Source organism: Chlorocebus sabaeus, chromosome 24 (assembly GCF_047675955.1).
Source record: "Chlorocebus sabaeus isolate Y175 chromosome 24, mChlSab1.0.hap1, whole genome shotgun sequence".
NCBI classification, from domain to species: Eukaryota; Metazoa; Chordata; class Mammalia; order Primates; family Cercopithecidae; genus Chlorocebus; species Chlorocebus sabaeus.
The window spans coordinates 52,261,774-52,506,841 of NC_132927.1; the positions used below are offsets into that span (position 1 = coordinate 52,261,774).

The 245,068-nt window shown below is 44.8% G+C and overlaps 4 protein-coding genes and 1 pseudogene across 17 annotated transcripts in view; 4 read left to right on the forward strand and 1 right to left on the reverse strand.

The window, feature by feature from the left end:
- The window catches only part of TTLL5 (tubulin tyrosine ligase like 5), a 293,345-nt gene extending 248,525 nt beyond the window's left edge, over positions 1–44,820 (forward strand). For all 13 annotated transcript variants that reach the window (XM_007987329.3, XM_037984298.2, XM_037984299.2 and 10 more), the window contains one exon: positions 44,168–44,820. Coding sequence is in view for 4 of the 13 variants with exons in the window: in XM_037984300.2 (XP_037840228.1) it covers positions 44,168–44,239 (72 nt within the window). In the remaining 9 variants the exon portion in view is untranslated. The remainder of the gene's footprint in view (positions 1–44,167) is intronic.
- On the forward strand, positions 37,975–38,603 carry LOC103229364 (calmodulin-alpha-like). Its single transcript, XM_073011182.1, is given in 2 exon segments — positions 37,975–38,194; positions 38,196–38,603. Coding segments are annotated over 2 exon segments (567 nt in total). The 5' UTR covers positions 37,975–38,020; the 3' UTR covers positions 38,589–38,603.
- A 3,119-nt stretch (positions 44,821–47,939) lies between the features above and the next one.
- On the reverse strand, positions 47,940–72,475 carry TGFB3 (transforming growth factor beta 3). 2 transcript variants are annotated; one of them, XM_073011181.1, is made up of 8 exons: positions 71,946–72,475; positions 70,464–71,692; positions 61,381–61,544; positions 60,952–61,081; positions 55,372–55,479; positions 53,105–53,276; positions 50,773–50,926; positions 47,940–49,200 (listed from the first exon to the last, which is right to left on the reverse strand). In XM_073011181.1, exons 2-8 carry the CDS (start codon positions 70,813–70,815, stop codon positions 49,042–49,044), a joined length of 1,239 nt encoding a protein of 412 aa, XP_072867282.1. In that variant the 5' UTR covers positions 70,816–71,692; positions 71,946–72,475; the 3' UTR covers positions 47,940–49,041. The 2 variants fall into 2 exon arrangements, with proteins under 2 accessions (XP_072867282.1, XP_007985541.1); XM_007987350.3 differs by lacking the exon at positions 71,946–72,475 and having other exon boundaries at positions 70,464–71,915.
- Positions 72,476–75,695: 3,220 nt separating this feature from the next.
- Positions 75,696–173,689, forward strand: IFT43 (intraflagellar transport 43). Its single transcript, XM_007987353.3, has 9 exons — positions 75,696–75,773; positions 78,809–78,901; positions 112,513–112,580; positions 149,698–149,730; positions 150,385–150,431; positions 172,233–172,305; positions 172,573–172,648; positions 173,173–173,235; positions 173,404–173,689. Exons 1-9 carry the CDS (start codon positions 75,720–75,722, stop codon positions 173,521–173,523), a joined length of 627 nt encoding a protein of 208 aa, XP_007985544.1. The 5' UTR covers positions 75,696–75,719; the 3' UTR covers positions 173,524–173,689.
- LOC119619057 (ubiquitin-conjugating enzyme E2 L3 pseudogene) lies at positions 103,568–104,842 on the forward strand (annotated as a pseudogene).
- Positions 173,690–245,068: the final 71,379 nt, after the last annotated feature.

Sequence of the window (245,068 nt, forward strand, 5' to 3'; positions counted from 1 at the left end):
CAGGGCAAACAGGGAAACATGATAAATTGGAGTATATAGTTCTCACAATCAAAAAGGAAGAAATGCTCCAGGGAAAGTCAAGATTTTTCCTAGTATTGATTCTAAAGGAAGTATTTTACATACTTTATATAGAAGACACCTAATAAAGTAGTAGTCAACTGCTAATGAACTATTAAAAAATAGTCAATAGTAGCTTCTCGGTCAACAAGCCAACAGAGCGCTGTGTTTCACATGCCTACTCCTTGGCATGGTGAACTATACAAAGATAAAATACTATAGTACATGCCTATGAAGACAGTTTTGTGAGGGGACAAAAATAATATAGTCCAAGTCTCTTTGTGGTCTTCATAATCCAAGGGTAAGATAATGGTTATTTAGAGGATTGGGTGAATTGCATGTGTCTTAGGCAATCCTAAATATAACTTCTCTCAATTGATTGCTTGATAAGAACTAGTTGTGCTGTTAGGCAAGGATCCAGATACCTGGTCTTTTATCTTACTGTTTGAAGATGCATCTATTAATATATGCTTGGGAAAGCAGGTGGCAGAGGTAACATCTTCTGAAAGCTTTGGCAGCTAAGCATTGTTCTCTCTCTATCATGTGGCATGTTGATTGTCTGCTCCTCGATTCGCATACACAGTTTCCTCTGCCTAGGCACCATCTCCCCACTTTTGCCCCCTCCCGCCCCAATATGACTAATTCCTATTCGTCCTCAACCCCTTTTCTCCTGTCTAGCCCTGCCCTATGTTAATCTGATTTAGATGCTTTTGACTCTGCTCTTTAAAACTCTGTGATTACCTCTGTCATGGCTTTTACAACATTCTAGGATCTTTATGGTTACTTAACTGTTCCCTCTACTAAGCTTGGAATTTCCCGGAATGCAAGGATCAGGTCCAAGTGGACTCTGAAACTCTAGGGCCTAGCTTAGTGCCCAGCCTGGAGTAGGGGCTTAAGAAGTCCCAATTAAGAAAACAACAACAAAAAATAATAGGGTGACAAAATAAATAACCAAAAATAAAAAGGAAATTCTGCTTGAATAGATGAATGAGTACATTTCCATATTTCTGCCTTTGTTTATTCTTCTACTGACATTTGGAATACCTGCCTACATATGCAAATTCTTCCTGTTCTTAGGCCAAGCTCAGTAGCTCACACCTGTAATCCCAGTACTTTGGGAGGCCGAGGTTGGCAGATCACTGGAGGTCAGGAGTTCAAGACCCGCCTGGCCAACATAGCGACACCCTGTCTCTACTAAAAATACAAAACTTAGCTGGGCATGGTGGCACACATCTAGTACCAGCTACTCGGTGGCTGAGGCAGAAGAATTGCTTCAGTCCCGGGAGGCAGAGGTTGCAGTGAGCCAAGATCGTGCCACTGCGCCACTCTAGCCTGGGTGACAGAGGAAGACTGTCTAAAAGGAAAAAAAAAAAATTACTCCTAAGGATCCAGTTAAGTTTTTTGTTTTGTTTTGTTTCTGTTTTTGTTTTTGTTTTGAGATGAGTCTCGCTCTGTCACTCATTTATCTTGTCGTTTAAAAAATTCCTAGAGACCTATAATTTATATCACAAAGGTGTTGTCATCTTTTATCACTGCTTGCTTTTTGGGTGAACTGTGTCTTCAATAAGACCGTAAACTTTTTGAGAGCAGAATTAATATCTGTATGTTTCTTGAATCCCTAGTAACACCCAAAATGTTTCATTACCTTGTATCGTAGACCCTAAAGAAAAGAACACATACATACGTAAAACTTTTCTGAAAAATGGTCCATTTCCTCTGTTCTCCTAGATTTAAGTAAAATGCCTAACCTCAGAAGATAAAATCTTCTAATGAAGATTTCATAAATAATGCATTTTATTATTAAACAATCTTCAAAATCAGAATAACCTTCTTTATAAATTACCTGGTGCTTCTATCTCATTTCTTGCAATATTGTAAAACTACTTGCTGTAAAATAATGAATGATCGATCACTGCTCTTTAGATAACAACATCTGCTGCACATTCATAACCTTACTATGACTTATTACATTGTAGATTTCAGTATGAAGATGTTCCATTTTAGACCACATTCAAGAATCTCATTATAGGCCAGGCGCAGTGGCTCAAGCCTGTAATCCCAGCACTTTGGGAGGCCGAGACAGGCGGATCACGAGGTCAGGAGATCGAGACCATCCTGGCTAACATGGTGAAACCCCGTCTCTACTAAGAAATACAAAAAACTAGCCGGGCGAGGTGGCGGGCGCCTGTAGTCCCAGCTACTCGGGAGGCTGAGGCAGGAGAATGGCGTAAACCCGGGAGGCGGAGCTTGCAGTGAGCTGAGATCCGGCCACTGCACTCCAGCCTGGGTGACAGAGCGAGACTCCGCCTCAAAAAAAAAAAAAAAAAAAAAAAAGGAATCTCATTATAAGGGAACAAAGTTAAAATGAGATTGAATTTATTTGGAAAACATTAGCTTTCAGCTTTTTTTTCCCCCTCTATATCACCTAACTAACTGGAATTGTTTATTGCATAGATCAGATTTTTCTTTTGAACCCTGAACGGTCTTTTGTATTATCTTCTAAATTCACCGTGAATTCTTTAGGTTCCTCTTAAGTTGTATAGTACCTGAAACTGAACACCACACTCTAATATTAGAGATCTGACAGGAGTGTTGTGTAAAATTTATCATCATGGTTCTGGAATCATATGTTACACTTTAAATGTGCATAGTATTCCCAGAAACAAAACCGAAGTTCTCTCGACCCTTACTTGTTACCTTCCTGGCTTCCTTTTGCCTCACAGGGCCATGTAGCATTACCACTGCTATTGTCAGTAACAATACCTAAGTTTTGTAAGAATTCCAGATTGCAGGGTGGAAAGATCATAACTGTGAAGTTAGACTGACCTGTGTGGGCTCTGTCACTGCCCAGTTGGCAACTTTAGGTAAATCACTTAACCTCTTTCAGCCTCAGTTTCCTCACCTATACAATAAGCATAAAAATATCAATCCTGCAGGATTGGGATATAAAGATTATAGATTGCCTCAACAGCAACAGCAAAAATTCCTGTATAAAAATGGGCTTGAATACACATTCAAAGAAGATATGCAGATAGCTAGTAGGCACATGGAAAGATGCTCAACATCCCTAATCATAAGAGAAATGCAAATCAAAACCCATGGTGAGGTACCACCTCACACCTTTAGGATGGCTACTATTAAAAAAGCAAAAAATAAGCCGGGTATGGTGGCTCCTGCCTGTAATCCTAGCACTTTGGGAGACCAAGGCAAGAGGATCACTTGAGGCCAGAAGTTCAAGGCCAACCTGGGCAACATAGTGAGACACTGTCTCTACAAACAATAAAAACAATTAGACAAGCATGGTTGCACACACCTGTAGTCCCAGCTACTTGGGAGACAGAGGCAGGATTGCCTAAGCCCAAAAATTCAAGACTACAGTGAGATGTGATTGGGTCACTCTACTCCAGCCTGGGTGACAGAGCAAGACTATCTCAGGAAACAGAGAGATAGAGAGGGATGAGGGGAAGAGAGAGAGAGGGGAGAGGGAAGAAGGGAAGAAAGGAAGGAAGGAAGAAAGAAAGGATGGAAGGGAGGGAGGGAGGAAGGGAGGAAAAAAGGAAGGGAAGAAGGGAAGGGGGGAGCAAAAACTAACAAGTACTGGGGAAGATGTGGAGAAATTGGAACCCCGGTGTACTCTTGGGAATGTAAGATGGTGCAGCCACTATGAAAAACGCTATGGTGGTTCCTCAAACAATTAAACGTAGAATTACCGGCCAGGCACAGTGGCTCATGCCTGTAATCCCAGCACTTTGGGAGGCTGCGACAAGAGGATTACTTGAGGCCAGGAGTTCAAGACCAGCCTGGGCAACATAGTAAAGCCTTGGTTCTACAAAAAATAAAAAAGTAGCCAGGCACAGTGGTGCATACTTATAGTTCTACCTCCTTGGGAGACTGAGCTGGGAGGATCATTTGAACTGGGAGGTTGAGACTGCCGTGATCCATGATCACACCAGCGCACTCCAGCCTGGGTGACAGAGCGAGACTCTGTCTCAAAAAAACAAAAAAAATTGAATTACCATATGATCCAGCAATTTCACTATGTGTGCATATGCCCAAAAGAATTGAAAGCAGACACAAAAACAGGTATTTGTATCCTCCTAACAGCATTATTCACAGTAATCAAAAGATAGAAGCATCCCCAGTGTCCGTCAGCAGATGAATGAGTCAACAAAATGTGGGTCTGTATATTCAATGAAATAGTATTCAGCCTTCAAAACAAAGGAAATTCTGCAATAAGCTACAACATGGAACCTTCAGGACATTATGCTAAGTGAAATCAGCCAATCACAAAATGACAAGTACTGTATGATTCCACTAATACAAAAAGTACCTAAAATAGTCAGAATCGGAAAGGTAGAAAGTAGAATGGTGGTCAGCAGGGGGTGGGAAGAGAGGGAAATGGGACGTTTTTGTTTATGGGCACAGAGTTGCAGTTTTACAGGATGTGGAGATGGATGATGGGATGGTCGTGCAGCATGAATGTACTTAATGCCACTGAACTATACACTTACAGTTGTTAGGATGGTAAAGTTTATGTTACATGTATTTTGCCACAATTTTTAAAGAAATATTATAGATTGTGTGTGTATTATACCCCAGATTAGGTGATTTTTTTCTTGATTTTGCTTTTGAGGAAACTAAGGCAGAGAGAAGTTAAGTAGCTTGTCCAAGCCACACAGTCAGTGATGGAGCTGAAATTCAAACCCAAACAGTTTTTTTCCAGAATCTGCTGAACTGCCTCTTCATCTGAAAACTCTGGGCCCCTCAAAGTGATTTCATTTTATCAGCTTCCTTTCTTAATGGAGCTGAGCGGCTGGTGATCAGGCCCTGAGGCCTCCGCCTCCCTGCAGTGTCTGGTTGTTATCTCAAATGGCTCATTAGGGGGATGCCTGGCAGTAGGGGGGCATATGTAGTTTAGGCTGGCTGTCTCTTTATCCAGTTATTTAACTTTCCCTTATTTAGATGGAGCCAGGCCTGGAAAGGGAAAGATAAGGAGCAAGGTGAGCTTTCTGCCTCTGCTCCCCTGGGTGGTGGTGATGGTGGTGGTGGTGGTAGTGGTGATCTTTCCCACATGCCCGAACCGCCTTTGAAGGGACAGCAGTTCTGATTGGCAGAGGAGACATGGATGTGGATGAAGCTCTGCAGCAGAGGGTGGAGCTGAAGTGGGGAGGTAGGAGGTGGGGGAAAAACGAGACGGCTTGGGAATCACCCCTGGATTAGTTAAGAGAACATTCCCTGCAGGTAACAGAAACTCAGAGAAATCAGTGGCAGGGTAAGTAAGGGATTTATTTTTCTCCCAAGTCAAGAAGTCTGGAGACAGGAGGTCCAGGGCTAGTGCTGCTCTTCAGAGACATAACTGAGGAGCCAGGGTGCTCTCTTTCTGCTCTACTAACTCTAATGCATTGGCTTTCTTTTTGCTGGTCATAAGATGTTTCTGTTCCTACTGGCATTGTGTCCATGTTCCAGTGAGAAGAGGGGGAAGGGCAAAAGACAGATGCCAGCTCAATCTGTCCCCCTTTCAAAAACACTTTCTTGGAAGCCCAGCAGTTCTAACTACCATATCATTAGCCAGCACTGGCTCCCTTGCCTACTTCTCCTTAGCAACAGAGGTGTCTAGAGAGGTGGTCTTTTCGCTGGGCACATTGCCTTCCCAGTCAGATCTGGGCTCTTTTATTGAGGAAGAAGGGGGAATGGCTAATGATATACATCTACTGGTTTCAATCACAGCATGTTTCCTTTCCAGAGACTCCACCTCTGCTGGAGGGAGTTCGTCACACTTCTGCAGCCCCTCTACCACCAGCTTCTTGACTGCTATAAATAGATATGTCGTTCCTTGACCCAAATTTGCCCCAGTCCTGTCTGCTAGTACATAGGGTTGGGGGTCCCTGTTACCTTTTGGTGATAGTAACACATGAGAGCCCTCATGTTTCTGGAAGTGTTTAAAAAGTCACCAGAAATGAGGAAGATGAAAAAAATGAGCCATAAGGAATAAAAGTACCCTATAAATACACTTACTAAAATTATAAATTTGTTCTAAGTACAGTATAAATTTATGACATACCACATTCATTCACATAAATTATTTACTATTTGATTATCCTTCAGCTGAATAATAGCTATGTATACTCTTAAATTATGGAGATTAATATTGTTATAACTTTAATTTTATTGTGATAGTAAATTCTGTTCACGAATGTTGTCTTCCTAAGATTTGCTCACAGTGCATGCAGCTGCTTCAAACACTGAGACAAGTTATTAATGATTCCTGTTCCATTCAAAGAAAAGCTTCTGATCAGGCGCAGTGGCTCACACCTGTAATCTCAGCACTTTGGGAGGCTGAGGCAGGCGGATCAAGAGGTCAGGAGTTCAAGACCATCCTGGCCAACATGGTGAAACCCTGTCTCTACTAAAAACACAAAAATTAACTAGGCATGGTGGCACGTGCCTGTAATCCCAGCTACTCGGGAGGCTGAGGCAGGAGAATCACTTCAACCAGGGAGTCAGAGGTTGCAGTGAGCCGAGATCACGCCACTGCACTCCAGCCTGGCTCCAAAGCGAAACTATCTCAAAAGAAAAGAAAAGAAAAGAAAAGAAAAGAAAAGCTTGCTTGTGCTCAGGTCTTTGCTGAGATTCCCCAAAAACAATAGGACAGGGGCCTGGTAACTTGAAAAATTCAAAACAGAAGTTCACTCAGTAGGACTGAGTCATAATTTTTAAAAAAGGATTTTAATCTAATAGTGAGTATAAAGCTACAGTAACCAAAACAGTATGGATGGACTAGAATTAAATGTCCAGAAATAAACTCATATATCAAATGGTCAATTGATTATTCAGTGGACTAGTCTCTTCAACAACTATTCAGTGGTACCAAGACTATTCAGAGTCTCTTCAACAACTGGCACTTGAACAGTTGGTTATCCACATGCAAAATAGTGAAGTTGGACCCCTGTTTCACATCTAAACAAATATTAACCAAAAATTGATTAAATGCCTACATGAAAGGGCTAAAACTATAAAATTCCTAGAAGAATACATAGGAATAAATCTTCATGTCCTTGGATTAGGCCACTGTTTCTTAGGTGTGATACCAAAAAGCACAAGCAACAACAAAATTAGACAAGTTGGACCTCATCAAAATTTTTAAATTGTGTGCTTCAACGGATACCACCAAGAAATGTGACGGACAAGCCAGGTGTGGTGGTGCACACCTGTAATCCCAGCATTTTGGGAGGCCAAGACAGGCGGATCACTTGAGCTCAGGAGTATGAGACCTGGGCAACATGGCAAAATCCCATCTCTACTAAAAATACAAACGCCTATAAGTCCCAGCTACTGGGGAGGCAAAGGTGGGAGGAATGCTTGAGCCCAGGAAGTAGAGATTGCAGTGAGCTGAGATTGTGCCACTGCACTCCAGCCTGGGTGAGAGTGAGATGCTGTCTCAAAAACAACAACAAAACGAAATGTAAAAGACAGCCCACAGAGTGGCAGAAAAATATTTGTAAATCATTTATATGGCAAGGGAGTTGTATCCAGAATATATACAGAACTCTTATAGCTCAACAATAAAAAACCAACCCAATTTTTTTTTAATTTAAGTTCTAGGGTACAAGTGCACAATATGCAGGTTTGATACATAGGTATACATGTGCCATGTTGCTTTGCTGCACCCATCATATTTCTCCTAACGCTATTCCTCCCCCAGTCCCCCAACCCCCGACAGGCCCTGGTGTGTGACGTCTCCCTGCCACCACCCCTCCGTGTCCAAGTGTGCTTATTGTTCAATTTCCACCTATGAGTCAGAACATGCAGTATTTGGTTTTCTGTCTTTGTGATAGTTTGCTGAGAATGATGATTTCCAGCTGCATCCATGTCCCTGCAAAGGACATGAACTCATCCTTTTTTATGGCTGTATAGTATTCCATGGTGTAAATGTGCCACATTTTCTTAATCCAGTCTATCATTGATGGACATTTGTTTGGTTTCAAGTCTTTGCTATTGTGAATAGTGCCGCAATAAACATACGCGTGCATGTAACTTTATAGTAGCATGATTTATAAGCCTTTGGGTATATACCCAGTAATGGGATTGCTGGGTCAAATGGTAATTCTAGTTCTAGATCCTTGAGGAATCTCCACACCGTCTTCCATAATGGCTGAACTATTTTACACTCCTACCAACAGTGTAAAAGTGTTCCTATTTCTTCACATCCTCTCCAGCATCTGTTGTTTCCTGACTTTTTAATGATTGCCATTCTAATTGATGTGAGATGGTATCTCATTGTGGTTTTAATTTGCATTTCTCTGATGACCAGTGATGATGAGCATTTTTTCATGTGTCTGTTGGCTGCATAAATGTCTTCTTTTGAGAAGTGTCTGTTCGTATCCTTTGCCCAATTTTTGATGGGGTTGTTTGTTTGTTCCTTGTAAATTTGTTTGAGTTCTTTGTAGATTCTGGATATTAGCCCTTTGTCAGACGGGTAGATTGCAAAAATTTTCTCCCATTCTGTAGGTTGCCTGTTCGCTCTGATGATAGTTTCTTTTGCCATGCAGAAACTCTTTAGTTTAGTTAGATCCCATTTGTCTATTTTGGCTTTTGTTGTCATTGCTTTTGGTGTTTTAGTCATGAAGTCCTTGCCCATGCCTGTGTCCTGAATGGTATTGCCTAGGTTTTCTTCTAGGGTTTTTATGGTTTTAAGTCTAACATTTAAGTCTTTAATCCATCTTGAATTAATTTCTGTATAAGATGTAAGGAAGGGATCCAGTTTCAGCTTTCTTCATATGGCTAGCTAGTTTTCCCAGCACCATTTATTAAAAAGGGAATCTTTTCCCCATTGCTTGTTTTTGTCAGGTTTGTCAAAGATCAGATGGTTGTAGATGTGTGGTATTATTTCTGAGGCCTCTGTTCTGTTCCATTGGTCTATATATCTGTTTTGGTACCAGTACCATGCTGTTTTGGTTACTGTAGCCTTATAGTATAGTTTGAAGTCAGGTGGTGTGATGCCTCCGGCTTTGTTATTTTGGCTTAGGATTACCTTGTCGGTGCGGGCTCTTTTTTGGTTCCATATGAACTTTAAAGTAGTTTTTTCCGATTCTGTGAAGAAGGTCAGTGGTAGCTTGATAGGGATGACATGGAATCTGTAAATTACCTTGGGCAGTATGGGCATTTTTACTATATTGATTCTTCCTATCCATGAGCATGGAATGTTCTTCATTTGTTTGTATCCTCTTTTATTTCATTGAGCAGTGGTTTGTAGTTCTCCATGAAGAGGTCCTTCACATCGCTTATAAGTTGGATTCCTAGGTATTTTATTCTTTTCGTAGCAATTGTGAATAGGAGTTCACTCATGATTTGGCTCTCTGTTTGTTTGTTATTGGTGTATAGGAATGCTTGTGATTTTTGCACATTAATATTGTATCTGAGATTTGGTGAAATTGCTTATCAGCTTAAGGAGATTTTGGGCTGAGACGATGGGGTTTTCTAAATATACAATCATGTCATCTGCAAACAGGGACAATTTGACTTCCTCTTTTCCTAATTGAATACCCTTTATTTCTTTCTCTTGCCTGATTGCCCTAGCCAGAACTTCAAACACTATGTTGAATAGGAGTGGTGAGAGAGGGCATCCTTGTCTTGTGCCAGTTTTCAAAGTGAATGCTTCCAGTTTTTGCCCATTCAGTGTGATATTGGCTGTGGGTTTGTCATAAATAGCTCTTATTATTTTGAGATACATTCCATCAATACCGAATTTATTGAGAGTTTTTAGGATGAAGGGCTGTTGAATTTTGTTGAAGGCCTTTTCTGCATCTATTGAGATAATCATGTGGTTTTTGTCTTTGGTTCTGTTTATATGATGGATTATGTTTATTGATTTGTGTGTGTTGAACCAGCCTTGCATCTCAGGGATAAAGCCCACTTGATCATGGTGGATAAGCTTTTTGATGTGCTGCTGGATTCGGTTTGCCAGTATTTTATTGAGGATTGTTGCATCAATGTTCATCAGAAATTATTGGTCTAAAATTCTCTTTTTTTGTTGTGTCTCTTCCAGGCTTTGGTATCAGGATGATGCTGGCCTCATAAAGTGAGTTAGAGAGGATTCCCTCCTTTTCTATTGATTGGAATAGTTTCAGAAGGAATGGTACCAGCTCCTCCTTGTACCTCCGGTAGAATTCGGCTGTGAATCTGTCTGGTCCTGGACTGTTTTTGGTTGGTAGGCTATTAATTACAGCCTCAATTTCAGAGCCTGCTCTTGGTCTATTCAGAGATTCAACTTCATCCTGGTTTAGTCTTGGGAGGGTGTATGTGTCCAGGAATTTATCCATTTCTTCTAGATTTTCTAGTTTATTTGCATGGAGGTGTTTATAGTATTCTCTGTTGGTAGTTTGTATTTCTGTGGGGTCAGTGGTGATATTCCCTTTATCATTTTTTTATTGCATCTGTTTGATTCTTCTCTCTTTTCTCCTTTATTAGTCTTGCTAGCAGTCTATTAATTTTGTTGATCTTTTCAAAAAAAAAAAACAGCTCCTGGATTCATTGATTTTTTTGAAGGGTTATTTTGTGTCTCTATCTCCTTCAGTTCTGCTCTGGTCTTAGTTATTTCTTTCCTTTTACTAGCATTTGAATTTGTTTGCTTTTGGTTCTCTAGTTCTTTTCATTGTGATGTTAGTGTGTCGATTTTAGATCTTTCCTGCTTTCTCTTGTGGGCATTTAGTGCTATGAATTTCCCTCTACACACTGCTTTAAATGTGTCCCAGAGATTATGGTACGTTGTGTGTTAGTTCTCATTGAACATCTTTATTTTCTGCCTTCATTTCGTTATTTATCCAGTAGTCATTCAGGAGCAGGTTGTTCAGTTTCCATGTAGTTATGCAGTTTTGAGTGAGCTTCTTAATCCTGAGTTCTAATTTGATTGCACTGTGGTCTGAGAGACAGTTTGTTGTGATTTCTGTTCTTTTACATTTGCTGAAGAGTGTTTTATTTCCAATTATGTGGTCAATTTTAGAATAAGTGCGATGTGGTGCTGAGAAGAATGTATATTCTGTTGATTTGGGGTGGAGAGTTCTGTAGATGTCTATTAGGTCTGCTTGGTGCAGAGTTGAGGTCAAGTCCTAGATGTCCTTGTTAACCTTCTGTCTCATTGATCTGTCTAATATTGACAATGGAGTGTTAAAGTCTCCTTTATTATTGCTTGGGAGTCTAAGTCTCTTTGTAGGTCTCTAAGGACTTGCTTTATGAATCTGGGTTCTCCTGTATTGGGTGCATATATATATTTAGGATAGTTAGCTCTTCTTGTTGAATTGATCCCTTTACCATTATGTAGTGGCCCTTCTTTGTCTCTTTGGATCTTTGTTGGTTTAAAGTCTGTTTTATCAGAGACTAGGATTGCAACCCCTGGTTTTTCTTTTCTTTCCATTTGCTTGGTAGATCTTCCTCCATCCCTTTATTTTGAGCCTATGTGTGTCTCTGCACTTGAGATGGGTCTCCTTAATACAGCACACTGATGAGTCTTGACTCTTTATCCAATTTGCCAGTCTGTATCTTTTAATTGGGGCATTTAGCCCATTTACATTTAAGGTTAATATTGTTATGTGTGAATTTGATCCTGTCATTATGTTGTTAGCTGGTTATTTTGCCTGTTAATTGATGCAGTTTCTTCATAGTATTGATGGTCTTTACAGTTTGGCATGTTTTTGCAGTGACTGGTACTGACAACACAATTCTTTAAACAGGTAAAAGATCTGAATAGACATATCTCCAAAAAAGATATACATATGGCCAATGAAAAGATGCATCATTAGTGAGATGCCACATCACACCCACTAGGATGCCTATAATCAAAAGACAGGTAATAATAAGTGTTGGTGAGGAGGTGGAGAAATTGGAATCCTCATACACAGCTGGTGGAAATGTAAAATGGTGCAGCTGGTTTAGAAAACAGTTTGGCAGTTCCTCAAACAATTAAACATAGAGTTACCATATGACCTAACAATTCCACTCCTAAATATATATTCAGGAGAAATGAAAACATATGTCCACATAAATGTTTGTATACGAGTGTTCATAGCAGCATTATTCATAATAGCCAAAATGTGGAAACAACCTAAATGTTAGCCAGAAAATGAAGTGATAAACAAAATGCGGTGTATATATACAGATTGCCTAGGACTGGGGCCAGCAGAGGCAGGGAAATGGAGAGTGACTGCTAATGGCATTGGGTTTCTTTTTGGAGTAATGAAAATGTGAGATTGTGGTAATGCTTACCCCATTTTGTGTTTGTGTTTTGTTTTTGTTTTAATTTTTGTGGGTACATAGTAGGTGTATGTATTTATGGAGTACATGAGACACTTTGATACAGGCATGCAGTGTGAAGTCAGCACATCATGGAGAGAGAATGGGGTATCCATCTTCTCAAGCATTTGTTCTTTGAGTTACAAACAATCCAATTACACTATTTTAAAATGTACAATTAAGTTATTGTTAACTCTAACCACCCTATTGTGCTATCAAATAGTAGGTCTTATTCTTTTTATTTATTTTATACCTATTAACCATCCCCCCCGTTTTGTGTCTACAATAAAAACCACTGAACTGTATACTTTAAATGAGTGAATTTTATTAGTATGTGAAATATAGCTCAATAAATCTGAAAGAATTAATAGTTAATATTTAGAAAGTAAGAATAAAAAAGCCCTTCAATGTAAGCAAATTGTATTCACATCTTAGATGGACAAATTGTTAATCAACAGTTATTTAGTGTGTCCTGTTCATTCGTCCAACAAATAATTTGACTGCCTCCCGTGTGTGAAGTGTGCTCTAAGGTCTTAGGCGGAAAGATGTCTGGGCTCTGCTCTGCTCCGACTCTTCTATCCTCCCAGGGAAGGTGGTGTGCCTAGGGGACAGCAGCTGTCCCTGGGCCTGGCCTCACTCTCTTTTTCCCTGTTTGGAAAGGTGTCAGGCTCCCGGGTATTTCTGTTGCTTTCGTCAGCACAGAGCAAGGAGGACCTTGACTATAGTTTCATAGCCTTAAGCTTCACCTCATGCTTCAAATCCATGAAAGAGCAGCTGAGAATGGGGCTAGCTGTGCCACCAATTGCTTCTCTCCCATTGTTAATCCCTTTAATTCTGCTGTTCCTAGGCACCCCTCCCTGACACCATCCTGTTGCCCACTTGTGATGTGATTGAACAAGTGGTTTGGACTTTGAAAGGTGATTCTTAGAGATACCTCAAGTGACCCAGCCCTGGCTTGCTCTCTTGGTGTTCATTTCCATGGAGCACCAGAGATTGTCTGTAGGCGAACCCTTTCCAATCAAGCCCAGCTCACAAAGGAGGTAAATGCTACTGACCCCCTCTGAGATCCTGGCCTAGCCGCCAGGGTCATTAGGGAAAGCAGCATTTCATTGCTTAGCGAAGATAGTGAGAAAGTTCTCAGTTCTTTTTGGCTTATACAGAAGAGTTTATGTCCTGTCACCTGAGTTATTAAATTATGGCACAGCTAGTTCTGTGATGAATGAATGACAAAAACATATATATATATCTCACTATATTTCTGCTTTGCTCTGTCATTTCCTGGTCAAAATGTTATCATTTTATTTATAAAATTCATCTATCTCTTTCATAAACCTCAGCTTGTATGGCAAAACACACAGACACGCACTGAGCCACTTTTCAGCCTATGTGTACTCTTTTCAGAGAATATTAGAATTAAACTAATTAGAATTCCTCCCTCCCTCCCTCCCCTGAGATTGACACATTTCTCAGTATTCTACGATGCTTATTACACTAAAAAATGACTACTTCCTAATGGCAAGAGGACAGAGAAAGTGGCATGTGTGTTGGGGGTAAAAAGGAATATTCGAGCATTAACCTGCCTGGTGATCGCAGGCCACAAGGAAAGCCTCTTCTGTCCTGGGCCGTCCCCTTAGTTGTGGCAGGAAGGGGAGTAGCAGGAAATGGAATCTGCCCTGGTCATGGGATTTTTTGAAAGAAACAAAGCATGATCTGATGAAGAGCAGGTTAATCCTGCTATTTCATTTCCCTTGCAGAAAGGGTGGGGGCAGGATTGTGACATGAAGTATTTAGTTTCACATCTGTTCCAGGAATTATCATCGGCATAAATCCGTTTTTCTTTTAAGCATCGTAAAGCATCCCAGGGAGCTCCTCCTCCTGCCCACCCTCTCCACCCCCACAGTTTATTTCATGGCCGCGGAGCAGCTGACAGACTTCCAGAGAGATCATCTTGTCATTGTATACAAGGAGGGAATCTCTGAGTCTTGGAAGTCAGAATTTCTGTGGATCAGTGGTATCAATTTTGTGTACTGCTTTCCATGAAGTGTTTAGAATAAAAATAATTAGCATAGCAGCAGTGTAGTATAGTGAAAAGAGCTCTCAATTTAAAATTAGAACTGGTTCTCATCTCAGCTTTGCTACCGTTTGTGTGAATTTGGGCAAGTCACCAAACCTCTTTGGTCTCAGGGTCCTCATCATTTCCCAAAATATGTTCATAAAATACAAGTCTTCACAGTCAAATAAGTTTGACAAACGCTATTTACCCTGTGCCACTTCTTAGAGTTGTAATATATTAGCATATTAAAGACTCTGAAAAGTCTTTCAATAAAGATAGCTTTTTTTTTTTTTTTTTTTTGATGGCGATGGAGTCTCGCCCTGTCACCCAGGCTGGAGTATGGTGGCATGATCTTGGCTCACTGCAACCTCTGCTTTCGGGGTTCAAGCAATTCTCTCTGCCTCAGACTCCCAAGTAGCTTGGACTACAGGTGCCCACTACCATATCTGGCTACTTTTTGTATTTTTAGTAGAGAAGGGGTTTTGCCATGTTGGCCAGGCTGGTCTTGAACTCCTGACCTCAGGTGATCTGCCCGCCTCGGCCTCGCAAAGTGCTGGGATTACAGGTATGAGCCATTGCACCTGGCCAATGATACCTATTTTTAACTCAGCATTTCTTAAGTTTATCTGACCCGGAACCATTTTTCGTATAATGCTGATTAGTATCTTGACACCTTGAAAAAGGAGGTTCAAGTCCAAAGTGCTGGTAATCTATATAATCTGTCATATGTCATGGTTACCAAACTCAGTTTAAAGTAAGTTTTCAACCTTCAGATCTCATTATTGGGAAAAAGAAAAATAATTGTATATATGGCAAGGAGACTTCTAATGTAAAAAACTGAACTTAAGCACCAAATCAATTATGCAGACCAATACAGACTTGTACCTAGAGTTGCGACGAAGTTTCTTCAACTTCTGCTTTCTATTCCCACGTTTCAGATGTTTGGTGTTCTCCTGTGGCCTTGCTTGTTGGTCTGTTAATTATTCAATGCAAAATCTGAAATGCTCCAAAATCCAAAACTGTTTGAGTGCTAATGTGACACTCAAAGGAAATGCACATTGGAGCATTTTGGATTTTGAGATTAGGGATGTTCAACCAGTAAGTATAATGCAAATATTCTAAAATCTGAAAAAAATCAAAATCTGAAACACTTCTTGTCACAAGCATTTTGAATAAAGGGTACTCAGCCTGTATATATTATTAATTAAATATCTACTGAAGTTTCTTGCAGAGAACAAGAAATTCAAGGAACAAGTGGATCAGGATCAGGGGTCAAGTGGGAGATAAGTGAGGGGGGAAAATGCAAAAATAGAATTAGGCAAAGAAAGTACTTTTATGGTTCTGAGAGAAAGAAGTGATTTCACCTGGTACAAATACTGAAACTAAGATTAAATTCTAATACCAACTTTAGTCAAACAATCCTAACATCATTTAAAAGTCTGGCTATGATACGTCTTTTGAGAAATCAGTAAGGGCAGTTTATTTAATCACTCAGCTTAGAGAACTATCGTCCATCTATTTCGAGTCTGGGTCTTTAACAACACTGAGTTTTTGGGAATGTTGGTTTTCTCTTTCTACCACTCTAGCTGTTCCTTCTTCCTGGTAAAGCTCCCCATCCTTGCTTACTTGTTAATTTTCATATTATTCTCTGAGATCCTGTCCTTGGTCTGCTCCCATTGTTTCAGCTGACCTCCATCTAGGACAATTCCAAACCTGTTCCTCCAGCCAAGACTGTCACATATGGCTTCAAAGATAGGTTGTGCCCAGCACAATTCTGGGGCACCATACACACCAAACATGAACATGAGTAGAGCACTTCTCCAGCTCACACTTCTTTTTGGATCCAAGTTCCCCAGCCACATCTAGACGTGTCTCCTGAAGGGATCACAGGCATCTCAGATGTAACACATCCAGAAATGACCTCATCATCCTCTCAGACACACCCCTCCTCTGGTCCCTCCTGTTCACCTTCATTAGAGGTAAAGCCAGAAACTGAGAGGCATGTGAGCTCCTCCCTCAGTCCGCATATTTGATTATCATTACTATACTTTTCCCTTTAAATATCCCTCAGTTAACAACTTAACAAGTCCAATATCATTAATATCCACCGCCTTAATTCAGACACATAACGCTTTCTGTTTGAATTACTACATTGTTTTCCAAACTGATCGCTTCATCCTAAGTTGTATCCTGCCTTTATCCTCCACACTGCTCTTAAAGTGATCTTTTAGAAACAATTATGACTATGATGCTTCCCCACTAAAAAGTCTTCAGAAGCTCCGTTTAAAGTGCAAACTCCGTATGTGGGTTGTCAAAGCCAGTCATGGTTTGCTCTTTTTTTTTTTTTTTTTTTTTTTTTTTTTTTTTTTTTTTTGAGACGGAGTCTCGCTCTGCCGCCCAGGCTGGAGTGCAGTGGCCGGATCTCAGCTCACTGCAAGCTCCGCCTCCCGGGTTTACGCCATTCTCCTGCCTCAGCCTCCCGAGTAGCTGGGACTACAGGCGCCCGCCACCTCGCCCGGCTAGTTTTTTGTATTTTTAGTAGAGACAGGGTTTCACCGTGTTAGCCAGGCTGGTCTCGATCTCCTGACCTCGTGATCCGCCCGTCTCGGCCTCCCAAAGTGCTGGGATTACAGGCTTGAGCCACCGCGCCCGGCCATGGTTTGCTCTTTAAAGACCATTCCCGAGCCACTCCTTCAACACACAGGTTTAAATCCCAGTCATTCCAAACGACTTGCCACACTATCCCAAACTTCTATACCATTGCACAAGATGTTTCCTCTCCTAGAAATCCCTTCCCTTACTATCAACTCCTATAGCACCTTTCACCTTCCATTGTAATCGAATCTGCTAAAATGTTTTATTTTATTTTACTAATTAGCCTCTACCACTAGATTATTCAGTCCCAAAAGGATTGGGAATGATGTCCTTCACCTCTGTATCACCAGTGCTTTTCATAGTACTGGGCATATAGTAGGTATTCAATACATAAATGTGGGATAAAAGATAAATTTCTACTGCTATTGTAAGGTTTAGCATTCAGTGAATAAGTGGCTGTACAGTGGTAAGATCAGCTATGCAATATTCATATCCTGTAAATTATGGATATTTTAATAACTACTTCTGTACTTCTTGTGTCCTTTGGACTTCTGAGAGGAAACAGAAACTCCATGCATCTTTGAAATCAACTTTTTTCCTGATATTCAGAGGCTATTCTACTTCATTCATCCAGAACTTTGGGGTTGGGAGGAACCAAAAAAGGGCCTAGAATGGAGTACCTATCTTTAATAAGCTAAAGGTATTAACTTCACTATACACTGATGTTAAAAAGATAAGGAGATTTTATACAAATCTTTTAGAATTGACTCAGTAGCAAACTAGGGTGTATAGGTCCGTACTTACGAATTCACCATTTTCACAATGGAGTGTTTTGCCGTTTGCCTCTACTTCTTATTCATCCCAACAGAGCCTCTATGGGGGGGAGAAAAGTAAAATAGAATGTTAACAGGCCATTTTATTATTATTTTAATGTTTTAACCCATGACTTCAAGGAAGAAAGATGTAAACAAATACGTAAGGTGAACTGCTATGGTAGAAAAACTCTGGACTTAGCTTCTATTCTCATTCCTGGCACTGAGTAGCTGTGCACTCTGAAGCCAGTTAGTGTACCTCTCTAGACTGTTTTGTCACTGTAAAATGGAAATATGTTCATTTAGAAATATTTTTAATGCCTGCTATGTGTCAGGTGCTTTGCTATGCACTCAAAATAGTTGCCGTATCTTCTTCATGAGATAAGATAAAAGCTAGATAAGATACTGCCTGTGAAAGCGTTGTTGGGTTGTTTTTTGTTTATTACTATCAAATGACACCTAGAACAGTCTCAATCTTCAGTCAGCAAAGTCTCGGTTACTTTGACAAAAAAGTACACTGATTCATTTGTAGCAAAGTTTGAAGCAAAAAAATATTTGACTTTAGCCCCAGTTCACAGAAAAGTTCAAGTAGCCCCAATCTTCTTTGCCCAAGCATTCTAGTTAATACAGTTTTTTATTGATAGGTGAGGTTGTTATTATTGTCTACTGCTACATAACAAATTTTACCTGAAAACTTAATGGCTTAAAACAATAAATATTTGGCTGGGCACAGTGGTTCATGCCTATAATCCCAGCACTTGGGAGGCCAAGACAGGAAGATTGTTTGAGCCCAGAAGTTCCAGACCAGCTTGGAGAAGAGTGAGACCTCATCTCTACAAAAAAAAAAAAAAATTTAAAAAATTAGGCGGGCCGGGTGTGGTGGTGTGTGCCTGTAGTCCCAGCTACTAGAGAGACTGAGGCAGGAGGATTGCTTGAACCCTGGAGGTCAAGGCCGCAGTGAGCAGATCATACTACTGCACTCCATTCTGGCCGACAGATTGAGACCCTATCTCAAAAAATAAACACACAGTTACTATCTCACAGTTCCCATGGATCAGACTTCCTAGGTTAACTGGGTATCTCTGGCTCAAGGTCTCTCATGAAGTCAGGCTGTCAGCTGGGAGCGGTGGTCTCACTGGAACAATAAACTGGTGGGATCTGCTTCCAAGTTGTGGTTGTTGGCAAGCTTCTTTCCACTTAAGCTTCTCTAAAGGCTGCTGTTATGGACTGAATTATGTCTACCTCAAAATTCATATGTTGAAGCCCTAACCCCCAATACCTCAGAGTGTGACTGTATTTAGAGATAGCTCTTTTAAAGATGTGATTAAGTTAAAACGAGGGCAGCAGGGCCCTGCTCCAGTGTGACTTCTGACAAGAGGAGGAAATATGGACACACAAGGAGACACCAGGTATTTGCACACATAGAGGAAAGACCAGGCAAGGACACAGCAAGACTGCGGCCGTCTGCAAGCCAAGGAAGGAACCAAACCAGCCAGGACCTCCATCTCGGGCTTTGAGCCTCCACACCTGTGAGAAAATGAGTTCCTGTTATTTCAGCCACTTAGTATGTGACATTTTGTTATGGCAGCCCTAGCAAGCGAATACAGCTGACTTATCCCATAGTGGCTGGCCTCCCCTGAGCCAGAAAACCATGAGAGCGTGAGAAAGCTCCCACGGCAGGGGCCACCATCTTTTTATAACTTGATCTTGGAAGTAACATCCCAGACTTTCTGCAGTATTCTCTTTGTTAGAAGTGATTCCAGTGCACACCCAAGGGGAGGCAATTACATAAGGGTATGCCTTCCAGGAGGCCAGAGGAGCCACAGAGGTCATTGAAAGGCTGCCTGCCACACTAGTTTGGGGTTACTTTTAAAGAAGTTAAGGTAAAGCCTTAAGAGGTGGACAGATTGGCAACTTTTCCATGATACTGTAGATTCAACCTCACCAAATACATGAGCACTCCAACTAACTTTACTCTGTAGGCTGTACTCTCATTCTGTGAACCTAAGATTGTTATGATCTGTAAGATAAAAACTTTTGACATTTAAGACAAGGTTTTCTGGGGGATGAAGAAGAACATTTTAATGGACTAGATTGAAGAGAAATGGTATTATCAATAAATGCTTAAGTCTAAGTTGAATGTGGTGCTTCTTATCCAGGGTTGCATACCAAGAGGAGGTGAGGGGAAGGAAGGAGGGATAAAGTTTATCATTAGTTAAAGAGCATAGTCAAACTATAATGTAATCTTATGTATGGAAAGTGAAAAAAAATTATAGCTTTCATAAACAGCAGAAGGTAAAACTGAAGGCAATCTTGGCTGATGGAGCATAGGTCATAAAAAGCTGAGAAACTGCTCTAATCATCCTTTCATTGTTAATGGACAAGAAGGGAGTAAATGAGACTGGGTTCCTGGTGGGCATGCAGTGCACTGTAATACCCAAAGAGATTTTAAGAACATCCGGTAAAGAGTAAGAAAACAGTTAAGGGGCTGCATGCATTAGTTTGGGAGGTAAATATGAAGTAGCAGTCATATTCTGGAGCCTTTAAGAACTAATAGGAAGAACTTTATAAGAGAAAGACTGGGGACTGTTGAACCCAAGCTTTAGTTCAAAGGATCCAGAGGACATCTGCTTTGTGGTGATAGTGAGCTGACATCTGATTCCTCAGTAAGTACACTGAGTTCCCAGTACCTTTAGCCTCTAAAATTAGTAGCATTGTCAGCTTGATTGTCTTGTGTTTGTCTAACAATCAGAGTCTATATGGCAAAGCTGTCATTATTCCCAACCAAGGTCAAACTTCTTTTCACCAACAGCCGTCGTTGTTTTCTTGAATGATGCTAATATGAGGGGAAATTCTCCCTTTGCCTTTCAGAGAGCTCTAAGGAGCTGTCAGTGGTAATAACATCTCCACATATTCAGCTGCAATAATTTAGCCCCTGCTTCATTGGAACTGTCTCGGGTGAGCCTTTAAGAGAGGAAGAAGCTGTTTCCTGTTATCTCCAGGTTGCACGACAACAAGATGACAGGCTGATTCTAGGGTCCATTTCAGTTTTCCGTACAACGAGCTGTGAAACTAGAGAGTGAGACGGATGGTGGGAGGATACCACAAGACCCACACTAAACAGATGTGTTGGGATTTGAATGTTTCTATGGATTACCTAAAGCGTTCTCTTCAAAGTAGATGTTTATGTTGATGTGGAACAATTTTTGAGAGATATTGTTAAGTAAACCTAACCCACTGTAGATTATGCTCCCCTTCATATAAAAGGGGGAGGAGGAATCTATGTTTGTATGTGCATAGACAGTCCTGAGAAGGGTGAGCCACACACCTATGCAAACCAGTAACAGGCAGCTGCCTGCCTCTGAGATGGAGGCCCAAGAGTCTAGGGTTGAAGAAATACTTCTAACTCCATAATCTTTTGTATTGTTTGTTTGTTTGTTTTTTAAAAAAATCATGCCTAGATGACTTTTAAACCACACAAATAGGAACAGTATTTAAAAGAGAAAACCCTTGAAGAAATGACACTTAAATTACTGCATATAGCCTTTAAATTCGTGTTCTATTCTCTTAAATAGTAATTTGAGTTTTCTGATTCTCTCTCCTTTTTGTCATTATAGTTTGAAAAATCATGGTAGGAATAGCCGTTATGTATTGAGCACATGCTGTATCCCAGGTGCTAAAATTTTTTCATAGTTTTTTTTCACTTAATCATCACAACAATCATATGAGAAATATTTCTTACTGCCATGTTTTTAGAGTGGAGACATATATTCCTTCTTTGGGTTTTCTTTAGAAAATAGAGAGTACTAAGATTAATTTTCTACCAAATGTCTATTACTTTGCTCTAGCAAAGATTAGAATGGCCCTTCTCCTGAGGGGTGCATTGGATCAGTTCTGCCTTCGAGTTTTTCTCCTCTTTCTCTGGCTTGTCTTAAAGTGTAGTCAGATCTTTCTTGCTCTCCCTCCCTCTCTGCTTCACAGTCTTCCCATCCATCTCTCTTCCTCGCTTTGTATTTCTCATCACAGCTTCATTGACCTCTCTATTTCTTGCATTATATGGCCTTTCCCATGTGGCAAGATCAGATGGAAGGGTGTGATTTGAGCATCTTCCATCTTATTCTTCCCAGCAGCGACCACAGAGTGAAGGAAGCATCTCTCTTTCTACATATATATATATATATATATATAACTCCTGCCCGGGCGCAGTGGCTCACGCCTGTAATCCCAGCAATTTGGGAGGCCAAGGCGGGCAGATCACGAGGTCAGGAGATCGAGACCATCCTGGCTAACACAGTGAAACCCCATCTCCACTAAAAATACAAAAAAATTAGCTGGGTGTGGTGGCGGACACCCGTAGTCCCAGCTACTCGGGAGGCTGAGGCAGGAGAATGACGTGAACCCGGGAGGCGGAGCTGGCAGTGAGTGATATCATGCCACTGCACTCCTGCCTGGGCGACAGAACGAGACTCTGTCTCAAAAAAAAAAAAAAAAAAGTGTGTGTGTGTGTGTGTGTGTGTGTGTGTGTGTGTGTGTATATCTCAAAGAAGGACTGGGATGGCTTGGCCTGGGTAATAAGACCACCTCTTGAAGTAATTGCTGTGGCCAAGGGGATTCAGGCTTTGGCCAGGCCTGGGATCATTTTGCATCAACTTTTGTGATCAAGAGGGTATGGAATTAACATTTGTAGGCTGGCAGTAACAGCTTGGTTGGAATAGAAGAAGTGGGGAGCAGTTTCCCAAAGGAAGAGAGAGGGGCTGAAACCCTAAGCAGGTGGGAAGTATGACTAGGCAGACGAAAACAGTAAATTTCCCCACTTTCCGCCCTTAGCTTCTTATACAAATGCAGAGTTAAATTATAAAACAATGCATGCAATAAGCACTTAATACAACACTGGAGCAGAATAAATGATAGATCAATATCCATAAGTATTTAACATCTTCAAAATTGTGGTGAAATATATGTAATATAAAATATGCTGTTTTAACCATTTTTAAGTGTATGGCATTAAGTACATTTACGTTCTTTTTTCTTTTTTTTTTTTCTTTTTTGAGACAGGGTCTCACTCTGTCACCAGATCGGAGTGCAGTGGTGCGATCTCAGCTGGCTGCAACCTCCAACTCCCTGATTCAAGCAATTCTCCTGCCTCAGCCTCCCAATTAGCTGGGATCACAGGCACATGCCACCATGTCCAGCTAATTTTTTTTTTTTTGTATTTGTAGTAGAGATAGGGTTTCACCATGTTGGCCAGGATGGTCTTGAACTCCTGACCTCGTGATCTGCCCATGTGGCCTCCCAAAGTGCTGGGATTACAGGCATGAGCCACCGCGTCCGGCCCATTTACATTCTTAGGTAATCAGCGCCACCGTTCACCTCCGGAATTATTTTCTTCTTGCAGAACTGCAGCTCTGTACCCATTAAACAATAACTCCTCATTCCCTTTTGCCCCCAGCCCCTGGCAACCACCGTTCTACTTTCTGTCTCTATGAATATGACTACTCTAGGTACTTACTCATGTAAGTGGAATCGTACAGTATTGGTCCTTTTGTGACTGACTTATTTCACTTCGCATAGTGTTCTCCAGGTTCATCTGTGTTGTAACATACATCAGAATTCCCTTTTTTAAGGTTGAGTCATAATTTAATGTATGTTTACACCACATTATCCATTCATCCATCAGTGGACACTTGAGTTGCTTCCACCTTTAAATATTGTGAATAATGCTGCTGTGAACATGGGTGTGCAAATATATGTTTGTGTCCCTGCTTTCATTTCATTTGGGTATATACACAGAAGTGGAATTGCTGGATTGTATGGTAATTGTTTTTAATTTTTTGAGGAACCACCCTCCTGCTTTCCATAGCAGCTGTACCATTTTACACTCCCACCAACCGCGCACAAGGGTTTCTGTTTCTCCACATTCCCACTGACACTTATTATTTTTTGGTTATTTTAAGTGTTTGTTTTATGTTTTGATAGTAGCCATCCTAGTGAGTGTGATGTGGTTTTAAATTAAACCTTGGTAACCGAGATACAATAGTGCCATTTATAAAATTAGCATCATGGATGAGTAGTGCAGACAATACTGTTAGAATTTTCCAAGTCAAGTTTCGATGATGACTGAATGTTAAACTCAGCTAGGTTTTTCTCAAAAGAGAGGGAGAAGGCCGGGCGCGGTGGCTCAAGCCTGTAATCCCAGCACTTTGGGAGGCTGAGGTGGTCAGATCATGTGGTGAGGAGTTTGAGACCAGCCTGACCAACATGGTGAAACCCCATCTCTACTAAAAATGTAAAAATTAACCGGGCGTGATGGCACGCACCTATAATCCCAGCTACTCAGGAGGCTGAGGCAGAAGAATTGCTTGACGCTTGAACCCGGGAGGTGGAAGTTGCAGTGAGCTGAGATCATGCCATTGCACTCCAGCCTGGGTGACAGAGCGACACTCCATCTCAAAAAAAAAAAAAAAAAAAAAAAGAGAGAGGGAGAAGTCGGAGCCAGAGGTAGAATGGAGCAATCATCTGTATAGGCATACTTGCTAAAGCTGCGAGGATACATTCTCCAAGGAAACGAGTTAAAGCACGAGCAGCAAGGTTCAAAGGATTGAGGAAAAGGAGCCAGTGGGGCAGCCCATGGAGGCAGCCTTGAGAGACACCTGGGTATTTCAGAAACTTGGAGTCCCAGGATGGGCATGATCAGTGAGCTCAGATGCCAAGACAGATGACTTTATTTAAATTGCCTGGGAAGAAAATTTTGTTCAATTGAAACGTTCTACGTGAATAATAACCTGCAGTGCCCTTTATAATTTTCAGAATGCTTTCCTATGGATTTCCTTATTTGGCCCTTATAGCAATCCAGTGAAGTACACAAGTTTTTATTCTCATATTACAGAGGAAGAAACTGAAGCACAGAGAGATTGCAATTTTCCTAAGGTTACTGCTGGTAAATCTCAGTTTCCCGAGATGATCAGTGTTGGAGAGGCTGAAGGCACAGTAGTTCAGAGATGCTCACAGCAGAGTCGGCATGAGTGTCTTCCCCAGTAGGTGTGATGACAATGCCCCAGAGGCTTGTCATCCCTAGCACATGAGATCTCATTCAGTACCTCCTGGAGACAATGTAGACTGGCCACTCTCAGCTTCCTGTGAACTAGTAAAGAGCTTGATCGCCTATACTCTAGAGCAGTGATTGTTAAACTATGAGTCATGACCTAGTGGTGGGTCATTCAGTCAGTTTAGGGGGTCCAACCAGGCTCACAAGAGTTAGTGGAATGTGTCCCTTCCCAGCCCTGCCTTCAGTCACTTCGTGTTGGTTATTTGAACTCAATAGTGGTAGAAACTGGCCAACAACACAAAGTTGGGGCTGTCATTTGTTTTACCATAGAGAGCCTGTTAAACATTTTCCAGCACATCACTGGTCACAGTCATCATTCCCCCGCATCCCCACCCCAGTGCAGCAGAATGAAATAGAAAAATACCAGGGTCTATCTACAGTAAAAGTAAGTGTAAGTATTATGGGAATTGTATTTAAGTCATAAAGATGGTTGTGCGTTCAGTGACAGTGTAAGATGTATTTTTTACTGTGCATTGCAATCAGAAAAAAAGTTTGAAAATCACTGTTGGTCACTGGTCTAGAGTCCATTTCATTTCATTTATTTTTTTAGACAGCTTTACTCTGTCATTCAGGCTGGAGTGCAGTGGCATGATGATAGCTCACTTCAGCCTCATACTCCGGGGCTCAAGCAATCCTCCTGCCTCAGCCCCTGAGTGGCTGGAACCACAGGTGTGCACCACCACATCCAGCTAATTATTTTATTTTATTTTTAGTAGAGATAAGTTATCTCTATGTTGCCCAGGCTGGTTTCGAACTCCTTGGGCTCAAGCGATCCTCCTGCCTCAGTCTCCCAAAATGCTGGGATTATAGGTATGAGCCACTATGCCCAGCTGCATCATTTACTTCTTACCTTCCTGAGCACTAACTGAAAGTGCTGTTCTCCTAATCTTCAGGTGGAGAACTGGTATCCAGCACCCTCTTTGACTCATTAATGCTACATCTGCTAGAGGAGGAATGAGGCTGAATTTTTATCTGACTAGAAGCTATTGTAGAAGAGATGAAATCCACCGCCCCCCCCCACCACATCAATCTGTCTTTTGAACTCAAAACTATATAAAAATCCGTTCTAATGCCCCACCAAAGATTTTCTCCAGTGAGCAGAAAGCAAAAATCATTATCCTTAAATCCCAGAGGTTTGAGGCTTGTGAATAGCATAAATCAGTTTATAGCTCGTAGCATTGTTTTACTCTACCACTCTTCATTACCAGAGCTCCCTATAAAAAAATTAAGTCTTTTTAAGAAAGTAAAGAAACTCTTCATAAAACAAGTCACTCTCCTTTTAATAATTCAGTCATTTTTTTATAAATCTAGGTTTTATATGTTTATATAAAAATTCACCAGATATACTCAAGTAGGTTATGCTTCGAAACTAGCATGGTAGATACATCATAGAATTAGATCCCAAGAACTTTGATTTTAATCAGCCTTAAAATTTTTAAATTTTCATAAAAGGTTGGTTACTAAGTATTCTTATGCCAAAAAACCTGTCAAACATGTTAATCCGTCTTCCCTTAGGATACTTGCTATCTAAATGTAGTTGTGAAAAGAAACACCTTTCACTGAATGACATTTGAAAGTCATTCAGAGATTTATATCTCTGTATTCCATGATAAAATGTTATCATGCCCATCTGATGGGTTTATTGTAATAAAATGATCCAGAATAAGGGGAACATGGTTTTTTACAGATTTTGTAAGAGTTAAATATATCTTCAGAAATGAGTTATGTGCATTTTTCTTAGAAGAATTAGGCTTGTAGTATTAATGACTATAATTCCTTATAGTAGAATTCCTTAAAATACCTTTTTATTAAAATTACTCAACACTCATTTGCGAATAGAAAGGAAATCTTCCCCCATGGATGGAAACTCGAGCTTTTGTTGGTTTTAGCATCTGAACTGAACCAGATGCCTGCACTGCTCATGAGAAATTAAAAAGGATTTCTGGGAGGGCATGAGGGCTTGGTGGTGCTGCTGTAGTCAGCACGTGGCTGCATTGCAGAGTTCCTTGGGCTGTCTTTGCTCTGAACAAACCCCTTGCAGCTGTGCCCGGCGCCTTTGTGACACCCAGGCAGGGTTTCATGAAATGGATCTGATGCTCTTGTGCCTGTGTTATTCATTCCTACATACCGGAGCCATGCCCAGGAAGGTGAGGGGCAGCAGGTTGGCGCACACGCCCCAGCTGTCTGTTTCTACTAATGTCACTCAGGATATAAATAAATTGATTCATTCACTTCCTTTCTTATCAAACCAAAATGTTGCCAGAAGATACTACCAGGGCTGTCCAGATCAGTTGGCAAGGCCTTAGGGACAAATCTAAGAGGTAAACGTCTTTGCATTTAGGTAATATTTTAAATTAAGGTTTTAATTTTATTTTTCTTACTCACTTCAGACCTTGGAGGGAGAAAAATAGCTTTGGTTATATATTCATAACATTTGAGGTCTGGGCCTTCTTTATTTGCCCCATTTTCCAGATGGTAATTTTTTCTTTTTACTGTATTCTTTTTTTCTTTTTTCTGTTTTTTTTTAGAGACAGGGTCTTGCTATGTTGCCCAGACTGGTCTTGAATCCTGAACTCCTGGGCTCACGTGATTCTCCCTCCTCAGCCTCCTAAACTGGGATTATAAGCATGCATCACCACACCTGCCTAGCTTAGGGCCTTCTTTATTGGCAGGGAATTCGCAATGAACTTTTTTTTTTTTTTTTTTTTAAACTGAACTGGAAAAGCTATGAGTCATAGGATCTTATAAAAATGCGGTGGCTCACGCCTGTAATCCCAGCACTTTGGGAGGCTGAGGCGGGAAGATCACGAGGTCAGGAGATCGAGACTATCCTGACTAACACGGTGAAACCCACCTCTACTAAAAATACAAAAAAATTAGCCAGGCATGGTGGCAGGGGCCTATAGTCCCAGCTACTCGGGAGGCTGTCAGGAGAATGGCGTGAACCAGGGAGGCAGAGCTTGCAGTGAGCCGAGATCATGCCTCTGCACTCCAGCCTGGGAGACATGGCGAGACTCTGTCTCAAAAAAAAAAAAAAATGCGTATCCCTTACCTTCAGACAGCTGATGGGTGGTAGAAGCACTGGCCTGGAAGTACAGATTGCCACTTACCACATCAGGCCTTTTGTTGTTTGTAGAAGCCTACTTTGTATTGGTAGTTGGAAGTCTTTTGCCACCCATAAAATGCTGGGTGCCCTGGGTCATGTGAAAATTTGTAAGATGTTGTCTCAGCACTTGAGAGTCTAGCAGTGAAAATAAGCAATATATGCAAGACAAAGTCCCTCTCCGTGTCCCTCCAAACAATAAAAGAAACAATGATTTAGATAGTTTAGGAGAGTCTATCCACCATTCCTCTCAGGTAACTTATGCTTCCAAATCAGCATGAGATGTGAATCTGCTCTTGGCTTCAACGGTTCATTCCTAGGTGATTCTCATAGTGCAGTTTACCTTGGCAAATGTTGATCACAATGTCTAAAAATGTTTGCGTTCTCTATGGCCCTAAACATAAGCCACTCATATTAGTTGGGTGCTAATGAAAGAACAGAAGGATGGAAGAATAAGTGTGTTTGTGGGACTCCCTGATAGTTGCCAAACTGACATGATGTATTTTACAGGTGCTTTAAGACTTTTTAGGGTAGTTCTGAATATATTTTATGTTTGTGTTGCTTGTTGACTTTAGGACTAACATAATAAGATATAACTTCATTTATTTCGTAAATGCCAAGTGAGTGTATAAAGACAGTATTATCTGTAGACATTTGGCCAAAAAAAAGACAGAATTTCCAGGCCAAACTATTAAAGCAAAAATAAAGATAGATTAGCTTCAGTGGCTAGTATTTCAAAGTCCCACGAACAAAGCGGGTGTGGGGGATGTTGGGGAAAAGCTGGGCTGTAGTCGTAGTCATAGAGGCAGTGAGGGGCAAATGCAGTAACATCGTTCTGTATACCTCTCCTGCTCTTATGACCCCATCACTGGATCACCAGGCAGGAGTGAGAATTGAAGTAGCTCTGTACCAGAATTATGGCAGCATGTAAGGGACAATAGGTAAATCTTAAGGTGACGAGCCTAGTAGGAGACCCTTCACGTAAAGATGGGACCCCAGGGTGCCAGCTCTAGTCTCCATGTGTAAGTCAACTAAAAATAAACCCTCCCTCTCATCCACCCTTCAGACCCTCAGGCATTGAAAGAAAATTGCCTATCTGGAAACTTGGTGCTAAGTGGAGTGGAGAAGGAGAATCTCCCCTGGTAATTTATAACCACAGGCTGAACCCCTTGTTCACCTTCTGGAGGTGGCCTGAAAAACTTCAGACTGAGAGTTCAAGATGGTCCTAAGGCACCTAGCAGAATCAAATGCAGATTTTATCTGGAGGAATCCTCCTCCAACCCAAACCTCAAATAATTCTCACAGGTAAAGTTTTATGAGATCAGAGTTTAAAGTCACAAAACAAAGAAACGTGGCACCCTGAGCAAAGCCAGCAAAGTAATAGATAACAGTGTTAGACTAAGATATTGAAATTGCCAAATCCTGCAAAATAAATTTTCTCTCATGTTTAGAGAAATTAAAAGAGAGAGTAAACCAAGAGATTAAAGTTACGACCAAGCAGATTTGAAATAGAACTAAGTAGCTCTTTTGGAATTGAAAAATAATAATAATTAAAGTTTAAAAATCAGTGGAGGGGCTTACCTGCAGATTTGACCCAGTTCACTGAAGAGAGATTTAATGAACTCAAAGATGTATTTAAAGAAGTGATCTGCGCACTTGTCTTTCAAGTCGCCTGGTTGACCATCTTCCACATGTGCTTTCCTTCCTGCTCTAAAGCTTTTTAATACACTTTCACTCCTGCTCTACAACTTGCCTTGGTCTCTCCTTCTGCCTTATACCCCTCAGTCAAATTCTTTCTTCTGAGGAGGCAAGAATTGAGGCTGCGGCAGACCCATACAGATACGGATTCACTGCTACTAACATATTTTGGTGCCCTGTGACTTGGATACCTTCCGCCAGTAACATACTTTGCTGTGTGACTCGAATACATTCCCTACTTGCCGTCAAGCTTCAGATGATCCTCAGTGAGGGATACCATCCTCTCAATATTCAGGAGTCACCCTTCTACAAAAGACCCCTAGACTGCCCATCAGTGGAACGAACAAAGGCACAATCTTCCCCCTGTCTCCCTTGAGCCTGGCTGGATCCCACTTTCACCAATCCACGGAGCTACCCTGCCCTGACAGCTAGCAACAGGCCAAAACCCACAGAACAGCCAACTACCACCTCTCTGTCAGTGGAAAGCAGTTACAGAAGACTGACTTTCATCCATTTTCCCCAAAGAATTGGGATCTTGGACTCTTGAGTAGGGAAAGCTTACAGTAGGTAGTCAGACATGAGCATGGCAAGAAAGGGCTCCAGCCCTACCCCCTCCCACCGCAACCAGGAATGTGAGGTGACCATCAGGTGATGATCAGGCAGTTGTTAACTGTTTCTCTAAAATAATAATCAGTTGCAGTCAGCACCAGGGAAAGGCAGTCTCCTTATAGAGAGGAAAAACCTGAAACTGATGATTAGTAACTTCCTGGTAAGATCTCAGGAGTTGGGGGAGTGGGCTTGAGCATGTGCACTAAGACGCGAAATATTTAACTGACATATGACCTCCTAGGGACATTCGGCTGGTAAGGGAAGAACACCTCAAGTGAGCATGTGTACAACTCCAGTAAACACACTGCGCATGCTCACCTCCCAACTGCTAGCAGACAACTGCATCTGCATATGTGGACAGCCCACTCCAAGGGAAAAACCAGGGGAAAAGAGATGCAAGATGCCAGAAGTATGCCAGCATATAAAACCCCAAGTCAAAAGGTCAAACCTCATACTTGATCTCTCAAGTCACCCGCTTGACCCTCTTCCAAGTGTACTTTCCTTCTTTTTGTTCCTACTCTAAACGTTTTATATATATATGATAATATTTATTACATACAATATATAATTTTATAATGTATATATTTTGTAACATATATAATTTTTTGTTTTTTTGAGATGGAGTCTCGCTCTGTCACCAGGCTGGAGTACAGTGGTGTGATCTTGGCTCACTGCAAGCTCCGCCCTCTAGGCTCAAGTTTTTCTCCTGTCTCAGCCTCATGAGTAGCTGGGACTACAGGCACATGCCACCACACCCAGCTAATTTTTATATTTTTAGTAGAGACAGGGTTCCACCATGTTGGCCAGGATGATCTTGATCTCTTGACCTCATGATCTACCTGCCTCAGCCAAAGTGCTGGGATTACAGACATGAGCCACAGCACCTGGCCTTCTCAAGTTTTTTAATAAACATTCGCTTCTGCTCAAAAAATAAATAAAAAATTGAAAAATGATCGGGAATGCGGCACAGAAAGAAAGAGGTAGAAAGCCAATTGAGAAGGCCTAGTAAATATCTAATTGGAGCTCTGGAAAGAAAAAATGGAAAGGGACAATATTTGAAGAGATAATGGCTGAACATTTTCCAGAACTAGTGAAAGATACACATATTGCAGTGATTCACAAGAAATCCACACCTAGACACATCATACTTTAGAGCAATAAGGTCAAAAGATGTTAAAGCACCTGGAGGGAGTGGAAGGATTACCAGAGCAATTCCAGTCTGATTGACAGCTAACTTCTCAGCAGCAAAGATGGAAACAGAAATACTGTGTAATGTTGCCACTGAGGAAAGGAAATACTTACTAAACCATAGATGTATTCTAAGCAAAAATATCTTTCATGAATGAGGATGAAACACATTTTCCAACACATAACACCCAAAAGAGTTTGTCGCTAGTAGACCTTTGCCAAAGAGTCTAAAGAATGTATTTCAGACAGAGGAAGGTATTATAATACCAGAAGAAAGGCCTGAAATGCAGGAGGAATTGGGGACAACATAATGAGCAACAAAATGATGATAATGTTCTTGTGAGGTTAAAAAGAAAACGAAAATATCCAAACCACCATATCATGTAAATCAAGGAGAGCAGATGGTTCAAAATTAAAGTCATCTAAGTTCATATTGTACAGTGAAAAGTTAAGGTTATTGATGAATTTTAGCTTTACATAGTTAACATATTACAATTGTTAAATGAATAAAGTATTTAAAAAAATAAAAAACTTCCAAAGTAGCAGAGAGAAAGTGGAATGAGATAAATCCACAAAGAAGAAAATGAAACATGGAAGAGGTAAAACAAATAGAAAGCACAGCTTAAAACAGTACAAACAAATAAAAGCATTGGTCCTTTCCAAAATGTGAGTCGATTCAATGTTCCAGTGAAAGTCAAAGACTGATTCATGAATGCAACAAATATGGACCAAGCATCTTCTGTGTGTTCAGCACTATTCTAGGCACTAGGCACAAGCCGTAGAGCAGTGAGCAAAACAACCAAAAATCCCCAATAGGAGAGACAAACAACAGACCAAATAAGTAACACAAACAGTACATGAGATAGTGGGAAATGTTCTAGAGAGGAAAAAAAGAAAAAGCAGTGAAAGAAAGTAGAGAATGGAGAGGTTCGCTATTCTAAATAAAGTAGTCAGAGAACATGGCCTTTGCAGTAAGAACTCAAGAAGAGGGAATAAGCCGGCAAATATGGATAGAAGGGAATTCCAGGTGGAGGGAACAGTGGGAGCACATGCCTGGAGGGAGGGATGTGGCTGCTGTGATTGGGAAATTCAAGTGGAGCTGTCGTGTTGCACGAGAGAGCAGAGGAGAGTGAGAACAGATGAGGCTGAGAGATGACAAGGGGCCAGATCATTCAGGCCCTGGGGGCCCAGGAGAGGACTTGCACTTGTCTTCTGAGTGTAGTGGTAGCCATCAAGGGGTTCTGAGCAGAGGATTTCACAGGATGGCTGTGGCTGCTACATCAGGCAGGGACCAGGTGGGAGCAGTGGAGGGAAGGGAAAATGGCCAACCAGAAATTGTTATATTGTCAGCCTGGAATTTTCTAAAAATCTACTTTTAGACTATTAAAACAAGAAAATCTTAAACATAGGCATATAGAAAGGATGAAAGAAAAAGGTTGGAAAAAGATATATTGGGGAAATACCAACCAAAAGAAAGCTGATGTACCTGTATTGGGTGCATATATATTTAGGATAGTTAGCTCTTCCTGATGAATTGATCCCTTTACCATTATGTAATGGCCATATGTAAATCAATAAACGTAATCCAGCATATAAACAGAACCAAAGACAAAAACCACATGATTATCTCAATAGATGCAGAAAAGGCCTTTGACAAAATTGAACAGCCCTTCATGCTAAAAACTCTCAATAAATTCGGTGTTGATGGAACGTATCTCAAAATAATAAGAGCTATTTATGACAAACCCACAGCCAATATCATACTGAATGGGCAAAAACTGGAAGCATTCCCTTTGAAATCTAGCACAAGACAGGGATGCCCTCTCTCAACACTCCAATTCAACATAGTTTTGGAAGTTCTGGCTAGGGCAATCAGGCAAGAGAAAGAAATAAAGGGTATTCAGTTAGGAAAAGAAGAAGTCAAATTGTCCCTGTTTGCAGATGACATGATTATATAGTTAGATTGTATTGTCTCAGCCCAAAATCTCCTTAAGCTGATAAGAAACTTCAGCAAAGTCTGAGGATACAAAATCAATGTGCAAAAATCACAAGCATTCTTATACACCAACAACAGACAAACAGAGAGCCAAATCATGAATGAACTCCCATTCACAATAGCTTCAAAGAGAATAAAATACCTAGGAATCCAACTTACAAGGGATGTAAAGGACCTCTTCAAGGAGAACTACAAACCACTGCTCAGTGAAATAAAAAAGGACACAAACAAATGGAAGAACATACTATGCTCATGGATAGGAAGAATCAATATTGGGAAAATGGCCATACTGCCCAAGGTAATTTATAGATTCAATGCCATCCCCATTAAGCTACCAATGACTTTCTTCACAGAATTGGAAAAAACTGCTTTAAAGTTCATGTGGAACCAAAAAAGACCCTGCATTGCCAAGACAATCCTAAGCCAAAAGAACAAAGATGGAGGCATCATGCTACCTGACTTCAAACTATACTATAAGGCTACAGTAACCAAAACAGCATGGTACCGGTACCAAAACAGAGATATAGACCAATGGAACAGAACAGAGCCCTCAGAAATAATACCACACATCTACAGCCATCTGATCTTTGACAAACCTGACAAAACCGAGAAACGGGGAAAGGATTCCCTATTTAATAAATGACGTTGGGAAAATTGGCTAGCCATAAGTAGAAAGCTGAAACTGGATCCTTTCCTTACTCCTTATATGAAAATTAATTCAAGATGGATTAGAGACTTAAATGTTAGATCTAAAACCATAAAAACCCTAGAAGAAAACTTAGGTAATACCATTCAGGACATAGGCATGGGCAAGGACTTCATATCTAAAACACCAAAAGCAACGGCAACAAAAGCCAAAATTGACAAATGGGATCTAATTAAACTAAAGAGCTTCTGCACAGTAAAAGAAACTACCATCAGAGTGAATAGGCAACCTACAGAATGGGAGAAATTTTTTGCAATCTACTCATCTGACAAAGAGCTAATATCCAGAACCTATAAAGAACTCAATCAAATTTACAAGAAAAAAACAACCCCATCAAAAAGTGGGCAAAGGATATGAACAACACTTCTCAAAAGAAGACATTCATACAGCCAACAGACACATGAAAAAATGCTCATCGTCACTCACCGTCAGAGAAATGCAAATCAAAACCACAATGAGATACCATCTCACACCAGTTAGAATGGCAATCATTAAAAAATCAGGAAACAACAGGTGCTGGAGAGGATGTGAAGAAATAGGAACACTTTTACACTGTTGGTGGGACTGTAAACTAGTTCAACCATTGTGGGAGACAGTGTGGCGATTCCTCAAGGATCTAGAACTAGAATTACCATTTGACCCAGCCATCCCATTACTGGGGATATACCCAAAGGATTTTAAGTCATGCTGCTATAAAGACACATGCACACGTATGTTTATTGCGGCACTATTCACAATAGCAAAGACTTAGAACCAACCCAAATGTCCATCAGTGACAGACTGAAATGTGGTACATATACACCATGGAATACTATGCAACCATAAAAAAGGATGAGTTCGTGTCGTTTGTAGGGACATGGATGCAGCTGGAAACCATCATTCTCAGCAAACTATCACAACAACAGAAAACCAAATACTGCATGTTGTCACTCATAGGTGGGAATTGAACAATGAGATCACTTGGACACAGGAAGGGGATCATCACACACCAGGTCCTATTGTGGGAGGAGGAAGGAGGGATAGCATTAGGAGATATACCTAATGTAAATGACGAGTTAATGGGTGCAGCACACCAACATGGCACTTGTGTACATATGTAACAAACCTACACGTTGTGCACATGTACCCTGGAACTTAAAGTATAATTAAAAAAAAAAAAAGAAAGAAAGCTGATGTAGCTATATTTATCAGACAAAATAGATTTTCAGGCAAAAAGCATAACAAAAAATAAAGAGGGTCACTACATTATGGCTAAAGGTTCACCAAGAAAGTACTCAACCTTTTCTTATTAACTTACTTTAGTATATTTAATTTTTTTTATTTAATAAATACATATGTGTGAAAAGTACATTGGGCAAAAAGTTAACAGAACCATAAGAAAAATAGGTAAATCTAGCTTTATATTGGAAGGTTTTAATGTAACTCAGTAATTGCTAGATTGAGCAGTCTGATAATAAGTAATGTTTCTGATAATAAGAAAATTTAAGAGGCTGTGCATAGTGGTTCACACCCATAAACCTAGCACTTTGGGAGGCTGAGGCAGGAAGATCACTTGAGCCCAGGAGTTTGAGGCCAGCCTGGGCAACAAAGTGAGATCCTGTCTCTCCAAAAAAATTGAAAAATTAGCTGGGCATGGTGGTGTGTGCCTGTGGTCCCAGCCACATGGGAGGCTGAGGCATGGGGATCACTTGAGCCCAGGAGATTTAGGCTGCAGTGAGCTGTGTTCATGCCACTGCACTCCAGCCTGGGCAACAGAGAAAAAAAAAAAAAAAATGGAAATTTTGTCTACATCATTAACAGGCTTGATCTCATAGGCATGTATAGAACATCACACTAAATAACTGCATAATGCACATTCTTTGCAAGCTTCTATGGGGGAGTTGCAGAAACTATGTAGTAGGCCTTAAATCACATTTCAAACACTATGTTCCTTGACCACCATGCAATAACAAAAAGATACTGGAAAAATCCTCATATTTTTGGAAATTAAGAAAAGAGTTAACTAATTTAAAAATCGTAATTGGTGGGACACAGTGGTTCACACCTGTAATCCCTGCACTTTGGAAGGCCAAGGCGGGTGGATTGCCTAAGGTCAGGAGTTTGAGACCAGCCTGGCCAACATGCTGAAACCCTGTCTCTACTAAAAATACAAAAATTAGCCAGGTGTGGTAGTGGGCACCTGTAATCCTAGCTACTCGGGAGGCTAAGGCAGAAGAATGGCTTGAACCTGAGAGGTGGAGGTTGCAGTGAGCTGAGATTGCGCCATTGCACTCCAGCCTAGGTGACCAGAGTGAAATTCCATCTCCAAAAAAAAAAAAAATAAGAATAATAGTAATAGTTTTAAAATGTTGTTTAATATAAAAAATTGAGAAATGTAGGTAAAGTAATACCTAAAGGAAAATTTATGATTGCAGTGAGAGAAGAGGAGGGGCTGAAAGTTAATGTGCCAAGTATCTGGTTTAAGAAGTTAAAAAAAAAGAAAAACAAAATAAGTCAAAAGAAAGTAAGAACAAAAAATGATAATAAAGATCTAGAGGAAAATAAACACACAGTTGAGAGGAATGAGTTAGAGACATTATTATATATGCTTCGGAGATTAAACAGATTGCAGGAAGATATTGTGAATAACTTTATGATGATATGCTGATATATTTTTAGAACTTTGGTGAGATGAATACAATTTTAATATTTAACTTACAAATATTTACTCAAGGAGAAATACAAAATCCAAATATTCCTTTAATTATTATGGAAACTGAATCAAGAACAAAAATCTTCCCACAAATTAATTACTAGGCTTTTATGTTTTACTGGTGAGTCCTACCAAACATTCAAGGAACAAATATTTCAGTCTACAAACTATTCCAGAGTATAAGAAAAGAGGGAACACTTTCCAACTCTATTATCTTAATATCAAAACCTGGCAAGGACAGTCTACAGAAAACGTTTTAAAATTGCAAGACATTCTTAATTGTGGATAAAAATGCAAAAATTCAGGCCAGGGACGGTGGCTCATGCCTGTAATCCCAGCACTTTGGGAGGCCGAGCCAGGTGGATCATTTGAGGTCAGGAGTTCAAGACCAGCCTGGCCAACATGGTGAATCTCGTCTCTACTAAAAATACAAAAATTAGCCCGGCATGGTGGTGGGTGACTGTAATCCCAGCTACTTGGGAGACTGAGACTCTCTAAGAGAAACGCTTGAACCTGGGAGGTGGAGTTTGCAGTGAGCCGAGATCACACTTCCGTACTCCAGCCTGGGTGACAGAATGAGACTCTGTCTCAAAAAAAAAAAAGGCAAAAAATTCCCAATAGAATAATAGCAACTTGAATCTAATAATGTTTAAAAAGTGAATGTATCATGACCAAGTTAGGTTTATCCCAGAGATTCAACAATTGTTCTTTTTGGTGTTTTGTTTTGTTTCGTTTTGTTTTTGAGACGGAGTCTTGCTCTGTCACCCAGGCTGGAGTGCAGTGGTGTGATCTCAGCTCACTGCAACCTCCGCCTCCCAGGTTCAAGCAATAATCCTGCCTCAGCCTCCCAAGTAGCTGGGATTACAGGTGCGTGCCAGCACACCCAGCTAATTTTTGTATTTTTAGTAGAGACGGGGCTTCACCATGTTAGCCAGGATTGTCTCGATCTTCCGATCTCATGATCTACCTGCCTTGACCTCCCAAATTGCTGGGATTACAGGCGCGAGCCACTGTACCTGGCCAACAGTTGTTTAATATTTAGAAATTGACATTAGTCTGAGTGGAGCAAGCGAACTGAGTGGTTGTGTAGTCACGTCTCAGAAACTGGTTGCGCTAGCAGCATGGTTGGCCAACTGACTGAAGAGCAGATTGCAGAATTCAAAGAAGCTTTTTCACTATTTGACAAAGATGGTGATGGAACTATAACAACAAAGGAATTGGGAGCTGTAATGACGTCTCTTGGGCAGAATCCCACAGAAGCAGAGTTACAGGACATGATTAGTGAAGTAGATGCCCAATGGTAATGGCACAGTTGACTTCCATGAATTTCTGACAATGATGGCAAGAAAAATAAAAGACACAGACAGTGAAGAAGAAATTAGAGAAACATTCAGTGTGTTTGAGAAGGATGGCAATGGCTCTATTAGTGCTGCAGAACTTCATGTGATGACAAACCTTGGAGAGAAGTTAACAGATGAAGAAGTTGATGAAATTATCAGGGAAGCAGATACTGATGGTGACAGTCAAGTAAACTATGAAGACTTTGTACAGATGATGTCAGCAAAGCGAAGACCTTGTACAAAATGTGTTAAATTTCTTGTACAAAATTGTTACTTGCCTTTTTTTTTGTCACTTATCTGTGAAAGGTTTCTCCCTACTGCCAAAAAAAAATGCATGTATAGTAATTAGGACTTCATAAACATAAATAAATAAAACAATTACAATTTGAAAAGTAAAATTGACTAAGGTAATTTATTCCAGTAACAGATTAAAGGGGGAGAATATGCTTCTTTCAATGGATACAGAATTAGCATTTGTATCTTCATGACTTTTAAAAAAGTTCCTAGGATAGAAGGGAATTTTCATTACCTAATAATAAAATATCTCTACAAAATCCAACAGTAAACATTATAATTTTAATTGGGATTCCTTGAAAGTATTCATTCCCTTAAGATGAGGAGCAAGACAAGGGAGCCCACCGTCACTTCCAGTCAGTGATGTAGTGGGAGGGACATCCTCGCCAGCAAAGTAAACCAAGACAAGGAAATAACATAGGATCAGAAAGGAGGAGGCAGATCTGCCATTATTCTCAGACAACATATTTGATTGTAAACCCAAAAAGATTGTTCAAATAGATTATTGGCTTTATCAGAGAATTTTCCAAAATCAATTGCATTTCTATATTTCTGCACCAACAGGTAGAGCATGTGATTACAGAAAAGATACACTTTACAGAGCATTAAAGCACATGCCTAGGAATAAATCTAACAAAAGATATGTAAGACTTGTGATTAAAATACACACACACACACACACACACACACCCCTTATCGAGAGACACTTTAAGAAATTAATGGAGAGGCCTACATGTTCGTGGATTAAAAGTTACAGTTTGTGGCCTGGTGCAGTGACTCATGCCTGTAATCCACATACTTTGGGAGGCCAAGGGGGATTACCCAAGCTCCCGAGGGGTTCAAGACCAGCCTGGGCAACATGGCAAAACCAATCTCTACTAAAAATGCAAAAAATTAGCTGAGCGTAGTGGTGCATGTCTGTAGTCCCAGCTTACTCAGGGGACTGAGGCACGAAAATTGCTTGAACCCAGGAGGTAGAAGTTGCAGTGAACTGAGATCACACCGCTGTACTCCAGCCTGGACAACAGAGCCAGACTCTGTCTCCAAAAAAAAAAAAAAGTTACAGTTTTGTAAAGATGTCAGTTCTCCCTAAAATTGATTTATATATTTGAGAGGGTATTAGTTGTTTATTTTTATTTTTTGAAATGTGTATGAAAGAGAGAAAAATCCTTATACTCCTAAAAAGAATGGGGATGCCAGTAGGGGGCTGTGTGTGACTTGTCTTAACCAGATTACAAGAATTAGCATCAAGCTAACATGCTTGAGAGAGTGTGATATTGACACCAAATAGAGAAACCTAAAACTGGTCTATATATAGGAAATAACTTACGACCAAGATGCACTGCAGTTAGAGGAGGAAAGGATAGACTTCAATAATAGCGTTAGGACAATCAGTTATCGTGTAGGAAAAAATGGAATTAGATCTGTGCTTCGAACTATACACAATTTCAGGTTGCATTAAAGACTTAAATATGAAAAGCAAAAGTGTAAATCTTTTAGAATACATTAGAGGACCAGATCATTAAAGTCACAGTAAAAGGAAAGGGCTTGTCAAATCAAAACCAAAAAGCACAAACCATAAAGGTAAAAACCGATACATTTGACTTGGTTAAAATGAAGAACTTCTAAGATGCCATGAAGATATTGTGGGAGTTTTTTTTTTCCCCCTTCGTTTCTTATTCATCAGAGATAGATTCTGAAGATAATGTTATCTTGAGTTTGCTTTGAAAATACTCCAGGAAAAAAAATGTGAAGAGATGAAACAAATGGTAGGGCGTTGATCATTATCAAAGCTAGATGATGAGAACATGGAAGTGTATTATATTGTTTTATTTTTTATGTATGTTTGAAATTTTTTATTTTAAAACCCTTTGTCAGGGCCGGGTGCATTGGCTCACACCTGTAATCCCAGCACTTTGGGTGACCAAGGAGGGAGGATCATTTGAGTCCAGGAGTTCCAAACCCAGCTGGACAACATAGGGAGACCTTGTCTCTACAAAAATTTTAAAAATTAAACAAGCCTGGTGGCACACGCCTGAGGTCCTAGCTGCTTAGGAAACTGAGGTGGGAGGATCACTTGAGCCCAGGAGGTCGGGGCTGCAGTAAGCTATGATTATGCCACTGCACTCCAGCCTGGACAACAGAGTTAAGACCCTGTCTCAAAAAAAAAAAAAAAAAAAGTTGTTTGTTTTTTGTGTGTTTTTTTAAAAATAATCCATCCTGTTTTTATGGTGACTGTCCTGGATTTTCTAGAAGTCTTCTAATATTTTTAAAAAACCGTATCTGGGCCAGGTGTGGTGACTTGTACCCATAAACTCAGCACTTTGGCAGGCTGAGACAGCAGGCTCACTACTTGAGCCCAGGAGTTTTAGACCAGGCTGGGCGAAATAGGGAGATTCCATCGCTACAAAAAAGTAGAAAAAAAATTAGCTAGACATGATGGCACATGCCTGTGGTCCCAGGTACTCAGGAGGCTGAGGCCGGAGGATCGTTTGAGCCCAGGAGGTTGGGGCTGCAAGTAAGCCATGATCATGCCACTGCACTCCAGCTTGGGTGACAGAGCAAGACACTGTCTCGAAAATAAATAAATATAAATAAATAAATAACCTTTCATGAAAAGATCACTTGTTAAGTACATGTCTAAATACAATCTAATTTTTTTCCTGAGTAGCACTTATAAATTAATAAATTACAAAACAATCTCCTTTAAAAAATACCAGGCAGGGCACAGCGGCTAACACTTGTAAAGTCAACACTTTGGGAGGCCAAGGTGGGAGGATTTCTTGAGCCCAGGAGCTCCAGACCAGGCTGGGCAACATGGCAAAACTCTGCCTCTGCAAAAAATTTAAAAAGTAGCCCAGGCATGGTAGCACATGCCTGTGGTCCCAGCTACTCAGGAGGCTGAGGTGGGAGGATTGCTTGAGCCCCTGAGATTGAGGCTGTAGTGAGCCATGATTCTGCCACTGCACTCTAGCCTTGGCAACAAAGCAAAACCCTGTCTCAAAAAGCCATAGAGTGAAGACACAAGTCACAAACTGGGTGAAGATGTTTGTAATACATAAAAACCAAAAAGTTAGTATCCAGATATTTAAGCAAAGAACTTCTAAAATTAAATAAGCAGTTTCTTAGATATGACATCAAAAGCATAAGCAACAAAAGAAGCAAATAGACAAACTGGACATGCTCAAAAATTTAAAATTTCGTGCTTCAAAGGACACTATCAAGGAAGTAAAATAACAATCCATGAAATTGAGAAAATATTTACAAATCACGTATATGACAAGGGACTTGTATCTAAAATACATACAGAGCGCTTACAATTTAATAATAAAAAAGATGACTCAAGTTTAAAGATGAGCAAAGGAACTGAGCAGATGTTTTGCCAAAGAAGATATACCATGCTAAGAAGCATATAATACGATGCTAAATACCCTTAGACACTGGGGAAATAAAACCACAGTGGTCAGCAGCCACCAGCTTGGAGGATCACTTGAGCCGAACAGTTTGAGACCAGCTAGGGCAACACAGCAAGACCCCATCTGTACCAAAAAAAGAAAAAGAAAAAACACAGCAGTGCATCACTTCATGCCCACCAGAATGGCTGTAATGGAAAAGAGACATTGGAAGCTTCATGCACTGTTGGGAGGGATGTAAAATGGTGCGACTGCTTTTGGAAACAGTTTGACAGTTCCTTAAACGGTTTACACAAAGAGTTGCCATATGACCCAGCAATTAATTCCACTTCCGTATCTATACCCAAGAGAAGTGAAAACATAGTTCAAATATTTGTACATCATTGTTTATAGAAGCATTATTAATAATAGCCAAGAGGTAGAAACAACCCTAATGTCCATAGCTGATGAGTGGATAAATGAAATGTGGTCTACACACAATGGAATATTATTCGGCCGTAAAAAAGGAGTAGTGATGCATGCTACAGCATAGATGACCCTTAAAAACATTATGCTAAGTGAAAGAAGCCCGTCACAAACAACCATTGCATGATTCCATTTATATGAAATGTCCAGAATAGGCAAATCTATAGAGACAGAAGGTAGACTAGACTAATGGTTGCCTATAGCTGAGGGATGAGAGATGTAGGGGGTGGTGGCGAAGAGGTATGGGGTTTATTCTTGGGGTCATGAAAATGTTCTAAGATTGACTGTGATGATGGATGCACAACTCTGAATATAATATACTAAAAACTGTTGAGTTGTACATGTTAAAGGAATGAATTGTACAATATGTGAATTATATCTCAAAACTGTTTTTTTAAAAAATCAATAAGAATTCAATAGGAAAATAAGCAAAAGTCTTATCCATACATTTCATATAAGAAGAAACATGTATACACAATAGATACTTGAAAGGTGCTCAACCTCATTTCTAATCAGGAAAATGCTAATTAAGCCACAGTGGAATAGCATTGAATACTCACGATTCACAGAAATTGTAAACTGAGGCAATACTGCTTCTCCATATGTAGAGATGTGGAGAAGTGGGGATGCTCATGCACTGCCAGAGGGAGTGTAAACTGTATAATCACTTTGGAAAACATGATGGCATTAGAGAGTTGAAGATGCAAGTGTTTATGGCCCAGCAGTTCCCCTCCTAAGTGTATACCCAAAGAAATTCTACCAGTAGTATACTGAGATCGCATATGTAATCACAGGAGCATGACAAAATTCAAAGCCACATAGAACTCAACAGTATATTATGTAGGGGTATAAAGATCATAAATCTGTTTTTTCTAAAGCAAACAAGGGAAGGATAAACACAAAATTCAGGAATGGTGAGAATGGGAAAGAACTGAGAGGGTCTAGCAGGGATGCAGGCTAATGGTAAAGTTCCTTTTCTTAAACCAGATGGTGGGCATATAGGTGTATGTTGGGATTGAGGGGTTGAGGAGAAGGCAAAGTATTATCTGACAATCTGACACTGAGGGAAAATTTAGAAAAACTCAAAAGCATACATGGAAGAATTTTTTCATGCACTTTAAAAATGCTAATAATACACTGTGTTTCTAGAAAAGATGGACATATTTAGCATTTTTTAATTTGAAAAGCAAAAGATAAAATGTTTTTGTCCAAGAGAAAAAAGGAAAGAGAACAACACAGAAAAGAAACAGCAGTAGAACCAGGAGTATTTTAGGAAGGTTTCCAACAAAAGTGGTTAAAATTAAGAGCTTTGCGACTAGGCGCGGTGGCTCACACCTGTAATCCCAGCACTTTGGGAGGCCGAGGTGGGCGGATCACAAGGTCAGGAGGTCGAGACCATCCTGGCTAACAGGGTGAAACCCATCTCTACTAAAAACACAAAAAAACTAGCCGGGCGTGGTGGCGGGCATCTGTAGTCCCAGCTACTCCGGAGACTGAGGCGGGAGAATGGCGTGAACCTGGGAGGCAGAGATTGCAGTGAGCCGAGATTGCGCCACAGCACTCCAGTCTGGGTGACAGAGGGAGACTCCGTCTCAAAAAAAAATTAAGAGCTTTGCACTTGGAGGCGAACTTCATTTATTTGGGCCACCACTTCTTGATTCTTCTGTGATGTTAGATAAACCAGACATTGCTGCCTGTTAAGTAAAACCCCATGCTGTCATTTCATTCATTTCATGGTTGCCTTTCTCTTTTTCAGATCCTGCTCACACTAAAAGATGAACCACAAACACACAGAGAAACGACTTGTTCACCACTCCTGGGTGCGTGACTGAGGGTGAAGCATCCACCAGCACTTCAAGGGGTCCATAGTATTTTCTTTTGCTGCCTCAAAGTCCCCAAAGCCTTCAAGCAGAAGTGGCAGTAGATGGTTGCCAATCAGCCAATGCAGACTTTCACTGGGACAACAGGAAAGCAGATCTTCTGGGTTTTGATGGAACTTGGCAGTGGGGACATTGAGCTGATGCATTATATACCCCATCAGAGCACACGTGTATCTTTTCCCCTCCCTTTGCCCCATGCCCCCAACCTGCTTAGGTCTTCTCTGTCCCTTTACTGCTGCCGCACAGAGATGATATAAAAGAGGCTCTTTGGCTATTTGTATTTTGCTTCCTCTTCTTTTCCAGATTGCAGTATGAAGCTTTATTTTCTTTGTACAAGCTTAAAATTCCAACATCATCGTCCACCAAAGTTGCTCCTCCCTTTTCGGAGGGTCTGGGGGAAGGAGGAGCGTTGATCACAAGTTTCCTAGAGAGAGGAGACAAATTGGTGTACTATTGGCAACAGGAGCCAGGCTAAAGGCACCCTTTGGAATTACTGATTTCGAAGACTAATAAAGTAATTCTATTTTTATTTTCTTTTTTTTTTTCCCCTTTACTAATTTCCCAACCATCAATGTTCACAAACAGGACTGAAGTAGAACCAGTTTGTTATTTTACTTTGTTGCTGGGCAATTTTTTAAACTTCGTTTTAGAAATGTGAGCTGTAAAGAGATGTTTTGTTTTTACATTTCATTTCAGCAGATGGTGGGTCCAGGCTATTCCCAGAGGCAGCTCCCGCACCTGGGGAGCGGGCATGTGCCGAGGTCTCCATTATCAGCCCTGGACAGGCAGGCTCCCTCACAGCGTGGGCCTCCAGTGGCTTGAGCTCTGCATCCGGTTGCACGTTGCATACCTCGCAGTTCACCGGCGTGATGCAGCGCAGCCCCAGTGCTCTCCCCGCAAGCCTCCGCTGTCTCTCTTCCTCCCCTTTCCTATGTCATCTGTCTCTGGCTTCTGCTAGAGAAAAGGTTGAGAGGTGGCCGGCAGAGTTCACTGAAGGATTAACTTAGCTGCCCTGGGGAGTTATCGAGGGAGAACCCAGAGTCTGGGGCTTCTTCAACAGGGTCCTATAGACTCAGCGTTGAAATCCAAAAAGAAAAGTGACACCTGGCCAGGTGCGGTGGCCCACGCCTGTAATCCCAGCACTTTGGGAGGTTGAGGCGGGTGAATCACGAGGTCAAAGTTCGAGACTAGCCTGGCCAAGATGGTGAAACCTCGTCTCTAATAAAAATACAAAAATTAACTGGGCGCAGTGGCAGGCGCCTGTAATCCCAGCTACTCGGGAGGCTGAGGCAGGAGAATTGCTTGAACCTGGGAGGCGGAGGTTGCAGTGAGCCGAGATTGCGCCACTGCACTCCAGGCTGGGTGACAGAGCAAGACTCCGTCTAAAAAGAGAAAAGAAAAATGGACACCTAAAAGGACAGAAAAGGGACTTTATTGCCTTCTTAGTGAATGAAAACAAAGGTTTTGGCGCATGGATACATTTTGTTTGCTTGTGAAGGATGAAGTCTGTGGGTTTCAGGAGAGAAGTGAGAACGCATTCCAGATGTCCCCAGGACTGGAGAGTAGTTTCAGGACCACCTTAACTATTTGCTCGATTGTTAAGCAAATTAGATTGACAAGTTCCCTAGAGAGAGGAGACAAATTGGTGTACTGTTGACAATATGAGCCAGGGTAAAGGCACCCTTTGGAATTACTGATTTCAAAGATTAATAAAGTAATTCTATTTTTATTTTCTTTTTTTTTAGGGGACAAATTAGAATTTCTCCATAGTCCCCTGTTGAAGTGTAGAATTGGAAAATAAGGGGTTTGGGAGGACTCACCACATGAATCTTGTGACAAGGGAAAAGAGTATGAGTCCAGTAAAAGAAATTTTAGGCTATAGTGCTTGAAATTGCTCTAGGTAACCAATCAGAATGAAGTGTTCAGCTGATTTGTTGCTGCACTTACCGTATGCTGATCAGGTGCTAAGACACCAGATCTCTCCCTTCATGTTTCCAAGTGCTTTCAAGTCATTTTTACTGGGACTGGACTTCACTCGGCAATAAACCAGACAGATCCTATGAGCCCTCCTCCAACGGAGGTGATATTTCCAACACCACTCTTTACCCTCCCCCTAAACAAGCGTCGATTTTTGAAGACAGACAGTGATTCAAGTTCCTGTAGCACCTGTCAGTAATGTGTAGAATGCGGGGGCTGACTCCCGACCCCTGTCCCTATTTGTGTCTGCTGCCTAACCTACAAGTAGAGCTCTGAAGAAAAAGACCATTTGGAATCGCACCACGTTCTGTTTTCTTTGGAATACTCCAGGAAATGTATCTAGCTGCCCTGGTTCATTAGGATGAACCGCAGGCCAACGTTTTAGCGAGTGCTATAAAGCTGGATAAAAGAGGGTTTCATCTGGGGCCAGAAAAATTACTTCCCTTTTCTATATTGAAGCCTCAAGTAAGGACAAGTGATGTCAGGTATAATGCACCACTTCTCGAAATGTGTTAATAGTTTTGAGGCAACCTCGACCCTACTGCAGTCCTAAAACTGTACATTTTTAGAGCTGCAGCCTGAAACTGTACATTTTAAATAAACCCTTGGGGGTTATCATGCCCAGTGAATTTGAGAATGGTCCTCAAATGAATAGACTGATGCTGGGACAGCAGCAGCCCGTGGCTGACAGGCTGAGCTTACTGCATCCCCTCTCTGTGCCCCCGGGCTCCCTGGAGCAAGACGGAATATAATCCCGTCAGCCAGGATTTCAGGACGGGGACATAGCCCTCTGAACGATGGTGGAAGTCAGTGGGTGCCACATGGGATGACAACTGAGAGAGAAACCCTTAGAATTGGCTGGGCGTGGGCAAAGCAGGGAAAAAAAGGTGCTGAACAAACTCACTTCAGTCTTGGAGAACTCCACAAGGAACAAGGGACCCACACATGTACACACACACACACAGGCACGAACACATCAGACACATCCTTCAGCCTGCACACTTCAGCTTCAGATGGAGTTTTCTTGTACTAGTGGCAAACTGATCTCACTAGAAGAATGTGTTTCTCGGGAGCTGCTAGATGGCCCCTTGCTCTGTGCCCACTCACTGTGGATGTCCCTACCACAGTGGGATCCATGGCCTCACTCAGAAGAGAGCTGTGGTTCCCAGATCCCTGAGAAGAGGGCCATAGTCTGAAAAGGGGTTCCTGGTTAGCTCTTTTAGGCTTAGCCTGATTAACAGAATTTGCCTCATATTTTTACGCCATTTGCCATACACATTTTCTCTCATTCTCAACTGATATGGGTGGGGGCAGATTTTCAAAAACGGTGATGTTGGTAATTTGTGGGTAGACCATGTTTCCATAGGCAAGGGTTCACACCAGGGGATTCTGCCCACAGGTATCTGGAAGTCAAATTCGTATGCTTTCTGCCAATCCGAGCCGCTGCCTCTGTCTCTGAGAATAATATACTCTGCAAGAAGGAAAGACGCACAAGCAATAGGGCAATCTTCTCAGCTGGCGGAAGCATGCCCCTGTGTAAGGGTGGTTGCGCTAAGCAATGCGTTTGGTGATTGAGAGAGTCTCTGCCCCAGATTCTGGTTACCTCGGATTAGTAGCCATAGACATGGAATTTAAAAAAGGGTAATTGAAGGCTCTTTATCGAATCAGACATACACCTTAGAATAAGGCTTTTACTGTTCTAGAAACAATCTTCCAGAAGATGAAATCATCCAAGATTCCCCAAAAATATTTATTTATACAAAGATTTTGAGAGTAATATTCATATTTGTCTTTATACCTCAGTCTATGCGTCTGGGGCCAAGTCACTGTGTGGCACATGTGCAGCTTCCCCGAATGCCTCACATGTTGTAGCACCTGCTTCCAGGAAGACCAAATGAACACAGGGTCTTGGAGGGGAAGGGGGGAAGAACCCATAATGCCCCAAGGCTGCGTGGAACCACAATCCAGAAATGTGCATCCTGACCTGGAAGGCGTCTAACCAAGTGTCCGAGGGGAAATGCGATCGAGGGAGAGGGGAGAGGAGGGGCCCAGAGGGCAGACAGGAGAGGGTTGATTCCCACCCTTTGCTTCTGCGTTCAGCATATCCAGAAGGCCCGATATAGTCGATGGCCCAGGAACTGCACGACCTGCATTTTCTCCCTGTAGTGACCCATGATGTTAACTGATGTAGAGGACAGTTTGCAAAAATAATAGATTTACCCTTAATCCCAGACAGTATGAGATACAATTCTGGGACTTTGTCTTCGTAACCTGTCTTTAAAAAAAAAAACAAAACAAAACAAAAAATGCTTGCCTTGTATAACATAATCCAGATTCCCTAGAGCAGATTTGGTACAGCAATGAGCAAATCCAACCTCAGATCTGAAGTGTCTTCCAGTCTGGCCCTGACCCGGCCATTCTCTGCCCTTCCTCCTCCCTTCAGGGTAGCCCAAATCCCATTGCCACACAACGTCTCGACTTGCCATCCCTTTCCTCTATCCTCATCCCTTCTGTCTGCATCACAGAAAGTCTGTGTGTTCTGAAGAGTTCAGCCTTCCTCTAACCAAACCCACACTTTCTTTACCACCATGATTCTCAGAGCCAGCAAGAAAGAAATGTTCCAAAAGGAAACCTCCATCTCAGCCATCTGCCCGGAGCCGAAGGTTGTGGGCTCCAGGCCTCTCGGTGAGGTTTGTTGCTTGTGTGTTTCCCGAGGAGCGGGCAGTCAGGCAGTGGCAGTTCTCTCTCCCCTCTCTCTGTCGCAGGTGGGGTCTCAGCTACATTTACAAGACTTCACCACCATGTTGGAGAGCTGCTCCACCTTGGGGGTCCTCCCAACATAGTACAGGATGGTCAGGGGCTCCAGGTCCTGGGGCACGCAGCAAGGCGAGGCAGATGCTTCAGGGTTCAGAGTGTTGTACAGTCCCAGCACCTGGGAAGGGACACGTCAGTTAGAGGTTGGAAGGCCAAGCCTCAGGCCTGGAACCCAGGAACTCCCCCAGTTCAAGGGCAGTCCCAGAGGCTGAGCAAGCGCTAGAATGGTCACAGGTGCTCTTTAAAAGGAACTGTTGGGGGCCGGGCGCAGTGGCTCACACCTGTAGTCCCAGGACTTGGGAGGCCGAGCAGGCAGATCACTTGAGGTTAGGAGTTTGAGACCAGCCTGGCCAGCATGATGAAACCCTCTCTCTACTAAAAATACAAAAAAATTAGCTGGCTGTGGTGGCAGGCGCCTGTAATCCCAGCTACTTGAGAGGCTGAGGTGGGAGGATCACCTGAACCCAGGAAGCAGAGGTTGCAGTAAGCAGAAATAGTGCCACCGCAATCCAGCCCGAGTCACAGAGCGAGACTCTGTCTCAAAAAAAAACAAAAAGAGGAACTGTTGGAACCTGGTTTGGGTGAGTGAGTAGTTGGGTAGCTGTTGTTCATCCGCAATGACAGAAGCAGAACAACTGCACTTGTTTGGGGTGATCAGTTGAAGCATATGACAGTTACTACACTAATAATGAATTATCTTGCCTTTTTTTTTTTTTTTTTTTTTTTTGAGTCAGTCTCACTCTGTCACCCAGGCTGGAGTACAGTGGTGCAATCTTCACTGCAACTTCCGCCTTCCAGGTTCAAGTGATTCTCCTGCCTCAGCCTCCCGAGTAGCTGGGATTACAAGTGCATGCCGCCACCACACCCAGATAATTTTTTACATTTTTGGTAGAGACGGGGTTTCACCATGTTGGCCAGGCTGGTCTCGAACTCCTGACCTTGGGATCCACCCGCCTTGGCCTCCCAAAGTGCTGGGATTACAGGCGTGAGCCACCTCACCCGGCCATTCTTGGCTTTTAAGAAAACAACTCTTATATTGCTCATCCTAGCTGGAACTGATCACTTCGGTGAGAAATGTTCTCACAAAACATTGCCTTGAGCCATTTAGTAAGTGCCAGAGTGTAGGGCCCCAGATAGGATGCAGAAATAATGAACTAGAAGGAAACATGCTTCACAAATTACTGCCCTATTTTTGATTCCCCTCAAGGGAAAGACAGACTAGTTTTAGGGGTTGTGGACTCTCGGCTATCTCACTTTCTGTTCCTAGAATTTCAAATTAGCTTCTTGTCCATGCTTGTTGTTGTCTTTCAGAGTAAGTTTTCTACATTCGAGAGGCTGGAATGATCAGAGTTCTGGTAGAAGCCTTTCTGCTTCAGTGTTCCTTGCTAGCCACATGCACATATCTCTGACATAGGGTAACACGTGGCAGTTAATTAATTACTATGGTACAGAGAGCTTTAGATAAAGCAAATTAAAAGGCTGGTTGAAACTATGGTAGGAATTTAAAAGGGCGGAATGTGACTGAGTAGAACTGAGTCAGGGTGCCAAGATCAGAACCTTCACCAGAGGGATTTTACTCACCCCAGACCATCATTCGCTCACTCAACATTCAATCCTTCACTCATTCTTTTTAACAAGTGACCTGATCGGTCAGCCCCAGTGCCTCAGATAGCATAAGCCTGCTCCATACCGTGCTGTGGGTTGTGTCTGCACTGCGGAGGTATGGGCAAGGGCCTGAGCAGAAGTTGGCATAGTAGCCCTTAGGTTCATGGACCCACTTCCAGCCCAGATCCTGTCGGAAGTCAATGTAGAGGGGGCGCACACAGCAGTTCTCCTCCAAGTTGCTACAACAAAAAACATTTATAGAAAATCAACTTAAAAAGAAACCACCAATAAAAGAAACTTCACGAATGCTCTCATATTCTCCCTTGGAGTCCTTTCATGCCATCATAGGTGGCTCCGGTCAGTGGAATCCCAGGTTCAAGGGCATGAGGCAGAAGAAACCAGAAAGGCACATTCATATGTTAAAGACCAGGATCCCAAGGATGTAAGAAACAGAGATAAATGCTGTATGAGGAAGAGTAAAGAGGCAAAGGTGGCCCTGCTCCCTTTTATATCACAAATCAAAGCAGAGCTATAAAGTGCTCCACATAAAACCAAGCACTAAATGTTACTAGCCAACTCAGCTTTGTTGAGGTTGGTTTTATTGTTACCCTCCTAATGTGCACCCAGCCAGAGATAAATTCTAAGTTTATGCAGCTTGTCTACAATAGTAGGTGACAGATGAGACTCAATCTAAAGGCCATTTAGCCAAATAAAGCATATCCTTCTATTAGAACCATGGTTCAACAGATCACCCAAATGTGATTATCAGGCCCCTTCAATTCTGTTGCCTACAGAGATCCATTTGGCAATAATACCCCTTGCCAAGTGGTCATCTAGCCTCTGCTTTAATATCTGCTGAGACCTAGACTTGCTACTTCCAAAGACAGCTATTAGTCAAAATCTGGCTTCTTGTGGGTTCCAAGGGTGAACCATGGCAGACACTATTGGTTATCTCTTCAATAACCATTCCTAACCCCCTTCTCCCTTGCCACATCCCATTACAGAGTCTAAAACACCAGGTGTTCCTTTTCCTGGTCTCCCTTGTGAGTAGCAGTGGTCATGTGGCCCAATAATGACCCATCAGACAAGGAGAAGTATGCAGGGGGTAAGCGCAAGTTCTGGCAAAGATATTTGATTATTTATAAAAGTAACAGATGGAAGAAGAAAGCTTCTGGCCCTTCCTCTTCCCTCGTTCCTTCTTGTCTTAAACGTGGACAAGATGCCTGAAGCCCCAGTAATCACTTGTGACCATAAGGAAAAGGATGAAAAGCCAACATACTAAACAAGGCAGACTGGAGAGAAAAACTGAGTCTTCAGTGGCATCATTAAGCAGCCAGCCCACCCTAAGCCTGCTGCTATCAGCCTCTTGTGAACAAGAAATCCACTATGATTTAAGTCACTGGCCAAGAGCATTTGTTTCTAACTGATAGAGACGCATGGAACAAATAAATCTACACGCCAGCCTTCATGGCTGCAGGACAGTTGGCAGCAGCTACCTTGCCTCTCCTATAGCTTGCTGTTGAGCTGTTCCCCCAGCTCAACATCCCTAGTTTCCCAAGCCCAACTATCCTCATAAGACATGGTTTCCAGATCTAAATATTTCCCAATTCATTCTCCCCAGCTTCATTCGGGCATCCTCTGAGGCCAAATGGACTCACTCATGCTCCTTTTACCTGTAGCGCTTCCCCTCCTGGATCCTTTCATCCCCAAACCTCATCCTTGAAGCCTCTGCTCAAATTCCACACCCTTCTAAGCCTTTCCTGTGTCCATAGGTAACCTTGTTGCTCCTAATTAAAGCACTTAATCCTTCGGAGCCTCTTATGGGCATGATCATCTTTTCCCTTTTAGTAGTTGGCATGCATGCTTTATCCTCCCCTTATAAATGAGCAGTGAAACTGCTCCTAGATAAGAGAAGCTGGGTCTTTTCTATCTCTGTATTGTGGCTACCCAGTCATTTCTGAATTCGTTTGTTAATTTCTCTAGCTCTGATTTCCCGTTCAAATGGAGACCGTTCTATTTGCCACCATCCAGTAGCATCCTTGGACCCTTCAGAGAGAACTGAGCACTTCTTTCATGGAAACTCCTACATTAATCTCACACACACACCCTACAAATGCTTAAAACATGGAAATCATGGAGAGGCTTTGACCAAGCATCTCCAATCCACACTATTTTAGCAACACTCCTCTTCACAGAGTTTTCTTCATTTCCTTCAGCCAGCCCCTTCCAGAGCTAGCCTACAGAAAAACAGTGGGACCCCCAGGAAAACAAAGAGATCTGTCAGAGATTTTCAGTCTTCCTCCTGGAGATGTTTGTGAACAGCATCAGGGACCCTCTGTTGCATGTGGCTTGGCTCTGGGGCCTGCCCTGCAGTAGGCAGGCAGTAGATGTTGGTTTCCACATGGGCCCAGGCTCACCGGAAGCAGTAATTGGTGTCCAAGGCCCGCTTCTTTCTCTGACCCCCCTGGCCTGGGTTGTCGAGCCGGTGTGGGGGAATCATCATGAGGATTAGATGAGGGTTGTGGTGATCCTTCTGCTTCTTGAGGCGCCCCAGATCTCCACGGCCATGGTCATCCTCATTGTCCACGCCTGCAGAAGGGAAGGAAAGCGATAATCTCCTGTCTAAGGAGAGCAGAGCCCTTGGAGGCTGCCTCCTCCCCACGTCCCATCACTGCCCAAGAGGAGGGGTAGTGCAGTCTGAGAGGGAGGTGTGGGGGACAAGTGCAGCTTAATTCTGATGTCCAGCTGCAGGAAGGGGAAGAGCAGATGGAGGAGCCAGTATCAAAAGAACTCATCATTGTAAGGATGCCCACTGAAAGATGCCCCATGTTCAGATCCCCATACTCCTGTATAGAGATCTCCCAAGGGGCAGAAAGCCCTTGCTGAGATTCCTAGGAATCTTCATGGACCCATGAAGCAACCCTGTTACTAAGTGGGTGCCTACCACATACCTCCGGGTTGTCTGTTTGTTTGTTTGTTTGTTTGTTTGTTTGAGAGAGAGTCTTGATCTGTCAGTCAGGCTGGAGTGCAATGGCCCCATCTTGGTTCACTGCAACCTCCACCACTGGAGTTCAAGAGATTCTCCTGCCTCAGCCTCCCAAGTAGCTGGGATTACAGGTGCATGCCACCATGCCTGGCTATTTTTGTATTTTTAGTAGAGACAGGGTTTCACCATGTTGGCCAGGCTGGTCTCCAACTTCTGACCTCAAGTGATCCGCATGCCTTGGCCTCCCAGAGTGCTGGGATTACAGGTGTGAGCCACCGCGCCCAGCCCTGGGTTGTCACTTTAGATTTTAGACTTAGAATCTTGGGGTGTGAGTTTCCTCTTAAAATGTGAATGGATCAAGATAACGCAGAAGTCCTACCGAAAATTTAAGGTGTCACAACTTCAGATGGCCAAAGAAACAAGACTGTATAATTGTTAATATTCACATTGCACTTAGAGTCTTTGAAGTGTTTTCACTATAAAATTCAGATGAGATAATGAAGCATATGATAAATAGCTTAGCAAACAAGCTCTGGAAAGAAAACCTAAATTCATCAACCCATTTCTTCTGGAAAGAAAAAGGAAAAGACTGGAGACTGACTTAGAGTCTCAACTAAATGGAGATCAATTTTGTGAAGGACAGCTGCCAGCTGTTGTCCATCCTCACTGAGGAGAGGAACATGAGGAATTAATGTACATAGCTACAGAAGGGGCTCAGATCTCAGGAAGGGGCACCAGATCTGTAAGATAAATGAGAGACCTGGATCACAAATCCCTTTTTCTGAAAATCTTTATAAACGAGATAAGTATTCACTGAAATGGGAAGGTTTCATCTGAAGCTGACCTGTAGGTAAGGACTCTGAAGGTCCTCTGGGCTCTAAGGTTCTGTGATTACAGTGTCAAATCTTTGGCTTTAAAAAAAAGGCTCTAAAATAGAGCCCATGTGGGGTAAGATCACTGCCTAGCGCTGAGCCAAAAGAGGCCTGCACCTTTTCCTAGACCAGCCTCTGACCTCAGGCATTCCGCAGTTACCCAAAGTGGGAATATGAAAGGAAAAGAGAACTTTCCTAAACTCCAGAGATCATCAAGGCTGAGTTCCCTGCAAACATAATGGAAAACCAGAAATGACACTCAACGACTTCACCATCTCTACCCAAACACCTAAGGACAAACACCCTGAGACTGGAAGCAATTATCCAAATCCAGAGGACCCTGGGCAAGGTCAGGGAGGCCCTGCACATCTGCAAAGCTCAGTTGTCTGGGCACTCATGTTCAGGACAGCCAAAGTTAATTTCTTTTAGGGAGGGGGAAGACAACTCCTATCTGTTGAGTATTTCTGGCACAGTGTTCCTTATTCGTTATCTCATTTAATTGCCTGACAACCCTGTGAAAGAAGAACTCTTACCCCATTTCACTAGGCCCAGAGGCTAGAGGGCTTGCCTACACAGTTTCACCACTTACCAGACCATGTTGTCTTCCAGAGGCTAATGCATTCTCTAAGCTATAAGTTGAAAGCTATACTCATTGCTTTTGGGGCAAAGCAGAATTACTCAAGTACAAAATAGTCGGCTATCTCTCTGAAGGAGCTTGGTTTCTTTTCTTGAGGTCTGGTTAGGGTCTCCTGCACTATCCTGTCCCATTGACTCTCCCCGCCCCCGCCCCACTCACCCATCCTACCATACACATTCATTTTGTTACCTTTGAATTTGATTTCCATCACCTCGTGAATGTTTTCCAGGATATCTCCATTGGGCTGAAAGGTGTGACATGGACAGTGAATGCTGATTTCTAGACCTAAGTTGGACTCTGCAAAATAAGACAGAGTTCATGAGAAAAACGCCTCTGTGTGATGGGGAAGTGTACCCACCACCCATGCAAGGGTGAGCCAGGGCCTCTGCTCCTACAGGGACTCACAGGAACTGAGTTCTATTGAGGGTCACAGGAGACAGAAAGCGCCTCCAGAGCTCAGAGTGGACCTTCACGCGCACATTGCCACATTCCAGGTATTCCTGTTATATTATGAATCACCAAACGGGGGCATACACTAGTGGCCATCATGAAACAGAAGTGGTATAATCATTGCCTTTCAAAGGCTGGTATTAAGAGAAAATTGTCACCTACCTACTTGGGGGCAAAACGACACAGATACAGGAAGGAAAGTAAAAACTCATGCCATCTACGTGGTTTCTGGGAGAGGGGATCGTTGAGCCAACCTACTGAGGAAGGATGAGGGCAAGAGACAGAGGGACTGGAAGAGACTAGGGACAGGGAGTAACTAAACAGTCTCCGAGCACAGAGACCGTGATTCAAAAGGCCATAAATGCAAAGGGCCACAGGATGTAATGCTGGCCAAAAAATTCAAGTCAGGAACCAATGCTAGAGGCAAGGTCACTTGCAGACAGGAAGCAGAATCCATCTCAGTGGAAGATGCAAGCATTTCTACCAGGGCCATGATGGTGGGTCTAGACAAAGTGGCAGATTCTAGAAGAGATAAGATGAACATCATGGTTACACTGGGCCATATTTTCCCTAAGAAACAAGGACACAATGAGGTAAAAATTACTTGGACATTTCTTCTTTGGGAATCCTTGTTCACCATGATGGGAAGTTGGAATGTGGATTGCTCACCAAGACGAACAGCTTGGGAAGACAGTTGTGAAGTTAGAAAACAGCACAGAGGAGATGATAGAGAACTATGACTGAGGGTCCAGATGACATGAGCGTGGAGACAGTGAGCATGATAAAGCCTGGAGGTGCCAGGGTTTGGTGCCTGACATTCTGGTGCAAGAAGGGCAACTCCAGCCCATTCGCCTAGTAGTTGTGGGATCATGAGTTTTGGCAACCAAAATCAAGGAAGCAGGAACTGAGTAAATGAGGTTGAGTGAAGTGAAGGAAAAAGAAAGAAAATGGAAAGTCTGCACTGAGACAAGTAATTTTACATGGAAAACCAGGTAGGATCTGGCATCATGTCAATTCTGGTGGGTAAGACTTAATTTGGGAAGCTCTGTTGATCCTGGGATAGCAGCCAGCTGTGACCAGGTGTATAAGAAGTCATGGGGGACAGACCTCTCTGGATTCAGCGTCAGCCTCTCAGTGAGTTGATTGATTTGCTGCTCCCTGAGGCCACATACCATGTGTGTGAGCATCTGGCCTTGAGGACAACCTGGAGTCTTCCTGAAATTGTGCCATCAGGGCAAACCCCAAAGAGTCCGACCTGGCCCAGCAGCCTTCTCATGGATGGAAGGATACAAGCCTACAAGCCTGGAGATTCCCATCAACATTAGGCTGGCTTGGACATCCCAGTCCTACTGGTTAAAACCCAGCCCCTTTCTTCCATAAACTCCAGAGCCTAACCAGATCCGCTCTACCCCAAGTCAGGGCAACCTCTGGGGCACACTGCGCCTGCTGAGCTTGAAGATCTCTGTTCCAGCAGGTTCGCTCAGTGAGGGAAGGCAGATCAATAAAACAAGGCAGCTGAGACCCAGCTGGAGGAGAGGTGACTGGAGAGGGAAGTATGAGGAGTGCCCTCTCCCTGGGTTAAGGCAGCTGGAAGGAGGAGCCGGAGTAGCTGAAATGGGCTACCTAACAACACCGTGTACCTCCTGGTCAAGCTGGTTCAAGGCGGGCTGGAAGATACCCGGAGTGAGTTCCATGAATCTGTGAATTAGAAAGTCAAGGTGCAGACAGCTGTGTTGGGGAGAGCGAGGGTCCAGGGGGTAAGCACGAGAGGGTGGCCTGGCTTGGCCAACATGCTGTATCTAGATAGAGGACTTAGAGATGATAATGACAATCACCAAAATGCATGGAACTTTACTGCATATCAAACACTGCTCTAAGACTTTACAAGCACTAACTCATTTAATCTCTATAATAATCCCATAGAGCAAGAACTGTTATCCCCTATTGTATAGATGAGAACATTGAGGCTTAGGGAGATTAAACAGCTTGCCCAAGATATCCAACCAGTGGATAGCAGTGCCAGGATTCAGGCACTGACAGCTTGATGCCTGAGATCCCAAACTCTTGTTAGAGATAAGGAGGGGCAAAGAGGGGGCAACAGAGACCACCAAGGAAGATGCCCACACATTCACCAACATGCAAGATGGTTGTTTCCCAGTGTCCCACCTTTCCCGAGCCATGATGCTGAGAGGCTCCCTCCCCAGCCTGCTAGGGGAGACCTGGCCCTGTCTAGCTAGGTGCTGCAGACTATATGAGCAATAGCACAAGGGTATGAGACCTGGGTCCCCAGTGGCCCTGGTAGGCTCCAACCCACTCTGGGACCCAGAATGCAGGCTGGGTACCTGGTGCACAAGGGCTCTCAGATGTTTGCTCAATGAATCCAAGACCACATGTGTGACTCAGTTTCCTCATCAATCCACACCACCAACTGCTCCAATTTGGAGTCCTTTGTTGCCTGGTTTGAAGCCATGAACTCCGACGAGACTCATGGGCTCTCTATAAGCACAAACCTGTGTGATGATTCCCCTGTAGGAAAGGTAGGCAGTATCTGCCTAAGTGGGAACTGAAGGTTCCAATGAAGAACTAACCTCAGAATTGGCAGCCGTGGGGATGGTGGGTGGGGGACCCATAGGTTTTATTACGAAATTATCTTTTTGATGTCTCAGGAGGACGGAAATCATTCTCAATGCAAACTTCTCATTGAGCTCTGCAGCTGTGAAAATAAGAACTCCTTCAAGTGCCCAGGGCTTCAAAGAAATCCAGGTGGAGCTGATCAAAATCAGACAGGGAAGTTAAGAGATTAATTTCCCCAGCCCCTCCTTTCTGTAGCCGTCTGAGTCAGAATTCCCAACAGAGCTGCTGTCGGCAGATCCACATGGGTTGTCCTAGGCTCTTGCCTTCATGCTCAGTAGGAGGGACAGGATGGAATTCCTGGGTACCCTTGGGACTGGGGCAGGATCTCCAGCCCACCATCTGCCAACTCAGCCACCGGATAATTCCCCTTGGATGGGGAATTTTCTCATTTATGTGATCTGCCTGGGCTCCATGGGTACCAAGCAATGCAAACTCGATGCCTACGGAGTCCAGGCAGGTCACGTGAGAAAATCGAGCCAGCACGTGATGCTAAACAGGAACTGCCAGCCTCACTCTTGGGGAACAATAGGGAATAGTGAGGGCTGTGGGTACTGAGGATGCATACCCCATCAAAGGGGTGGCTGGTACTCGTCTCTGATGGATGGTTACCAGGAAATCTTCCAATTTTTCAAAAACAGCAAGAAGTCCAGGTTTTATGTGAAATCTCCTGACTTAAAACACCCAAAACTGTTGATGACTAGTCAAATTGAAAACAATATGCAGGCCAAATAGTTTGTAATCTCTGCCTTTGCGTTTTAACTCTTAGTTGCCTAAAATACCAAGGACCTAGAAGGATCCACCTGCCTTAGGGACTCTGGGCATCAATATATGGATGGTCTGTGGCTTTACAGCAGCTGATGACAGGAGAAAACCCTGCCCAAGAGGGAGAGAAGGAACAGATGGGACTGCCATCTGTGACCCCAACCCACTGAGTATCAGACCAGGCAGTACCAGTCAAGGAAAGAGAAAGAAACACAGAGGATGGTGTCATGAGACACCAAAGTTCTCATCCAGACTGGACGACCTCGGTCAAGTCACTTAACTTCTCTCGGCCTGTTTCCTTATCTAAAATAAGAAAAGCTTACTCCTGTAAAATATGGTAATAACCACGAAGTTCTCTCAAATACATTTGATCCTTAAAACAACTCTGTGAAGCATGCAGAGGAGGAACCATTGCCTTATTTTCCAGGTGAAGAAAGACAGTGTGTGGATAAGATATTTGGGACATGTGAAGTGTGATACGCCTCTGGGATAGCTCTGCTTGCATGACCACCTGGCCTTTCAAACTTAACTGGCCGGAACAGAACCTGTTCTTCTCCTAGGACCCCCGTTTCAATAAGTGATACCACCTGGATGTCGAAAAGTTTAGAAGTCATCCAGAATGCTCTTGTGTCCTCACACCCCACACCTAATCAGCCTGTGCTACTTACTGGCTACCTTCAAAATACAGAATAAATCCATACGATCTTCATATCCACTGCTACCACCCTAGTCTCAGCCTATATTGCTCTCATCTGGGCTGCCACCATGGCTCCTAACTGGTTTTCCTGCCTCTTCCTTTGACCTCCTGGAAACTAGAGGGATCTTTTAAAGATGTCAATGGAATCGCCACATCCAGTCCCTCCTCCTGGTAGCTGTCTGAGTCAGAATTCCCAGCAGAGCTGCTGTCAGCAAGCAGATCCACATGGCTCTCCTAGGCTCTTGACTTGATGCCCAGTAGAGGGACAGGAGGGAATACCTGGGTACCTTGAGTATCCCCATCTCTGGTTATAGCACTCCCACACTTCTCATCACCCCCAGAATAAGTCCTGAAACCTCACCATGACCTGAAGATGTTCTAAATTAAATTGGCTGGGCATGGTGGCTCGCGTCTATAATCCCAGCACTTTGGGAAGCCAAAGCGGGTGGATCACTTGAGGTCAGGAGTTTGAGACCAGCCTGGCCAACATGGTGAAACCCCATCTTTACTAAAAATACAAAAAAAATTAGCCAGGTGTGGCAGCGTGCGCCTGTAGTCCCAGCTATTCAGGAGGCTGAGACATGAGAATCGCTTGAACCCAGATGGCGGAGGTGCAGTGAGCCGAGATCGCACCACTGCACTCCAGCTTAGGCGACAGAGTGAGACTCAGTCTCAAGAAATAATAATAATAATACTACTACTAATAATAATAATAATAAATTATATGGCCCCAGCAACCTCTCTGACCACCTCCCCTCCTCCTCCCTACCCCAGCTCAGCATGCTCCAGCCACACCAATCTGTTTGCTGCTGCTGCTCGAACAAATCAAGCTTATTTCCACTTGAGGGCCTGGGCCTCGCTGTTGCCTTTGCTTAGCACATCCCTTATGCTGATCTTCATGGGCTGACTCCTTATCATTCAGATGTCAATGCATGAATTTCTTCATCACAGAGACCTTCCCTGTTGGACTCCACCCAATCATTATCACATTGCCCTCTTTCCATTTCTCATATTTCCTATCCCTGTGGCTGCATCCCCAGGGCCTGGCTTACAGGGAGCACTTAATAAACACTAGTTGAGTGAATGAATGGAGAATGCTCAGTGGCAAAGCTAGGGTTTGAACCCAGATCTCTGACTCCCTTAATTCTGTCCTCTTCCCTCTGTTTCATGGAGGACTAAGGGACCTGAGGTTCATTCTGAAATGTTCATCCGAAGGGTCCACCTACCTCTTCTCAACAGCCACTCACGCACTGTGTCAGTGACATCAAAGGACAGCCACTCGGCAGTGCCCCGTGTGGGCAGATTCTTGCCACCGATATAGCGCTGTTTGGCAATGTGCTCATCCGGCCGAAGGATCTATAGGGCAGAGAAAGGAGTGAGTACTGGAGGCCATGACAGAGTGCCCCAGAAGATGTCACAGTGCAGAGCACAGGTGAGGGAGCAGTAAGAAACCAGTGGTTCCTGAATGCCATGGCCCCTGAGCGCCTCAGCTAACTCTTAAGTGTTTTAATGACAGACACCGATACAGAAACAAAGGCTCAGAGAAGCCAGGATTCAAACTCAGGTCTGCCAAACTCTGCACCCAGTGGTGCCCTGATATGGCAAAGGAACTGGCTTTCTCGTAGGTGTGGTTTCTGCTCCGAGAGAGGAGTTACCTGGAAGAGCTCAATCCTCTGCTCATTCCGCTTAGAGCTGGGGTTGGGCACCCGCAAGACCCGGAATTCTGCTCGGAACAGGTTGGTTCTATTTTTCTCCACTGAGGACACATTGAAGCGGAAAACCTTGGAGGTAATTCCTTTGGGGCAGACAGCCAGTTCGTCTAGGAGATAAAGCAGAGTAGAGGGCACAGCATGAGTGAGACATGCAGGAACACTGTGCTGCCAACGGACAGGCACCAAGCGGCCACCGTCCTGCCTGCCACCTCCCTAGAGGTTTGAGGTCTCAAACCTCAAGGTGGAGATACGAGGAAGATTCTTGGTGGCCCTAGAATCACACACAGTCCTGAGCAAGGAGCAGTGTGGCCTCAGAGCTCCACGACATGGCACTAGAGACTGGCCAGTCAAATCTAATTGCCCCCTCCTCCCACTGCCTTAAAATCTCAGTTCTGGTAAGTTCTCCAACCTGTTTTTCCTACTTTTTGAGAAAATACTGATTCTACACTTTTGTTTTGTTTTTTCTTCCTTTTTGTGGAGAACAGGGTCTCCCTATATTGCCCAGGCAGGTCTCGAACTCCTGGGCTCAAGCTATCCTCCTGCCTCTACCTCCCTGAGGGCTGGGATTACAGGCGTAAGCCACCGTGCCCGGCCTAAGAAAATACTGATTCTAGAAAGATATCAGCAACCTAGTAGTTTACATATCTTACAACTAGTTGATTTATTCCTGTGTTTGTTCATCTGGGCATCCATTCATTTATAAAAAATGTATTGAGCAGCTACTCTATGCCAAGCATAGTGCTAACACTGGGAAGCAAAACGTGAACAGACACAAGCCCTGCCTTCAAGGGGATTAAAATCCATTTATGCCTAGTGTTCCATTATTGGAATGCTAAGCATGTGGGAGTTATTTATATCCTACTGCTCAAGGTCATCACCAAGGTCTGATTTCAAAATTCAAAAAATTGCAGCCTCAGGCTTATGGGTTAATATCCAAGTGGGGGGTATTAATACATGGGCCCAAATAACAGGACTAGAGAGAAATAACAGGACAGAGTGCCCTGGAAGATGTCATAATGCAGGAGCACAGGTGAGGGGAGTGACAGGAAACCAATGATTTTCAGAGAAGTCCAGGGGTTGGTTGCTGCAGGAAATCAAAGGAGGGAAACGGCAGGGAGCACTTCATGGAAGAGGTGAAAACTGAGAGGATTTGAGGATGGGGAGGAACATGGAGTGACTGCTGGAAGCAAAGGCAGGGAAGGGAGGAAATGCAAATGAGTAAGAGGGACCTGAAGCAGCAGGTGGGAGCCAGGTGAGAAAGGACAAGATGGTACATTGGGGTCCACCTGTCAGACTTGGTTAAATTTTAACCCATTAACAGTAGGGAGTCACTGAAAGTGTTTGAGCAGTGCAGTGACATCTCAACCTCGTGTTTTAGACCCAATAAAGCCGGGCTTATATAGCAAAGAGCCCACATCATGAGCCTGGCGGAAACACAGATGCTTCCTCCATTGGCTCCTTTCTCTTTCCTTGACAGCACATGCTATGCCAGACGCTGTCACCTGCTGGCCTCTTCATCCCTGTCCACAAGACATGGGCAGCCAATGCTCTTTCCCACTCCTCTGAGCCAGAGAAACGAAAGAGCCCGTCTTTTCTCTGCTCCTGTACACTTGACAACCTCAAGGTCTGAGCAGTATTCACACCCAAGGAAAAACTTTCTGCACAAATGGTAACAATAGCCCGAGGCTGAAATTCAAGCGCATAGACCCAGATTCCACACATAATGGACATGGCTGGAATGAGCTTATAATCACCCCGAGGGGTGGTTGAGGAAGTCACGGACAAGGCAGGAAAGATCAGAGGCCTGGAAACAAGCAAATGCGCTACTGATCTTCAGGAAAGGATGAGTGAGTGTTTCTGGAAATTGCCATCTGGTGGGCCGGACACTGGTTCTTAGAAAATTAATGGAACAGATGTTAGGAAAACAAATGTGTGAATGCTGTCTAATGAAGCCCTGATTAATAACTGGCTTTGAAAGAACAGATACTGCCAATGATTCCCTAAACCATTTCAGATAGAACCAAGGAGAGAAGTCAGTGATAGCTAAGTAATGTGTAAGTTTACAAGTTCGTAATACTCTGAATGTGGATAAGCTACTTGCATTGGCAACCCTATCAAGGACAACAGAGCTGGGTCTTGAAGGAGCTGTTATCAATACGGCTTCAGTTACAATAGCACCTCCTGGCAGGATTGCTCGAGCTCGGGAGGTCCAGGTTGCAGTGAGCCGTGATTGTGCCACTGCACTCCAGCCTGGGCAACAGAAGGAGATTATGTTTAAAAATAATAATAATAATAATAAAGTAAACAAATAACACACCACCAGTGACTACAAGAGGAATAAAGGGTAAGTCAGTACAACATGTACCTTGCTGTAAAAAGAAGGGAGACGGGGCAGGGCACAGTGGCTCACACCTGTAGTCCCAGCACTCTGGGAGGCCGAGGTGGGCGGATCACAACGTCAGGAGTTCGAGACCAGCCTGACCAACATGGTGAAACCCTGTCTCTACTAAAAATATGAAAATTAGGCAGGTGTGGTGGTGCGTGCCTGTAATCCCAGCTACTCAGGAGGCTGAGGCAGGAGAATCGCTTGAACCGAGGAGGCGGAGGTTGCAATGAGCTGAGATTGCGCCACTGCACTCCAACCTGGGTGACAGAGGGAGACTCTGTCTCAAAAAAAAAGAAGGGAGATGGAAAATGGCACTTGCTGGTGAGGACAGTCACAGTGGGTCAAGGCAGTGGGAAGCCAGGGGATGGAGAAAGTTATGCACTAGGAGAGTTCTCAGGACACCCTAGTGGCCGTCCTCTTTGGTTTCTTCCAGCCTATCAATCATAATCTGCTCCCCAAGATGAACTCCTCCTGAGGAGAATTTTAAGGTTTCAAAAAAGAGGTGGGAAAGGTCATTTTCTATTACCGGGATGTATAGATTTCCAATGAGTTAGAAGGTACATTAGGAGTCATGTAGTGCAACCCTCTTCAGAGGAAGAAATGGCTGTCCAGAGGGTCTTGGCCAGAGTCACTCAGAAGTTAGGTGACACAAGCAATTTGACGCTAGCAAGCAAAGCCTGGACATAATTGCTAGTGATTAAAAAAGAATTGGCACCAGGGCAACATGGTGAAACCCCATCTCTACTAAAAATATAAAAATTAGCCAGGCATGATGGTGCATGCTTGTAATCCTAACTACTCAGGAGGCTGAGACAGGAGAATCGCTTGAACCTGGGAGGTCGAGGTTGCAGTGAGCTGAGATTGCGTCACTGCACTCCAGCCTGGGCGACAGAGTGAGACTCCGTCTCAAAAAAAAAAAAAGAAGAAGAAGAATTGGCAGCCAGGCACGGTGGCTCATGCCTGTAATCCCAGCCAGCACCTTGGGAGGCTGAGGTGGGCGGATTGCTTGAGCTCAGGTGTTCGAGACCAGCCTGGCCAACATGGTGAAACCCCATCTTTATAAAAAATACAAAAATTAGCTGGGCGTGTTGGCACACGTCCGTTATTTCAGCTACTTGGGAGGCTGAGGTGGAAGGATCACTTGAGCCCAGGAGTTCAAGATCAGCTTAGACAACATAGGGAGGACCTATCCCTATTATTTAAAATTAAAAATTTTAAAGGCTGGGAACAGTGGCTCATGCCTATAATCCCAGCACTTTGGGAGGCCGAGGCAGGTGGATCACTGGAGGTCAGGAGTTCGAGAGCAACCTGGTCAACATGGCGAAACTCTGACTGTACTCCAAATACAAAAATTAGCAGGGCATGGTGGTGGGCACCTGTAACCCCAGCTACTCGGGAGGCTGAGGCACGAGAATTGCTTGAACCCAGAAGGCAGAAGGTACAGTGAGCCAAGACTATACCAGTGCATTCCAGTCTGGGTGACAGGGTGAGACTCTGTCAAAAAAATTAAAATTAATTTAAAAAAAGAATTGCCTGGGAGATCAAAGAAAATGTAAATACAATCTTCTTGACAATCAAATTCACTGAATAATGATGCTTTAAGTAATCTGTGGAATGAATCATAGTGTAAATAAATAAGCAAAATGTAATAGCACCATCTTATGTTTTCTCGAGTTTTTATTACTTCATGTGACCTTCTAACAACCCTTGAGAAGGAAAACATGTAAAATTTATCACTTGACAAATGAGAAAAATGAACCTCAAAAAGTTAAATGGCTTTCCCAAGGTCACATAACTAGAAGGTGGCGGAGGTGGGGTTTGAACCTAGGTCTTCTGAACACACCTCATTTATTGAAGCAGAGATTCTGGAAGCTAGGAGGGATCTGGGCGATCATCTGGTGAAGATGGTTTCATCAACAAAATATGGCAAGATTCCACTAAATGGGCCTAGAATGTCAACCTATGCCTCAGACAATGACCCACTGCAAACCAGTTTGTGGTTTTTAAGCCATGCCTCCGCAGAACACTAGCATTATGGAGAGCTGGACTAGGGGGTTCCACTATTACAAATTAAATCTTGAGCAACTTTTTCCATTGCACAGGAAAATGTGTATTGGTGAATGCCATTTTCTCTATCTTGTTTTCCGGGGTAAAACATAAGCAAAGAATATTCACGTAGAGTATGCATGGAAAAACCAGGAAATAGCTGGCCATGTTTAGTTAACTGCCTTTTAAAATGTGTTCAGACACCTGGGCTGCTCGGTGTGCCTTTGCTTGTATATATCATTTTTTGCTGGTTCCAGTGAAGGGACTGTATTTATCAGTGTGGTTGTACTTCTCTACCCTGGCTGCACGTTAGAATCACCTGGAAAGCTTTAAAAACAAACGATGCCTGGACCCATTCCCCAGCAGTTCTGACTACACTGGAGTGAGTGGGGTCCACGGCATATTTTTTTAAGATCTCCAGATGATTCCAGCGTGCAGCCAGGGTTGAGAACCACAGATTATAATGTGCTGCAAAGGGCACCATGGCTTCCAGATGTTCTGGAAGTTTGAGAAACCACTGCTTTAATGGTGTGTGTGAGCTTTCTATTGATTAACCTTTAAATAAATTAGATGTGTTGCTTCGCTGATGGAACACCTTTAAAAATTTTTAGTTAGAAGCCCATAAACATTTTAAGCCCATGTTAAAAATTGGAATACTTCACAGAAAGATCCAGATTTTCTTCTCTTCTGGGACATGGGAAGAACTAATCAAGCTGGACCCACAGTCCTCAATGCAAGACCCAGCAAGAGCTGAGGCTGGCTTCTGCTTTGGCTGGGCACGTGGGCTCCAGGTCCCCTCCCTCTCCCTGTCTCACACACCTTACTTTCTTCCTGACCCTAAGACCAAGTGTCCTGGTGCAGTTTATCACGACGCCATGGCTTTTCTTCCAGATCATTTGCATTTCCTGCCGGGTTTCTGTAGGCACTTGTGTTTGCCATCCTTCTAAGAAAAGGTTTTGCCCTAGTTCCCTGAGTCTTAAGCTTCAATGTGCTTAAGAATCCATAAGGAGCTTGTCGAAAATACAGATTCCCCAAGACTCCACCCCTCAAGATTCTGATTCTGTAAGGGTGGGTGGGACCAGGGAATCTACATTTACCTCCAGCTTCCTCTGGACCACACTTGGAGAAGTGCTGACCCCTACTGTGCAGAGGGCATTGGTCCTTGGAGCAAATGATTTTCAGAATAATTCTCAGAATAAACAAAATCTACACTTAGCAGCCAGAGAAGAAAGACTAAAATATCGAGTTTTCTCTTTACTGAGAAACTCCGGATTTGCCGGTTGTCTTAGCGCTGCCCTTGGCTGAAAACAACAAGTCTCTGAACAGACACAGATAATTACAAGCCAGAAGATAAAACGACACCTACATTGGTGATATCTTTGTAAGAGGGATGGCAACAGAAGTAAAAAAGCTGTGTCCTTTCCCATCACGTGGGGTCGGAGAAACTCTCTACTCCCTCCCCACAGTAAAATCCTGGAGAATTAGAAAACGGATTACAGAGTCTTGCCCATACTCCCCAGTAGAGGCTCTGCTGATTCATCCCAGATGGAATTATAAAATTCTTTCAGCTGAAAAGGAGTTTGGAAATCATCTCTGACTTTACAGCTGGGGAAACTGAGGCTCCAAGAGGTCACTTTTATGTAGCTGCAGTTGCTTAACCTGCTTGAGACTCTTCATTAAATAAAGAAAACTCTTTCATTAAATTAGAGAGAACATTTGTGGCATTTCTCCTGGGGGAAAAAAAAAAAAATTGCAGAGCTAAGAAAGAACAAATCTGGTTATCTTTATGCAATCTGCCACCTGGGTTACTAAGATAGTAACTCCTGACCTCTCCTGCTTGGTCCAACATGTGATTCATTTATGTTACAAATCAAAGTTCTACTGAACCCTAAAGGTTAAAGGTAGCACTTACAATGTGTATTTTATGTATCCATGAGTGCTTAACTATATGTGTCCTGCAGGCAGAATGTCTAGGTTAGGATCCCCGCTCTTTTTGGACAAATTACTTAAGCGATCCAGGTCTCAGTTTCCTTATCCATAAAACAGGGAGATAAGTTTATTTAGGAAAAGGCCTTCCTCTCTGCTCTCACCTTGGTGCCCTTTCTCCTGCACCACTAAAAAGCATTTCCTCTTTCATTTTCCTCTCCAGGGACCTCCATCTCCTTGCCCTGGCTCCTACTGTCACTTTCCTTCGAATGCATGTTCACTGGGTCAGGGAGGTGGCCAGAAGTGAGGAAATATGGAAGAGAACATGATCTCATGACCTCCCCGCAGAGGACCTGGCATCGAGACCCTGCTGTGCCCCACCACAGACCTGGTGTCACCTCCGTCTGCCCTCATGAGTTAAGGACAGGCTTCCTTCCCCCCAACCCCCGCCCCACCGCCTCGCAAGCCCCTGATGATGGCTCTCTGCTCCTGCTTAGCACCTGCCCACTGCCTTCTTTATAATTAGTGTGCCTTGTGTGTCTGCCTCTCTGGGGTGGGCTCAGCACCTGACCAGCTGCAGGGCGAGCCCAGGTCCGTCTGCTCAGCCTCCAAGTCACCTCCAACAGCTGCAGAGTCTGCCTGCTTCCGGTTTGCACCTGTGAGCCTCATAGCATTGCGTGTTGGCTCCTCCCCAGCATCCTGAACAGCATCCTGCTCGCTGTGCTGGGTTGCCCCAGGCCAGACTATTGCTCCATAGCCCCACAACCACCCCCATCTGCTACAGGTCTTGGTACTGCAGCCTGGAAGCTGCCCAGCATCTGTGGGGCCCTGCCCGGGATTTTCCCAAGGCCATCTGCGATTTGTGCCTTGAGTCTGCACAAAATCAATGTCCACTTGCACCCGCGTGGCCTTGCCTCCACGTGGCTCATTCATTCTCAGCTCAGGATTCCAGGCTGGGGGGGGTCCTCGTGACTCAGGATCCCTCCTCCCTTGGACTCCTCCTGCTGACCCAGCCCATGAAGGTCTGAGTCCTGCCCTCTTGCCCTGGACTCTCCTCACACCTCTCCTGTCGGCCTCAGATTTCGACCTTCCTCTGATGCTTGTGGTCACTATCTCCTGTGTTGGTGGGTTCCCAGGGAGTTGGAGCCTTGGTTATCCAGCTGCTAGGTGCCTCTGGGAACTGTGGGCCTCTAAGTCAGCCCCACCCAGAGACCCTGGGCAAGGAGCACTAGCTCTGCCTCGGCCTCCAGCCTCCGCCCCCACACAGCAGCCACATCCTAAAGAAAGGCGCTCCAGGCAGCCACAGGAAGCCAAAGTGGGAACCCCTCGCCAGTAACCACAGGCTCCTCTGCCTGGCGTGGAGCCGCCAACAGGGCCTTTGCACCTCCAGCCAGAGCTGGTCCACCCATCGGTACCCACTCCTGTTACTTCTCTCCAGCCAGGTTCCTTTCACCCCCTGCTGTGTGCTCTGCCGACCACCCTCCCCTGCCTGCCAGTTCCATCCCACACCCTCCACCCCTCTCCCAGGTGGGCCTGGGCTGAGGTAGTCAGGGCGGCGAGGACACCTGCTGGTAGGAAAAGCAAACAGAGCTGCTCCCGGAGTCTATGGCCCACGAGTGGCTCACATTCCTCTTTCCTGGGCTGTCAGTTTCTCAACATCTGCCAAATTTCTCTCTCTTGTATTGAGGTTTTTAAAATCCCCTTCAGTAAACACAGATGACTTCCACACGTGTACAAACACACACAGACATCTCACCCAGAAGCCGCCTGGCTCCTCCGTGCAGACGGAGCCTCCTGGGACAGCAGGCTCCCAGACATATCTCCCCCCCCGCCACACCGTGCACCCACTGCCACCCCTCCACCCGCTCTCCTGTGACACGCAGACACAAAGGGCGCCAGCCTCCCTACGCATCCAGAGCCAAAACCCGCTCTCCCTGTGCCCACCGGCCTGGAGGGCGCCCATTTTGAGCACATGAGTCTATCTATGCACAAGACTGCATGTTGCCCTAAAGTACATGGCCCTGGGAACATTCGTGCATACCCTCTCCCCTCCACACACACAGCTCACGTGGGCCTCGTGGGTCACGTGGGTGGGGTAGACTAAAGGGCCCAGGCAGCAAGAAGCTGTCTCTTGCTTGGGCTTCAAAAAGCTTGACAGACATTAATTTGGGGCAGGTACTCTTCTTCCCAATAACTGGAAAAACTGAAACGGAGACGTGTCACAATGAGTTGTGAAAAGCAGGGAGAAGACCGAGGTCTCCACACTGAGAACTGTAAGGGCTCCTGACAGAGCCGGCCTTCCCCTTTATGGCACCCAGATGCTTACAGTTACTGATATGATCGCATGTGCAAGAATACATATGTTTCCCTGGACAGCACAATGTAATTCCAAATTAAAATCAGTCAAGGATGTGATGTGAGTTCAGCAAGCCGCTCAGCTCCAGGGCTCCTGGCCTCCCAGAAGCACCGGCTCTTAACAGAATGGCTCTATGTCCTTCCCCACCCACCTCCCCAGCCCCAAAGGAGGAGCATCGCACCTCCTGAGCCTTGGTGCTGGTGAATCCTGGGGCACCCTGCTGTGTGGCCAGCACTAGGCCCCGCTCTGCAGAGCTCCCAGCTCCAGTTCAGACCCTCCAGAGCAGACACCCCAGCGAGAATTTGGACTTACTGTGCTCCGCCAGCCCCTGGATCATGTCGAATTTATGGATTTCTTTGGCATAGTATTCCGACTCGGTGTTTTCCTGGGTGCAGCCTTCCTCCTTCTCCCCATGCATCTCCTCCAGCAGCTCCCGGGTGCTGTTGTAAAGGGCCAGGACCTGATAGGGGACGTGGGTCATCACCGTTGGCTCAGGGGGGCTGGTGAGCCTGAGCTTGCTCAAGATCTGTCCCCTAATGGCTTCCACCCTCTTCTTCTTGATGTGGCCGAAGTCCAAGGTGGTGCAAGTGGACAGAGAGAGGCTGACCGAAGCAAAGTTCAGCAGGGCCAGGACCACCAGAGCCCTTTGCAAGTGCATCTTCATGTGTGAGCTGGGAAGAGAGGCCAGGGGGACGGCGAGGCCTGGAGAGGAAGAGACCCCAGCAGACGTGCAGAAGGAGGGAGGAAAACCAGGCGGCCTCCCCAGATCCCAAAGACTGAGGCTTGGCAAGAAGGTGCATGAACTCACTGCACTGCGAGAGCTTCAGGACTTCCAGGAAGCGCTGGCAACCCTGAGGACGAAGAAGCGGACTGTGTGCCTTGTAGCGCTGGGATTCTTGTCCATGTGTCTAAACAGGTTTTGCTGGGCTCTGACTCCCAGCAGGCCAGGTGGAGGGCAAGCAGAGGGCTGGGAGGGGTGGCAAGGCAGCTGGGAGTGGGAAGGGAGCTGGAGTTTTTCCTTAGGTAAAAATAAATAGAGCGGATATCTGATATTGCCAAACGCCGCTTGGCGATGGGGAGAAAGTGGGTATTTTAAAGAAGGAGCAGAAGGACCATGGCTGGGTCCCAAAATCAAAATCCTTGCCTTGCCTTGAAGGAAAATAAGAAAAGAGAATGGAAAAGAAAAGGGGGAAAAAAAAGGTAAAAAAAAAAAAAAAGTCAGATCACCAGTGAGTAGGTGGGGAGAGGCAGGGCCACGCAGTTGCTGGCCCAGCTAAAGGTGGGGGCAGTACAGGACACACTTGTCTCTCAGGCACTCCATTCATGCTTTCTCTTTTGTTTACACTTCCTCGGGGGCTTTCTAAATGACTTTGTTCACGCTGCCTCTCGTCTTCATTGGCTGGGGTGTGGGGTTATGTGCATTGGAAGGCAGGGAGGCAGGCCTCTGAGCGCAGCAGCCTCAGTCATCCACTCAGACGCCCAGGGTCACCAGCACCTCGGCTTGTCTTCTGCCTCGGCCATTGCTTCTGTCCCCTGCTTCTCTTTAAAAAATAAAAAGGAGAAAAATAAAATAAAATAGAAGCCAGTTCACGGCACGCCTGCTCCGGAAAGCTGTTATTCCTTCTCTCGCACGCCTCTTCCCCTGTCTCTGCCTCTCTCGCTCATTCCCTTGGACTTGACTCTCTGCTTCCCTCCCTTTCTCTCTCTCCCTCTCCCTCTCGCTCCTCTCCCTCTCTCACACACACACATGCACACACACTGCTTTCTCTATTTCTCTCTGCTGAAATTTTATACCTCCCTCCCATGACGTCTCTGGCCTGGGGTGGGGGAGGGAGGGACCAGCGCACGCAGCCTCTTTTGCTGCACGATGTTAATGTTTTAAACAGGCACAGGAAAAGCCGAGCCCATTTGAAAAATACGTTGCGAGTCCTCTCGTTCGACGTGGTAGCTGAACTTTTTTTCCCCTCTTGGAATCACTCCTGCTACACGTTGGCTGTTTTTCTGGAAAGTTACTCCGATGAGCCCCCTCCCTCCATTTCCCCCAGCCCCAGCGCCCTCTCGCCAGCTGTCAGTCCGCGCCGTCCGCGGCCCGCGTCTACTCTCCCTCCCGGTCCCCCGGTCCGGGGGTCGCCCCCGGGCCAGGCCCGACCCGGGGCAGGGTCCGCAAAGGGCGCGGGACCCGGTAGGGGCGGCCGTGCCAGCCTCGCGGAGCGGACTCCCGGCCTGCGAGCCGGGTCGGAGGGTCAGCGTCCGCTCCGCGGCGATCCTGGCCCGATTCTTCATTGACAAGATCGGAGTCGGGAGGCGGGCAGAAGCCTGGAGATGCTCCAGGGGCAGTGAAAAATGGTGGCGTTTTCCGGAAGATCGAGGGTGCCCTCTGGCGAGGCGAGGCCGCCAGTGAAGGAGCTCGGCTTGTCGGGAGCCGGGGAGGCTCGGGGCCTGGGGCTGGGGGGGTTGGGGGACTGGGGGGGCGGGAGAAGGGGCTGCGGTAGAGAGCGAGAAAAACAAGACCCGGGCCCCGAGGAATCGCCTCCCTCTGGGTCCCACGTGCGCACGAGCGCACCTCTCCCTCCCCAGCCGCTGCTCCGGAGCCGCTCTCGCAGAAATGTCATCCAGATGTTCAGCCTCCCTCCCCGCCGAGGGCTCCGCAGGGAGCTGCGCCAGCGAGCGCGAAGTCAGCAGTTGGCCCGAGCCCATTTCCCAGATGGGTGAGGGGAAGTCGGCTCTCTGCTTTCGCTCCTCTTCTCGGCCCGAACCTCTAGGCCTTTTCCCACGAGCAGCCGAGGGAGAGTAGGGCACGTGGCTTCCCGTAAGCCGCAACAGAGGGCTTGCATCTGAACTGAACTTTCCTGAGAGTGAGTGCCGCTCCCACTCCATCTCACTCCAGAGAGGTCTGACTTCCAGGCCACCAACTGAAGGGGCTGTTCACTGTATCCCAGCACAGCGGTGGGTCACTTTACGGATGAGGATACTGAGCCATTGAGATTTTTTTTTCTTTTTAAGCCCACACTGCTTGTGAGTGCTGGAGGCGATGTTTTACACAGGCTATCTAGTTTGGGTAGGCATTATTTTCATTTGCATAACCAATGAGGAAACCTAGGGGTAGAAACTTCCAAAGTAACTTGCCCAAGGTCACATAGTTATTAGGTGTCAGCTGTTGAGATTTGGACCCAAGACATTGCCAGAGTCTGTGGACTTAATTACTATGCTATACTGCCTCTGAAATTTGACAAAAAGTTTAATGTTTACTATACACCAGGCACTGTTCTAGTCTCTGTGAATAATATCAGTGAACAAAACAAAACTCTTGCCCTCATGGAAATTTTATTTTAGAGGCAGGAGTGGGGCAGTGGAGGAGGCAATAAACTAAATAAATATCTAAATGATGTAGTACGGTAAAAAGTGCTGGGCCAGGTGCAGTGGCTCACGCCTATAATCCCAGCATTTGGGGAGGCCCATGCGGGAGGATTGCTTGAGCTCAGGAATTCGAGACCAGCCCCAGCAACACTGCGAAACCCAGTCTCTACAAAAAATAGAAAAATTAGCCCTGCATGTTGGCGCAGGCATCTACTTGGGAGGCTGAGGCAGGAGAATCACTTGAGCCAGGGAAGCAGAGTTTGCAGGGGGCCGAGATTGCACCACTGCACTCCAGCCTGGGCGACAGAGCAAGACCGTGTCTCAAACAAACAAACAAACAAACAAACAAACAAACAAACGTGGTATGGCAGAAAATCAAACAGAGAAGGAGGATGGGGAGTGCCTAGGTTGGGGGATGTTGCAGTTTAAAATAGGGTGATAAGGAAAGGCCTTTGAGCAAACAGTTGCAAGATGGAAAGGAAAATTATTACAGTTATACTTTTTTGGACTCCACCTCTACCAAATCAGAGTATCCAGAGATGGGGCCCTGGCATCTCTGTTTCTTTACAAACCTCACACATGATTCAGGTGCTCAGCAAGGTCTGGAAGCCACTACTGCAGGGTACCTCTCTGCCCCAAGTGAGGACCATTTGCCTTCTGTTTTCAGCAAGTTGGGGAAGAAGTGGGGGTGAAGGTCTGGAAACTGACTATAAGGTGATGGTGGTATGCTGTGAGCTTATAAGAAATGGAAAAATCCAAAGATTAATCCCTTCTTCCTCATCTGGTGCCAAAGAAGAAGGAAACAAGGGATTCATTGGAGCCTATATTTCATGTATCTTGGATTTTTGGCAATGAATGTTTCTTCAGATTAAAAGCTAACAAAGTATTCTCACTGAGAAGCAAGTTAACAAAGGATCTTAGAGATAATCTCTAAAGTAATTACAAGGGAGGAAACTGATATCCGAAAAGGGCTCTGCTCTGGCTACACAGGTAGTTATCAGCAGAGCTAAGATGAGAACACAGCTCTTCTGACATCCAGGCCAGTGCTCCTGCTGTCACAGGCATGCTAACGCGCAGTCCTATCCAGTAACGTGTGATTGAACTGAGTAATTTACTGGGTATTTAAGAAATACTTGCAATCTGGTTTTAGGGGTGCTACTGCCACTTCCAAATCCTTACTTTTAAACTGTAGCCATCCAGACATTCCCCTCAACATAATACTGGGAATGTTGTTTGCTTTCAGGGCCATCAGCCCATCTTCTGTGGATCTCAGCCAACCAGTGCCAGGGACCTGGCCAGTGATATTGACTTGGAGATCTCATATGAAGAGTCAATGAAGACGCAACTTAACTGCCCCATTAGGCTGGGAATTTGTGGTACCTCTCCCTCTGCCAGCCTAGGAGAATGGCTGGCACCCAGTAGTATGTGCTGGAGATAAATACTCCAGTAACGTCTGGTGTCAGGAGGGCATCTGGCTCTGCTGCTTGGCACTTAGGTGATTTTCCTCAAGCCCATTCTTTGTACCTCAGTGTCCTTTATTGTTGTGTTAGAGATACTACTGCTACTCACTTTGTGGGATTGTTGGGATTTAATGAGATATTGAATGTTTGTACTTTGGAAAGTTATTACTACTCAGCTATTTGATGTGTTGATTTGGCCTCTCTGTAAACCTCTTGAAGGCAGAGATTATGTATATTGCACTTTCCTTAATTCATGGTAAACCATTTATTACACTTGACTCCCTGTGAGCCTGTTTTCTCATCTGTCAAATGGAAACAATACCACTTACCTTGCTTCCCACACAAGGTTGTTATGCCCCTCACGTTAAGCCAATAACTGTGACGGCCTTCTGTACATTGCAAAGAGCTATACAAGTGGGAGGCATCAGTATAATTATTATTAGCAGTAGTAGTGCTTTGCACTTAATATATTGATGTATATAAACAGAGCTACAAATGCAGACAGTTCCTAACGACCAAATTATTTCACCGTCTCGCAGGAGCAGCCTTGGTGAGTTTTAATAACCGGAGGTTGCTTCCGGATGTGAAGCACGGCAGGTTTAAGAAAGATTCGGTAGTTTGGAGGATGGCACACAGAATACAGGAACGATGCTGCGGACACTTTAAAAATTGGGATGGAGGGGCGGGGCTGTTAGCAGGGACGCGGCTGGACCAGTCGGTTTCCAGGAAGTGACGTCAGGCGGCCGTGGAGATGGAGGATTTGCTGGACTTGGACGAGGAGCTGCGCTACAGCTTGGCTACCTCCGTGAGGACCAATGCGGGGGCCTTGTGGGCCAGGATTTGGCGGGTGGGGAGGAGCGACCCCGCCGGCCCCAACTTCTCTGAGGCGACTCAGGGCGGCAGGCCTCGAGCCGCGCCTGGCGAGGCCCAGGAGGAGGCAGCCTCACCGCCCCGCCCCCGGGCCACTGTGGGCTCCGCCGCTGCTGGCCTGGGGTTTGCTTTCTTTAAAATCCTCAAAAAGTAGAAAACACCCTGTCCCCGCCGGCCTCTAGGGCCGTGGGAAATTTCCGAGCCTTTCTCCGTTTTTTAGAGCCCCGAGTGCGAACTTCCCCAGAACAGATCGATCACAGGGTGATGGGGGGGCCCGGCCGGGGTCGCACTCTCTCCCATCCTAGAGTTTTTCCTTTGGGACACCTAGTCCCAGAAGTTCCTGCAAAAGCCGCACTGTTTTATGCATGGAAGGGAGGCAGGCAGGGACGGCCTTTCTTCCCCGTAATCCCCGCGGGGAGGTGGGAGTTACCTTGGTTACCTCAGTAGTTAAGGAAACCAAGATTTGTAACCGATTTGTAACGTGAGGGAGGGATTAGGTGCTCAGGCACTGAGGCCACATGGAGCATAGAGCTGTTGCCTGGGTTCAAAAAACACCTAAAAAACGATTTAACCTTTCCGAGCCTTGGTTTTCTTATGCCTAGAATGGAGGTGTTACAGTGAAAAGGAAATGGAACAATACATGGGAAGCGTGTAACGCAGTGCTTGGCATATATTATCACAGAAGAGGTCACAAGAGGTTAGCTACTGCTGCCTCTGAGGCTGTGGTTTGCCCAGCGTTATAGTCAGTAAATAATGCAGCTTGATTCAAGACCCAAGTTCAGTGTTTATCTTCCTTCTTTGTAGCCCCCATCAGGCCTTTTTATTTTTAAAATTGGTTAGGATCGCACTTACTAAAAGATTGGGCCCCAGGGCAAGTCTTTAGTTTCTGCTGTGAAATCTCTAAGTGTTTTGAAGGTCACCAGGCCTTGCTGATAGGTGAATGTTTTTTAGTACCTGGGGATGTGAATGTAGTTATTCATTCATTCAACAAATATTTATTGAACCCCTACTGTGTATCAGGCAGTGTCCTAGGTGTTAGAGATACAGCAATGAATAAGGAAAGTTCCTCCCTCATGTTGCAGTGGGAGAAGATGGCCAATAAATAGACTACATTTAACATACACAAAAATCAGGCAGTAAAGAAGCTTTTCTACCCTGTGCATCTATACAGGGTTTTCAAAAAGTTTAAAACCTTGAAATACTTAAAAATTATTAGAGAAACCACCTGTGATCAGCATTTAGAGACAAGATCATTGAATTTTTGTTTTAGCACAACCACTATATGCAGGATGCTGTATTCAGATACTCAATGCTATGAAAAATGGAAAAGGGCAACCATGGTGAAGGGATGGAATTGTCTGCCTTGAGAAGAAAATAAGCTGCTTATTTTCAGAACGATTGTTTCCATCATCTCTGAAACCTAAATGACTCTACAATTTGAAGTGTCAACACTGCCCAAGAGTTTTTACGAGCTCTCCTGTAACCCCTGTCAATTTAGTGGTGCAATCAGTCCTTAGAACATCTTAAAACAAGTTTCAGCAGGATATAGCGGAAAGCACCCAGGAAACCCGGGATCTGAAATCAGAAGGCTTTGCTCCTAGGTTTATGTCAGTCACCTTCCTAGGCCTCAGTTTCCTCCTTTGTAAAATGACATCGGTCTCAGTTCCTGTCCATTATTGTGAGAATCGAAGCCACACTAAATGAGATCTAAAAGTGCTTATATTAATGCTGTATTTTTTAAACAAAGTAAAGCAAAAGTATAAATATTTCAGCACCTAAGAATCTGAGTAAATAGTTTTGTTTATGTGCTGGGAAGCCTTGGAGGCACAGAGTCGCCACTGGAGGGCCTTGGGAAACACCTGCAAATGGTTCATCTGATGGCCAGGAATATTGAAGTGCTCTGGTTTCCAAAGATAATGTCTCAAAATTCTTGTACTAGATTTCCTTTAATGTCTGTAAAGGCAAACCCAGTTACTGTATATATCAGAGCAAATGCTAACTGTTTTCCAGTTGCCATGGAATTTAGGAATTCTTTCCAAAAGCCTGTTTGATAATGATTTTCATGCCAAGCTGCAGATTTGAAATTAAGCCTTCCTGAAATCCTGTGTAGGAACATGGGAACCTTTACCACCTTCTTCTCTGACCTGTGGCATGAGGTCTCTGCCCATCCTAGAGGAATTTGTAACTGCATTTCTTTGGGTAGAAAATAGAATTTTCTTTTGCCATCTCTATAGCTGTTAAAAGAAAACCTTTTCCAGCCTGGGCAACACAGGGAGACCCCATCTCTACAAAAAAAAAGTAAAATAAAGTATCCAGATGTGGTGGTGTATACCTGTGGTCCCAGCTACTCAGGAGGGCAAAGTAGGAGGATCACTTGAGCCTGGGAGGTAGAGGCTGCAGTGAGCACTCCAGCCTGGGCAACAGAGTGAGAAATTAACCCTTGGTTTCCTATTTTCCTATCAAATAGAACTGACCTAAGGTACTTGTTTTAAGGGGTTTAGAGGGTTTTCTAAAAATATGCCCAGGTAACTCAAATCCCATTCTCCACCACATCATCATAAATCTAGTCCTTGCTTACCTTCCCAAGATTGTCTTTTGTTAGCTTGTTTGTTTGTTTTTTTTGAGATAGAGTATTGCTCTGTCACCCAGGCTGGAGTTCAGTGGCACAATTTTGACTCACTGCAACCTCCGCCTCCCAGGTTCAAGCGATTCTCCTGCCTCAGCTTCCCGAGTAGCTGGGACTACAGGCACAAGCCACAATGTCAGGCTAATCTTTTGTGTTTTTAGTAGAGACGGGGTTTCACCGTGTTAACCAGGCTGGTCTCGATGTCCTGACCTTGTGATCCGCCCGCTTCGGCCTCCCAAAGTGTTGGGATTATAGGCGTGAGCCACCGCGCCTGGCTGGATTGTCATCTCTGTAGTGGCCGAAATGACATTTGGGTCAGCAGTGCCTTCTGTCTCTCCTTACAGAGGGCCAAGGTGGGTCGCCGAGCTCAACGGGAGTCAGCGCAGGCCGAGAATCACCTCAATGGCAAGAATTCCTCTTTGACTCTGACTGGAGAGGTGGGTGCCAAAAAAAAAAAAATCTGAAGAAAAGCTGTTTTAAGAGTTAATGATTCCTTAATGACCAAGGATTTGGTATTCCATATTTCTTCTCTTGAATGCCAACCCTTTCTCCTATCTTGATGTGGGAATTCCTTTCCTTGGCATTTGTCTTGTAGCAGAAAATGAAAGAAGAACTTTTTTTCCTTGATGCCAGACTAGTTTCTGTGCATTTCCTTATATTCTTAATGTAGAACTTTTTATGTTAGCTGAAGCAAGGGACTGGGAAGTTTCAAAATCCAGTGGGATTCCAGGTTTTTATTTCTGCTGAATAAATGCCAGTGAGGCAGACTGGTGACGTAAGGATGGATTACACAATTAGACATTTGCTCTCGGTGGTGACCTGTGCTTTCTACAGTCTTCCGGCAGGAAGCAGATCATTTACTGGCCTTACTTTCCTGGAAACTTTTCCGAGTAGCCTGGAATTATGGGAAATGATCCCGTTTCTTTGTGGAGGGTGGGTAATTCTGATGAGCAATACTTTATACTGCCAGGGCACTACTTTTGGCAGCGTACTCAGAGCCCCTTTTTACCTTCCCCCATTATATGTGAATTATCTTTTTACATGTCTCTCTCCCTCACTGGACAGTGAGTTCCCAGACAGCAGGAAACCTAGCTTCTAGCTTGCTGGCCCGTAGTAGGTTTGCCACAGATGAAGGAACCCATGCTGAGAAGCCTAATGGGTCAGGCAGGTGCGTGAGCAAATGAGCCGGGTACTTGACATGGACACACTTCACTTACATATCACATAGGTAGGAATATTCTTCATTTTCATAGGAAATGCATTCTCCACCACTTTCTTAAGCTCTCCATGTGGCCTTGTCCATTTATCTTTCATTTTCTCTCTTTAGAAGTGTGGGTATGGAGAATCGTTACTTTAAGATAACATCTGTGCTGGCCTAGAAGAACTAGCAGCTCACCCCTTGGCCTCATTGCCTGGAAGACACTAGGGGAGCAGGTTAGGGCAGCAGGACTGGGAACTGGAGGCCACATGCTCCCTCTAAAGGTACAGCCACTACTTAGCCAAAGCTGGTTGATGCTGTAGAGAATATAGGCCCAATATTGACAGATGTGATTCTTTAAGAGATGCTGGCAGTCTAAAATTTTATGTGAAAGCAACAAATTTTTAGAGGTTAGCAACTGATTAAGAAAACCTAATCACCATAGGGACTGGATATTAAATCACCATATGGGCTGGATTTGGTCCAAGGATTGTCAGTGTGTAACTGTGGGCATGGCACCTCTGTTATGATACTTATTACATTGTATTCTAATTGTTTACATGTCTGGTTCTCTCATAAGATATGAGCATCTGGAAGGCAGAGGTTGTGTCTTATCCTCATACCCTGTTATCTATCACCGTGCCTGGCAGAACAGGCATGCAATTGTTATTGCGCAGGATGAGGTGGAGTCAAGTACATAGTGTGTGATGTACTTACACATTAGAAACTGAGTAGAAGTGTTGTGGGGCCTGGGGCGGGGGGCTTGGGAGGTGCGGATAGTGGAGCATTGGAGGCACAGTTAGGAGAGGTGATATAAAGTAGGAATTTGGTGAAAGAAGATATACCAGACCCAACCCTGGATCTCAGGGAGCTTGAACTGCAGTGGTCTGTGCCTTTAAAGAGAAAATGAGGAAGCAAATGACTGAGCTGATGGAAGCCAGTTCTTGGCCTCTGGCATTTTATAGTGTTCCACATGGGTCCAGGAGGATTCATTCCAACACCAGATCATTCATTTATTTACTCAACAACTATTTATTGAAGCACACAGTAAGTGCCAGGCACCATTTTGCAGGGTTGACATATTTCAGTGAACAAAAGAGACAAGATCTCTTGCCATAATGGAATTTACATTCTCGTGATCATTGGCAACCAGGAAGACTAATTAAAAGTCTACTTAAGGTCAGGCACAGTGGCTGATGCTTGTAACCCCAGCACTTTAGGAAGCCAAGGCAGGAGGATTGTTTGAACCTAGGAGTTCAAGACCAGCCTGGGCAACATAGTGAGACTTGTCTTTGCAAAAAATTTAAAAATTAGCTGGGTATGGGTGGCATGTGCCTGTAGCCCCAGCTACATGGGGCGCTGAGGCAGGAAAATTGCTTGAACCCAGGAGGCGGAGGTTGCAGTGAGTTGAGATCTTGCCATTGCACTCCAGCCTGTGCAACAATAGTGATGTATATATAAATATACAATTAACAAGAGTATATATTTTTTATATATATATATAAATATTAAGAGTGTGTGTGTATGTGTGTGTGTGTATATATACACACATATATTTTAAAGTCTACTTAATTGTGAAGGAGGTTATAGCCACCTATGGTAGTTAGGTGAATGAGCCTGTGATGACCTGATTAGGCCTTGAAGCCTTATATGACCCCCATACCAAATCAGCTCCTGGGCTGGGGTCAGTGGGCCCTGCTTGCCTACCATTCACTTCCCCTTGGCTCCCAGGTGAGAATCATTGGTGTGAGAATATAACTCTGTAGTCACAGAGTGTGATGAACCCTTTCAGGGTTTCAGCCATTCAGTAATGCCTACTTATTTCGAGGTTTACCTTTTTTTTAAACTCTGTGCATTAACATTTTTCTGGGAGAACGTGATGAAAAGTCATTCTGCTCTTCACCCAACTGTTGCCTCTGAAAGCAAGATGCCAGTTAGGATTCCAGGATCTCTTTCTCCTTGGGCTAATTGAGGTTTAAACAGTGTGGGCAGCCTCCCACGGGGCCAGATGCTCAGTGTACTGTGTGGGACTTTTTGGCTGTTTCTTTCTAAAGTTAGATCCCAAGACTTGTGTGTATGCCCATTTACATTCCAATTCTATTACTTGATATATTTATTTTTGTCCTCTTGCTGACTATATTCTAGGATGAAGATATCCATGCAAACGTAAATATGGTACCTGGGAGCTGTCAGACATGCTGGAGTTACTTTAGACTTAAGTGGAAATTAGTTCAAACACATGGTTATTTTAAAGCGAGGTAGTGGAGTTGGGAGCTCTGGTGAAGGAAGCAGAAAGAACACAGGGCTTCGCACCAGAGGACTGGGTGCTAATTGCCTGGATTGTGAGTAAGTCCATTAATCTCTCTAATTCTCCATTTCATTATCTGTCAGATAGTGATAGTAATACCACCAGGTTGATATGGGGGCAAGTGAGATACGCATTGAGAAGCTTTTTAATAAACTGAAAAGCACTGTGCAAGCATTCATTCAATAAATTAGTGAATAAAGATGTATTGGGACAGCGCTTTGCTGCTTTTATTAAAGGGCAGCGAAGAAAGAGCATGTCAGCCAGAGTCTCTTAGAACTGATTGGAAGTCTGTTCACAGGCTACTACTCAATTATCCATAGTTTGGCTAGTAGTTATCCAGAGCAGAGGGTTTTTTTTTTTGTTTTGTTTTTTGTTTTTTTTGAGGCAGGGTCTTGCTCTGTCTCCCAGGCTGGAATGCAGTGGCATGATCATGGCTCACCGCACCCTTGAACTCCCGGACTCAAGCGATCCTCCAGTCACAGTCTTCTGAGTAGCTGGGACCATAGGCATGCACCACCAAGCCTGGCTAATTTTTTTTGTAGAGACAAAGTCTTGCTATGTTGCCCAGGCTGATCTCAAACTCCTGGCCTCAATCAATCCTCCCACCTTGGCCTCCCAATGTGCGGGGATTACAGGTGTGAGCCACCACACCGAGCCTGGAGAAAAGTTTTTTTGCTTTCTAGTTGCAGTAGGCATTTCTTATGTAAAAGCACAGGCCTAAGAGTCATACCAGCCTGGGCCGAAATCCTGGCCCTGTCATACATTAGCTTCTATGATACTAAATTAATCTTGGTAAGCCTCATTCTCCTGTTGGTGAAACAGGGATAATAATATTCCATACTTCATAGGATGGCTGGAAAGAAAAAGTGATAAAACCCTTAACTCAGTCTGACACACAAATGCTTAATATGTTGCCAGCCTTTATTATTTCTCTAGAACTTGGTCATTCTTTTTATTCCACCTTCTCTACTGAGGTTGAAAGCTGGTGGCCTTCAGGCTGAATTTGGTCTGTAGTCATGTTTTATTTGATCCATACAGGGTTAAGAATTTTAATATTTGGTTCGCATTTATCAATTAGGAAATGTAATATGGAAATTCAGATTTGGGGCTTCTCTTTAAAATCGGAAGCCTTGGCACAGTGAGAATGCCGGGTTGACATTCCCACATGGTGGCAATTGGCTGGAGCTGCAGCTGCTGATAGCTGACATGCATCCATCCCTCTCCAGTTCACTGCTTAGTACGTTGATACACCTAGTCAGATTTACTCACATTAGATCTACCTGGCTCCCATTTCCATTTGAAGTTAAAACTCCTGTGTTTTAGGATGGATTGATTTTTCAAGTGGCCTCCTCTATCAATCAGTGTTGAATTGGGCTGCCTACAACAGAAACAACTCCAGTACTTGAATCAAACAGGAGCAATTTTTCTTTCACGTAGCAAAGAGTCCAGTGGAGGGCAGAGCAGCGTGGGTGCAGTCACTGGAGCATGTCCTGCATTACTCTAGCTCCTTCCAGCTTCCTGCTGTGCTATCTGGAGCTTGTGACTTTTGTTCTCATGGTTGCAAGATGGCTGGTCATTCTCCTGGAATCAGATATGCATTCTAGGTGGGAAGAGAGGGAATCGTCGAAGAGTTCAAGGTGCATGCCAGTAAGAAGGGTGTACCCCTTCTTATCAGGAAAACAGTAGCCAGAAACCTCACTAAGGAGACCTCTAGTTGCATTTCATTGGTCAGAACTGGATCTTACAGCCACACTCAGTTTCAGAGGAGTTTTTCGTGGGCACATTACCATACATAGCATCGGGGTTTCTTGGTGAGGGAGGTGAGGAGAATGGCTCTTGAGTAGGCAGTTCAGAAATGACATGTCAATTTAAAACAAATAGAAATTATAGAAAGGCCTCTTTTTTTTGTAGTCCTGGGTATGAAAAGAAAGAATTATTTTGGCTTAAAAAAATCTACATTCTTCTCCAGTTTTTAATTTGGAGTTGAGTGAAAAAATTTTATGCCCTAAGTTCCAGGATATCTGATTGAGTGGACTGTGTGAACTCTCTTCTTGATCTTTTCCTTCTGGTTGTCTCCATAACCACTTAGGACTCGGTGCCAGTGGGATGCCTGTGGTTCTGTCCAGGTAATTAAACTCTTCTTCCTGCTCTGAGAGAAGAGGAAAAGTCTTTTTATTTGCTTGGTCATTTGATACATTTCAAATCACTTAACTGTCTACTTTTAAAATTTACCGGAAAGATGAACTCTTTGTGTAATTTTACTAGTTTGGAGTAGATTGGAGTTGTGTCTACTTTTTTAGGGTTGTTGTGAAGATCAAATTAGGTAATACATGTAAAGTACTTAGCACGGTATCTGGCACACAGAAACCCAAGAAGAAATGGTGAGTACTAAGAAAGCTTATGACTGTACATTTTTTGGGTGGAGGTGGGGTGCACCTGTTGCAAATCAGGCTGGGATCACTAGAAGCATGGTTCAGCTAGCAGTTCCGGTTGGAATTGTAGGTATTGAGGATTTTGCTGGAAGATAGTTCTATGATGAGTGTCTACATGTCTGTGATGTATAACTTTCTCTGGGGAGGACAGGTCTGAGAGTTAAACCAGATTTCTCTGCCTAAGCCTTGGCCTTCTATTGATTCAAACAATTGTGCCCTCACAGAACTCTTTCAAGGACAGACCCAGACGCTTTCTGCCAAAAAGTTACATTCTACCGAGTTTGGGCAAAAGTAATCTTTGGCAAAACCTCTCCAGGGCTAGCTCATCTTTTGGATGAGCATTTCTTGCTGGGATCTAGATCTCTTTTTGGCTTAGCTTTTATTTTGCAGATTGTCCTTTTAATAATCATCGTCATAGCTTACACTGGAACAATTGCTAGCTATCTGTTCATTACATGCAGTGTCCTAGTTGAGCCTTATGGTAGCTCTTGAAGTAGGTACTCTTATCATCATATTGTACATGTGAGGACATGGAGATTTTGAGAGTCTGGGTAACTTGTCAGAAGCATTCAGCTAATCTGTGACTCTAGTTGAGTCTTTCTGACTCAAGTGCCTAACCTCTCCTACCTGCTAGATGGGAAGAAGAAAGACCTCTAACTACAGAAGAGGGTTTTGGAGAGGGCAGAGAGACTCAGGGTCATTCCCTTGGGGTGCTTTTGGAATGGGAGTAAGTTCTCACTTGATCACCCTTATTCGTTCAGTGGTCTAGAGAAGTGTTGGAGTCACAGCTGTTCCCTTTCTCTCCCCCCATCCCCTTGGTGTTCCTCCGAGGACGCAGAACTGAAAGTTAGCCAGATTCCCTCTTAGGAATCTGAGAAATGCTGCTGGGCTCATGTTCCCAAATTAGGCCAATTTCCTCATCCCCCAGCAGCCTCACTCGGCTGGAGCTCCCTTGGCACTTTGCATTACGTCTCTCGCCCTCCGCCTGTCCCCTTACTGGTCTGCCAGCCAGGCAGTTATTTTCAGCCCAATAGGGTTATCTGCTGACCCTTTTTGGTGACATTTTTCTTCTTTCTCACAAAAATAACTCTCCTGATTGGTCACATTTTCCAGCATTTTTCGTAGCCGCTTTCCAATCGGCTGGACTGAATGATGCTTCTGATAACGTTGCCGAAGAGGGATGCAGGGAATTTGATATGGAGTTGTTCATAAGGAATGTGTTTTCCACACTTCATATTTATGTCATGCTTGGCATGCTTTGGTTTTGAACTCTCCCTTGGGGTGTGCAGATGTGCATCGCTGGCCCATCCCTGGGGCCGGCCGCTGTGTGGGAGGGAATGTCATCTCAGGGTAGAGCCTGCAATTGGAAATCAGCATCTTGAGGTTCTCCGCCAGCACTGGCTCTGGCTTTGTCAAAGGCTCTTCAAGTGCCCCAGAAAACATGCCTTCTTGCTGGCTTCTGTGAGACCCAGAGTGCAAGTTGGTGGTCAAAGAGCACTTTAAGATTTTCCTCCTCACCTATGGGGAGGGTTAGGTGAGAAATATGTGTCAAGAGCTTAGCCCAGTGCACCGTAAGTCCTCTCTTGTTGTTGTTTTCTATGTCATCTGAGAAGCAGAAAAGATGATCGTTTTGTCTTTAATCCCAGCTCTGCCGATTACTAGGTGTATATCCCAGGTGTGTTACTTAACCACTCTAAGCCAATTTCCTCATCTGTTGAATGGAGATGATAGTAGTATCTATCTCATTGGGTTGCTGGAGGGTTAAATAAAATATATAAAGCTCTTAGAGCAGTGCCCAACACCTGCTAACTTTTATTGTCCTTATCTGTATCACATGAGAATTAGAATGTATTATTAATTTATCCTAAATATCAGTTCTGTCCAAGATACAGAGATATTCATATTTCATAGACTAACAACTGGCCCTTATGGCAAAGAAACATTTGGGTGAGGAATCCTTTTGGTAAGAATTCTTTGTGCCACTAGAGACCCATTTTATTTGTCCCTCGTAGTAGCATTTCTGCCTGTGCTGTTGGCCAGTTGTTTGCTAACACCTTTCCATCAACAAAATGCAACTCTCTGTCTGGAGGTTGACAGTCTTTTCAAACAATGATCCTTAATTGCCGACTTCTATCATTTTGTTGTTCTGGGGGCAGATGAGTAGAAAATGAAGAGGGCAGGAGTGACCTTGGTGACCTCAGTTACCTTGGAAAAAAGGAAATATTCATTCATGTATGTAACTTGATTGGAGCTTTCTGTGTGCCAGGTATTGTGCTTTGAACTTGGAATACAATGATTAACCAGACATGCTCCCTGTCTTCTAGAACTTTGACCTAGGGGCTTGCAGAGAAGTGTCAGGTGGAGGTGATTACAGAAGATATGAGAGTACACACGTTGAGCCCATTTTATTCTCAGGGATATCCAAAAAGGTGATCCAGGAAGAAATCATGTTTGAGCTGAGACTTGAAGGATGAGTAGAAATTAGCCAAGAGAAGGGGGGGAAGAATATTCCAGGTAGAGGGAAGAGCATGAGCCGAGTTCTGGAGACGAGAGAGAGCATGGCGTGGTGGATTTGTTGGTGGAGCAGTTGACCATACAGGTGATAGAGGGGTGGTCATAAGTGACTTTGTATTTCAAACCAGCCCCTTTTGCCTTCCTTGATAAATGGACCAAGTGTTTGTAAACCAGCCCCTTTGCCTTTTCACAAATGACCCATATGAGGTCAACATTTCTAGTATGACACTGAAATAATTGGTAATGTTATGAGAGCTAAACAAGCTTTCAGTATTTTTAGCCTTGTCTTTTATTGCTGCATGTTCAGTGCAGCCACTATACCTTTCTCTGTGTTTTTGTGTTTGCTGGTCAAGAAAAATCTCCGAGGTGTGCTCGAGGATTTCAGATTCTATGGTAACGTTGGAATTTGGTTTGACTCCTTTTTGGAGTAAATAGACCACTGGCTGTGTTCAGAAATCTTTTTTTGGTATGTGAAACTTTTCATGGGAATGATACCTTTGTTGTAATGAGAACTGACTTCTATTTAGGCAAAGTGCCCAGAGCAGAGACTTGTCAGGATCTATGGCTGTGAACAGAATTCTGTTAGAAAAGAAAAGTGTTTGTTTGGGGGCGGGGGTTAGGAGGGAATTAGATAAATGATTTGAGCCACTGTCATCCCCCCTGGGCTTCAATAGTTGCCTCATGACTAGTGCCTCCCCTTATATCGCCACTGTCCTGCAATGTAGCTAGAGTGGTCTTGTAAAAATGTGTCTCAGTCATTTCACAGTCACACCCTTTAATGGATTCTCATTGCACTTAAGATAAAAAACAAACAAACAAATAAACAAACCCAAATTCTTAACTTAGCCCTGTGTGATCTGGGTCTTCTCTGCATGACCAGCCTCATTTCACACCTGTCAGCTGTTGTAGTGGTGCTGGGCTCCTTACCATGCCTCTTTAGTTCCCTACTTCGTATGATGTCTAGTTCCCTAGAATACTTCCCTGAAATAGTAGAGTTTCATAGACTAGAATAGAAAGAATCATTCCCTAGAATATCTACCCCTAGTGTTTGTTGGGCTGACTACTCTCCTTATCCTTTGACTTGAGTATCACTCCTTCAAAAAATATTACTCTTTAAGTGAAGTGCCTTTATTATATGCTCTCGTTTCTTTTTTCACATTTTCCTTATCACTTCAATCACAGTTTGTAATCATATGTTTGTGTCCTTATTTAGTTTCATCTCCCTGACCAATTGCAAGCTGCAAAAGTGGCTGTTCTCCTCCCTGGAGACTGGCACTGTGTAGGTCCTTAGTAAGTGCTGGTTAAATGAAACCTGAGGTGTGAGGAGTGGGGGATGATGTATTCAACCTGCAGGAAATGCCCGAGAGGCTTTAATGTGTGGGACTTGTGTATACTAGGCTGTGGGCTGGAGCTAGAGATTTGGAAGTCCTTAGCATTGAGGTGGTAAATGGAAGCCCAACACTCTAAGAGAGAGTTTTAGAGTAAGAGGAGAGGGCTTCTGATGGAAGTGGAGGAACAGACAGAAGCTGACAACCACTCATGTTTAGGAAACACACAGCCAAAAAACAGCTTACCAAAAGAAATTGAGGGGCCGGGCGTGATGGCTCATGCCTGTAATCCCAGCACTTTGGGAGGCCAAGATGGGTGGATCACGAGGTCAGGAGATCGAGACCATCCTGGTTAACACAGTGAAACCCCATCTCTACTGAAAATACAAAAAATTAGCCGGGCGTGGTGGCGGGCGCCTGTAGTCCCACCTTCTTGGGAGGCTGAGGCAGGAGAATGGAATGAACCCAAGAGGCAGAGCTTGCAGTGAGCCGAGATCATGCCACTGCACTCCAGCCTGGGCAAAGAGCGAGACTCCATCTCAAAAAAAAAAAAAAAAAAAAAAAAAAAAAAATCGAGGAGTGGTGACCAGAGAGGAGAGGAGAAACCAAGCACCTATAGTGTCCAGAAGCCAAGGTAAGTGAGAGTGTCATAAAGGACTGAGGGGTCAGCAGTGTTTGATGCTGCTGAGAGGGTCCAGGAAGGGAAGGCCTGAGCAGGTTCTATTGGGTTTAGCAATAGGGGTCCCTGCAATTTCAGGGAGCAGAGAGAAGGCCACATACACCTGGCACAATACACACTGAGTGGGGTCTCAGTAAATCCTTGTTGAAAGAATTCAGTGAATAGGCTCTGACATGTACTCTGGGGCTCAAGCAATCCTCCCCTTCAGTCTGCCGAGTAGCTGGAACTATAGGCATGCACCACCACACCAAGCTAATTTATTTTTATTTTTTGTAGAGACAAGGTCATGCTATGTTGCTCAGGATGATCCTGAACTCCTGGCTTCAAGCAGTCCTTCCACCTTGGCCTCCCAAAGCTCTGGGATTATAGGTGTGAGCCACCATGCCTGGTTCCGACATCTCTTTCTCTTTATTTTTTTTCTCTCTTTTATTGAGCTTCCTCTGTTTTTTCTCCACTGTTTCTCTTTTTCCTGCATCTCTTTTTGTTTGTCCTCTTAACCAGTGGTAACGAAGAACTCCGACCCCCACACTCCATTTTGCTTTGCCCATTCATTTATATATATGTGTGTATATATTAACTTTTTTGTAGAGACACGATCTCACTGTGTTGCCCAGGCTGGTCTCAAACTCCTGGCCTTAAGTGATCCTCCTACCTCGGGCTCCCGAAGTGTTGTGATTACAGGCATGAGCCATCACACCTGGCACATTTATATATATTTTTATTTACATATTTATAAGTAGAATTTTATTCATTCACTTTTTTATCCTACATTTAATATACACTTTCCAATACAAAAATATTTTAACAAGAAAACTTCGTATTCTAGTTGGGGAACCACATACCTGACCAAAAATTATAATTCTGAGGTAGTATCTGAGATCAAGAACCCAGAAGGAGCACCTCACCCTGCCTGGAAGTTAGGGAAGGCTTTCTAAAAGAGGCAGCTCTTGAAGTGGGTTGACATGAACGAGTAGGAATTTGCTAATGAGCAAGGAGGGCAAAAAGCCACTTCTGGCGGCCTGCAAAGCCTGTTCTAAGGCGTGCCGTTGCACAGGGGCTGGGGGCTTTTAGGGCACGGTAAAGCCATTTAATATATTGGGAACATAGGCCTGGCATTCCAAGTGGAGAAATAAGAGTTTGTTTTCTATGTTGTAGGGAGCCCACAAAGATTTTAAAGCAAAGAATGACGTGACCAACTTTGTTTTCTAGGAAGATGAATCTGGCAGCTACACTGGAGGATAGAGTGGGAGAGCTTGTTGGCAGGGAGATCGCTGGAAGGCGGTTGGAGCAGTCCTTCTGAGAGATGATGAAGGCATCAACCAAGGCAGCATTCCCAAACTTCTGGCATTTCCCCATCATTTTAACCGTTTTACATTTTTACAGTTACAATACATACCACTCACATTATTAACTTTTCTCTTTAAATCAACTTTCCTTTTATACTTAAATGCATTTATTTTTTAAAAAGTTTTCAGTGAAATGATCATTTGTGGTATTTATATTTTTTCTTAGTGTACATAACATACATAACTGGCTATTTTTAAAAAGGTTCATCTATTTACCTTTTCCAGGCATCTCACCAGTGGCATATGTGCCTTACTTTGGGAAACAATAACAAAAACTTGGTAGAGGGGCCTAAAGAGGAGAGGTCAGTGACAAGAGACCTGTCTGAGGGCGGGCAGATAGGACGTGGTAACAGATTGGCTGGCTGTTGGAAGTGGGAGAGAAGGAGAGTCTGGAGTTGAGCCCACATGTAGCTGAAAAGACTGAATGGATAATGACATTTTTGAGACTGAGAATTTAAGAGTGTTAGCAGTTGGTGAACAAGAAAGGATAATTACTTCAATTTGGGACATGCTGAATTTGAGTTGCCTTCAGGATTTTCAAAGAGGTCTGCCAAGTTGAAAATTTGGTATGGAGCTTAAGAGAGAAAGTTGGAAACTAGTGATAACAGATGTGGGGGCCATCAGCATATATTCTAGGGTCTCTATGAAGAACCTATAGCATGAACCCCTGATACCTTTTTTGACACACAGACCCTTCATGATCTCCAAGTACAAACACATTTTCAGTAGAGAAGCAGTATGACTGGATTTGCATTTTAGAAAGAACACTTTGGCAACAATTGGATGGGAATGGATCCAGGTTTTGTGAGTCCTGAAGCTTATGCAATTTGGAGGCCTTCTTTAAGACAAACAATTCAAAATGATAGATTCAAAATCAGGTATAAAAGCAAATACTTATAATTGGAACAGAAATCATAGCTGAGTTACTTGAGTCTTCAATATTCAGATGGCCTTTCTTCAGAGACCTTGTTAGGCAATTTACCAGAAATACTTACATAGAAATGCTTCCTGATTGGAACCTAGCTTCCCCTCGCTATCTAGAACTCTCTGTAACTCCCAGGGGCCCCTGCGGGAATGCAATACAGATTTGAGGTAGGTGAGACTGGAAGCAGGGAGACTAGCTTCCCTGCTGAGGGAAGGCAGATCAAGAATTTGTTTAGCCTTAATTCGCATGGTTGTGCAAGTTTCTCCAACACCCCTGAGCAGGCTGGATCTTGACACAGTGGAAGCAGGTAGTTGGCTTGATGCAGGCTTTAGAGGATGTCTTATTCTGTTTTATGTTGCTCTAACAGAATGCCACAGAGTGGGTAATTTATGAACGACAGACATTTATTTTCTTGCACTTCTGGAAGCCAGGAAGTCCCAGATCAATGTGCTGGCATCTGGTGAGGGCCTTTTTGCTGAGTAATCCCATGGCAGAAGGTGGAATGGCAAGAGGGCATATGAGAGGGAAAGGCAAAAGGGGACTGAACTTGTCCTTCTATAAGGGACCCACTCTAGTGATAATGGCATTAATCCATTCATGAGGGCAGAAGCTTTCATGGCTTAACTACCTCTTAAAAATGCCACATCTTGGCTGGACATGGTGGCTCACGCCTTTTATCCCAACACTTTGGGAGGCTGAGGCAGGTGGATCACCTGAGGTCAGGAGTTCAAGACCAGCCTGACCAACATGGTGAAACCCCATCTCTACTAAAAATACAAAATTAGCCGGGCGTGGTGGTGCAGGCCTGTAATCCCAGTTACTCAGGAGGCTGAGACAGGAGAATCACTTGAACCCGGGAGGTGGAGGTTGCAGTGAGCCAAGATCGCGCACTTTGGCAACAAGGGCAAAACTCTGTCTCAAAAAACAAACAAACAAAAAAATCCCACATCTGAATACTGTTACAATGACAATTAAATTTCAACCCAAGTTTTGGGGGGGACATTCCAGCCATAGCAAGGGGAAGTGCAGTAAAAAGATAAGGGGGGTGGCATGATGTCATAGACCTTGGGAATGAACTCGGTTGATAGGGAAAGAAATGACACCAAGAAGGAAGTTGTTAGATAAGGAGGGAAGGAGGGGACTGGATATTTCAGAAATGGAGCAGTTCCAGTTATGACTGGAGTTTCAAGAAGTAGCAAGGCCATTGGCATTTAAAGGGTCTGGGAACCACAGGGCTAAATATTAGAACTGCTCATGTGAACACTGACTTTGCTTAGAATAATGAGAATAGTTGTGGAGAGGGAGCCAAATGCCCAAATTTTTGGTCAGTGTGTGCTCAGGGCATTGTTAGTGACAGGAATGAAGAAGAGAGAGGTGGTATAGCTGAATGGTATGAGTGTTGAAAGAAGTGTTTCATAATAATTTGGAAGAGTAATGGTCTAGAGGAACTTTGGGGAGTGAAACAAGAGTATTTTCTTGGGACTTGGGTTTGTGGGGTTTTAAAGAATGAGCAGACTCTACTTGAAAGAGCCGCGAGAGCAATGAAGTCCATGGGGGAAGCCAGGATTTAGGAGAGGCAAGGAGATAGAGTGCGCTGTGAATATAGAATATCTAATCTGCTTAGAAACCGTAAGGTTGTTATCAGAAAGCTTCACCGAAATCATTAGCTAGGCTAGATTTCTTCTTATGTGACACGTCAATAATTACTAAGAAGGAGCAAAATGATAGTAAAATATTCTTTTAAATAATGATACTTTACAGGAAAAGGGTACTGACTAGTGTTAAATGTCATTAGTGATAGGCTGAAACATTTCTGGTCACATGCCTTTACCCAGTATAATGGAGAGTTATGTCACTGTGTTTAGTCCATTGCTTTTATGTTCCATTTTAATTCCTCCATTGGCTTTTAGGTATAGTTTTTTATACTTTTTTTTTTTAAGTGGTTGCTCTAGGATTTAAAATATGCATCCTTATCACTGGTTACATAGAGTTAATATTATACCACGGTGGGGTGTGGTGGCTCACTCCTGTAATCCCAGCACTTTGGGAGGCCGAGGCAGGAGGATCATGAGGTCAGGAGTTCAGGACCAGCCTGGCCAACATAGTGAAACCCCGTCTCTACTAAAAATACAAAAATTAGCTGGACATGGTGACACGCACCTGTAATCTCAGCTACACGGGAGGCTGAGGCAGGAGAATTGCTTGAACTGGGACCCAGGAGGCAGAGGTTGCAGTGAGCCAAGATCGTGCCACTGCACTCCAGCCTGAGATATAGAGCGAGACTCCGTTTCAAAAAAAAAACAAAAAAAAACATTATACCACTTCATATAAAATATGAGACCCTTGCAGCCATGTAAGTCCACTTGTCCCCCCAGTGCTTTGTGGTATTAATACCATATATTTTTAAACTATTTATATTAAGAACTCTGTAATACAGTTTGTCAGGTTTTTGTTTTGTTTTATTTTGTTTTGTTTTTGAGACAGAGTCTCACTCTGTTGCCCAGGCTGGAGTGCCGTGGTGTGATCTTGGCTCACTGCAACCTCTGCCTCCCAGTTCAAGCGATTCTCCTGCCTCAGCCTCCCAAGTAGCAGGAATTAGAGGTGCCCGCCACCACACCCGGCTAATTTTTGCATTTTTAGTAGAGACAGAGTTTCACCATGTTGGCCAGGCTGGTCTCAAACTCCTGACCTCAAGTGATCCACCTGCCTCAGCCTCCCAAAGTGCTGGGATTCCAGGTGTGAGCCACCACCCCCAGCCCAGCTTGTCATTTTACTTTAAACAGTTGTCTGAGAGAAATTCTGCCTTTTTGTTGTTCTTCATTTCTTCCAATAGATCCAAGTTTCCATCTGGGGGTGTCATTTCTCTTTAGCCTGAAGAACTTCCTTTAGCATTTCTGGTAGGACAGATTCGCCAAGAACAACTTGTCTATCTAGTTTATCTGAAATCTGAAAATGTTTTCATTTCATCCTCATTTTGAAGGATATTTTATATTGATATAGAATTCCAGATTGAGAGTTTTTTTTTCTTTCAGCACTTTAAAAATTGCCATAACTTTGTCCTCTGGCCATTTTTCCCCCCGAGTGTTCCGTATGTAAGTCTTTTCTCCTCCCTCTGCCTGCTTTAAAGATTTTGTCTTTATCTTTGCTTTTTAGCACTTTGACTATGATGTGACTGTGTGTCATTTTCTTTGATTTTTTTCTGTTTAGGATTTGCTAAGGTTTGCAGATCTCACAGTTGATACTTGTCACTCCAAATTTGGAAAGTCTTAGGCGATTACTTCTTCAAATATCTGTTCTGCCCTTTTTTCTCTTTCTTTGTGCCTGGGACTCTAGTTGCATAAATGTTAGACTGTTTGATATTGTTCCATAAGTTTGTTCTATGTTTTTTGTTCCTAAAGCTTTATTAATTTTTTTCCCATCTTTTGTCCTTTGTTCTTCAGATTGGGTATTTTCTATTGGTCTGTCTTTAAGTTCACTGATGATTTTTACTGTTTTGTTCCAACGGCTGTTAAGCCCAACTGATTTTTTTCATTTTAGATATTTTACTTTTAAATTAGAAATTTCCATTTATTTTTCCTCGTCTGTTTTTTTCCTACATAGCTTCTGTTTCTCTCCTAGATTTCCCATCTGTTCATTCATTATGGACATCTTTTCCCATAAGTCCTTGAACATATATCTGCTTTTAAGCTCCTTATATAGCTGCTTTAAAGTTCTTGTCTGTTAATTCTAATATTTGGGGTCAGTTTTTATTGTCTACTTTTTCTTCTGAGTATGAGTCACATTTTCCTGCTTCTTCATATGTCTAGTAATTTTTGTTTGTACATTAGACATTGTAGATGAAAAATTACAGTAACTCTGGAATTACCTTCCTCTGAAAAGTATTTATTTTTGTTTTAGTAGGCAGTTAAACTATTTGTGGATCACCTTAAACTTGTGGGAACTTGGTTTTGGATTGTGTTAGGTTGGGTCTATTTTGGTTTTGCCCTTTGTCCTAGAGCAAATCCCATAGTCCTGGGACATGGTCTTTACTCCTAAGATGGCCCTTCTGGGATTTCAGTGAAAGACTCAATGTTTGTACCAAGCACGTCTAACTTTGTGGAACTCAAACTCCAAACTCTGCCTCCCTTGCAATGAAATTTCATCTCTACTCAGCTTTTTATTATCCTTTCAGCAGTTGCTTTTCACTGGGTTTCTTGGAGTCTCCTTCATGCATGTACAATTCAGGTATTGACTAAGAATTTTAGAGAAATTTGTGTACATATTTGGGGACTCCCTCCTTCTCAGGATTTTCCCCTATTTCTAGCAGCTCCAAGTTTTGTTCTTAAAGCCAATAAAATTGCAGCTTTCTGCTGGAGTTCCAGCTACCCAGTTGTTGTACAGACTGAGTGCACTCACACTCAGAGAATCTATTTGAGCATGGATTTTTACCAGTCCAGTTCTTTTCTTTCAAGGATAAAATCTCCAGTGTCTGCCTGCTTTTGTTTCCTCTCCAGTATCTTCTAATAGTGGTTTTATACGTTTTGTCCAAAGTTACAATTATTATCTGTGTGAAGATTAGTTGAATACATACTACTTTCCCATTATGTACTAATTGCTTTTGGACTGTTTCAGCATACACTGTTTTTTTCTTTTTTTCAGATGATATTATTGGTGAGAAAAGAATGAGAGGGGTTGTTGCAGAGACAGATTGTCCATTTTCCCTTGGTACTAATGACAGGGACATTCTAATATATTAGCTATCGAGACAGAAAGTGTTCTGACATTAGAGGTGCAACTTGGAAGTAATGACCAGAAACATGGGTATGAGGGAGGCCCAGAGACCAGAGATAAGTCACCAGAATACAAGTGTTCGTCCATGCAGATGCTGTGCTGAGCACTAGGAAAGGTTAATCTAAAAAGGCCTCTAGAGTTAGAGAGGTTGGCAGCGTGCTATTTCAAGGGCGGGAGTGGGGAGGGTCTTTCTGCGCAGCCTCAAGCTGAGTAGCAAAATTTATGGGTTAAGTGACTATTCCTAGGTCCTGCCTTTCCTGTTAAGCCATTTTCAGTGGGGTGGTAGAGGAGCTGGCCTTCAGCCTTGCTCATTTGGGAAAGGGTGGGAAAAGAACCTGAGAAATTAACCTGGGGCTTGGACTGATAAGCTGAAAAAGAGACTGTAGCATGTCTTAACACTGGTGTATGCATAAGGAAGTTTTTACTGATAGGAGAAATCCAAGAACAATGTAGTAAGTTTTTCATAAACTAAATTTATTCCATCTAAAGGACCATTTCTTATCCTGGTTTGTGTCCTTTCTAATTTGGGGAGATTAGAAAGGTCCATTCTGTAATGAAATGATGGAGAGAAGAAATGGTTAAAAAAAATTCTTAACAAAATTAAAAGCTGTTAACCTGTACTGCCAGTCCACACAAACAGAAATTTGCTTTTTGAAATATTGACAGTTTATGAAATCCAGAAGTTTGGGAAACAGTTCTAGAAATTTAAAAAATATTTTTAAGGATTACTGGGGACACTTTTTTTTTTTTTTTTTTGAGACAGAGTCTCGCTCTGTGGCCTAGGCTGGAGTGCAGTGGTGGGATCACGGCTCACTGCAGCCTCTATCTCCTAGGCTCAAGCAATCCTCCTAGATCAGTGTCCTGAGTATCTGGGGCTAAAGACATGCGCCACTATGCCAGGCTAATTTTTTCTATTTTTTGTAGAGATCAGGTCTCACTTTGTTGCCCAGGCTGGTCTTGAACTCCTGAGCTCAAGCAATCCTCCTGCTTTGACCTTCCAAAATTTTGGGATTACAGGTGTGAGCCATTGTGCCTGTCCTGGGGCTACTTTTCAGATGGTATATAGTAGGTATAGTGAAATGTTTACTAATTTGCTAGCCATGACCTTGCTCTGTGCTTATAGTGTCTTCTCCTTGGGCTCCCACAACTAAAGCAAAATTAAAAACTAGAGTGTGAAACCTGCAGTGTCCCTGGTCTCACCACTGTGTGACACAGAGTGGGGAATGAAGCCAGGCATTTCTCTCTAGGTCTCACATGAGGTGGGCCGCCAGCCCATGGGTTAATGCTTCTCTCAAGCTGCCCTCACTTCTTTTCCATCATCACCCGTGAGGAGTCTTGTGAGAGATCAGGTTTCCTAAAGCATCAAGGTTACAGCATGCTTGTACTGCTCTCAACTTGCTCCAAGTCATTCCATCCTGGATTTGGTTGAGGTAGCAAGTCTTAGACTGTGCTTGTACAAAGTCACTAAGTATGTGCCAGGAGGGGTTGCTTCTTAGAGTGTTGGGAATTTACACCTTCAATATTGTGCACATTTCTGGCTACACACATGCTGGGTTGATTTTAATAAATGGAAAGGAGTTAAGAGAATGACAGAAATGTATAGGTTTTGATTTCTGATGAATGTTGAAAAGAATGTTTATGTTGGCTGAATGGCAAAAAGTATGGGGAAATGGGGCATGTCTTTATAAGTGTCTGAAAGGTATATAGATCCAAGAAGAGGAAGGAGGGAGAGCTGATTTAGGATGACCCAAAAGGATATAATTGAGATTAAGAAGATGCCATCCAGGGTAGGAAAGTCCAGGGTGAATTTGAAGAATGACTTTCAGGGCTGAAATCTGTTCTCTTTGGATCAGCCTCTTCAGCAAACTACTGGCAGCCCTATCCCATGAGTCACTTAAATTGGGCAGTTTGATGACTCTGTATTGAGCTGTAGGATATGGCTCTTTTTCTTATAGGTTATGTGTGACTATTTGGGAAGTGCGACACCAGTAGAGCATTTGCCAACACTGTGGCTGTCCTGAGCATCACATTTACGTCTCAGTGAGCTACAGAACTGTGGTTTCCTCTTCTTGATTCAGGCAGCTTTAAAGGATATCTCTCTCTTCAGGGAAGCTCGAATAGATAATTGGATCCCTAGAATGAAATATATGCAAGGCCTCCCCCAAGTAAAAGTCCCTATAACATCTGGCCACCAAAAACTCCCATTGTCTCAACCCTAAGCATTAAGGATTTCTCTTCTGAAGTCTGCATTTTATTACTATCATTATTATTTCTGAAAATAATATAACAGCCTCTATTATCACTATTTATTAGGAGTCTACTCTAGGCCAGGGATTTTCTCCAGTGTCTACGGTAGACCTGCAAGGGACTCATGATCATTCTCATTTTACACATGAGGAAAAGGAGGCTCAGTGAAGATATGATGGGCCCAAGGCTGCCCAGCTAGAAAGAGACATTTCTAGAATTTGAACCTAGGACTGTCCCTCCTTCCTGCTCCCTCTTCCTTTCCTCCCCTGCCTCCCTCTCCCCACCTTTAAATAGCTTTTCCCCTTTGCTTCCTTGTGGCAAAATCACATGTCCTTCTTGATTCAGTCCCTCCTTCTTCAAAGCCACTCCACTGTTGGTATGAGGAAAATATCTTGTAGCATGCAGTAAAGACACAGCTGTCTTCCAAGTGCGAAGATTTATACTGAATGCAGCCTAACACAGCTTGGCCCACTGTTCAAGCTGTTATTAATATGATTTTGGCATCACTTTTTAATTCTGACTTTGCCCTTAATGCTTCCCTCAATCTAATCCTCGACTTGCCTCATTAAAGGGGTAAGGATTAGACCATGCTATTTTCTGGACCTCCTATCTTATTGAACATATTTGTATCATAGACAGGTACATCTTACCTTGAGCCTGGGAAATAAATGAAAGAAATGTGGTCCTTTCAGTTTGGTCTTGCCAGGTCTTATATTTGTATTATCAGTCTGGATGGCATGGATCTAGTCTCTCTTGTTGGGTACTTTGTTTCAGCCCAGATTGGTTGTTTTCTATGGCGGTTCTGTCCTTTCAAGCCCTTTCTAGGTGCCATGCAACTAGCCACTAGGCAATCATGTATCATCTGCTTCATTGCAAAGCTCAGGTATCAGACACACCTGCATTTGAATCCTTGCCCTGTTATTTACAAATAGTATGATTTTTAGCTGAGTTAATCTCTAAGCCTCAGTTTCCTCATCAGTAAACTTAGTATGTAGTAGTACCTACTTCATCATATCATAAAATTCAGCAAATAATCCTCCTAAAGCTTTCATGTATGGTAAACCCTCAGTAGACATTGGATATTATTATTTTATCATTAGCTTTGAATTCGCTAATATATTATTTCTAATTACCTAGCTTGGCTTACTCACCATCAGTCAAGTCCTTATAATGACACATTCTCATTTCTCTCTGTGGCCTGTGTTCTCTCTGTTTTTGTCTGTGTCCCCTTCATGTCAGCTTAAATGGGTAAGTGTTTGGTATTGCCATTTACATCTGTTTTGCTTAGGTACCTTCCTCCTAGGTACCTGAATTCAGTTTGCCACAATTCATACATCCATAGAATTACAGAATTTTGGAAGTGGGAGGAATCATTCTACCATGAAGAAAAACCCAGGATTGTGGACCTAGTCTGTGGGAGAGCAAGGACTAGAAGCCAGAAGCCAGATTACTTGGTGTCTCATCTATTGTATTTTTGTTTTTGTTTTTGTTTTTTTTGAGACAGAGTCTTGCTGTGTCACCCAGGCTAGAGTGCAGTGGTGCAGTCTTAGCTCACTGCAACCTCCACCTCCCGGGTTCCAGCGATTCTCATGCCTCAGCCTCCAGAGTAGCTGGGACTACAGGTGCATGCCACCATGCCTGGCCAATTTTTGTATTTTTTTGTAGAGACGGGGTTTCACCATGTTGGCCAGGCTGGTCTTGAACTCCTGACCTCAGGTGATCCTCCCACCTCAGCCTCCCAAAGTGCTGGGATTGCAGGCATGAGCCACCCTGCCCGGCCTCTAGTGTTCTTCTACCACATTGTTTTCTTCTCCAATTTCAGGTATACACAATTAAAATATATCTCACAGGAGGCTGGGGTGGGCAGGGAGGCACTTGTATCTAAAAGCACCTTCCTCCATCACCTGTAGTCATGGCAGGGATCTTGAGACCCTGTGTTTTGGGTATAGAGTAGTTTTCTGGTCCCCAGCATGTTAGGAATTACCAACCATTAGGTGGAGAATGTCCCATTGTTTTTCACTGAGCACATGCATTGAGGAACAACCTCCATGCTGGTACCCTCCTCCATACCAACCCTGCCTTTTTTCTCTTTTGTTAAACCTCAACTTTATGCATCTAGTTTCTTTATTGTTTTAACTTTCCATTAAAATTAGAAACACCCAGAAAAGTAGAAAAGATTAGTATAATGAACAACATATATCCATCAACTAGATTCAACTGTTACTACCATTTTGCCATATTTACTTAAATTATAATTTATAAAATATTTAAAAATATAATGTATGTTTTATACATAATTTTTTGCTGAATTATTTCAAAGCAAATTATAGGCACCATAGCATGTTACTTAGACACTTCAGCATATATCTAAAAAAAAAGATAACTTTCCTAGAAAGCCACAAGTCTACACCTAACAGTATGAATAATTTCGTTAACACCATCTATTACTCACTCCAAATTTATTTCCCACTGTTGTCTTCAAAGTATTTTTATAGCTCTTTTGTTCACACCAGAATCCAATCAAGAATCACACAATTAGTTTATTTAAGTCTCTTTTAATTTAGAATAGTCCCCTAACTCCCTCACTTTTACTTTTTTTTTTTTTTTAAATGATAGGGTCTCACTCTGTTGCCCAGGCTGGAGTGCAGTGGTGTGATCATAGCTCAGTATAGCCTCAACCTCTTGGGCTCAAGCGATCTTCTCACCTTAGCCTCCTGAGTAGCTAGTATTACAGCTGCACACCATCACACCCAGCTAATTATTATTATTATTAGTAGTAGTAGTAGTAGCAGTAATAGAGATGGGGTCTCACTTTGTTGCCCAGGCTGGTCTTGAACTTCTGGCCTCAAGTGATCCTTCTGCCTCAGCCTCCCAAAGTGTTGGGATTACAGGCATAAGCCACTGCACCTGGCCCACTCCTATCTTTTTAATGGCATTGACACTTTTGAAGAGATTAAGGCCAGTTCTTCTACCAGAGTTTCCCACATCCTGGGTTTGTTTGATTCTTTCTTCCAAGTGTCATTTTACTTATTACTTTCTCACCTGATATCCAGTAGGCTGGAAATCAGACTGGAAGGCTTGATTAGATTCCAGTTGAATGGTTTAGGCAGGAAGTTTTCCTGGGTGGTGTCGTGTGTTTCAAGTGGCAGCACATTACATCCCACTGTTAATGCTGCTAAGTTTGATCACTGAGTTAGGATAATGATAGATATCTCCATTGTTAAGGAATGTTTTTCTCCCCTGCAAGTAGCATGTAATATATGGGTTGATTCTTTGGCACTGTGAGAATGCCCAGTTGCCCACCAGTCAGTCTTGTACCTAATGGCTTTATCATTCATTGATCATCAGCTTTCTTTCTTATACATAAAATAGACTTTGCATTTTTATATGTCCATTTCAGCCTGAGAGAACTACGTTTATTCACAGGAGTTCAGTTCTAAGCTTGGGTGATCCATTACCTTCCATGACCTTAAATCTATTGTGGAGAAACTCATTTCTCTGAGGGATTAGTTGTCAGACCCAGGGTTGAGGCAGGAGGAAAAAACTGGCAGAGTTGGAACTGTGCGTGGAGGACAGATTGCAGGAGTAGATGCCAGCCCTGCAGCGTATGCACATACCGTATTGCTGTCAGTCTTTCCACTCACCAAGCATATAAAGAACAACTTTCTTGGATCTTCTCTAAGATTGCTGGAGAAAGAAAGGGAAGTTTGCTTTTAGTCAGTAATCTAAGATTGAATGTGGGAGCTACATTGCTTCTAGAAGCTGGAAGATGGATATGTGCGAAGTTTGCAATTGATCTTGCTTAACTAAATATCTTTCTGTTGGAATGTATGCGTGTATTTAGACTGGCTTTTTGAAACAGGTTGCAGTTTGGACTTAGAACTCTTGGCCTGATTCATATTTTGGGGTTAGGGTGGAGTTTCTCCAGGACTTCTGAGAGTGTGTGAGAAGTTTCTAAACTCAGAAGGCTCCTTTTTTGGCACTGCAGCATCTTTTCTGTTTTGGCATCTTAAGAATCTGGGGGAACCATATAAAGATCAGAAACAAGTCTGGCCCTAAAGACTCCCTCTGACATGGTAATTCCAGTTATTGAATCCTAGCCCATTCGGATGAGACCATATAAAGAGGCCATTTCCTGAAATTCCCGCTCTCTGCCTCTCACAGGCTCCTTTTTGTAGAAAGCTGGTATTTCAGGACTGCAACTGCCAGTCACGTGCTTCCAACTCTTTACTCGCAGTCATTCCTGCCCCCTGTTTATTTTTGGAGAGAACACATTTTTGCTGCTTTTCAGGAGCTATGCAGGGTCCTGCCCCCTCCGTCCATCAGGCGGCAGCCCCAGCAGGCCGTGCTCATTTCCCACACTCGGAGACGTGACTCCAGCTTTTAAGAGAGAACACGAGAGATACACTGCCTAAGGACTACCGTCACTCGATCCTATTTCTGTCCCTCTTGGTGTTACATATTTTAAGACTCTTTCTTTTTTTAAAACAAGTTTAGGGAATGTTACCTGGCAGTAAGTCAGCCAAAATTGGAAATCATTTTTCCAGCTGTTGTCTTGGGGCTGTGCCTCTGAATTTCAGGAGAGTAATTTAAAGAATAAACCAGGACTTTTGAATTCTAGGATCAGGCCTTCTCTTCTTTCTGGCTTTTAAGTTTATTTAGCTCTAATCCCTCTCTTCCATGTAGTTTTGTCCTCTCCTCCTTAACACAGGAATAGAAAATAGATTCTTCCAAAATGCCAACTCAAACAGATGTCTTCCCAAGTGCTTAATCAAGGAGGACTCTTGAATTGATGGACTCTAGGGAAAAAATGCCACAACCGTCTTAGCCTGCTTGAAGATTAAGTTTTTAGCTTCAATGATGGAGCAGGAGTAAATTCTTTTTCCTGTAAATAAGTAGGCCATTAGGTAGAGAACTCAGACTCACAACATTTGAAGAACAAAATAAATCGTGCGTTTGTGTCTTCCTCTGCTCTGTGGGAAGGACCCATGGTCCAAATGGAAAGATCTGTGAATAAAGGGCTTTAACTTCTCATCAGTCCAGGCAGGCACTGGGGCTCTGACAGTTGAGCTGGCGAGGACATTCACACCCCCGTAGGTTCCCCAGCATCTGATCTGTCACCTCTGGGAAGGGAAGGCCAGCAGTCCTGGCAGCTGGTCATAAAAGGAGCAACAGCAGTGGCTGGCCTAGGTGTGTGTCCTGTGTTTCAGATTGCCCTGGGGAGACAGCCGTGGGCCTTTTTTGAAATGAGGATAACTAGGTGTCTAGGTGTCATGATACCTCTTAGGGAGAGCAGCCAAGTATTCGGGGACTGGACTGTATATGCAAAAGAAACCGACTAGACCTTTAAAATCACATTGCTGGGGAAAGGAGCAGCACCAAATCCAAGATTGCGACCAGCAGAAGGCTGATGAAGGAGCTTGAAGAAATCCACAAATGTGGAATGAGAAACTTCGTAACATCCAGGTTTGAGGAAGCTAATTTCTTGACTTGGCAAGGGCTAATTTTTCCTGACAACCCTCCATATGATAAAGTGGCCTTCAGAATGGAAATCAGATTTCCAGCAGAGTACCTATTGAAACCACTGAAGACCACAGTTAAAACAAAGATCTATCACCTAAACAATGACAAAAAGGAGCAAGTCTGTTTGCCAGTAATTAGTGCTGGCAACTGGAAGCCAGCAACCAAAACTGACCAAGTAATCCAGGCTGTCATAGTACTCGTGAACAACCCCCAGCCCGAGCACCCATTTCAGGCTGACCTAGCTGAAGAGTATTCTAAGGACTGTAAAAAATTCTTTAAGAATGCTGAAGAGTTTACAAAGAAATATGAGGAAAAGCGACCCATGGACTAAAATCTGCTGCAGTTGATTCCAGCAAGTATGAGCAGAGACCCCAAGCAGTGCATTCAGGACTCTGTGGAAAATTGACACATGCTACCGCCTGGCATTCGCTTGTGGCACTTACTAATTTTCCATAGTTTTCTTAATCCAAAGTAGTCTAGGAAACCTATAAAGAAAGGATTAAAAATGTAAGATGTTCTAAAAAAAATCATACTGCTACAAGCCAGTTGTCTGCTTACATTTCAGATTGTTTGTACTTAATTCAAACTGCCACATTATGATCAAGTTGCATCAGCTTCCACTCTACATTCATTGTAGAGTAATGAATGCTGAGGGGCTCAAACTCCCAAAAACATTTCCTGGGGACGCTTACAATATGATGGGCAAGTAACAACATTTTGCTACAGGAGAGTTATGTACCATCCCCAGTATCACTACACCCTTGGATCTGGTTGCTTCTGGAATGCTTTTTTCTTTACATTTCCAATCCAGGACAAGCCCCACTTTGCCCATAAAGTTTCCTTGACCTTTCCTTCTCCTCAGCACTCCCCGAGTCTGTACAATTCTGTTTAGCTTTTAGACATGTATTGTAAGCTTTATGCATGCTTATCAGAGCAGCCTTAATAATGCCCCAATAAAAACCACCAAAATGGCAAGAAAACTGCAAATTTTGGTGTAACTGCCCCATGGCTGAGGGATTCCTCCTCAGCTTCATCTTTGGATCCTGGATGCAGCCTCTTCCTGGAACAATTCTGTGTCTCCATCACGGACGCCTAATTCTCACTTCCATTGTGGCCTCTTGGGTTTCAGATTAAGCCTGACATCCAATTATGTGGATTTTGTACAGGCCTGATACACTGAACTCTGCATCTTCTTGGTCTCATGGAACATTTGGGACAGGGATGATATCTTCTACTTTTTCTATTGCACCCAGTGCACATGGGACCAGTGCCAAGTTCCCCACATGGGTAACAAGGTTGATTTCTGGGGAAGAGCGTATAACTTGGTAATAGTTGTTAATTAAGTCCGTCTCATCCAGACAGGGTATTTGTGTGTGCCCATAATAAGACTCATACTAGGGGGTGTTTACAAAAACATTTCTAATCCTTGGACTCGGAGAACGAAATCATATGTGTAAGGACTTCCCATCAGGAGATATGCATCTCCCTCTAAATGCCCAAGCCTACTTTGCAGAGAGCTAAGGCTACCTGTCCCTCCTCCTCTCCCCTCTGCTTCAGTGCTCTCTCCTGAGGTTCACCAGTGGGAAGCAAGCTAACTACCGTAGTCCTGACTTATTTTGCTCAGAGGATTTCTTTGCAATTTTTATTTTTCCGAGTGATCTCAATGTTTGGGTGGAGGAAATGAAAAGTAGCTTATACAGTTTTTATAATATTATATCAACTCCTAATGGCTTCAGTTATTAGTGAAAAAAATCCTTTGATTTTAGAAGTAGGTGTTAAACTGTATTGGCTTTGGAGGATTGACTTTTAGCTGGTGATCTCTTTGTTTTGAAGCTGCTGGTACCATTTTATAGTGGGAAGAAAATGAGAGGAAATGTGGCTTTGTGTTACCTCTAGGCAGAAGGGATTTTCACCCAATAGCCATGGCTTCCTTGGGTTTGTGGTTAAACAAGATAAAGATGATCATTTTGGTTTTTAGACTCTTAGGGAACACTATTAACCATTTGATATCCATTAGTAAAGTGACAACTCAGGCCAGGCTCAAAGGAGCCATTTTAACTGGGGTAAGATGATATCTCAGTGTGGTTTTGGATTTGCATCTCTCTGATGATCAGTGATGTACAACATTTTTTCATATACTTGGCCATTTGTGTGTCATCTTTTGAGATTCTTTTCAAATCCTTTGCCTGCTTTTTAATGGGGCTTTTTTGGTTTTTTTTGCTATTGAATTATTTGAGTTTCTTGCATATTCTGGATACTAGTTTCTTGTTGGATAGTTTGCAGATATCTTCTATAGTTTATCTTTTCACTGTGTTGATTGTTTCCTTTCCTGTGCAGAAGGTTTTAGTAGATTTTATAGTGTCAGGTCTTACATTTAAGTTTTAATCCATTTTGATTTGATTTTGTATATGGTGAGAGATGGGGAAGGTCTAGTTTCATTCTTCTGCATATGGAAATCTGGTTTTCCCCGCACCACTTATTGAGGAGACTGTTCTTTCCCTAATATGTTCTTGGTGTCTTTTTTAAAAATCATTTGGCTAGAAATACATGGATTTATTCCTTGATTCTCTATTCTCTTCCACTGATCTATTTGTTTTTATACCAATATTATGATGTTTTGGTTATTATAGCTTTGTAGTATTATATATTTTGAAGTCAAATAGTGTGATGCCTCCATCTTTGTTCTTTTTTGCCCAATGTTGCATTGGCTATTCAGGCCCTTTTGTGGTCTCATACAAATTTTAGGGTTATTTTTTCTGTTTCTGTGAAGAATGTCATGGGTATTTTGACAGAATTGTATTGAACCTATAGATTCCTTTGGGTAGTACAGTCATTCTAACAATATTAATTCTGATCCATGAGCGTGGGATGTCTATTTGTTTATGTCCTCTTCAATTTCTTTCATTAGTGTTTTGTAATTTTCACTGTAGAAGTCTTTCACCTTCTTGGATAAATGTAATCCTAAGTATTTTTTTGTAGCTATTATAAATGGGATTGCTTTCCTGATTTATTTTTCCGCTAGTTTGTTATTGGTACTGATTTTTGTATGTTGATTTCATATCCTGCAACTTTACTGAATTCACTTACTTATTCTAAGAATTTTTTGATGGAATCTTTAGGTTTTTGTATATATAAGATCATATCATCTGCAAAGAGGGACAGTTTCACTTCCTCTCTTCCAATTTGAATGACTTTTGTTTCTCTTGCCTGATTACTCTGGCTAGAACTTCTAGGGCTATGTTAAATAAAAGTGGTGAAAGTGGATATCCTTGTCTTGTTCCAGTTCTTAGAGGAAAAATGTTCAGCTTTTCTCCATTAAGTATTATGTTAGCTGTGGGTTTGTCATATGTAGCCTTTATTAAGTTGAGGCCTGATTTGTTCCTTCTATGCCTGATTTGCTGAGAATTTTTATTATGAAGGGATATTCAATCATATCAAATGCTTTTTCTGCATCTATTGAGATGATAATATGATTTTTATCCCTCATTCTATTGGTATGATTTATCAGATTTATTGATTTGCTTATGTTGAACCATGCATGCATCCCTGGGATAAATCCCACTTGATCATGGTGTATTATCTTTTTGATGTGTTGTTGGATTCAGTTTGCTCATATTTTGTTGGGGATTTTTGCATCCTATGTTCATCAGGGATGTTGGCCTATAGTTGTTGCTGTTGTGGTGGTTGTGTCCTTATCTGGTTTTGGTGTCAGAGTAATAGTGGCTTTGTAGAAGAGTTAGGAAGAATTTCCTCCCATTCAATTTTTGGGAATAGATTGAGAAAAATTGGTGTTATTTCTTTGTAAGTTTGATAGAATTCAGTAGTAAAGCTATCTAGTCTTGGGCTTTTCTTTGTTGGGAAGCTTTTTATTACTGATTCAATCTCATTACTTGTTAGTGGTCTGTTCAGGTTTTCTATTTCTTCCTGGTTCAATTTTGGTAGGTTGTACGTGTCCAGGAATTTATCCATTTCCCGTAGGTTTTCCAATTTATTAGCATATACTTGTTCATAGTAGTCTCTTATAATCCTTTGTATTTCTGTGGTATCAGTTGTAATGTCTCTTTTCTCATTTCTGATTTTATTTATTTGGGTCTTCTCTCTTTTTTCTTGGTTGGTCTAGCTCACAGTTTACTAATTTTATCTTTTCAAAAAGCCATCTTTTGTTTCATTGATCCTTTGTATTTTTTTAAGTCTCTATTTTGTTTAGTTCCGTTCTGATCTTTATTATTTCTTTCCTTCTAGTGATTTGGGGTTTGGCTGGTTCCTGCATTTCTAGTTCTCTGAGGTGTGTTGTTAGCTTGTTCATTCAGAATCTTTCCTTTTTTTTTTGATGTAGGTTTTCATTGCTATACTTCCCTGTTGGCTCTGCTTTTGCTGTATCCCGTAGGTTTTGGTATGTTGTGTTTCTGTTTTCATTTGTTTCAAGAAATTTTAAAATTTTCTTCATAATTTCTTCATCGATCCAATGGTTGTTCAGGAGCATGATGTTTAATTTCTGTGTATTTGTACAGTTTCCATGATTCCTCCTATTATTGATTTCTAGTTTTATTCCATTGTCATCTGAAAGATACTTGATATGATTTTGGTTTTTAAACATTTCTTGACATTTGTTTTGTGGCCTAACATATGATCTGTCCTGGAGAATGTTCCGTGTGCTGATGAGAAGAATGTGTGTTTTGCGGCTATTGGATGAAATGTTTAGTAAATGTCTGTTAGTTTCATTTGGTTTAAAGTGCAGTTTAAATTCCCAGTTTTCTTTATTGGTTTTCTGTCTAGATGATCTGTCCAGTGCTGGGAGAGTTAGATGTTGAAGTCACCGACTATTACTGTATTGGAGTCTATTTAGATCTAATAATATTTGCTTTTCATTATCTGGAGGCTCCAGTGTTGGTTGCATATATATTTAGAATTATTATATTGATCCTCTTATCATTATAGAATGACCTTCTTTATAATTTTTGACTTAAAATCTGTGTTATCTCATGTAACTCATGTAAGTGTAGCTTCTCCTGCTTGCTTTTGGTTTTTATTTGCAGGAATTTTTTTTCCATCCCTTCACTTTTAGTCTATGTGTGTCTTTATAAGTGAAGTAAGTTTCTTATAGACAGCAAATATTGATGCTTTTTAATTCATTCAGCCAGTTTAGTGAGGAGTTTAATCCATTTTATTTCTGCCATTTTATTAATTGTTTTCTGGTTGTTTTATATATCCTTTGTTCCTTACTTCCTTTCTTAATTTTTATCATTGCAGTTTGATGGTTTTCTGAAGTGGTAATGTTTGAATTCTTTCTCTTTCCCATTTGTGTATCTGTTCTACTAGAGAGTTTTATACTCTCTTGTGTTTTCATGATGGTATATAGTATTCTTTCACTTCTAGATATGTAGGACTCCCTTAATAATTTATTGAAGGACTAGTCAGTGGTGATGAATTCCCTTGTTTTTGCTTATCTGGGAAGGACTTTATTTCTCCTTCATTTTTGAATAATAGCGTTGCTGGGCATAGTAATCATAGCTGACATTTTTTTTCTTTTCAGCACTTTGAATGTATCATCACAATCTCTCCTGTCCCATAAGGTTTCTGCTGGGAATTCCCTTATGTGCAACTTGACACTTTCCTCCTGCTTTTGTTTGAATTTTATCTTTGTCTTTGACTTGACATTTTGATTATAATGTGCCTTGGAGAAGATCTTTTTGAGGTGAATCTATTTTAAGACCTTTGAGCTTCCTGTATCTGAATATCTATATCCCTTTCAAGACTTGGGAAGTTTTCAGCTATTATTGCATTAATAGGTTTTCAATACCTTTGCCCATCTCTTCTTCTGAGACTTCAAAAATTTTAATACTTGTTTTCTTTATGGTGTTGCATATGTCAAGTAGGCTTTCTTTATTCTTTTTTCTTTTATGTCTAACTGAGTTATTTCAAAAGACCTGTCCTCAAGTTCTGAAATTCTTTTTCTCTTGCTTGGTCTAGTTTATTGTTGAAGCTCTTGATTGTATTTTTTCTTTCTTTCATTGACTTCAGTTCCAGGATTTCTGTTTGGTTCTTTTTTATGATGGCTATCTCTTTATTGACTTTCCCATTCAGATCATGAATCATTTTTCTGATTTCTTTGTACTCTTTTTTTTTTTTTGAGATGGAGTCTCGCCCTATTGCCAGGCTGGAGTGCAGTGGTGTGATCTCAGCTCACTGCAACCTCCGACTTCCTGGTTCAAGCGATTCTCCTGCCTCAGCCTCCCAAGTAGCTAGGATTACAGACATGTGCCACCACGCCCAGCTAATTTTTGTATTTTTAGTAGAGACGGGGTTTCACCATGTTGGCCCGGATGGTCTCTACCTCCTGACCTTGTGATCCACCTGTTTTGGCCTCCCAAAGTGCTGAGATTATAGGCGTGAGCCACCGCAACTGGCCTTCTTTGTACTCTTTTATCTGTGTTCTCTTATATCTCACCGAGTTTCTTTAATATCATTGTTTCGAATTCTTTTTCATCCATTTCATGTATTTTCTTTTCATTGGAATCTGTTACTGGAGAATTATTGTGTTCCTTTAAAGGTGTCATGTTTCCTTACTTTTTCATGTTTCTTGTGTTCTTACATTGATATCTGTGTATCTGGTGTAATAGTTGCATCTTCTAGTCTCATGGATTGACTTCCATAGGAAAAGACTTTTTCCTATAGATGTATCTATAGTGTTGGTTAGGTGGGGTGCTTTGGCTTTGATTCTGGGTGGGTGCAGTCATGTAGTTTTTATATATCTTCAACTGTAATCAGCATCAGTGGGTATCGATGGGTTCTTTAGTGGCTTACACTATAGCTGTTATTAGAGGCTGTGACAAGGCTTTACTGCAAATGGGGATACCAACTGGGCTTGTACTTAGGCACTGGTGATGGGGGTGGCAAGCCAAGTGTGCTAGTCCCTGGGGCCCCCAGGTGGTGTGCATGGGCTCTGGTGATGGTGGATCTGGGAAGGTCAGTCCTTAGGCCTACAGTGCCTTGCTCAGGTGCCAGGGGTGGCAGTGGTGGGCCAGGTGAGCCAGTCCCCAGGTCCCCAGTAGTGCATATGGGTGGGTGGTGTCTGCAATCTGGGTAGACTGGTCATCAGGCTTTTGGGAGACATACATGGACACTGGTGGCAGGCAGGGTAGGCCTATTCCCAGGCCCCCAGACCATGCGTGGGTGGCACATAGGGCAGAACAGTCCTTTGGACCCCAGAAAATGTGCACCAGTGGTGATGGGCAGGGTAGATCCATCCTAGGCCCCTGGGTCATGTGTGTACTGGCAGTGGTGGCAGTGAGTGGGGTCAGCCTATCCTCAGGCCCTTAGATGGCATACATAGGTGCTAGTTGTGGGGGGTTGGTGGGGGCAAGTCAATCCCCAAGTCTCTTAGACACTGTACTCGGTCACTGGCAGCAGTGACAGGGGTTGGAGTAGGCCTCTTGAGTAGATTTTTAATCCATCCACCAATTTAGTTTATGTCTTCTAAGCAAATCTCACTCTTATATCTTTATTTTATTACTTTTTGGTTTATAAAAGCAGAAGAAAAAAGGAAAATTAAAATTGCCTATAATGGAGTCCCCTGTCAGTCATGTACATATAACTCATTAACACTAGATACTATATGTTGGTAATCATTTTAAAAAATGCATCAAAAGCATATACTTACTGTTTGGTAACATGTTTTTGAAAATTAAAATGTATCGAACTTTCTTATATCATTGGGGTTTTTTTAATTAACATGACTTTTTGTTATTTGCATAGTATTTTCATGTGTATTTTACCATTTACTTAATTCCTTATTGCTAGCAATTTTGGTTGTTTCTAGCTATTCACTACTCAAAAATAACGTTATATTCCTCTCTGATTTTTTCCTTGGGATCAATTTCTGGGATTAGAATTGCTAGGTTAAAAAGTGTGAGCATTTTTCCATCAGTGACAGACTGGATTAAGAAAATGTGGCACATATACACCATGAAATAATATGCAACCATAAAAAAGGATGAGTTCGTGTCCTTTGTAGGGACATGGATGCAGCTGGAAACTACCATTCTCAGCAAACTATCGCAAGAACAGAAAACCAAATACTGCATGTTCTCACTCATAGGTGGGAATTGAACAATGAGAACACTTGGACACTTAAAGTATAATAAAGTATAGAACTTAAAGTATAATTAAATAAATAAATATTTCCATGTAAAAAAAAAAAAAAAGAATGAGCATTTTTAAGGCTTTCAATAAGCATCACCAAATAGCCCTCCAGAAACATGGTACCAAATTATAACTCACCAGGAGGGTATGAAGGAACCCAGATTTTCATAGTAAGTTAGAAAGGTCACTGTATTTTTATTCAGAAGGTAGGCCGAATATTGGTTGGTGTAGGTGAGCTTACCCTCAGCCATTGTGGTGCTTAAACACAAATGTTGGTCGGGCACAGTGGGTCACGCCTGTAATCCCAGCACTTTGGGAGGCCCAGGCGGTTGGATCACTTGAGGTCAGGAGTTTGAGACCAGCCTGGCCAACATGGTGAAACCCTGTGTCTACTAAAAATACAAAAATTAGCTCTGTGTGGTGGTGCGTGCCTATAATCCCAGCTACTCGGGAGGCTGAGACAGGAGAGTTGCTTGAACCCAGGAGGCGGAGGTTCCAGAGAGCTGAGGTCGCGCCACTGCACTGTAGCCTGGGTGACAGAGTGAGATTTCATCTCAAAAAATAGAAAATAAAAAATAAAATAAAATAAATGCAAATGTTGAGTGAATGTGTTCTTTGACTTCTCTTTCCTTGTAGACTTCCTCTCCTAAATTACCTCGCTGCCGAGAGGGAGGCTGGGCAGGTGATTCCGTGAAGACTTCGAAGTGAGTACCAGCAGCTCATAAGAGTGGGGGTGGGGGTGGACACGGCTGGGGGGACTTTGCTCCTGTGTTGTTTTATTTTTTACAATAACTTTATTGAGAAAAAATTTACATACCATACAATTCACCCACTTAAAATGTACAATTTAATCATTCTTAATATATTCACAGAGTTGTACAACCATTACCACAATCGATTTTACAACATTTTTATCACCTCCCCACCAAAAGAAACCCTGTATCTATTAGCAGCACTTCCCATGTCCCCCCAACCTCCCTAGATCTAGGTGGTTACCAGTCAACTTTCTCTCTCTCTGATTTGCATATTCTGGACATTTCTTGTAGGTAGAATCTGTATTATGTGGTCCTTTAAGGCTGGCTTCTCTCACTTGTCATAATGTTTTCAAAGTTTATTTGTGTTGTAACATTCTGTGTTCTTAATTTTCTAAACATAATGGAATTGCCTGTTGTAACTGCTGATGAACTCTATGGTATGTCCTCCCCTGACATATATCAGTCATCATTCATAAAGGGAAACAATACAGATGTCCCATCATCCTGCCTAGTTGGTATCTTGTGTTTACTGTAAGCTGGCATGAATATTGATACCATAACCATAACTAACATTATCTCATCAGCCTCTCCAGAGCTCCTGGAAAGGCTGGGAAACCTGATGTCACAGTGCATGTGGCAGCACTTTATAAACTGCATAGGGCTCACAGTGTGGGACTGTAGATGCAGATGCCATTCTCTCTGAGCTGGATGATGTTGAGCAAGGTGTTTATCATGGCTGAGCCCCTGGATGGACACACTGATGTTCCCTACAGGGCGATTCAAAGACTAAAGGAAATTACATATGTAACAGTAATGTTGCTGTTGTGTTTAGCCCTCCCAGCCTTTCCACAGCTTAGACCAGAAGCTGATCCCTGTGGTTCCATATTGAGAGGCGGCAGAGTGTGGTGAGAGCCGCAGCTACTGGAGCCAGCTGCCTAACTTTGAATCCTAACTATCTCATTTATTATCTAAGAGACCCCAAGCCAGTAATGTAACATCTCTGGTCTCCATTTCTGCATCTCTACAATGGGGTTAAAAATAGTTCTTACTTGAAAGGATCATTGTGAGGATTAAATGAATTCATATGTGTAAAATATTTAGAAGAGAGAGAAGCATTTAGGAAGCACTTGTAGATGTTGGCTATTATGATGATGATGATGACTGTTTCTTATCCCCATTCTGTCCTCATAGATAGGCTTCGACCATATTCTTCTCACAGACATTCTGGCAGGTGGTGATGTTTATGAGTTGCAGGAGCTTTGGGATCTTTATGGTGCCATAAATGCTTCATATGAAGGGTCTGTTTGGGAGAAGTAATTGAAGATCAAGAAAAGCAATCGTTATTTTGAATATCAGGAATCTTCTTTAATTGTGAACTACATTAAAGCCTTAAGCATAGGAATGTCAGCTTTCCAAAGCTGTAGTATCAGAAGTATTTTCTAAACCTTATGTTGGTAAGAATTAGCCAGGGGTGTTCAAGAGAGAGAATACAGTCACAGATTCTTAGTTTCTGTTTCTGGTTGGGCCAATAAAACCCCTTCTTCATTCCTCTTTTCCACTTACCACTAGAGACAGAAACTAAAAACCATGCATTCAGGCTGCTAAAAGCCTAAAATAAAACAAAGCAGAACAACAACAAAATAAGGCAGGTTGGACAAGTTTGAATTAGACATAATCAATGAATGATATCCCCTTGGATTTCTGCCAGCATCTGGGAATGCACATGACCTAGAGTAGAAATCTCTGCAAGATCTTCATCCATCCAGGATAAGCATCCACATCTCAGGGATGGTTTCAGAATTACCTTGTTTCAAATAAGGAGAAAGTATTCCTCAAACTTCTTCCTACCACACACTCTCTTGCATTTCTTCCATGCTCAAACTGGCAGAATTTTCATGCTAAGGTGTGGTAATTATGTCATCTCTTGTTTTACTCGTAGGAAGCAACATCACAGTAAGGTTAAAACCATGGGTATCTGATTCAGACATACCAGGGTTTGAATTCAGGTTTCAGCATTTAACTGGCTGTGTAAACTTGGGGAAGTTACTTAACCATGTAAAGTAGCAATAATAACACCTATTGCAAAGAATTATTCTGAGTCTTGAACACACAGGAAGAGTACTCAGCATAAAGCTAGTACCTAGCTTGTTGCTGCAATTAAGTTATGAATAACAGCAGTGCATAAGGAGTAAAGTAATAAGGCAGGTCTCTCTACCTTTTATGGTTCTAAAACATAAAAGGGTTAGGTAACATGTGCTCTGTAAATGACATCTATAGTAGGATGGTGCTGGCTGTCACCTTCAGCCACATTTGTTAGCCTCTGTAGCTGTCAGCACCTTCCAGATGCTTTAAACAGACTTTGATTACAGTTAGTCTTTGTGATTCTTGAAGTTTGATTCATTGCTTAAATATAGTTAATCTAGGCCAGCCTGACAGAGAATATGATAGTAAGACCGAGACATTTTGCTAGCCTTTACCTTTGGTCCCATTTTATGGATGAAGTAAGTGGAGTCATAGATGCCTGTAAGTCAGAAGGAGCAAGTGCTTAATGTCTTTTAGTTTAGTTCAGAGTCCAGTTCTAAAGACTGGATTACAAATCATTTCATTACTTAATCTCTTGCACTAAGTCTTAGATGAAAGATAAAAATATATATATACCAGTGGGATGGCCAGTTATCAAATTTAACTACTTAAGATATACACGGGAATAGTTTCTCAAAGAATAGTCATTATTCTAGTTTAGAATTTACTTGAGCAGTTGTTGTCTTCAAAATGGCACTATCTTGAAAGATCTCTATAAGAACTACAAACCACTGTTCAAAGAAGTCAGAGATGATGCAAACAAATGGAGAAACAGTCCATGCTTATGGACAGGAAGACTCAATATTGTTAAAATGACCATACTGGCAAAAGCAATTTATAGATTCAATGCTATTTCTATTAAACTACCATTGATATTCCTCACAGAACTTTTCTACAAAAAACTATTTTAAAATTTATATGGAACAGAAAAGGGCCCAAATAGCCAAGGCAATCTTAAGCAAACAAAAGCAAAAACACCTGGAGGCATCACACTACACAACTTCAAACTATACTACAGGGCTACAGTAACCAAAACAGCATGGTACTGTACAAAAAGAGACACATAGACCAATAGAACAGAATAGAGAACTCAGAAATAAGACCGCATACCTGCAACTATCTTCAACAAACCTGACAAAAAAATCAATGGGGGAAGGATTCCTTATTCAATAAATGGTGTTGAGATAACTGGCTAGTCATATGCAGAAGATTGAAACTGGACCCTTTCTTTACACCATGTACAAAAATTAACTCAATATGCATAAAAGACTAAATGTAAAACCCAAAAATACAAAAACTCTGGAAGACAACCTAGGCAATACCATTCTGGACAGAGGATCGGGCAAAGATTTCATGATGAAGGCACCAAAAGCAATCACAACAAAATCAAAAATTGACAGTTGGGATCTGATTAAAGTAAAGCACTTCTGCACAGCAAAGGAAACTGTCAACAGAGTGAGCAGACAACCTAGAGAATGGGAGAAACTTTTGCAAACTATGCATCTGACAAAAGTGTAATATCTAGCATCTATAAGGAACTTAAATTTACAAGAAAAAAACCAACCCCATTAAAGGATGAATAAACACTTTCTAAAAGAAAGACATACATGCAGCCAACAAGCTCAACATCACTGATCATTAGAGAAATACAAATCAAAACCACAATGAGATACCATCTTACACCAGTCAGAATGGCAGTTATTAAAAAGTCAAAAAAATATAGCCAGGCACGGTGGCTCACGCCTGTAATCCCAGCACTTTGGGAGGCCAAGGTGGGCAAATCGCCTGAGGTCGGGAGTTTGAGACCAGCCTGACCAACAGGGAGAATCCCCCATCTCTACTAAAAATACAAAATTAGCTGGGCGTGGTGACTCATGCCTGTAATCCCAGCTACTCAGGAAGCTGAGGCAGGAGAATTGCTTGAACCTGGGAGGCAGAGGTTGCAGTGAGCCCAGATTGTGCCATTGCACTCCAGCCTGGGCAACAAGAGTGAAACTCAAATAATAATAATAATAATAATAATAATAACAACAACAACAACAACAGATGCTGGTGAGGTTGCAGAGAAAAAGGAACGATTGTACAGTGTTGGCATAGTGTAAATTAGTTCAGTCATTGTGGCAGACAGTGTGGTGATTCTTCAAATACCTAGAGACAGAAATACCATTTGACCCAGCAATCCCATTACTGGGTATATACCCAAAATAATATATCATTTTATTATAAAGACACATGCATGTGTATGTTCATTGCAGCACTATTTGCAATAGCAAAGACATGGAATCAACCTTAATGCCCATCAATGGTAGACTGGATAAAGAAAATGTTATACATATACATCATGGAATAGTATGTAGCCATAAAAAAGAACAAGATCATGTCCTTTGCAGGAACATGGGTAGAGCTGCAGGCCACTATCCTTAGCAAACTAATGTAGGAACAGAAAACCAGACACTGTATGTTCTCACTTTTAAGTGGAAGCTAAATGATGAGAACACATGGACACATAGAGGAGAACAACACACACTGGGGCCTATTGAAAGGTGGAGGGTGGGAAATTGGAAAGGATCAGGAAAAATAACTACTGGGTACTACGCTTAATGCCAGGGTGATGAAATAATTTGTACAACAAACCCCTGTGACACAAGTTTACCTATATAACAAACCTGCACATATACCCCTGAACTTAAAAGTTAAATTAAAAAAATATATCACTATTAAAAATATTTACTTCTGTTTTTTTCCACCCTCTCCTCCCACTTTTTTCTCCCTCCGCATTCCCCAACATCCCCCCGTACACTCTTTTTCCTGAACCTGAAAATAAGTTGTAGATGTCATGACATTTCACCCCTAAATACTTTAGCATGCATCTCTCAAGATTAATGACATTCTCTACAGTTTCACAGTATCACTCATACCTAAGACATTTCATAGTGGTTTAATAATATTTAATATATAGTTTATATTTCAATACCCCCCTTTGTTCCCCAGATGTCTCTTATAACTCCAGGATCCAATCAGAGCTCAAATACTGCGTTTCATAGTTGTCTTTTTAGTCTCTCTTTATCTAAACTAGTCCTCATTCCCCATTCCCCACCAAGATATTGACTTTTTTGAGGAACCCAGGCCAGTTGTGTTGTAGAATGTCTCACATTCTGGGTTTCTCTAATTGATTCTTCATGGTAAGATTCAAGTTAAAGATTGTTGACCAGAACAGGTGATCACATGTCCTTCTTAGCTTATCAAATTAGGAGGCATGTGACATCACCTGATCCCTTGGTTGGTGTTACTAAGTTTTATCACTTGGTCTAGGTGGTGATCTCTAGATCTCTCCATTGCAAAGGTTCTTTTTTTCCTTTATAAGTAATTAGTAATTGTTTGGGGTACCACTTTGAATCCTGTTCACCCACACACTTTCACCCAGTTTTAGCATCCGTTAATGATCCTTGCCGGAATCAGTTATTATATCGGGGATTGCAAAATGTTAACTTTCTAATTCTACCATTCTATATTAATTGCTTGGAGTTTTTTTTATAAAGAAGAATTTCCTTTTCTCCTTTTTTCTTTTTCTATTGCTTTCTCTCTTTAAAATCATGGACTCATGGATTTGAAAAAAAACTGTTTTATTTTAGATTCAGGAGATACATGTGCAGGTTTGTTACAAGGTTATATTGTATGATGCTGAGGTTTGAGCCTCTATTGATCCTGTCACTCAGATAGTGAATACAGTACCCAATAGGAAGCTTTTCAGTCCTCGCCCGCAGCCCCTTTTGGAGTCCCCAGTGTCTGTTGTTCCCAGCTCTATGTTTATATGTGCCCAGGATTTAGCTCCTACTTATAAGTGAAACCTCCAATATTTGGTTTTCTGTTTCTGCATTTGTTTGTTTAGGATAATGGCCTCCAGCTGTATCCATATTGCTGCAAAGGATGTGATTTCATTCTTTTAAATGGTTACATAGTATTCTATGTGATATATATATATATATATATATATATATATATATATATATCTCACATTTTCTTTATCCAGTCCACCATTGATGGACACCTAGGTTGATTCCATGTCTTTCCTGTTGTGAACAGTGCTGCAATGAATATATGTTTGCATGTGTCTTTTTGATAGAATGATTTATTTTCCTTTGGGTATGTATGTACCACCCAGTAATGGGATTGCTGGGTCAAATGGTAGTTCTATTTTTAGTTCTTTGAGAAATCTCCAGACTGCTTTCTACAGTGGCTAAACTAATTTACATTCCCACCAACAGTGTGTAAGCATTCCTTTTTCTCAGAAGCCTCACCAACATCTGTTATTTTTTGACTTTTTTAACAATAGCCATTCTGACAGGTTTGAGATGGTATCTCATTGTGGCTTCAATTTGCATTTCTCTGATAGTGATGTTGAGCATTTATTCATATGTTTGTTGGCTGCTTGTATGTCTTCTTCTGAGAAGTATCTGTTCATGGCCTTTGCCCACTTTTTAATGGGGTTATTTGTTTTTTCCTCGTTGATTTGTTTAAGTTCTTATTCTGGATATTAATCCTTTGTCAGATGCATAGTTTGCAAAAATGTTCTCCCATTCTGTAGGTTGTTTGTTTACCCTGTTGATAGTTTCTCTTGCTGTGCAGAAGCTCGTTAATTTAATTGGATCCCACTTGTCCATTTTTCGTTTTGTCACAGTTGCTTTTGAGGACTTCGTCATAAATTCTTTGCCAAAGCTGACATCCAGAAGGGTATTTCCTAAGCTTTCTTCTAGGATTTTTATAGTTTTGAAGTCTTACACTTAAGTCTTGGATCCATCTTTAGCTAATTTTTCTTATATAGTGATAAGAAAGGGTCCAGTTTCATTCTTTTACATATGGTTAGCTAGTTTTCCCAGCGCCATTTATTGAATAGATGTCCTTTCCCTGTTGCTTATTTTTGTCAACTTTGCCACAGATTGGTTGGTTGAAGGTATGCTGTTCTAGTTCTAGGTTTTCTACTCTGTTTTAAATTATTTATTTATTTATTTTTGAGACAGGATCTTCCTCTTTCTCTGTTGCCCAGGCTGGAGTGCAATGGTGCAATCATAGTTCACTGTAACCTCAGACTCCTGGGCTCAGGTGATCCTCCTGCTTCAGCCTCCCCAGTAACTAGGAGTGCAGGCATGTACCACAATGCCTGGCTAATTTTTTTAAATTCTTATTTTTGTAGAGCTGTGGTCTCACTGTGTTGCCAAGGCTGGTCTCAAACTCCTGGCAGTCCTCCTGCTTTGGCCTCCCAAAGTGCTGAGATTATAGCCATGAACTACTGCACCCAACTGGACTCATGAATTTGTATTGTTCATTGTGTTATAACTCATTTCCATCATCCCTTTTTTTTTCTATAATACTTATGTTTATTAGTGCTCAGATTGTCCCATGTTTGGCCAGGGAGAACTTCAGGATGGCTTTTATGCCTTTGTGCTGTATTAGTATTTGACTACGTGCTTGCTTTTCAGTGCAGCAAGATATTCCAGAATAATTTTGTATTTTCTATATTCAGTCCAGGAGTCAGCTGCTTCTCCAAGGAGGCCTGGGTCCTTTTGGTGGAGAATAGTTATAGAATTCAAGATCTATGGGCACACTGCATTGCTCTTGGATATCTTTGCTTCTAGGCTCTTTTAGTAGGTAGAACTAGTAAACACATTAAAAAAAATACGCTCTATCCTGTAACACACATAAAATAGTTTTACGGTTACTATACTAATGTCATTATCAAAAACAAACTCCTAGGTAAAGCTCAAGATTTCTTGTGGTTCTTTTTGTCCTTAGAATATATCACACTAAGCCGGGTGCAGTGGCTCACGCCTGTAATCCCAGCACTTTGGGAGGCCGAGGCGGGAAGATCACGAGGTCAGGAGATCGAGACCATCCTGGCTAATAAGGTGAAACCCCATCTTTACTAAAAATACAAAAATTAGCCCAGTGGCAGGCGCCTGTAGTCCCAGCTACTCAGGAGGCTGAGGCAAGAGAACGGCATGAACCTGGGAGGCGGAGCTTGCAGTGAGCCGAGATTGCGCCACTGCACTCCAGCCTGGGCAACAGAGCGAGACTCCATCTCAAAAAAAAGAAAAAAAAATAAAGAATATATCACACTAAGGTTCAGGATACTGTTTTCAGAAGTTGTTTGAATTATTTCTCATATAGGTTAAGATATCAATTTAATACACAATTACATTCACTTGTTTCTGTCTGTGTTCAATTTTAAGATTTTTGAAAATCCTTTTTATTTAATTTACTCTTGAATATGTAGAACATTTACACCACTGAAGAGTTAAAATTGTACAGAAAGATACACTCAGTGATGTCTCACTCCCATCCTTATCATCCCCTCCACCTCATTCCCATCCATCCCTTATAGGTAGTTGCTTTATTAGTTTCTGGTTTATCTTTCTTATACTTCTTTTTGGAAAAGTAAACATACATATATATATAATTATATATACATATATAAACATTATATAATTTAATAATATACATATATAAGTTATATATGTATATATAAGTTTTTATATTTCTCCTCCTTTGTTTTTATCCTAGGTATCAGTGAACTATGGCCCACAGGCCAGCTGCCTATTTTTATAAAGTTTTATTGGAATATAGCCATGCTCTTTCATTTTAAAAATTGAGATTGCTGATCCATGTGGAATCTATTTTGGTGTATGGTTTTACTTTTTTCTAAATGGCTATTGTCCCAGCACCGTTTATTTAAAAATCTATCTTTCTCTAGTGATTTGAGAAGCCACCTTTATCGTATTCTAAATCTTTGTATGTATCCGAGTCTGTTTTTGGATGCGTTATTCTGTGCTAGTGGTCTCTCTATTCCTATGCTATTATGTACCATGCTGTTTTCCTTCTAGACCATAACAGTCATTTTTAGTGTTAAGAAAAACAAGAAGGTGATGCAGAAATGCTGGTCTCATCTATTAATGTGAATCTTATGGAGGAGCTTTGTTTTCCTAAATTATTAGGGGATTTTAGTACTTATCATATCTGGAATTTATTTTGAAATAAGAAAATAAGACAAATCCTGTCTGCTTCTTAGAGAACAAAAGATTATCACAAGTATTCATTCCTCAGTGAAAATATTAAAGATTTTTCCAGATCAAATCCATTTCCTCTTGGAGAGAGAAGCTTTTCCTTGTCACATATTACTTTCCGAGGTATTCACTTGCTTGACTTTTCAGTCTGTGGCCTGGTTCTGACCCCTCGAAATGTTGGAGTGCCCCGGGCTCTTCTCTAACCTCCTCTCTTCTCTGTCAACACTCACTTTCTACATGATCTCAACCTGGTCTCAGGTTTGACTATCGTCTATGCAGTGATGACTCCAGAATTTAAGTTTATATTTCCAGCCCAGTTCTCCTTCTGGACAGCCATTTGCCTGCTTGATGTTTTCAACGGGAATATGCAACACAAACCTGACACATCCAAATTAGTCTTCTTAATTTCAACCCCTTCTACCCCCTCCCCTAATTGTGCCTCCAAAGTCTTCCCTAGATCTCGGTAAGTGGTGACTCTATCTCCCTAATTGCTCAGATTGTAAACTTTGGAATTATCCTGGCCTCCTCTCTTTATATCACCCTATTCAGTCTACCAGCAAACCGTGTTAAGTCTACTGTTGAAATACATCTGTTGTCTGAACTGCCAGCCCCGACCGCAGCCATCATTTCTTGCACTGGCTCAAGTGAGAACTTCCTGACGAGGCTCCCTCTGTGTTATCTCTGCATAACCAGTGTGACTCTTTCAAAACATAGGTGCAAACCTTTTACTTGTATACTCAGAACCCTGCAGTAGCATGCCACCCAGTCAAAGTAAAACCCAAAGTCCTTACCATGGCTTACAAGGTCCTACCTGACCTCACTTTACATAAAGTAGCACCCCTCATCGCTCTGTGGTCCCCATTGCCTGCTTTATTTACTGCCACCTGACATATCCGCATGCATACATACATAATCTCTTTTTCTATCTGCTACAATGTAAGCTCCACGAGAGGAGACACACTCTCTTATTTACGTACCCCCAGTCTCTTACACAGTGCCTAGTCCATAATAAGCACTTGGTGACTATTCAACATACGAATGATCAGATCAGTATTTTTTAAATTAATTATTTTTTATTATACTTTAAGTTCTAGGGTACACGTGTATACCATGGAATACTATGCAGTCATAAAAAGGGATGAGTTCATGTCCTTTGTAGGTACATGGATGCAGCTGGAAACCATCATTCTCAGCAAACTATCGCAAGAACAGAAATCCAAACACTGCATGTTCTCACTCATAGGTGGGAATTGAACGGTGAGAACACCTGGACACAGGAAGGGGAACATCACACACCGGGGCCTGTTGTGGGGTAGGGGGAGGAGGGGAGGGATAGCATTAGCAGATCAGTATTTTTAAATGGTCACTTTGCTTTCAGTGTGGAAGGTGGAGAGCTGAAAGGCTGGAAGACCTGTTGGGAAGTAATAATCTGCATGAAAGATAAGAGCCTAAACCAGGGCTGTGGTGTGAGGATGGAAAGGAAAGATGATGTGGAGACATTTTGGAGGTAGAGTTAATAGAAATGCCAGTGGTTGGATGTGGGGCAGAGGGAGGAGTTGAAGGTCATTGCAAGGAGCCCCACTTAGGTGTCTGGTTGGTGCTATAAGCGAGGGAAGGCAGGAGAGACCTGATTTAGGGGCTGATGGTGGGACATATGGGTAATTTCCACAACTCAAGCGTCCAGAAGGGAGGTCAAAAAACAGATGCACTTTGAGTCATCTACAAAAACAGGAGAAGACAAGGATAGATCCTTGGATTTGGCTGTTTGGAGGTTACAAGGGGCCTTCGAGAAAGTGGTTACAGTGATTTGCTTTGAAGCCCAAGCCAGATTGCAGTAGATTGAAGAGGAAGTGGGACATGAGGAACTGGCCAGTAACATAGGATACTATGAAAAAAGGAAAGGGATGGAACAGTATTTGGAAGAAGAGTCTAGATTAAGAATCATGTCTGTAATATTTGAGGAAAGAGTAATTAGAAATTAAGTAGGGGGTTAATTGATGTGGCAGGATCCTGGAAGGATAGGATAAGACCTTCCAGAAGAGATTGATTGACCTTGGACAGGAGGAGGGAAGGTGGATAGTTTTCCTCCAAAACAGACGGAGCTTGGAAAGGATGGGTAAGTTACTCAGGATGGTTGAGGGGAATGGGGAATTTAGAGAATTTCCTTTTGGTTTGGCTTCTCTTTTTTTTTCCGTTTTTCAAAGTGGGAAGACAGACTGACTGTTGAGCTTGTTGAGGCAAAGTAGAGTGGCATCTTGAAGTAGAACAGATTTAAAACAGAAAAAGAGGCTGACGAGGGGTAAGAGAGGCAACTTTTGAGCTGCTTTGAGGACCTACCTCATTAAGGTTGGAAACATGAGCTCCTACTATTTGCTGGATACTCTAGTGAGTACCAGAGTGGAAGATATACTTCCTGTCCTGCAAGAGCTCGAATTCTAATTTAGGAGACATTTTCACCCACAAAAACAGGAATGGCAAAAGGAGCATATTGGCAGAAGGTGCACATTGTAAGTGAGGAACAGATGAATGAGTAACACTGGTGATGTGACATCAGAAGAGAGAGTAATTATGGTCAGGGAGTGTCTTACAGAGGAGATAGGAGTCAAGCTGGATGAATTTTGATGGTCAGAACAGGATCATGAAGAAGGCATTTTAGTTTAAGATTTGGTGTTGTGGGAGTGATAGTAACTTTATTGTCAGTCTAGTTACAGCAGAGGATTCGCCCCGGAAAATAGCATATTCACCTGAAATTCTTTTTGGATGATAATAACAATGGCTGGTGCTAGTTACTTGTCTTAATTTGGCTGCTATAACAAGTTACCATATACAGGGAGGTTTAAACAACGAACATTTATTTCTTATGATTCTGGAGGCTGGAAATCTGAGATCAGGGTACCATCATGGTTGGGGTCTTGTGAGAGCCGTTTTCCTAGTTATGTCCTTAATTGTCTTTCCTTGGTATGTGCACATAAGGAGTGAGATTTTATGTTTCTTTCTCGTCCCCATCATGAGGGCTCCAATCTCATAATCTCATCTAAACCTAATCAGCTCTGAAAGTCCCACCTCCAAACACCATCACATTGGGGATTAGGATTTCAACATAAGAATTTTGGGGAGACAAAAATATTCAGTCCATGGCAGCACCTTATATGTGCATTACACCAACTCTGTTGGGTAGATTCTGTTCAATAAGGTAGGTATCCCTGGGCAAAGAAGGTAGGAGGAAAGTGTCACCAGTGAGAAGTAGAAGGGCTGTTTATGAATCTGATTGAGGAGCTCATAGCTAAGGAATACGAGTTTCTGGGATACCTTGGCTTTATTTGCATAACACTGCCCAGGATAGAGAGCAGAACATGTATCAGCCACCTCACTGGTTAGAGATGTTGGGTGCCAGGGCTCAATTGCTCGTCCCTGAGCCACAGAGAGGGCTAAGTTCAGGAATGGCGTGGGGCCTGGGATCACTACCGGTCCCTTCCCCTTGGCGTCAGAATCATAGCTACGCCAGAGACTCTGTCTTGGAGCTGTCCTTGGCTCTGAAGTTGGCCGAGGTGGGACACTTATGGTGGGTCACTGACTTGGCCATGGGGAATAGAGCTGAAGAGAGAAAGCCAGCTTGGTAAAGAGAAGGAAAGGTAGTTTGATTAAGTTTTGTCTCAAAGTGTCTGTTTTTGGGTTTGTCCCTGCATTGATCTGCAAGGGAATGAGGCAAGTAATGGCCCCTCAGGGACTTTCAGGACTTTGCTCTCAATGTCAGCCGTCATTTTCAATCACCCTCTCCCTCCCAGCCATTAATTTTGGCCCAGGATCATGGGGACTTGTCCATCTATCACTCCTAATTGACACTAAATGATCTGTCAGTTTATTGATGAACGGCAGGAGTGGAATTGTCACAATATATTTTACTTTCTAACAACTCCTCCTGACAATTTTACCTTGTCCATCTCACTCTCCTCACATAAATCTCCATTGGCCGCTCATTCCTTCTCATGGGCTGTTCTGGTGCCAGCCACTTCCACACCATCTGCACGCATCAAGGACATCAAGATGGCGGTAGAACTGCTGGTCCCGAGGTTATCCCCCTTCCCTCCTCCTTCTCTCTTTCTCTCTCTCTCTCTTTTTTTAATGGCATAGATGTTCCAAGAATACTAAAGGGCTTCTGTCCTCTCCCTCTATGTCATTGCCATACCAGAATCTTTTTGCTCCCCTTTAGCAGCAAATAGTTAACTCCTATTAGGCTAAAAAGTGTGAAAAGCAAAAACTCATGGAGCCAGAGGGCTCCTAGATCTGTAAGCACAGTTACAAACATATGTTCTGTCCTCTTCAACCAGCTCTGTTATAGGCTGTCCATCCCCATAGAAGTCAATTTCCCAGAAAGGTGTCACAGAGAGAAGGTTAGCTGGAGCTGCCCAGCTGGTGTGCCATATGCTGCACTGTGGGTGCCAGTGTGCCGTGATGTGGGCACTCCCTGCCTGTGGTGTAGACCTAGCCAAGGCCCTTAGGCTGGTCACCCGTGGCCACGAGAAGTCTCCATCCGTCCACCCCAGTTAGCCATTTACGTGTTATTTTTAACTGTTTCATGTCTTGAAAAAGCCAGGGAAGTACTATGTCAGACATATATAAGGGCACACAGTTATTTAGTCTCAAGAAGATATACCTATGGATGTGAACATGCTTTATCCTGTACGAGGCCAAGGATGAGTAGAAAAGCTTAACAATATGTAAATAATGCAATTGATTCCCTCCCTCATACCTTTCCTGCTGCTGCTGGAGATCATTTTTATTAAAGGACTGTTTTGGTTTATTAACCATCATGACATTAGCATACATATCAAAATTAATAATTCCTTAATGTCATCTGATATCCATATCATGTTGAGTTACTTCCATTGTCTCAAAAATGTGTTTTATGGGTGGATTGTGAAAAGGACAAATCAAGGTCCATATATTGTATTTAGTCTTCCTTCCTTCCTTCCTTCCTTTTTTTTCATTTGTTTGTTCATTCCTTGGTTCTTCTGTTCTTTCATTCTTTCTTTCTTTCTTTTTTTTTTTTTTTGATGGAGTCTCACTCTGTTGCCCAGCCTGGAATGCAGTGGTGCAACCTCAGCTCACTGCAGTCTCCGCCTCCCAGGTTCAAGCAGTTCTCCCACCTCAGCCTCCCAAGTAGCTGAGACTACAGGTGCGTGCCACCACACCTGGCTAATTTTTATATTTTTAGTAGAGGCAGGGTTTTGCCATGTTGGCCAAGCTGATCTTGAACTCCTGACCTCAGGTGATCCTCCTATCTCGGCCTCCCAAAGTGCTGGGATTACAGGCGTGAGCCACCGTGCCTGGCCTAGTTGTTATATTGCTATAGTCTCTCTTTTATTCTGCAACAATCACCACTCCCCCAATTTTTTTCCCAATGCCATTGATCCTTTCTTCCTCCCTCCCTCCCTCCCTCCCTTCCTTCCTTCCCTCTTTCCCTCCCTCCCTCCTTCTTTTTTAGAAACAGGGTCTTGCTCTGTTGCTCAGGCTAGAGAGTGCAGTGGCATGATCATAGCTCACTGCACCCTTGAACTCCTAGGCTCGAGTGATCCTCCTGCCTCAGCTTCCCGATTAGCTAGGACAGGTGCATGCCACCATGCCTGGCCAAATTTTTAAAAATTTTTTGTAGAGAGAAGGTCTTGCTGTGTTGCCCAGGTGGCCATGATGATTTCCTTTTTTAAAGAAGCTTGACCTGTAGAATTTCCCACATTCTGGATTTGGTCTGTTGCTTCCTAGTCAGGGTGTTTAACTTGTCTCTTTGTCTCTCATGTTCCCTGTTAAACTGATATTTAGGTGTAGCTCTAACTGGGAGTTCCATTTAGGCCCAGTTTTGGCAGGAATACTTTGTAGGTGATGCCGTGTACATCCCACTGTATTGCCTTGAAGGCACAGGTATGAGAAGGCATAGGTGTCTGGTCATTCCACTTTCAGCCTGTGATTGACCAGTGCGGGAAGGGCTGTGTGAGTCTCCATTTTAGACCCCCCGTCAGACTCCCCTCTCAAGATTGTAGCATCCATTGATGATAGTTGCTAGAGCCATGATTTCATTAAAGGTTGTCAAGTGATGACTGTCTAATTTCCATTTATTAACAGAAATTCTTCTGTAATGAAGTCTCACCAGCTACTTAGCTGCTTGAAATACATTTTATACTTACAGCCTTACCTTTTTGTCTTAGTATTTTTATTTTAAAAAATTTCAAACCTATAGAAAAGTTGCAGTAGTAGTACAGCAAACACCCATGAACACTTTTACCTTGAACAACCAGTTGTTAATATTTGCCTAAATGTGACTTTTCCCTCATTCTGTGTTTTTTAAAAATCTATTTTTGTTGAACTAAGAGTTGCAGCTGCCTTTGCATTTGCATTACTATTAATAGTAACAAGCAAGTAGTTACTATGCAAGAGATGTTTGTCTATTTTGTTTGCATCTCGGTCTATAGGACTTGGTACACATAGGTGCTCTGTACATATTTGATCAATGAGTAAATTTGGGGCATTTCTTACAGAGCTCTGATAATTGGAAAGGGTGTCCCTGGTATGACCAGGCAGCTCTGATTTCCAGTAAAGTAAAAGGACTTAATCCTTGACCTTCAGATTTTCATTGGTAAACACAATTTTGCTCATTTGGTTTTCAAGAAACATAAAACAAAATTGGAAGTATTGAGAATTGATTTTTCCCTTGCTACCCTCAGCCACAAAGAACCCAGAATCAGTATGGCATGACTGGAGTCCTGGGCGACGTGGGTGAACAGTTGTTTGGTTCTTAACTAAGTCAGTCAGGTACCAGAAACGAGCGTCTAACATTGGGTAAAATCAGATGGGGCTGTTGCATGTGAGATGGTTGAGAAGGGAAGGTCTTAGGGAGCTAATTGTGCTCCCATTCCCAGTGGCTGTGCCTAGAGTTTAGGGACTATGTCCCTATTTCTGTGGTTTTGGGAGATGCTTGTGTGAACTCTCTGCTTGGATCTCTGTCTCAATTTCACCATCATGCATTTTGCTCTGCATAGATGCTTTTCTTTCACGTGCCTTCCGAGATACGGTCAGTTTAGAAAGGATGGCTTTAGGACCATGCGACATCACATCTTTGTAATGTACATCTTAGATTTGTTTATTCTAGGTAGGCTCCCTAAAGTGTAATTTTTTGCTTTGCTCTCAGAGCCTGGATGGAAAGATGATAGAGGAAGAGCTAGGTAAGTTTTTATTTTCATGAACTTAGAGAATCCACAGTTATTTTGAAAAATTGGGATTCAGTTGCATTGTTTATGACAGGAAATCTTAGATGTTCAGCAAGATATGATGAGATGAACAATCCCCACACTGTGTACATTGAAATAACTAGTGAAAAATAAGTGTCCTCGTTGAAGTAGGGAAAAGTGTGAGATGTGTCACACTCGTTCTATCCTTAGGCCTTTCCTGTCTTCACACATTTGTATTATTTTGGTAGGTTTCATTTGTTCTGGTAGCTGGCGGGTGGAGAGGAATGAGAATAATGGATGGGTCATGGTGGAACAGCTCATCTGTGGAGCATGTTCCCTGTTAAACTGATAGTTAGACCTCACTCTAACTGGTAGTTCCATTCGGGCCCGGTGTCCTTTCCTACTCAGCCCCTGAAGTGTGTACAGTGAGGTGGGTACTTCCTGAAAGTCACTATTCGTGGGCACAGATGTAAAGGTAAGCATTTGTTCGTTCTGTGGACCCTTGTCCCGCATAGGCACCCGGGTATGATGTTAGACACAACCCCTTTTTGTAATGGTATATTGCTTTTTTTTTTTTGAGACAGAGTCTCACTCTGTTGCCCAGGTTGGAGGGTGGGGATGCGATCATAGTTCATTGTAACCTCAAACTCCTGGGCTCAAGCTGTCCTCCTGCCTCAGCCTCCTCAGTAGCTGGGACTACAGGTACTCCTGAGTAGTTGGGACTACAGGCGTGCGCCACTACACTCACCACATTTTTACATTTTTTGTAGAGATAAAGTCTTGCTATGTCACTGAGGCTGGTTTTGAACCCCTGATCTCACACAATCCTCCTGCCTTGGCCTCCCAAAGTGCTGGGATTACAGGGGTGAGTCATTGTGCCTGGCCTGCCTTTTTGTGGAGTGAAGTGTCTTTGACCTTAAAGCTCAAATGTAACTAAGTTGAGAAAGGTGGATCATTTCAAGAGGGCTGGAAGAGAGAGAAAGGGAGTAGGATGTGGAGACAGTATACATTTTTAGATTTTAGCCTTTGTATAACATCATGTCTTCTTTTGAGACATTAGAAGTCCTGGTGAATTTTATTTATTTATTTTTAAAATAAAAATAAACATAGTATAAAATTCAAAAGATATGAAAGAGTGGGATATGAAACCTGAGTCTTTCTCTCCCTTCCTGACACTCTCAGGCACCCAGTTTCCTCTCCTGGAGGCAACCACTTTTAACCAGTTTTTTTCGTGTTTCTCTCCAAAGGTACTCTGTGCAGGTTAATATATTTTCCTCACCCACCTACCGACACAAATGGGAACATATACATTCTGCACTTTTAAATAAATCTCTAACAATATTTATTGCTGATCTTTCTGAATCTCGGTATGGAGTAGAAGAGCTTCTTTTCTTTTTTAGAAACAGGGTCTCACTCTGTCACCCAGGCTGGAATGAAGTGACGTGATCATGGCTCACTGCAACCTTGACCTCCCAACCTCAAGAAATCCTCCCATTTCAGCTCTTGAGTAGTTGGGACTGCAGGTGTGTGCCACCACACCCAGCTAATTTTTTATTTTTTTTTTTGAGACAGGGTCTCACTATGTTGCCCAGGCTGTTTTTGAACTCCTGGGCTCAAGTCATCCTCCCACCTTGGCCTCCGAAAGTGCTGGGATTATAGTGTGAGTCACTGTACCTGTACCTGGCTGAATAGCCTTATTTATTTATTTTTTTTTCTGAGACGGAGTCTCGCTCTGTCACCCAGGCTAGAGTGCAGTGGCGCGATCTCTCACTGCAAGCTCCGCCTGCCGGGTTCACACCATTCTTCTGCCTCAGCCTCCCAAGTAGCTGGGACTATAGGCGCCTGCCACCTCGCCCGGCTAATTTTTTGTATTTTTAGTAGAGACGGGGTTTCACCATGTTAAGCAGGATGGTCTCGATCTCCTGACCTCGTGATCGATCTCCTGACCTCGTGATCCACCCACCTCGGCCTCCCAAAGTGCTGGGATTACAGGCGTGAGCCACCGCACTTGGCCTAACAGCCTTATTTTTAAGGGCTACAGAGTACTCCGAAATGTCCTGTTTCAATGAAAGTGATGATAGGCAGGCAATACATGTGATATCTTCCCAGACTGAAGAAACCAGACTTCTATTGTTTATTCATGTGATAGGCATAACATCACCCTTGGAAAGTATTGTGAAGGCTTTAGATATGGTACACATAGATCCCATAGGCTAGGGAAGAGGTATGAAGGTGCATCAGCCTTTTTCTCATTGAGGATTTGGGTGAGCACTTTCATGCACTTCTGCTTGCGCTGATATAGTGACATTTGGCACAGAGCAAGCAGAGATGTTCTAGGTTATGTTCATTGCAGTTTAAGGCCTCAGATGGCTAGTGACTAGTGTCACAAAGCCCATTTACTTAGGCAAATGACTAAGCATGAAATCATTGGACTCTTGCACTTCTGTCAAGTGCTTCCCATTCAAAAGGGACAGCAGTGTGTCCCCACAAGCCCTGCTGCAGCAGCATTTGGATACTTCGCTTCCCACTCTGAAAAGCAGAGCAGTCCTCCTGACAAGTGACCCCAGTCAGTTCCCTCCCTGGAGCAGAGGGGAGCACCCGATGCCCTAGGGAGGTGGCTGGAGAACAGGCGGGGACTCGAGATGAACTTGCTGCCTGTGCATGTGTGCCAGGGAAAGGACAGCTAAGACCCTGAGGCCACACATTGTACAAGGGCTATACCTCTAAGGGCCTGAGTCAGCAGAACTGTTTCCCAACTGCCTGTGGGCTGGCCTTGCAGGGAAGGCTGCCAAAAGATGGCCAAGTGCAGGCACAAGGCTTACCTCCCGGAGAGCCTGCTCCCAGCTTCCTCTCTGGCCTTCAGCTTTTCTTAAGTGAAGCTACCTTTGACCTTTTTCTTAAGTGAAGCTACCTTTGACCTTTAATTCAAAGCTACCTTTGAATTAAAACGAAGAGTGGTTCTAGAATGGGTTCTCAGGATGTCCTGTGAAGGCTTTGACTTTTGGCCCTTTACAGTTTCCAGTTTTGTAGAAATGAAAATGCCCTGGTGACTAGAGCAGGTCAGTTATTGGAGCCAAGAGTAGTATTGTAAAGTTGGAGGGTCTTAGAGGGTCAGGAAAGAAATGAGTGGTCCACGGAAGTGTCCCTTAAATGATAACAGCCAAAAGCACAGTCACCTGTGGAATATTCCTTTGATTTTCTGGACTGGCACAAAGTGCAGGGCTTGCAAGAGTAGAAAGTTAGAGCCAGTCTCATCCAATGTCCTGTCAAATTCTAGTGTTTCTATTAAGTGCTTGCCGAGGTCTACTTGGACCCCTCCAGCTGGGGAACTTGGTAGAAACAGCCCCACTGATTCTGTTTTAAATAAAGTCCTTTTTAGTTGTACAAGCAAACTGATAGCTCTTTAATGATGTAAAAATTCAAACAAGACAGATAAAGCTAAATGTGCCTAAAACTGTGTACTCTGATCCTAGCCATCTCTCTAGAAGTAATTACTGGAATAGTTTGTTGGTATCTTTTACACACTTCAATACATGTATGTACAAAAGTCCTTGTTTTTTTTTTTTAAGTAAACAGATCATATTAAGTGCATTCTGCACCTTACATTCTTTTTTATCTTTGCAGTAAGTACATCTTAGAGATGTTTTAATACATGTAGATTTACCGCAGTTTTCTTACTGCTCCGTGATAATCCCGTGGTACGGATGCACTCTTCCCCTGTTGCTGGACATTTAGGTTCTTTCTTTCTATTTTTGCCATTATCTATCCCCTGAGTTTTTTTTAGACAGCTCTAGACTTTAGGAAATTTGCAGCTTCATCCTCAGAAACAGATTCTGGCTTCCAGGAACGTGCTACAGAACCCGTTTGTGGATAGCCCACGTCTTGTCCGGTCCTTGTATTGTATGGACGAGGACACACACACACACACACACACAGGTACACACATTATTTATTGTGACTTCTTTTGCTGGCCACTGTGCTAAACACAGTTATCTTTTTCCTCAAAACAACTCCATGAAGTAGGTGCTATTATTATCCCTGCTTGCAGATAAGGAAACTGACATTCACAAAGTTAAGTAACTTGCTCAGAGTCACACAGCTAGTGAGTAGCCAGCCAGAATTTGGACCCAGGTAAGTCTGATTGTAGGGATCTTGGTCTTATTCTCAGTGCTTTGCTGCCTTCTGTTTTTATGCCCCTTGACACCTGATACAGCATCTTTGCACATGGTAGAGCCTCAGCAGATATTCTGTGAGGGCTATTTTGACAAGAAACCAACATGTTCAGCTTGTGAGAATAATAGCAAGGAATGCATGCATGACCTAAGCCCTTCCCAGCTTCCTTTGGCCTCGCTCTCTGCAGAGCTGTGCTCCGGCCAGCTGCCTGACCCACCAGAAGAAGGTGAGTGCAGAGGATGCAGCCTGTGCTTAGGGGTACTGGCCAAGGCCCTGCCAGCCCTGCCATTAAAAGGCTTAATTAGGCTAGTCATTAAGTTCAATTAAGCATTGGAAATGATTGTCCCTTCTAACCCTGCAGTGCCCTCTAAGAACTGGATCCATTCCCAGGCAGCCCACTCAGGAGCCAGGTTCTAGTTACGGGTGCACCTGTAAAACTGCTTCTGGTTTCGGGGCCTGTGATGCCATGGCAGACTAGGGCAGAGTAGCCCAGAGCGAGGCACTCCAAGTACATGTAAAAATCGGGTTACGTTTCTGCCTTTGAGGCCATTTCCTAAGTTCGTTTCTGAGCCACCTTCTCTTATTGGGTCACCTTTTCTCCAGGTGTCATTAGGAGTCAGGACATCTGCCTGTGCAGTGGTCACAGAGCAGAGCCCTGGGCTGGGGTGGGAGGAAGAGAGGTATAGTGTAGCAGCCCCATGCAACCAGCTCAGTGCCCTTGGCCTCTGTCTCTTCAGCCTTACACACAAGAGATCTCAAAGGCCCTCTTCAACTCCAAAAGGATGTGTGAACATCTGAAACATACTTTCTAGATGGCTTGCTTGAAACAAGTCCTTTTAGTTTCTGAGTTATTATATTACCTTGAAACAAAACAATTGACAAGCATTGAGGCGAGGCCAGGGGCCAAGTGAGTAGGGGCATGAATGAACCACCACAGTGTGTTTAGGATGAGCACACCAGGCTTTGCAGAGGGGAGTAGAAGGGTAGGTGGGCAGGGTAGAGAAGAGCTCCTGTGCAGGGCCTGGAACTCCAGGCAGGCCCTCCTTTTTTAGGAAATAGGAGCCACTGTGGTGTTGACAGTGCATGACTGGTGGTGCAAGGTATCACGCTTTTTTTTTTTTTTGAGATGGAGCCTCGCTCTGTCGCCCGGGCTGGAGTGCAGTGGTGCGATCTTGGCTCACTGCAGCCACTGCCTCCCACACTTCTGAATGCCTTTTTGACATGGGACAACCTTGGGGTACTTGCAGATGTAAAAAGAAATGTTTCTCCCAATGTAGAGTCCTCTTGGCACAATGTGGAAACTGTTTTCTCCTACTATACTCTCAGTGCTCCACTTCTGACACCAGATGTATAGAAGTTTATCTCCATACACTAGCCAGTTCTACAGTGGACACTAGCTGGCTGTTCTGCAGTTTTACTCAATTCTGATGCTATCTGCCTGGAGTTAACATCAAATCTCGCAGGTTCAGAGCTGAGTCCCACAAGACCGTCCCGCATTTCCAGTGCCAGGTGCAAGCCCTGGGTGGTTTTACCTGTGCTTCTGAACCACTGGCTGTAAATCGAGCATTCCTATGACCCCCTCTCCGGCTTGATTAATTTGCTAGAGTAGCTCACAGCTCAGGGAAACGAACACTTTACTTACTATCACCAATTTATTACAAAGCATATTTTATTTCTCTTTTTTGTTTTGTTTTGTTTTGAGACAGAGTCTTACTTAGTCACCCAGGCTTGAATGCGGTGGCACTATCTCGGCTCACTGTAACCTCCACCTTCTGCCCTATGTGCCTCAGCCTCCTGAGTAGCTGGGATTACAGGCATGTACCACCACGCCCAGCTAATTTTTGTATTTTTAATAGAGACCCACTTTCACCATGTTGACCAGGCTGGTCTCGAACTCCTGGCCTCAAGTGATCCACCTGCCTCGGCCTCCCAAAGTGCTGGAATTACAGGCGTGAGCCACCATGCCAGGCTACAAAGCATATTTTAAAGGATCCAGATGAAGAGCTATATAGGGCAAGGTTTGGAAGGGACCCAGTTGTAGGAGCTTCTGTTCCCATGGAGCTGAAGTGTGCCACCCTCCCATCAGGTAAATACATTCTTGCTCTCCAGCCCAGAAGCTCTCAGAACCTAGTCATTTTGGGTATTTATGGAAGCATCATTATGTATGCACAATTGATTAAATCATGGGTCATTGGTGATCAAATCAACCTTCAGCCCATCTCCCCTCCTGAAGTCAGGGAGTGGGTTCCCCTGGCAACCAGCCTCCCTCCTGAGACCATCCAGGAGTCCCCCCATCCATCTAACTCCCATCAGTCATTCATTAGCATACAAAAAGACGTATCACTTTGGAGATTCCAAGGGTTTTAGGAGCCGTGTGCCAGGAAACCAAATATTTACAGTTGGCCTTTAGAACTGAGAGAGTCCACTTCTAGGAGGATTTTCTTCTGCCTCCACCACCCCTGAGACAGCAAGCCCAACCCCTCCTCCTCCTCCTCCTCCTGATCCACTTCCAGTTAATGAGTAGTAAATATATTTTTCTTCCTTCTGATTTTCCTCTAGCTTACTTTATTGTAATACAGTATATAGCACATATAATGTACAAAATATGTATTAATTGACTATGTTACTAGTGAGATTTCCAGTCAACAGTGGGCTGTATGTGGTTAAGTGAAACTTCAACTGTATGGGGGGTCAGTGCCCTAACACCCACATTGTTCAAGGGTCATCTGTATTTAGATGAAGACCAAATATATATTTCTTATTATAAATCACAGTAACACACTCTTCTTAAGGGCTTACTCATCCTCATTCTTTATAGCAAGAGTTCTCTTTTCAGGCTAAAGTTGTGGAGAGGGTGTGCTCATCTTTTTCCCCTGGGTTTGCCACCTTTTTCTCTAGCAGATATTGACGATGTCTCTCACATCCTTAAAATTCTGCTCCTCCTGCATCCATTTCAAATCATCGCTTTCTCTTCTGAAACTATATATGAAGTTGAACTAATTATAATTATGTGAGGTTGCTTTTTCCATAGGATTTGTATTCCTTCCTGACTAGAATGAGTTCTCATTTGAGATGTGCTATAGTAATTGCAGTTAAAAATCTGCGGTCAACAGAAAATCCCATTAACAGAAGCTTAAACAGAAAGGAGTTTGTCTCGCAAAAGCAGAGGTCCAGGGCTTAGCAGCCCAGGGCTATAGGCACCCCCAGAGCCAGGAGGGATGGAGCTCTTTCCCTTCCTGCCCCCCCATCCTTAGCATGCGGGCCTTTGTCACCATGCTCATGCCTCCTGGCTGTGGGATGGCTGCCATACCACCAAGCGTCACCTCTGTTTTCCAGGCAGAAAAAAAAGTGACGTGAAAGTGATGGTGAAGGGCTCTTTCTTAGCAATAATTTGTTTTTTGGAGGTGAGGGAGAAGAATGTGCTGCATCTTTCTCCCAGGACTACCGCTCAGCCCCAGAGAAGCAGGGAAACAGATTTTTAGTTGGGTCATTGTCACCCCAAACAAAACTGGTATTTGAATCAAGATGGGGGAGATGACTTTGGGTGGGTGCCAGGCTATTTTCTGTGGTCTAACCCTATCGAGCTGAGTTTCAGAAGTCACTGGATGAGGCTGCCCTACTATAAAGACTGTGTCGTGTGATGGGGAGGGTTAGGTGTGTAGGTAGCGCAGAAACCGTTTCACCTCATTCTAGAAGCTTCCCAGAGGTGGAGAATCTTTCAGAAAGATATGAAAGCCAGAAAAAGTTGCTTTTTAGACAGGATTAAACAGAAGTGACTAAAAGGGAACCAAGAGGCAGAACAAGTAAAGTAGGAGATGGAAAAAAATGAGAGGGCTACCTGCTGAGAAACTGAGAGGTAAATTAATCGTGTTGTGGTAAGCAGTGGCCAGCTGGTGGGGAGGCTTCGTGAGCGGGACAAAATGTTTCTCGTGGGGCTGGAGGTCTGTAGATGGGGTCAACAGGTCAAGTGGTGAGGGCTAGCTGCTGGACTTGCCACTGAAGGTGGCCTGGACAAGTTCAGCAAGGGAGGCAGAAATATGTGCAAGCAGGGGAAGTGGTGGGTCCCCAGAAGCAAAAAGCATGAAGCCAGTCCCCTGGGCACACCCAGCCAGCACCCATCTCAGGGGTGGGGATCAGTTACAGGATCGAGGAGGAGAAAGACGTCTCAAGCAAGGACAAGCAGCACAGGGAAGAGACTGGATGAGAACCACCACCACCACCACCACAATAATGATGGTGGTAGCAACAGCCACTGTTCACCAAGCACTTGCTGTGTGCCAAGGTCTATGCAAAATGCTTTGCCTGAATTAACTTACTTGATTTTTAGAACAACATTGTGAAGTAGAATTTGATATTATCACCAGCTTGGCAGAGTTTAAAGTGACTTGCCCAAGAGCATGCAGCTAATGAATGATGAAACTTTGTTCTAAAGCCAGAACTTATGAAACTTTGTTCTGCACCTATAGCCAATTTCTGCTGCTATAACAAAGTACCATAGTCTGGGTAGTCTATAAATAATGGAAATGTATGTCTCACCATTCTGGAGTCTGGGAAGTCTGAGATGAAGACACTAGCAGATTCAGTGTCTGGTGAGGGCTACTGTATACTTCCAAGATGCCTGGTTGCTATGGACTCACCTGGCAGAAGGCAGAAGGGCAACAGGGACTAGCTACCCACCAGCCCTTCCATAAGGGACTAATCCCATCCCTGAGGGTGGAGTCCTCATGGCCTTGTCACCTCCTGAATACTGTTGCATTGGGGATTAAGTTTCAACATCAATTTTGGAGGGGCCACAAATATTCAAACCATAGCACCCTCTGACCCTGGAGCCCATGTTCAGAGCCACTGGCTTCAAGCTAGTTGTTTAAATTGGGGCCCGAGATTAGAGCTCAGCACCTATACCTTGGCTGGTCTGATTCTGAGTAATCGAGCCTGCGGTTCTTGGAGTCCTCTCTGACTTGAGGAATAGGAAGGTTGGTTTCTGAGTTCCCTCTGTTTGGAGGGTTTAGCAGGTCTAGTAGCTATCCTCTTTCCACCTGCTTGGAGAGAAAGGAAATAAAGAAGTCATATTAAGCAGGAAGAAAACAAATGGAAATGTTAAGAGCAGGTAAACTGTTTAGGAGAGGAGTATAAAGGGGAAGTAATATTTCTTTTTTTTTTTTTTTTTTTTTTTTTTTTTTTGAGACGGAGTCTTGCTCTGTCACCCAGGCTGGAGTGCAGTGGCCGGATCTCAGCTCACTGCAAGCTCCGCCTCCCGGGTTCACGCCATTCTCCTGCCTCAGCCTCCCGAGTAGCTGGGACTACAGGCGCCCGCCACCTCACCCGGCTAGTTTTTTGTTGTATTTTTAGTAGAGACAGGGTTTCACCGTGTTAGCCAGGATGGTCTCGATCTCCTGACCTCGTGATCCGCCCGTCTCGGCCTCCCAAAGTGCTGGGATTACAGGCTTGAGCCACCGCGCCCGGCCGGAAGTAATATTTCTATGTGCAATCCGGAAAGTTGTAGCAGGTCCGACAACAGCTAAGAGAAAGAGAGACAGACCAAGGAGGAAAATGCCTTAAATTCTTAAGTAGGAAGAGAGTTTGGGTCAACTTTGTTTTGCCTAAAAGTAATTGAAAAAGGGAAGAGACAGGCCTGCTCACTTGCCTGCCTTCCTCCCTCTGTTCCTTCCCTCCCTACCCACTCCCCCCCCCCTTTTTTTTTTTTTTTTGTCATTGCAGTTTCCAAACCTGCACACTACACTGTCTTGATTGAGACTTTTAGGGCTGGATAAACCAGTTGCAAGGAAGGGGCTGCGTGGGGGTTGTCAGAATGGAGAGCAGTATTAATGGGGAACAGATGTGGGTGGGGGCCAGGATCAAGGGGAGGCAGGGTTGGTGATCATTCACAGAGCTGGGGAGAGACCTGAGAAGCTATGGAGTCTGGCCCCTTCCATTTGGAGATGGAGAAAATGAGAACTAGGGAGGTTAAGTGACGCTGAGTTATAGAATCTCAGAGTTAGGCCCTTAAATGTCACCTTGCCCCACTGCCCAAGGTCGTACAGCTAATTAGTATAATAGAATGTGCCTCTCATTCTGCAGCCATGCCCATTCTCAAACCTTGAGCGCTGCATGCATTTATCTCAAGTTCACGAAAAGGCCATGCACTATACTATTTGTGCAAGAGTGAGTCTGTTAGAATAAAATTCTCTTTACTGCTATCCTCTGGGACCCTCACAGAATTGAGATGTTGATCGTATGAAGCAATCTTATAGAACAAAAAAACTTCCAAGGAAAAAAGTTGTGTCCCCCGAGCCAGCTAGTCTCTGCTAAGGGGGACCTGCTGCTTTGCAGAGTGAGCAGCTGAAAGCCAGGAGGGAATGATTAGAGATGCCAACCATTGGTTAAAATTCTCCGAACATAAATGATCTCCTTGTTCTCCCTTTGATGGATTTGGTCTCTCAAAAATAAAATGCATCTGTGAACATCACACCTACTTCTTTCCTTTCCTTTTGAGTCCTGTATGGAGAAGTACCCGAAAGCAATTTAAATATAGATGAAACAGGTTGGGCACACATAGGTATAAATATGCATAGGAAATGGAGGCCCCTCACATCATCTGAGTTTGTTCTGCTCTAGTGGGTCGGTCAGAGATTCTACTTTTTGACCCATGCTGCCCCCACCAGAGCTGAATACTGATGGCTACACTAGTTTCTCCGGGTTTCACAGCACCCATTGTAAAAGAGCCCACGTGTTGAAGTGGCAGGGTGCCCTTGGTTCCTATTTACCAGGGATTCACCGGGGTGGGCCCTGAGCCTCCCAGGAGGCTGCCACACATGGTCCTGTGCTCCCCCAGTGGCTTGCATGCCGGCAACCAGAGCTGAGGCACCACTCTCATCGCTTGGGTGAGTCTCAGTGTATTATGGGATTTCGGGGGGACCACAGGATGTAAAAGAAGAACAGAAGCAGAGAAGATGGTGGGTTAGTTACCAGAAGGAAATCTTTACAGGTTTCCCTGTTATAGAGCAGAAACTTCTGTACAGGAAAAGTAAAAGACCCACTCCAACAATTAAACATGAATTGAAATAAAGGTTTCCAGAAGCACTGAGAAGTTTGTCCCTTGACTTGTGGCACACGGTTTCTACTTGTCTCAGTCACCACATGCCATCTCGTTTATCTCCATCCTCCATCCTAGTAGCTCTGTTTTCCCAAGATTGGTGTCTAGTCCCAAAGTTACTCTTTTCCACTAGCTTTCAGTTCCTCTGATCATGCCAATGGAAAAGTCTCCATTTACAGCCAGTCTTTCTTTAACACTTCTCTAACCCTGCTAATCTCCCCTTTTAATACAAAATAGGCCGTGGGCTCTTGGATTTTTAACAAATAGCAATGTCTAGCTAATCAAGTTTGTAGTTTTTTAAAAAGCTGTGTTGTTTTTTACAATTATTTCCTTATGGCTGGTGATGATAGCTTTCCATTGAGGATAGAGAGTTTTCTTTTTTAAAAAAATTATTAAAACCAAGGAATCAATTTAAAGAAAATACTAAGTAGTTGCAGGAAGTACATAGCTGTAGCAAAATTGGTGAAGGTGGTACTTGGAAATGGCAGGCATTTGGGGAGCACTCATACAGCAGTTCTTCGTGGCTGCTTCTCCCCACCCCCAACCCCCTTCTTTCTCCCAGCGGGAAGTGTAACAACTTCTTCCACTTAACTGCTCTGTGCTGCTTTTGTACTGCAGGATACAGGGTAAGTTGCATAATATTAGGTCATTGAGGTCTCTATATGTGGGCATAAGTAACGTGAAGGGGGAAAGCAGAGAACCCAGGGAAAATTAATTTCCAGCCCTAGAATCCCTCCTGATCCCTGATCAATGTCAGTGTATATATTTATAGAGTTGACACCAGTAATACCATCTTGTTTGGTCTTAATGCTTACCCACCCAGCCCTGATGCCATTCTCATCTCCAGCCACCATCTTATCCATATTTCAGCCGCGCCGTGTCCCCTGCTGTTTTCCGAACACCTCGGCCCCTGCATGCCTCTGACCTCTGTTCAAATGGTTTCCCTCCTGCAGCTTTTCTGCCCATTGCAAGCCTCCGCATCTCTCCACTGGCAAGGTTTCCAGGAAGCCTCCCCAGATCCCCAGCTAGAATGGCTGGTTCCCTCTTTAGTGCGCCTGTGACAGTTTGCTTATACCTTCCTTACTTGTCCTATCAAATCTGGGGCTCAGTAGAATGAGGGATTGTGAACCTCAGTTTCCAGGTCCGGCACTGCATCCACTGGCTTTGGAGCCTTCATTAGATCTCTTTGAGGACTCCTGGACTCCACTTCTTCATCTACTAGCTGACAGTTTGGATGTGGTGGGAGTCTTCTGTTTGTTTTCTTTGTGTTTCTTTTTGTTTTGTTTTTTGTTTTTTGTTTGTTTGTTTGTTTAAAGAGATGAGGTCTCGCTGTGTTGCTTAGGCTGGTTTTGAACTCCCGAGCTGAAGTGATTCTCCCACCTTAATCTCTTGAGTAGCTGGGATTACAGGTGCACGCCACTGTACCCATCTGGTGGTGAGTCTTTTTGGCCTTACAGTATGTAAGTTTATGGAGGTGTTAGTGTTATTTCTGTAATGTTCTTCTCTCCCACTGGATTGTAAAATCTTGAGCAAATGATCCCCAATTCCAAACACCTCTCACTTGTTCCTAGTAGATGATTAGTAATCCAGTGACGGTTTCCTGAATAAAAAAATGTTCATTTGAGATGCCTAAAACCTCTAGAGTTCTAAACTCTGCTGCCTTTTCTTGATAGCAGGCATATTACATTTTATATGTTCCCATAACTGTAGCTAATCAAAGCGTTTCTGTGTATTTCAACCTTTTTTCATACATTTAGTTTGAAGCGAAACAAAGCTGTCATATTTAACCTAACCAGCAGGGGGCAACCTTCTCCCAGGAATCGCATTGTGATTCACTAGGCCTTGGCAGTCTATAGACAGGACATGGGCATGAGTTTTTCTCTCTCTACCAGACATCTTAGTGATGAACTGTGCTGGCAGGAACTAAATATCATCTAGCGTGACCTAAAACCTCAGAGTGCCAAAATTTGGGTGTTAGGGAACACCTGCCTGTTTTCAAAAGAAGGAAGAAAATACGGTACCTACCGGCATATAGTGGATGCTAAACACATGAGTGGCAAGAACTAGGAACTGAGGGGAAAGGGGGTGGTGACTTCAGCTTTCAGGGGAGATTTAAATGAGGAGAAATCTATTGGACAAGGAAAACTTCAGTTTATGAGAAATATCTAGCTTTTAATGAGTATTGCAGGTGTGGGGGCAGCTTAGAGCAGAGGGACCCCAATTATCCAGTGTACTGCTTGGGATTGAATGAGCAGTGTAGCCAAGATGACAATGGCAGATTTCTCCTTTCCTCACATTTGGGTTTTCACTGCAAAGGCTCATTTGGCAGTTCACACATTTATAAAGTAGAGCCTTGGTTCTGGATTTGCTGGTGACATTAGATGATCCGGGAATATTGCCTTCTCTCTCTCATGCCTTGGTAAAATTTACCTCAATGAGATTTGGAGGCAGCTGTGAGATTTTTCTTGGACATTTAAAAATAATGAGGGTAGAAAACCTTGCAAGAAAATGGCATTTTGATGTTTTCTTTCCAGAGGAGGAAATTTTAACTTGACATTTTAAAAACATAAAGTAGCTTTGGCATCAATGTAGTTGGTATCTCTTTCCTGCTCTTCCCCTGGCCAGTTTTTCTTCATGCATTTGAGCCCTGGCTGCAGTTTCTTCTCTTTTGAAATGGAACCATGCAGGTGCCTTCCTATGGCTTTGGCGTTTCTCTCACCTGCAACAAGTTATAGTCAGAACCATTCATCCAAACCCTTCACATTCCTCCCCAGGTCAGAGTGATCCGTGAGGGATGGACTCACATAGGGCCTTCCCCGGGCACAGACAAGGCTCCAGGTGCTTGGCACTTGGGTCTATTTTAAGCCTGTTCTGCCTTGCAGCAGGGAGGTGGGTCTAGGGTCTAGTATGTGCTGTGGATATTAAGAGACTTCAAGGACACTTCCCCCCATTTATCCCGGTTATGTCCCCTGCTAAAATAGGTTAACGGTGTCTAATTAACCACTGAACATTGTCATGCTGCATAAAGATAGCATCCTGGCTGTTCTCTGAGCCGTGGTACTTTATCTCCATTTAGATCTCTGCAGTATTCCATTAAACTCGAGAGAAACATTTTAACTGAGATGATGTCTACATTAGGGCTGCCTTTTACCCTTCAGCACATAACCCATGTAGCAGCAGTTAAGGCCTCTTCTCTCTGGTGAAGAAAATCCAGGTTGTTTCATGGTCTCTTCCCCAGAAGTTCATGGGGTCCCTGCAGTCGGGGGTCATAACTACCTGCTAGTCCCACTTGATCATGATGGCCAGATCAGGCCCCCTGATGCAGCAGGGAGGAGACAGACCCCGCAGGCAGGAATAAAACTATGAGGATCCAAGATGCCGCTGTGGTCCCACGTGGCTGAAGTCACGGATGTGCCACTGGAATCCACCTTGTGCTCAGCTGCCCAAATCACACCATTGAGTGTCAGTGTGGGCTCCAAAATGCCAAAGAAAGGGATTACATTTGAGCAAAAGAAATTCAAAAAGGGAGGAATATGGAAATAAAAGTGACTTAGCTAGACAGGATTTCTTTTTGCTATGATGCACACTGTTGCATTGTAAATATGACAAATCACAGAACAATGAAGCCAAAATTAACTACCAGATCATCAGGAATGACAAAGCTACAGCCGTACTATAAGTTGAAAGGATGTCCCTGTCCTGAAAATATTAGTTGGATTTGAAGCAGAGGAGCATTTCCCATGCTGTAGAAATGCCTGCATGTCTCCATGGTGTAAGGGCTGGGAACTGAGCTTTGGAGTCAGACACTCTGCTTGCATTCTGGCCCTACCACTTTCTAGGTAGGTGACCTTAGGCAAGTTACTTACCTCTCTGAGCTCCTCACCTGTAAAACAGAGAGAATAAAACAAGGTACTATGATACTGAAATAAGATAATGTATACTGTATAGGATGTATGTGATTATATAATTGTATAATAGTATTATAAATAATATAATGACAGTGGCTGGTGCCTAACAAGCTGGGTAGATATTGACTGTTGTCGTCAGTCGTCGTCATCCTTCTTAGGGCAGGTTTGTGGGGGAAGGGGCAGCATAAAGGAAGGGTGGGCCGGGGCCTGGAACTGGGCTTTCTTTCCCCTGAGAGTTGACAGTGGGTGTGTTGAGCCAGGCAGGAGAGGCTCAGTGTGGGTCAGAGAGAAGCTGGGATGAAGACCAGGAAGGGACTGGGTGAGTGTGGAGCTGAGAACTGGGCTTTAAATGCAGGTCACAACAGCAAGACAACCCCCTTCACCTTCACATCCTCTACCTGAGAAGCCAAGCTTCTGAGTCCTTGGCAGCTTCGTGGCTGAGCGTTGTAGGCAATTTGGAAAGGGCCATCAGCCCGCTGTGATGTGGGGAGGGGGAGCTGGTGTGTCTTTCCTCCCTCACCCTGCTCCACAAGGCGGAGGTGACAGAGAACGTTTGCTGTCACTGTCCCGGGTTAAAACTTCATTCTGCGAAATGGCCAAAGCAATCAGTGAGTGATGGAGTAGCTCTTAAAAAGAAACCTGGCATTTAATTAACTTTCCAAAGTGCTGGTTCAGCAACCTCTATGTATTACGTTTTGAATATTGAACAAGCATCTCTAATCGGATCTAGATTGCTCTGGGCCTGGTGTGGTGGTGAACACCCGCTTAGTTTTCATGAACACCACGGACTCGGGCGTGAATTTCGGGATCACTCAGGAACAGAGACTTCACCTAGTGGACCATTCAGGCCCCTTGCTATTTCTTCCTCCTCGCATCATTTAGGTCAAGTCCATGTTCATTAACACTTCTGTTAGAAGAAAGTAGGCAACTCAGGAGGAGAAGGCAAATAAGTTTCAGTTTTGCTGCTTAGCAACTGGAGTATTCAGCTGAATGTCTCAAAGCTTAGGGCAAGGAGTCTCATCTACGTGACTAGGTCCCATTTCTAGAAGTTACTACCTCAGAGGGATGAGGAGTAAGCCCAGCCCATGTACACTGAAAAAGCTTCCGGGGGTGACTCTTGTGCACCACTGTTGAAGAACGACTAATTTAAAAGATTCTCTCCAGCTTCCAATTCGCTGTCTATACCATATCGTGCCTTCCATTAGGAGAGAAAATCAAGAAGGGACCGTCTACATAGTAAGTCCAAGCAGATGTCTGGGTGCCTTAGGGATATTAGATAATCAACTGGTATCTTCCTTTGAAAAGGCTTGAGGCAAAGTGTTTGGAATCTAGGGTGAAAGTCAGGAGACATGGATTCTAGTTTCAGCCTCATCACTAACTAGCTCTGTGATTTGGGTGAAGCCCACAGCCGCAGTGCCCAGCGTCCCTCTCTGTGTTTAAAATTGTTCTGCTGAAACCTGCTTTTCCTCTTCTCCAGAACTCAGCCGAGGTAGTGTTTGTAGATGTGAATGTCTTTGAAGAGGATTGAAAAGTGCTCTGTGTGAGGTGATCTTGCTGGAATTATTATGATTTGCCAGGTTCCCCAAATTTCTAACAGCCACTTTTGAGGAAAAAGGCACGGGGGCCCTGAGTGCAGAAATAAACCAGCAGCCCAAGGCTATGCTGATCTCAGCTCTGCAGACAGCCTGCCAGGGGGCTGGGACCAGGCCACACAAGCCTCATCGACAGCCTCAGTTTCCTCAGAAGTTGGGAATGAAGTGTCTGTGAAGAGGTGCTCCAGAACCCATAATTCTTTACCTCAGCCTCTGTCCCCACACAGTCTGGGAGGCAGACCTTCCGTATCAGATTCTTCTCTGATTACCTACCCTGTGGACTGTGGTAGACTACTGTGTTTTAGGTTCTCATTTGTTTGCTTGCTTGTTTGTTTTTAACCTGTCACCAGTAGTTTAAAAATACACTCAGGGCTGAGCACAGTGACCCATGCCTGAATCCCAGTGCTTTGGGAGGCAAAAGCAGGAGAATTGCTTGAGGTCAGGAGTTTAAGAACAACCTGGACAACATAGTGAGACCCTGTTTCTACAAAAAAATAGAAAAAAAAATTAGCCAGGGACAGTGGCACGCACTTGTAGAGGTGGGAGGATAACATGAGCCCAGGAGTTTGAGGCTGCAGTGAGCCATGATCCCAACACTGCACTCCACTCTGGGCCACAGAATGAGACCCTGTCTCTAAAGAAAAAAAAAAAAAAGTAAATTAATTAAAAATATACTTCATGATTGGGTATGGGTACACATAAAACAGGAAACAAAACGTTTATGTAATACCTATCCTTACTATTTTCAGCATACGGTGTTTTCTGTGCTATTAAAAAAGAAAGATGAAAGAAAAATTTTAAAAGGAAAGGAATGCTGGTGGTGAGCCACGAAACTGGTTTCATGGCTCAGTAGTGGGTCATGACCTGAAGTTTAAAAAACATGGTGCTAGATTCTGTGTCTTTTGCCGGGCTCCTTGTTGCTACACTACCCTGAGGTGCCTTTGAGGACCAGGCAGATAAAGTAAATCTGTGAAGTGGGGCTTTATTTCAGAATGGCACCTTCAGTCATATTCCTGAGATACATACACAGATTATTTGCATATTCGCATTTCTATAAAGAAATGTACTCTGCCAGTTTTCCTAAAACACGCTCCCCACTTTGTCTTTTTGCCTCCTCACATTTGATAGCTGCATAGCTACAGGACGCACTTTGCCAGCCTCCTCACTCCTATTGGAAATCCAACAGCGTAGATGACATAATTGAAGACTAGTTCTGGACCCCCAGTGTCTGGGAGCAACGTGGGGTCGGGGGAGCTCAGGTTCATCCACTGCACATCCAGTATTGCCAGGCCGAAAAGTTAAACTAAAAAGTTAGAGTTCAGAAATTTGGATTTGTATACAAAATCTCCCCATTTTGGCAATGAATTTACATTACAACAGAACAAAACAAAAAATAAACAGATAGCAGTGTAGTTGAGACCAAACTCATCTACAGGCTAGGTAAGGCTGGGAAATGGCCAGTGTTCCATCTGTGACCCAGATCAGAGGCAGGGTGCACCATCCCACTCAGTGCACTCCCAGAACCTGTTATTTCTAGCAGAGAGTGAGAGAGAGAGAATGAGAGAGAAGACGCCACCTGAGGGCATCCCTGCTGCCCGTCCTTGAGGACTCCATTTGATTTTTCTCCTTCCTCTGTCGGGAGAGTCCTTGGGCTCCCCCTAGAGCGAGAGAGAGCAGGATGTGGGCTCAGCAGCAATTAAGCTGAATATTAAACTCATCCCCCTTTTGGATGTTGAGTGGATAAATGGCAATTATTCAGCCTCCCCCCAAAGATTAGCATTATCATTATTGTTTCCTTCAGACAGAATCACGGCTGGTTTTGCCACCGCACATTGTGTAGGGAAGGAACGATTCGGTCATAACTCCTGAGGGTAATTGGAGACGAATATGTCTCTTATGTACACAACAAAGGCGTCAGCCTTTCTTCGTAGCCTCTTTAATCCCAGGATTCTTCTTATCCCTGTTTTCATCCAAGCACTTCTACCCTTGGTGACATTAGCTGTGTCATTCGGACAGTGGGGGTATAGAGTTTTACTTCATGAGGACAATTAGAGGCATTGGTCCTCGGGAACGGCGTGAACTAGGAAGACAGCTTCTATCCTCCCACACAGACAGAAGGTGGCTTTGGTGGCTACTGGGTGCTCTTCCTTTAGGATTCCGTTGACTTAGAACAGGCGTTGGAAGTCTATAGCCTCCAGCAACACCAGGCTGGGGATGCCCTGGGCACCCTGCAGTGGTTTCCCCGTGGTGCCTCCCACTACCCATTCTGTTCCCCTATGCCCTCCTAACCCTCATTGCTGAGTCTCCTTTGTCTCTCTTTAAGGGTCAGAAACTGCAGCCTGGGGGAGATTCCCTTAGAGTTGTTATACCCTGTTCTTCCAGCTTGACCTACCCGTTCTCCCACCTCACTTCAGCCGTCATTCTTTCTTTTTAAAAATAGTACAGTTGATAGAGTAAATTCCATGGAAAGCAGTCTATTTAAACTTTGACAGACTTTTAAAAATAATTTTTAATTTTTTAATTTTATATTATTAATTTTTTTTTTTTTTTGAGACGGAGTCTCACTCTGTCACCAGGCTGGAGTGAAATGGCGTGATCTTGGCTCACCACAATCTCCACCTTCCGTGTTCAAGTGATTCTCCTGTCTCAGCCTCTGAGTAGCTGGGATTACAGGCACCCACCACCATACCCAGCTAATTTTTGTATTTTTAGTAGAGATGGAGTTTCACCATGTTGACCAGGCTGGTCTCGAACTCCTGACCTCAAATGATCCACCTGCTTTGGCCTCCCAAAGTATTAGGATTACAGGCATGAGCAATTGTGCCTGGCTGAAATTTTTATTTTTTAATTGACAAAAAAAAAAAAAAAAAAAAGAATGTAGGATTCTGCTTTTGGCAGGGGGAGTTATTTGCGTTTTGCAGGAATTGCTAGTTGGCTCCAAGAAACCAGTTCTTACTGGCGAGGCTGGTGGCCCACCCTGTCAAGGTCTACATCCTGCCTCCAGGCCATTTGCCATCCTTTGCTGTTGCTCATTGTGGTGCTAGATTTCTGACTTAAGATAACTCATTTAAAACAAACAAACAAAAAATCCACAATAACAGAATTGTGGAAGTTTTCCGATATACAAAAATGTAATCGCCATGTACCCAATGTTCAACTTTAATAATCATCAACATTTCGCCAGTCTTATTAGAAAACTTCAGATCAGTGTTTCTCAGAGTGTGAGTAGTGACACACTTAGATTAGAATTTTAAAATGCATATTCCTGGGCTCCCCACAACCCACCCAGACCAGCTGATTCAGAACTCTCCCTGCTAGGCCCACCAATCTGCATATCTAACAGGCTCGGTGGATGGTTCTTATGCACACTGACATGTGAGAACATGTGAGAACCGTAGGTACGCGTGTGTCAGCCAGGCCCTGGCACTACTCACCCACCATCACTCAGAAGGTCCTCTCGTCCTTCGTGTGAAGGGCACAGAAAAGCAGTTCCAAAGCCTGAAGCCTGAACTGTGAGGCGAGGGCATCCCTTTTTGCTCATTGGAAGCTGCAAGTGCTGACAGCTAATAGCATCAAATAAGACCCAGGGTCTCAGTCCTAAGAAAGCACTCTATAAACCAGTCAGTTTATTGCTGAAAAAAAAGAGGGCACTGAATCATCTGTATCTATTTGAATTTTAAGCCACTCGCTCAACCTGCACTTAAACTCTCAACAATTCAATTTGGAGTGAGGCTGATATAAAGCTGTAAGAAGGCACTACAGCATCTTTGGTTCTCTCATGCTGGCTGTGGGGCTTGTCTCTAAAGAGAACTGCAGACAGATAAAGCACTTGAGATATACTAATTTTCTTCCACTTTTGAAACCTTCCTCAAGATACTACCCTGGTGCATCAGACTAGTGGGCTCTTAAAAACCTTGTCTTTTTTTTTTTTTTTTTTCAGGTTTAGGAGGAAGGCTTCTGAAGAAATAGAAGAGTACGTTTCCAGTATTCTTATTCTTATGGTATCCTATGTTGATCTTGGTCAACAGTGTGGTCTTGGTGGTCATGACCTGTTCCACCTATGTTGAACACAGTGTTAGAAGTCTGGGGCTAGAATTATTTTTGCCTGCTGAATCCAAGGTTTGGTTAATCCCGCTTCCTCAACTGAAGGTCTGGACCCTTTCATTGATGCCCATTTCCTGTCTCCCACTGTGTGGTTTTTAGAATTATACGTCCAGGTATCAGGGGACTGGCCCATGCCTTCTGCATTATTGATATAGATGGGCAGAAGCAATACCAGCTTCTAAGCCTTGCCTTCTCATAAGACTTATATCAGAAAAGAAGGAAGTTTTCTAGATAAAGGTGGCTGTGAAGGTAGCGCCCCCAGTGTCCCACTCCTGGGGGTGGAAGGAGCATTCATGTCATAGCGTTTGTGATGCCGTCCTCTGGAACAGTGCATTGCACAGCCTGTGCAGCCACACACGGCACACCCAGTGGCCTAATTAGGTTTGACCAAGTTGACAGAGAAAAGCAGGTCCAGGGACATTTTCATCTAGAAGAAAGAAAGGATGCAATCAACATTTGGGATGTTCCTTTCTGTGTTTGAAACTCATTTTCTGCTCTCCTTTTCTTCTTTTTTGGGGGGCAGTTTTCGCCTCAGACCGCAGAGCCTGAATGGATCAGATTATGGAGGAGGTAAGAAGCCCTTGAAGGAAGTCAAAAGGTCTTCTAGAGAGGCCCCAGAACATTTCCTGGGCTACAGCTGAGGCACTGTTGACGGCAGCATTCCTGAAGACATTTGCAGTGGTCTCCTGACGCACGCTGACGCACATCTCCATGCCTTGTTGACTGCTGCCGCCTCTACCCGGAGTATCTCTCCCTTCCTTATCTGCTAACCCTGCTTATCCTTCCAAAGGTCAGCCAAAGCATCACCTCCCCTGAAACGTCTTCTCTTCCCATCCCACTCCCTCTCTGACCAGATGTTCTTTCTCCATGCTCCTCTAACCTCCTTGGCAAACCAACATTGTAATAACATGGCTAATACTTACTAGGTGTTGACTATATCCCAAGCACTGTCCTGCCAGTTTACACATGTTAAAGCATTTTCTCTCACCACAACCCCATAGTACTACTATTATCCCCATTTTACAGTTATGGAAACCAAGGCATGGAAAGGTTAAGTAAGTTGCCCAAGGTCACAGAGTTGCTAAGTGAGTAGAGCCAGGATTTGAGTACAGTTAGGAGGTATTGTGCTTTAACTCTTTGTTGCCTTGATTGTTTTCTCACCAGACCTCTAAGCTTCTTGATGGCAGATAACACATGTTCTTTATCTTTGCACCTCCAGTAGTTAGTTAATGACTAGCTATATAAATTCAGGGAAAACAGTACTAACAAGGCAAGTGGCTGTGGCACAGTGGAAGCCTGTGTTCAAATATCAGGAGAAAAGATGAGGTTTGTGTGTGTCTCTAAAATGAAGCCTTCTAGGGAGGAGATTATGCAGGGGATCCAAATTATTATTATTATTATTATTATTGTTGTTATTATTATTTTTTGAGACAGAGTCTCGCTCTGTTGCCAGGCTGGAGTGCAGTGGTGCAATCTCGGCTCACTGCAACCTCCGCCTCCCAGGTTCAAGTGATTCTTCTGCCTCAGCCTCCTGAGTAACTGGGGTTGCAGGTGCATGCCACCACTCCCAGCTAATTTTTTGTATTTTTAGTAGAGATGAGGTTTCACTATGTTGGCCAGGCTGGTCTCTAACACCTGATCTCAAGTGATCCTCCCACATCGGCCTCCCAAAGTGCTGGGATTACAACCATGAGCCACAGCGCCCGGCCCCAAATTGTCAAAGCCTTTTTTTTTTTTTTAGACACACTTATTTATAATTTTCACACTCCTTGTTTGTTTGTGTAGATCCTAGTTTCTATCTGGTATCGGTTTCCTTCAGCCTGAAAAACTTTATCATGATTTTGTAGAACAGGTCACCTGGCAAGAAATTCTGTCTGCGTTATTTGTCTGAAAATGTCACCCTCAACTTTTTACCAGACATGGAATTCTAGGCTGACAATTTTCTTTTTTTAGCTTTTTAAATAGTTATTTTATTGTCTTTGGCTTTCTTTGTTCCCTCCTTCCCTTCCTCCCTCCCTTCCTTCCTTCCTTCTTTCCTTTTCTTCCTCTCCCCTCCCCTCCCCTCTGTTTTCTTTCTTTTTTTTTTTGAGACAGGATCTCACTCCATCATCTAGGCTGGAGTGCAGTGCTATGATTTTGGCCCACTGCAACCTCCACCTCCCGTGTTTAAGTAATTCTCCTGCCTCAGCCTCCTGAGTAGCTGGGACTACAGTTGCGTGCCACCACACCCGGCTAATTTTTGTATTTTTAGTAGAGACAGAGTTTCACCATGTTGGCCAGGCTGGTCTCAAGCTCCTGACCTCAAGTGATCCACCCGCCTGTAATAGGCGTGAGCCACCTCGCCTGGCCTACATTGTTTCTGATGAGAAGACAGTCGTTATTCTTATCTTTGTTCCCCTGTATGTAATATATCTTTCCCCCATCTGCTTTTAAGATTTCTTCTCCATTATCAGTTATTTTCAGCAATTTGGTCATGATGTGCCTTGGTGTGGTTTTCTTTGTGTTTATCCTACTTGAACGTCTTGAGTCTGTGGATTTATGGTTTTCATCAGATTCAGAAAATGTTAGCCAATATTTCTTTAAATATATTTTTCTTCCCTCCTACTCCTTCTAATTACAAGTTTGCATGTCCACACAATTGTCTCCACAGGTCACTGAGGCTTGGTGTTTTTTGTTTTCAGTCTACTTTTTTCCTCAGTGCTTCAGCTTGGATCATTTCTATTGCTATGTAACTGATCTTGTCTTCTACAGTGTCTGGTCTGCTGTTAAGCCCATCTAGTGAATTGTTATTTCACCTACTTTTTTCAGTTCTAGAAGCTCCATTTGGTCCCCTTTTATGTATCTTCCATTAATCTTCTCATTCTGTGTACGTTTTCTTTCATCCTTGATAATAACCTTTATATAGACTGAGTATCCCTTATCCAAAATGCTTAGGACCAGAAAGGTTTCGGATTTCAGATTTTTTTCAGATTGTGGCATATTTGCATTATGCTTATCTAGTTGAGCATCCCAAATTCCAAAATCCAAAATCTGAAATGTTCCAGTGTACATTTCCTTTGGGCATCATGTCAGTGCTCAAAAAGTTTTGGATTTTAGAGCATTTTAGATTCTCAGATTAGGGATACTCAGCCTGTACTAGCTCTTTTCATGTTCTTTTGCTGCTAATTCCATGTATCTGTCTTTTCTGAGCCTGTTTCTATAACTGATTTTTCTTCTGGTTACAAGTCATATTTTTCTGCTTCTTTACATGATTCATAGGTTTTGATTGGATGCTGGACATTGTGAATATCATTATGTTGAGACTCAATCTTGTCTTCCTTTCAAGACTGACATACAGACACTCTTCAACTTACAGTCTGGATAAACCCATTGTGAGTTGAAAATATTAACATAAATCAAAATAATTTAATCCATAATCCCCTCTCAGGTCAAGGACCGCACTGAACATGTGTTGCTTTTGCACCATCATAAAGTTGAAAATGCGTTAAGTCAGTCAGGCGCGGTGGCTCATGCCTGTAATCCCAGCACTTTGGGAGGCCGAGGCGGGTGGATCACCTGGGGTCAGGAGTTCGAGGCCAGCCTGCCCAACATGGCGAAACCCCATCGCTACTAAAATTAGCTGGGGGTGGTGGCGGGCACCTGTAATCCCAGCTGCTCGGGAGGCTGAGGCAGGAAAATCACTTGAACCTGGGAGGTGGAGGTTGCAGTGAGGCAGAGGTTGCACTCCAGCCTTGGCAATAGAGTGAGACCCCATCTCAAAAAAAAAAAGAAAAAAAAAAGAAAGAAAATGCATTAAGTCAAACCATTGTAAATTGTGGAACATCTATATTTGTTTTGGTAAGCAGTTAATGTATTTTCTTAAATCAATTTGAGCATTTTGAGAATTGTTTCAAAGCTTCATTAGGGCAGGTCTAGAGTTAGCCCTAAACACTGATGCCTGGTTGTTCAATAAGATCTCTGTACTCTAGCTGAGTGGAGCTGAGCCTCCTCCAGTTCTGTATAAGTGCTGGAGATTGTTCAGCTCAACCTTTTCAGTAGTAATTGAAGTATCATAATGCAACCTGCATCCATACCAGCCTGAATGCGCCAGATCTCATCTGAAATATCATAATGCGTAACCCCCTCTAAGTCAAGGAGGTTGTGCTCAAGTCTGCTCAGGCTTGTGGAGTTTCACCTCACAGAGACACAGCTTAGTATCCAGTCGGTCTGGACTTCTGGAGCTTTTCCTCTCCATAGTTCCCCAGTTTTTCAGACTTTGCTTCTAAAATTCCAGCCACTTAAGCCCCACTAAACTTCAGTCTCCCTTCAACTCCATGAGACCTTCATGCTACGTGTGGGGCTTCCCCACACTGTGCCAAAGTCCAGGAATGACTTCTAGTGAACTAGGGCTTACTTCATCTGTTTTCCTGCTCTCAGGAATCAGAGTCTTAGGCTGCTTATTAGCCAGTGTCTGGAAACAGTAGTACCATGTATTTTTCCTCCAGTTTTCTAGTTTTTTGTGGCAAAAGGGCAAGTCTAGTACCACATACTCTCTCATGGTTGGAAATGGAGTCTTAAAGCCTTTTGTTCGGAACACCTTTGTATGTGACTGCATACAAAGAGAAATCAGTCTATAAAACTTAGGTAATTGTCTGATAATCACAAGACTAGGGAAAGGATCAAAAAGAACATCTATGAAATATTCTGGGATGGTGGCTAAAATGTATAATCCCAGGCCGTGCACTAATCAGAAGCTAGAGCTGGGGAATCTGCATGAATTTAAGTAAGCTCCCCACATGAATATTTGACAACTCTGTAGGGACTGAGGACCAGTGAGGGCAGGAGTCCTGTGAAAAAGTACTTCTGCCTCATGTCATTCCGAGCAGGGATTGGGGGGCGGTGAAGGTGGAAGAGTCATTATTAGAGGTCAAGAACACTCCACACTCTAAGATTTAGTAAGACCATACTCTCATTTTTCTCCAGCCTTTTTCTTTGCTTTCCAGTATCTCTTCATGACGGATCTTTGTCCTTAGCACTACCTACTAACTTCCTTTTAGACTTCTCCACCCACTAATAATTCTCAATGACTATATTAAATATGAGATCTTGCATTTCTGTTCTCAGAGTCTGTTTTCCCAGATATGTACCTAAGATGTCTTTTGCCAGTGCTAAATTGTCAGCTCAGAGATTGGTGGCTGCTGGCCACACTTGCGATCTGTCTGTCCTTGCAGACTGCTTCTTCAGCCATTGGTTACATAGGACAGTAAGGTGACCATCCAAGAGGATATACCCAAGGACAGAAGGAGGCAGAGTGTCTGCCAGACATGAGCAAAGCCGGTAGGTGGTGAAGGAGCAGTGTGCATGGAAATTGTAATGATAGAGCAACGATTCTAGAGCCTTTGGTTTGAACCGGCATGAGGAAGAGTGGTAATGAAGGCTGGTTATTTGTAGTGTGGGGATCTGGCCCGTCTTAAAGGTGTGTAGAAGTGAGTATAGGGCAAGTTGTTTCCTGCAGGACGTCTTCTTTGGACAGTTTCAGTCCCCAGTTGCTCATGTTTTGTATTTGTTCAAAGCACCAAGAGACTTGTGTTTTAAGTAAGAAAGCATTAAACTCAGGAAAAAGGATTTTAGAGTTCTTTGGCAGAAACTTCTAAATGGAAACACAAGAAAACAAATTGATAATCCTTAGAATCATCTGGACTTGTACTCTTCTGCAGGCTGTTCTCCACCCTACCTTGAACCTGTTCCCAACTCCCTTGAAAGGACTTCTGAAATTCTACTTTCTCTACTTTTTTCATCATGGAAATACTAAATTTCAAGGAGTAACTGCTAAATGTTATAGCAGAATCCTCTGAGCGCTGAAGTTTACACCTGTTATAAATACATGGAATTAGAAAGTTGTACTGGCCGCCATTGGGGCATCATCACTTTAGGATCAAGTTGTTGCACCTTTAAGGAACTCTAGGACATCTTGTCCAGACCTGTTCTTTGTCATGTTAAGAAAATGAAGTGTAGAGATTATCATATAAAATAACAGGACTCAGAGAGAGAAACTCTGGTCCTCTGACTTCCAGGACACTCTGCTGTCATGCCCCAGTGTCCACCAACATCACCGTTATCATCGTTTACTACCAAACACTTACCATATGCCGGCTACATTTTCTCCTTAAAACAAATCAGTAGGAAAGTTTTGAAAAATTGACTTTACTAAGGCGTGATTTATATACAATAAACAATATCCTTATTAAAGTGTACCATTTAGGTTTTCACGGATGTATATACTTGTGAAACCCCTGCCACAAGACAGAACATTCCCATCCCCTAGAAGTTCCTCCATGCACCTTCCAGTCCATCCTTCCTCTCTCTCCCTTGGCCTCAGACAACTACTGATGTGTTGTTCATGCTATAGAGTAGCTTGCAGTTTCTAGAATTTTATATAAATGGAAGCATAAATATTTACTCTTTTGCATCTGGCTTTTTTTTTCACTTGGTGTAATGATTTTGAGATTCATCTAAGCTGTTGCATACATCATTAGCCTATGTTTTTTCATTGCTGAATAGTATTCCATTGTATGGACATACCACAGTATGTTCAGTTGTTGATAGGCATTTGGATTATTTACTATCCTCATTTTATTTATTATTTATTTTAAAACTTTTTAAGAGATGGGATCTATGTTGCCCAGGCTGGCCTCAAACTCCTGGGCTCAAGCAGTCCTCCCACCTCAGTTTCCCACAGTGCTAGACTACAGGCATATGCCACTGTGCCCAGCTCATTAACCCCATTTTAAAGCAGACTAAGGGAAAGAAAGGAAACCTTACCTAGGGTCACACAACTAATAAATGGCAGCACCATGGTTTGAATATGGATCTTGACCTCAGGGCTCTTGTTCTTAGCCTACAGGCTCTAACAAATGGTACAACTCTCAGATACACTGGCGTCTCCTTCCACAGGTAGGTATATTCATGTCAGCTTCCAGATTTGTAAATAGAGTGCCTAGAATGATTGATGGGCTGCTTAATAAAATTTCATTAAGGAAGGAAAGAAGAAAGATACCTATTTTGAAGAATACATCTAGTGTTTTTTCCTCCTTCATAAACTTGATATGTGAAATTTGCAATTTGGCCTTTATTTTGGCCCTGGAGGTTTGAAGCATGAAACCCTTTCTTGTCAGAGAGCACTCCTGCTTTTACCCTCCAGGAGGGATGCCTCTTCTCCAACATAAATCTGTTTTCCATGCAGTTATGCTTGAGTCCTTTAATGGAAAATCAGTTCATATGTTACACTTCACACTTGACTTAGTCCATTTCACTGTATATGAATGTTTAGAATCCATTATGCAGTAGAAATCATATGTTACATATAACTAGTTTCTAGAATTATCTTTGCTCAGAGAATTACTTGGTTGGCTAGTGAAGGCTGCTCCTTTGAACTTAGAATATCCAGTGGGTGGGAAAACTCCGGAATGATTTCCCTGAATCATCCATGGATGTCCATTCAGCAATGACATTAAGCAGATCTTTGGGCACCTGTAAGGAAACATAGTGGTTCCTAATAAAATCACATCCAGGCTCTTTGAGGTGGTCTGTGCAAGGAACGCTGTCACTTAGGAAGGGGCTGATCACTTTCTTACACTTGTAGGGACACGTGATTGGTGACCAGTTCCAAAGGATGAGGTGTGAATATTAGAGAATAGACATGGGGATCCAAGGTCAGGGCCCCTTCCCAGTAGACAGTCTCCTTTCACCACCAGCCTTGGAGATTAGATTTTATTGAGGAAAGCCAGCAGCCTTTCATCAAATGCCTCCTGTGGCCTGTATTGCTCTAGATGCAAGAGTTAATGATGAATGAGACAGTCCTTGCCCTTCAGGAGCTTCTGATCCAGTAAGGAAATGCCCTTCCTTCTCTTCCTTTCAGTCTTTTATAGATAACTTTCAGGAGACATGTCTCTCTCTATGTATATTTCTCAACATTCAGCCTCCCTTGCTTCATCCGTGGTATGTGTTGCTTATTCTTTCCTTGGGAAGATGCATGCTCTCTTCCAGACCTCTGATGCCTAGGGATGGAAGACAAGCATTTTCTCCATCCATTCATACTTTAGCCTTTCTAGAAGAGAGAAGAGAAAAATAGAAGAGAGGCCAGGTACCGTGGCTCACACCTGTAATCTCAGCACTTTGGGAGGCTGAGGTGGGTGGATCACCTGAGGTCAGGAGTTTGAGACCAACCTGGCCAACATGGTGAAATCTTGTCTCTACTAAAAATTTAAAAAATTAGTCTTGTGTGGTGGTGCACGCCTGTAATCCAAGCTACTCGGGAGGCTGAGGCAGGAAAATCACTTGAACCCGGGAGGTGGAGTTTGCAGTGAGCCGAGGTTACACTACTGCACTCACCACTGCACTCCAGCCTGGGAGACAGAGTGAGACTCCGTCTCAAAACAAAAAAGAAGAAAAAAGGAGCTTTGAAGATTAGGTGTGTTTTCGGAATGAGAAATGGAGAGTGAGTGACATCAGAGGTGGCTTTGGGATCTATTGCTTAACAAGAAGGTACTACATGGGGACTATTTGCAAACCATGACCAGGCTACCAGCTCAGACTCCGCTAGAAGCCAGGCAAATAATGTAAACCCGTGAAACAGAAAAGTGTGAAATAAAGGATGGTGGGGCCTGTGGTGAACCCAGAGAGGAGATGGCTGGTATAGCTTAAAAGTTTTTGATTTCATGTTTTTAAAAATGACAGAAATAATTTTTAAAAACACTTTATAAACAGAACAAAATGTATCTGCAAGTTGGATTAGACCTTTAGGAGCTGATTTGCAAATCCTTCACCAGACCTTGTGAGGTCACTGCTCTGAAGGAGCACAAAACTTTTTTGGGGGGACAAGGCATAAAAGGTAAAAGGCACTGCGAAAGTTCCATAGCTAAGACAACAGGTGAGTGGGTAGCAAAGGCAGCAAATGGTCATTCCTGTGTTCGTGGTTTACATTACTAATGTCCATGAGTTTAGAAGAGGAACCGGTCCCTGAGGGCTGAGAGCACTTCAGGAGAAAGGAAGAGTGTGTGCTGGGTCCTGAAGGATGGATAAGATTTGACTAGCTAGGCCGGTACCATGGCTCATGCCTGTAATCCCAGCACTTTAGGAGGCCGAGACGGGCAGATCACGAGGTCAGGAGATCGAGACCATCCTGGCTAACGTGGTGAAACCCCGTCTCTACTAAAAATACAAAAAAATTAGCCTGGCATGACGGGTGCCTGTAGTCCCAGCTACTTGAGAGGCTGAGGGAGGGGAATGGCGTGAACCTGGGGGTTGGAACTTGCAGTGAGCCGAGACCGTGCCACTGCATTCCAGCCTGGGCAACAGAGCAAGACTCGTCTCAAAAAAAAAAAAAAAAAAAAAAAAAAGGAAAAGAAAAGAAAGAGTTGACCAGCTAGAGAAGAATGCAAAAGGCCTTCCAAGGAAAGATGTCTGGCGTAAGAGACTCCACATGGAGAACGAATAAGGAATTCATAGTACCCAGAAGAGAAGCTGATTCTGCAGAGATAGGTCTTGATTCTGGTCCTTTCCCAACTATAGATACTCATCCTTCCCACATAGACTGCCTTTGATTAAGTTATGAAGATTGCCACTCACCTGATTTGCTGATTCTAGGTGGAATTACCCACAACTATAGCTGACACAATGCTTCAGGGAACGGGGGATTCATGATTCTGGAAAATAGCTAGAGAATGATGGACAGCCAGAGTCCCAAATGATCTCACGGTCCCCAAATTGTAGGATGGCAAAACTGCTCTGTCTTACTGAGATGACCATCCTTCTGTGGCATAATCATCCATTCTTGCTCTTGGAATCAAGTTTACCAGCTTGCCCTAAGGCCTTTAGACTTCTTCTGTCATGGAAAGTTGTATGGTGTTAGAGAAAGAACATCAGACCTGGAGTAGGCTTGAACTCAGTCTCTACAAGTGACTTTGGGCAAGTCATGAGTTCATTTATTTATTCGTTCATGTACAACCCCTTGTTGAATATTTCTGAGTGTGATTGTGATGCATGGGGCTAAGCATGGGGATGCGATGAGGATCTGAACTTCATTGTCCTTGCCCTCATCCAGTTTACAATCTATTCAGGAAAACAGGGCTTAAACAAATAGTCACACAGCAAAATAAGAAAGGACAAACTGCAACTGAGTCCCCTGAAGAACGAGTGCACTAGGTGCTGTGAGAGAAATACCTGAGACTGGGCAATTTGTAAAGAGAAAGATGCTCAACTGGCTCATGGTTCTGCAGGCTGTACAGGAAGCACAGCATCATCTGCTTCTGGGGAGCCCTCAGGAAGCTTCCACTCACGGCAGAAGGCAAAGGGGGAGCAGGCATGTCATGTGGCGAAAGCAGGAGCAAGAGAGAGGGGGAGGGGAGGCGCCACGTACTTTTAAACAACCATAACTCGTTCACTGTCTCGAGGACAGCACCAAGGGAGTGGAGACTTGATTTGGACTGGGGGATGAGGGAAAGCCACGCTGGAGAAATGACTTTTAAACTTCAACTTGAGGGCAGAGTAGAGTTGTCAGAGAAGGAGGGTGTGAAGTCAGGGGCCAGGGAGGAGACTCCTAGAGAGGAGAGGAGAGGAGACAGCAAGTGCAAAGTTATGTCCCCTCTCTAACCTCTTCCAGGCCTTCATAGTCTCTTCCAGCTCTACAACTCAATTCTCAGGAAGTCAAGTCTGGATAGAAAGTGAGACTGAACATGGGCATTAAGAGGCACACTGACAGGAGCAAAGAAATTATCTTTTAAAAAAGATGAAGAACGTTCAGGTGGAATAACCTCTGAATATGCAATTAGATATGGACTCAACTTTCAAAAGTTCATCTCAGAGCTAAATTCAAGTTACAAAAGAATTTGTGAGCTCCAAAATATGTCCTTAAGCAGTAGAAAGTCTCTGAAAACAGGAGCATAAGGAAAGGACTCAGTCTTAGGTTTAACCATTGCCCTTTAGCAGAGCCCAAGACTGAGTGGAGTTGTAGCTCCCTCTTGGGAACCTGGGCATGCCTCGCCCCCACTGGAGAGGGCCGTGCTCCTTTGCATCCTCAGGTCCAGTTTTGGCAGAATTGAATACCTCAAAACCTTAGGAATAATAAATCCTTCTGGCTAACCAAAAAGTGTTTAATTCCTAAAGGACAAGCTGCGTTGAGCCACTTCTAGCCAGGGATGACTGAAGACTTAATTCTGCAAGTGTAGCTATCTGGATGATCTGAAAGTACTGAGTTTAAGGGTAATTGCTCAATTTTCCATCCATGTCAACAGGGAAAACAGGTAAAAGTGGCTGAACACAGCCAGGCAATAAGGCTGGAAGAGATGTGAGATGCTAGACTGTCAATGGAATTAGAAAAATGCTATCTGTAGAGGACTGTCATCCCACTGTCTCTGCCTCTTCCCGTTCATCTGTCTCTGGGCTTTCTAACTCTCTTTTGGACTCTCTCATTTTTTGCTTAATTTTTTCACCATGTCCTTCATCCCTTCTTCTTCAAACAGCAGAGTCACTCTGAGCCGAAACAGCTTTGTCACAGAGAGAAGTAGAAAGAACTCTTTAAGAACTGATCAGTGGAAACCCTGATGCTTCAACTCCACTCTCACTTAGTAAGAACATTTCATTATGTTGGCATTGCTTCCTTAGGCTTCATATAGCATATGAGACTTCCTAGGTGGTTCTTAAACCTGGTTCCTTGGCCTCCCTAATTTTAAAAAAATGATTGTAACTACTTGATATCATTTGGGTATGTGTCCCTGCCCAAATCTCAAGTTGAATTGTAATCCCCAGTATTGGAGGTGGGGCCTGGTGGGAGGTGACTGGATTATGGGGCTGGCTTTCACATGAATGGTTTGGCACCATCCCCTTGGCACTGTCCTCATGCTAGTGAGTGAGTTCGGGTTGTTTAAGTGTGTGGTGCCTCCCCACCCCTCCCTCTTGCTCTTGCTTTCTCCATGTGACATGTCTGCTCCCCCTTCACTTTCTGCCATGATTGGAAGCTTCCTGAGGTCTCCCCAGAAGTAGAGGCCACTATGTTTCCTACCCAGCCTGTAGAACCATGAGCCAATTAAACCTCTTTTCTTTACAAATTACCCAGTTTCAAGTATTTTTTTATAGCAATGCAAAAATGACCTAACACACTACTTCTGATGTTTTATCAAATAACACTCCTTAAACTCGATTTGTTTTCCTAAGTTCAGAGTTACTAGGACTAGACATTAAGGTCTTTCTCAGTCTCCCTAACCTTTCCTAACACATGCACATGTAGGAACTCCACATCCATAGGGGGAACGGGGACCGGGTGAGGTGGATTGGTGCTTACTGGTCGAAGGACTAAGCTGCCCTCTCTTTTGTCTCAGTGCTTTGTTAGATGTTGGTCTGTTTACAAGATATTGAGTAAGAAATTTGAAAAATCATTCTTTTGGGAAATAATATTGGTAATTAATGTTTGTGTTTACCATGAGCCAGGCATTATGCCGACTGCTCTACCTGCCATACTTCAGTTAATCCTCATACTTCTAAGAGGAGACACAGTGATTATCACCGTCTTACAGAGGAGGAAACCAAACTTTGTGAAGTTAAAAAACTCATCGAGGTCACGTGGCTAATAAGCAGTGATGTGCTCTCCAGGTGCGGGGAGAGGTCCTGATTGGTAGTGTGTGCCAAGTCTGTGTAAATACTCCCACCATGATTGATTTCCAGCTCCCAGCATGACATCACTGATTCCTGGGTGGGAAGGTGGGAAGAGATGGGCAGCGGCACCATCACACAGTCTTTAATTCCTCTGTACAGGTACACAATAGGCACGCATAGCCTCAAGAGCACAGATAATAGGAACATGTAGTAAAATTCAAGAAGTGGTGAGTTTCGAATATTTATTACCTTTCTTTTTAATATAATCTACTTAGTTATAAGAATGTATAATTTCATCTTTAATGATGTTTCTGTTTGACAACCTGCAGGCAAAATTCCTGAGAATTTAGCAAGTGGCTCTTTGGGGCCGGTGCGAGCTGCTCCAGCATACCACAGCTGGAAAGTGGTGGCGCTGGGACTCGGACGTGGTCTTTGTGTCTCCTAACCCCCCTGCTCACAGCCCTACTTATGGAGGAGGCCTGTCTCCACCCATTTTCCAGCCGCCTGTTGCACATTGGCTCCCCCATCCTGATCCTCAGCTTTACTTCTTGGCCATGTCCTCAGTTCTGTTGCTCCTATCATTGTCAAGTCTTGTCTACAGCAGGGCCTGGGCTGGATAGAGACAAGCACAAGAGACCAGGTCTTTAAAGCTCTCGTGACATGAAGCAGAATCTTCAGGTTTGACTATTCCTGTCTTTTTTTCCGTCAAATCCATGGAGATTACTTTTACATGATGAGTTCAAGAGTGCCTGTGCTAAATCCTTCAGAGGCGAGAACCTATTTTAGGGCTGGAGGAGTTTCACTGGGCTTGTACAGATTGCAGTGTGAGTATTGGAGAGTTGGAGAGGTTTGGTGAGAACTGAAATTCCACAGAGCACCACTGGGCCATGAGTCTTGATCAGACCTCCTGTGGCATTGGGCAGGGCTAGGCCAGAGTCCCTAATTGTGCCCTGAAATGTCTTGGTCACACAAGACTTCCCGAACATACCATCACAAACATCCCTGCTCAAAACACAGTTGACAGTAGTAATATCTCTGGGGTTCCATTTTCCTTGTTATGTGAGCAGCTTGCTTGCATGCATCTGAAGAGGTAGAATGTGAAGAATGAAAACGGAAGTCTTGTGATGTGCACGCGTGCATGTTTTAAACGAAGCAGGTTGTATTAACTTTCCTCCAGGAACACAGAGAAAGCTCTGTCAGCATTCTGTCATGCTATAGTCTGTTAGGGGGATTGTGATTAATAGCAAATCATCCAGCATTGAGCACTGACAAAAGTAAAAGAGAGTTAAATCTCCCCGAAATCATTATCAAGATCAGGATTTGTATGCTATACCTCCTTGGATTCTGTCCTCGTTTAATACAGAAGACAGGATCAGGATAGGACAAAGCCAATCCCATTTAGTTTTGTGTGATTGTCCCAGAGGTAACTGTACATGGCGTTTCAGCTTTCAGGAAGAGGCATGAGCACTTCTCCACCTCCACACAGTTGTGACAGGAGCGGGTGAATGAGGATGCGAGCAGGAGAGCGGCCTTAGATTGATGAGGACCACTGCCCAGGGAGATCTTAGACTGCTTTGATTTTTATTTGACCCGAAAAAAAAGAGAGGCTCAGTATTCTAGGGTGTCTGTTTCCAGTGACAGGAACTATATAAAGAAAAGGCACCATGTTCTCTGCGATGGAAAGAAAAAGATAGGTGTAGTTGTAGAATTGCTCCCAGTAGTCTTTGTAACCCAGAACACAGCAGGTTGTGGCCTGGGATGACTGGTGACTGTCTGTGCTCTCCTGAATAGAAGGCTGTGGTTCATTTCTCTGTTTGAAGGCTGGCAGCTAGCTGTTGCCTAGGTGAGATGGGAAGGGACAAGCATGTTTGTGCATCTGAGGTTGGACTTAGGATGTCACTTGGCCCTCAGTTGGAGAAGTCTTTTCCTTCTGACACATCACACATGAGATAAGTTTCTAAAGGAGGACTTGAGGCAGCAAAACCTACATAGGGCAGAAATCTGGGGAAGAGGTAATAGGGAATCCTCTGACCCTTGCAAGAGGCAAACTTCATGGCCAAGTGACGCATCTTCCTTTTGTGCTTTAGGTTCTGTCAGTTTTCTGAACATTCAGAGATGTCCAGTGTGTGTGCACACATGTGCACACATCTCTCTGTGTGTGTACTTGTCTATATACACACGCAGGAGGACACCAATGTGATTCCTGAGTCCACAAGTGTGGTTGACGGACTAGGTTTACCTAAAAGACCCTTTAAGAGAAAGCTCTTGAAAGATGATTACAGAATTGAGACACCATCATTTAAAAGTGCCCGAGGCGAACTCCTTTGAAAATTGCAGCAGCGGAGGGACAGAGAAAGAGCCCCGCCGCCCTTGATTGTTGCGCTGCTCCCTCAGGACCCGTTCTCCCCCTCCCCCTCTGTTTCTCATCTGATAAGAGAGTGAGCAGCAGTAAGACTCCTCATCTGTCTTATGAAAATTCGATTCCGAGTGGCTGTGATCAAAACCAGCTGGCTGTCACCAGCAGTGGCCTTGCGCAGAGGGAGCCGCTCAGAAGCATTCTGTATGTGGGGGTGTCACGAGTGGCACCGATCAAAGGAGCATTTTTTTAATAAATATATATAAGGAAAAATACAAAACCTAAGGATTTAGAATAAAAGCAGTGTAGTTTGTCTTGTTTTTCTCAGTGTAACACGAAGAGGATGAAATAGAATCAGATATGCCTGGTTTCTAATGTTCTTCCACTGGCGGTTCTGAGAAGGTGCTCTCTGTCACGTTAATACCAGATCACTCATCTTGGGCCTTATTGAAGAGAGTGGAGAGTTCCTCGGCTTCCATTCCTTCTAGCCACTTTATTTCTTCATCACGTTTAAAGTCCTTTACCCCTCCTTGTCCTTAACACATCTCCACAGATGAAAGCTGGAGCCTGCACGAGGCTCTGAGAGAGCTACTGCAGGGCTCGGCTCTTCGTTTCCTTCAATGGACAGTAACCAGTGGGGCAGTACTCCCTAAAGGTCACCCGGGCAGATGGCCCCAGGGTCCTCTTCAGAATGGGGTCATTTGAGACTGCTGGGCTCTTCCCTATAGAGAGTCCCCTCAGGGCCCTGCCTGACTCTCAGGCCTGCAAGGCTGAGTCCTGGCTGCCGCCACCGTGCATTGCCAATACTGATTCTTGTATAACCTTCAGTGGACCTGGGTGGGATGATAGGAACATTGCTGTCTGGGAGGAGACACTCGTGGCTCCTTCAGAAAAATGCTAACATCCCTCTGTGGGTAACATGAGGTCCAGCCAAGTCGACATGTTTACAAACCCCCTTCTCTGCTGAAGATACAGCCAGATCCCGACTGTGCTGAGGCCTGGCCGACCTCAGAAACCAAACTCAGTCCAAACCTCCCTCCGCAACCCACTGTCAGCCAAGAGAGCCGTCACGGCTTGGGGGGCTGTGAGGAGCAATCATCTATTTTGATCTTCCTCCTCTTAAGGTCTGTGATCCTTTTTTCCCAGCAGTATCAGGAGAGATTCAGTTTGGAGGAGCACGGAGGCATTTCAACGTATGGGCACCCCAAACTGGCCCTGCAGAACAGGGCCTCCTCTCCCTGCCTCCCCATCACACGCCTCCTCAGGGACCTACTCGTGCATGGCTCCTGACCATACGCCCCACTGTGTCTGCAGGGCCAGCACATGCTGCGTGCAGTCAGTCCTGGTCCACAGCTTTTGCAGTGTGGCTCCGTAGCCACTGTCGCAGTTTTCAGACTCTTTCTCTCCTACCTGCCAGTAACGAGCACAGCCCTGGACCCAGCTCTAATCAGGTGAAATCACAAGGGACACGTCTTCATAACGCAGACCTGCCAGAGACCTGAGACGTGTTTGTGCCCCTTGTCCCCTGATTCGAGGAGTGCAGGGGACTGCGCGGGAGCTCCTCTGAGACTGCCTCTTTCCCTTGTTCCTTCGGGTGTTTGAAGCCTGTTGCCTCCTGCTTTCCCTTTTCTTTTCCCTTTTAAAAAATTCTCAATTTTTTCACTTAGAAAAAAAATTATTTATACGATTGAGATTCACTAATTAAAGCCATTTTCTGATATTTGGTTACTGGAGCATTTGATGTCTCTCTGACAAGACCATGAAATGCACGGAGTGTCCACAGGGACAGAATTTGCTGAACACGGCTCTTTGTAAATGAGGGGACATAGTGTCGCAGCAGCTCATGAATATGAAACGCCCATGATGCCACCTCAGTGGACTTGGGAACACAGATGAATCCTGTCATGTGCTAAATGAGACCAATTTCTTTCACTTAACTTCATCTTCAATCAGACCTTCTTCCATTTGCCTGTTTAAAATTCCCCATACGTGATGCAGAAGGTAACAGCATTCAGTAAAACAAAGTTTTGCAGCTGCAGAGAAAAATTATAATGATCTCTGGTTTTAAGTTGTCATCTCCTAAAAACATGGGCATTGTTTCCTTCCACTGGAGAGTTCTGAATGTCTGGTGACTTTGGACATAGAATCAGGGGTTTGTCTGGACTGCTCTTACTGGGGTGTCCTTAAGCAGCATGTCCAGATCGCTTTCATGTGGATTGGTTGTTGAACTTGGCTGGGTGTGGTGGATGTGAGCCCTGAACAGCCTGTGAGTGCTCTGCAGTGGCCAGGGCACTGAGTGGGAAAGAAGTTTGGGAAGAGATTGCGTATAACCAAACAGAGCATTTGCCTTTGGAAGCTCATTGAGTAAATGAAGTGAGCGGGGTGGTGTCATCATTAAGCACCCTAAGGAAGCTGGAAAGCTAAGCCAACCATTTGTATCGTTTGCTCAGATGTCAAGGTGAGAAAGTGCTGGAGTACAGAAGAGACTCCGTAGTTCTATAGAAGCCCTTCTGAACACGACCAGGGAACCCTACTCAGAAATCCCCAACCAAGAAAATTAGCAAAGAGTAGACCCTAAAGGGTTACTGAGAGAAGCAGCTCCCTGCCTGAAACATCTCTGCCTGGGTGGGACCCAGGGGCCAGATTGGGGTGTCTCCTTTGTTCTCTCCTTCCTGCTGGAGTTAGATTTATACTCCAGGTGAAGAGCTGGGTAGTGCTTGGGGATACTCATTGCAAGCTAAGTCCAATCTAAGAAGTCACTTTCTGTTCTAGCGGTACCCAAACAGGCAAACAACAGCTGGATCTGAACGTCTTGTGCATGCTATCACAAAACGCATCACAGAGATTTGGGGCTGGCTTCATTGGAAGAGGCAGGTAGGCTTTTGACTGTCAGGCCACGGGAACTGAAAAGGATCCTTCTGGGACTCTGCTAGGTAATTAGCATTTTAGTGTGCACATGTGATGATATTATCCATAATGAATGTATTTCAGGGCAAATGGCAGTTGCCCTCACATCCAACAGCTCACATCTTTGAAACCGGTTGTAATTGATCTATTGGTGTTCCATAAGTTTCTATTTATTTAGGCAGCACTCATTTATTTCTGTGGTATCATCTGCTGAACGATTTATTGGGTAGATGTGTTGGGTGTCGGCAGACTAGTGTTCTAGTATCAAAATGGGTTTCCCATTTGGCGATCTCTCTTTTTCAAATAGATCTGTACTGCTGTTGCTGTGCATTCATAAGCCTCTGTTGGGTGCTTCCAGAATGTGGAGATTGGTGAAGAGCAGTGTGACCCAGCCTCAGGATGGACGCCAAATGGACCATATTGGACCAAGTTTGAATGACTCTTCCTCTGAAACTTTGTCTCCACGCATCCATTGTTTCTTAGATATGCACAAGCGTTTCCCAGGGGGCCTTGCAGCTCTGAAGGAAGCCAACGCCTTTGCTATGATGTTATCAAATCCAGGAAGTAGCCAAGGATTACTCTTTGTTCTTGTAAGATGAATCCTACTCAGGCAGCTTTAGGACTCAGTAGCAACTCTAATTGGAACAATGTAGAGAAGTAGAGAAGGTTGACATGGCTCTTCCATGTGTGTCACTTCCTGACCTGAGGAGCATCTGTTGAATGCAGTTCTATTCAGTTGTTCCTAATTCTTCCAGTCCTTGGAATGCACAGATGCTGGGTTGTGGCTTTGCTTTCAGCTAGTTCACCATCCAGGGGGCAGACTTGGGGCAAATTTCATGGATTCTACCTCCTGCAAGGTAATGAGAGCTACCCCGTGGCCATGAATAAAGTATTATGGAAGGATAAAGTAGGAAGCTCTTATTTCTGCTTGTTAGATTCAGAAGTGATCCACTAAGGAAGGAACATGCATTTTCTATCCTGCTTAGTCCCTCTGGGTTTTCCCCCATCATGCCTTGGAAGAGGTCTGGCGTAGCCCAACCACAACGTCCCGCCTTCCGTTTCTCCAGTGTTGCCAGTTACTTCTCACCGCCGAGCACCTTTGCACATGTTCCCCGCCTAGCTGAATCCTGCTTCTCCTTCAGCTTCAGCTGCCCTGTCCTCAATGCAGAAATACCTTCCTTCTTTAACTCCTCAACCCTAACCCTACTAACCCTAAGTTTCACAGGACATTAAGTGAAAGCTGTCTTGAACATGGGCAGCTGTCTCACCCTTTCACTCTAGGAGGAGGGGTCTTTGAAGGCATTTCACTTTTGAGAAGAAAGCCTGTGTGGGGCATGGCAGGGCTCAGGCATCACAGCCACATTGAAGTCCATTACTCATAGTTTCACCCCATGCAAGCTGCTTAATCTTGCTTAGCCTCAGTGTTCTCTTCTGAAAAATGGCCATCACTGGCAGGAGAAAATGAAGGTGGAGCCATATAGTTTCTCTACATATGTAATATTATAATATCGGTTAAGTCCATAAGAATAGTTATTGACTATTATATACTGATCACAGTGCTAGTATTGTATAAAGATCATTGCATTTAATACTTACAGCAACTGACTGGGTGGGCGTGAGTCTGATCTTCATTTTATTGATGAAGAAATTGAGGCATAGAGAGAAAAAGTCACACAACTAGTAGGTGGTGGAGCCAGGGTTTGGAGCGGACCCTCCTTCCTCCAGAGCCTGCCTCCTCACCGCGGAGCAGGAGTTCTACATAGCACGCCCCTGACCTCATTGCAGCTGTTCATGTTCTTCTCGGTATTAGCAAAATTGAAGAAAAGGAAATAAAGTAAACATAACTTTTGGATTTTTTAAAATGGTGGTTGCTTTTCAATAGTACCAGAACTGAGTCCTGTCTTCCTCGTATTGTCTCTGTTAAAATCGTGTGTTTTGCATGTCAGACTTTACAACCTGAATCAGGCTGCATCCCCAGTCCGCCTTTGCAGGTCGTCACTATCTCTTACTGGAGGCAGGCCAGATCACTGCTCAGAGGTAATTTTGTGAAGAAGCTGGTTTCTTAAGGCTGTTTTCTTTTTTTCTGTGTTCGTTCGTGGTATATGTGAGAGTAGGGGAGCGGGGAGGAGGGAAGGAGATAAAGAGAAAAAAAATTCCCCAGAACATATTATGTGCTCATGAGCACTTGCCTGTGATTGTAAATCAGAAACTGTAAAATTCTGAAGTTCTTTGAAGTTTGCCCAAAACCTGCTCTGCAGACACCTGTTCTGCTGGGGGCCGGAGTTGGATGGCCTGCCTCTGCTGCGATGGCTCAAGCTGTCACTGCACAAGAATGTTCCAGCTTGCCTTGGCCTGGCTGTCATCGCTGGCTCTGTCCCACTCAGGCGGCTCACCGAGTTCTGCTGGGCACCAGGCTTCCAATTAGAGAGAAATCCCACTGTGTGGCCAGCCCCACCAGCACCGCTCTGAGCGGCCCCTTTGCCAAGGCCTGAGCTGACCTCTGATCTGTCACAGATGGGCCAGCCCCACACACTTTGTGCACATTTGGAGGAGGGGGTTGGGGACGAAGAGGGATGCCTGTGGGGAGTGAGAGTGGACATCGGGCAGAAGTGCAATTCCTCAGAGCCCCAAGACGCTGGGCAGAATTGACAGGACCCAAATGCTAAAGTTGTGGAGGGAAAGGGGAGTTTGGGAAGACCCTGTCCTGAGCCCTAAACTCAGCACGGGGCATTTTCTTACCAACTTCTGAATATTCATCTCAGGCTGGACTCCGCACCCGAGGAGAGCCAGGCACACTCCAAAACTGTCACACTGCCGATGGTGCATGGCACAGCCAGCTTCCTCCCTGTCCCTCTGCAGGGCCTGTGCAGTCTCACCAGCCTGGGGCACAGCATTCTCAGCAGCCTGCACAATGGACTGTATTAATCACACAGAACGGGAGGGAAAAAGAAAGCTAAATTTCTATTAGCATAAGAAATAGAATCTCAGAGCATTCCATCTCCAATTCTCTAGCAGAATAGAGAGAGATAATCTAAGCTCTGAACAGCTTCTTTCTAGATTTAAGACTTGCTGAATGTGGTTCATTATTTGGGGGGTGGTGAATGTATCTCTTCTTTATTTTCCCTATCAGCAATTTCTTTTTATTTTTATCCCTTTTCACACTTTTTATCCCTTGTTTTCTCTGCCTGTCTCTTTCTGTCAAATTCTCTCTGTCTCTGTGTCTCCCTTGCATGCTCTCTTTTTCCAGGTACAACACCTGTGCCTCCACAGTCAAAGTCATAATAAAGACACCAGGCTTGGAACTGACATTTCCATCCTCTGGCATTGCTTGACTAGAGTGATCGAAAAGTCTAAATCATGAATTGCCTGAAAGTGGCAAAAGGGTCTTCTCAGCTGTTCTTGAAACGATTTTGCACCTCTTGTAAAACTAAGGTTGAATTCAATCCATGAAAGCAGAAATGAAAGATGTCTTCACCAGTCTCTCTTTGGGATTTTTCCTTCTTTCCGAGTTTATAGTTGCTTTGGGAATTCTAGGACTGTCTCACCCCACCAGGCCTTTTTTCTTGCACCATCTTTCTCTTCTTCCCCACCCCTGACTGTTTAAAACAAAATCTCTTAACCAGTCAGTGATACTCATTTGGAAAAGGAAATGTTTCTTTAGGGTGTCAGGTTGACCCAAGAGAACATGGACAATTTTTGGTCACTTAAGCAAGTTTCCACAATTAAGGGATGGACTGGTTTCCCAGTTTGTCTATTTGCATGATTTTGTTGGACTGGTGAAAGAAATGGCCTCGTGTCTCCTCTTACATTGTCTGGAGAGTTCAGAGATGGAAAATCTTGAGACAGCAAGAAAAGCATGATTGTAGAATCAGCATCACTGATTACATTAGATCTGGTGAATGGAGACCTGGATCCCAGGGAGTCAGCCTATGTCATTAGGTGGAAGACGCCCTTGAGATGCAGGCTGAGGGCCCTGATGGTTGCACTCCGGGGCTAATGCACATAGAGATCTGGGTCATGAGGAGTGGCTCTCACTGCGACATCCGCTTTGTGGCACTACACATTCTCAGTTCCTCTGTCCCTGACCATGCCAGGCTCACTTGTCAGTTCCTCTTCTTTCCTCTCCTCTAATAAGCCCTTTGTTACATTTATTTCTTTACATTTCTCCTTGGAGATCCACTGTAGTGGCTCCTATCCTGTCACATGCATCAGGATCACCAAGGAACGCCTGGGAAAAAAATCCGGGTGCTTGAGCCTTACCCAGGAGGTTCTACCTCAGCAGGTTCTGGAGTGAGGCCTGGGATTCAGGCATCACTGAAACACCACCTTTGATCCTACCCCGAGTTTGTGTCTGAGTGTCCTTCCTGCCCCAGCCCACAGCCCCATGGCTGGTGTGTTGAAGGGGAATGAGTAAGAAGTGGAGAAGCAGGCACAATCCCTGCGAGTTCTGCAGACAGTGTGGCTTCTGCCTCTCCTTGCAGATATTCCTATCATTCCGGATCTGGAGGAAGTACAGGAAGAAGACTTTGTTTTGCAAGTGGCAGCCCCTCCCAGGTAGGTTAAATCAGATGTGATTGGGGAAGCAAAGAACACGTAATTAATACACTCCAGATATCATCTACAGTGGACCTTTGACGCCCCCAATGTCAATCTGGATCTTTCTGGTGTTGGACTCCATCCAGGGTTCCCATTTTGTAAGACATTTTATTCCCATTCTGGTCATCCCCAGCTGTGTACAAGGCTCTGGGGATGGTGGCCCAGCAGCACTCCTGGAATGGGTCCTGCCTGGGGTTCCCTCCTCTCGCTCTCTCTTTCCTTCAGCATCCAGATAAAGCGGGTGATGACCTACCGTGACCTGGACAATGACCTCATGAAGTACTCAGCCATTCAGACGTTGGTGAGTGGAACAACTTCTGCATAGAGAGGCGGGCCCCAAGCAACGGGCTCCAATCCGTAGAGATTTCTCAGTTCCTCCCAAGCTGTACAGCACCTCCACCAGTCCCTGAGGCTGGGTGCCTGGTACCCATACCTCTGCTGCAGGTTTTATCCTCGTTCATCTCACAGCAACCCTGGACCCAACATATTCCAGTGTTTCTCAGTGCCAGGCTCCCACCTGGCTACCCCCTTGGCACCTGATGGCACCCCACTTCCCTCTGTCCCTGTGGACATGCTGCTGTCACGCTCTGCTCTCCTGGTGTGGTCCTTTGCCCCAAATCACGCCCAGCATGTAGGAAGCATAGCCTTCCCTCATTTCTTAGTGGGCATGTGGTTTATTCATGATTTTACTCTCTTGTGAAGGCGTTCCTGCAGGTCTCAGTTTGGGAAGTTCTGATGCACAAAAACTGATCCTGGTTTTGTGAGAAAGAGTTACCCGAAAGCCCTCAAGGTCCTCAGGCTGACCTTTTTTGTTTGCATTCACAGGATGGAGAGATCGACCTGAAACTCCTCACCAAAGTGCTGGCGCCAGAGCATGAAGTCCGGGAGGTACAGTGGTGGCAGCAGTTCCCCGATCTCTCAGCTCTGGCATTCCCATAACCAGCTGACTCCCGGACTGGCCTGTGCCTCCCTGAGGCCTGGATGGGAGGGAGGAGTCAGCTAAAGTTGAGGGAAAAGGCCTTTCTTTGTCTTACCCAGCGAAACCCTTTTTGGCAGGATGACGTCGGCTGGGACTGGGACCATCTGTTCACTGAGGTGTCCTCAGAGGTCCTCACTGAGTGGGACCCACTGCAGATGGAGAAGGAGGACCCTGCGGTGCAGGCCAGGCACACCTGAGCCCATCACCCATGCTCTAGACATGAAGAAATGCAGTGAGCTGAAAGCTAAAGAAGCTTGCAAGCAGCTCTGAATTTTTACCTGGAATATTTTGTAATAAAAATATTTATATTCAGTCAACCACATTGGATAATTCAATTGCAATAAATTGCTTTATTCTGTGCCATCTCCTCCATTTCTTTCCAGTCCTTTCTTGGAAAAATGTATCACAAGTGAAGGAGAACTTTTTTTGTTGTTGTTGTTGAGACGGAGTCTCGCTTTGTCGCCCAGACTGGAGTGCAGTGGCCAGATCTCGGCTCACTGCAAGCTCCGCCTCCCGGGTTTACGCCATTCTCCTGCCTCAGCCTCCCGAGTAGCTGGGACTACAGGCGCCCGCCACCTCGCCCGGCTAGTTTTTTGTATTTTTTAGTAGAGACGGGGTTTCGCCATGTTAGCCAGGATGGTCTCGATCTCCTGACCTCGTGATCCGCCCGTCTCGGCCTCCCAAAGTGCTGGGATTACAGGCTTGAGCCACCGCGCCCGGCCTAGGAGAACTTTTAAACCAGCTGATGGGAACTCGAAACTCACGGCCTTGTTGTGGAGCATGTGGAAGAGTTTGATTCAGGAGGAGAAGGAGTGGGTACTCCTGCTGAAAGTTATTCACTTCTCAGGAGGTTGCAGACAGTTGCCCGCTGGGGTTCTGGGGCGGGGCCTCCCTTCCCGTGGGTGCTCTGGACCCTTTGTTTGTGACCTTAGTGATGCAGCACTGCCACCTGCATCATAGGCTTCCAGGCAGCTGCAGCAGCAGGAGGAAGCGGCGGGACGGATAAGGAGACCCATTCTTCACTTGCATCAGGGTTTGGTGGCTGTTGTGAAACATTCTCCTTTCTCCCCTCTTCCTGCAACCCATGCCTTGAGCTCCAAAAGCTTCTACAGGTTTCCAGAGCCTCATTTCTGATTCTCATGGGAAGGGGTCAGCCAGCAGCCCTGAGAATTCCATGAAAGCCCTCTCTTACGGAGCCTGGGCCTCCCTTCTCCTTATCGTTTCAGATACGTGGCAGCCATCTCCACTGCTGCGAGTGTTATAACCGCCTGGTTCCAAGATGTGCTGAGATCAGGAGCAGAGTCCCACCCTTCTCCTACACAGAGATGTCTTTTGTTTTTGTTTTTCTCTTTTCCTCCCTGAGACTTTATCTGAGGACAGAGCCCCTTCACTGCCTGCTTCTCTTGGATGTGGCTTAGGGTTAGGCTGGCAGCAGCTAACTAAGGCCCACTCCCCAGCCATAGGGAGCGCTGAGTGCTTCTCTTATCCTGCCTGGAAAGCTCTTCATTAAAATTCAGAAAAACAAAGAGGCTCAACATCAAAAACCCACTGGGGGGCTATTTTTGTGTGACTACGGTGCCCTTCCCCAGCGAGCCACATGGCTCCGGAACAGGCAGAGTGAATGCTTGTCTGTTAATTATAAACTCGGGGATTTAGTGGCTTTAGGGTTCCATTTCCTCCTTTTCCAGAGTCACACTTTTAGCCCAGGCAGCCCCTCTTTGGAATAATTCCCATGGCCACTGAAAAGTTTCTATCCCGGCTAGTTTTGCTTGAGTCTACATCATTCTGAAACCCAAAGGAGAAAGGCTGTATTTCTACTCCCTTAATTACTGGAAATCCAACTGCCTCAGGACTCTGATAACCTTGGAGGTCTCCAGCCAACCTGAGCAAGTGGCTAGGGGCTGACTTCCTTTCTCCCTTTCTTTTACAACAACAGCAGCAACGAGATCTAACATGGAGCTCTCACTGCATGCCAGGTGCTGGGCTCAGCACATAGGAATGATCAGGTTTCATCCTCACAGCCTCCCAGTGAAGCAGATGCTGTGGTTATCCCATTTTACAGATGAGGAAACTGAGGCTCAGAGAGGTTAAGAGATCGCCCAAGATTATCCAGCTGAGTGGCGGAGCTGGAATTCCAAGTTCTGATGCCACAGCGCCTTAACACCTGTGTTTCTGTTACCCCTGCTGCCTTCAGCTTGGGAAAGTAATCCAGTTTATAGCAGACAATTACAAGTTCATCGGGAGAAAGAAGTTCACTGCCACCCCCCTCCCCAGCCCCCACTCTTGTCTGTGGAGTGACCACAGAGCATTGGGCTTCTGTCAGTCCCCTCTTGTGAAGCCTGGCAGCATGGGTGAGCTCAAGAGTCCTGGCCCCAGGGCGGTGAGACCTGGGTAGGAGCAGCTGTGTGTTGAGCAAATTGAGCTCACACAAATCAGATCCAGGCCACATGTGACTGAGTCTCCCTTCACTTGTCCTGTGCCCTGGCCACATCCCGTCTGGGCGTTTTCCTTTTCCCAGCATTTGCATATCACGTCTTCAGGGTGCCAGAGAAATGGGATGTTCCAGAATCTACGACCCCCCCAGTTCTCATCTGACATGGAAAATACCTGCCTTAGGTTACATCCAGCGGTGTCATATACTTGACTTCAGAGAGCCTTTCAGGAAGGTGGCCCAAGAGGGCAATGACAGAATCAGCAAGCATCCACAGGTAGCAGCAATATGGTTTTGTGCAGGCATGGGGGAGCATGAAGTGAAGAAGTGCTGCCATTTCTCTGCCATACATGGCTTGTTAACCAGTTCCTTACCAGTTTCTCCTAGACTAGCTCAAGTCACCTCTGAGCAGGCTTGGGTAGCCCAGCTGGTCTCTGACAAAATCTCCCCTGGTGTCTTTGGCATTGGGTGGTCACTGCAGAGATGCTGGGCTGTGATGGGGAAGTTCATTACTTTGTGAAATAATTGATTGCCACTTCCTTCAGGCCAAGCTCCGGTCTAGGCACTCCAGAACTAGACAGGTAAAACTCCCTTGCCTTATAGAGCTTACATTCTGGAAGGGGAGATGGACAAATAAAGTAAAATAGATAGTGTCTCAGGTGGTAAGAGATACTATAGAGAAAAATGAAGCTGGCACAGGGAAGGGAGTGCTGGGGAGGGGGGTTGTGATTTTTTAGTAGGGCAATCAGGGGAGGCCTCCCTGAGAAGGGAGCATTTGGGCACACACCTGACCAGGTGAAGGAAGGAGTGAGACTGGTGCCCAGGGAATAGCGCTCTCAGTAGCAGGAACAGTATTTGCAAAAACCCGGAGGAAGGCATGTGCCTGACCTGTTGGAGGAGTGGCTAGAAGTCAAGGTGCCCAGGGTGGGGGTAACAAGGAAAGAGAAGATTCTCTGGCTCACTCTGCCCAAGGCCTGGCTTGTCACAGAAAAGGCCTCTGGGTGTCTGGGGTCCCCTCCCTCCTGTGATGACAGCATTCTCAGGTTTCCTTGGGCTTGACAGGCAGACTATGGAAAACCTTCCTCAAACTACTGCATGGCCTCTTCATGCCTTGGCCTGGAAGAGGCGGAACTATTGATGCTGCGTTGCAGGAGAGGAGAGCAATGAGCTCTGTCTGTCAGAGACCAGAGGTTAGGAGTCTGCTGCCAGCTCCCCGCCAGGAAGGAGGGTGTGCCCACTGCACCAGGCAGTCAGAGAGGCACTAGAAGGGCCCTGCACAGAGTGCTCCCTGGGAACTCGGCTCCCAGTGAAGAGCTCAAGCCAGAAATTCATCCAGGCAGGCCAGCAGCTGAAGCTTAGGTCATCTCTATCCTTGACTGGTGACTCATCTTTGCTAACTCCCAGGACACTCCAGACGGGCTTTTATAACTACATGCTCCCATTGGAAACTGATGCCACCACCTGTTCAGTGTTGCTTGATCAAAATGTGGTACTTGAACAAATCAAGGTCTTCCTGCTTAGTAGGTAAGGATGCTTCTGGGCTCATTGCTGCCGGAGACCTGCATGCAAGGTGCTGTTTACTGCAGAGAGATATGGAAGCGTAGACTCTGCCTTGCTTGACCAAGCAGCACCATGCTTTTCTCCTTGAGGTCAAAGAGTCAATGGGGAAAAGGGTAGGTAGAGGGAATAGGAGTAAGTAACAGTGGCAAAGAGCACAGGTTCTAGAATCAGGCAGAATGGGGCTCCAGTCCCAGTTCTGCCATGTAGCTGTGGGCCCTGGAGCAAGCTACTTTCCCTTTCTGATCCTGTGTTTTCTTTTCTTTTCTTTTCTTTTCTTTTTTTTTTTTTTTTGAGACGGAGTCTTGCTCTGTGGCCCAGGCTGGAGTGCAATGGCCAGATCTCAGCTCACTGCAAGCTCCATCTCCCAGGTTCACGCCATTCTCCTGCCTCAGCCTCCCGAGTATCTGGGACTACAGGTGCCCATCACAATGCCCGGCTAGTTTTTTGTATTTTTTTAGTAGAGATGGGGTTTCACCGTGTTAGCCAGGATGGTCTCGATCTCCTGACCTCATGATCTGCCCGTCTTGGCCTCCCAAAGTGCTGGGATTACAGGCTTGATCTGATCCTGTTTTCTAATCTGGAAAATGGAAAGATATTAGTATTGTCTTGTTGGGATTGTGGCGCCCAGTAAAAGCCAGCTGCTATCATTGGATTTGAGAACTGGATAAGATCGAAAAGTTAACATAGGAAAAGTGACAGTTTATGGCAACAGCGTCTGCAGTTTGCTAGGGGGTATCACCTTCATCTCCCCTCATGAATCACTTCTCAGCCATGGATGGAAAGATGGTTTGGCACCAGGTTCTGTTTTGATTTGTTTTGTTTTGTTATTTGTAACAGCTTTATTTAGATAAAATTTGTGTGCCACAAAATTAAAAGTATACAATTGAAGGTGTACAATTTAGTGATTTTTAGGAAATGTATGGGTTTCTACAGCCATCACCATAATCCTATTCTAGAATATTTTCCTCATCCTACAGAATTCCCTTGTGTCCATTTACAGTTAATTCCTGCTGTCATCCCCAGCCCTGGGCAACTGCTCTCTGGCCCCATTAGTTTGCTGATTCTGGACAGTCCCGAGTAGCTGGGATTACAGGCGTGTGCTACCATGGCCAGCTAATTTTTGTATTTTTAGTAGAGACAGGATTTCACCATATTGGCCAGGCTGGTCTTGAACTCCTGAGCTCAAGTGATCCGCCTGCCTCGACCCTACAAAATGCTGGAATTACAGGTGTGAGCACCACGCCTGGCTGCACAGATGTTTTCATTCTGCCTTGGTGGATTCCTAGGAATTAAATTGCTGGGTCATATGGTATGTTTACATTTAACTTTTAAGAAACTGCCAAACTGTTTTTCAGAGCCTCGGTTCTTTAGGATATCAGGGTTAAGTAAGTACTTTTTTCTTGTTTCCTGTCCTTAATTTTTTCAAACGTTGCTGTTGAGTTTGTGGGAGGCACATTCTCCTGATTCCTCCCTCCCTGCCTTCTTCCTATCATTGAGTTCATCTCTGCTTTGAGAACATAGGCCTCATCTGTCTCTATTCCCCACTAGCCTGTAAGCTCTTCCAGTCTAAGACTGGGTGTTGACTGCATTTCTATCCAACTGCATGCCTATTCCAGGAGTTCAAAGTCAAATAAAGCACACTCCTGACCTCGAGAAACTCACAAGCTAGCAAAGAAATAGTGTGTGAGTGAAAGAGCCCACATGATCTGCAAAATACAGATGGGAGGAGAGAGAGAGGAATACTTCGCCCACCAAGAAATAACAGAGGTGGGGCTGATTTGCTTAGAGCAAAGGCCACTTGTTCTTGTAAAGTTTTACTGGAACACAGCCATGCATGTTTATGTGCTCATTTGTTTACAAAAACTCACTTGTCTATGGCTGCCTTTATGCTACAAGGGGCAGAACTTAGTTGTGACAGAGATCGTCCGGCCTGCAAAGCCTAAAATATTAGCTATCTGCCGCTTTGCAGAAAAATGTTGCCAACCCCTCCTTAGAGGAAAGAATGAAGATGAGAAATAACAAACCTGCGTGCTCACAAAGTTCAGCTGCTTGTCTCTATCCAGGAAATTCATTGCAGCAGGAGTGATTTGAGTTAAATATAAGGAAAGACTAGAAGGGTGGGGAGATTCTGGCCCCTAACAGAGAGACAACCTTTCTTTAAGAAAAGGAAACGAGCACTCATCAGTTCCAGGAACAGGGACATACTCTATCTGGAGACACAAAGCTGGAAAGGGGGACATCTGGGCTCCTTCTTGGCCCTTTGATCCTACGTGGGGTGTGGGGGTGAGGAAGTCTCTAGGAGCCAAATGCCTTCGGCAGCGGGCTCAGAATAATGAAGAGAAGGCCCAGTGGAGGGGGTGTTAGAAGCAAGGGAAGGGGAAAACTTTGATTTTTTTCTTTTGGCGAGGCAGAAATCGGAAAGCAAGGGTGGTGGGAGCAGAACGAGGAAGAAGCCGCTCCTCTGTGGCTGTGCTGGAGTGAATTAATTCACGGCATATGTTTCCAGCATCTGTCGTGGTGACCTGGACTGGAGGGGTCAGTGAGAGAGGGGACCATGCCAGGACTGAGCATTAGCCCAGAATCCCCGGGCTGCAGGGGCTCTTGGCTCCCACCGAATGCTGGCTGGCCAGCCCACCCAGGAACAGCTGCTGCAGCTGCAGCCACCAGCGCTGCCTCAGGGAGGAGGGAGAGCATCCCCTTCCCGTGCTCCTCACAAGAAAACACCTGGCTGAGGAGGGGCTGGGAGAAGACCAGAAAGAATCCTGCAAAACGCTATCTCTTCCAGACCTTTAGCGGTGGTAGATTCCAACCAGCAACCACACGTCCTGCCAGCAGACTGGAGGTGTGTCCCCAAGGGACAGCACAGGAGGGGTGAGAGAGCCACAGCCCTGAATGGAGAATGAACAAGAATTTGGGGACTTCCTCTTAAGTGCCAGTCCCAGAATTTCCCTGGAGGCTATGTGGGCTGCGTGGGGCTGAAGTGTCCCTTGTGAGTTGACGGTCAACCTAGAGGAAGCAAGGCAGGCGGGCATGGTGGCTGAGAATGGGGATGGTGCCAGGTTCACATCTCTGCTCCTCCACATCGCAGCTGTACGACCTGGGGTATGTTCTCATAACTCCTTGAGCCTCAGTTTTCTCATCTGTGGAGTGATGCTGAAAATCATTCCTGAATCACAGGGCTCTTGTGATGATTAAATGAGCTGATACTTGCTGAGGTGATGCTCATTAAGCGTCTGGCACAAAGTGAGCACTCAATGAAGATGAGTTCTAATCGCACTGAATGGGCAGGCAGTGGTCACTTGTTGTGCCTGACCATAAACCACAGGCCATTAGGCCCTGACCGGACCCGAGTGGACATCTACCCCAAGGTCACAAACTGGAGGCCATAGGCTGATATTGACTCACAGGACGTGTTGGGTTTGGCTTATGCACTGTTTTTAATTGTTTTGTTAATTATCAACATTTAAAACTGAAAGGTTTAGACTTCCAGCTTCCCTTGGAAAATAACTGCTTGCTCCCAAAGTTTGGCTGCTTATTTCTATCCCGAAAATTAATTGCAGCTTCTAGCTTCTTTTAGAAAATGGGGGGATCAGCCAGCCATGGTGGCTCATGCCTGTAATCCCAGCACTTTGGGAGGCTGAGGTGGGCAGATCACGAGGTCAGGAGTTCGAGACCATTCTGGCTAACACGGTGAAACCCCATTTCTACTAAAATACAAAAAATTAGCCAGGCGTGGTGGCATGTGCCTGTAGTTCCAGCTACTCGGGAGTCTGAGGCAGAAGAATTGTTTGAACCCAGGTGATGGAGGTTGTGGTGAGCTAAGATTGCGCCACTGCACTCTAGCCTGGGCGACAGAGTGAAACTCCATCTCAAAAAAAAAAAAAAAAAAAAAAAAAGAAAAAAATGAAAAAAGAGCAAGACAGTGGGAGAATCTGGTCACTGTGGAGCTGCCGTTCTTACAGCAGCTACGGACGGGAGCTGAGAAGCAACAGCTTCTAATGAGTAGCAGTTGAGAAGCCCACACACTTCCGCAACACATTCCCGCCTGGTCACTGCAGGCATTCACTTTCAGACCCCTGCCCAGGCCTCTCATTTTGCCAGTGAGGATTCTGTCCCCCAGTGACACTTACCCAACCAAGGTCATGTTCCTGAGCCTGGAGCGTGGTTACTAACAAAAGCCAGCATCCTTTGTCAGTAACCAGGGCCCTCGCCTGCCATCTAACCTCACATCATGCAAGCTGTGGAGAAGGCCCAGTTTCCCTACCACGGGTTCTCCTCCTCTGATAAGCCTAACTCTGTGTCTGGCACACATCTAACAAGAGTTGAAGTAGAGTCCTAGGCTATTTGGAGGACCAGTAACAGGACCCTTTGCCAGGTGTCCCATGCTCAGCAGTCACAGGGAAAGGTGGGAGGTTTGCCTTCTTCCTTCTCTGGCCTCTACAGGTGTAGGCATTATAAAAAGGCCTCGGGGGCCACCTAGCAGCCAGCAGCATCTCTACACAGGCCGCTCCGTGTCCAGGCAGAGACCGTGTGCTTCCCAGCCTGTGACTAAACACGGCGGTGGTACAAGGGCTCACCATTTCTGGCCAGCACAGGATTTTCTGCTGTAATCTTTGCACCGCGCTCCCCACTGGGAGGCCGGAACTTTCTCCGAGCTGTGCTGCTGTCTGAGACACTTGCCCTCCAGTCCTTCTTCCTGCCCTCTCCCCTTTCTCAGGCCTCAGACCCTCATCACCACCAGAAGGCTTTTCCTGCTCCTCCTCCTTCCCCTCCCCCTTGATCTTTCCCAGAAATTACCCTCAGTGAATCTCCTGCACTTCCAACTCCACATTGGTGTCTGCTTCCCAGATGAGCCAAACGGAGAGCTGGTGGTGGCACAGCTAGGCTCAGGGGGCAACGACTCCTGGCCGGGGCTGAGAAGACACAGCCTGTTACAGGGATAGGGAGCGGGCTCGCCTCCAAAGCCAGATGGCTCATGAACCCTAGTGTGTGGGTGAGATTCAGGTCAGGGATCCCTGGTGGGGGGCCGGTAGCAGATCCCTCTCTCATTCAGGTAAGCGCCAACGTGGAATCCAATCCACCTGAGAAGGCCTAAAACGGAGGAGCTGGAAGCCCCTCAGGAGGCACTCATCGAGAGTTTGGTCTCCTCTCAGCAGCAGCAGAAGCCAACTTGGTGTCTTCTTGCCGAGGTAGGGCACGGATAGCCTCTGTTGGTGGCTTTATGGGCAGAGAACAAGGGATATCGTGACATACCAGGCCTGCCAGGAGACAGGAGGTTCCTGCCCTCTAGAGTGACACCTGTTTCCTCTCAGGCTCTGGGGGTCACCTCTGGATGTCGGAGAAGAGAGGTAGAAGCAGTTGCACCCCAGACCTCGCCAGGGCAGGTGCCGGGAAGCAAAGCCACGTCTCTGATATGGCAGAACGGGGCGGGGCATGCTCTGATGGCAGAGCAGAGGCTACTGTGGGTTTTGTGAAGGGGCTGACTTGTTCTGAGAGGAGAGGAGGCACAGCTCCCCACCATCCCTAAGGCACAAGGCCCTCCAACATGGTCTTGCAGTTTTAAGGACAAAGGCAGTAGAACACAGGTTGAACAGGAAGGTGCCTCTCTGGGTGGAGATTGAGGCTACGTAGATGGGGGAGATGGCACTTAGTAGGAGAACTAAGCAAAGAGGGAAAAAAATTATTTAGCTCTTTAGGGAACAGAAATTAACCAACCTGGGGAAGTAGAGCAGGGCAAGGATTGACTTCAAAGGAACTGGAGAAGAAGTTGCTGGGGGTGGGGACTGGGGGGCGGAAATGTTCCATATCTTGATTGTGGTGGCAGTCATATGTCCGTTTGTTGTATTTGAAAAACTCATTAAACTTTACGCTTTAAAAAAAGATGATTTTGTTGTTGTTGTTGTTGAGATAGAGTTTTGCTCCGTTACCCAGGCCGAAGTGCAATGGCATGATCTCGGCTCACTGCAACCTCCAGCTTCTGGGTTCTTGGTTCACTGCAACCTCCAGCTTCTGAGTTCCTCCTGCCTCAGCCTCCCAAGTAGCTGGGATTACACTTGTGTGTGAACCACATCCGGCTAATTTTTGTATTTTTAGTAGAGATGGGGTTTTGCCATGTTGGCCAGGCTGGTCTTCAACTCCTGGCATCAAGTGATCCGCCCCGCCCACCTCGGCCTCCCAGAGTGCTGGGATTACTTCTTTGCACACAGCCAATAAAGGATTTTTTTTTTTTTTTTTTTTTTTTTTGAGACGGAGTCTTGCTCTGTCACCCGGGCTGGAGTACAGTGGTGTGATCTTGGCTCACTGCAAGCTCCGCCTCTCGGGTTCACGCCATTCTCCTGCCTTAGCCTCCCGAGTAGCTGGGACCACAGGCGCCTGCCACCACGCCCGGCTAATTTTTTTTTTAATTTTTTTATTTTTTATTTATTTTTAGTAGAGACGGGGTTTCACCGTGTTAGCCAGGATGATCTCAATATCCTGACCTCGTAATCCACCTGCCTCGGCCTCCCAAAGTGCTGGGATTACAGGCATGAGCCGCCACGCCCGGCCAGGATGATTTTTATTGTATGTGATTTATATCCCCAATGAACCAGACTAAAAAGATTTTTAGCCCTCACCATCTCAGGTGGGTGAGTTGGGGAGCTCCTGTTTGTCCCCCACCGTCTCTGGCATTTTGCAGCATCCCCCCAACGCCCTGAGAGCTAGGTCAGGAGGCAGAGGAGCCTCCGATGCCCCCTCAAGGAGTGCCCCTCAGCCAAGACCCCAGGCCAGGGCGCTGTGCAGGCTCAGAGCTAGCCTTTCAATTTCATCTTCAGTTTTGTTTTCCGTGATTACATTTGGAAAGGAAAATCTAGCAGATTTGACTATTGGAGAGAGCAGATGGTCCAATTTGAAGTAAAACACAGGCATTTGGGAGCTGTTTTTGACATTCTTGTGGAAGTGCAGGTTTGTTGAACCCAGATTAGGGAGGACACAGGGAACCTTGAGGACCCAAGGCTGTTTAAAAAGTGCATCGCCCTGAGAGAACCGGATGTGCCATTTTTTGCATTGCAATCGTATTTTTGACCTGGAGGATATAAGAACTTTTGATGCCAGATCTTTTTTTTAAAAAAAAATATACCTCTTTAAAAGGTCACACAATCCTATTTTTCAAATATCATCTTTATTTAAATAACTAATGCATATTCACTGAATTTAAAGCTAGATATTTAAATGTCTTAAAAATCCCTTTTCACTCTGCTCTGCCCCCACCCATTCCATAGCCCTTCCCAGAGGTGAGCAGAGTGTGCCTTTCAGATAATTCAGGGCACTGATGTACACATAGGTGGTCAAATAGAGGCCCAGAGCTTGGTTTTCTTTATGTAATTGGGGCCATTCTGCACGTGTGGCCTGTAACTTGCTTTTTCCTCTTGCCAGCACACCTTGCAGAACTTTCCCGTTGGTGCCTCTCTCCATGTTCTGTCGGGTCCTCTCTCCTCGTTCTGTCGGTGACTCTCTCCTCGTTCTGTCGGTGACTCTCTCCTCGTTCTGTGGGGGCCTCTCTCCTCTCACCTAACACAGTGCCTGGCCACAGAGCACTTCTCAATATGCGTTAAAGCTCATTATTTACCTAGAGGGCTTTGCACGTGGTTAAGAACCAAGAGTAAAGTCCCTGCAGTGCCCTTGTTAGCTGTCTTTGTTCATGTTACTAACTTCCAATAATGATAATAACTAACATTTCTGAAGCTCTTACCGGTTGTCAGGCAATGTGCAAAATGCTTTCTGTACATTATTCCACTCAGTCTTCTCAATTGTGAGGTGGGCACTGCAATCATGCCCATTTCAGAGAGAAGAGAAACTGAGGCTTAAGCCCAGGCCTTTCTTATTCCATCCTCAAGAAGCACCAGATGAGTGAGTAGTGTCCGTCCTGTTTTGTGTTTCTGTTGGTGATCTGCTGGATCCTCCTCCTGACTTGGGGTCCAGCAAAGTTCTGTCCCTCCTCTGGGGTCTCCCTCAGTAAGGAACACATGTCCATGGTCAATGCCAGGTGACTCTGCCCCTTGGAAGCTCTGCCCATTGACTTGGCATAATGGGAGCACTGAACCCAGGGAGTCTCACCTCGCACCAAGGACATCAGGTTTTCCTTCTGACCACGTTTAAGTGGGTCACTAAGTGGTTTTCCTTGAATCTAAAGGCAAAACGGCAACACCTGCCAGGAGGGGTTTCTCAGAGGTAGCCACCTGGCCCTGGTTCACCTGCATCCGAAGCACCTGCAGGGCTTATTAAACGTACAGGTTCCGGGGCCCCCTGACCTACTGGGTTAGAGTCTAAGGGCAGGAAAAACCTGAGACTATGCATTTTAAATAAGCGCCTTCCCAAAGCCCTACCCCATTCGAGAACCTTTGTCTAAGGCAGAGAGGTTGCGGACTGCTGGCTCACAGTAAAAACAAGAAGACCTCTGCTAGTTTGAAAGATCTGGCAATGCCAAGCCTACGTTCCCTCATGGCACTGACTGGAGACCCTGGGACAGGGCTTAGGCTGTCTCTCCAGCTACCCCATTCCCTGCCTGTCCTCTTCCCGTGGTTTCTGTCGACATTTTGAGTTTGTGACCACTGGTCAAAGGAGATGGTAATGGTAATGTCTGTCAGCGTCAATGCCAGGTGACCAGGGCTTGACAAGCGAGGCCAATTCTGGGGCATGCCTCCTCCCTGTAAGCAGGTGGCACTTTTGCCCTCCTTTGTAGAGCTCACGTAGGAGGCACATGTTCACCCCTCCCCACCCTCCTACTGTCTGTCCTTTGGCAGCTGCTGCCACATGTACTTTCTGAATGATCTGGACATGAAATACACCTGTGCTGCAAGTGGAAGACCCTCCCTGGCGTAAGATCAGTGTTTCTCAAAGCAGTTTACAGACCACCTGCACCAGATCCCCTAGGGAGAGCTTACAAAATGCAGATGCCTGTCTTCTACCCTAGACCTAGGGAATCAGAATCTCCGGGGTGGGGCCTGGGAATCTGCATTTTGAACACAGGCCCACAGGTGATTTTCATGCACCTGTTGGGACCGAGAGACCCCCCTGGTCTTCTGGAGAAGAGAGAGTGAATGTAGGTTCATTGAGGCCCTGGTCAAATAGGCCTCCTGGGACTTCGGCCTCTCTGAAAGAAGAGGGCCCTTTCCTCTGCCTGGCCAAAGCCTCTCCCACACAGTTCCCCGCTGTGCCCCAGGGCAGCAGGCACCCAGGGCTCAGCTCTTTATCAGATTTCATCTCCTGTCACTTTCAGAACCAACTCATTATTCCTTTATTATTCCCATTCTCCTGTTTATCATTATTAATAATCACTCCAGACAGGCCAGGGTGCTGACAGCTCCCCCTTGTCCATTCTTTTTGTCTGTTTTAATCCTGCCTGCTTATCTGGCACTGACCTGATCTTTTCGCCATTTAATTAAGCAGTGCTGGTAAGTCCACTATGGCCCATGTGGAGATGGGGCTGATCAGCTCTCCTGATAGGCAGAGGAGAGATGGCCACCCCGCAGGAGGGGCACGAGGGAGTGGGCAGGAGTCCCCGGAGCAGCCACATTGGGTCCAGAGGCCTGGGGAGCCAGGGGTGGCTGATAACCAGTACCCATTGAAAAGCAATGCTTCTCAAACCTCAGTAAGTTCCAGAATCACCAGGCGGGCCTACTAAAGCCCAGATGACTGGGCCTCACCCTCAGTGCTTCTAATTCAGCAGGTTCAGCTGGGGAGCGGCCAGGAATCTACATTCCTAATAAACACCCAGCTGGTGCTGCCACTGTCGGTGCAAGGACCACATTGTCTCTGTGTTCGTGGGCTGACCTTGGCCTAGTGACGGACACTGGCCAGGCCAAAGGGGGTCTTGTTCTGATTGGATTAAAGAAGACACCTCAGCAGAGGAAACTGATTGCAGTCTTCAGGGACTGAGCCAGGGCTGCTCAGGACTAGAAAGGGAAGGGAGGGGTTCAACATATGGCTTTGAGAGACAACCTGGTCTTAGTAATGCTAGAGGCAGTGAAAGAGAGAAAGTAAAGATGCCTCCATGGTTTCAAGCAGCTGGAAATATGGTGGTGCTTGACAGAGATAAGTACCAAGGGAATCCAAGGGCGTGATGCAGGGATACACTGAGGTTGGCACAAGCTACATAATCTGCCCAACCCAGTGAAAAATGAAAATGCAAGGCCCCTTGTTCAAAAGTGATTAAGAATTTGAAGTCGTAGGCAACAGAGCATGAAACCAAGCACAGGGCCCTTCTAAGTACAGGCTGTCTGCCCTGGCTGAGATTCAGGCAATAGCAAGAGAGCCACAGAACAGACCACCGCCTTGGCAGCCTGTCCATCACTCTGCCATCTCTCTCTTTTTTTTTTTTTGAGACAAAATCTTGCCTCTGTCACCCAGGCTACAGTACAATGGCGTGATCTCAGCTCACTGCAACCTCTGCCTCCCAGGTTCAAGCGATTTTCCTGCCTCAGCCTCTTGAGTAGCTGGGATTCCAGACATGCACCACCACGCCTGGCTAATTTTTTGTATTTTTAGTAGAGACGGGGTTTCACCATGTTGACCAAGCTGGTCTTGAACTTCTGACCTTGTGATCCGCCCATCTTGGCCTCCCAAAGTGCTGAGATTACAGGTGTGAGACACTGCCTGGTTTCACTCTGCCACCTCTTGTGTGATTGGCACGTCCATTTCTGATGTCATAAGAGACAAAATGGAAAGTCATGGGGCTCAAGAGTCATCACTCAGAGTCTTATAGTGGAAGTGCTGCAAATAGGAAAGCATAATGGGTAAAATCCTCAGAGGAGCTGCTGGCACGATCCAGGGACGGGTACCATGGTCATCACTCACACAAAGTCAACCACCTTTGGGAGAACAGAATCAGACTCTGTGAATGGAGGTTTATTTCTTTAAACTACCATTTACTGTGCATTTACTCTGTTCCAGACACTGCACAAAGCCCTTTAATAGAGCACTTCATCCTTGCAAAAGCCCTGTGAAGTGTGTATTATTTTCCCCCTTGTGCAGGTGAGGAAACTGAGGCAGAGAGAAGCACAGTAACTTGCCTAGTGAGTGAGAAAACCAACGCATTAAGCCCAAGCATGTATCTGGAGCTGGGAAATGCTGTCTGGGCCGGGATGTCAGTACAAAGGACCAGAGAGCTCCAGGCTGACCCAGATGGGGGCGCCATGGGATGGGAGCTGTGTGCCTGTGCACCTGGGTGCTGCAGGAAAATGTGGAGAAACCCAAGTGCCAGCCAAAGATGGAAGGATTTATAGCAATTAAAATGTTTTGCCTGGGAGCTGTTTGGAGCCTTTTTTTTTTTTTTTTTTTTTTTGAAGCGAGAGTTTTCTGACTCCAAGGTGTTAACAGGCCATCTAAATGGTTTTGTTTTTTAATTGCAGCAAATGACTGCACAGCCATTAGATTTTGCCTCTCTGCAGTTGTTTCTGAGCCCTTTCAGGCTTCCTCCTCCTATTTATTCTGTTTAATTCAGTCAGGTAGCTCCGGGGCAATGGAGATCAATACCTCTCTTTGATAGAAAAGAGTCAGGTTTGAAACCTAGAGATAAAACTGACACATTTTGTATAAATTTAATTAAAAATGCACCTTTAGTGGCTTGTTGCCAGCACAAAGCCGAGTGTCTATCTCTCTATCTGCCTCTCTCCTCCCCTTTCTCTCTCCCTCTCTCTCTTCCTTGGCTTCTCCCCTCTCTCTTTTTCTTGTTCCTAATAGGGAGATCTCTATATCTGCCTCACTATAGTCTCGTTTCCTGAGTTTAGACCTGAAACTTCTGTGCTGAGGGACGATAAGGGAAGTGTGTGAAATCCTCAGCAGATCCGCTCTGGCCTCCTTGTTCCAAAGTAAGCCGGGGAGAGAGAGAAGAAGGGGGCAAGATGAGGGGAGCAGAAGGCCCAGTCATGGCTTTGCTTTTCTTTTAAAATGATTTTTCTTTTGACCCCACTGCCTGGAGGAACAGGGGCTACCCTGGCCTGGGGCCCACAGCGCCATGGCTTCCTGGATGCTTTCCTACCTACCTGCCACCGCAGCTGCATGCGCCTCCAGGAGCCCTCAGTGGGGTGCAGCAACAGAGCCCAGGGGGTGCAGCAACCGCCAGCCCCTCTCTCCAGTAACCCCAGGGCTGCTGCACACATTTGTCTTGTGTTTTACAATCCGCCCCTTCACCTCCTTCCCTGCTGTCTCTCCCCCTTTCACTCTTCTCTATCCCATTTGGCTTTCCTCATTTTTCACTTGAGTGGGTTTCCTATCCCCGACTCCGCTCTGGCCTCACTCTGCTCAACACCAATAAAACACACTCAACACAGGTAGAACAAGGTGCCCGAGCTCAGCATGACAAATGGCTTGCCCGGCCCTTGCTAAGCGCGGCTATAAATTGCCCCTCCCGTTGGCCTGGCGTGGCCAGGGGCTGTGCTCAGCAGCCCCTCCATGGGGGTGAGGGGGCCAGCAGCAGGCCTTAGACCTAGCATTTGGCCAGCCCCCAAGGCTTCTCCCAAGGTCCTGGCATCCAGGAGGGAGTGAGGTGGCTGGGTGGGAGGCGAGGGGCACCTGTGGTTTTGGCTGGAGCAGCTGGGCTATCTTCATTGATCGGGCCGTAACTCCAGCAGCCAACATTTCCTACACACCACCACGTGCCAGGCACTGTGCTGAGACTCCGCAGCACATGTGGTTTAATCCTCACAGCAGCCTGTGAGGTGTAGGCACCGTGACTACTCCTGTTTCACAGATGACAACCCTGAGGAAGGCTTAACAAGGTCACATAACTTGCCAAGGTCACCTGACTACTAAGTGGCAGGCTGAGTCTACAGCAGACCTCCCGGACTTTCAAATTTGGGCTTTGCATCCCATACCCTGTGGGGGTGGCACCAGGCTGGACACAATGGGAAGCAAGATGTCAGCTCCATGCTCCAGATGGGCATGGTGTTAATTTCCTTCTCTACTTCATGAAGCTGCTCCTGCCTTTGTCCCCACAGCCCGTGGACAAGGGGAAGACACTTGCGGCTCCTTCTCCCCAGAACGACTGATCAGAAGTGAGGAAATCCATGCTCTTGCTTTTTTTGCCTCTCTGGGAACAGCCAGGGTGCCCCAACTTGGAGAAGGAGCAGGACAGGGGGCTTGTCTCATTCTGTCACTAGTGGAGTCCAGGGGATTTGTGTTTTGTGGGATGGAGAGCCCAGGGCTTGCGAGTCTGTAACCTGGTCCCCATGGGCATCTGGTAACATGGTAATCGCATGTTCGAGCTTCTCATCTTTTGCTTTGGGTGTCTTTAATCGCTGCCAATGAAAGTTCAGACTGGAGAGGAAAACAGCCCGAGCTGGGGCTGCTGGACTTCCTCTCTCTGCCTTCTTTCTCGCTGGTAATTACAAACACCAGGCGCTTTGTGTCTAAAATGGCCAGGATAATTGAAACGGAATTTGGAATCAGGGCCCCGCGGGCAACACTTGTTGAAAGAAGAAATAAAGATCGGTTGGGTCACGTCTTTTGTAATTTGCGTTTAATAATCATACCAGGAGGTACGCACAAAGGGAGAGGCGGCATGTGAGCCAGCTCCCAGCCCGCCCGCACCCTCCCTGGGTCTGCTGGGGAGGGAAGAAGGAACATGTGAGGGGCGGGCAGGGGCGGGTAGAGGGAGGATACGCACACAAGTTGGAGAAAGTTATCTCCATGCGGCAGGGGCAGGAGAGGGGGTGTGGGCTGGGGTGGGCCAAGTTGCTAGCTGAGATGAAGGTGATGTGAAAAACCTTCGTGTTGGGCGCCCTCACCCCCTGTGCTCTGCACACCTGCTACTTGTCTCCATGCACATACCCCATGGGAGCTGAGGGTGACTGTGGTGTGAGGCGGCAGGAGCCCAGGAGATGGATGCCGTGATTTCAGACATGCTGCAGACAGACTCTCTGGATCAAGAGCTTGGAGCACTGCCACTACTCAGTAATGCCGGCCCCAGAGCTAGGGTGGAGGGGGGCTGCCCCGCAGGGTGTAGCTGCAGCTTCCAGGCTGTGGGCGTGCGTGCTTTTATAGGTGCTCCATGGGAGCCCTGCAGCCTACTATTCCCCAGAATCACTGATACTCATGTTTGGGTCCTTAAGGAGTGTGCCACTTTTACACAGACACACCCCCACTCTCCCGCCGACCCCCTGCACTAAGTGCACCTAGAGTCGCACTCTCTCAACCACCGAAAACATTCCCCTCCTTCCCTTAGGATGCTGCCCCTTTCTGTCTGCAAGACCCCACGGAACTGAGATCTCAAGGGTTCCCCCGACACATCCTCACAGGGTGGGGGCTGTCATGGAGGTGGAGAGATGGTGTTACAGGCTGAATCGCGCCCCTTCCCCCGTAATTCACATTGTGGATGCTCTAACCCCCAGTACCCCAGAATGTGACTATATTTGGAGACAGGGCCTTTAAAGAGGTAATTAAGTTAAAATGAGGTCATGGAGATGGGCCCTCATCCAATCTGACTGATGTCCTTATAAGAAGAGGAAATTCGCATACCCAAAGAGACACGAGGGCCGCGTGTACACAGAGGAAAGACCGTGTGAGGACACGGCGAGAAGGCGGCCATCTGCAAGCCAAGAGAGGTCTCAGGAGAAACCAGCCCTGTCAACACCTTGATCTTGGACCTCTAGCCTTCAGAGCTGTGAGAAAATACATATCTGTTGTTAAGGGACCCATCTGTGGCGCTTTGTTAGGGCAGCCCTAGCAAACTAGTACAGAGAATGAGAGGCAGGGAGACACTGGCCTGGGATGCCTCTTGCTCTGCAAGCCCTTCCCTCTCTTGTCTGGACATGCATAATGTGTGCTTGAAATGCACCAAAGAGAGGGACCCTAGCTGCTTCCCTTCCTGGTGGGGCCAGAGCCTGAGTGACCCGGGGAAGGGAACTCGCATGCTGGTCTTTACCCGTGGCTCTTTCTCCAAGGCCCAGGGCTGCCCACCACTGCGCCCTGGTCATGGGGTGCTCACAGCCCTGTGATGCCCAACTTCCATCTCTTCCTTCCATTCTTAAGCCTCTTCCCCTTTCACCATTGATGAGAAAAAGTGTCCTGCCTTGGTGACACAAGAGGGCTCTCAGTCCTTGCAGAAGCCAGAATCCTGGCAACCAGGGACCTGGAATCTGGGAACCATCCAGTCAGGAATATTTCTAAACAAAGAACTATAGAAAGGGGGCATGAATGAAGAGCTTTTCAAAGTCTGGATGTCTGGTGTGCACAGTGTGACTTCCTCCCTACCTAAGGCCTTGGCACAGGGCACACACCCCTTTCAGGGCAAGGCCTATGGTCACAGGATTCCAGGTGGCTGGTGGAGAACGCTACTCCTGGGCTCTTGTAGGTGGATCGCTTAGACCATCAGAGGAGCAGACTCTGGGGAGCAGAGGTACCCCCAGGCTGGGGACAGAGGAGAAGCACAGCAGCAAAGGATGGAAAGGGGATAAACAGAGTCCTGGACTTTTCAGCTTGCAAGGGCTTTGTGGGTGGGGGGGGATGGGTGCAGGGGGCAGGCAGCAGGCAGGGAAATCACGAGCTGCTAACATTCCGGAGAACTGCCTCTGCTGCCAAGAGCTGATGGATATGCTCTCAAATCTTTTCATTTTAGTTCCTCCATGCTAGTGCGGGAGGAAGGGGAAGTAGATGGTGGTATCTCCACTGTACAGAGAGAAAATGGGGTTTAGAGAGGTTAAGTTCTTGTTCACAAATGCACAGCTTAAAAGTGGCAGAGCTGTAACCCAGGGCTTCTAGACTCTCCATCCAAGCCTTTCCTTCTAGAACAGGGGCTGGCAAACTACAGCCCATGGGCCAAATCTGGCCCACTGCCCATCTTCATGTGGCCTGTGAGCTGAGAAAGGCTCACATTTTTCAATGATTGGGGAAAAAAATCAAAAAATAATATATCATGACAAGTGAAATTACATGACATTCACATTTCATAGTAGAGCTTTATTGGCACACAACCTCACCCATTGGTTTAACCTTTGGTCCACGGGCTTTTGTGCCACAACGGCAGAGCTGAGCAGTCATGACAGAGACTGCAGAATCCTCAATACCTAAATATGCCTTTTCTGGGCTTTCATAGAAAGCATTTACCAACCTCTGCTTTAGGGTCCCATAACTTAAGAGATGGAAGAGATCTCAGGCACCATCCAGTCTGAAAATTTCAATTCTCTCCCATTCTATCCATCTATTTCCCCCAAAAAGCAATTAGACCCATTGCATCTGAACAGCTCCATTCCTAGGTTACCCTCGGATCCCCGCCCCCCGCCCAGCCTCCTCCCTGTCCTGCACTGCTCTCTGGAAGCCCAGCTCACAGTAGCCTGCCCTGGGGCTGGGATGAAAGACTTTGTACCTCTACATCTTTGCTCTGTTGTTGTCTGTTCCTGAGGCTCTTATGGGGCTCCTGTGGCACCAAGCCACCCATGTCCTCAGGCTTGGAAGCCCACAGCCTGCAGGAGGCACCCATACCAGGGCCCAGAGGTGACCACTACCTGGGTGATTGGAGCAGGACGTGGTGAAACTTGGGGGTGTGCCCTGGGGTCACACTGTTTTGGTGAAAGCAGGTTCAAGTCCTGGCTCTGGGTAACTGCTGACTTGGGTGAGTCACTTCAACATTCTGTGCCTCAGTTTTCTCACTTGGAAAATGACTGAAATAATAGCCTCTACCCATGGGATTGTGTGAGCATGAAACGGGTCAATGCATGTAAAGTGCTTGGAGAGGCACCTGGCGCACAGCATGTGCTCTGTGAGTGACGATCATCATGATGACGATGGTAAGGATGATGACTATTATTAAAAGTCCTATTCTAGCCAGCTTATTGTTTCAGGTCTACTGAGCAGAAGCAGGGGTTTTTACTGGACCTCCCTGCACAGAGATCCCAAGTGCCCAAGGGCCTTCATGGGACCATCAGCTGCCAAAAAAAATTTTATAAGTCCCAGTCTTAGCCTGAGATTTTGTGCCAAATTTCCCCTGGAATCTGTGTCTGGGCTGAGGGTCAGGGGGATCAGAAGGTCAAGGCCACAGGCTAAGTGCTCTCTGTCTGGGGAAAGAGGTGTTATGAAAAATAAGGGCAAGATGGCAGTGAAAATGAGTGAACTGTCAACGCACTTGAATCCTGTAAATACAACAGGGAGCTAAGAAAGCAAGTTGCAAAAGAAGATAAACCACGTGGTGGCCATTTACACAGAAACATGAAACATGCCAGACAATTCCGTGTATTTTTTAGGATACATTCCTATACGGTAAAAGTCTAAAGAAATATACAGGAACAGGCCAGGCACAGTGGCTCACACCTGTAATCCCAGCACTTTGGGAGGCTAAGGTGGGCAGATCACTTGAGGTTAGGAGTTCGAGACCAACCTGGCCAACATAGTGAAACCCCATCTCTACTAAAATTAAAAAATTAGCCAGATGTGATAGCAGGCACCTGTAATCCCAGCTATTCAGAAGGCTGAGGCAGGAGAATCACTTGAACCCAGAAGGCAGAGATTGCCACAAGCTGAGATCACGTCACTGCACTCCAGCCTGGGTGACAGAGCGAGACTATGTCTCAAAAAAATAAATAAATAAATAAATAAATAAAAATTAAAAAAATTTAAAAAAGACCTCTACAGGGATGATGAACACTGAATTCGTGAATTCGGGGTAGTGCTTTCCCCAGGTGGAGGGAGGGGACTGACCTGGAGAGGGACACACAAGGTCCTTCACCTGAATTTGGGGAAAGAATGTATTCTGGAGGGTGAATGTGTGAGTCCTTCATATTATTCTAGAAATCTTTTTATAGGTCTTAAGTATTTTATAATAGAAATATTTTTGACGTAGGCAAGGCTAATTTTGTAAACCTAATAGACTTTGGAGGGAGGGGTCTCAAAATTGTACCAAGAAGCCCCAAAGATGGACCAGTAGAGATGAAGGCATCCTGGTGGACAGTGTGCCCTGTGGTGTGCAGGCTGTCTGACGCTCCAGACCCTCATGCACATCCCCCCTGCCCCACACCCGCTCACCTGCTCCTCTCCTGCCCTCCTCCCCGGCGCCTAGCAGTCCTTCCCCATCTGCTTGCTGTGTTGTTCCTTGCTCGGTAATATGTCCTCTCTGGGCTGTGGCATGGGCAGAGGCTTTGGTCCTCCCTCCCTGGTGAGGCAGAGAGGCTTAGGAACATGTGTTTCTGGGAGGCAGACACCAGCTGGTTGGGGAGACATTTGCATATTCCACTGAGCCCCCCAGAGCCAAGCCAGGGTTGGGAGGAGGAGGCTGCGGCAGGACAGAGGGAGAGGGAAGGCTCTGGTCAGCTAGGGGTCAGATGGAACAGATTTCAGATTGGAGAGACAGATGGTTAAAGCAGAGAAGAGGGAGGGGAGTGAATCGTGACTCCTATGTGAAGGAAGTCATTCGAGAGTCCTAAAATATCTTGTGTCTTTGCAGAGATTTGCAGTTATCAAAACACTTGCCTCTTTGACTTGTTTCCTCCTCGTAGTCCTGTGAAGTAGGTATGACCATCAGCCCCATTTTACAGATGAGGAAGCTGAGACTCAGACCACAGAGCTAGTGCATGGGGAAGTCTCTGGACTCCTGGTCCAGTAGTGTTCCTTTCACTCCACCTCAGAGCCAGCTGCAATTGCTGTCTCCATGTGCTTTTCTCACATTCTTCTGTCAGCCCATTCCAGTGGCATTTCTGACCCCACCATTCCATTGAAACTGCTCTCCTCTAGTTCACTAGTGATCCCCTTGATGCCAAGTCCAATGGTCACTTCTCTGTTTCCACCTTATCTTGCCTCTCTGCAGCATTTGTTGTTGTTGTTGTTGTCTGAGACAGGGTCTCGTTCTGTCACGCAGGCTGCAGTGCAGGGGTGCAATCTTGGCTCACTGCAACCTTGAACTCCTGGGCCCAAGTGATCTTCCCACCTCAGCCTCCCAGATAGCTGTGACCATAGGCACATGCTGCCACACCCAGCTAATTCTCTGTAGCATTTGACACAGGTGACCACTGACTTCCCCTTCTTCCTGAAATGGCCTTCACCTTGGTTTCCATGACAACCCCCGCTGTGGTTTCCCTCCCTCTCCTTGGTTGCTCCTTTGCAGGCTCTGCTCCCTGTCTGAATGCTGGGATGCCCAGAGTTCAGACTGCAGCTCTCTCTTCTCCCTCCTCTCTCTGTACATCAACCTGAACCTCTCCTGGTCCAGTCCTGGCACTTCCAATACCATCTATACCAAAGAATCCCAAATCTATTTCTGCAGGGCTGCTCTCACCTTGGGCTGCCCTACATGGTGGTCAAGAGCATAGCCTCTGAATCTCAGCTCTACCATTTATCAGTTATGTGACTTCAGATAACCTTTCTCTGTCTCATTCTTGCCATCTATGAAATGGGGATGATAAAGCCCCTACTCTGTAGGGTTTTTAGGAAGATTAAATGAGATGGAAAGGGCTTAGGACATTGCCTGGCACATCATAAGCAATCAAGAAATACAAGACATTGTTGCTTGACATCTGTTTCTCCGACATGCCAAGCATCTTCCCACCCCAGGGCCTTTGCACTGGCCCATTCCTTTATCTGGAATGTTATTCTCTTGACTTTCCTAAGGCCCACTTTTATTCCTTCAGATTCCCTGACCACCCAGGCTACAACAGTCACCCAGTCACTCACTGTCACCTCATTCTATTAAAAACTTTTGTATAACACCTATTGTTACTGAATATTTTCCTTTTTATTTATTAGTTGACTCCCCCAGTAGAATATAATCCTCATAAGAACAGGGATCTTTGTCTGTTCTGTTCACTCCATCTCCCTGTCCCTGGAAGTGCCTATGGTAGGTGCTAGATACAAATTTGTTGCATGAATGAACAGTAGCTTAAGCTTCCAGCCTGGGAATGGCCTGACATATGCCTCAGTCACTGGCGTCCTGGTCATTGTCAACTGGGGAGGAAGATGTTTCCAACTGAGAAATCACTCAGAAGACATTTTGTCATGTTTTCAAGCTCCAGAAATGTTAGAGGCCTCATCAATTGCCCCCCTTCCCTTCCCAAAATACGATCACAGCAACCACCCTCTTCCCTGACTTGACCAGCCCAAGAGAATCCTCCCTGTTGCTCCATAGGGGTTGGGCGGCTGATTTCAGCATGCCCAGCACTGTGAAAGGCCCCAAAGAGACCTAGAAGCACTATAAGATTTAGTCTCCACTCTAGAAGACCCTACAAATCAGAACCAGAGTTAGGGCAAGGGAAAGATCAAGGCCAAGCTTGTAGTGGACATTCAGGGCTGCAGAAATCCCAACAGAGTGGCAAGAGTTGCAGAAGAAAGAGCCTGGTCACCCCCAGGTCAGAATGCCCTTCTCAGGGTATGGCCCCCTAGGATGGGGAAGGGGGAGCTGCCCATGAAAGACCTCCTCCAGGTCCCACTGCACCTCACCTCAGATCTCTTCTCTGGCCTGCCTCTCTGACCTCCAGGGCCAAGAATGATGACTGGGCAATGGTAATCTGGGAGGCTGGCACCTGGGCCTGTGCTGGCTGGCCCTTCAATGCACAGAACCATCCTCCTCACCTAGGGGCCAGGGCCATACTCAGGCTTTGTCTTTAATCAGGGCCCTGCTCCCTTTGTAGACAAAGCGTTTCCCAGATCTTCCCAGAAAGTATGGATTGCAAACACTTGATCCCATCTGCTGTGTGTTAGGGCACCCAGGCTGGCCAGATGCAGGCCTGGCTTTTGATCTGGAAGCTCTGCTCCTGAGCACGGAAGGGATCTGATGTTCCTGCCCACCATGGGAGGGAAATGGCTTCAAAGAGTGGTCATGAAGAGAGTGACCTGGGAAGGGGGTACCAGAGCTGGGAGCCACAGGATCCAGAACAGGTGGCTGCGAAAGAAGGTAGTCCGGGTGTGGGAGCAGACCACCCCACAAGCCCATGCACCAAGATGCACAGAGGTAGGACAGTGAGATCCTTCTGGGATGAACAGGCACGGTCATTTCGGTGCTCACTAATGTGCTGTAGCCCCTGCTCCTTCCATCTCCAGGTGGCTGCAGCAGTTCCAGCTCTAAATCATCAGATCAATTGGGAAGAACCTCATTTTCAGGATTTCCGCAAATAGACTCATTGTGTTCTATTGGCTCCTACTGGGCCATGTGCCTATTGAAGAACCAATCACTGGGTCCAGGGTGATGGATGCCGGGGTTAGCATCAGTGAGCCTAGATGAACTGCTCAGAGCTGGAGTTGGTGCCCTCCACGTACAGAGCCTGAGAGTGGGGGAGGGCTATGTTTCCTAGAGGAGAATTGGGGTACAGATATCACAATCTGTATATCAGAGTCTTGAAGTGACACTCCAAGGAGACCCTGAAACCCTAGAAAGGGAAGCAGAGGCTCAGAGAATTTCCACTATCCTAGTCCCCTGGCTTGTTGGAGGCAGCGCCTGGGCTCCAGGCTGTTTCCCACACCTCTTGGTGCACGGGTCACCCTGCTGTCCCTGACCCTGCACTTCTCCCAGTTCCCATGCCGCTTTGCCCCACCTTGCTTTGGCTTTGCTCACTTTGGGTTTCTGAAGCAGAGGCCCATTGACATCTCTCTGCAGGGCATCCCTCACCAGAGGTCACCTTTGTCTGTGTGTGTAGTCGGGAGGGTAGAAATGAGGCTGCTCAACTGGGTGTCAGGACCCCAGGTATCTCCTCCTGTGGGGTTCAGGTGAGAGCCAAGGGGGCTGAGCTGTTCCCTTCCTATGAGCCACATCAGACCAAGCATCTGAGCTTGCCTGGGTGCAGGTTCCTGTGGTCCCGGGGCAGCCTGGCCATCCCAGGAGCTCTACTTAACACTTCCAGCTTCCTCCTGAGCCAGCTGCAGGGGCAAGGAGCAGGTTTGAGCCCCCAATTTCCACCTACTAGTTCCTAAGCCAACTCTGTGTGACCTGTGTTGGATGAGGGCTCACCTCCCTCTTGGGGTGGTCTCACTCAGCATTCTCTTTCTCCCAATCCCATTGACCATCTACTGTGCCTGCCAAGCCCTTTCCTGCCACAGGGACTTTGCACTTCCCTCGGCCTGAAGGCACTGCCCCTGATCTTCACAGGCACCTTTAGTTGGAGCACAGATCTTGCCACCTCAGAGAGAGATTCTCTGACCTCTTAATTTAAATGAGCCACCTCCCAGCTCCAACTCCTTACCCTTTATTTTGTCATCATGGTTGTCTCCTCATGGCACCTACCACGACTGTAATTACCCCTTTGTTTCCTTGGCTATTGTATACTCATTACTAAAGCCCTGTGAGCACAAGAACTGAAGTCCTTTCTGTCCTGCCCTCTCTTGTATTCCCAGCCCCTAGAATTGTGTCTGGCACATACTAGGTGCTCAATAAGTATCTGTTCGAGGAATGAACTGAAAAGGCTTAGAAGATAGAGTTATTGTTCTACTTTATAGATAAGGACGTCAGTGAGAATAACAGATTTACAATGACTTCATAAGTAGGAAATAGTTATGCCAGGGACACTACCCCAGGACTCTGGACTAGAAATCTGTACCCTCACTGTCATAGTCCATTTGCGTTGCTATAAAAGAAGACCTGAGACTGGGTAATTTATTAGAAAAAGAGGTTTCCCTTGACTGAAGCAGCGATAAAAGAGAAAGGAAAAAAAGAGATTTATTTGGCTCACAGTTCTGCAGGCTGTACAGGCAGGATGGTGTCAGGATCTCCTCTGGTGAGGGCCTCCAGCTGCTTCCACTCATGGCAGAAGGGGAAGGGGAGCCAGTGTGTGCAGAGATGGAGGAAGCAAGAGAGAAAGGGGAGAGATGCCAGGCTCTTTTTTTTTTTTTTTTTTTTTTTTAACAACCAGCTCTCCTCGGGGGAGCTCTGGGAAGAAATGTTATGGAGAACCAGCACCAATCCATTCATGAGGGACTCACCCTGATTAACCAAACACCTCCCATTAGCCCCAGCTCCAACACTGGGGTCAGATTTCAACACGAGCTTTTGAGAGGACAAATGGCATGCACTCTGTCCGGTCTCTGTGCAGTTACATGACCTGAGGCCAGACACCCTGTGAGTACCTTGATGTGGGGTCAGCAGGCACAGCCCCACAATCAGGTGGGAGTGGGGGTACCCAGTAAAGGCAGAAAAGGGGAAATTCCATTTGGGGTTGAAGGGCACGAGTGGCTAGGGATAGCCCATGCTTCTCTGTGGATTTGGAAACCCCCGAGTCCCTGCATTGCATTTTTCTAGGAGGAAATAAAAAGCATGTGTTGGGGAGTGCAAACCTCTTTTAAGATGAAAACTACAGAAGTGAGCACATTCCACTGCGTGTGTTCATAAGAGCCTCCTCACTATGCAGGCAGGGTGGTGAGTGCCCCAGTTCATGCCTATTGCAGCCCCACTCCAGGCCCGGGGCAGCCTGCCTAGCTCAGCTCTGCACGAAGAGGGCCTCAGCAGTTTCCTGGAGCCCTAACAACACTCGAGAACGTGCACCGTATAACCAGATTGTCCTGTTTTCACCAGCCCCTTCTAGCCTACGTTATGCAACCACAAGGTAAAAGTAGAATCAACTGAGACTAACTTTTCATCCCTTTCACTTCCCAAAGGTTGGAAAAGTCCCTGTCCCCAGCCCCAGCCTCTTTCCAGTGCCCTTCCCTAACACCCCACAGCAACCCCACTTAAGCCCAGACACCTCATTTGCTTCACCTGTGTTCCCCGCTGCCCTTGAAATTGAATCTTGGCATGTATCCTGCCTGCAGCCTCGGGGAGGTGGGCTAAGTCTTGATGGAGAGATCACTAGTGGCTGGGGACTGATGGACTCTCCCTTTTCTTGGTAGGTGAAGGAGAAAGAAAGGCCAAGTATCTCTTGGGCTGCCTCCAGCATCATAGGATTCAGAGCATAGGGTTGTACCTGCACAGACCAAATGCAAGACTTTTAAGGGCACAAGGACCCAGCTCACCAGGGAAAGCCCAGCCCAAGGTCACAAACACAAAGTTCAAGGCAACCAGCTGTCCTGGCCCTGCCTTGGCCTGAACCTAACTGGAAAAGCCCTGGATTCGGAGCCCAAACGCCTGGGTACTAAGTCAGTCTTTCCTTTTAACTAACTGTGTGGCCTTGGGCTGGTATCCACTTAGCTGCCCTGAAAGCTAAGTGAATATAGTCTAAGTAATATACATTTGTAAATAATTTTGCTGCAGTGAGAATCGGTACCGAGCTAATGCATGTGAATGAGCTCAGAAGCCTATCCAGTGCTGTGAAGCAGAGAGTGGGCTGGACCGCCACTGTGTTTCTGCCTTCCGCAGCCAGTGGGTTGGGTTTCACCAGGCACAGGGTGGCCTGTGGCCTTAGTGTGTGCAGCAGGCATTCCAGCCGTTCACCGATATCCCATCCCTCTCTCTTTCCTGGCATATGGGAAGATAGTCTTTCTCCAGTCCCTTGAAGTTAGGCAGGTCCTGTGATTAGTTCCGGCTTGTGCGTTGTGAGCAGAAGTGCTCAGGTGGCTTCCAGGCTGGTGTCTTTATTTGCTGATGTGAGGCCCTCCAGCCCTGCTCCTCGATAGCCGACCATCACAGACTTGTGGTCAAGACGGAGTGCTATCAGCTGGGGGTCTCTGAGTAACCATAGTGAACAGACCCTCCTTGCATTGGCCTTGGGGCCTGAACATAAATGAATGGTGACTGTTGTAAGCCACTGAGATTTGGAGGCTGTTTGTTACAACAGCACCACTTAGCCTAACCTAACTGATGCAGTGCTCCATCAGCAAAGTTCTTCAACTTTGGGGTTTGGGGAACAACTGCTTGAGAATCTCCTGGAGCCTTGTTAAAATGCAGATTCTGGCTAGGCGCAGTGGCTCATGCCTGTAATCCCTGCACTTTGAGAGGCCAAGGCGGACTGATCCTTTGAGGTCAGGAGTTCGAGACCAGCCTGGCCAACATGGTGAAATCCCATTTCTACTAAAAACAAAAATTAACCAGGCGTGGTGGTGGGTGCTTGCAATCCCAGCTACCCGGGAGGCTGAGGCAGGAGACTCACTTGTAGTGAGCCAAGATTACGTCACTGCACTCCAGCCTGGGCAACAGAGCGAGACTCAGTCTCAAAAAATGCAGATTCCCAGGTCCCACCCTAGCTGCCACCAAGTCAGAATGGCCAGGGGTGAAGCCCTGGGATCTGCAGTTCTAAAAATAAAAACACGCCCAGCTGTGCTGTGCGGCTGGAGCTGCACACTCCATGGAGCCGGTGGGAACCTCACTCCTTCCGAGTTGGGACGGGAGGTCCCTGTGGTGCTGCAGCTGCCCAAACCGCTGCTGCAGAGCAGGCAGGAGCCCCGCCCTCCTGGGTGGGGCTACAGCTGCCCAAACTGCAGCTGTGGATCCGAGCCTCTGTGTGCTCTTTGGGGAGCCGGGAATAGGCAGGATCTGCCTTGCTGGGTGCAGTAGTGGTGGCTGCAGACCTGGGCTTCCTGCTCCAGGAAGCAGGCAGGGGCCAGGGACAAGTGGGAACCCTGCCCCTTCCAAGTTGGTAGGGCGGGAGCTCCAGGGCCCAGCTGTGGCCACCTTCCCAGGTGTAGGACCCAGGTGTACCCTGGGGGCCCCGGGAAGGACTCTCCCAATCCCTGCAGGCTCGGGGATGTCTTTTCCTGCTGCCTGGCCTCTCTCCACTCCTGGCCCCTGCTCCAATCTTGGAGCAGGGGTTGGGGCCAAGCCTGGGTGGCCATGAATGGCAGCGGGAGGCAGATTGATTCCCGGGTGGAAGGGGATGGGTCCCCTGTAAGGCCCCACCTTCAGGCCACGGAGGGCTTGAAGACTGGGGGCCAGGCTGCCAACGTCCTGTGGGCTGGAGTAGGGGCTCATGGTGCCTCTTCTGGCCCACTCATGGCTGTCCATGGACCAACTGGCACATACTTCCTGCCCTCTGAAGTCCATAAAAGCCCTGGGCTCAGCCAGGGCAGGGCAGGGGATGGCCAGAGGATGAAGAGGGCAGAGAGATGACGGGATGGGTTGGTCAGCTGCAGAGAGGGGTACCCTCCCCAGTGAGAGCTGCAGGGACAACCCACCAGCAGAGAGGAGCTACCCTCTCTGCTGGGAGCTTCAGAGGCCTTCAGAGACATCCAAATGACTTGCCTGCAGAGAGGAGCCACCCTCTCCAGAGCCTTCTCTCTGCTAAGAGCTGAACACTTGATTGGACAACCTGCCTACAGAGAAGAGCTACCCACTCCTCTGAGCTGTTCTAACACTACATAAAACTCTCCTTCTTCACCCTTTGCTTGTCTATGCAGCACCTCATTCTTCCTGGACACAGGACAAGAACTCAGGCAAAGGCGTCACAGCCACAGAGGTTTCCTGTCAGAAAAATCGACACCCCAGAGATCCCATAGCATTAATATATCTTCAGAGGCAGCAGGCATAGACCGAAGGCCTTGGGAGGGTGGGGGCCTCGGCTCCCTCTTCCTCATCTGCTTCCTCTGGAATATTGCAGCAGGCCTGCTCTATGGTCTAGCGTGGGCTCTTCAGGGGCTCACCTCCTGAGAGGCCCCGGCTCCAGGTGACAGTCACAGCGCTCTACCCCTCGCTCCTGCCTCCTCATCTCTGCCACCTCGTGATGCAGCACGTCCCCTGGGCCTGGGGCTGGGGCTGGGGGAAGGGCTCACAGAGTGGTCTTAGAGCAAGAGCGATAGAAACCCTGCATGATGGATTGAAGGAGACGAGACCATTCCTGGCTGATGGCTGACGTGCATCGGCAGTGACAGGCGACGATGTTTGTGCTCTGAACCTGCAATCTCAGTTAATGGGAAAGATTGAGGGGTTCGGAATGAGACACGTCGTGTGCTACAGCCCCACGGGCAGAGATGCTGCTGGCAGAGAATAGCACAGCTTCCTTGCTTCCCGAGGGAGGGGCTGCGAGACACATTCCCGTCCCGGTCCCTGGGCAGGTACGCAGATGCCTCTGGCTTGTTGGGAGCTGGCTTTCCCCAGGAGGTTCTTGGGTGCTCCCTGGCTGTCTGGGATCATGTCGGAGGCCCAGACGGGGGAACTGCAGGAGAGGGCAGCAAGAGAGTCTTTCTTTGGGGGGCATCCCGAGTGGCTACTCTCCCAGCACCTCCCACAAGGGGCTGCAGTGCCCAAATGAGCTGGGGTCCTTCCACCCTTATTCTTGTTCTAATCCCAAGAGAGCTTCAGGTGTCTTCCAGAGAGTAGCCTGAGGGAGGAGACAGCAAAAAATGCAAGCAAAAGCTTAGAATCCGAAACTCAGCTCGTACGCTGCCAGCACTGCTTTTGGTTTGGAAGCCATACTGCCCTGGGTTTGAATGCCAATACTCCCAACACGGTCATTTCCTGCCTGTGTTATCTTCGACAACCAATTCTACCTCTCTGGGTCTGTTTTGTCGGTTGTGAAATCGGAAGGAAAGAAAACCACTTCCTGGGAATGTTGTACTGAGGACTGATAGAAACAAGCGGGAAAGCTGTACTTCTCAAACCTCACCATGCAAGCGAATCTACAGGGATCTTGTAAAAATGCAGATTCTGACTCAACAGGTCTTGGGTGGAGCCTGAGGTCCTGCATTTCTAATGAGCTCCCAGGTGATGTTGACGCTGCTGGTCCGTGAATCTCAATTCTAGCAAGAAAGAATGTATGGGATCATAGCAGGTACCTGGTTCATAGTGGGTACACAGCAGGCAGTGCCTTTGGTTATTATTATCATGGTCGTCAATGCAACGTAGGTGAGACCATCTCTTTCTTGACCACTGGTCTCTTTCTTGACCACAGCCCATATCCTCCTTCAAAACTGTGTCATTCAAGGTTTCCCCGTAAGCCGCTGGAACACAAATATTGGAGGGGCCCAAAGTGGGGGCCATCACAGATGTCCTAGTGGCCAAACCGTCCACTGGACATCTTTAGAAGCAGACATTGCTCCCGCTGAACCAATGGGCCCAGTTGTTTGGGCTCTCATCTGGGAAGCTGGGATGGCAGTGGTGTTGCCCAGCCACTTCACCACTCCATCCATCACAGCTGCCTGAAGGTACAACAGAGGTCACTAGAGTCCCTATCCCTCATCCCAAAAGGAGCCACTTGCTCTCCTATTTTCTCATGGGAGGGAACCCTAGAGGATCAGGAGCAAGCTCCTCCAGCAGTGGCGGAAGCAGCACGGCTCATGATTACCATCTTGAGACCTTGGGCAACTCGTGAACTCTTTCAGGGCCTCAGTTTCCTCATCTGTAAAGTGGGGCAACACTCTACCACCCTAATGTTGTGAGCATGAAATGAGATAATGGACATAAAATCCTTCTCACACTGTGTGCGCCAACCGTGCGTCATTTTATGATTATTAGAGTGTCTCCACAGCGTGTCTCCTGCCTCCTCATCACCTAGCCACAAAGGCTGGTGCCGGAACCACCTGAGCTGTGATGGAACTGCGTGTTTGAGCTGGTCCTGCGCTGACTTGGAGCTGAGAGCTTCATGTGGTTTGGAGTCAAGTTAAGTGTAGCAGAAGTACGAAGCCAGAGGAACCAGAACTGTGGCTCATGAGAAGGGCGAGCCCCTCCTGAGAAATTGTGGGGAAGGGAGAAGGAGGGAAGAAGAAGAGGACAAAGGGAATGGCGAATGCAGTTCCATCTTCCGTTGCAGGCGTGGGTATGGGGAGTCTGGGGAGGGCCCGGCGTGCTGGGTAAGGCTGCAGGGTGTGTGGTGGCTGCAGCAGAGATGCAGAGGGGTGTTGGGGCCTTGTCATTCAGATCGCTCACCCCAGTAGCTCTAAAACCCTCTCTGGGGACACTTCCTGGAGGCCTGTTTCAAACCCCTTCCTTCTATTTGCTCATGTGCAGGTGCAATGGGTGAACTCAGCCCCTTCAGGAAACAGCCTGCTTATGAATCAGCAAATGCCTCAGTGGAAGAGCAAATCCAAATGTCCGGCTCGCCCCTCTGTGCTTCCTTTTGTTCTGGGGCCTTGACCCTTCCAGTCCTTGCTCCTATAGTAGCTCTCTGCTGCCTTCAAGTGGGTGTTGCTTTTTTTTGTTTTGCTTTCAGGTTTTCTTTTCTTTTTTTTTTTTTTTAACTTTGACAAAATACACAACATAAAATTTATCATCTTACCCATTTTTAAGTGTACAATTCAGTTATATCAAGTATATTCACATTGTTGTACAACCAATCTCCAGAACTTTTTCATCTTGCGAAACAGAAACTCTGTAAATTTGACTACTGTACATATCTCACATAAATCGAATAATACAGTATTGTATTTATCTTTTTGTGACTGGCTTATTTCACTTAGCCCAATATCCTCAAATTTTATCCATGCTGCATATTTTCTGGTTTTAGATCCAGCTTTACTAGTTGCTCCTGGAGGCTTGGTTGGCCAGATACAAACTAGTGATCATAGATGGAAGCAGAAGTCCAGCCCCGATGGTCAGGTAGGCGTGGGACTAGCTCCCCTGCCATTGCGTCCATCACATGCTAGGAGGTCAGTGTGAGAGCATCCATCCCACTCAACAACTTCAGTTTTAAGCAATAATTTCCAAGAATACCAGGCTAGTGAACTCAACAGGTTGCAGGCTATAGGTTAGGCTCCTGAGGTCAAGTTCATGCATTTGCTACCTCCAAGGACAGTGTTATGTACTGATGGGGAACTTGGGCTCTAGGGTCAGATGGCCTGGGTGTGAATCCTGGTGCTATTAATTACTCTCTATGTGGCCTTAGGGAAAGTGCCTAGCTTGCCTGAGCTCCTTTATAAAGTAGAAATTGTAATAGGGCTGATATGAGCATTAGATGACATGACCTCTTTAAAGAACATAGCCCAGGTTTGGCACAGAGCAAGTGCTTAGTGACAGCTTGAGATCAGAGATTTTATTGGCATTTCATGGGTCAAAAACCTCCTCTCCCTGGCTTCTGATGTTGCCTAGCATGGACCGAGATGAACAAGATGTGCCTTGGGGTTGTTCTCCAGCTAGTCCGGTGTTTTTCAATTTTTATATATTTTTAAGCAGTGGCACCCTTTGGTAAATTCTTTTTGCACAGCTCCAGTGTTGGGTTGGAAAAGGAGAGCTGCACAACTGGGGAGCAAGGAGCCCAGCCCTGTCCCCGCTGCATATGCATGCACACACACACACACACGCATGCACACACACACACATGCATGCACACACACACACACTCTGCCTCTTCAGACAGGAATTCTGGAAAACTCTGGGTTCCATGGAGGGAGCTGGAAACCCTTGCCCTGTGGGAGGCCCCTCCTCATGGAGAGTCCTGAAGAATCTCTGGCTCCCTGTGAACAAGGAAACGCCACGTGTGGACACAATTCACTGGGCTCCAGGAAGGGAGGGTAGGGCCTCTGCCTGAAGACGCCTCAACATCATCATGGGCAGGCTGGCCAGCCAGAGGCCTGAATCGAAGCCAAAAGGAAAGTGGGCCATGGGTCCCCCATGTTCCTTTGTCTTGAGTCCTCACAAAACACCTTTCCTCACTTCCAGAGAGGAAACACACCTTCAAAAGCAGGTCTCTGACGGTGAGTCTCAGGTCGCCTGCCAGAGCTGAGGACAGTGTGTTTGTTTCTAGCGTCGTGATGAAGCCAGCCAGATAAAGGGGTTTGTCACATGTGGGTGGATGAACGTGCATGTGTCTGTGCAGGTAGCTGTGGGCATTGTGTGTCTGTGTGCACGTCTGTGCATGTGTGTGTGTGCAGCTGTGCATGTGTATATCCATGCATTGTGTACATGTCTCCATGTGTATGTGTTTGTGTGTATATGTGTATATATCTGTGCATGAGTATGTGTGTTTGTGTGTGAATCTCAGACTTCTCAGAAAGGCCCTCCCACTTCATCATGTTCCCCTGCAAGACTTTTTGTGTATTCACTGATTCACCCACTCATCCATTTGTACCTTCCTTCCATAGACTAAATAAGGAATCATAAAATGATGAATTGTAATTTTGTTAAATGCCATGGTGCCTAGAGACCATATAATGGGGGCACCTAATTGCCCATCATTTTATGATGTCACAAGCACATGAGGTCTCTAGGGACTGTGTCTCCCAGATCGCCAATACCGTCGACTGCATCGTTACCTTGTTCCTGGCACTTTCCCGGGCACCTCTGCCTGTGCTCTCTGAGTTCTAGGCCCTTGCCCTCACACACACCTGCCTGCATTTATGCATATAACTTATGGCACTGGGCCACCCTCGAGGGCATGGCGGCACGAGGGGCCTTGCTCCTCTTCCTGTGTGTGTGTGTGTGTGTGTGTGTGTATGTCTGGATAGGTGTGTATATACCTCGTGGATATGGGTAGGTATGTTCTTGGTCTGAGGTCTGGGGGGGATACTGAGGTCCTTCTGGGGAGCAGTGTGAGCAACTCCAGGTGTGTGGGTATGTCTCTGAGCATGCCCTGGGCCTCGACTCATTCTCAGCCCATCCCCAGAAGCCCCCACTGTGTTGTCCTGCCAGTAATTACAGCAGATAAACTGCTCCAGTTGAGGGCTGCTGTCCCCGGCTGGCTGCCAGCCGTGCGGCCCCAGGCTGCGCCGTGGGAGTCCATTCATTTTAATAAGAGGTACACCCTGTGTTATTAAGAAGAGTGTTTATTACTGTCGCCACGCACTGACAGCAACTTCCATCATCGTTAAACGGCAGATGCGGGGAGAGTAGGGGGGCTGCACACTGCAGCTTTGCAGAGGCACAGGCCCAGCTGGTGAGACTGGGGAGGGAGGAGCAGTCTCTCTCCCTCTCTTACCCCAGGACTGCCTGGCACCCCCTTTCCCAGACAGAATGGAGCTTCTGCTGAGCCTGTCCCTGTTTGGGGTGGGGATTGGGGCCAGCAAAGGGATGCAGGAGGGGACTCTGCTTGGCATCTGCGTGCTGCCCCAGAGAGGGCAAGGGAGTCCAGAGTTGGAGCTTGCTTCCCTGGGCCTGCTGACCCTACTCCTCCTGATGTCACCAAAGGCAGGCCAGACTTTCATTCTGCCTGGAATGTTCTGTCCTCCGTAGGGATCTTGCAGTTTCAGCTCAATCTAAAGTAGTGCCACACCTGCCCCAACCAGCCTTGGGTTGGTCGAGGTTGCAGTGAGCTGAACTGAGATCACACCATTGCACTCCAGCCTGGGTGACAAAGTGAGACCCTGTCTCAAAAAAAAAAAAAAAAAAAAAAAAAAATCAAGCCCAAACCTGGGTGGTGGGTTCCCTTCCCCTCGCTAGGGCACATGTGATGCCAACCAGCCAAGGCTGATTGGTTCTTTCCATCCCACTGAGGAATGCTCCATGAAGAAGGGTGCCACTCCGGGCTCATTCGCTGCTCTGTCCCAAGCACAGAAAACAGGATCTGCTGTGCAAAGGCATCTCACGGACCTGTGTTCAACCACTGGATAAATGAAGCCCCTTTGACCTTACCCTTCCTGTTGTCTTTCAGGATGTCTGGGTGTGGATTGGGTTTATGTACATTAAGGACAAGTGTTGTAGAGTAGAAGAAACAACAGGGGATCTCAAACTTTCTCAGTTCTTAGCATCGTGGTAATTTTTTCATGGTGCGGTAAGTTTAAAGAAACTCCTGGCTGGGGGCAGTGGCTCACACCTGTAATCCCAGCACTTTGGGAGGCCAAGGTGGGAGGATTGCTTGGACTGGGGAGGTGGAGGCTGCAGTGAGCTAGGATTATGTCGCTGCAACTCCAGCCTGGGCGACAGAGCAAGACCCTGTCTCAAAAAGAAAAATAAGATAAATGCCTGAACATTATTATTATTATTATTTTAAGTAACTAGGTCCAAACAACTTAAGTATTCATAACAATGAATTAGCCCTTTGAAAAAACAGCATCCACATTTGCCCCAGAGAGGGGAAGGGACCCCACCACCCAGGTTTGGGTTTGATTTTTTTTTTTTTTTTTTTTGAGACAGGGTCTCACTTTGTTACCCAGGCTGGAGTGCAGTGCTGTGATCTCAGCTTGGCTCACTGCAACCTCAACCTCCCAGGCTCAAGTGATCCTCCTACCTCAGCCTCCCGAGTAGCTGGGACTACAGGCATGTGCCACCATACCCAGCTAATTTTTGTATTTTTAGTAGAGACAGGGTTTCTCCATGTTGCCCAGGCTGGTCTTGAACTCCTGGGCTCAAGCGATCCACCCACTTCGGCCTCCCAGAGTGCTGGGATTACAGGTGGGAGCAGCTGCGCTCAACCGAGCTTGATTTTTTTAAAAAAATTTAATTTAATTTAATTTTTCTTTTTTTTTTTTGTTATGGAGTCTCCCTCTGTCACCCAGGTTGGAGTGCAGTGGTGTGATCTCGGCTCACTGAAAGCTCTGCCTCCCGGGTTCACGCCATTCTCTTTCCTCAGCCTCCCGAGTAGCTGGGACTACAGGCGCCTGCCTCCACTAATTTTTTTTGTGTTTTTAGGAGAGACAGGGTTTCGCCGTATTAGCCAGGATGGTCTCGATCTCCTGACCTCGTGATCCACCTGCCTCGGCCTCCCAAAGTGCTGGGATTACAGGCGTAAGCCACCGCACCTGGCCCCTAATTTTATTCTTTACTGTAATTATATAGCAATGGGACGTGTGAATCTGTTGAGACACAAACTCTCAGATTGGACACTGCCACACTCATTTTGGGTTCCATGTTGATTTTTATTACAACAGCCACCAGAAAACCACCTTCTCGAAGATATGGTATCACTGAAAAAAAAATGTAGCAAGATCTAATATTAACTTGTGAACTACCTTGAGTTAGTAGTGCCTGTGGTATTCAATGACTGTTGAGTATTGCTGTGTTTGCCTGGAAAATTTAAAACATCCTAAGTACCTCTGTGTGTGTGCTGCAGTGCCCAGGGGCACCTTGGTACCTAGTTTGGAAACCATAGTGGTAGAAGACCTGGTTCCAGTCCCTGTTTTTTGTTAGCTTGTTGACATATTTATTTATGTAGGAAACACTTTAATAGTACTGATTCTGCGTCAGGCCTTGTTCTGAGAGCTGTACAAGCATTAACTCATTTGATCATCATAACAACCTCCTGAGACAAGTACTACTCTGTGATGGTTGATTTCATGTGTCAACTCGGCAAGGCTATGGTACCCAGTTGCTTGGTCAAGCACCAGTATGGATGTTGCTGTGAAGCTATGTATTAAGATGTGGTTGACATGTAAATCAGTGGACTCTGAGTAACTCAGATTGCTGTCTCTAATGTGGATGGATCTTATCCAATCAGGTGAAGGCCTTAAGACTGGGGTTTCCTGAAGAAGAAACTCTCAAAACTGCAATGTAGAAATCCTGCCTGAATTTTCAGCCTGCTGCCCTGCAGAATTCGGACTCACGACAGCAACATCAACTCTTACCTGAAACTCCAACTTGCTAATCTGCCCTACAGATTTCAGACTTGCCAACCCCCACAATTGCATGAGTTAATTCCTTAAAATCAGTCAAAATCTCTCTCTCTCTCTCCCCGTAGATATAGATATAGATAGCTCCTGTTGGTTGTGTTTCTCTAAAGAACCCCCACCTGACTAATACATATTATTAACCTCATTTCTAGGTAAAGATAATGTTCAACTCTAACTAGCAGTGTGGCCTTGGACAAGCCTTTTTCCCTTTAGGCCTCTGTTTTACCATGGCCAAATGTGGGCCTTAGGTAAGATGAATTCAGGGTTACTTCCAGGGCTAACATCTGCTTCCTCAGCCCTGGAGCTCGGCTGGCCTTTGCTGGGTCTCCGACCAAGACTGCAATCTTGCCAAGGATTGCAGTCTTGGTTGGAGACCCAGCAAAGACCAGTCAAGCCATGGGCCTTGCATGTTGGCCATCTAGCAGCCATTCCTAGCCCATTTCTCCCTTGCCACCACTTACAAATTGGCCTAGATACTCTCGTTTCTAGCCACCCAAGTAATTAGGGGAAGTTGTGTGAATTTCTTCTGGCTAATGATATATTAGCTAGTGATGCAAGTCTACTGGGGGTTTCTAGAAAAGATATTTTGTTTCCCAACAGAAAAGTTTAGAGAGAAGAATTCACTGGTTCTGATCTTTCCCCTTTCTTTGTGCCTCAAGGAAGGCCATGAGGCTTAGACCTGCAGCAGTTGGCTTGTGACTATGGGGCACAAACCAGCTGCTTAGGATGGCAAAACAGAAACAAGCACAAAGATCCTTGACATATGCTTGAACTGCCAAACCAACCCTAAGACCTGCTGCCTCTGTACTTCTTGGTATTCAGGCTGCACAAATCCTTATGGTTGAGCCACCATGGCTAAGTCCGTGCTACTTGTACTTGTTACTTGCAAGTAAGTCACAGTATTGTAAACTGATACCAGGCCCTTCAAATACTGCTAGAGACCAAGGCTCAGCTTGGTGAGTGATCTAGGGAAGGATCCTGACTGGGGAATGTTGCTTTTAGCCTTAAGAGAACTGAATTTACTCATTTTGATTGAGTCATGACTTTGACCCCAAAGAGAGAGCCACTAATATTATGATTTTCCAAATTCCCAATAGGTGGTGCCACATATTCTTGATCAGTAAGATTGATGCTCCCCAGGCAGTTTCAGAACAGTGTGCTTATCAAATAGATGGCTTAGGAGCTCATAGAAAAGTATGTGGGTCAAAGGGGCCTGCATTGCTCATCCCAGCCAAGCTTCACTTTCCTGTTTCGGAAGATTGATAAGGGGAATGTCAGAGACTTCACATTCTCATATTTCAGAGTGTTTGATAAAACCTATCATAATGGACTTGGAGCCTCATACAGAAACGTGGGTTAAATAACAACAGTTTCAGTTCACAGCCCTTTATTTATTTATTTATTTATTTATTTATTTATTTATGAGATGGAGTCTTGCTCTGTCACCCAGGCTGGAGTGCAGTGGCACAATCTTGTCTCACTGCAAGCTCCGCCTCCCGGGTTCACGCCATTCTCTTGCCTCAGCCTCCCGAGTAGCTGGGACTACAGGTGCCCGCCGGCTAATTTTTGTATTTTTAGTAGAGATGGGGTTTCACTGTGTTGGCCAGGATGGTCTCAATCCCCTGACCTCGTGATCCACCTGCCTCGGCCTCCCAAAGTGCTGGAATTACAGGTGTGAGCCACCGTGCCCGGCCTGAGTTCACAGCTTTTGATCTATCAAGTCCCAGTTTGTTTACCAAATGTTTTCATATTACTTGCTATGTGCTAGGTCTAAGAGCTTTACAAATATTAACTCATTTAATTGTCACGTCCATCTTATGAGATAGGTGCTATTATTATTCTCACTACAGAGGGCTGATCATTGGATTGATGTGAGCCTAGATGAAGTGTCTAGAGGCAAGCCACAGGACTCTGCTCTTAACCCTGTTCTGTTCAACCCATTTTTAAAATCAAAGACTTGGGGCTGGGTATAGTGGCTCACACCTGTAAACCCAGCACTCTGGGAGGCCGAGGACGGTGGATCACCTGAGGCCAAGAGTTTGAGACCAACCTGGCCAACATGGTGAAATCCTGACTCTACTAAAAATACAAAAATTAGCCGGGCATGATGGTGCGCACCTGTAATCCCAGATTTCCCGGAGCTGAGGCAGGAGAATCACTTGAACCTGGGAGGCAGAGGTTGCAGTGAGCCAAGATTGCTCCACTGCACTCCGGACTGGGTGACAGAGCGAGACTCTGCCTCAAAAATAAAATAAAATAAATAAAATAAAAGACTTGGATAGGAAGCATCTGGCATTTTGACCACAATTTTAGGACTGCCAAAGCTGTCCTGTGTTAGATGATTCCAGTGGGCCGGAATGAGGCAGCTGAAACCATCAAGCTGAAATTGAATAGGGTTACATACAAAGCCATTCATCCTTGCTTAAAAAACCCTACCGTAAAAACACAGAAAAGGAGATAGTGGCTAACTGCAGCACACAGGAAGGAAGACATGGGTGTGTTAGTTGCCTGTGGATTCAGGGAGTCAAAGCTTCAGTGTAGTCACATCAAATGGGACACTTGTTTCTGTGATGAAATGGGGTGCCCAGGGGTGCAGTGGGTAGACCCAGCCCCCAGTCTTTGCTGTTGACAGCACACATGAGATGTTGGGTTCCAGTATCTGAACTACACTCCACAGAGAAAGACTAACACATTAGAGAATGGTCAGAAAGAATCGCCAGGATGGGACAGGCCTCAAAACCATGGGAACTACAATGGGCAGTGGTCGTTTTGGCTCGAACCCCATTCCCCTTTGTTCTGGAAATAGCTGTATGATTTCCCTTAGGACATCCACTCCGGCCGTCTTCCCATGTCATATAAGTGTGGTCAATCCCAGAGGTTGGACATATGACCCAGGCCTGGCTGCTCAGAGACTTGTGACTCCCTGGCCACAGGGATTGGTTCAGGGGTAGACACGTAACCTAAGGCAAGCCAAAGAGAGCCCTACCCGTGGCTTCCACTGGATTTACTGGGAAACAGGAGTTCTCTTCCTGCTGTGTTTGGTGAGCTGGCAGGATTGAGGCTGGGTCTCCCAGGGCTACCACATTAGGAGTGCCTGCCTGAGAATAGGGTCAATGCAGAGGAGGGCAGGGACCAAGAAAGGGGAGCAGGTTTCTGAAAAAGTTGTTTATACCTTTGCATGCCACAGTCCCTAACTCTGGATTTTCCCAGGTCATGAGTACTAAGTTCCTTTTTGAGTTGGCTTTTGGCCCCTGTGACTCTGACTGGCACAGCAGCTGAGCCTGTCTGGTCCGACAAAAGGGCTTCAAGTTCTTAAAAGTGAAGTGACTTGCACAGGATGAGACTTGTCCGTGTGGATCCCAAGAGCCAGTGGTAACAGAGATGGAACCTCATGGATTGGGCTCCAGAGAGGTGAGAAAGAGTTTTCTAAGAAAAGAGTGCCGGCAGGTGTTGCAACACCCCGTATTGAGGTTATCATGAAGGTCACTTGTGTGTATGGTAGAGAATGGGACCCTACGGTCCTTGAACTCTGAGTTATGACGATTCAGCTGTAAGTTTGCAGCTAGGTGTGGTGGGGAACATGATTCCCTAGACTGTTCTAGTGGAAAGAGACAGATCTAGAATCAGAATCTCTGGGTTCTATCCCTTTCTTTCACTAGACAGCTCCATGGGCTAAAGCAAGTCAGTTAACCCTTCAGACTCACACTCTCCCTCTGCCCAGGTTAGGGGAGTGCTGTCTGCTGGGGGTTATTGTGAGACTCAAAAGTAGTAAAAGCTGTAAATGGTTTGAGGAAGTTAACGCATGGGCAGACAGATGTTAGAGGCTGGCAAGAGGGAGTGAGGTGGAAAAGGAGATGCAAGAAGAATGAAGGGCTGAGTGCGACCACCCAGAAGTCAGACCTGGGCTTCAGGGGCTTTCTTGGGATCACACTTCTTGTGGAGAAGAGGTGAGTGATGTCAATGACTAGAGCTTGGAGGGAGGGTGAGATGGCAGGTATCTGTGGAGCACGGATTGTTGAAAACTTGCCCTGTCTGAAGATCTGCTCATTCTAATCTGATAAAACTATTGCAGATCAAATATAGACAGACACTTGTGGGGCTATGTTTGGCTTATGGGCCCTAGTTTGCACCTCCTAAGCTAGACTCAGGGAGTGGGTAAAGAAGCACTTGGAAGCCTGCTGGTGTCTCGCAAACGAGTGTGTTTAAGGATAATCAACTCATGCCAACTCAAGGGTACACCCACAGAGGGGGATATGGCTGCCCAGGCCAGGGTTCCAGGCCAACAACATTCCATTCTTTGCACCTTGGTGGAGACAGGTCTCTTCATCGTAATAGTGAAGCTTAGAGAAAGGCCCCAATGAGTGCTGCACACAACCTATGACATCATCCTCATCAGTGCCCTCTGTCCAGCTGGCTTCTCATCATGTAGGAAGCATCACACCCATGCCTGGTTCTCCTGCCCTGTCTCCTACTTGGAAGAAGTTCCTGATTGAGCTCTTCAGAGAACCCCATCCAACGAGGGGCTAGGCCAGGGATTGCTTTGCATAAGGCTGGTTCTCCTTCCTTCCCTCCCCTCTGTGATACAATAAAGCCGCCTAGGAGCCAGCATCTGTGGTCCTGCTGCCCTTCCCCATTCCACCCTCCCCAGGGACATTGGAGTGGACATGACATTGGAAATCCTGTAGAGGCTGCCGGCTTTGGCAAGGTTGATTGGGACCCACATGTCAGCCTGGGCCACTTCCTCATCACCGTAACTCTGCACCAAATAACAAGACCACGGGAATCTGCTAGCGCAGGCCTGGGGAACACACTCCATTACTCTCTTTTATTCTCTCGGGAGATTTATGTGGCCTATCTCCCTTCCCTTTGTCCACCTGCGAGGCCCTATAAGTCATGTCTCGGGGCTGACAGGTCACAGGGCCTGTGCTGCTGCTCTGTCAGAGTGAGTGATGCTGAGGGGTGATTAAAAGAGAGGAAGGGTGAGAGGTCAGCAGCAGACGGCATGATGGGAGTTTGGGATGTAATTATCACTCCTGTGACATACTGCTGGGCTGTTCTCCCCCTTCTTATAATAGATATACACACTTGGGTGCAGCTCAGAGAGAGGAGGAGGGCAGTGATGCCGAGAGGTGCCGAGGACCTGCTGGAATGGGCTTTGTGTACTGGGCGTCACAGGTGAAGTTAGAGCACCAAGGGACCCAGCAGCATCTGTGGCCTCACTGGAGAGCAGCACCCTCCATACAATGAGATGTTCCCCAAAGCCCTCTGCACAAAGCCTGCGCCACAGGAAGCACAGGTTACTGCCGTTACTGTTAATTCTCAATTAGATCTGAGGGAGATTATTGGGGAAGACAGAGATGGGGCAAGCTCAGGAGGTAGCTGGGCAGGGTGGATGGATCACACCTCTCTGAGTTTACACTTTCGTGTGGTTTCCTCCCACAGTGAATCAAAACTGACCTATGACTTGTAGCCAAAGTGAGATTGTGCAAGGTCTGAAGATGGTGCCTAGGTCTGAAGAAACCTTACAGCTTCTGCTTTCTTCCTTGGAGTTCTAAGCCTCCATATAAAGAGGTCTGGGTCATCCTGCTGGAGAAGTCATGTGGCGAGAAAAGACCTGGAGGATGAAAGACTGCGAGGAAAGAGGAGTCCCAGTGTTCCAGCCATCCTAAGGGAAGGGGGCAGGCATGAGAAGGAGGACACTGGGGATCTTCAAGCCCAAATCATAAGCCACACACTAAGTCCAGTCAAGCTGCATGGAGCAGAGATGAGCCATCCCAGCTGAGCCCTGCCCTGCCTTGCCAACCCACAGAATCATATGCAATAAAATGGCGGTTGTTGTAAACCATGTGTTTTGGGAAGGTTTGCTATGCAGTAATGGATTTCTCTTAACTGTGGTCCCTAGACCCATTCCTCCCTCTTTTCTTTGCCTCCTGCTAGGGTCCAGGGCTAGGACTCCTTTCTGGAGTAGATGTACCTGTACCAAATAGAATTCCTGCCTAGGGGTGTACCAAGGATAAGTTGGGGGTTAATGGTCTACTTTAACTGCAGGCATTTAGAACTTAGAGTAACAAAATATTTTTTCAGGGAGGAGAATTTTATCACTGGCATGGTTTAGAATTACTAGCAAATGGTAACAATAAAAAGCAGACTTTCAGTTAGTACTATAATGTTTTTAAGTTCCTTAAGGCAATGGACCCACTTATTGCCAGATCCTGGGGCAGACGGTGCTCACTGCTTCACCCTTGGGACATCACTGTTCCTAGTTCTTCCTCATGACCATATGAGCTTTGAGAAGAGAGAATTGGGAAGAGGCCAAATCTGGAAATGGCCCCAAAGTCCAAGGCAAGAAAGACAGTAAGGGTTTTGGAGGCGCCTGTTCTATGTAGGGCTTTTGCAGGCATTGTTGCTTTTAATCCTCAAGGAGACCCTGCCTGCATTTTAACCAAGGAAGACAGGGAGGCTTGCCTGAGTTTACAGAGCAATGAAGTGGTGGAGCTGGGGTGCAGACACAAGGCTTTTGGACTCTGGACTCTATGACTAGCAAGGATGGAGGGAAGTATGTCCCAAAGGCTGGGACATGCTGTACAAGGCTGGGGTTATGACGGCCTCTTCCTGGTACTTTTCTGAAGCAACTAAGAGGTTTATCCCACTTTTCACAGTTACCACAAAATGTGAAATCTGGCTCCCCTCCCCTCCCTTTTAACAACACATAGTACAGTGACTAAATGGTGTTGAATGACCTGAGCTGAAATCCTAGTTCTGCCTGTATGGTTGTGTGACCTTAGACTAGTTTTTCAACCTTTTTTTGCCCCAGTTTCTTTTTCCATAAAGTGGGATTAACAAGAGTATTTATTGCATCAGAATTGATGGGGGACTCAAATGAATCAATATACATAAAGAACATAGATGCTGGCATATATCTGTAGTTACCTACAAATATGAATATCCACTACTGTGGGCACTTGAAAACTTTACAAATACTGTATTAGTCTCTGCTCACGCTGCTAATAGAGTCATACCTGAGACTGAGTAATTTATAAAGGAAAGAGGTTTAATTGAGTCACAGTTCCACATGGCTTGGGAGGCCTCACAATCACGGTGGAAGGTGAGTGAGGAGCAAAGTCATGTCCTACACGGTGGCAGGCAAGAGAGCATGTGCATCTTGTGAGACTTACTCACTATCATGAGAACAGCATGGGAAAGACACGCCTCCATGAATCAATTACCTCCCACCGGGTCCCTCCCAAAACATGTGATCTACAATTCAAGATGAGATTTGGGTGGGGACATAGCCAAACTGTATCAAATACTAACTCATTTAATTTTTCCAATGATCCTGTAAGGTGGCTACTATTATCATCCTCATTTAATAGAAGGTGAGCCAGGACTCATAAAGGTTAATGACTCCCACAGTGTCACACAGTTAGAAAGTGGCAAGACCAAGATTCAAACCCAAGTACACCTGCCCCCCAGACATGTGTTTAACATCTATACAGGGTTGTGCTCAGTAAATGCCAGCTATTATAATTTTACCCAGTTTCCCTGAATAAACTCCAGGGGTTGCTCTGTCTCTCTCCACTTTTCTTCCATGGGAATTACACTAGGGACCCCTTTGCATAAGTAATCACAGGAGAAGAAAAAGGAGAAAAGTTAAAGTGGGCACCATTTTCCACCCATCAAGTAAGTAAAATTTAAAAAGTATGGTATCATCAAGTATTGTCAAGAGTGTGAGGAAGTAGTACTTTCATACGTTGCTGGTGGTACTGTAAACTGTAAATACTCTTTGAAGGGATTGCTTGGAAGGAAAATTAAAGTTAAAACCATGTATTCCTATGATCCAACAATGTCACTTATGGGTGTCTATCCTAGAGAACCACATGCACAAGCACACAAGACAACACAGATATTTTTATTGCTATCATAGTTGCCACTGCACTGTGATGTGATAGCAATAAACCAGGATCAGCCTAAGTCTATTAATAGGGATGGCTTAGCCTCAAATGGAGCAAAAACCATGTATTGGTAAACAGAATTCTGAACGAAGAAAGTCAGTTGCAGGCCAGGTGCAGTGGCTCACGCCAGTAATCCCAGCACTTTGGGAGGCTGAGGAGGGAAGATCACTTGAGGTAAGGAGTTTGAGACTAGCCTGGCCAACATGGCGAAATCCTGTCTCTACTGAAAATCTAAAAATTAGCTGGGTGTGGTGGCACACACCTGTAATTCCAGCTACTTGGGAAGCTGAGGCAGGAGAATCACTTGAACCCAGGAGGCAGATGTTGCAGTCAGCCGAGATCGTGCCACTGCACTCTAGCCTGGGCGACAGAGCGAAACTCCGTCTCAAAAAAAAAAAAAAAAAAAAGAAAGTCAAACAACACACAGAAAGTCATTTACATAAGAATGAAATGACACTGCAGCGCGATAATATGTTTTTCCCTAAAGGGTATGCACATATGTATATAAGGACATAGAAAAACCATTGGAAGGTTATGCACCAACTTGCTCACAGCGATAACCTCTGGGAGAACAGGAGGAAACCAAGACTTAAGGTTGGTCAAACATTATCGTTTATGTTTTATTTTTTAAATGATAATTTATTTTACTATTAATTTTATAATTAAATTTTAATATTAAAATGGGAAAAATCAATCAGGGACTGTGGTTTTCTATAGCATAGACCTCAAAAATTAGACAAGCCTGATGTCTTAGCCCATTTGGGCTACCATAACAGAATGCCATGGCCTGGGTGCCTTAAACACCAGACATTTATTTCTCACAGTGCTGTAGGATAAGGCCCAGATCAAGGCATCAGCATCTGTCTGGTGAGGGCCTTCGTGCTGTGTCCTCACATGGTAGAAGGCGGATGGGCGGGGCAAGAGAGAAACCAACTCCCTTCACCAAGTCTCTTTATAAAGGCGGCTAATCCCCTTGACAAGGCAGGAGCTCTCCTGGCCTAATCACTCCTTAAAGGCCCCACCAGTTAATGCTATCACATTGGCAACACCTGAATTTTGGAGGAGACACATTCAAACTGTAACAAAGAGGATGACCCTAACCAAGGTTCCCTCCCTTCTGTTTTTCTACCTGTGCCCAGGAAAACTCCAGCAACCCCTCCCTCCAGCAGTTTTTCAAGGAGGTAGGGAACCCAAAGGGCAGGAATTTGGGTCCCTCTCAGCAGCTCCAAGGCAGATAGGCCTGGAGTCAGAACTGGAGTGTGTGTGGGTTGGCAGTAGAGAATGTGCTCTGTTGAGAAGGTGAGAGCTTTATTCCCAGCACAGTGTGAGGCTCAGTGAAAGTGGGAAGGAGTGAACAAGGGTCTGCAGGGAGAGAGAGTAGTCACACAATCCACGCATGTTAGTGCTGCAGAGGCCATGTGGCACAACAAGGAGAGCAGACAGTATTTCCACCACAGAACTTTTCTTTCAAATAAAATCCTGCAGAGAAGCCCAGTGAACGACACAGACACAGGTGGAACAACTGAGGCTGCCCACTCCACCTCCTAGAGACCCTCATCAGTGACCCCTGAAGCATCTCGAGAGAACCCTCTGATAGTAGCACGGCTAAAATCCCTCCTCTCACTCAACAGTGCACTTTTCAGAAGCCTAGAAAAGAATAGCTCTTTATCCAAGGAACTCTCCCCCTTTCCCACCAACCTTCTGGGTCCTTCATGGCCTGAGAAGTTTTGCTCGTATCTCACCCAGGTCTTCCTCTGACAAGATTTTGACCCTCAAAAGCCTCACCTGGACACCGGACACTTCTGGGTCGTTGGAACTGCTCTGTATCTTGATCTGAGTGGTGGTTGCCCAAGTTTATTCTACAATGTACAGAGCAGTGCTGGATCCAGCTCACCCTGGCTCTCATCCACTCACATCTCTTCTAAACTCTGCATTTGGTGAGGCCATGTTGAGGTTTGGAATCAACCATGATGGGAGTACCTACACCATGGAAATGGGCAAATGTTACATTTGGGGCTTTCTTCCCCATGAAGAGCCAGTTAAACATTTACCAGCACACTGCTGGGTATACACATATATAATTATTCATTAAGCTGTGCACCGATATTTGCATACTTTTCTGCATGCACATCGTACCTCAATAAAAAGATCTGGGATCTCCAGACTGCAAGGTCCATGGCTGCAACCTAAAATTATTTATCGTCTGCCTTCTTTCCCTCAGTTCTGGGAGAGCAGGGGCCTCATCTGCCTCGTTTACTACCCAATAATTAGCAATTGCATGAAAAAGGAATATCTGTGATGCGAATGAAGCATGGACCATCCTAAAGGTGTGTTCATTCATGACATGCCTAGGTTTGTGCTGCTAAGGGCCTAGGCTGCCCATGGGGGTGCCCACAATTGGTGCCTCTGCAGCCTAGAACTGTAAGGTTGGCATAGCTTCTTATCCCCACTAAACTTCCATATTTGGAGAACACTAGTTCCTTTTTCAGTCTCTACCACCTGAAATTCTATCCACCACCCCCTATCCACAAAATAGATAGAATTAATTATTGTTCCCTCTCAAACTCTTTGCCTGTTTCTCTATAGAGCACTTAGCCATGTTTAATAGAGTTAGGAGGTCATGTCTGTTTCCTCTGCAAAACTAGAGGTTGTTTAAGAAGGACCATGTTTTATTCATTCCTGTATAGATGGGACTGTGGGGCTTACATCCATCAGACCCTGAACAGAGGCCTGTGGAAAGAGTGAAATGGGCTTCAAGAGTAGCAAGTGGGCTGGGTATAGTGAATCATGCCTGTAATCCCAGCAGTTTGGGAGACTGAGGTGAGGTCAAGGCCAAGGCTCATTTCAGCCTGGGAGGTCAAGGTTAGGCTGCAGTGAGGTTGCAGCACTGCATTCCAGCTTGGGCCACAGAGCAGAATCCTGTCTGAAAAAGAGAGAGAGAGAGAGAGAGAGAGAGAGAGAGAGAGAGAGAGAGAGAGAGAGAAGCAAGCAAGAGTAAGTTTGGAGGAAGAATAAACTGCCCCACTGACAAGGTCACACATTGTTGAAACAAGAGTGACCCTCCAGAAACAGGACAGGCCAGTGTGCTTCAGGTTATGGACTTGCTTGGTGGTGGTGGCCAAGCAGCCTTTTGAACTCTTCTCCACTTCTGGGGCCCTACTACTCCAAAGCAGAGGATATGTGTGTGACTACTGAGCACAAGATCAGAAGCCACTTCACCACCGAGCTCAGACCTGAAGGATTTAGCTCACATCTGGTCTAGGTCTCCTTCCTAGAAGAGGTTTTATTCTTAAACATCTCCCTGGCATGCGGGAAGCAATTAGAGGTGCTAGAAATGTTTTACATCTTGATTCAAGCGATGGCCACAGAGTGTGTATGTAAAACACCATTGAATTGTACACATAAGAATTGTGCATTTTGTGTGGGTTATACCTCAATGAACAAGTGTTCCCTGGTGTTGAGGAAGGCACTAGCTCAATGAACATCGCTGAGGAAGGCACTAGCCCAGTGAACATCCCTCTGGCTCCTGCAGGGGATCCTGTGCAGGCAGCCAGCAGAGACTGAAGTTGCTCAGAGGCTAGGCTAACCAGGAGAGAGAAGATGGAGAAAGAAAAACCATCCAGGGATTCCAGGGAAGACAAGGATGCCTGGGCTTTTGGGAAACAGGGAGGGTCAGGCCGGAGGAAGGTGTTGGCATTGAGGAAGCCCTGGGGAATGCAGAGGGTGGAAGGGAGCCTTGCTTGCCCGTGGGTGGGCTGGGCGGGAGTGCTGACCATGGCGCCTCGGAGGAGGGAGGGGGAGGGCTGGGGAGGGGGAAGACAGCGTGACTGTGTCTGATCTACAGTGACGAGTACCAATGTTAACTGTCACCTCTCATCTCCAAACTAAATCACACCTGGAATTGGAGGAGCCGAGGAGCTGATAGAGTCAGCCTCGCAGAGGCGACAAGTCAATCAGCACGGAGATGCCCGCGGAGACACCGGCTCCACGGGCCGGGTGCCTCCATTCATTCTGGGATTTACACTTGTCAGGCTGCCGCCTAGGGTGGGCAAGAGGAGGGGTGGGCAGGAGGCTGGTCTCACTTCAGTTCCACTTAAAATGGGATGACAAGCAGCTCCTCCCCAGAGGCACCACAGGCTGGGCCCATCACTCTTGATGTCCCTCCACTTCTCTCTGTCCTGTGGGTCATTCCCCCAGGTCAGCGGACTTCAGGCTCAAGGAGTTGGAAGAAGCCCAGCAGTCAGCAGACAGGGACAGATTGGTGGTCTCTCGGGGCAAGGGGTATTGGCTGTTTGAGAAACCTTTGTCTGAGAGCTTGACAAGAATTCTTTCCTGGTCCCCAGGTCATCTGTTTGGGAGGGAGCAGTGGGGCTTTGTGCAAAAGGAAGGATGGAGTCAAACTACTTTGGAGCAATACTATCGGTGGTCAGATGAAATGGAAAAGATTATTGTTTTTTCTTTCATTCATTTCTTTGCTCATTCAAAAGATGGCATTCAGTCGGGCTGTAGTAGAGCGCTGGGGGTTTAGCAGCACTGAGCCTCCACATCCTGAAAAGTGGGAGAATTAAAGCAATTAGAACATCTCAGGTTGCCATCTGCCACTGTCTTAGAATTAGTGAATGAAACTGCAGCTCCCCCATCACTTTCCATCACTGACCACACCATCATAATCCTCTGCACAGTCATTTATAAAGTGCTTTTTCACCTATAAACATAACTGTGCTAAGTGTTGTGCCAAGGAAAATGCCTAGAGATATAAATTCCAGATGGAGAAAAGCATATTGAGGTCCCATTGCTGTTTGAACATCTATTTTATTTTTGTCACCATGAAAGTATGGAAACTTCATTCCAGAAAATACGGAGCAATAGAGAGGGGGGAAAATCTCCTAAATACAAAGTTAATATTTTGATGTGCTTCCTTCTTGACTTTTCTCCTATATCTCTTTAACTTATTTTCTCAAAAGCCCCCAGCCCAGACCATGTACTATGTCAGTGAATGTGGGGTCAGGGTGGAAACCTCATTTTTCTCCTCTGACCCCCATTCAGAGCGGCCCCTGAGGCCTCGACTTCATTCTGCCTGGTGCCCGGACACAGCAATGGTGATACAGGCATTCGGTAGGCTGATCTCTTAATCCAGATTGGTGTAGTCATTTGAAACTGAAAGCAGCTCCTTTTTATGTCGCCTGCTTCTCAGCATTAACTTCTCTTTGATGTAATTTTTGCTTCCGATGCTCTCTCCCTTCATGGGTTAGATTAGTGTGAAATTGGCCTGGCTCCTCTAGAGACTGCAGTGTTAAGCTTCAAATACTTGGTCCTTATTGGAAATCCTTAACCCACATCAGGGGAGAAAAGTGGCAGTATTACTTGGGAATGAGAGAGTGTGTGTGTGTGCGCGCACGTGTGTGCATGTGCTTACGAACACATGTGCGCAGGGACGGGTGTAGACTAAGAAGGAGAGAAGTACACTGGCAAGGGGAAGGTGGGGAAGGGGAGGTCGAGATTCTTCTCCATTTACTGAGTGCTGAGAATCTGCTCATCTTAATCTTAGGAGGAAGAGGTAGGAATCGGTCTTAGGGAACTTGAAAACGTGATAACAACGGTAGGAATCCTGTTTAATTTGCTGGCTCTCTGGGTGGAGCTGTCCAAAAGTCTTGGTGCTGAAGGGAAGAAAGAAAGGTGCCAGTGCTGGAGAAAGTAACAGGGCAGTTACATAACCTAACCTACTTCGCTGGGGTTATGTCTGCCTCTATGGGTGTGGCACCTGGTTCAGATGTGACCTTGAGTTGCACACAAGACCTGGTTACCAACATTCTGAGAGGACTGGCAGAAGCCACCAGTCCTGCTCTTATTTCTTGTTACTTGGGACAAGAAATTTGACTTGGGACAAAGAAAGGCAACTAATTAGGCCAGACTGCTGGAGGGAGGTACTCAACTGCAGGGGAGACTCACCTGGACAGGTGACCCAGGAGAGGGTTTCCTTCCACTTTTAAGGTATAACTGGGGGACCTCCTCCCGTGAGCGATTCTGATCAGTCCAGAAGGAAGACTGCACCTCCAACTTGCTCCCCCAGTAACACAAGCTCAGACCATCTGCCCCCAAATTCAAGTTGCCACCTGAGGACATCACTGGAGAACAGAAGTTGCCAGAGGTGGTTCTGATGGCCTGGCCAACAGGCCAGAGCTGTTCATAGAGGATATAATTGCCAAACTGTATGACCACTGGAATGCTTTCAGCAAACTTCAGACTCCCCGTTCAAAAACAGTTTACCTCCAAATAGTTCAAGCTTGTTACCAGCCAACCTATACTTTCTCCCCGCAATCCCCATCCAACTTTCTCTGCTCCACTAGCCTTAGCCTTTTCTTGTATTCTCAGCTTCTGCCTCAGTTTCTTTTCTTTCCCACAATGCCCCTTTTTCCAGCCTCAGCCATCCGTTACCCCCAGACACCATATATCTGTGACCTTTCTTTCCTTTGCTCTGTTCTCTGTTCATTTTTCCACTCACCTGGGTCTTCCACTTTGCCCCCTTCTTCCCCTAGCTTTGTTCCACTCGCCCCACTGGGGTGCCCCAGCCCAGCCTCTGCCTGTGGAAGGGCCTTGGCCCACCATGGCTTAGCCTTGTGCCTCCTTGCGCATGGGCCCTCCTCTCCCCTTCTTGAGTCCGCAAATCACTTCTCCCAGTGTCAGCCAGCAAATTGGTTTATCCTCCCCCCAACCCGGCTTTCATTACCTAGCCGAAATGAAGCGATATCTCCTCGGCGGAGGCTTCCCGTCCGTGCCGCCGCTGGCATAATAAATGAAGACAAAGTGCCGGCGGCATAGACCATCTCTCCCACCGCACCACCGTCCGCTGCCAGCTTCATTATTCGCTTAAGTTGCCGGAGAGAATTACTTAACCCTGACCCGTGTATTAGGGGCCTGTATTAATGCCGCGACAGGCGCCTCTTACGGCAGAGAACAATTTATTAGTGCCGAAACAGGCTGCTTTTCTCTGTCATTTTTCCAATCTGAGCTTTGAACACACATCATTAAACTTGTCTGACTCTCTCCCCTTCTCCATCATTCCTTTTTCATTTTTTTTTTAAACAGAAAGCACCGTAAAGAATGGAGATTGTTCTGGAGATGTTCTTTTCTCTCCCTCTTTTCCCTTTCTTTCTTTCTTTTCTTCTTTCCCAATTTTTCCCAGGCCTCCTTTTGGTCTTGATGTCTCTGCTGGTGGCTCTCCTATTTTTGGAGTCTGGATATATTGGGAGGGAACACTTGGTTCTTGGAGGAGAATTCAGTTGTCCTTTGGGTGTGAGGTTTGGGGACAGGATAACCACAGCCCCCTTGAGTCCCACACCAGCTCTCTCTCCCTCATATTCCTCTGCTTCTGTCTCTTTTGTGCCTCCAGCTGGGAGCATCTTACTTTGAAAACGGACATTGGGAAGCATTCTGGGAGCTAGAAGAGCTGGGTGTGAAGAAGAACTGAGCATGGTTTCCGTTTGTCTTGGAGAATGTCTCAGGTCCACAGTTGGGAAAGGAGGTCAGGAGGATTTGGAAGCACCTAGAGATGGGCATTTAGTATCTGGAGCACCCTGAGCCCAGGTGCAGTGTCTGGCCACATCCCGGGAAGCTGGCCATGCTGCTGTGGCTATGCCACCACAGGGCCGCCTAACAGAGTGTCAGTTTCCCCAACAGAGTGTCAGTTTCCAGGACTCGTCATCTCTGGCTCACATGTGGTTTTGTCTCAGCACCTGAGCTCAACCTGTGGCTTCCCCATTCTCCTTGGCTCCTGATCTTAGCTCTTCTGCCCCGGTATGTGCCTTTGTCTCTAGCACCTGCTGCTGCCCAGAGCCATTCATAGCCATTCTCTGATGTAGTGCTTGCCACTCTCCCTTGTGACCATCTCCTGCCCTTTGTACTAGGGACACATATAGCCAGTGTCTCAGTTTGTTTCCCTGAAAGCAGAACTGAGCAGACTTGGGTACAGATAGTTTGAGAGGTGACACCAGGTAGCAGGAGTGAGGGTGGGGTAAGTGAGATACACCAATACAGCTGCCAGTGAAAGAATGTGCTCCCAAGAGAGCTGCTGCAGGCAGTGGGGCTCGACTCCACCAGGCCCTCTGAGCTGGACACAGAAAGGCCCCCAGAATTATCCTTCCAGGGTATTTATTCACAGACTTCTGTCCCTGATTGGCTCAGGGGGCATAAATGCACCCAGACTTCTGCACTGTGCTTGGTGTGTGTGTGTGGAAGGGGCTGTGTTGGAGGGCTGAGCACCTTCTCCTTGGAGAAGTTCCTGGGGCAGAAAGCTTGAGAGAAATACGAGGTCCTGCTTGAGGCGAATTGGGTTGGAACATGTTCCCATGGTACCGACCAGCATAGCTACAGCTGAAATCACAAGTGGGTGGGGGAGGATGTGAGGTGGGTACCAACAACATCCACCCTTGGTACCATCCCACGTGTCCATCTCCTCTCACTGTGTCCTCCCTCTCAATCCCCAACCACTTCCAGCAGTTCTGAGCTCTGCAGCCCCAGCCTGACCGAGCTGCACACACAAAGGATATCACAGACCAGGCAGGGACATAAACAAGTGAGGCAGGATGGGGGCAGTAAACAGGAACTGGTGGGGACTGGTAAATCAGGGAGTACAATCACATAATTAAAATAAACACACTGAGCCAGAGGTGGTGGCCCACGCGCGTAGTTTCAGTTCCTCAGGGGGCTGAGGCAGGAGGATGACTTGAGCCGAGGAGGAGTTTGAGTCCAATCTGGGCAACACAGTGAGACCCCATTTCTAACAAATCAATCAATCAAATTAATTACTTTTAAAAACCACACATGCAGTCTCTTAGACAAACATATTTAGGGTCTAGAAAATTTGACCTGGAGGAGAAGTGACTTTTGCGAAGTTTTCACTCACTTTTTTGCCTTCTTCCCAACTCTAGCTGCTAGTGTTGGGGACTGTTTGAAAGTGAGTCCTGGGGAGAGGGGCTGAGAAGGGGCAGGAAAGCCCATCTACAAGACCAGTGGCTTTTCCCCCAACCCAGCCCTTCCCAAATTCCCACAGCCTCCAGATCCCTGCAACCCTCCCTCCTGCTTAGCTCAATAGCTCTTGAAAGTTCTCTAATCACCTCTCTGCTTCCTGCATTAATGAGCCTCTCATCTCACTGATGGCAATCAGAATATTTGCTTATGAAAGGGACACGGTTAATAACACGATTGCTCCCCTCCGCCTCCTTCCTTCCTCTCCTTCCCCCTCCCCTTCCCTCGCCCTCCACACAATTCTCTCAATTAACGATAGGCAGAAATTAATTTTTCCCCTCGATCGAAACAATTGCAGGGAAGCGGATTGCCAGCGTGGCTTCAGATAGGGACGGCTCCCAGCAGAGTCGAGAGAAAGGAGCGAGATGCGGGAGATAAGCAGGCTCTATCTGCAGGCACAGGACAGAGTAATACAAATGTTATCCTTAGAAATGTACTTAAAGAGGATATGTTTATAATTCGGAGGGGATTTTCGGGGGCTCTCCTGCCCTCCCTCCCTCTCCAGGGCACTCCACTCAACTCACTTCTGCATAGCAGAACCCAGAGTTTGTTGGGAATTTTGATCCTGTTGCCTCGAAATGAGTGTGGGCCTGTGGTGAGAAGGGATATCAGGTTACGCACGGGGTCTTGGCTATGGTCTGGGCCCAGGGCTTAGGCCACCATTGATAGGGCTCTCTTTGTGGCCAAGTGCCAAACACCAGGTGTCAGGTCTGACTGTTGTGTGGGCTTTCCAGGTGAGGGCCTGGCTTTTCTGCCATCTTTACCACCCCTTCAGCACCAGCCTGCACTTCTGGCATGGGCCTCCCTCCCAGCCCACTCCACCATCCAGGTAGAGAAGCAGAGTCCTGTGTGGAAGCCAAGATTGTATCCCAGCAAAGTGGGCTTAAGAACACAGACTCTGAAGCCTGAAAGCCTGAGTTTGAATCGCGGCTCTGCTGCTTCACAGCTCTGTGATCACAGGCAAGTTGCTAACCCTCTCTGTGTCTTGGTTTCCTCATCAGTAAAACAGGAGCCACATCTACCGAGCAGGGTTGTTATGAGGATTCAGTGAGTGAATATTAGTAAGTGCTTAGAACAGTATCTGCCATGCAGCAAGGGCAAATGCTATTTAAACGTCTGGCAAACATAGACAGACAGATAGATAGATAGATAGGTAGATAGATAGATAGATAGATAGATAGAGTCTCACTCTGTCACCTAGGCTGGAGTGCAGTGGCACGATCTCAGCTTACTGCAACCTCTGCCTCCTGGTTGGAGCGATTCTCCTGCCTCAGCCTCCTGAGTAGCTGGGATTACAGATGCCTGCCACCGCGCCCGGTTAATTTTTTTGTAGTTTTAGTAGAAAGGGATTTTCACCATCTGGGCCAGGCTTGTCTGAACTCCCGACCTTGTGATCCACCTGCCTCGGCCTCCCAAAGTGTTGGGATTACAGGTGTGAGCCTATTTTTTTTTTCTTTCCTTTTTTAAAAAGCCTGTACTCTTGTGGTAGTCAGAAATGTGTTGATCCATTGATTCCACAAACATTTACTGTACACTGGTCCTAGGCAGGATACAGACGTTTTAAAGATTTGGTAGTCTCTACACTTGACTTATAAGCCACCATAGCATGGGCAGAATTCGCCATAATCACAGTATGTGAAGAGCGCTATGGGATTTTAGAGAGATTCAGCCCGGACAATCAGGGTTGGCTTCACGGAGGAGGTGGTATCTGAGCTGAGCTTTGTTGGATAAGTCAGGTTTTGGGGAAAGGTTGCTGCTGGGTAGGGGGCAGGAAGAACGACGTATCTAGTTGTAACGCCAACAGGTCAGGGGGGGAAAGTTGGAGAATGGGGTGGGGGGAGGAAGAATTAGAGGGGCCCCTTCCATCATCGCCACCCTTCTGTGTTCACCCACCCCTGCTCCGTCCCAACTCTCCCTTCCTCTCCACATCCAGGAAAGATTAACTTCTCTCGGTGCGAGAAAGTTATCATTAGCCAAGAATTAAAAGAGTGATTAATGATGCGCCCTTACCCCCCCCCCCCGCCCCCTCCCCAAGGCCTTATCTGGTGGCGGTGAGCTGGACAATGCGGAGGGGTGGGAGGGGGAAGCGAGGGCGAGGGAGAAAATGGAAAACAATAAATATTAAGTGCAAGAAAAAAGGGAGCGCAGCGCCGTTCCCACTTGTTAGATTGAAGGCGCCTCTCCAGAGGGGGGAAGGCTCCAAATTGCTAATTAGTGCCTGTGAAAAGGCCTGGCTCTGATATGCGCGCTGCTGAAAGGCCGGCGTTAATGAAGCCGCGGCGCGCCCGCTTCCCTTTGACTGGCCTTCATCCCTCCTCCGCGCCCCGGGCCGGCCCGAACAATGCGGCGGGGAGCGCAGGCTCCCCCAGGCCTCGCCGGGACGGCCCGGGCAGCGCGCGCGGGGGGCGGCGCGGCGCCGGCGAAATGTGGAGGGGGAGATAAGGCAGAGCGCAGGGAAGAGGCTCACTCCCAGGGGCCCAGGGAAAATTTGCAGTTATTATGAAGGAGATGAGACAGATTAAAAGCCCTTGTGTTCGCCGCTTTGCCCCTTTATTTAGTGGCTTCATCTACGAGATGAAAGAAGTTGGAAATGACTTTCTCTGCTTTGCGCGGCAAGAAGCTTCATGGCACATTTCTTGACTTTATTCCTTCTTTTGTTTCTCTCTTTCTTGCCTTTAACCCCTGAAAGGCTTCACTGTTCGGCCACAGGTACTTAAGGCTGGGAGGCAGGGACTGGCAGGGGCCTTTGCCGGTCTTTGGCTTTTGTCTCCGAGGTCAATGGCTGAGGCAGGCGGGTGGTGAGCTTGCCCTTCTTGGAGGGCTCCAAGAGGAGGCTAGATGACCCATTTTCCAGATGGGTTGGAGGCTCCTGGAATGCCCTGGGCCTGTCCCTAGAGGGAGGTAGAGCGCTGTGCTTGAAAGCACAGGGACTCCAGAGCCACATCACCTGGGTTCAAAGCTACTCCTTTGGTAAGATCTTGGGCAAGACATTTAACTTCGCGGTGCCTCAGTTTCCCATCTGTAAAATGGGGATGATGATAATTCTAATACCCACTTCACAGGTGGAGTAAACACTGTGTGAATGTCCCTGATTTTTCATACCTCTCTGTATCTATGCCCCTTGCTACTGCCTTTCCATACTGACTCTGGGCTTGGCCACTTGACTTGCTTTGGCCAATGTCAGTTACAAGGTTGATTCAAGCAGAGACTTGAAGAAGTGCTGTGTGTTTCTGCCTCCTCTCTTAGAATCCTACAACAGTTATGAGAATATACTAGGGCTGTCCTCTGGTCATGAGAAAATGACTATGCCATCTATCTCAGGCATGTGGGAGACATGAGGAAGAGAGTTAAGTTGTCCCAGACTAGGACATCCTAGAACATCCAGGCCCCAGCTGACTGCAGATGCAGGAGCAAGCCCAGCTAAGATCAGCCAAGCCTAGGTCAGATAAGCAGAACTTCCCACCTAGTATATGAACTTACGAGAAGTCATAAGTGAGCACTGTTTTAAGCAACTAAATTTTAGGGTGACTTGTTATGCAGCATTAAATTGATGCCTAAAAATCAGGCATTGCCATAAACCAAACCAAAACCAAAATCAACTCTAACACATATAGTACTAGCTTTGGGATTAGAAAGCAAGTAGAGGCTAGAAAAGATGATAAACAAACTGGCTAGGTGCAGGAGCCCAAGCCTGTAATCCCAATACTTTGAGAGGCCGAGGTGGGGGGATTGCTTGAGGCCAGGAGTTTGAGACCGGCCTGGACAACATGGTGAGACCCCACCTTTAAAATAAATAAAAAATTAGCCAGCCAGGCACAATGGTAGACACCTGTAGTCCCAGCTACTCTACTCAGGCGGCTGAGGTGGGAGGATCTCTTCAGCCCAGGAGGTCAAGGCTGCAGTGAACTGTGATCATGCCACTCATAGAGTGAGACCCTGTCTCAGAAAGAAAGAAAGAAAGAAAGAAAGAAAGAAAGAAAGAAAGAAAGAAGAGAGAAATAAAAGAAGGAAAGAAGAAAGAAAGGAAGGAAGGGAGGAAGGAAGGAAGGAAGGAAAACTACTATAGTAGGCTAGAAAAGAAGGTGACCCATATTATGTCTAACAAAATAATAGGCAAAACTGTTGTCTGTGGTAATTCAGAAGATAGAAGTACTTAATGAACTTGTGGATTTGAGCAATGAGATTTCCAGGTAGAAGGCTGAAAGGATCAAACGGCTCTTACTAACTGAATTTGATAAGGTACTAGGAGAAAGATGAGCTGAAGAAGAAAATGACCAGTTCGTTAACATAATTTAGATGGAATATAAAAGGCCCAGAACTTGCTGAATTGGAGCAATTTCGCAATCCTTATCCCCAGTTGTTCCAGTCAGTAAAAGACTCTCAGTGTACTACAAGACCTAAGACTTTCACTTTAGGCATTAATAGAATAACAGGGACTGTGTTTACCCTCTCACCTAAACAATTAAAGGAATGCAAAAATTTCCAGCATCCTACAAGGAAAATTAATAATATATGGAAAACAATAAAAATTATGAGACACAGAGAAGCAGGAAAATACACTTATACAGAAAAATCAATCAATAAAACAGACCCAGAAATCACACAGATGACAGAACTAGTAGTCAAGATTAGTAGTCTATTAGTAGGAACAGTAGATGATTGACTTGTAGAAAATTAAATTATGGCAATTATAACTATGTTTTATATGTTTAATAAGGTAGAAAAATCCATGAGCATACTAAGGAGAGACAGGGAAGATACAAAAACTCCAAATCCTGGGCGCAATGGCTCCTGCCTATAATCCCAGCACTTTGGGAGGCTGAGGCAGGTGGATCATCTGAGGTCAGGAGTTCAATATCAGCCTGACCAACATGGAGAAACTCTGTCTCTACTAAAAATACAAAATTAACCTGGCTTGGTGGCACTTGCCTATAATCCCAGCTACTCGGGAGGCTGAGGCAGAAGAATCACTTGAACTGGGGAGGTGGAGGTTGTGGTGAGCCGAGATCTTGCCATTGCACTCCAGCCTGGGCAACAAGAGTGAAACTCTGTCTCAAAAAAAAAAAAAAGGAAAAAAGCTCCAAATCTAACTTCTATATGAATACAATGTCTGAGATGGAAAAATGTATTGGATGCGATAAATAACAGGTTATATACTGTGGAACAAAAGGCTGGTGATTTTGATTTTGAAGATACAGCTGTATAAACTATCTAAAATGAAACACTCAGAGAGAAAGAAAAATCCCTAAAAAACCAAAAAGAAAAAAGAAGACAATAAGGAAGGAAGGAAAGAAGCAAGGAAGGGCAGATGAACAACTTAAAGTGACCTAACATATGTATAATTGGAGTCCAGAAGCACAGCCATACATTGGAGATATTGTGGTTTCAGTTCCAGACGACTGCAATGAAACTGATATTTCAGTAGAGTCACATAGCTTTTTTGATCTCTCCGTGCATATAAATGTTTGTTTGCTTGATTGTTTTTGTTTTGTTTTATTTGTTTTTTTGAGACAGGGTCTCGCTCTGTCTCTGAGACTGGAGTGCAGTGGCAGGGTCACAGCTCAGTCTCAGCCTCCTGGGCTCAAGAGGTCCTCCCACCTCGGCCTCCTGAGTAGCTAAGGCCACAGGCATGTACCAGCATGCCTGGCTAATATTTCTGTTTTGTAGCGGCAGGGTTTCACCATGTTGCGCATGCTGGTCTTGAACTCCTGAGCCCAATCTGCTCATCTCAGCTTACCAAAGTGCTAGGATTAAAGGCGTTAGCCACTGTGCCTGGCCGTGCATATAAAAGTTTTGTTGGCTGGGCACGTTGGCTAAAAAAGTTTTGTTTACACTATAGTGTAGTCTATTAAGTTTGCAACAGCATTATTTAAAAATGCAATGTACATACCTTAATTATAAAATATTTTATTGCTGCTGGGTGTGCTGGGGCATGCCTAAAATCCCAGCTACTCAGGAGGCTAAGACAGGAGGATCACTTGAGCCCAGGAGTTTGAGTCCAGCCTGGGCAACATAGTGAGACCTTGTCTCAGAAAAATACCACAAAACCTTTACTGCTAAAAATGTTAATGATTATCTGAACCTTCAGCGAGTTGTAATCTTTTTGCTGGGGGAGGGTCTTGCCTCAATGTTGATGGCTGCTGACTGATCAGGGGTGAGGGTTCCTGAAGACTGGGGTGGCTCTGGCAATTTCTTAAAATAAAGTAACAATGAAGTTTATCACATCAATTAACTTGTCCTTTCACAAAAAATTTCTCTGCAGGAGGTGATGCTATTTGATAGCATTTTATCCACAGCAGAACTTCTTTCAAAATTGGAGTCAAACTTCTCAAGCCCTGCCACTACTTTATCAACTGAGTTTATGTAATATTCTAAATATTTCATTGTCATCTCAAAAATGTTATCAGCATTGTTACCAGTAGTAGATTCTATCTCAAGAAACCACTTTCTTTGCTCATCCATAAGAAGCAATTTCTCATCCATTCATGTTTTCTCATGAGATTGCGGCAATTCTGTCACACTTTCAGGCTAGTTCTCTTGCTATTTTCACCACATCTGCAATTACTTCCTCTGCTAAAGTCTTGAACCACTCGAAGTCATCTATGAGGGTTGGAATAAAATTCTTCCAAACTCCTGTTAATGTTGATGTTTTTACCTTCCCCCATGAATCACAAATGTCCTTAATGGCATCTAGAATGATGAATCATTTCCAGAAGGTCTTCAATTGACTTTGCCCAGATCCATCAGAGGAATTACTATCTTCGGCAGTTATAGCTTTACAAAATATGCTACTTAGATAATAAGACTTGAATGTTACTTGAAATCACTTCTTAATCTATGGTCTGCAGGATAGATGTTGTGTTAGCAGGCATGTAAACAACATTGATCTTCTTGTATATGTCCGTCAATGCTCTTGGTTGATCAGGTGGATTGTCAGAGCAGAGTAATAGTATTTTAAAAGGACTTTTAAAAATCTGAGCAGTAGGTCTCAACAGTTGGCTTAAAATATTCAATAAACCATGCTATAAAATAGATGTGCTATCATCTAGGCTTTGCTGTTCCACATGTAGAGCACATGCAGAGCAGATTTATCGTAATTCTTAAGGGCCCTAGGATTTTTAGAATGGTATATGAGCATTGGCTTCCATTGAAAGTCAACAGCTGCATTAGCCCCTCATGAGAGAGTCAGGCTGTCTTTTGAAGTTCTGAAGCCAGGGATTGATTTCTCTCTAGCTATGAAAGTCCTTAATGGCATCTTCTTCCAATAGAAGGCTGTTTTATTAACATTGAGTATCTATTATTTAGCACCACCTTCATCAATTATCTCAGCTAGATCTTCTGAATAACTTGCTGCTCTAGATCAGTACTTACTGTTTCACCTTGCATTTTTACATTCTAGAGATGGCGTCTTTACCTAAACCTCATGAACCTACCTCTGTTGGCTTCCAGCTTTTCTTTTGCAGTATCCTCACCTCTCTCAGCCTTCAGAGAGTTGAAGAGAGTTAGGGCCTTGCTCTAGATTTGACTTTGGCTTAAAGCAATGTTATGGCTAGTTTGATCTTCTAGGCAGAACACTAAAACCTTCTCCCTATCAGCAATAAAACTGTTTTGCTTTCTTATCATTCATTTGCTCACCAGAGTAGTACTTTTAATTTCCTTCAAGAACTTTTCCTTTGCATTCAAAAATTGGCTGTTTGGTGCAAGAGGCCTGGCTTTCATTTTGTCTTGGCTTTTGACATGCCTTCCACACTAAACTTAATCATTTCCAGCTTTTGATTTAAGGTGAGAGCTGTATGACTCTTCCTTTCATTTGAACACTTAGAGACCATTGTAAGACAATTAATTGGCCAAATTTCAATATTGTTGTGTCTGTGAGAATAGGGAGGTATATTAGTCAGTTCTCACATTGCTATAAAGAAATACCTGAGACTGGGTAATTTATAAAGAAAAGAGATTTAATTGGCCCATGATTCTGCAGGCTGTGCTGGAAGCAAGGCGGCTTCTGCTTCTGGGGAGGCCTCAGGAAGCTTCCAATGGTGGAAGGCAAAGGGGGAGGGAGGTACTTCACATGGCTGGAGCAGAAGGAAGAGAGAGAAAGAGAGGGGCAGGGGAGGGAGGTACTATACACTTTAAAATAACCAGATTTCATGAGAACTCACTATCATGACAACAGCTCCAAAAGGGATGGTGTTAAATCATGAGAAACTGCCCCCATGATCCAATCACCCCAAGTAGGGCTCACTTTCAACATTGAAGATTACAAATGAACATGAGCTTGGGTAGAGAACCAGATACAAACCATATCAGGAAGCTTGAGAAAGGGGAGAGAGACAGGGAAATGGCCAGTCAGTGGAGCAGTCAGAACAGAAACAACATTTATTGATTAAGTTTGTCATCTTACATGGTCACAACTCATGGTGTCTCAAAACAGTTATAATAGTTACACCAAAGACCACTGATCAAAGATCACCACAACAGATGTAATAATGAAACATTTGCAGTATAGTGAGAATCACCAAAATGTGACACAGAGACATAAAGTGAGCACATGCTGTTGGAAAAGCAGTGCTGATAGACTTGCTCAATACAGGGTTTACAGGGTTGCCATAAACCTTCAATTTGTTTAAAAAAAAAAAAAAAAAAGTGAAGCACAATAAAATGAGGTATGCCCATACATAAAAAGTGGGAGAAGAAAAATATTTTAAGAAATAATAGCAAAAAGTATGAAAACTATAAACCCACAGATTAAAAAGCTCAATGATTCCAAGGACAAGAATCATAATGAAACATTATGAAAATGACAACAACACACATTATAAACAAATTGCTTGAAGCTAGTGATAAAGAGGAAATCTTTTTTTTTTTTCTTTTGAGATGGAGTCTTGCTCTGTCACCCAGGCTGGAGTGCAATGGTGCAATCTTGGCTCACTGCAACCTCCACTTCCTGGGTTCAAGCAATTCTCCTGTTTCAGCCTTCCAAGTAGTTGGGATTACAAGCATGTGCCACCATGCCCAGCTAATTTTCATATTTTTAATAGAGATGGGGTTTCACCATGTTGGTTAGGCTGGTCTTGAACTCTTGACCTCAGGTGATCCACCTGCCTCGGCCTCCCAAAGTGTTGGGGTTACAGGCGTGAGCCACCATGTCTGGCCAAAGAGGAAATCTTAACAGCAGCAAGAGTACAAAGACAATATGTATAGAGGAACAAAGATAAGAAGAAAAACAGGCTTAATCTTTGTAATAATGTGAGCCGGAAGACAGCAGAGCAACATCTTTAAAGTGCAGTCACATGTTGCTTAACAATAGGCGCAGATTCTGAGAAATGTGTCATTAGGTGATTTTGTTATACAAACATCATAGAATATAGTAATACAAGCCTAGGTGGTATAGCCTGCAACACATCAACGTATAGCCTCTCCTCCTAGGCTGAAAACGTGTATAACATGTTACTGTACTGAACGCTGTAGGCAGTTGTAACAAAATGGTGTTTGTGTATCTAACCATGTCCAAATACAGAAAAAATACAATAAAAATGCAGTATTATAATCTTATGAAACCACCATTGTATATGCAGTCCATCATTGACCAAAACGTCATTATGTAGCATATGACTGTCCTGAAAGAAAAACATTGTCAACATAGAATTCTATACCCAGCAAAGACGTCTTTCAAAAACGAAGACAATTATAAAGACTTTACAAGAAACCAAAGCTGACAGAATCATCACAAACGTACAAGAACTATATGAAACTTTAAAAAAAGTTTCAGACAGAAGAAAAATCATACCAAATAGAGATCAGAAGATAACAAAAGAATGAAAAGTACCAAAAGTGGTATTTATGAAACCATAAAATATATTTTCTTTAAAAAAATCTCTTTCAGTAATAATTGTTTAAGAAATATAAATGTATTGCAGGATTTCTGTCATATGTAAAAGCAAAACATATGAAAACTGGTGGCATTCAGGACACACTACTCCAAAATATAGCACTTTTGCTATAGAAGAAATAGCAGAAACAGGCCGTAGAAACTAAAAAGAATTTCTCTCACTTCCTTTCCCCTGTAGTGGGCCATAAACCCAAGTTGACCTTCCCTGAAAATAGGTCATAGGACCCTCATTCCAGAGGCATTCTCCCTATACCCGGAGAAAAAGAATGTCCTTATCCTCAAAGATGCAAAGACACCAAAAAGAATCTGAACAAATGGGCTTTGCTAAGTTTCCCCCAGTTTATTACCATTAGATCATGTCCTTTTGTCTCCAGTCATACATCTGAATGACTGCCCATAAAAATACAGTTTTCCCTATTTTGTGAGGTCTTCATTTCTGAATGCTCTTGTGTCAGGTAAAACTTATCTCAAATACATTTGTATGCTTTGCTTTTGTTAATCTGTCCTTTATTATAGGTGCCATAGCCACAAATGTCAAAATGGTTATTGACAAGATTAAATGAAATACTGAATCTAGTTTTCAGCATGATTCTTGGCCTACAGTAAGATTTTAGTAAATGTTACTTCAACAAAACCCCCAAATTCAACAGAGTTGAGGAGGGTAAGTGAGAGAGCATGAGAGGCATGGCAAGGGAGGAGTTGGCGAACCTCTGTCCACTGCCACCTGCTCCTTGGCTGCTGCCGTGGGTCCCAGCACAGCCCCTCACTGTCCTCTCTCTTGATGTGCTTTATAGGAGATGTGTTTCTGTTATCACTGCTGCCAAGGAGTGCTCAGCATCACTCCATCCCTGCATTCCTGCCTCCAGGGAAGGCTCCGAAGAAGGCACCAGGAGTACCAGGGGTAGGGGAAGAGGGCAAGTTGCCAGGTGTCACTCATTTTCCAGGTAAACGCTAACACTTCCTGTCCTCCTTGGTGGACACTGTTTCTGTTAGTAACATCTCTCCAGTGGCTGCTGGAAAAACTTTCTGGAAAGATTCCAGGATGTCTTGAATCTGTTCAGAGAAGATCTGAGCCAGGAAAAGGGGAAAATAGAAATAAATTATGGAGAGAGGATGAGGAATCCATTCATTCATCAAATGTTTATTGAGCACCTACTATGTGAAAGGCACTGTTGTAGGTTCCAGGGGGATACAACGGTGAAAGGACAAATACCGTCCTTATTCTTATGAAACTTACATCCTGGTGGGAGGCAACAGAGTACAAACAAATAAGTACCAAATAATAAGTGCCATAAGGGAAATATACAAGGTGCTATGGTTTAAATGAGTCCTTTCCAAAATTCAGGTGTTAGAACTTAATGGCCAATGCGATTTTATTAAGAAGTGGGGTCTTTAAGAGGTGATTAGGTCATACGGGCTTCTCCCCTCATGAATGGAATTAAGGCTCAGATAAAAGAGGTTTTACAGAGTGTTGGCTCACTTGCCCTTCTGCCTTTCATCATGTGAGGACACAGCATTCCTCCCTTCCAAAGGATGCAGCAACAGGGAACCATCTTGGAAGGAAAGAGTGAACCTCATCAGACCACCAAACCTGCCAGCGCCTTGATCTTGGATTTCCTAGACTCCAGAAACTATGAGAAAATAAATTTTTATTCTTTATAAATCACCCAGTCTATGGTATTTTGTTATAGCTGCACAAAATGGATGATGCGATAGAAAGTACTTTAGATCATATTAGAAAAGACCTCTCTGTGGAGGTGATATTTTAGCCAAGGCCTCAATGATGCTCTCAGGTGCAGGACAGCATATCAAGGCCCTGGGGAAAGTGGAAAAAGAGGATGGTGGTTTGGTACTGTGGGCACAGGGAAGAGAGTCAAGACCAGAGGCAGGCAGGGCCCACATCACACCTGGTCGTGCAGGCCATGGTGAGGACTTTAGTTTTATTATAAGCGTAGGGAATGTAATCAATCAGCAGTGGAAGATTTTCATTTATTATTAATTATTTGTTTAAAAAATATACTGGGCTGGTCACAGTGGCTCATGCCTGTAATCCTAGCACTTTGGGAGCTGAGGTGGGTGAATCTCTTAAACCCAGGAGTTTGAGACCAGCCTGGGTAACATGGTGAAACCCCGTCTCTACAAAAAGTACAAAAATGGCCAAGTTTGGTGGCTCACGCCTATAATCCCACCACTGTGGGAGGCCAACGTGGGCAGATCACTTGAGGTCAGGAGTTCGTGACCAGCCTGACCAATATGCAAAACACTATCTCTACTGAAAAATACAAAAATTAGCTGGGTGTGGTGGTGTGTGCCTATAATCCCAGCTACTAGGGAGGCTGAGGCATGAGAATCGCTTGAACCCAGGAGGCGGAGGTTGCGGTGAGCCGAGATAGCGCCACTGCACTCCAGCCTGGGCAACAGAATGAGACTCTGTCTCAAAACACACAAACAAACAACAACCCCCAAACAAGTAAACAAACAAAAAGCACAAAAATTAACCGGGCATGGTGACGCATACCTATAGTCCCAGCAACTCAGGAGGCTGCGGTGGGAGGATGACCTGAGCCCAGAGAAGTCGAGGCTGCAGTGAGCCATGATCGTGCCACTGCACTCCAGCCTGGGTGACAGAGTGAGACCCTATCTCAAAATATATATATATACATTTTTGTGGGGAGGAAAGAGGAGAGAAGTCTATTATTTCCTTCCATGTGCAGATTCTTTTTCAGCTGGGAATTTCCTCATTTGACTACGTTTGATGGTCAAAAAAGGGAAACTTCTGTTGACTACTCCCCTCTTTTCAGTAACTACTAATACCTTTGGAGCAGTTAATTTGTGTTGGGCTGTATACTAAATGCTTTACATTCATTATTTCATTTCGTCTCCATCCAAGAGACAGGTATGTACAAATATTGTCTCCATATTGCAGATGGGGAAGCGAAGGTTCAAAGAGGTGAAGCTGCTAGCTCTGGACACAGTCAGGCAGTTAGGGCTTCATCCTTCACCTCCTTCCCCCACCTCCACTGCTGCCTGCTTGCAGCCTGCTCGAACCTTATTACCATCAGTGACCTCCTCAGTTGCCAAGTGTGGTGGCCTTTCCTTAGAACTGTTCATCCTCAAACTTTCTTTTGTTTTCATTTTCTTAAAGCTCTCTCTCCTCTGGCTTTTAGACACAGGTTCTCTTCAGATGCTCTCAGTCTCTTTGGAGCTGTCCTCTTCTTCCCCAACAGGCCACTTCTCTCGCCACCCTCTTTCATTATGTGATTCTGCCCATGGATTCCACCATCCCATGAAGGTGCAAGTTTCATTACAATTTTCTCATGGGACTGAGACAAACACTTCTAATGTCCCTGACCCAGCATTTAGTAAACAAGTATTCATTTAATTTTTAATCAACAATAACTATGGAGCACCTACCATGTGTAAAGCACTGTGCTAGGCACTGATGAGAATACAATGAATAGGACAGGGTCTTCAGGGCAAAGCAAAAAGGGCTTTGGTTTTGTTCACACAATTATATACGTATAAGCACAGGGCAAGGCATACTGTAGATGCTTAGTAAATATTTGTTGAATGAGTGACTTAGTTGGGGAGGCAAACTTGCACATAACTGGCTCTAGTTCAGGTTGAATAAAGAGAGTGCGGTCATAAAGGTACTGGCAAGTACTGAGAGTGAGAGCCAAAGGAGTGGGCAAGCAAGGGTAAGTGTCTTTATTGAGGTGACATTGGAATTGAGCGTTTAAATCACCCCAGATCCCAAGGGTGTTCAAGAACTAGCAAGTGATATGGTGTGCTCAAGCATGTTGCAGGAGGTAGTGGAAGATGGATGAAGTGACACGATTAAAATTGTGTTTTAGGAAACTCACTGTGGTGCCTGTGTAGAGGATGACATTTTGGGGGGACAGACTGCAAGTGGGAAGATCAGTAAGGCAGCAGCTGCTGCATCATCCAGAAGAGTGGCTGCCTGCCCAGATGAGGCCAATGGCAGAGCAAAAACCAATGAGGGAGGACGGATGCAAGACTACTGCAGGAGTACAATCTACGAGGCTTAGCACTTTACTAGATAAAGGGGTAAAAGAAAGAAACAAGAACTAAAAATGGGTTTGAAGCTTCTCACCTGGGTAACTGCATGATGGTGGTGATATTTCCCAAAGAGTGAGCAGTGGAGAAGGGGCAGGTTTGACAGAAGCTATGGAGGAGGCTGGACAAGATGGCTCACACCTGTAATCCCAGCACTCTAGGAGGCTGAGGCAGGAGGATCACTTGATGGTAAGAGTTCGAGACCAGCCTGGGCAACATAGTGGAGACCCTATCTCTCTACTAAACATTTAAAAATCAGCTGGGCATGGTGGTATGTGCCTGTAGTCCCAGCTACTTAGGGTGCTGAGGTGGGAGGATTACTTGAGCACAGGAGGTCAAGGCTGCAGTGAGGTAATGATCATGTCACGGTGTTCCGTCCATAGGTGTATCATCATTTACTTAACTAATCCCTGTTGTAGAATTTCTGACTTTTTCTAGTTTCCTCAGTCCTCCCTCAGAAATGCTGCAGAGAAGGATTTAACCTGTATTTAACATTTTTGAGACCAGTTCCTTTTTTTTTTTTTGAGACAGTGTGTCATTCTGTCTTCCATTTCACAGAGACCCTGTCTGGAAAAAAAAAAAAAAAGGAATGGAGAGAGGGAAGAAAGGAAGAAACTATGGAAGAAACTAAGCTTTATTTTTATTTTTGACAATTTATTTCATTTATTCACTCATTTATTTTTGACACAGGGTTTCACTCCTGTCACTAGGCTGGAGTGGAACAGCGTGCTCTCAGCTCACTACAACCTCTGCCTCCCGGACTGAAGTGATCCTCCTGCCTCAGTCTTCCCAGTAGCTGGGATTACAGGCACATGCCACCACACTTGCCTAATTTTTTGTATTTTTAGTAAAGACAGGGTTTCACCATGTTGGCCAGGCTAGTCTCAAAACTCCTGACCTCAAGTGATCCACCCGCCTCAGCCTCCCAAAGTGCTGGGAGTACAGGCATGAGCCACTACACCTGGCCTATTTTGACATTTTAAATTGGAAATGCTGGTCAGGTGAACAAGTGGAGATATCTAGTAGAAAGATGAAAATATAGTTGAATTTCAAGAAATTTGGGAGCTTTCAGTGCTGATGCAGGCAACCAACACTGTGGGAACAGATGTGATTTGTGGGAGAGAATTTTCACTTATGCAGAAAAGAGGCCTCATGGCCGTGGACACCTGTTGAACATTTCCATATTTCTGTCCTGTGGGAGTCACAAATTCAGCATGTCCAAAATGGAATTAATCATCTTTCCACTAAACCCATTTATCTTCTTGACTTCTCTAGCTATGCAGATGGCACTGACCATTGTCTTAGTTGCCCTAGCTCGAAACCTCAACTATCTTTGTCTCCTACATTGACTTTTTTTCAACTATAGAAAATTCTGAAAATCCACAAAAAAACAACAGATAGGAGATATAATCATTAATAATGAAATCATTTCTGATATTGTGTAGTGAATTCCTCTGGTCATACTCCTATGCGAGTATAGATTTAATTTCCTTTGTACGGGAATCATACTCTACATTTTTAGAGTAATCTTTTTATTGAAGTATAACAGTCATGCAGAAATGTACACAATCATAAGTCGATGGCTTTTCATGTCATTAAATATTCTTTTGCAACATCAATTTTAAAAAGTTGCAAGGTATTCCACACATTGATGTACCATAATTTAGTTAACTAACCCCTGTTGTGGAACTTCCGGCTTTTTCTAGTTTCCTCATCTCTCCCTCAGAAATGCTACAGAGATGATTTACCTATATTTGACATTTTTGTGCCCATTTCCAATTTTTCCTTAGAATACAGTTCTTCGGGGTAAAATTTCTGGGTCCAAGGTATGTGCATATTTTTAAATAAACTTTTTATTTTAGGATAGTTTAAGGTTTAGAGAAAAATTATAAAGACACTACAGTTTCTGTATAATGCACACCATTTCCCCTATTATTCACCTTTTTTTGTGTGTGTGATGGAGTCTTGCTCTGTCGCCCAGGCTGGAGTGCAGTGGCTTGATCTCTGCTCACTGCAAGCTCTGCCTCCTGGACTCAGGCAATTCTCTTGCCTTAGCCTCCTGAGCAGGGACTGGGACTACAGGCGTGTGCCACCACGCCCGGCTAATTTTTTGTGTTTTTAGTAGAGACAGGGTTTCACCATGTTGGCCAGGATGGTCTCGAACTCCTGACCTCAGGTGATCTGCCCACCTCAACCTCCCAAAGTGCTGGGATTACAGGTGTGAGCCACCGCACCCGGCTATTCACTCTTACAAAAGTGTAACACACGTCACAATTGCAACCAAAATTGATACATTATTATTATTGAGACAGAGTTTTGCTCTCCTGACCCAGGCTGGAGTGCAGTAGTGGGATCTCGGTTTACTGCAACTTCCGCCTCCAGGGTTCAAGCGATTCTCCTGCATCAGCCTCCCGAGTAGCTGGGATTACAGGCACGCACCACCACGCCCGTGTAATTTTTGTATTTTTAGCAGAGACGGGTTTTCGCCATGTTAGCCAGGATGGTCTCAATCCCCTGACCTCAGGTGATCC

Excerpts from the sequence above, each read along its gene's own strand:
- IFT43 (XM_007987353.3), top strand. The coding sequence starts at position 75,720 with ATGGAGGATTTGCTGGACTTGGACGAGGAGCTGCGCTACAGCTTGGCT. Across the intron at positions 112,581-149,697 it reads GATTCCGTGAAGACTTCGAA|GTTTAGGAGGAAGGCTTCTG; the intron begins GTGAGTACCAGC and ends TTTTTTTTTCAG. Across the intron at positions 173,236-173,403 it reads CAGAGCATGAAGTCCGGGAG|GATGACGTCGGCTGGGACTG; the intron begins GTACAGTGGTGG and ends CCTTTTTGGCAG.
- TGFB3 (XM_073011181.1), bottom strand. The coding sequence starts at position 70,815 with ATGAAGATGCACTTGCAAAGGGCTCTGGTGGTCCTGGCCCTGCTGAAC. Across the intron at positions 61,082-61,380 it reads AGAGGATTGAGCTCTTCCAG|ATCCTTCGGCCGGATGAGCA; the intron begins GTAACTCCTCTC and ends TCTGCCCTATAG. Across the intron at positions 49,201-50,772 it reads CAGACACAACCCACAGCACG|GTGCTGGGACTGTACAACAC; the intron begins GTATGGAGCAGG and ends GTCCCTTCCCAG.